This window comes from Centroberyx gerrardi, chromosome 13 (assembly GCF_048128805.1).
Source record: "Centroberyx gerrardi isolate f3 chromosome 13, fCenGer3.hap1.cur.20231027, whole genome shotgun sequence".
In the NCBI taxonomy this organism is placed as follows: Eukaryota; Metazoa; Chordata; class Actinopteri; order Beryciformes; family Berycidae; genus Centroberyx; species Centroberyx gerrardi.
In genome coordinates this window covers 2,940,190-3,209,345 of record NC_136009.1, presented here as the reverse complement: position 1 = coordinate 3,209,345, position 269,156 = coordinate 2,940,190, and the positions used below count along the sequence as shown (strand labels likewise).

The following is a 269,156-nucleotide window of genomic DNA, read 5'->3' as shown; positions in this document are numbered from 1 at the left end:
AAATGTGTGTGACCTACTGCCATGATTTAGTTATTTATTTATTTTATTTAACCTTTATTTATCCAGGTTAGCCTCATTGAGATTAAGAATCTCTTTTTCAAGAGGGACCTGGTCAAGAAAAACAGCACAAAGTTACAGACGCCACAACAAACATCTCATCACTGATCTGATCTTATACATCTTAATGAGAAAGATCTACAAGTTTTTCCAGAAATGAAGGCATGTCTCCTACATAAAAGAAATTGTAATTGTTGTAATTTCTAGCTAGATGCGTTCACTGCCACTCAACAACAACCGTACTGAGTTCTTACTGTAGGGGAATCTGTCTTTTCTCTTCTTTTCCTCTGGTTGAAGGACTGTCTTTCTAACCAACAGACCACCCTGATTTTTCCACCTTGAAAACATTAGATCTGAGCCACAATGTTATTGAGTCCTGCTGCTATTTCCCAGCCTCATTTTCTAGTCCCTTACCACCATCAACTGGTGAAACAGAGTAAAGGCAAAGATGAACCACATGTTTAACTCAACCGGCAGGCAAAAGTATGACATAAGTGTAGAATGTATAAATGATATGAACAGTATAATATTAAGATTTATACTTTGTCAAACTGCTTTGTGTGAAGTATCAAAGGTATGCAATAGGTGCAGATGCCATTAGCATTTAGTAGATGTCAACAGAGGTGGGGACATGAGTCACATGACTTGGACTCGAATCAGATTCGAGTCACAATTTGAATTGCTTGAGACTTGACTTGATGCATGAAGAGAAGACTTGAGACTTGACTTGACTTGGGTTCTGGTGACTTGGGACTTAACTTTGACTTGTACTTTGATGACTTGAAAAGGTTTCTAAAGTCTTGACTTGAGATCTTGTGTTTGTGTAAATGACTTAGATTGAAAGTGATGAGATTTGTTCCAGCAGACGACTGAATTTAAATTCTGTTTTCTGAATTTGTATGGAATGATTGAATTTATTGAAGTTGAAACTGATTATAGAAATCAAACTCATGATGCTCTTACCAAGTTTGTATCCTATTAAAACCATATTGCATTGAAAAGTCCTAGATATTTAGTTTTCTTTAAGATATTAAATTGATACTGGACTCTTGATTTGTTCTGACTTGACTTGCTGTTCTACATTTAGACTTGAGACTTGACTTGGACTTGTGCCTCAAGACTTGAGACTGACTTGGGACTCGAGCAAAGTTGACTTGGTTAGACCTCTGGATGTCAAGCATAGTGAATCAGAGAGGCAAATACTGTAATACAGTGGAATTCAATTCAGACATCAAGAGAGATTCAACCACAAACGTGTTGGCACTGTATAAAGACAACAGCGAAAGGTGACAAAGAGTTTGTGAACTAAATTATTTGTTAATAGAACAAAAAGTCCTAACTCATGATGACTTGTGTCAGTGACAAGGCATTTTTTTGTAATTGTGTTGTAGAGTAAAAACATCTGTGATATATTGTCCAAGAAATAAGAAGGAAGTAGTCGTACCAGGGTGTGACAAAGAGTAATTAGAGAAGTGTGACATGGAGGGAGAGAGAAAGATGCAAAAGAAACAAACACTCAGAGAAATCAATATTCATGAATTGGACTATTGAATCGGGTTTCCTTGGTCAAAAGACGGCTGGTACCATTTGTTAACGACCCTCTTCTCCATCTCTTCTCCATCACATGCCATTATAGCTCAGTGGAGTTGCTGTTGAGACGATGGACACAGATACAGCTGGTCAAATCTTGGGAAAGATTATTTGAAAACAAGATACTATGAGATTATGTTGAAGCTGCACTAGGCAACTTCTCATCTTGGCGGCCCCAGGTGGCAGCCAGAGGTAACTGTTTGAATTTTTGGAGAGTTTGAAGGACTGCATTACCCAGAAATCCTCTAAGGAGACATCAACAAACTAAATATCTTCTTCTTCTTGTACATTCATGTGCTACTGGATATATTGGACAAATGAATTTCCTACTTGGAAATTTCACAAGTCGGATGATTAAGTCGGAAACTTAAGGTTTGTGTCAGTCAACACAGCAAGTAAACAAATACCCATGCACCTTTATTGCATGTTTTTAGCTAATCTAACCTAACATTTGTTTGAATGAAGTTTCTCAAATTAAAATAAAAAAAATTAAAATATGTCAGTAATACAACACTACCAAGATTTTTTGTTCAAATCTATCCAAATGGCATTTTTAGTTTGTCCTCAGCATTCATGAAAATAAAAAGGGGCAGGAGAACATGTGGAAGATGGTGGCCTAACAAACTCCCCCACATGAAAGAGGATCTGGGCTCAAAAGTGAGTGAAAGAAACACTCAAGAAGGAACAAGATAACCTGACTTGAAATTTGATTGTCTTTCCACATTTCATTTATTCATTCCAGAGTTTCCATTGAATAGGTGAGGAGCTGCTAACCTTAAAAGAATTTAATTAGTCTGGGTTTCAGTGGAGAGTTTTAGTGTCCCATGATGGTCTGATTCAGAGGCTTTTCCGCCCTGACAAGAATAAAACTCTGGGGAAAACACTGAATACTTGCACTTTTTGCCATGAAAATGGTCAAATTTAAAGATATTGAATATGGACATAAAATATCGGCTCATTGTCACTTCCAGTCTAAAAATATCTGTATTAGTATCGGCCTTCAAAAACCCATATCAGTCAAACCCTAATGCACAAGGCTCAGTTGAAAGGACGGTGGATGTGAAGACTCAAGACAATAACAGCTGTGGAATCCAGTTTACAGAACTTCCTCATATGTAAACTGAACAGTTTACATGAGGAAGAATAGCTATATGGCAAAGATACAATTTGTTTTTCTGTAATCCTCCACTCATTACTGTCTATATAAAGGAATCAGTTATTGTAATCAGATTACAGAAATTCAAAGTAATCCCTCTGTGATTACTGATTACATTTTAAATTACTTTATCTGTGTAATCTGATAAAATAATCCAGGTATTACGGTTCCAGTTATTGGCCAACACTGTTGCAGTAACAGGCTTGGTTGTTTCCTTCTGTCTGTCTGCCTGACAACTGCACTGCAGTCCCAGGTTATGTAACTCCCGTGTGTGTGTGTGTGTGTGTGTGTGTGTGTGTGTGTGTGTGTGTGTCTGTGTGTCTGTGTGTGCGCGCGCGCGCGCGTGTGTGTAGAAATTGCGCAACTGAAATTATGGGCTAGAATTGTCTTTGTGAGCAATGATATATTGAAATGCATCATGTATTGCTGTAAATACGCCACATTATATACAGTATGGATTTGCTAACATCACACACTATTACAACCCAGCAGAGTAGCTTGTCTTAGTAAAAGACTTGAAAAGAAAATACCGAATCAGAGATCATGACTTTGGAGATCATGACTTTTTTTGGCAGTTAAAAAGGTCATAAAAATTAATGGCAAGAAAAACACGAACTTGTCTGTTCACAATGCAACCAAAATGACATTGAAGATAAGATGCATTTCCTTTTCCTCTCCCTGTCGGAGGGAACTTTGTGATAGAAATATGAAAATTGTATTTGTGGTGGAGAGCCAAACAACTGACATTGCTGCAGATTTTGTATGCTTATACTGCTGAAAAATCATCCTGTAATTCCTGAAAGTTATTGTTTTTCTGTCTGTAAATGTTGTATGCATGTAGAATGGCAGTGTACGAGTGTATTGGCAACACAGGAGGGAATGGAACCATTCTAGTGGAGTCAGTTTAATAGAATTACATAATATGTTTTCCGTTGTATTCGGGTCATTACGGTAGTGGCTCTTGGCCTGCGGGCCACGCCCCCTTTGACAGTTACCATCCTGCCTTCCATCCAGGAAAAATACAGCTGGGCTGTAACTGCTACAGCAAACTATTCTCCTCCTGTTGCTTTGACGAACTGAAGACACAACTGACAGGTGATTAAGAATGGACATTTCAACATGCTTTTACATTACCGTATAAAATTGTCACCCTATGAAGCTACGAGTTTGCACCTGTATCGAGTATTAGGTAACGCTACAGTTACTGTCAAGTCGGAACATATGCTATTAGTTTACAGCTGAGAAGAGTTTATATATTAATCTGACGCTTTAATGTAATGTCTTACTATGTTATTAATTATTCCAGTCTAATGCCCTTTTTCTATCCTTGCCCCGATACATTCTCTGTTGTGTGGAGCGAACTTCACGCCAATTGCCATTCAAAAATCTGTCTGTTAAATGCTTCCTTGCTTAGCGGCAAAGGTATGCCTCATAAAACATGACTAATGATCTGTTCTAAATCTAAAGACGGCACACTTCAATTCGGCATACATATAATCCACCAGGCAGTGCTTCTTTCAATAAAAATTCAACTTTAAATATAAGTTTACACCGCTCGGTACCGCCCACCATGGTGTGTTTTGGTGGAAGAAGTGGTATATGGCAGAATATATGTATGCCGAATTGAAGAATGGCTCCTATTAAAAGGATTAGCTAGGTCTTGAGTTAACTATATTTTGTGGGGTATGTTGCCGATAAGCAAGCAACATTACACCACCAGACTTTTGAATGGCATTTGGCGTTACGTTCTCTCCATGCGAGACGGCACGTACCGGGGCTATCCTATGCCTACTGTGTATAATATGCTACTGCGAGACTTCCTGCATCGCTGTTGGCGACTAATTAACTGTCATCTTTACGTGACTGTAGGTTTATATCTCTGTCTGTCAGTTGGTCTCGGTGTGGACCGGGTGTACCGAACAAACTGAACGGTGGTCGGTAGAGTTTTATAAATAGATAGTGTGACATTAACGGCTGGATTCCTGACCTTGTCCCCCTGTGAGTTATCATCAGACTGAAGCACTGCGCAGACTCAGTGGGAGGGTTCAGTGGAGTTCAGTGACTGTGGATGCATTTACCTGCTAAGATCTGATGGTTCCACTCTGCAGAACTGAACCTAAAGCTCTGACAGCATGACTGGGCTACTGTACTAGTGACCTGCCAATCACTGGCCTTCAACTAGTTCAACTACTATCCTTCAAGGATCCCTGGAGGTCCCTGGATCCGTCTTTAAGAAAAACTAGACTAAATACAGCCTGTGGTTCCAGGGGTCCAAGGAATAGTTTAATTTCACTATAATTTAATTCACCAGAAATTATCCTAATTAGATAGAATGTATAAGACTGACTATTCTAATCATTAGGGATGGGACCACTTATCTCACGATATGATTCGATACACAATATGGGGTTCATGATACAATACAACCACAATACGATGTAATAAATAAAAGTTCCATGACAACAAAGTCTGACTGTGTAGAATTATGTCTAATTCTGAGCCACAAATCTTTCTAGCAATGCTGGCTTGCTAGAATGTAAACAACAATTTAAAAATGTCATCACAAAGTGCAAATAATATAATTTGAATGGAGAGCTTGTGAAATTGTGATGGGCAAGCTGTCTCAGTTACAGCAGAATAAAATGTAGCTAATATTGCGATACATTTTTCTGACCCATGATACTTATTGTCACATTTTTGTATTGCAATGTATTGAATTTCGATTATCATCCCATCCCTATCATAGGTCTCACTCTCACCACTATCTGCATGTACAGTGTATAGACAGGTATTCAATTCAATACTAAATTAACAACAACAATCAAAATATTCCTGTATGGTTTCCCTGGAACTAAATCAAGTCAAATGGAGGTCAGTAAGGTTTAATGTGATTTAATCAAAAAATTCAACTGTAGTCCCAGAAATTGTAGCCTAATTGTAATCAGATTGCACACCGTAGATTACACAAAAACCAGCCACTTTGTTTTTGTAATTTGATTGTGTAAGGCAAGTGTTACAGTTAGACTTCCCTCCGCTGGATGCTGAAACAGGCTAAAGTGGTTGTGGGTTTATTTACTTTTGCCTCTGGCCTGAAGTTTCGTTGGTTTTGGGTCTAACTTATCAATGTTGAAATGTAGGCTGCTGTGCTAACACCTATTCCATACCTACTAGGGCTTCAAGCATTCATGCCAAAAGTTAAACTTCACAGACTACCATTTGCAGTCGAAGTTTAATGATTAGGCTGCTGTGATCCTTACTGTAAATGCTTGTGTTTCCAGTAAAAACTATGTATTTAATATTTTTTATTGACAAAAATCAAGCCTCAATGCTCCTGCTTTTGAACTCTTTTGGACTTTGGAAAGAACAGACTGCTCCAGCTAAATCTGAGGAAAAGTTGTAGCCAAAATCAATTTTTAGCAGCAGTTATTGTCTGTTTGAGCTGTCTGAGCCTAAATACAGTACATTGTGTGCAAAGTATTTGGACTAACTTCCTTATACTGAGTTACAGCCTCCTTTTACACAACCCATGTTTCAATTGTCTCATTGCTTAAAAAACGTTGTTTAACCCTTCTCACCCTCTTTAGTCACATCTCCCCTTTATATTCCTATTGACTCCTGTAAAAATCCTAGAATGACAATCCACATAGGCTATGATGCTCATTTAAAAAAGATACAAAAACATGCTCCAAAAATGCAAGCTTTTGTGAGTGTGTGTGTAAGACCTTGTGCTTGAACTATGCAGATGCCCTGCTTAAAATTCTTAATTTTCTTCAAACACGTAAAAATTCTGCCAATGGGACATGATAAGTCCACTTGTTTCCAATGCAGCTTCACTTTTCTTGAGATTTCACTTTTCTTCAGTATCGTTATCACTCCACTACTATCAAGAAAACCACACTTGAGTCAAGAAAATGGATTTGCATTGGAAGCAAGGGAAGTTATCTCATCAATGGATTTCTTCCCTTGTTTGAAGAAAAATATGATTTCAGGATTCAATACTAGATTAAATAACTTTGACCAATGACCAAGACCTCAGGACAAAATAAGAGGTTCAGTACAAACCACTTATAAGCCATTGAGAATTGAATCTCACAATCACACAACATTAGCGCAATGTGAACGAATGCCAATGCAACACCAATGGAAAAAGTGTTTCATCGGAGATAAAAGGTTATTACTGCTGAGTAAGCTCTCTTCTCCTCTCTACAGGAGGGATAGGGGTCAGTAAGTTCTGAAGAGATCTTTCCAAGATGTTGCCTCAACACCTGAAGCAGATCCGAGTCCTTATGCTCAACGACAAGGAGAATCTAGAAAGGACTCTGTTCAGGCTCGACCAAGGTAACACTTCCATTAATCAACTGTCCCATCTGTGTTCCACTTCTTTACTGAATGTCTGGATGTATTGTTGTTTGCAAAAACTAGAGGGTGGCTGTTCAGACTCGACAATGGTAATTGATTAACAACTATTTCATCTTCCATATACAGTATAGTACTAAAGAGGATTCCATCTATATGGCCGATGCTGTTAGTGATATTTTTGGAGTTGAAGCTGCCGATAGCCAATATTTTGTGCCAATAATCAGCTGCAAATTTGACCATTTTCATGGCAAAACAATTCCACCTAGTCAATGTTTCACCCAGAATTTTATGGTTCGCAGGATGTAAGATTAGAATCAATTCAGGTTAAGGCTTCCCATAGGTAGTATTGTTCAATTATACAATAAATATGTAATCAAACAAACTGCATTATATCCATTATATTGGAGGTGGACGACACTGATTGACCAATTTTTAATAAAAGGCAAATATTGGAGATGTATTGGCAAATGTACACATCGGTCTAACCCTACTGTAGTCTGTCTGGATATAGGGGAGTCTAGATAGAACCCTCTTCAGGCTAGACCAAGGTAACCGCTTCTCTATCTACTCTATATCTAAGGTAACTACTACTCTCAGAGATATATCTGACTTATATCTACATGTATGTTTCCATATTGTATTATCTGTCTGGGCTTGTTCACATCAGACTTGTGGTTGAACGCTTGCCCCGTCAGTTTGGTTTCCCAATCACACCAACCACTCCCTGATTCACCTGAGAGCTGTTTTCAGGTGCTTTGTTTTAAAGTGAGAAAGCAGTTGAACCGAAGACAGGATAATAACCAGTGAATCACACATTTAATGAAGCTTAAGGACCATTTGTTGTCGACAATCTCGCACTTCTCCAAACGTCTTTGTATGTGCAGCAATACCATCACTTTTTACTTCTCCCTCATTGGAAGTAGCCTTATAGCATCAAAGTAGCATTCCATATCCACTTTGTGATTCATATCATGGATTGTGATACTGCCTCAAAAGGTTGTGATATGATATTTTGGCCATATCGGCCCCCCCTACCTCCGCACATTCTAAGTCTCCTCTCAGCTACCCTGACTTAAGATCCAAGTGCCTGATGGATCTACTAGCAGGAAGGAGCAGATAGTTGTCTAGGAAAGTGTAAGTGTACCATTTGACATTTACAGCACTCTGAACCTGATAGGGATTTTGTGCACTGGCTATTAAACCGGCCTATATATAGACAGACTTGTCATGTTCCAGATTCTGAAGGATCTCGCCACGGCTCACTGTTCCAAGTCAACTGCTCACCTCTTCATATTCCCTTTGTTTATTTGAGAACAGCAGAGCCTTCTCTCTGTATGCGTGTGTGGAGGAATTCCACTTTGTTTCCATAGCTATATTAAACATAATATAGTTTTAATATTTTTCAGAATTTGAGGAAAATCTCTGTCCATAAAAATTTCTTTCCACCTACTTAGGCAGCGCAGTGCAACGGTGTCATACAACGGTGTCATACAACTGATAAAACAACAGCAAAAAGAAATCTTTCGAAATGTTAGAAAAATGTCAACCTTTGCACAACCTAAAAGTCAATTTTAGTGGGAATTTTTAGGAGTTTTAGTGTGTTTTCATGCACAGGTATTTGTCTGAATATGTTTGTGTGTGTGTATGCTCTTGTATTACTCTGCTTATGAGGATTTGTAAAAAGAAATTAAGACACTTTGGTCAGTCCTAATTGAATCAGTCCTAAATGACTGTAGTCAATCTGCAGTAATGTAAATGTATGTGAATGTACTTATGCTCTTAATTTATATACTTTTTCATGTGGAACCCTGACAAAGGTGAAACGTTTTCTGTTTTTGCTTCTTTTGTATGTGCACAAAAGTACAAAGAAGTCAAGTAAATTGGAATATAGAATTAAAGAATTGGTTCATCGATGCAAAGAGGAACTTGGAGGGACAACCTTCCCAAACAAGATGAAATTGTACTTCCATAAACATATTAAGCATACTAGTAATATGTCTCTACACTGTATTTTTAAAAATCTGGACATAAGTAAAATCAAAATGTATCTCCCTCCTCAGGTTTTGAGCTTCAGTTCCGCCTCGGCCCGAGTCTCCAGGGCAGGAATGTCTCGGTGCACACCAACTACCCAGCTGAAGGGCAGCGGTTCGAGCGCCACACCTTCCGGGTTTTGCCGTGGAACAACCCGACAGGAAGGGAGGACGACTCTGACAAGTTTTGCTGTCTGGACCTCAAGATAGCCGGATCCTACCAGTACTACTTTGGACATGGGTAAGACCCTCCTGATAATGCATTCTGTATCAGATTTGATAATGAACAATAGGTTGTTCTGTTGCCCTCAAGATAGCTGGGTCTTACCTAGTGATGTAGCGGCAAATTAAAAAGACAGTCAGTTATCATAAGGCAAGCAACCATCAATATAGAAAAAAATCTATTATATTTTCAGGAAGGTATTGATTTATGTTTTATCTTAAAATACCCCATTTACCTATAACTTATATCAGTCGGATACTGTGTGCTATTATGTATAACTGTGGATGAGACGATGCTACTACTACTACTAGTACTAGTACTAGTACTACTGCTACTGCTAGTACTACTGCTACTACTACTACTACTACTACTGCCACTACTACTGCTGCTACTGCTACTGCTACTGCTAGTACTACTGCTACTACTACTGCTACTGCTACTACTTCTGCTACTGCTACTACTACTACTACTACTACTGCTACTACTACTGCTACTGCTACTACTACTGCTAATACTACTGCTACTGCTACTGCTACTACTACTACTACTGCTACTACTACTGCTACTGCTACTACTACTGCTACTGCTACTGCTACTACTACTACTACTGCTACTACTACTGCTACTGCTACTACTACTACTACTACTACTGCTACTACTACTGCTACTGCTACTACTACTGCTAATACTACTGCTACTGCTACTGCTACTACTACTACTACTGCTACTACTACTGCTACTGCTACTACTACTGCTAATACTACTGCTACTGCTACTGCTACTACTACTACTACTGCTACTACTACTGCTACTACTACTGCTACTGCTACTGCTACTGCTACTACTACTGCTACTGCTACTGCTAGTACTACTGCTAGTACTACTGCTAGTACTACTACTACTGCTACTACTACTGCTACTGCTATTGCTACTGCTAGTACTACTGCTAGTACTAATACTGCTACTGCTAGTACTACTGCTACTACTACTACTACTGCTACTACTACGAATCAGAGATAGCTATGGAAAAAAACATAACCTGACTCATAAGCCAACTCCTAGCATAATTACTTCTTTAGACACCTCCCATCTGTAACCATTTTGCAACTCTCCAGTAAGCATTTGATTTAATGCAGTTGATGATGCAATGTTGCACAAGAGAATGCAATCTATACTGTATGACATAACTAGCAGGGTCATATGGATGCTAATTTGGTCATGTTTGAAACTATATACACCCTGACATAAAATCATGTAAGACTGATATAACTGCACGTAATGCATTAACATGATAGTAGCTGGGCATGGCAGAGCAATTAGGATGATACCAGCTACCAGACACCAGATGTTTAGAACAGCAAATGTATATGAATGAATGAATGAATATAGGTTAAATCACTGTTGTGTTATATCAATTGGCGATAGAGAGTAGCAAAATCAACATTTATTTATATAAAAGTGTTGCGGATTATTACTTTAATTGTATTGAAACAACAGTCACGTCATTAGACTGTAGATAGATAAATATATGATATATGATAATGTATCTTAGCTATTTTATCTTTTGTCCATAGAGACACAAAGCGGTCAGGTGGAGGCTACATCGTAGTTGACCCTGTCCTTCGTGTTGGAGCAGAAGACCAGCCCCTGTCATTAGACTGCATCACCATCCAAACATACCTGTCCAAATGTCTGGGATGCCTGGACGACTGGCCGGACAGACTGAGAGTCGCCAAGGAGTCAGGTAAGAGAGAGAGCGTATGTGTTTGTGTTTATATGAGAGAGAGAGAGAGAGCGTATGTGTTTGTGTTTATATGAGAGAGAGAGAGAGAGAGAGTGTATGTGTTTGTGAGAGAGAGAGAGAGAGGGAGAGAGAGAGAGAGCATATGTGTTTGTGTTTATATGAGAGAGAGAGAGAGAGAGAGAGGCAGAAGGCCTTTCAAAAACACCTCAAACCTCAATTACCTGCCATTCAAAGTAGTTACCATGCTGTATTTAGTTGAAGCAGGCTTTTGAAAGGGTATAATGGATAGAGATTTGTTAATCAAGTTTTATTTCAGGTAAAAAACTCAAGGCATTGCCTGCTGACAACGCTGTGGTGTTATTGTTAGTAAGAAACTATTGACAAGAATATTGTCTGTATGCTCATGGGCTCTAGTGCCATTAATATACAGACTGGACAGATGTTAGACAACTTTATAAAGGATTTGTATCATCAACACTTAGAGCTCATTACCATGAAATATATTCTTTTGCTTATGGGCCTGCTACCCCTGGGCTCCGTAGGCTTGCTGGCAACCAGGAAGACAAAAAAGCAATCTTCTTTTCAAAAGACTGCTCTTTTAACCAGCTTTCCTGTGTGAAAGAGAAAAGGAGACAAAGAGATTTGTAAGAATGTCTGAACTATATTTACGTTCTGTTCATCCTCACCTTGAACTCAGATGGCTGCGATCTGATTAATCATTACCCTGGCTCTGTGTGTGCAGGTAGGGGAGGGGGGATTTCCCTACAGGAATCAATACAGTTTCACATTATCATTATTAGTAGTAGTAGTTGCAGTAGTAGTAGTAGCATTAAACTTTCTTGGACTCTGCATTCACTAATAAAGTGCTACCTATCTATCTATCTATCTATCTATCTATCTATCTATCTATCTATCTATCTATCTATCAAAGTTTACTCACTGCTTGCTTGTTGAAAACGTCACACATATTTCTGACACTTGTGAAATTGTGATTGGCAAGCCGTCTCATTTGTGATTACTACAGCAGAATAAAATGAAGCTAATATCACGACTCATTTTTCTGCCCCACGATACGCATCACATTTTTGCATCACGATATACTGAATTTCGATATATCAACTAAACTAATACTACATTTTTTTTATACTGCTCATTTATAGTTTCAGGACTTTCATTAGCTATGTTCAGACAGAAATGGTCTGGTTTCGACAGCTTTGTTTTGGAATTTTAGATGTAGACTTTCTGTTGCATTATAAATCCAGGATGTGTGTGTGTGTGTGTGTGTGTGTGTGTGTGTCTGTTTCATTAACCCATTCTGTGTGTCGTTCTCTCCCAGGTTACAACATGGTCCACTTCACGCCGCTGCAGACCCTCGGAGAATCCAGATCTTGCTACTCATTGGCTGACCAGCTGAGCTTTAACCCCGAGTTCAGCCCGCAGGGGCAGAGCTACAACTGGACAGATGTGGGGGCACTGGTGGAGAAGATGAAGAAAGAATGGAACATGTTGTGTATTACTGACGTAGTGTATAATCACACTGGTGAGTGAGTGTGTGTGTGTGTGTGGTATGCTCTTTATAGGGTTCCCACTGATCATGGATTTTCTGGAATATCATGGAGGTTTGAGGATTTGTATTCAAGACAGGGAAAGTCAGGGAATTTGCTAAATTCTCTGGGGAAGTCCGGGAATATCAGGGAATTTTACAAATGGGTCACTGTACAGGAATACAGCAGAATGTATTATCCAACTTGTTCAACACATTCATTCCATTAGATGCTTTTCAGCCCAACTGGAGTGGAAACCAGACTGAAAAACAGCATTAAGAAAACTGGAAGGATGAACATTTTTAGGTCATGGAAGCATTCTCAGTTAGTTACAAAAAGTCATGGAAAAGTAATTCAATTTTACATCATCCACAGTGTGGGAACTGTGCCTTTATCACTAATGTAGTTTACAGTCATACTGCTTTATGTGATGTGTGTGGTCCAGTTGAGCACCATGTAAAGTGAATATATTCCAATCCTGGTCTAAGATCAAAGAGCTGAACAGGCTTATAAGCAACCAGAGGTGACTGCGATAAAGCAGGGTCACTAGTCCATCGACCTTTCAGTTCAGACAGTTCATTGGCCTCATTCCATACAAAGTGTTTTTCATTGGTTTATTTGAAAGGGGCAAGATCAGATTGGATGACACTTTATTGATCCTCGTGGGGAAATTGGGTCATTGCAGCAGCAAATAGTAATATGAAAAATCAGAGACGAATACGATATAAATAAGAATGGAGCCGCAACCGACAACACTCGGATATATTAAGTACAAATGTATGAATGAAAAATTAGCAAAAAGTCTTGATTCCAGCATTAACAGAATGTGCGAAATAGCAGCAGTAGTATCAGCAGCAGCAGAACAGTGAGACAAAAGTGTGATGGTGAAATGTGTGTATTATGAAAAAGGTGAAAAATTATAATTCTAAAAAAATATCAACACATGCAGTATGTAACAATGAGAGGGGTATGAGAAAGATAATAGGCAATAACTGATAAGTCCAGATAATTGATGCCATATGAGACAGCATCAAATGCGCTGTATATAGCCAAAGATATTTTCCAGTACCGGTCTTATGAGCAGAGCTATGTTCATTGTTGCCAATGTTTAGTTAATAGACTGAAGGACTGCAGGACTTTTTAGTACATGTAGCTGTATTACACTGTAAAAATGTGCATCTTAACAAGCCATTTTATCTCTTATTCAGTCTTAAAGGGACAATAAAATTTTTACTGCCCATAGCACAAAAGCCTCATTCTCAAGCCAAAACAATATATAAAAACAATATATAAGCAATATTATTATTATGGTATTTTGTATTGTGATATTTCACTAGATGTTTCTTTTGGATCTCTGCTCTAATTAGCTGGCTTAGTAGCTTACTCCTTTCTATTGTGATCATGTGACTTTATTTTTTAGTTTTTTTGTTACAGGCCACCGTAAACTATGCCAGAGACTTGTCAATGTTGTTGCAATTCTTACTGGTCACGAAAGAAGTTGATTATTTAATGCCCCTTTAAAATCTAAGGGATAGCCAATCAAAATATGCAATTTCCCATTAAAACTTTTTTTAGTCATTGTTGGGTGTAAAAAACGACACGAAACAAAGAATCTGAAGTCGTTTCTACACTGAGAAAAGCCGATCAGTTGATTTCTGAGCAGCCAAGCGAGCAGTTTTGCTGCAGATTCCGATTGGGAAATCCAATCAGAACACAACCTCAACACGCCGCTCTCTCTACAGTCCAGAGTGAAGCTCGCTCGACCGAGGTTTGCAGCAATGTTTGTTTTTAGCCGCAACGGCTAATCTATGCTGATAAAAATTATTTTTGCTGCCAAATGTTTTAGTTACAAGATTGAGCAAGCAGAGCTGTGTTTTGTGTAAAAGATTTTGAGTTTATAAAGTTTGCCCACTAAGCAGCCGGCGCTCTCTCTCTCTCCAGTGTAGAGTGAAGCTCGCTTGACCAAAGGGCAGAGAGAATGCCCAGCAGCTGTCTTGAACTGTATCACTATAGAAAATGCAACATGCAAAAGCTCCATTTTATTACAGTTATTGAATGTTAGCAATGCTCAGATCTTGGTGGATGATGAACATAGGACTCAAGATTGAGACTAAATAAGAAAATTAAGATTTTTAACTTGGTTGACTGTCCCTTTAAAACAAGAGAAAACATCTGCCATTGGGGCCATTTAACTTTATCTTGAAATAAGGCAGATTACCCTACTAGTATCAAGATAATGTCACTTGATTCAAGAAAATTGCTGAAACAAATTGCAGTTTTTTTCACATTTTAAGTAAAGTAAGATTTTAAGACTCACTTCAAGATGAAATTACTTGTTAAAATGAGCTTAAGATGTTTTTGCAGTGTAGAGTACAAGTCTGGGTGACAGACTGTGGTGGATTTCAGAGAACTGGCAAAGCACATTATACCACCTCTCTCTCTCTCTCTCTCTCACTCTCACTCACTCTCACACACACACACACACACACACACACACACACTGTGAAGTATGTAGTGTGTGAGCAGCCTGCTAAACCAGAGACTGGCCTCGATGAATAGACAGTCCAGTCCAGCCACCCTGGCAGCAAGCCATAGAGCAGGGCTACCGGCCCTAAGGAGGAACAGGAACGAGAGGAAAGTGACATCACTGAAGGACAGAAGTACAACACATGCTCAGAATATGTGCAAAACATTTTACTTTGTCAGAACCACAGCACCAAAGCAATAGATTAAGATAAAACCCTGTGACCCAGGAAGATTCATGTATTAATAGTAATCGAGGAGAGCACGTTATAGGTATAAGCGCCAAGAAAGACATTACAAAATGAATACCAGTACCATAAAATTGATATAATACAAAAGGTCCAAAGGTTCAAAATGAAAGGATACCAGGCTAAAGCTCCTGGGTTAAATACTGTCTACTCCTAGTTTTCCCTTCTAGTCTTCCCCCCATCCCTCCCCCCTTTTCCCAGAAAAGGTCAAATGGTCAAATGAACCCGATCTAAAGGTTAATAACAGACTGACCGGGTGACTTACTGATTTTTCTGGCTGACTGACTCTGTCACTGACTGTCAAGGGTGTCTGTGGGTCCTTAAAAAGTCTAAATTTTACAGTAATTAAAACTTTATTTATATAGCGACTTTTTAAAACACACAGTTTACAAAGCACTTTACAACAAGAGGAAAACATAAAGACGAGGATAAAATTTAAAAAAGTCCAAAATATGTTTCAGTTAGCACACATCTTTAACAAAATTTGGTGACAAGGAAAGTATAAAAAATTATTCTTATTCTGTTGTTTTTATTGCATACATTAAATGATGCACTTATAATGTTTTTGATGGACACCCCAATGTAGCTTATGATTTGCTCATTGAACTTGCAGTATGAGACTTATTTCACAGAAGTTGATGATGGAAGTTATTTTTCGTCAATTTTTGTTCACAAAGTTCACAAAAACATGCCCATGGTACTTTTTAAATTGTGACAATGCACCAAAAATCATCAGAAACTGTATAATCCAAATGGTGCATTCTTGATGCAAATGGAGTGTGAAAATTAAATCTTATTCAAATTTGCCATTTTAATACAATTTTAGAGAATTGCCCCTGAGAGACAGAGTATAATGTTGTGATTTGTCCTAGCTTTGAAGAAAACTCTCTAACTCTCTTTCTTCTCTCCCTTAATTCTTGGCAGCAAGTGTATTCCCTGAACAGGGTGCAATTAGTTAACCGATCTCTCTCTCTCTCTCTCTCTCTCTCTCTCTCTCTCTCTCTCTCTCTATCCATCTGTCTATGTAGCGGCTAACAGTCTATGGATAAAGGAGCATCCGGAGTGTGGTTATAACCTGGTGAACTCTCCCCACCTGCGTCCAGCCTGGGTCTTAGACAGAGCTATCTGGCATTTAACCACCAGAATGGCAGACGGACGCTACACTGCCAAAGGACTTCCTGCTGATATTACTGATGAAGCCCATCTGAATGTGAGTTCACACACAGTTAAGTTACTGAACGGACTGTGAAAAGACTGGATATCACACACTTAAAAGGAGTAGTTCACACAAAAATGAAGATTTTGTCATTATCTTGTCACTCATGTCATGTCAGTTGAAACACAGGTGAAGTTTGTATGTCCGCATAACACACAGCGATTTAGCTAGCACAGCTCCATGTCAGCCTTCTCCAAAACAACTGAAGTGGCTGGGAACTGGTTCTTTAGAGTTCCAAAAAGGGCAAAAAATGACCATAAAATTACTCCAAACAGCAAGTGTTCTGAAGCCCAACGATTGCACTGCGTGTCCAAATGACCAATATTTACCTCATTATTATGTAAATCCATTTCATCAGTAGACAAATTGCATTTTACTATGGTAGAAAATTTTTAATTTATCAATGCTTACCTTAACTGGATTCAATGAAGAGTCTGCATCTGACTTGGAATATACAATATATTCGCCATCGGCATTCAGGCTTTCTACATTACTAGTTGCAGATAGGCAAAATTACATCCTCAAAGAGGTGACAAAGAACACAGAAACATCATATTGTCTCAGATCCCCTGCTTTACATTGTAGAGTATATGTTACATGACTAGTGTGTATGATTTTCAGACTAATTGAAGTAAAATGAAGGACAGTCAATTAAATCATTATGAGTAAACAGCACAGTCGGTTTTGCTGGCTGACTGTTCATGAACTTACTTAAAACTGAGTTTCACCTCGTGAGAGTGTGTGTGTTTGCCATGAATGAGATAGTAATGACGGGCTAATGTAATGATAATGATAATTTTGTGTGTTTGGCTGCATGTTTACCTGTCCCTGTGTCTCCATATGTGTGTGTGTGTGTGTGTGTGTCAGGCCGTCCGCAGTGTGCTGTGGCAGGATGTGTATCCTCAGATCAGACTGTGGGAGTTCTACCAGGTCAAAGTGGACAGCGCTGTGGAGCAGTTCAGGACTCTGCTGAATAATGGTGTGTAGATCAGTGCAGAAACATTACTGCAGGACAGCAACATTCAGAGCCTTTCTTTATAATGGTTGGAACAGTTCAGAAACCTGCTAAAAGATAGTTAGTTCAGATAATGTCTTACATAGCCTGAGTCTCTGTTTGTGTGCGTTTGAAGGCACCAAGCCAGACCATAATAAGACTGGAGGGAAGAAGGGCCTGAAGATCATCCAAGACCCCAGTTACCGTCGCTATGGCAACACGGTGGACATGGACTCTGCTCTGGAGACCTTCGTACCTCAAAGGTCCGACCACGACTGTCACTGTTAAAATCTCCTCAATTTTATATGAATTGACAGTTTGTATGGGTCTTTGTATTCTTTCACAAATCTGTGGCTGCTGATTTGAGAATGAGTCTGTTTTTCTTAACTTCTAAGTTGATTTTATTGATTTTATCTGACGTGTCCAATACGAAAAAAATCAGCAAACCACTTGAAGCGCGGCACCAGTTTCTGCTATGAAGTGCAAGGAATGAAACACAGATTTTCAAGCAATTGGACACATTGCATAATGTTCATCATATGAATCCATGTCAGACATTTAAAATGTTAACCATGTTTACTAATGCGAACTAAAATATTTGCTGGATTTTTCGTTTGTTGCTGGTATTCCAGTGTTAGCTATGAAACATAAATTAGAAAACGAAAAAGACATTAACTGTCATTGGAAAAATCTGAAAATAATTATCACAAGCTTAAAGAAGAAACCTGGCAAGTCGTTTCTATTATTATTCCGATTTGACATGAGTACAGTGTAAAAGCTGGCACACAGAATACACTGTAACTATATTGCGTCTCGTATGTTATCTCTGTCCTTAGCTCCTTCCCCCAGCATGTAGAGGAGTGCTGTGGTTGGCTGAGACAGAGAGTGAACGAGCTGAACGGAGAGCAGTACCACATCGTGCACCAGCATCAGGAACAGGTAGGATTATGGGTAATGTAGCACCAAGGAGGAGGATTGGTCATGTCATTTATATGAACAAGTTGAATAGAGAGCAGTAGCATACAGAACTGCACTGTGGGTAATGTATTATACACCAAGAGCAAATGGGATTATGGTACTGGAGTGGATTGTTTGTTACACAAAAGTTGTTACTAATTAGTTTGTAACTAGTTTAGATATTATCAACCACGTTCTTTTGTCCCCCAGGCTGCCACCTGCATTGTGGGAAACATAGTGTACGAGCGTCTGGCCGACCATGGACCCAAACTGGGCCCTGTTTGCAGGAAAAACCCTCTGGTTACCAGGTAATGGATTTGGTAATGGGTAATGTGATTTATTATTTTTCAAGTTGTGCTTACACCTGTTTTATAAAAGTATCTGAGACTGAACAAGCTGTGGATGCTAGTTTAAAGTTAACCTGTGTCTGTACTATATAAATCGCAACTGAGTTTTAATTTGAACGCACTTGAATGTGCTTTGCAGTAAGTTTGTTGTGTGAATGCAGCCCAACAGTCATTGTCCTATAAATATAGTCAGTGCAGCCATGGTTGAATGAGCACCCAAGTTGTAGCAATTCCGATATGACGTGAACATGGCATTAGTGTAAAGACTGTGAAAACACCCATGCCAGTCTAATAAACCGTCTGACTGGAGTTGGTATTTTTTGGCTTTTGTGCTTACAGAACATGCAAATAATCGAAAGGGGGTGATGGTGCTGTAGAAATACAAACCGTAAAACTCAAGTAAATTCATGTTTATGAATGAAAACACTCTATTGTGATGTCTCAGCCCATAACATCACGCTAACCCTGCCACTGAGTTTTATGAATAACACCTTCTGCCTTTAATGTGCCATCTTTGACAACTAATTAACTAAACACCCAAATAAGACTGATGGAGGGAGGGACTGATAGTAGAAGGAGGAGGGGGGAAAATCTGACGTTTTATTTACTGAACTTCTTATCCATAGTCGGTGTCCTTTTTTGTTTTTATCTGTCCATCTCAGGTATTTCACCTTCCCATATCAGGAGATGACTCTGGAGCAGGAGATGCTGCTGTTGGACCAGCCAGACAAGATGTGTCACTTCCTGGCTCACAACGGTTGGGTGATGGGCGACGACCCGCTGCGCAACTTTGCCGAGCCGGGTAAACAAACAAAACAAACAAATAACAGTAAAGACAGAGGAATAAATAGACAGAAATGGATAAACATAATTCAGGCAGGGGATTAACATATTAGGAGATTAATGTGATCGGATTACATGAATCTGATTAAAAATAATTGAGGACTGTAATCCTGTAGTTACCGTAAAAAAGCATATTCTTTCTCATTTGTTATATTTTGCATATATTTGACGTTTCTGTAATTTTTCACTTATTTCACGCTGCATACCTTTAATTTTTTTAAATATATTTTCATGTTGTACATATTTTCATTCATTTTTTCTTTGTCTCAGTATTATTTTGCACACCCTCACAATGCTTTAATTTATATTTTTTCATACATTTTATTCATACATTTCTATTGAACACACGCTAGTGTTGTATTTGTTGGTTGGTAAATGTTAAACACCCACCATTTGCTCTATTCTTATTTATTTTCTATTTTTCTTTGATGTATCCAGTTTCTATTTGCTGCTACAATGACCCAATTTCCCCTTGGGGTTTCATTAAAGTCTCATTTTATATTATCTTATTAATCAGATTACAGCCGCTTGCGAAAAAATGTTACACTTGTTCAGTGTTGGCTTCACGAGGGGGCACCAGGGGGTAGTGGCCCCCCACTTCATTCACTGTGCCCCCTCACTTGTATAAAAGCATGTCAGTGTTTTCTCCCATCAGTGTAAGTCTAGCGATGACTGAAATCCATTGTAAATGACTGAAAATCTGAAATCCAATGTAAAGCTTTAGCTTTTACAACGCTGTGACCTAACGCTTTACGTTTTTGCGTCGTCGTTTTACGTTTTAAGTTGTTCAAGTTCAGCACCTCCAGTCGCAGACTAGAGCTCTTCTAATGGTAATGCATTTTCTACTTAAGTGAACTTTTATGTAAGCCTGTGTAGGCCTAAATAACATTGTTATCGTGTGCATACTGGCCACTGACTGGCGTAATTATTTGGTATATGCAAATCCATGAAAATCCATGCCCCTGGATTTCAGTCTGCAAATACGAACAGAGTGAGATTATTTGGATATTTTGTCTGTGTTGTCAATTTGGTGTGACCTCGTTATGTGTTACCTTATGTGTGTTTTGAGTAAAACATTTCGGTCAATGTAAAACGTGCGTGTCCTTGCATTTATTTACACCTAAGTGATTTCTCCTTGTGTTTTTAGTCAGATTATTAGGAAAGCAACGAGAATGCACTATTTTTGTGATTTTTTCTTAAAATTTTCTCCTGGGGAGCATACCACCGAATGGTTTCACTTTCACTATGCACGACTACGTTGCCACTTGCCAGTAATTTGGTGCCCCCCCGCTATAAGCCTCTTGCCCCCCCCTGGATATTTGTTCTAGCGCCGACACTGCACTTGTTCAACGATGTAAAAAAAAACATCTGAAGGTAATTTAGAGAATTGCAAGGACAATGAGCACCAGTTTCTTTTTCCATGCTGACTTAACTGAACTGACTGAAGTGTGAATTGACGCCACTATACTGATGTGTATCTTTCCCTCCCTATAGGCTCCAATGTGTACCTGCGTCGGGAGCTGATCTGCTGGGGCGACAGCGTCAAACTGCGCTACGGCAACGGGCCTGAGGACTGCCCCTACCTCTGGGCCCACATGCAGAAATACACTGAGATCACAGCCAAGTATTTCCACGGAGTCAGACTGGACAACTGCCACTCTACACCCCTATACGTCGCTGAGGTATTATCATATAGTTGACTAGATATACTTATGTAATGTGGGAAAGTGATAAACATATACATACTGGTAATTACTAGGGATGGGACAATGTGCTTATCTCATGATACGTTTCGATACGCGATATGGGGTTCAGGATTCGTTACAACCAAGATACGATGTGATAAATAAAAGTTTCACAGTCAAGAAAGTCTGACTGCAGAATTATTTATTTCTGAGCCACAAATCTTTTTAGTGATGGTACTGGCTTGCTAGAATGTAAACAACAATATAAAAATGTCATTACAAAGTGTAAATAATATAATTTGGATGGAGAGCTTGTGAAATTGTGATGGTCAAGCCATCTCATTTGTGATTACTACAGCAGAATAAAATGTAGATAATATCACGATTCATTTTTCTGCCCCACAATACACATCACATTTTAGTATCGCGATATACTGAATTTCGATATATCGTACCATCCCTAGTAATTACCAAGGTACATTTGGTAAGGTATACATCGTAAGTGTCATGACTGTCACCATGTTTTCACTTTTGTTTGCGAGTATGCTCAAGTTCCTCTGTGAAGATGTCCCTCTTGTTCATCTTGTTCATCTATTGGTAACTTTAGCAAGCTAACTTTACCTCACAATATTACATGAATGGATCTTCTGCGCTTCACGGATCTCATTTTACTACATAAGCCAATCCGAAGAGGTATTTAGGCCACGTGGTACGTCGCACCCCTAACAAAAAGTAGTGACAGGAGTGAGAGCCTCACGGTACTGTGACTAGCATTTTCTACTCACATTAACAGGAAATGTACACATTTACCAGATTTGCCTTGGGGAATGTATACATATACAATTTTCTCACATTTACCATAACATAGCTGTATATCATGGGATGCTAAAACTCTCCACTAAAACCCAGACTAATGAAATAGTTTCGGGTTTAGCAGCTCCTTCCAGCAGAGTGTTATTTTAATGTAAAAAAGTAGCATATTGTAGCTTTAAATGAAGAAAATTAACAACTAAATATGTAAATAAAATGGGCAAAAAAATACAAATTCATTGCAGATTTTACAGACTATGTAGTTGTGGTCAGGCAGGAACCTACATCGAATCACAGGTGGGCTACATTGAATAGCAATATTTCATTAAAGGACAATATCGGCCCAATATGTAACCCTTCCTTTTCTCTCCCTGTCTCCATGTGATGGCGATGGCCATGTATTGGCTGTCCAGGCCATGCTAGACGCAGCCAGAGCGGTCAGACCCAATCTGTATGTGATAGCTGAGCTGTTCACAGGCAGCGAGCTCCTTGACAATGTGTTTGTTAACCGACTGGGAATTACCAGCCTTATACGAGGTACAGCGCATCATGCAAACAGATGCAAACACGCATGAGCTAACATTGTCTTTCTGTTTTTTGTCTCTCTCTGTTCTGCATTCTGCCTCTCCATACCCAAACATCCCCTATCGCTTTCTCTCTCTTTCTCTCTGTCTATTACTTTGTGTGTGTGTGTGTGTGTGTGTGTTCTTGGACTGTATGACTGCATGTTGTGGTGACTTCGAGGGCTGTTAACCACTGATCTCCTGCTTTTCCCCCTTCACATGAACCCTCCTCCTCCTCGTCCTCTTTCTCTTCCCCAACCTCCTCCTACTCCTTCTCCCTCTCTCCAATCTTCTTTTTTTGTTTACTTCATCCCCTCCCCCACTCTCCCGCCACCGCTGTGCATTGATCTGCATTGGTCTTGGTGTGTTGCTGGTCAGTTCATGCTGGACGTGGCCAGGGCTGTTTGTCCTAACCTGTATGTGGCGGCTGAACTGTTCACCGGCAGCGAGGATCTGGATAACGTCTTCGTTACTAAACTAGGGATTACATCTCTAATACGAGGTATACATTCAAATACAGACGCACACACAGATACACATATATACATGCATATATATTCATGTATGGCATAGAGAGTCCAAATTTGATCTTGTAGTTTTTATCATTATAAGGAAGAAATATTGCAGAAATCACTGCATTAAAATCACATCAGCTGAATATTCAAGATCAGTGTTCCCTCTAAGCTGATAGTTTGGTGACCTACATCTAATCAATTTTCACATTGACCGAGTAATAATATCTTGTCAGTCATCAGTCAGAAATTTAGTGAAGATAAGTGATAAGTTTTGGTGGCAAATGTAATTAGATTATAGTCTTTGATGCTCTACAGATATCACTCAATGTCTAAACAATCTAACAAAAAAATACTTCACCTGCTAATACTGCTAAGCTTGGTATCCATGCACTAAATGGTACCTAAATAGAGCTTGTGCAATCTTACAAATACTTGGCTGATTTTAAAGCTTTAATCTCTAATATTTGCCTTGATTAATGTTGTGATGTCTGTTTGTTGTTCAAATGTTTTTGTGTGACTGAACTGTAGGCTACCAATCGCTGTACCAATGTATCAGTCGATGGTATAAATGATATCTCTGTCTTGTATTGGTGATAACAGTTATACACAATGGTACACTCCATCTGTGTCCATCCCTACCCCCCCTCCCCCTCCATAGAGGCTATGTCAGCCGGTGACAGCCACGAAGAGGGCCGATTGGTCTATCGTTACGGAGGCGAGCCAGTAGGAGCCTTGGTTCAGCCCAGTCTCCGCCCCCTGACGCCCTCCATTGCCCACGCCATGTTCCTTGACGTCACCCACGACAACGAGTGTCCCATCCAGGTGGGTTTCTGTTAGAGTTCAACCGATATGGGGTCGATATTCTGAGACCGATATTCTCAAGGCTGATGATTGAAGCTGCCAGGGTGGAAAAGCCTCTGAAACAACATTTAGACCATCATGGGACACTAAAACTCTTTACTGAAACCCAGGGTGATAATAATTGTTGTATATATGTTGTTGTAGTTATGTTTTATGTTGTAATTGCTTGCATTAAATCAAATCAAAATGTTGCAATAGAATCAATTCAGGTTAAGGGTTTCCCATGGATGAGTGTAATATTCATTTCTACAGAAAATATGTGATCCATTACACTGGATCATATCAGAGGTGAATGACACTGTCTGGCCGATATCTAGTTTTTAATAAAAGGACAATATCAGCCCCATATATCAGCAAACTGATATCGATCTGATGCTAATTTATATCCCATCTGATGTCAAAAGTGAGGGTGTTGCAAGAAGGATGGAAAAAGATTCCCAACTTAACTTCTGGAGGATATGAAATAAATGGCCAAAACTATCAGATGGAGAGAGTGATATGTGTGTTTTGGTGTTGGGCTAAACCATCCAGATGCTAGGTGGCTAACTAGCTGCTTGTGTGCCACTCTCTGTATTGCAGCTGCGCTCAGCGTTGGACTCCCTGCCCAGTTCTGCTATCGTCTCTATGGCCTGCTGTGCTACTGGCTCCACCAGAGGATACGACGAATTAGTACCACATCAGGTTACATACACACACACACACACACACACACAGATATACACATGCATAAAGTTAGATCTACACATTCACACATTATGACAGATTTAATACACTTCCTGACAGTGTTTGGCATGTGTGTGTTTGTAGATCTCTGTGGTAAAGGAGGAGCGTCTGTACCCCAAGTGGAACCCCGCAGCGCCCCCCACCTCCACCGGTGAGGTTGGCAGCCAGACGGGCATCATAGCTGGGAAACTGGCACTCAACCGCCTGCACCAGGAGCTGGCTGCCCAGGGATTCGTACAGGTAGGCTATGTGTTTAAGAGAAGGACACACCAGATTACTGACTCAGTTCTAGTTCCTGGAACGCGCAAAGATGGTTTTAGCGAAACTGCAGAACTCTCATCATCTATGAAGTGATCCTGATGTCACCTCGGGGTCCTTCTTGTCTCCTGTCTAGGTGTACGTGGACCAGGTGGATGCCGATATCGTTGCAGTAACTCGTCACTGTCCCAGCACCCACCAGTCTGTGGTGGCGGTGTGTAGGACGGCCTTCTGGAACCCCAAAACCCACCAGTACTACAGCAACGTCCCGCCCATGTTCATACCGGGTAGGATGATCATACTATGTGATTTATGCTATAAATCAATATTGTTATTGTTAGGAAGCTAGCATACTGCTGCAGACGAGCCCACCCACAGGTGATCTTCAAGAGACTTATGCATTTTTGATTGTTTTTAAGAGTGTGTTAAGAAAACCAAAGGTGAAGTGTTAGCCCAAAATAAAGCTAATGCCAAGCCGAGAATCATACACAACACACACACACACACACACACACACACAAAATTGCATACTGATTTCAGTTGTTCGTGTGAGAAAAAGTTTTTACCCAATTTTCATCTCTCTCTCTCTCTCTCTCTCTCTCTCTCTCTCTCTCTCTCTCTCTCTCTCTCTCTCTCTCTCTCTCTCTCTCTCTCTCTCTCTCACCTCCAGGGAAGATAGAGGAAGTGGTACTGGAGGCAAGGACAGTAGAAAGGCATGCTGGGAGTTATAAGAAAGATGACAACAACATCAATGGCATGCCAGAGTACACCGTGGAAATAAAAGAGCACATACCGGTAAATACTGTGGTGATGATTATTTTCATGATTTTTAGGATTATTGCAGCACTCAAATAAATGGACATATTAATAACACTAATAATAATGTGTGTATAGTTACTGGAGAGTTCGGTAGTGAAGCAGGCGGGGGTTACATCTAAAGGTCGATCAGAGTTCGTGCAGGAAATCACCTTCCAAAGGCTGACTCCTGGCAGTGTCATCGCCTTCAGGTAACACACACACGCACATACACACACAAAAAATTGCATACTTTGGATGGGATGATTGTAAACAAAATCACTGGAATTTTCATCACGTTTTTGGAAAAAATACCAAGCTCTCTCTCTCTCTCTCTCTCTTTCCTCCTTCCAGGGTTAGTTTGGACCCCAAGGCCCAGCAGTTGGTGGGGGTACTGAGGTATTATCTGACCCAGTTCAGCCCAAAGTACAGAAGAGGAAGTGTAGCAGACTCAAACACACCTCTGGCACTGCAGAAACCACTCGCGCAGTGAGTACACACACACATACACACACACACACACACACACACACACCTCATGCCCCTGCAGAAGCTCTTGTCTTTTTGTAACTATTTTGTATTTGTCATATGCAGAGATGTAGTGGAGGGTTAGGGGCTCCGTTTTAATGTTGTGTGTGTGTGTGTGTGTGTGTGTGCGTGCACGTGTGTTTTCATAGGCTGATGTCCCAACTAACGTTAGCAGACCTGAATGTCCTGCTGTTTCGCTGTGACTCAGAAGAACAAGAAGATGGCGGAGGCTGTTACAGTATTCCTGGATGGGAAAGCCTCAAATACGCTGGACTACAAGGTAAATATATGATAAAATATAAAGCTACACACTAATAGTGCTGGTGCCAGAATTAAATGGCCAAAGGAAACTCATCATAAGCATGTGAAAGGGGTATAAGTGTTGTTGTGGGTGTCTCTCTGCAGGTCTGATGTCGGTGCTAGCTGATATTCGTCCCAACAACGACCTGGGTCATCCTCTGTGTGCCAACCTCAGACAAGGGGACTGGCTGATAGACTATGTCTCCAATAGACTGATACACAAAGAGGGACCGCTGGCACAGGTAAGGGTTAAAGGGTATGTCAAAGTGCGCTTCAGCAACACACCTAATCCCTAACTGCTCTGCTGCCCAGTCAAATAAAAAAGATATGTATTCATTAGATACTTTATGACATTTTCTCTCTGTTAAGATCCCTTTGGTTAGTAGTTAGTGTCAACCTGAACAGGGAAACTGGCTGATGGACTAACCTGGTATCTGCCTGGCTGGGAACATAGACATAAAAGACCTTCCCAAAACATTAATAGTAACAATCAGCTAATAGGGAGTAATTATAGTATAGGCCTCCACTGTATCATGGTAAGTGTCCATAGAGCAACAGGTGCTGGAACTAATACTGAAACAATTATCCATTTAAACCTATTAACCGAAACTATTTTGGCACCAGCGCCTGCTTCTGATCATGTCCCATAAGCGATTCATAAAAGCACACCGCTGCACAACCTCTTCTCTTAAGAAACTGCTGCCGAAAACTGCTTTTTTTTCCTTTCTGATATATCTAGTTTGCGATCCATTGTGTTTACGCATGTGTGTGGATGATTAGGGGGGTGTTTAATATGCAACACTTCATTTACATATTGATTTTCATTGGCTTTCACCTGGGCCACCGCAAACTGTAACGCCACGGTAAAGGGTCTCCGCAGTGGTAGCCACCATCATGGGCACTTTACAAATCATTTTGAATCAGATTTTGCACTGTGCAACGCTGTTACCACTGAGTTTCATGCATGTGGGCCATTGTGTCTGCAGGTGGGTCAGTGGTTGGCGGCCATGTTTGACTACCTGAAACACATCCCGCGCTACCTCATCCCCTGTTACTTCGACGCCATCTTGGTAGCAACCTACACCACGGCCCTGGACGCAACCTCCAAACTCATGTCAAGGTAGGGCTGCGTTTGTCTGAGCTTCATGCTGACTATAACGCTGTCTTCATCACAATTTTTACGAGATTTGGATGAAGGAGATAGTATTGTCGAGCTCTGAAATTCATAAAATTACTAGGACAGGCTTGTAGCAATTAGCTGAAAACCTTGAACAAGCATATTTCCTGCCTTGCTGGAGCATACATTTTTTTGTTTATGTTTTTTTGTTGTTGTCTCCTAGAGTTTGGCTACAGTGAAGTATAATATGGTACAGTGATAATGGTATAGTTATTTCTACCTACCTAAACCTAATGGCTAAACGCCATTCTGTTTTATTTGGCTTAACCTACCACACTGTTCTTTATCGGTTAACTTAATCTGAATAAGCTGTTACCCGTTGACTGCCAATGTACTTAATAAAGTACTTAGTTCTGGAAAACCAGTATCAGAGCATCTCTGTTTATTTACCTCTCTTTCTGTCTCTCTCTCTGTATAGTTTCATCCAGAACGGGTCTACCTTCGTCCGTCTCTTGGCTTTGGGTTCGGTTCAGATGTGTGGTGCTGGCCGTTTCCCCGCCCTCCCTCCAGTTTCCGCGGCAATAGAGGACGTCCCCTATCGCCTCAGTTCAATCACAGGCCAAAAGGAGCAGTGCTGCGTGTCGTTGGCCGCAGGTAACCCAGTGTGCTGTTACTTACTTAATACTTTGGGGATAAACATTTTCTGGAATCTGACAGGAATGTTAATAATTTTTGGGAGTAATAATACTGGTAATACCAGTGGTGTCCAGACAGGGGGAAATCTGGGGACATTCCCGGGGACAGTGCCTGCCAGAGAAAAACTGGGACGTCTGGTAGTCCCAGTTTACACATCCTTACTGCTAATGTTATCTTTGGAGATGGTCAGTTGTATTCAAAAGAACTGTTTTAGCAAGCTTGTATTCACTAATAATTTTTTTTTAATAATTTCATGATTTTCAACCAGCGGGACAGTGAGATGAAGATGAAAAAAATATTTCCAATATACGTAGACTTTGTTGCTTCTCTTAAATTCTCATTTCCAAACCCGATCACATAAATAACACAACCCCCCTTCCCCATCCATTAAATTGATTGTCTGATTATGAAACAATAGGAATCTATGCATCTATCAGATTGACTGATTGGCTGATTTTTTTACCCAGGTCTTCCTCATTTCTCCTCTGGGATTTTCCGTTGCTGGGGCAGGGACACTTTCATTGCTCTGAGAGGACTGATGCTGCTCACTGGGAGACACTCTGAGGCACGGTAGGTGTGTGTGTTTGTGTGTGTGCGTGTGAATTGAATTGATTATAATGATTTTTCTGGGTTTCAGTGAATTTTTCAGTGTCCCATGATGGGGGGGGGGGCAAACACTGAATACTGATTTTTTTCAGTATGAAAATAGTCAAATTTCTTCAAAAGCCCACATTGGTCCAACCCTGATACAGTATTAACCGTCCAATTATATGCTTTACATAGTAATATCATCCTGGCCTTTGCGGGGACCTTGCGCCACGGCTTGATCCCCAACCTGCTGGGCGAGGGTCGCTGTGCCAGGTACAACTGCCGCGACGCCGTCTGGTGGTGGCTGCAGTGCATCCAGGTAGAACCACTTCCTGATCCATTATGTCCTCCATGCATATTGTAACTTTGAGATGTCATGATCTAATATAATAGATATACCATATTGTTCCACGCTTTCCCTCAGGACTACGCTACCCACGTTCCCCAGGGGCATGAAATCCTGCGCTGCCCCGTCACACGCATGTACCCCACTGATGACTGTGAGCCCTGCAAACCTGGAGAGGTGGTACGTAACACACACACACACACACACACAGATAGAGATACAGATGGAAAGCCAGACACATTTTAAGACACAATATAGAGTAAAAAGGTATATAGAGTAGATATAGAGGAAAATGTATTTATTTGAATATGTTACAGATTATTACTTTTAAAGTTACTGTAACATTCACACAAATACTAAAACATACTAATGTGTGTGTGTGTGTACCTATGTTTGTGTATGTGTATCTATAGGAGCAGCCTCTGTATGATGTGATCCAGGAGGCTCTCCAGCGCCACCTAGAGGGCGTCTCCTTCAGAGAGAGAAACGCCGGACCTAAGATCGACATGAACATGAGAGACGAAGGTAGGGCAGGGTGTGTGTGTGTGTGTGTGTGTATGTGTGGTGGTTCCATATAAAATCTAAATGATTTCAATACTCAATATAATTGTCCTGACTGCTGACCTCTGACCCCAGGGTTCAACGTGGTTGCTAAGGTGGACCCGGCGACAGGGTTCGTCACCGGGGGCAACCGCTTTAACTGCGGGACGTGGATGGACAAGATGGGAGAGAGCGAGAGAGCCAGGAACAAAGGCATGCCTGCTACTCCCAGGTAATACACACACACACACACACACACACACATTCCTTCTCTTCCTTTTGAAAAATAACCATGACTGCAGCTGTGAGAAAATCATCCCAAATTGTTAAATTATTATTACTGTATTACATGTGATTTTGATTTGATTTCTCTCTCGCTCTCTCTCTCTCTCTCTCTCTCTCTCTCTCTCTCTCTCTCTCTCTCTCTCTCTCTCTCTCTCTCTCTCTCTCTCTCCACAGAGATGGAGCAGCAGTAGAGATAGTTGGCCTCAGTAAGTCGACAGTTCGCTGGGTGGTGGAGCTCCATAAGAAAGGACTCTTCCCTTACGATGGTGTTAAAGTACACAGAGACGGTAGGACACACACACACACACACACACCCTCCACCCATAAGAAATAACTGCGCCCTCCTGATTTGTTAACAGAGTTGATACATTTTGCGTTCACATTGCATTTACGCAGTCACAGGTGTGTGTTTATTAGGTATTTTAACAACAGCTTTTGTTGCCAATCAGAACTGAGGAGCAACTATGAGCAACTATGCATATGATAATGTCTACTTGCCATTGATTTTCCAGGTAAAGAAGTCTTTATCTCCTTCGCCCAGTGGAACAACCAGCTCCAGCAGTCCTTTGAGGCTGGTTTCTGGGTGTCCGGGGACCCAAAGGACCCCAACGAGAAACACCCCGACCTGGTGCATAAAAAAGGCATCTATAAGGACAGCTACGGAGCCTCCAGCCCCTGGTGTGACTACCAGCTGAGACCCAACTTCACTATTGCCATGGTGGTGGTAGGTGGACAGATTGAAACACGCACACACACGGTTTCCCTATCACTTTGGTAATCGTGTGGACCAGATTAGATGAAACTTTACTGACTAGATCAATGAGTTGTGATTGTCTGGTTTTGAGCAGATCTGTGTGTTTGACAGGCTCCAGAGCTGTTCACAGTGGAGAGAGCGTGGAAGGCTCTGGAGGTCGCTGAGAAAAAACTACTGGGACCACTGGGAATGAAGACACTTGACCCTGAGTAATATATACACACACATACACACACAGAAACATAATTATGTGCGTGCATAAGATCTGCTGAATCTGTCCCGGATCTAAATCTTGGATGCAAACTTTTAATAGTGTCTTACCACTTAAACATATTTTTCATGAAAAGTACTTTCAGCTTCTGGCTTGAAAAGTGCATTACAAATCAATTATTATCATTACTAGTAGCAGTAGTAGTAGTAGTAGTAGTATGACAGACTTAATGTCTCACTAACTCTCATATGCATGCTGTTGCTGTTTATAGTGGAATCACATCTCATTTTACATTCAATCCCATAGTAACGTGATATTTCTGTTGCCGTAGTGACATGGTGTTCTGTGGTGTCTATGACAACGCACTTGACAACGACAACTACAACTTGGCAAGAGGCTTCAACTACCACCAGGGACCGGTGAGTCGGACACTTCCTCTACTGTTGTTTTTCCCATGCTAAACAACCATTCAGTATAATTCATTTGGTGATAATTGACAAGCAGTATCAGATAGGCTGAGTCTCTTCTACTGGGTAAGACAAAATATTGTTGTGTGAGTGCAATGCCATTGATTGTGAATGTTTCAACCTCCATATAGAGAGATAAGCTTTACAACCATCAGATACTGATGTTTCCATAACAACTACTACAATACCCATAAGCCTCGCTAGCTCCCGACCAGTCACATAATCAGAAGAGATCTGTGTCCTCACATTGTCCTAAGAATTATGCAAGAATTATGAATTAAGTGTAAACGGAGGTAAAAACCAATAACACTATGTACTATACTATACTATGTCGAGGCTAGATAATGAACAAACTAGCCAGGTTTGTCATGCAATACTATATGCTATGTAGAGGCTACATAATGAACAAGCTAGCCAGACTTGTCATGTGATATTACATGCTATGTACACAAAACACTGCACCATTGTTCTCACCTTTGGCTGCACTGTCTGGAAGTTATAGTCTATTTCCGGGCTGAGGCTGTTATGTACACTCTGTTTTTCTGCATGTGTCTTACATTTCAAATTCCAAATGCATTTAGTTTAGCTGTTTGTCTTGGCTGGTTGATTGGAGGAGTGGAACTAATTCCTGTACCACCTTTCATGTGGCAATATTGAGGTTTCTTTTGCAAATCATTGAATAAGAGGAGTTGAGAACAATGCTCAGTTGAGTCACACACAGAGTTCCTAAAATGCAGCGAGCAAAGCTGTGGCGAGGGAAGTTTAGTCTGTGGTTTTGACTGTTGTTATAGGTGAAAAATGTCTGAAAACGATGTTATTTTCACCAAAATGCAAACCAAATGGAGAATGAAACAGAGGCAGGACTACTCCACATACAGCCCCTCCCCCTGCCCAATGTCATCGGCCATCAGAGGTGTTTGATTGGCCGATATGACAATGTGTTATATGACAATTGTTCAAAAATCTATGATAGTTTTATTGGTTGGAATTTTTATGTATGTCTCCTGGTACATGATGAAGTCACCACTAAAGATTTTCTGTTTTCCAGCAAGTAAAAGTAATGAGATTTTGATAAAATTAAATTGGTATAAAATAGAATTAGCTAAAAAGGCGAAAAAGTCATTTTTCATTTCAGTGTGACTTGAATTTGTAGTAAAAAAGGCTTTAGGAAACATTGTGAATTCAATAAAAGGATGTGATCATTTGCTGCTTGACGAGCAGCTTCATTAGATTGTTAATTATAATAAAATTGCGGTGCAGCACTTTCTGCGCTCTGCACTATTTTGATATAGGGACTACCTAAATGACACTCTCTCACTTTCTCTCTGTCTTTCTCTTTCTTTTTCTTTATGCGTGCATGTGTTTGTGTGTGTGTGTGTGTGTGTGTGTGTGTGTGTGTGTGTATATAGGAGTGGCTGTGGCCAGTAGGCTACTTCCTACGTGCTAAGCTCTACTTTGCCAAGAAGCTGGGTGAGAAAACCTACGCCAAAACGGTCATCCTGGTCAAAAACGTTCTGTCACAACACTATACCCACCTGGAGAGGTAGGAATGCTGTCTGTCTGTTTATTTACTGCCTTCTCCCTGTCTATCCATGTATCTTGTACCACATGATGAAACCACGGCGGGTCTATGGAATGGTCTCTGTTTGTTTGTTCGTCAGTCCGTCACACACAGACACCGCTGATCAGATTGTGACAAAACTTGGGGAAATGATGCATCTCACACTACAGTTATAGGTCAAAATGAAAACTTTCAGTAACTAGTCATATCTCCCAAACCTCAAGTTGAAATGTCATGAAGTTTGGTTCACATATCCAGCTATCCTTGCTCTACAAATTTGCCTCCAGAAACATCAATGTCCACCATACTGGATTTTTCACCGTTTTGAGTTTGTTTTTCCCAGTAAGGCTTTTTATTTCTTTACTGATTGGCCCAGTCGGTGAGTGCATCATTCATACAATCAGCCAATATGAGGTGCCACAAACAAAAGTAAATGTCTAGCAGACAATGCAAATTGCTGTACAAAATGTATTTGCATTGTCCCACAACAGACTTCATATTTGTATAACTTGTTACTGATTGGCCCAAACAGGGAGTGCATCCTTGGTAAGGGACAACATTTTTACTGTTGCGTTGCTTTCTTTTGGTCACTTTGTCTTGGTCAGATTTGTCTTGTCACAGCATATCTACTATAGAGGAAACTATATTCTGTTTTTTCTTGTTCTGTTTCTCCTTTATCTTAGTGCGGGAAAAGTCAACATTTCTAAAATGACAGGTACATGCTCATTGATCTGTGATGTTTTAATGAATTTGATCTTGTTTTGTGTTTGCTCCCCACCCCCCTTCTCTCAGGTCTCCATGGAAGGGTCTGCCAGAGCTGACCAATGAGAATGGCCAACACTGCTCCTTCAGCTGTGAAACCCAGGCCTGGTCTCTGGCCACTGTGCTGGAGGTCCTCCATGACCTCTAGATGACCTTTTATAAACACCCCCCACCCCCCCATGTGATCACTGATCTCTGACATCACAGAGGTCCTGCTGTCGTATTTTCTGTTGTAGCTAAGAAAGGAGGAAGGAGAATTCACTGGGCTGAATAGAAAACTGGTTTCGTGAGTTCTCTCTCCTCCTCACTATCAAGGTCTATAAATTACCAGGTTGAGTCCTATATGACTTCCAGTGACTGCTGACATCACTTCGTGTGACCACAGTAGTTTCTATTGCTGCATTCATGTCCTATGGGAATAATTGTGGGGACGAACAAACAACAACAAGTTCAAACAACAACTTCAGTGTTCAGTTCAAGCTCGTTTGAAGCGGACAGGACATGATGGTTGAAGTTTTCTATAGACTTTGATCCATCCTGATCAGCTTTTCCACACTTGACACACATGAACTTACACTGACGATACATGTGAGTTCATGTTTTACAGCAAACCAAACACTGCATTGTCAACCACAAACTAAAAATCCAGCAAGTAGTTGTGTCCCGCCATGGCATTTTAAGAGTTGTGATCTCAACACTACTGCGATAAAGGTCGTTCATTTTGTTGCCTTTATTTGAAATGAACATATCATTCCTTACACTTGACAACAGGGATTTCCTTGTTGGTGACATCCAGCACCAAACCCCAAGTTCCCAAGTAGTATTTTCTAGTAGTATTTGCCATCTGAAAGCTGAGGTAAACAGTATTTTCTAGTAGTATTTACCATCTGAAAGCTGAGGTGAACAGTATTTTCTAGTAGTATTTACCATCTGAAAGCTGAAGTGAACAGTATTTTCTAGTAGTATTTACCATCTGAAAGCTGAAGTGAACAGTATTTTCTAGTAGTATTTACCATCTGAAAGCTGAGGTGAATGGTATTTTCAAGCTGGGAGCTCATAATTACAATCTTTCCCATATGACATGAATACAGCATATTTCCAGGTTGAGCCATGATTTGAGATTAGTAAACTACTCCTGAGCTGATATGGAACCAGCATTCTTCAGAAAAGCATTCACACATGATCCAAAAATGTATTCTGGTCCCACTGCCGTCCATTTCCATATCAATGTCAAGGAAAGTAGTTTTGTCATCGTCATTGTCTTGACCTGAATAATCTATAAACCTTACATAGAGAGGTCTTCCTGTAGGGGTGGAACGGTCCATTTCAAAGCCCAACGCAGCACTTGGTTCAGAAGGCACATTGGAATCTGTTACCTTCAAGTTCAATAAATCGGAACAGGAAATGGCAGTGTTTTCTCTTGCTTGTACCGGAAACGTAGCGAACCAAACCAAACCCCCAAAACCGAGCAGTGTACCGAACTGTGAACCAAGAACTGTTTCGTGAACCTTTCCACCTCTATCGTCTTGTAGTATTTCTTGCTGTCGCTTGCTCCGTCATATCGTGAATTATTTATAGCCCAGGGCTAGGTTCACTTCACTTTCTGTTTAGTCAATCCAAGAAGTGGATGGTTGTCATATTCAACCTCTAAAAACAGAGAATAAATGCTCTCAATCATCACATTCTGAAGGAATTAAAGTTGAAAGTCAACTGACTCCAGCCCTGTGGTTTTTGGTATGAACTAAATGTTAGATCATCCCATTCAATCACATCCTAAACCTTACAGCCAAAGCACTTTCACCCCACACCCTGTGCTCTGCCATAAGACATAATGTTGTACTTTTTGTGACTAGGGCAGGTACATGTTGTACCTTTGTATCTAAGAATGTGTCTTCATACTTTAACACTTCATAGTGATATCACTGCTGTCCCATTTCAAATAACCCATCACCCTGTGCACTTGCACCTTAAATCCTACCTCCTAACCGTTGCAGCCTAACCCCTAATCTCTACGCTCATATGTCACTTTTGTCTAAACATAAGGTCACCTTAAGATAACCGATTACTAGCTGTAGCGCCAATGATGTACATACTTACAGTCTACGTTGTTCAAATCTATACCTTACGCACTTACACCCTACGCCCTTTTCCCTACACCCTACAATATGTCCTGAGACCCTACACCCAATGCCTTTATACACTTATTTACGTTTTTATTATCTGTACTTACACTTAAAAAGGATGTTTCATTTTCGAAAACAGCAATGGGTCTCACAAGGAGTCTTTATCAGATCTTGCCGTGAAAAGTAGCGCAGCATGTACTGCGCCAAACTTGGGTCCAATGTGAACCCAAACTCTTGGACCCACAACATTTGGTCAAGTGGCCACTTTGCTTGAGCGTTTCAAAGTTGTTACGTGTTGCCTTCGGCTACATGGAGATTCTAGAGAGTTCACGTTCAAATTTCCAACAGTTTTTGGCAATAAGCTAAACATTTTGTCCAGTGGATCACTCAGACATTCGGACACTCGCCGTAGAGAAGTTACTTGAGGTCAACATACGGCAACAAGAACATGCAGGTGCAAGTCATCAAGTGGTTAAGTAACAAGGAGGGTTTGAGATTGGACCTTACAGTCCTGAATGTGTTGAAAATGAAATTATTCATCCTTTTGAGGAGTGACCACCCTAAGCCTTTAATCCCTACATCCTTACACCCTATCGCCGACACTCTGAACCCTTAATCCTGACAGTTTTACATCATATTCTACACCCTAAGCCCATGTCAAATACATCCTCACTACACCCTATGCCCTTACATTCGTACACACTAAGCCAGGGTTTCTTGAAATTTGGATCAGGACCATAAATGAGTCCTGTGCCTGATTTGACGTCCCTGGGCGAAGTTAGCTCATTTGAATCCTGTGCTGAGAAAGTTTAAGAACTCATATCAGTTATCATAGGAGGTGACACGGAGGTTCTAATGTAACTGTAGTCAGCAGATTAAAGCATTTAGTAGGTGATTGTTGTACCTGTTCATAAGATGCATCATTATGCAAGATGTATGATAAATATGTTAGATACAGAAACCAGAAATGTTGTGGTACAGTAATAGTAAATAGCCTGTATCAGGAGAGAGTTGATCAAAATCTATTGTGTTACAGATTACTGATTACCTGTGTGAGATTGTAATTGGTACTTTGGATTACACCATGTCAGTAATGTAATGTTATTCTTCTCAGTTACATACTGTCAGAGAGACACTAGCTAATTTGGTTCATAAAAGTTAAAGCTGCACTAGGCAATTTCACATGTTGGCGGCCCCAAATGGCAGCAAGAGGTAACTGTTTGAATTTCGAGGACTTCATTACCCAGAAATCATGTAAGGTGACGTCAGTAAACTGTGTTCTTCTTCTTCTTGGTTGGTCCTTGGAGCGCTCACTCACTGCTGTTTAGGAGACACATTTGGATTTCACTCTTAAGTTTAGAGTCATCACTTCCTGTGTTGAGAAGATTTCCCACCAGTAACCATACCGGCACCAAAATAAAATTTGGACAAACAGGGCAAATCTATGGTGTCTCAAATTAGTGGGGATGGGACGCTCTTGTGATTTAGGCTGATAAGACGGCTGAATATTTACATAAAAGTCTTGCCTGGTGCAGCTTTAAGAGGAGAGAGATGTCCTGCAGTTGAATTGTTGCCATAGTTGACTTGTCATGTCAAAATTTTGAGCAACCAGTTGCTTGACATCTATGTGGTAATTTGTAGCTCAGATGCGTAACATCAGTAGCCTACACAAATGGTCTTCCAGGTGTTGCCCAATCCAACTTGTTTTCCTCACAAGCCTTTAAACATAGTCCAATGTTTTGATGGCGTGCTCTATCGTATTCCTTCAGCTGTGAATCAAGAAGCAAGAGTTTTCTGCATGCATGTTGTACCACACCATAGACCATAGCCAGCCACACTGCTTTGTGCTTCCATAGGTTCTTAAGAGAGAGCCTTGTGTTCTTATGGCTGATACTGCTGCCTGTTCATTGTGTTATAGCTGGTAGACCTTAATGCTGTAATACACCTGGCAACTTTTTGAGCAAGCATTTCTTGCACAAGGAAAGAATGAAGTGAGACAGACAGCAAACAATACAATAGAATTTATCTGAACAAATGAAGCTGCTATGTAATTAGTATTCGTTTTGACACATCCCAATAAAGTTGCCTTGTGTATCACAGCACTTAGATGTGTTTTAACTCTATCACTGATGTAAACCAACTGTTCTGTCTCTCACCTTTCTGTCTCCCTTCCATCCTCTGCTGTGACTATCACTATTAATGACTCTGCTGTAACTATCAGACCTAGACAACTGACTTTACTACAACGCAACATCCTCTACCTTTGTGGACTGTTCACCTCCCAGCTCTGTACCGCTTCAGGACCCGAAACAAACTTCTTGTTTCCTAAACTGAAGGCTGACATAGGCTGATAGAATTTAAAATACTTGCTGAATACAGTCTCTGCCAATATATGGAAGAAAATAACCTGGTGTACAAAGCATGGTAGCATCCTGGGTTGACGTCATACCGTCCTCCAGGCACATCCCATAGTGCAACGCTGCACCCAGTGGTTTTTTTCACATTGGCAAAGGCAAATGTTGACATTAAGGCAGTAGTGGAAAGAGTTTAAAAATATCCTACTGAAGCAGAAATACTATTATGTAAATGGAGTATGTAAATGTTACTCAAGTAGAAGTAAAATTATTGGTGCAAAAAAATCTATTTAAGTAAAAGTAGCTCATTTAAAATGTACTCAGTAAAAGTTAGTGGGTCACTTAAAAGGAACATTGTCATATATGATCTTTGTCACGCAATGTAAAATGGACAAGAGGACAGAGTTAATAGAAGTTAAATTGAAAAATAAAACTATTCAGAATAACATGCAGTTGCCTCAGTTATTGTTTACTCTATAAAACACTGTTGATATTACCCATGTAGTATTTGATGCAAATGCAATTTGCCATTGGCCAGTTTCTGATGCAATGCATATGGAGAGCCCCAGACATTTGTACTGTGTAATGGATGCAATTTAAAATGTAGCAAAGTAAAATACTTGAGTAAAGTAAGGTACTAAGGCTTTCTAAGTGAAAAAAACACTTACAAATTACACAAAAAATGACTCAATTATGGCAACAAGTGTAAATGTAATTCATTACTTCCACCCTTGCATTTGGACGTTTGTATTGTTACACTGTGGAACAGATTTAAAAAAAAACAACAAAGAACATCAAATCAAGAAGCCGGCATCTTTGGCTTCTTATCAGGCATCTAACACCAAACAAAGAAACTTAGATTGTTAAACTGGCAGAAGCTCCATTCAATTCAATGCTAACAATAATAATGGGACTTAAGCAACAACAAATGGTCCAACAATATCAAATCAATCAATCAGTCATTTTGAATAGTACAGTGGGATTGTCAGTCTTATGAATGTGTAACTGTATTGTTAGTTTTATTGGACAGTATTATCAGATTCAGATCATACAGAGGCGTTTAGAATCTTACTGGATCGTATGAAGATCTTTAAAGGATTTTTTAACTAGCGCTTCCATTTGGTCTAACCCAGAACCTTCCCATCCATCCAACCTCCCCGCCCCCCCCCCCCCACACCCCGCTCTGTCACATGCAGATGGTTTGGTCCATGTGCTTGTCCTTTGATTGGTCAATGTGTGGTTCCTAATGATGTTGTTTACGCTGTTTGCCTACTGTCACTGTTGCCATACACAGAGCAAAGCTAAATAAACTGTTACCTGTATGAGACTTCGGTGTTGCCTCCGTTTGTTCTGCGTGAGAGAGAAAGATTGAAAGAGAGGAAAAGACTGAAGGACTGGAATAAAGAAAGACTGCTCACACTTAAAGAGTAACTTAGCACCAAATCCAAACCTAGTCTTTGGTACCAGGTGATGTCACCACCTGTTGTCCTCTATAGAAGAAAACATCATCAGGTACAAAAGATCAGCCAATAGCAGATGGCAATTTCAGTAGCATGCTTTTTACCATTAGATGTCAGGCTTTACACAGATTTGGGATTGGGGTTTGACCCCTTAGACACAAGTGTGTAATAATAATACTAATGCTACAGGTAAAGGAGGCTAGATGTATGTTTTAGGGGCTTAATAAAACTTATAGCACCGTTTCTAGCAGCTGAAAGGAGGAATATTGATGGTTCTCTACCTCTTCCAGGCTCTCTGTCCATCGTGCTGAAGTCTGCCTTCAGCCCATACTGAGGGCTTGGTGATTAGGGTTCAACCAATATGGGATTTAGAAGGCAGATACCTATATTTTATTTATTGAAGTTGCCAATAGCTTCCCAAAAAATTGTAAGGATTGAGTTTTTACACCCAGGCTTTTATTCTTGTCAGGGTGGAAAAGCCTCTGAAACGGCATTTAGACCATTATGGGACACTAAAACTCTCCATTGAAACCCAGGATGTGAATAATAAAATGTTTCCATGCATACTTGTGTGGAATCTGATCAAAATGTCGCATTAGAATCATCCAAAACATCCCCAACATTGTTGAAAGGTCAGTTTCAGGCAAGATTTAGGCATGAACACACAGATTGATAATGTAGAATATATCCTGTTTATTTGTTGTTATTTTAATGTTGCAAAGTTGGATATGGCAGCTTTAACATCAAATTAAATTCAGATGAATTCAAATTAGTTATTGAAGCGTAACAAAACCCTTTACACATCCATAGAGAGCAGCAAAGACAACAAAGAGGTTACATTAAGAATAACAAAACCACAAAAAGTACTAATACAAGAGCAACGCAGAATGGATAACAGAAGAAAACAGGCAACAGCAAAAAAGTGTGCAAGTATTTGTATGATCATATTTCAACTCTCTGCACTGGGATATTGTTTGTTATTATTTTGAATACAAATGATCAGTTTCAGGATTGAATTTTCTATATTCAACCCTATAATATGCAGAGGATAAACATGTCATTGGCTGTATGTGTGTGTGTGTGTGTGTGTGTCAGCAGCAGGCAGACAGACACAGCAGAGTGATGAAGAGATGAACAGTCAGGGAGGAGAAGACCTGAAGAGAGAGAGAGAGAGAGAGAGAGAGAGAGAGAGAGAGATGAAGAGAGTTATTAAACCAGTCAGTCAGTTAGTTAGTAAACTGAGTGATTGGTTTGTTAATTGACTGACTTAATCGACAAACCAGCCAGCAAGTTGGCCAGTAAACCAGTCAGTCAATCAGTCAGTAAACCAGTTGCTCAGTCGGTAAATCAGTCACCAGGTAAACTACTCAGACAGTTGTCCAGTCAGTCAGTAAACCAGCCAGCCAGCCAGTCAGTCTGTAAGCCAGTCAGTCAGTCAATTGGTAAACAGTCAGTCAGTCAGCCAGTCAGTCAATCGGTAAATTAGGCAGTCAGTCAGTAAACCAGTCAGTCAGTCAGTCAGTAAACCAGTCAGTCAGTAAATCAGTCAGTCAGTCAGTCAGTCAGTCAGTCAGTAAACCAGTCAGTCAGTAAATCAGTCAGTCAGTCAGTCAGTCAGTCAGTCAGTAAACCAGTCAGTCAATCGGTAAACCAGTCAATCAGTCAGTAAACCAGTCAGTCAGCCAGTCAGTCAGTCAGTCAGTCAGTAAACCAGTCAGTCAGTCAGTAAACCAGTCAGTCAGTAAATCAGTCAGTCAGTCAGTCAGTCAGTCAGTAAACCAGTCAGTCAGTAAATCAGTCAGTCAGTAAATCAGTCAGTCAGTCAGTCAGTCAGTCAGTCAGTCAGTAACCAGTCAGTCAATCGGTAAACCAGTCAATCAGTCAGTAAACCAGTCAGTCAGCCAGTCAGTCAATCGGTAAATTAGTCAGTCAGTCAGTAAACCAGTCAGTCAGTCAGTTAGTAAACCAGTCAGTCAGTAAATCAGTCAGTCAGTAAATCAGTCAGTCAGTCAGTCAGTCAGTCAGTCAGTCAGTAAACCAGTCAGTCAATCGGTAAACCAGCCAATCAGTCAGTAAACCAGTCAGTCAGTCAGTCAGTCAGTCAGTCAATTGATAAACCAGTCAGTCAGTCAATCGGTAACCCAGTCAATCAATCGGTAAATCAATCAGTCAATCAGTAAAGCAGTCAGTCAGTAAATCAGCCATTCAGTCAGTCAGTAAAGCAGTCAGTCAGCACTCACTCCAGCAGCAGAGCCAGATGGGTTTCCAGTGCTGTCCAGTCTCACAGTGCTGTTAAGCTGAACCCAGAACGTTCTGAAGTCCTGGACCAGGGAGGCGCTGCCATGACAACAGCAACAACAAAAACAACAACAATGACAACAACAGGTTACCATTAGTGTTCGACTGATAGTATATGGGGTCGATTTTGGCCTTTTATTAAAAATCAGATCTGGTCCAGTCAGTGTCGTTTACCTCTGATATGATGGATATGATGCAGTTTGATTGATTACACATTTATTATAGAATTGATCAGTACTACACTGGCTGTCTATGGGAAGCCCTTAACCTGAATTGATTCTTATAATATAATATAATATAATAATATAAAATTGAATTCTGGGGAAACACTGAATCCTTTTTTTTTTTTTTTAGGGTTAGACAGATACTACTTCTGTTCAGCCTATCAAGTTATTGCAATACCTGTGTTGGATAGACACAGAGAATGAATGTGAGTCAATGCTTTGTGTGTGTGTTACCTGAAGTGGATATCTCCATATTCACTGGTGCTAGGTGCCTCCCAGGTCAACTGGAGCTTTGTTTTCTGTGCTGCCGATGCCTGACTGACAGTCGAGTTCTGCACACACACACACACACACACACACACACACACTCAATTTCATATGATACTCTTGTGTAGCTGCCTTTGTAATGTAGTTACTTCAAAGTAAAAGTATTTTTTTCATATGGTGTTTCCATTATTTTGTCCACCCATTGTAGACTCTTGTTTTGCCAAAAGCTGTCATTAGGAGTTTGTCTTATTCAGCCAATTAAGAAATGTAACACTTTCAACATACCTCTATGTCTTTACAGTGCAGTGCAGTGAGCAGGGTGGTGTTGATATTGGTGAACTTTCCTACCGGCCACACTAATGCCCCTCCTAGAAGCAGAAAACAAAGGGTTAATTCCAGTCAGGTGTTATGCTAAAATTTGTATCCCCTAAAAATGAACTACTACTACTGCTACTATTACTGCTACTACTACTACTACTACTGTTTCTACTACTTCTACTACTACTGCTACTACTACTACTGAAATTGCAAAGAACCAAAATGATCAACATCTAAATACTACAACATTAATGTACTTATTTAAAGTGGGGTTTTTTTTTTGGCGGGGGGGGGGGGGGGTTTACCTTGTCCCTCCCAGCTCCTGGCTTGTAATAGGAAACCCTGGAATGAGCTGTTCCCCACCACCTCCATCGTCACTGAAAGAGGTGAAGGAGGTGAAGGGGGGGTTACTGTTAATGTGATACAGACTGGCTGGAGGTGGAGGGAATGGGCTGGGGAGGGGTATGAGGGAAAAGAAAGAATTGAGGGGTTAGTGAAGGCAGGAGAGGGGAGGAAGAGAAGAGAGGGAGGAGGAATAAAAAAAGAGAGGGGAGTGGAGTAACGGAGGAAGGATGGGCTGAGGAGTTGGACGGGGTGGAAAGAATCATCCTACTCAAGTATTTTTAAACTCAAGTTTAAAAATCAACTTAAGTAAAAAAGTAAAAAGGAGTTCATTTAAAATGTACTCAGAATGAAGATTGTTTCCAATGCGGGGCAAAATGGACGAAGTCAGAAATTTCAAAATGGATTCTTTTATTTTAAAAAAAAAACATAAAGTGAAGAATAAAGAGCAAAAAAGTAAAAGTCTAGCCAGATTTCTGTTGCTGACTGAGAGAAATAAGAACAAAATTTGAACTCTGCAACAGATGCGATTTAAATATGATATTGTGGCGGACTCTATGGACATTATTCACCATAATCTGTGGTTTGGGTATGTTTAACACACGCAGTTATATTGTGTGCTTCTCAGGGTTAAGGAGACACGGTCCCTTTAAGAGTGATGTCAGCTCGACGTAGAGTTGTTGTGTTTTTGGGCAGCGCAATGTAAATTGTCTTGCTCTGTGGGTTTCAAATAAATGACACACGAGTTGGTGTAATCAACGAGAGAAGTTGTCTGTCTCCACATTCCTGCTACTTCTACAATATGATAAATATCATTTGGTGTATTACTTCAGTCAAAACATACAAATAAAAATAGACAAACACAAATAAAATTCAAACACTACTCCAAAAAGTAAACAAAAAAGCTACTAAATTACAGTAACAAGTACATGTCATTTGTTACTTCCACACTTAATGGGGTGGACGAGGAGTGGTGGAAATGGGGGAGTGTAGGAGGGAGGAGGGAAGAGAAGAGGCTGAGGTCAAAGTGAGTTCCTCTAAACACGACCTCTGAACTGTTACACAACACCACCCCTGGGAGGTGGGGGGGGGACTAGTTCAGAGACAATTAGAGGGAGAGGTGGAACAAAAGGAAATGGGAGATTACAGGGAGTAGAGATGGGATGGAGGGAGGGGGGTAATGGGAGTAAATGTAGACCTGATTTCCACATTGCCAACAAACGCGGAGTGAGTTAGCATGTCCAAGGTACAAATGATGAAACCACAACCATGGGTCAATTTAAAGGAGGGGCAACACCATGCTATCTGCATGGTACAACCTGACCAAGCTCTTTCTAAAGCTTTCTTTACACAGCTGACCTGCTAAACAATGCTGCTACAGTCAATTTCCACTGACATTATTTTATTGCCTTTTACATTGTATTTCATATTTACGCTGAACAGGAAAACATGATGGCTGGCTTGACAGATGAACCCATCATTGCCCTCATTGGCCTAATGGACCCCCAGTGTTTTTGAAGACCAGTACGGATACAAATACTTTTGGACTGAATAATCAATATCTCTAAATATAAATCACAATTAGGCAGCATAGAGAGCAGTTTTACAGCTGATCTAACTGTTATCTCAGTGTTTTATGCCCAGTTTTCCTCTTTATAACATATTTACCCATTATTGTGCGAAATCTGATCAAAATGTCTCATTTGAGTCAGTTCAGATTAAGGGCTTCCCATACACAACCAGCATAGTATTGATCAATTCTACAATAAATATGCAATCAAACTGCATCATATCCATCATATCACCTTGGATCAGATCCCATTTTTAATAAACGGCCGACATCCGCAAATCGGTATTTTGATTTAACCTTACCCTTAATATAACTCATTATAATATTGTGCAGACCCACCTAGAGACACGACTAGAGACAAGTCAGAAATCTCGCCATTCGCCATCTTGGGTTTCAGTCAGAGTTAGCGGTGAGTTAGGTATTTAGGGGTTTAGGCTTCTAACCTGTGATGAGTCCGCCAGGCCTGTAGGTGGCGCTAGAGGTAGACAGTGTGTAGGGCGGGGTGGTGATGGACGGGCTATAGGGGCCGTGTACGGGCTTCAGGCTGCCGCAGGAGAACGCCACCGAGCCGTTGGGGAAACACACACACTCCTCCACACGCCACACACACACCACCGCCAGCACCGACATCAAGGCTTTAGGAGGCATCTGGTGGACAGGAAACATCACTTGCAAATGTATTCATCAAGTACAATTACATTCTATCAGGTATTAAGAATATAACTTCTTTTTACGTCAGAAAATCTGGGTAGGACATGAGGAATACTGTCATGTCATTAGTGTGAAATAGCAATGGAACAGTGGGTCAGTTTATTAAAGGTGCTCCGTGTAGCATTGTAGCATCAATAAATCATTACCACATTCATTTGAGACATTAGTATAATCACTGTAAACAAACTAGACCATCACCAAGAAGACTGTCAGCCTCTACCAGCTTCTACATTGTATTTTACATTGTGTGTCACTGGGTCAGATTTGGAGGGAAATCTGCTGGATTGCTTTACGGCACAAAACAGGAAGAGGACGCTGTTCTTCCAGAGCAAACAGAGCTGTGAACTGTTTTTACCAGTACTAGACATTTATGGAAAATATAGTCTTAATTTTGAGAAACATAAAATGCTACACATAGCACCTTTAATCAAAATTCGCAAAATGAAAGAGAGGAGGTGAAGCTGGATGTTCCTCAAATTCTCACAGCGATTGCTCCTTCTGAATTTGAATGAGAACGAATAGTAAGTTATGAATGTAACCCCACTTCCATGAAGAAAGGTAAAGGGACACAAGCACAGTTTGACCTTTTGGAAAATGGCATGAGTACTTGATATGTATAATATGATACATGTATAGTATGATACATGTATAAGGGCCTACCCTGGCATACAAAGCATTCATAGTACTTTACGCATGATTTAACAGTTTCACTAAAGGTCTAATAATCACATTATACCAGATTATATTTATAACATATCCTTTTATCATTTACCTACCTTTCATTCGCCTGTGCTGAATTCACTTTACACTCAATTAATTGGATTAACCCTCATCCTACCAACTGGGGTACCCGCAGACCCCAGAGGTATACTTTTTGTCATATCTCACAGGTGCTTTATTCTATCATTCCAATTTTTCATGACTTTGTCAATCAATTTGTTCCTAATGACTTCTTATCATTGTTTTCTGTTTCTGTTTTAATTAGTGCTTTTTAAAAATACCAATGTATTGGGGTCCTGGGGGACCCCGGTCAAAAGCACCCAATTCCATCTATGCAGTTTTAATAGATGGAACTATTTATTGAGTTCATGTTTGCTATGGGTCCTAATTTAAAGTATCACACACTATCAGGGGGGGTAGGGGCACTCTGTCAGTCATTTTGAAGGAGACAGACACAGATGCAGCAGACACAGATTTCTTCATGTGCTCTGTCGGCGACCCTAAATACAATATAATAAACACCATTCATTTTACATTATGTACAAATTGAAAAATCTAAATTTGAATTACATTTATTCAACCTTTATTTTGACAGGGGGTCATACTGAGACCAAGGTCTCTATCTACGTTTGTGTTGAAAGACAAATAAAATTAAAAAGTGTTGAAGTTTGAATGACTGTGGGTTTATTTCAATTATTTTATATTGGGGTCAAAATGACCCCGGTTGGTTTCACCATATAAATATAACACAAATAATGTTTACTTGAAATTACTGAAAACTAAATGATACCAGAATCAAAGGATGGTAAATAAGCTTTTAAGTACTAATGTGGATTGTACTTGGGATAAAAGCTGCAATTTGTATTAAAGAAAAGTATATATTTTAGTTTTACACAATATGCAAATTAACTGTAACTTTCCTAAAATAATAATAATCTGTTTGTTTGTTTTTTTCCAGATGACATTAATTACATAACTAATAATGTTTTGAGAAGAAATAAGTTAACATTTTGCTATGATGGTTGTTTCTTACAGTAGTTTATTCTTGGGGTCCCCAGGGACCCCAGTCGGTAGTCCTTGTATGTTAAATATGTTGGTAGGATGAGGGTTAAGTGGATTTTCTTAAGTATAAAAATGTTGACACACTTTTGGGTACCAACAGGTTGTCATTTCCAATCTACTAAGAAACAGCTAGAATGCCGTTATCTTAGGTGAGGTACCAGTGAAAAAGCATCCAATAACACTTTCTCTCCTCTTGTAGAGTGTTTAGGTGTCTGGTAAGATATAACATGAGGAAAATCTTAATTAAAGTGATGTATTACAGTTAATCAGTAATCATGTTTCTCCCATAAAACACAAATCAACCACCCTTTGACTAGTGCAAATACTTGAACCTTACTTCTGATCTATTTTAGCCCAGGTGAAAGCAGACTCACCTTCTCCCTGGAACTGTTGGTCTTTCCTATTGATAGATAAAAAGGTTTGTGATGGATCCTTTACAACTCTGCTGTTGGAAGCTTAATCAATTCTGAATCGTGTCAATAACTTAACTAATGAAAATGAACGTACCTGGAGATCCTGGAAGTGGATGGAACAGATCCTCTGTGGCTAGTCTAAACCAAACTAAAATGTTACATGCCAGGCTGTGACTGGCTGAGACCAATTCAGACGACTGATTGGTGTGTGTTTGTGTGTGTGATTAGGTTTCACCAAGGTGTTGTCCATTGGGACACAATCCCTTGTAACCATGACAGTGATAATTGTACAGGGTAAGGGGGGCCAGTCACAATGGTCAATTATAACACACACACACAGTAAACAGGTCATATTTCTAATAATAGCGTACGGTAATTAGTACCCACAGTTGAATGGTTCTTAGCTCCTCATTCAAAATAACATATAATTTGTGGTTAGTTCTATTTAGTTTCTCATACAATCCCAGCTTGAATTACTATTGTTAAGTTCCCAACCATTGTCTCGAATGTGGAGTAATTGAAGCTTTTCATTTGTACTCTGCCTTTTCACAAACATGGCTGCCGTTGTTCCGGAGGATATAGCTGGTTCTCAGCAATGTTAAAAAGATTAAGGGGTTTGGTTTCGTAGTTATCAGTAATTGTAATAAAGTAAAATTATCTCCTGAAAAAGTGTTTCTAGAGCACAACATTAAATGATATATATCATGGTTTATCTGCTTTTGTCAATATGTGTTAAAAGTCTGGTTTCCATTTCATCCACTACTGATTTCAGGCCACCAACTTCTGCTGTTTGAAATCTGTAAGATAACTATAAGTGCTGAAAACTATAAATGTTTTACCATCTTAACCATGTATGACAATATGGTAAATACTGAAATCTAGAAATGTTTTATCAACGTGAAATATTGTATGCAGCTGTGAATGCTGAAAAGTATAAATGCTCTAAAGTATTGCTTTAATAAGCGGAGTGATGACTGTCTATCTTTTGCTGCCATTTTGTTTCAAGTGTCAGTCCAGTATTTCTACGCTAACAGGAGCAGCAATCAGAGGTTGGAGTCAGACGGTTGTCAAAAACAACTGTTTATTCCTCACTTGTGATACAGTAAACAACAACAACAACAACAGCTCTGTAAACAATGTAATAACAGGTAAACAACACTCTGGGAGAGACAGGCACTGACAGTCAAGTGTACACAGTGCATTGGATAGATACAAGTTTGGCCACTGCAGTTTTCATTGGCAACCATGTTAGCACCAGAATCATCCTCCTCAGCTGTTACTGAGTGGGGCCATGTTCGCACTATTCCTCTTTTTTCAAACAGCCATCGCCTTTTATCTGCTTGCCAGAAGGTCCAGCGTCTTCATGTGCTAATGTGTCTCAGAGCCTGTAGTATTTTCATTAGGTCCTTGTTGAACTGCCATGTCTGAAATGCCTGTGGTAGTAACCTTTATAGACCAGCTGATGCTCCTTCACACTCATTTTCACTGCTGTTGCATTGGAAAACTGATTTTTCCATTTCACATTTTTCTGCAATTCAAATTGTTTGTGGAAGCGTTTGGCAAGCTAGTAGAGGATTCATCTGAAGTTCCCTGGTTTCCTGATAAAGTAAGTTGTAGCTTTACAACATTACATTGTTTGATTTAGGTTTTGCATATTATTTTTTAGACTTCTTCGTTGTAAGCGGGCTTAACCTTTTGTTGAGAATGTAATGTTAGCGTAGCAGGCCTAGCTAGGTGTATGTTAGCAATAACGTTAGTTAAGTTGCAGCCAAGTAGTGAGGTATTACTGGATATTTTTTCATTGTTAGATTTTATGGTTTAAAAACTAAAATGTTGGACTGTTGTTTTATGTGTTATTGTTTGTAAATGTTCAGCTTTGTTACCAACAGCTGTAGCCAGTCAATATTGTTGGCTGTCTTGGCTTTGTAGTAATCTAGACTGCTTGTTAGCCAAGACGCTCACAGCTGGCAAGCATGGAACTAGCGCTAAGCTAGTTTTCACTATTAATTCATTCATTATTAATTCAGAGCACCTGCAAGGTGGATGAAAAGCAGCCTTTTTGGAAAAAGTGCTGCACTTGGCTTCTTTTTAGGTAAAACAGAGCCATGACATCCACCAACCAATCACAATGAAGAGGAGGCAACTGACCAACAATGGAGGGAGTTAGTAGTAGTTATTACTCTGTACTGAAAATGAAGAAAGTAGTGGTAGTAAAGTTGGTAGTAGTTGTGACTCTGATCATGATGAGTCAGTATGGAGCACATTGGCTGTGTTAGAGTTGTACATAAGTACAGTTTGCTGATAGTTGCAGCACTTTTTCTACAAAAAAAGAAGAATAGTGTGAACTCAGCCTTACTGGCAATTCAATGCCAGTTGAGCTTTAGAACATTAAGCATCTTAACATGGTGATGTTATGGAGGACATAGTTACATAGCCAACACTTCTTTGTTCTAGAGAAGGGGCAGCAGCATGGCACCAATAGTACAAACTGACCAAACTCTCTCTATATTCAGCTCTGTGTGTACAGCAGAGGAAAGGGGTGGGACCAAGTCTGAGGGGGCTCGATTGTAATTGGTCCCTGGTCCGGTCTCTCCTGTTCTGTTGCCACAGTAACGACGGAGCTGCCTTAGTGATTGGGCAAAGGGTGTTGACCTGCTTTAGATGCACCCTCTTTTGCGGAATATAGCACCTTAGGAGGAAGTGAGGGGATGGAGAGATGGATGGAGGAACAGAGAAATGAAGACAAGTCCTCTAGGGTTTTAGGTTTTAGCACCTTCAAATAGGGAGTGACACAGGGAGCAGGGAGGGAAGAAATAAGAGGATGGAGAGAGGGATGTTCAAGCACCTTTGTCAGAAGTTTGGTTTGCTCCTTCTGTTTGGGAGGTGGAGAGAGCAGAGGGGAAAGGAGACAGATGAACAGAAAGCCCAGTGTGTCCTATAGCTAGACAGTCTGTCTTCACATTGTGTGGGGAGGAGGTGGTCAGTGAATAGATTGAGGTCACGGCCTCCATCAGGTTCATAGAGGTGATCGTGTGTATCAGATGGTGTAGGCCAAAGCCTTCTATCTATAACAGTTGTGACATGGAGGGGGCTGGAACTATTTTAAGCCTTCAATGATTCAGGTTTTACCTCCAGGAGCAAAATCCTGCTATGAAGCGACAGTAGCCCAAACTCTGGCTGGGACTGGATTTGTTACTTTGCAAAATAAGTTCATCAGGAAGCATTGGGCGCCATTGGGGCCTCATTTTGATTGATAGCTCTTTGTAGTGCCAATACTACTACATGTAAGAAGATATTTACTTTTAGGACCAATGGAAGATGTGAGGGGATAAGAGTTAAGGGATAAAGTTCATGGGTTAGAGGTAAGGAGAGTGATTTACAGGACTGGCAGCAGTCATTTCTGTAATACCTATATAAGACCACAGCTTGACCTTTGACACCAGTGGTAGGGGGTAAAGGTTATAGGGTTAAGGTCAGTGTCATGAGGCCTTACAGTGCTAGCAGCAGGTCTCTATGTAGCACCAATATGAATGTAGTTGGACCTTTAGTACCAGTGGTAGGGGTTAGGGGTTGGGGTGAACGGTTACAGTTAAGGGTTCAGGGTCTTGGGGCTTTACAGGACTGGCAGCAGGCCTTTCTGTAGTACCAGTGGGAACACAGTTTCACCTTTAGGACCAAGGCACAGTTGGCTGTCGGCTTATCTTGGCAGGAGTCGTCCACCGCTGCCGATGCCACTGGGGCCGGCGCTGAACACACACACACACACACACAAAAGACACAAAAAGTATAAAAAATGTGGAAAAGGGAAAAAGTCTAGACGCTCCTTTTGAAGTCAGCATGAAACAGCATTTTGAGAGCATCTTGTTTTATTAATGTGATGTATTTCCTGTTGAAACAGGATGTTGGGGCGGGACATAACGCGGGGAGGGATCATTCAAAAGTGTAAACCAATGGGATATCAGTTAGGGAGAGAAAGGCAGTTTTATTTGATGGGAAGGGAGGAGGGGCGGGATTGGGAAGCAACCAATATCATAAAAATATCACTCAAATGAATGCTAGAGATTGACTCTCATTTGTACAGCCACGGTAGAAAACAGCAACTTTTGACATTGATGAATTTGATTTACAAAGCTCTCATACAACTTTGATTTGAGCAGAATCCAATGTGAATGGTGAGTTCTTGATGGCAGCAAAAAAACACCTTTGGCAGGAATACACATGAATACACATCTGGGAAGCTGGTGTTTAGTCATCTAAACGGAGCTACTTTACATACTTGTTTTACTTGTAATGATGTAAATAGAAGTTCATTTACCAAACTGTGTCCTCAATTGACGGAACTGAAACTGAACTGAAGCGTAGCATCAGCTAAATGCCTAAATAGTAAAAGTAACCGTGTTGTATTTGTACCTGGTGCTTCCGTCGGACAGCTCTGGATTTCACAGCTCTGTCTGGCTTCTGGTTTGAGGGCGGAGTCACAGCTGTGTCCCCTGGTCACAAGCTCCTCCCCCTGGTAGCACTTCACCTCCCGAACCCGAATGCCACTCCCACATGTCTTACTGCACTGAGGGAGGACGGAGGGGAAAGGACAGGAGAGACGTTTTCCTTTTTCTCTAGATGTCGTTGATGACAGGTAGACAGACAGACAGGTAGATAGATAGATGGACAGACAGACAGATACCTGTGACCAGGATGTGGTGAACCATTTGGAGCAGGGTCTCTGGAAGCAGGAAGAGCTGGTCTCTGGTTTATTGGTTTGGTCGCAGCTGCTGTCCGGAAACTCTTTGAACACACCGCCTTCCAAGCCGGCACACACCACCTGACGCTGCCGCACACCACGACCACACGTAGCATTACACTGACACACACACACACACACACACACACACACACACACCAAACAAAATAGAGAATTGACTCAAATTTTATTAGAGATATAGACCATCATTTATTTGATAATTTAAGATGTGGATATGGTCACTCATGTTCTTGGAAAAAAAATAAGATAATAATAATCATAATAATAATCATCAATACTACTGCTACTATTGCTACTACAACAACAACAACAACAACAACAACAACAACAACAACTACTACTACTACTACTACTACTACTACTACTACTACTACTACTACTGCTACTATTGCTACTACAACAACTACTACTACTACTACTACTACTACTACTACTACTACTACAACAACAACAACAACAACAACAACAACAACTACTACTACTACTACTACTACTACTACTACTACTACTACTACTACTAATAATAATGATAATGATAATAATGCAGACAAAATTAATCAGAGTTTACAGAGTGCTTTAACAATTAAATGAAAGCAAAAAAGTAACAAGTAATGTAAAAGGTGATATTGATTCTGATTAGACTCCACACTGTACAGCATGTATGGACTGGGTCTTTAAGTGTGTGAATGTTTGTTTACCTGTTGCCACTCCTGTTCAACCCAGTGGGGGGGGCAGTCTCTGTCGCCACAGGGATACACAGCCAGTGGGCGCAGTGATTGGTCACACTGCTCCTCTGACATCACCACCCCGCCTGACGAACGGCACGCCACCGCACGCACCATCCTGCCCTCCCCACACACACCTGAGCACTGGCGCACACACATACACGCACACACACGCACACGCACACACACACAAAGATGTCAATTTCACACAGTCAACTCTCCTAATACACACCTAAAGCATTGGGTCAGTCCTCTTTTAATTCAATTGACATGTAAAATTGAAATTGTAATTTGCATAAAAATGATAAACGTTGATTCTCTCTTATTTCCCTTGTTTCTTCATAAATTGGATATTGAATGGAACTGACCCAGAGAGAAAAATACACTGTAGCTTAGTGTGTATCGAGTGTGTTTACATATATGTATATACAGTATAGAAATATATAGCCTTTATTTATAGTGTATGTAATTGAGTCTTTAATACTAGCACAAAGCTTTACACGATAAATATAAGTGTGAGCAAAAAAACAAAGCATATATATCAATAAATTTACAGTATTCACTGTATATTAACCACCTAGTCCTGGCCAGTTTGAAAATGAAACTGAGGAAAGGTTGGGCAAAGAACTCCAGAACACGCTACAATGTGGAATTCCTAAAGGACAGAAAGACCCTGGAAGATTTCCGCCTCACCCTTGCCAGTAAGTATCAAGCCCTACAGGACTTACAGGAGGATGGATCCCATCATCCCCACAAGGAGTGATAACAAACAAAGGAAACCTGGACCACAACATGCAAGGAGGTTCTTGGAAAGAAAAAGACCCAACATAAAGAATGGATCTCGGTGGACACACTGAAAAAAGTGCAAGAAAGAAAGGTTTTAAAAGGGGCCATAAATAATAGCCGAACTAGAGCAGCTAAGGTAGCAGCACAAGAAGATTATACTAAAGCACACAAGGCAGTCAGGAAAAGCATCAGGAAAGACAAAAAGACACACCTAGATAACATAGCTAAGGATGCAGAAAAGGCAGCAGCAACAAGAAACATGAAACAACTGTACGACATAACAAGGAAGCTGGCAGGGAAATACCAACAAACGGAGAAACCAGTCAAGGCAAAAGATGGAGCAATACTCACAAACCCAGAAGAACAACTTGAAAGATGGGTTAACACTTCGAGGAGCTCCTCAACATGCCAATACTTCCAGACACTCCAGATATCCCACCAGCAGAGACTGATTTACCAATAAACTGCAATAAACCCAGCAAGGAAGAGATAAAGAAGGCCATCCGTCTCCTGAAGAATGGAAACGCTGCCAGCCCAGATGGGGTCCCTGTCGAAGCCATAAAGGCAGATGTTAACATCTCTACAAACATGCTGTACAAGCTGTTTGGATCCATCTGGCAGGAGGAAGTGATACCAGAAGACTGGAAAACAGGTCACCCCATCAAGCTCCCCAAAAAAGGAGATCTTTGGGACTGTGGAAATTACAGGGGAATAACACATCAGTGCCTGCCAAACTTCTCAACAGAATCATCCTCAAGAGACTCAAATCTGCAATAGACGCCAAGCTCAGAGACCACCAAGCAGGCTTCCGCAAAGACAGATCATGTACCGACCAAACAGCCACCCTCCGGCTCATTGTGGAGCAGTCAATCGAGTGGAACTCGTCCCTTTATGTCAATTTTGTGGACTACGAGAAGGCTGGACAGGCAGTCTGGACAGGCAGACACTATGGAAGCTCCTGAGACACTATGGAGTCCCCATGAAGCCTGTTACACTAATCCGCAACATCTACGACGGCACAACATGCAGAGTCGTGCCTGCTGGCAAGTTATCAAACCCCTTCATGGTGAAGTCAGGAGCGCGGCAGGGTTGTCTCCTGCCCCCATTATTGTTCCTACTTGCAATTGACGGGTTCCTGAAAACAACAACTAAAAACAAGAGAAATGGAATCCAGTGGACAATGTGGATGCAGCTAGACGACCTTGACTTTGCGGATGACTTGGCCCTCCTGTCACACAACCACAAGCAAATGCAGAAGAAAATAACCGACCTGGACTCCATTTCATTCAAAGCCGGACTCAACATTAATATCAGAAAAACAAAGGTTCTAAGGATCAATACAAACAACAACACCCCGATCACTCTCAGAGGACAGCCGCTGGAAGATGTCGACACATTCACTTACCTGGGAGGCATGATAAACAAACAGGGTGGCACAGGTGAAGACATCAGGGCAAGAATACAAAAGGCTAGAACAGCATTCATCACACTACGAAATGTCTGGGGCTCCAAAAACATCACAATCAAAACAAAGTTGCGGCTGTCCTGAGCTGGAGGGACCGGGTTAGTAACATGGACCTGTGGAGAAGAACTGGACAGGTCCCAGTCGAGGAAGAGGTTCTAAGGCGGAGGTGGAATTGGATTGGTCACACCCTCCGAACCCCCCCTCCCCCCCCCAAAAAAAAAACACCTGGGGGCGGGACCTGGAGGCAAATGTAAAGACATCTGGCCATACCTGGGCGGAGCTGGAGAAAATTGCCCAGAACAGAATCCTGTGGAGGACCGTTGTCGGCCTATGCTCCACTAGAAGAGATGGGCTTAACTAACTAACTAACTGTATATTAATTGTTGAAACAGTCAATCTCATGTTACAATTGTACGTGTATTTAGTGTGTTTTGCGTGTATATTTGAGAGTGTGTGTGTGTGTATCAGTGTGTGTCTTTATTTCCCTGTAGCTATAGATGTATTGGACCCCAGATCCCCAGTTAGAAACTGTCCATCATGTGTCAGTGTGTGTTTTAATGTGTGTGTTAGTGTGTGTTCAGTGTACTGTTTATGTCCAGTATATAACTCTGTATGTGTGTGTGTGTGTGTTTGTAAGTGTCTTTAAACTCACGGGTCCCCAGTCAGAAACTGTCCATCGTCTGTCACAGGGCGGGCCTTCACATTCCTGACTCTCAATTGGCTGAGAGGACTCGTTGCATAATCGCGTTTCCATGGAGCAACGAACCTCACGAGTCCGAACACCCCGAGATCCACAGCGCGCTGAGCACTAAACCACACACACACACACACACACACAAGGAGAGAGTGAGAGACAGGCACAGAGAGAGAGAGAGAGAGAGAGAGAGAGAGAGTGCAGTGTGTGCATCAACATTTATAATTTTACGATTGAAGACAGGCGAATTGTGACCCTTTTGGTTTTCCGTAGCCATCTGTATTTTTACTGGTTAATGAGTTGGATATGAAGAAAAAATAACCATTCTAGTCAGAGATGACTCATCACAGTGCAGTGTTCAAAAATACCACTGCTATTGCTTCTCCTTTTCAATGCTTTTCCTTGAACAATTAAACTCACATCAGTGTTGCTTTATTTTATTCATTTTATGTTCTTTGGTTTTCAAGTCAAAAATGATGCTGCAACAAATAAGCGACCTATTTTTATAAGACATTATTGCAGTTTTATTCGAGTTCTTGATATGTTTAGTTTATTTGTTCTCATTGAAGTTGAATATTTGAGCATTATGTAATTGTGTATTGATATGTGTATTGATATATTGTGTATTGATTATGTATTGATATTGATGTTGAAGCTATGTTGTTTTCCACAGTGCTTTTGGTTAAAATAAAACAGTGAATGTTCTGTGACATTGCTTGATGGTTTTTCGTAGGAACAGTGATATGAAAATCTCTCTCTCTCTCTCTCTCTCCTTACCTCTGACCAATCAGAGACCTCCCACTGTGGCCCGCAGCTCTGGCCGAGGCAGACCTTCCTATTGGCCGGCTTGTGCAGGTCATGTGACAGACACAGCGAATCGTAGACGGAGGAGTCGAGGCCGGGCGACAGCATCTTCCAGCAGCGTACGGTACGGTACTGAAAGCCCTCACCGCAGGTTCGAGAGCACTCGCTCCAGCCGCTGGTCTCCCATCTGAACAGAGGGTGAAGCATTGGGGAGAAAGAGAGAGGGAGAAAGGGGGGGAGAGAGAGAGAGAGAGAGAGAGAGAGAGAGAGGGAGAGAGAGAGAGAGAGAGAGAGAGAGAGAGAGAGAGAGAGAGAGAGAGAGAACATTAATGCATCCTCAATACAAAAAGTTTCACATCAGTGTTTTAGTTTAAAAAAAAACATATGTACCTATCATGTATGTATCTATCTATTCAGTAAGTCAGTCAGTTAGTTAAAGCAATAATCGCAGTACCTTGGAGGACATTCCTTTCCAGTGCAGAACTCATGTGTCGGTTCTGGTCTGGTCAGAGAGTCACAGTAACTGTCATCTACTTCAGTGCCATCATACCGAACACACAGGGCATAGCTGGCACTGATACCTGGGAATACACACACACACACACACACACACACACACATATATATTAACATACAGTATACAGAGCGCAAATTGCTTTAGGTGATTAGATGAAGCTTTTATGATCCCTGTGGAGAAATTGGATTGTTGCAGCACCAGAGAGAACGATATAGGTAAGAATTGCGCAACTATTTAATACAAGTAATTACAACAAAAGAGCATCCTGAAGACCTGTAATGCTGTGTCTTCATTAGGGATGGGACAATTCGATACGCGTTATGGGGTTCACGATTCAACAAATGGCACTGGATCGCTAGAATGTAAACAATTTGAAAATGGCATTATAAAGTGCAAATAATATAATTTGGATGGAGAGCTTGTGAAATTGTGATGGGCATGTGGGGCTAATATCACGATTCATATTTCAGCCCCACGATACGTATCGTCACATTTTTGTATCGTGATATACTGAATTTCAATATATCGTCCCGTCCCTAGTCAAAATTAAACAGATTTACAGTTTAGCAGCAGATGTGTACATGTGCATCACTAGCTCTTCACATTATCAGTTATACAGATGGAAGAACATACATATATGTGCATGCATGTATTTTCACATTGGTGTGTTTATGTATTATGTGTGTGTGTGTACCTGTTGTACATGTTGAACTGCATGGAGCATAAGCAGAAACCTTCCAGCGGTACATGTCTGCCAGACTAATATCTGGGTCCAGGCCCACATCAAAGTCATTGCTAGAGAGAGATAAAGATGATGATTCAACTTGGATTTTCTAAGTTAGAATATAAGTGACTATTAAAGCTGTACTATGCAACTTTCACATATTGGTGGCCTCAAATATCAGCAAGAGGTAACTGTTTGAATTTTGAGGACTTTATACCCAGAAATCATTAATCACGTGACGTCAGTAAACTGCACACATTACAAATGTAAATGTAGTAACTTCCCATTAATGCAATAGACCGTTAATGAAAAAATTGCTGCTAATAGTGTAAAAAATCCCGTTAACGTAATCAATTTCCAATTAATGTAATAAACGTTACCTCCTGGTAATGTAATTTTTTTTCCCTGTTAACATAATCATTATTACATGAATGGGTTTTACTACATTAACAGGAGGGTAAAATATCAGGTTACAAAAATGTCATAACTGAACTAATAACGTAATGACAGTCAAAATACAATACTGTCACCCATTCACGTGTTTAGTTATCAACTGTAGAGCAATTGGCCACTGAGGCAATCCAACTGGTAGAAATGGAAAGCTTGCCCTCATACAGAGCAGCTCAGTGTGGTAGAGATTTCTATGTTACATATAGTACAGTTACATCACACAACGGGTTCAAATGTAACTTTAAGTAACAACAAGATATGTAGGCAAGCCTCTATGCAGTTATAAGGCAAGTGTAAATGACACAAAGTCACAGAACTAATCTTAATGTGTCTTCCACATGCATTATCTGTTAACACTTTACTTGAAGTGGTGCTCATAAGGCATTATAATCACATTATTATAATACACACAATGTGCAAAAGATGTAGAGGGTTGAATACTTAATGAGGCAACTGTACAGTTAATGACATGACATTAAATAGAATGTAATTTTCGTATGTTTATCTGACGCTTATAATGTAAGAAAACTTAATGTGCACTTCTAATGGTTTTATAATCTGCTTGTAATGCATCACAGTGCATTTCAGGTTAACTGTTACCCAATTTCTCTATTTTAGCCATTCCTTCTCTCTACCTCTCTGTGCTGGCAGCCTGGACTGCAGACACCTGCTGAAGCTGCACCAAGTTAGCAGTGTGTGTGTCTGAGTGTGCGTCAGGTTGTGTTTCTGTGTGTGTAAGAGGGTGAGTGTCAGTGACTGTGTGCGTGTCGGGGTGTGTTTCCGTTTGTGTGTCTGAATGTGCGTCTGTGTGTGTTTCTGGGTCTGTAGCAGAGATTATTTCCACATGTGTTTCTGCTTGAGTATGTGGATCAGTGAGTGTGTGTTTGACAGAGTGTGTGTTTGTGTCTGTGTGTGTCTGGTTGTATTGTAGGTCCTCCAGTAACACATAGGGGGCGTTGTCTTCTAGCAAGGCTGCAGACTGGACACTCAGACTACCTGGGATACAAAGACAGATATAAAAATATATTTTCATTTTTCAAAACTTTCTGAACCTTTTGGAATTAACAGTAATTAAATATAGGTAAAAGAGATTACTAAAAATGATTGGAAGCTATTTTTTATATGAAGCTATATGGCATTAATGTCAAAAATAAAGTAAAAGTAATCAAAAATAGGTACATTTTGCAAAGGTTTATGTAAATGTTTTAAACTCATTAAATTTAAATAGAAAAAAAAAATTTAATTTAAAATTAAACATCATGGAAGTACTTCTTTCCTACCAGGGAACTCCTTCAGCACCAGTGTGTTGTCTAAACCTGAGGACTGGTTGGGCTGCAGACCAGAGCAGAGGGCGGAGCCAGACAGACAAGGGCCGTGGCCTGCAGCAGGACCAGGAAGTGAGAGCAGAAGGTCCAGGAAGTGGTCTCGGTGGTGGAAGGGGAAGGGCTTAGCGGGGTGAGTGTTGTTAGGATTGGACGGCTCGCTGACAATCGAGTTGGAGGTACTCCCTTATTGAACAGACACAAACACATACCAGTTTCTTTGACTGAGTGATGAGTATTCCATGGTCTAAATTAAAAGTTTCCAAGAGTAAAATTCTGGGGTAAACACTGAATACTGAGTATATTTTGTAAATATTGGCACAAAACATTGTCTATTGGCAGATAAAAAAAAAAACACTTAATCTTAATAAATAGAAAGATCTCTGACTCACGGTAGCCAGCCGGTGCTGGAGGTCCCTGCTCTTCCACATCATTGTGGCTGAATACATCACCAGTGACATCAGCCGGTCTGTAGACCAACATGGCTATTGGCGGTGGGGGGCTCGGCGTCCGAAGCTCCCAGATTACCTCCTCCCCCTCCTCCTCCTGCAGCTGGACATCTGATTGGTCAACAGCTCCCAGCTGGATGTCGTATTGATGGACAGATGATACACCCCCCCTGCTGTGGTTCACCGACCTACCTTGAGCCTCTCTGACGTCCTCGTTAACCTCGTTATGGGTGTGGTTAAGAAGGGAGTGGGAGGGGCCTGAGGTGATGTCATCCGTAGTGGTGATGTCATGAGAGTTGCGAGGGACGGTGTATTCGTAGGTGATGTAGGGGAGCTTCCCATTTAGGTTGTAATACTATGTGCACACAGAGAAAAATACTGATTAACTCGTTAACTAGTTAATACTAGATACAAACAGATTCATAAATAAAGTTATAATTATACACAGATAGACTCGCCACATTCACATCATATTGAAAGAAGCGGAAAAACAGGATGATATCTTGCTACAACTTGGCAGCGTTTAACTCATGGAACGCCTACATTCAAAATGGCATATCTATTGCAACAACTTGTAAACAAGTTACTTTAAAATCAGCCATAAACGAACTGCAGCAACTGCTTGCTTTTCGTATGCAGAGTTGATTGTATTAGTGTAAACATAACTGATAATTTTGCTTTTTATAACCTTGGACTGCCGACATCGGTGGATTTGCTGCCATTTTTGCTGCCTGTGCCACTTCTGCAATTCGCAACGGCAAGTGGGAGATATCGAAAAAATATTCCCACAAAATCTTCACACATGTCCTACCTGTAATTACCACTAGGAGGCGGACATGAATGTTTTTTCCCCAGTCGGCAGCACGTTTACAGTAAATCCAATATGACGTGAATGTGGCATAAGCTAGCTAGACATGTGCATTGTCTCCACTAGCTAGGTTCAGCCTGGCTTAGTGTTATGGTTTGGTTTGCAGCTCCACTAGCCAGCTAGCTAAAGAATCATTATTTGAAAATTCATGAATGCACCATGTGCAGTTTATTTGGTATTTTTCTTCCAATTACTTATTTTGTTAAAGAGTGATAACTGCTAAAACAGAATTCAGCAGAAAGCTGCAGAAACATACAGGAACTGTTGTATTTAGAATCAGTTTAGAATTAGTCATAATGTTTTTACTGTACATATCTATGATCTTTCTGTGTGTGTGTGTGTGTGTGTGTGTGTGTGTGTGTGTGTGTACTACCATAACATTAAGGCCCTGAAGTGTGGGTCCCTGGGCGATGATGTACTCCAGCCCATCAGAGAACACATTGCTTGGACGACGGTATTTAAACACTGTTCCCGCCACACGGAAGTTTCGAGGGTTGTCAATCACAGTGTCGCCATTAAAGAAGAAATGGCCTGCTTCGTCTGATAGGGCTAGATAGGAGGTGAAACATCGGGAACTAAGACGATGATATTCAAAGATTGGGTCAGAAGCAAAACTTACCCACAGAAAGATAAAAATTATTCTGGAGAAATTGTTCTCTAAAGCTGCTGGCTCTTCTTTTGACAAGGCCTTCTATGCAATGTAACATAGGTTGAATAAACCACTATAGGCTTCTAGGATAGTAGACAATGTAAGGTTGACTGAATTAAATACTGTAATCTAGTAGGTTAGTAATCAAATTAAGATAATAAGCCACTGTACCAAGAAACTAAGAACTCTGAAAATGGCTGAGGTTCTGCCCCCACCGTGGTTGTAGGAAGTGTTTTTTTTAATTTATTTTTGTCATATAGTTTTCTTAAAAGTTGGTTATTGGTTCTACACATTGAATTTGTCCAAAAAGCTAATAGACACAGAATTGCATGTAATTTGTCACAGTTGGAAAGAATGATTACAATTTGGAACCTATTTAGAGGGGTAAATTGACTGGCTCCAGGAAAATCACCTCAGTACTTGCTTCTCTTCACAGACTCCCAGTTTGCTTCAGAATTTACTTTAAAATTGTCTGTGTTGCGGAGAGGAAAACTCTGACTGTTGTTTGGGCATACGCACCTAACAGCAGTTCAGAGTATTTGGCCTTCTTAGAGAAGGTGAGTGGGGTGTTGGAGAATGGAGAATGGAGAATACTATACCTACTGACTCCATAGTCCTACTGGGAGACTTCAATGCTCATGTTGGCAATGACTGGGATATCTGGAGGGGGGTGATTAGGAGGAATGGCGTGGTGTGTTGTTGGACTCCTGTGCTAGCCATGGATTGTCCATAACAAACACCATGTTCAAACACAAGCAGGCTCATAAGCGAACATGGTACCAGAGCACCTTTGGCCAAAGGCCTATGCTCAGCTTTGTAGTTGTTTCATCAGACCTGAGGCCATATGTTCTGGACACTCAGGTGAAGAGAGGGGCTGAGCTGTCAACTGATCACCATCTGGTGGTGAGTTAGATCAGAGGGCGGGACAGGCTGCCGGACAGGCCCGGTAGACCCAAACCTATAGTGAGGGTTTGCTGGGAATGCCTGGTAGAGGACTCTGTCCAGAATGATTTCAACTCTCACTTCCGAGCGCACTTTTCCTGTATCCGGGCAGAGGGTGGGGACATGGAGTTGGAATTGACCCTGTTCAAAACCTCTATCGTGGAAGAAGCTGCAAGGAGTTGCGGCCAGGAGGTGGTCAGTGCTTTTCATGGCGGCAACCCAAGAACCCAGCTGTACTTCAGCTGCCAAGCCTTCCGGGCCTGGCTGGCACGGACGACCACAGATTTAGTGGAGAGGTACTGGCAGGCCAGAAAGGCTGCAGCTGTGGTAGTTGCAGAAGCGAAAGCCTTGGTGTGGGAAGAGTTTGGAGAGGCTATGGAGGATGACTTTCTGACAGCCTCAAAGAGGTTCTGGAACACCATTCGGAAACTCAGGAGGGGAAGGCAGGACATCGCCCAGGCTGTTCTCAGCAAGGGTGGGGAAATGCTGACCTCAACTGGGGATATTGTCAGAAGGTGGAAAGAGCACCCAACATGAGATTTGTCCTGAAATGCTTAAGATTCTGGACATTGTTGGGTTATCTTGGCAATGTTGCATGGATTTTGGGAACAGTGCCCTTGGATTGGCAGACAGGGGTGGTGGTCCCCATTTTAAAAAAGCGGGACTGGAGGGTGTGTTCCAACTACTGTGGAATCACACTACTCAGCCTCCTTGGGAAAGCCTATGCCAAGGTGCTGCAAAGGAGACTCCAAACCTCAGATTCAGGAGGAGCAATGCAAATTCTATCCTGATCGCGGAACAATGGACCAGCCTTTTATCCTCTCACAGATAATCAAGGAGTCATGGGAATTTGCTAATCCTGTCTACATGTGTTTTGAGGATTTGGAAAAGGATTACAACCATGTTCTCTGAGGTATCTTGTGGGAGGTGCTGTGGGAGTATGGGATGCCAGGGTCACTGTTGCGAATCATTCAGTCCCGTTTACACTTGGAGCGAGAACTGTCTGCATTCTTGGAATTAAGTCATGCACGTTGAAGGTGGGCATCGAACTCCGACAGGGGTGCGCCTTGTCCCCTCTCCTGTTTGCGATATTCATGAACATGATATCAAGGTGCAGCCGCAGCCTGGAGAGTGACCAGTTCAGTGTGTTCAGTGTGTTCAGTTCAGCTGAGTGTGACACAGTGGGGATGAGGATCATTACCTCCAGGTCTGAGGTCATGGTCCTCTCCCAGAAAAAGGTGCCTGCCCCATCCAGGTGAGGGGGAAGCAGCTGCCCCAAGCATAGAAGTTTGGGTATCTCGGGGTCTTATTCACGTGATCGTGAGATTGACTGCTGGTTAGTGGCATTGGCTGCAGTAGCTGAGCCACAAAGCAAAGCTCTTGATTTACCGGTCAATCTTTGTTCCGACATACGAAGGACATCGGAAGGACATAGGTAACCTATGTCCTTACCTATGGCCGAGATAAGGAACCTCAGAGCAACACAGAGGAACCTCATGTTAAGAAAAAAATATTTTCTTTTAGACTAGTCAGAGAGACTCACTCATTCTTTAATAGAGATCTCCACACATTTATACAGATTAAGATCAATTAAGATCACTTGGTTTAATTCATCCTCTATGACTTGTTTTTTATATGGATATTGTTAATAAAAAACTTCCTGGATCCACTGTGTTGGCAGGACTTCTGTGCTTTTAATATTCAGATCACGCAGAACAACGTTATAGGTCCTAAATGAATGTTGTTAGTTCTAACCCAGTATGCTCTATGGTTATCTTACACAGGATAGTCTCTATCTAATAGACATTTATAGTTTAAAAGCATTTTGTAATCTACCTAATGATTTCTTACTCAGTATATTGACCTTAAAGAAGTTGTAGGTTCTCACCCAGGATGTTCTCAGTCTTGCGTCTCTCTATGATCTGAATATCTGTGGCTCCAACTGGGATGTTGGTGATAAACACATAGCCTGATGACAGATAAAGACACCCACTTTAATAAGAGGGACGTTGGTCTCCTGCCAACTAACCTTCATCAAGGAGCTGCGTAACACCAGAGTGAACAAAAGAGCAAGAAAGATTGACACTAACCATGAAAAATGTCCCAAAAGTCCCAAAAGGGGGACATTAAGATCATGAGCACCCATCACCTCAACTTCTCCCAAAGCTTTCACCGTACTTAAGACTCCCTCCATGCACAACCTCTTATCACCCAATAGAACTGTATGTAAACGTAACTACCATTAGTACTAATTATTATCAATTATTATTTTTGCACAGTATTTGCAAAGTCATTTACTCCTTTCCCATGCCTACAAAACCTTTTCACAGACTCTTCACATGATACCACTTTTCAGCCTCTGGAATTTGCTGTTCTGTATTTGCTGAATGATTCTTGTTTTTAAGTAAACTGATTTAACATCAGTTTATCTTCATTCTATAACTGCCCCATTAACATCAGTCCATGTTCTGGTGGGGTTGTGCACTGACTGACTGATATTGGGTGTTGGTTGATTTCTGTGGTTTAAACACAGTGTTGTAAGGTTTGAGTTCAAAAGCTGCACTGACTCAGCTTTTTTACCCCTAAGAAAACGCACTTTACTTCTTTGCTAATCTTATCTAAGGTATGCGCAAGGCTTTCTTAAAAGTGTCATTGTTAAAGTCTGGAGGCTTCTATAAGCAATCAGTTATCCAGGATTTTATCTCCAAAGTTAAAACAGGAGGGTATTTCAAGTGTTTCAACATCAATAGAATCACATTTGAGAGTCTACAAAAAAGTGTCGAAACCTTACAGTTCCACCAAGGTGAATTAATGAAACTGAAAGAAAGAAATAATTCAGCCACTTTGGGATTGATAAAGCTTAAATAGTAAAAATCAACACATTTCAGCTGCAATAGCCTTTGTCACTCCCACATCAATTTAAGACTTCTACCATAGCGAAACACATTACAGTTTTGCAAGACTTTTAGCAAGACTATGAGTAGAATGTGAGTTAGAGTATGGATCCAAAGATTCAACATATTTTGTGTTTTTGTGACAGTTTAACCAAAAGGATTAAAGACCAGATGATTTGACTTTAACCATAACCATAGGTAAGCATAGATAACTGTGTGCATGTTTGTCTGCATGTGCTGCGTGTTTGTGTGGTGTGTGTGTTTGTGTGTGTGTGTGTGTGTGTGTGTGTGTGTTACCTAACTGTGTGAGTCCCTTCCTGTATGATCCAGAGATGCGCTGACAGGAAGTCCCGTTGCCTCCACATACACCGCATATGTCTACTGTCTTACTGCTGTACAGCTCCCCATCACAACCTACAGCCTGGAGGAGGAGAGAGCAGGAACTAAAACTTAATTTAGTGAGTTAGGCAGTTTGTTACTTAATTAGTTAATTAGTTATTCAGAAAACTTGTTACTTAACTGTCGATCAGTCTATCAGTCAGTCAGTCTATCAGTCAGTCAGTTAGTTTGTCAGCTAGTTCTTCAGTTGGTCAGCTAGTTAACCATCCATCAATTCATCCAGTCAATTTCTTAATTGACAAACGTTTTTGTGCCTCAAACGAGTATAAAAACGATTTTGTGATATTGAAGAAATTTCATTGATATTTGCTATTTCCTTTCTAATTCATACATCACAAGTCACATAAAAATACTAGGGCAGAAAATCAGCTAGTGCCCCTCTATGCTTGGTGTGGCATTTTGTATAGCTATCGATGATTAGTCATTCAGTCAGTAAGTTAGTAAATCACCATGTCATTTAGTCAGTGTCTTGGTCAGATTACCTGACACATTCCCTCTATACAGACTCCATGGTATTTGGCGTCGCGGCAGAAGGTGCCGTCGTGGGCGGGAACTAGCAGCTGTCGCTCACCGCTGACGGTCGTACACTGCAGGTCACACGGCTTATTGGAGATGCTGATGTAATCAGCTACACAGGGAGTGAGGTCAGAAAAAGAGAGAGAGTAGGCAAAGATCCTGAACTTAAGCTGAATTCACGTCATATGTGAATAACCGTCACAATGAAATGACATCTCACAGCAGTGACTTGAAAGTGTTTACGCACTCAAACTCGTTAGATAGATAGATAGATAGATAGATGGATAGATAGATAGATAGAAGCTATACCAGGGTAAAGAGGTATCCATTGGTAGTGTCTTCTTCCAAAGGCCTTAGAGTTGAATTGGGCACACTGGTGCTGTTTGAAGCTGACACTGGGGCTTGGACAGGGCTACAAAACACACACAAACACAGAAACCAATCCGCTTTCAGCATAAATGATTTGGTGGCACAGGTCTACATGCAAGTTACCCTACTAATCACTTGGTTTAACTATAGGTATTGTGCCTATAGATACAATATGATAACATTATATCATAGCTATAATAACAACTTGATGTAATACTGTTTTGCTGTAAAAAGAAAAATAAATTAAACATGCTTCCAAATTGACATCCACAGCTTTACGTTTGTGACTCTTTGACAAGACCAATTTATTTAAAGGATAAGGCTGGTGTTTTTTAATGCATTGCTTACTGTCAACAAATCCTATTAAAATAACAAAATCAACAATGCATTTGCTCTACTCCCGTTACTTTCTGACTTCCCACGTACCGTTTTTAGCCATCAACCTGGAAGTCATTGGCTCCAATTGTAAGCTAAAAACCTTGAAATACAGCTCACAAAGACATAGTTTCAATTTTAAAAATTGCTATCTGTTACCATGAAAAGTCAGGCTGTTGTAGTTATTACCAAATCAAATTCAAATGGGAACAAATTCTTCATTACGCCGGGGACTATTTTCGGTGCTACGGAACTACTTTCCTGAGATCGCAAACATGTTTACAGCCGGTTTATTAAGTTGTTTGAGGAAAAAGTCGGCCAGCCCAGTGCATCGCGATGATGAAATATGCTGCCCAGAGCAACGGCATGGCTCTTTGACATGTTTTGAATAGTTTTTTTAATACAATGGAGTTCTATGGCTGCTGGGACATGGCTTCATTGGGCACCGGCCACATGGACAAGACTTGTTGGCAAAACAAAATCATTGCCGATTTTGTTATTTTCATAGGATTTGTTGACGGTAAGCAACGCATTAAAAAACACCAGCCTTATCCTTTAACACTTAATTGTATCGTCAGCAGGATCCAGATATGTATATGTATTTCGTAAGAGAGTTGCTGCATTGCTGCTATTGCAGTTGAGGCATTTGTAGCCATGCAGCCTCTTTTTTGTTCAAGTCCTTATTAGGATGACTTGAGACATCATAGAGAAGAGGGTGCTTCTCGACTTTCCTTGTTCATCTCTCCCTGCGTGAACAAAATACAGGAAAGTACAAGTCCAGTTTTCCACCAGTAGCCACAGTCTGGAGGCATTGTAGCTGAAATAGAGACAACGCAACCAGAACAACTCGGCTCGCTGCATTTGCTGTCAACATGGACAGCTTCAATGAAACTACTGGCTGCTATTTTTTTGGGCCATTTTGCTGTTTGCTCACACATAATGCTGTATGTTAGAAACTAGTGTTTCAAGTTAAGGTCTATTGAATATACTACCTGGTTTGGACAGAGCTGGTACTGTTTAGGTGAGCCAACACAGTAGGAACTGTTGATGTTCTGGGTAGTGGACAACCTGAGAAAGACACAGGGAGAGAGAATAAAATATGGTTGACATATCACATGGACAAACACACAGAGAAACACATACAAAGATATATTGTTCACAGGTGCACTAGTTGTCTCTTTTTAAATACACAATAACATGAGATACAAAATTCCTACGCACACCTACAGTATCGCTGCATGGCTGTCAATAAAGCTTGTAATCATATATGCTCAATAAAGCTTAATATGATCACATAAGAGAAGATACATACACATAAAATAAGATTATTAAGGGTGGGCGAAACTATTCTTAGGGTTTATGCTGTGATGATCTGATTGTTAATAGGGGCTTTCATTAGTTTGTTTATTGTAAAAAAAATAGAGAGAGTGGGAATTGAGCAAAATTGCTCACTCGCAATATTTGTGGGGAACAGTTGATTTGGAATGGAAAAACAAAGCCTTCATATTTCATTACTCTAACACACCATTAATTGACAATGTGACGTTTCAAACAGAAGCGCTCTTTGTTGCCCTTTCATATCTGCTTTCTACATGCAGCATCAAGGCAAACATGGTAAGAGAGAGAAATGAGAGAGAAAGAGTCATGTTCCTGCTTGCCAAGGGGGCTTTCACACTGGCCTTTTAGTCCAGCAGCATGATTGCATGTGAGGTACACAGGCGCAAGTGTCGCTCACTGTTTTGCACATTTTGGTAGTGACACCAAATAAACAAAATCATTGCAAAGAATGTGAGGCATTTTCACTGATAAAGTGCATCGGACGGACTCACATTGATGCCGAATGTTCTATGTTCTACGTACCGCAGTTCGGCAGAATTTATAACACAGTGTGAAACCAGACCAGCAATGCCGGGGGGCTTGGGAACAATCAAACTCGGGTTCCGACTCAAGCAAGCGCACCAAGTGTGAAAACGACCCAAGACTATTTGTTGCCCTAAGCTCTGCGTTCAACACCGTCATCTCAGAATTCAATCTGCTGGTGGATTTGGGGCATCCCGTCAGATAGAAGGAAGTTTGTGAGGGTGGGACCCTATTCCCTGTTCACCAATGATTGCACCTTCAACCACCTGTCCATAGAACTGTTCAAGTTACACCAACAATGATGAGTCCATGTACAGGAGAGAGGTGGCCTGCCTCATATCATGGTGTACCACTAACCGCTAATACCTGAAGACTCTGAAACTGTTGAGATATGGACGGACTCCAGAAGGAACCTGCCTCTTCATCATCTTCTTCTGGATATCAATGCCCAGTTATGTACTCAGCAGAACCATTAGTGTTCCTGAAGATCACCACCATCGAAACCCTCAAACAAGACAAGAACTTCTTACAATCTTATGCCTAACAGTTCTTGCTGCAATGGAAGAAGCTCGCAGCCGATTCCTGAGATTTCTTAGAGATCTGTTTTACTTGTCTCTGTAAAGCGCTTTGTGACTTTGCTTTGAAAAGTGCTGTATAAATAAAGCTATTATTATTATTGTTAACATTCAAAAGAATCATGACATCCTCCATTAGAGACTGGTATAGCTCTGCCTCCTGGAGTTCCAAGAAGTTCCAGCATTATGTTAGAAGCACTGCTAAGTGGGTCTTTGGAAATGCATGAAATCAAGGTGAAGAAAAGAGCAAGAAGGACTGCTACCGGCCCTGTACACCTGACCTGGGTCAAACAATTATTTGAAATACTTATCAAAGTCAACGTGAAGTACGGTGGGTGGGGTTTGCCTTTTGGTACAATTCTGTTTTTGGGTAGGCAAGTTATCAAATCCGGAACAGTTTTTTGGTAGCTTTCAGACAACATTCTCTGATTGGATTAATTTGACCTGGTGCTAAATAGCATTACATTTGACAAACTCTACCCATTTGGCCCTTGAAGTGGGGCAAAACGAACACTGCAGAACAAGAAAAAGTATTTGCAAATACTATTTGACCCAGGTCTGCTATACAACCAGACAACCATCTTTTTCCAGAAGCTTTCTTTAGGAGACGACCCATTACAACCAAAATTACCCATAACTTCCACAGCTTCTTCCCAAGAGTTGTCACCTATTCCTCTTTCTTTGTAGAAAAACCACTGCTTCAACCACATTTTGTGCTGATAATGAAAAGTAGCTTTGTTTCCATAATGACTAGCTGCAGTAGCTTTAACTGTCAGCAAACAGTACTTAGGTACAATTCTCAGACACTTGGCAGAAACTCCCACAACACACCCAAAGTGCTCTACACTGACTTCTAACAACTTTACTTTCCATTTTGCCCCAAAAGAAGTCAGGAGCAGCGCTTTTTCCATAAAGGCTGCTTTTCTGTCCATCTTGCAGCCGCTCCCCATTTGACTTTAATGGGGGAAAAAAAGGTGCCGCCAGTTTGAAAAAGAAGAAAAGTGTGAAATTGGCCTTACTCCACCAGCCTGTATAAGATTCAGCCCCTGCATCTCCACAATCTCTGGACTCTTCCTCAACACCCAATAGAAGCATCTGTAAATCTAACACTGTTACTATATATACTATATCATTACCCAAGTGGTTTTTGCACAATCTCTGCATACAGTGTCTGCTCAACCCTTTATACCTTCAAATCTTGGACAAGAAACTTTTCAGCCGAAGGATTCTAGGTTTTCCAGCGTTCATTTACTTACACAGCTAGTAAAAGTTGTACATATGTATTTAGGGTGATGTGGATGGTCTACTGTCCATAGTATGTCTGCCACTGTCCCTTGGTACTGTATTTAAGGTCCTGCTGTCCTTGTACCATGCATGCCAGTATGCAGTGTGAATAACTCTAAAACTCTGTAAATTGGGTTTTCATTCAAGTTCTTTTTTGCTGAAATATGAATTAGAAATTATAATCTGCATGGAAACGGCAAAATTTGATAAAAATGTCCCCATTGTTGCAACTAAAATGTTTTACATTCACTTGAGGCATGTAGTGCCAAATGTAGTGATACAGAAATAATGCAATAAATAGAAATGGAAACATTAAATAAATACTGATGTAAGTCCGACGAACCGTTCAATTTCACTACACAACTACAAGTCTCCATCGTGGTAGTATGGCCATTTGTTGGTACATTACAGTATAATATTACCAAGTGCTTTGTTTTTGTCTTCAGATGAAAGCATGAAATATGACTAGCTGACACTTAAGAACAACGTGGATGTGTTTTTTTGACAGTCAGAAGCCTATTGATTTACTTCAGCTCAGCAGATGGAAACCCCTAATTCACTTTTTATTTTTTTGGACCTTTCAAAAGTCTGCGAAAATTTGCTTGACAGTACATTTTAAACATTGCTAACGTTACCCTGCACTATATTGCACTTGATGGTTAAAGTGATTCTAATGCTGTGTGTGTGTGTGTGTGTGTATGTGTGTGTGTTGGGGAGCAGTGGAGCACCCACAGATCTTTGCTCCAATACAGACTTGATGCATCTGTCTTTCATTAACATACAAACTGCACTCCCCCTTCTCTTTCTCTATCTGTCTATCTCTGTGTCTCTCCATGTCTCTCTCCCTCTTTAGCCCATCCTCCTACACTGTTTAGACGGTAAAGTAGGAGAGACAGCAGGAGAGGTGAGTGGGAGGTCACTATGTGAGAGTGTCACATCTAATTGGTCGGAGGAGAAGAGGGGAGGACAGAACGAGCGAGGAGAGGAGAGGAGAAAAGCAGGAGAGGAGAAAAAAGGGGAGGAGATGAAAGGAGAGGAGGCCGGAAGGTAAGGAGGAGGGAAAGAGTGAGGAGAGGAGAGGAAAAGCAGAGGTGAAAAATGGGGGCGAGGGGAGAGAAGAGGGGAGGAGAGGAGACAGGAAAGGAGAGGAGAAAAGAGGAGAAAAAGGGGGGAGAGAGATGGAGGGCCAGCAGAGAGGGTGGAGAGGCGTTAATCTTGGCTGACAGGAACTTCCGCAACTCTGACAGGGGCAGGTCAAAGGTCACATGACACACACACACACACACACACACACACACACACACACACACACACGCCCCTCCTCTGCCAAAGCTGTGTGTATGTGTGTGCTCTACTTACCATCCTTCTGTATGAGGTCTCCTGATTCGTCTTCCAAACTGTGTTATTGGTGTGTATATACCTTTACATACTGTATTTTTATCTGTGTATGTGTTTATTTAAAAAAATAAAAAAAAAACATTTTTACAAGCAAAAGCAAAATTAGAAATCTGTGTGTGTGTGTGTGTGTGTGTGGTTGTGTGTGTGTGTGTGTGTGTGTGTGTGTGTGTGTGTGTGTGTGTATGTGTGTGTGTGTGTGTAACACACGCATTACCTCTGTATGAGACAGTGTCTCTCCTGACTTCTCACTCCTCCTCCACAGCTGCGGGAGCAGGAGGACCAACTGGACCACTCCCCCCACCACTGAAACACCTCCTCCTGGGACAAAATATAAACAGCAAACCAGTCAGAAAACCAGCCAGTAAACCAGTTAGCCAGTGGTGCGAGAACATAAGGGCCACCTCATCCAAGAAACCAGTCGGTAAACAAAAAACAGCCAGTACACAAGCCAGTAGAGCAGTCACTAGAGAAAGAGGCAGAACATTTGAGCATGACATTTTTAAATTGTCGTTTACATTCTAGCAGCCAAAGATTTGTGGCTCAGAAATAAACATAATTCTGCACAGTCAGACTTTGTCATTAAACTTATTGTGGTTGTATCGAATTGTGAACCACATATCATGTATCAAATCATATCGTGAGATAAGTATATCGTTCCATCCCTAGTGACTACTCACTAAACTTCTGTACAAACAGTCAGTAACCCAGTCAGCATAATAAATAATAATAATATATAGCACCTCCCTAAAATACTAATATAATGATAATATAGCACCTCCCTAAAAGAGTGTTTAAGAGTGCTTCACAAAGAGACATAAAAACAACCAACAGTAAATAGACAATGTGAAATGAGAGATGAGCAGAAACGAGTATAATGTTTCAGTATAATCAAATGACTATACTGTTACATACTGTGTGTGTACATACAGCGTGTGTGTGAGTGTGTGTCTACAGTACCTGCGTTTGTTTGTCAGCTTGTCTTCCATGGCTGTGTGTCTGGATCTTGCGCTGCTCCACTCTCCCTTCACTTCTGTCCTGGCAGACATACACAGACACACACACACACACATACACAAGTATGAATGCACATATGCACACAAAAAACTATACGGTGACATACACACACACACACTTAATTCTGGTTCTAACAGAGAACTGAGGCATGGATTTTAGATCAACTCTCAGAGGGGGTTGAGAGAGAGAGAGAGAGAGAGAGAGGGGGGGGGGGGGGGGGGGGAATTAAAACCAGAAAGAGCTGAAGAGGAGAGCAGCCAAGACTTTATCTACAAGAGGAGGGAGGAAATAAGGAAAAAGAGAGAAGCTCATGGGTAGAGCATGGCACTAACAAAGGCATATGTTAGGTAATGACTGACCTCATTTTTAAAGTAGTAGTCTGAGACATGTTCATATAAATAAATGTCTATTTTGCTATCTGATCGATTTAACACAACAGTGATTCAACCTATATCCAGTTCATGAAAGCTTTTCCATTTGCTGTTCTAAACACCCGGTGTCTTTCCCGGGAAAAATCCTCTGGCGCACAGGAAGTGTTTATGTTTCAGGTTTGTTTGGAATAAACAGAAGAAGAACTGGGTAGTTAGCATGAGCAGCGATAGCAACCATGGCTGAACAGACAAAGAAAAGAGCGCCACCTACAGAAACTCAAACTGCATCAACAGAAAATCCAAGCTCCGCCCACACTGTTTGATTGACAGGTGATCTCTGGGAAGTGCAGTGCAGAAACACCACAGCAATGAGTGCTGAGCATGGAAAGATGGAGAAAAAAAAGAGGAACTCAAGGATTACCACTTTAACTGAATAAGAAGACAAGATGGGAGGAAGTGGTAAGAGAGCATACTAGAGAGGTAGATAAAAGGCATTTTCCAATACACAGCATGTAATGGTTTCAAGGTGAGCTCCCATGTAAAAAACGTGGCTTGGATGTTAGATGAAAGAAGTGGGTTAGAGCTGGTATGTAACTGGGGGTTATCAAGTGTAAACCTCTTCATCACAATTTGGTTGAAATAGACCTACAACACATACTAACAGTATGCTCTAGTGTCCCAACCCCCAAAATGTAAGCTATCCTTCACCCTTAGGTATGTGCTTAAGTCCATTTTCTCATAGTCGACTAGGGATGGGACGATATGCTTATCTCACGATACGATTCGAAACACAATATGAGGTTCACGATTCAGTACAACCACGATACGATGTAATAAATAAAAGATCAATGACAACAAAGTATGACTGTGTAGAATTCTGTTTATTTCTGAGCCACAAATCTTTCTAGTAATGGCACTGGCTTGCTAGAATGTAAACAACAATTCAAAAATGTCATTATAAAGTGCAAATAATATAGTTTCGATGGAGAACTTGTGAAAATGTGATGGGCAAGCCATTTCATTTGTGATTACTAGCCAATATCCCGATTCATTTTTCTGCCCCACGATACGTATTGTCACATTTTTGTATTGCGAAGTACTTTACGATGTACTTAACGAACATCTTAGGCTTATGATGTGTTTGGGAAACGCAGCCCTGGCTTGTGGAAAACAGCTGATGCTTTTTGCTATGATTCAGCATTGTTGTTGTGAAATCATGGTACCTTACACTGAACAATCTAGTATTTTACTTTCTTGAAGTTTTCCCATGTTGGGCTTTTGTATGGCTTTGAGAATTACATAACTGCTACTGAAAGCAGCTAGTAGTGATGGGTCGATTCACCTATCATTCGTACTTTTGAACCATGCTTTAAAGTGAACACGTCGAAACAGTTCACCAACAGAACTTCAGTTTGGTTCACAAACAAAATTTCAGATTGGTTCAGTGTCCATGGTTGGATTGCGCTCCATATAGTTCCAAGTGATCCAACACACTTATAAACACAAACGAGCGTTCAGGACAAAGACAGGCCCATTGGCAATGACTTCAATGCCAGCTGGCTACTCTCCAAAATGGGTGTAATCAACCACAGTCGCAACAAACTCACAAATTCTCAAACTTCCTTGTTCATTCATTCATTGTTGTTGTTATGTGACACCCAAACAACAAACTACTTAATGGTGGAAGCTCGATACTGTACAATTTCTTGGGTTCACTCAGCAGTTCAGTTGCAAGTGTATAGGTTAGTATCTTAGCTGCTGAATCGGACTGAAAGAACCGTTCAGTTGCTGAATCACACTGAACAAACCACCAGTTACTTAATCGGACTGAACAAACGTAGTCCTGAATCGATTCACTACTGTCGGACAGCCCTAAAGAATCAAGTTAGTTGAAGAAAGAAACAGTGTCCCCACCATTTGCAGCTAGCAGAGGATGAGTACAAAACAATGCCAGAGAGTGTGGAAGGTTTTTTAAATTACATCAGAAGCTAAATTACAAAAGTCAACGTTGATCCCTGTGAACGAATTGCACAGACGGAAAAAGCCTATAGTGAAACCTGTAAGATGTTTCCATGCCACAGTAACCAATGTTACGATGTGTACATGCATCAACCCAAAACCAGGTTACTAGAGTAACCCGGGTTAAGGCGGGTTAAGGAATTATCTGTGCAGGTAAACATAGCTACTGATCAGAACTAGACTAATCTACACTACCCAGGATCTATACTTAAGGCTAATTTATGCTTTTTGTGGAATGTGCGCCGTCCACAGCATCAACTGCGATATGACGCAATTGTGGCCGGTACAACCATGTGCCTTAGGTCCACGTTGAGTCCGACCATGGAGTCGCGCACCTCCTAATAAATTTTGTAACAATGTGGACAGTGTCGCAGAGAACGTGCTGCGATGATTGGCTGACTAGCACTATCCAGAAATGCAGAATTGTTTGTTGCTCTTGTGACAGAATGCGCACTCAGTTCTTTGAGACGTTTGTCCGCACAAACCAGCCTGACGTTCGCGGAGACCGTGCACGCTGTCCGTGTGGTGAACACTACGATACCGACATAAAGTATGAATCATCCATTAGGCTTACACATACTTCACAGCATTATGCCCAATCATTTCTAAATTCATTATCGGTCCCAACAACAATAGGATAATGGGACAGCTGACCCTTATGACTTGAAATAGCCCATTCAGCAATTCAGAAACTAAACTAAACTAGGCTAAAAGGATGGCTGACCTGAAAATCTTATTTTTGTGACAAAGACCTGATTTTCTTGAAGCTGTCTAAATCGGGGACATCAGATTCTGTCGTTTATTCCAGTTTAAACAGCCATCAGATCAGATCTGGGCCACAAAGACCCCATTTACACCTGACAGCAACATGCGACTTAGGCGTTTGTGACCTCTGCACAGCTTTGGCTTCTTCTCAGTGCTTGCAAAATACAGGAGCATAGTAGCCTTCATTAGGTTTGCTGCACATCAATTTGTCTTGGCTCATTTATTATATAATCATTTCAGCAAGTAAAAACATGTACGATTTGTTTGCGAACGGGCGAACCTGGTGAAGCAGGGATGCAAAACGCGTCGTTCGCTCCATTGTTTTTACTTGCTGAAATAATTTGATAATAAATAAGCCAAGATAAATCGGTCTATAAGGTTTTAGTGAGCAGCAAAGAAGAAAGAAAAGCCAGCAATCTTAATGTCCTTATATCATATATTTGAATGGGCAGCTATAGAGCACAAACGGACGCGTTTCAGCAATAAGCCATCATCAGCGTTCGATTTAGTGAGCAGCAAACCTAATCTCCTATGTAAATGCAGTAGTGTTTCCAATCAACATACAACTATGTACAAATATTAAGTAAGATCCAGATAAGAAGTTTCTGTTGTTTTGCGTGCTCAGCAGAGTGTCATGATTTCTTTTTATATATATACAGTATATATGTTTTTTTTTAGAAAAGCTGATTTGCACTAAACTTGTGAGATTCATAATTTTGTAGTTTTTGCTAGCGAAAGTTGTTTGGCGAGGCATGTTAATGCAAAGTGTAAAATGGACACAAATCAGAGTTTTTGACCTGAGGAAATCTGCTTTTGAGGTTCAGATATCCTACATCAAGCTAGAAGCAGATATCTGGGTTTGTCATGTGTCAGGAAGAATTGTTCTGCTCCATTTGAGTCTATTCTCAGCTTGGTGGTGGGGTTTTGAACACTCCAACCTACAAACACACACACACACCTACACACACACACACATACAAACATGGCTCAAAGTCCCACTACTGTGTTGCCTCAACAGGGTCCTAAACAAGCCTACACAGGCTCCTTGCTCTCTGTCATATTACCCTCTGGCTAGTTTCTCACACACACACACACACACACACACACACACACACACACACACAAAACCACACACACACCCACACAAGTGTGTTCGGATGTTTGTGTGTCTCGGACAACAGTTGTTTTCTACCAGAGCTGTGGCAAACAAAGCAGTGAAGCAGTGTTTCTTGAACTATGGTGGGTCAGGAGTCAAAATGGGACACGGCACCATAAGTTTTGATGGTTCCCTAAGAAACTAAATGGTTCATTTAAGTCACTGGAGCTTACCCATTATAGGGTGATAGATCAGGGGCATCCCGTGTAAAAAAGGATGCTTACATTTCTTCCCAAAGTTTGGGGATTGCGGGCATTTGAGTGTGGGACAGTGTGGGACAGCGTGGGACAGTGTGGGACAGTGTGGGACCTTGACTACAGCTACATTCGTTACATACAGTCATTACATGCATACAGCCTCTCTGATGCATGCAGTGTTTTTCAGTTGATTTCCGCATCTCATTCCTTAAAGCCTTGGTAGGAAAAATAAGAATTGCAACTAAGCAACTTTACCACATGAATTAAACCCTTTTTGGCAATGTTTATTAATCCTTGCCTCACTGTTGTTATGGTGCATTATGTTTGTGTGTAATAATGTGTAATGACTGCTTCGGCACTGTTGGAAGACAATACAGACGTTGGCAAATATGTATATTTAGATGTCAAGCCAATTTTCTGACAGTTGTTGATCGTGTGCGCACTTCAGAACTTTCCTTTATTACTGCCGCCATCAGTTTTCTTTTATGTGTAATACCAGCAAACGCTTCCAAGTAACATCTTTTATCTGGACTCTTAGTCAACCTCATCCACAATGATCAACTCCACAGCCAGCAAAGCTGGGGTTGTTTAAGTTTACTGCTGTGTGCTTTTCCTTTTATTGGAAAGTCTGAATGGGTTGAATGATAAATTAAATGCTGAACAGGCAAATGTGGGGCATTTCATCAACGATTTATAGATAATTGTGGGAGTTGATGGGGTGTGGATATTAAGCTCATTCATGTGCACAGAAATCCACCAGTGTGTGTGATTTATAATCATGAGTACTGGTGGTGAACACAGAACTTCATGACTCTGAGGAAAAAGTGTCGGTGTCAGAGTTTAGCAAAAGGGATAAAATCAACATAGATAACAAAGTGGACTATAAGGAACAAAGCTATCATGGAAAAAAATACAGTTGGTCATAATTGCTGACAAAATTACCCATCTGCATTTCCTCAAAGTGGCGCTATTCATCGTGGTCCAAGAACCACTGCATACACACACATACGCTTTAGCAATAACAAGCCATGAAAGGTTTTGATTTAGTGATTTTAGAACAGCTAAGAGGCGTTGTTAGGCACATCGAAAAGCACAGTAAAACCCCCTTAGCTGCTTTAAAATCAGTGTAAAGCACTGTGTGCACTGGCTTATTGCTTTAATAAAACAAAGGCAACACACCATTGTGTTAAAAGAGAAAGAATTCAATAAATAATCTATTTTTAATAGCTCAATAATAATAACTGCCATTGTTAAGCCCAGCAGTATAGTTCTTGAACAGTGGCTAAACAAAGTGGTGGCAAAATTTCAATTCAGTTGACTGTGGTCACAGGTGTGTGTTTATCAGGTAGCCTATTTTACAGTGGCTTCCAATGTCATTCAGCCGATCTGAGGGCCGGAACTGTCTATTTTAGAAAAAAAAACACACACACACACACAGAGAGAGAGAGAGAGAGAGAGAGAGAGAGAGAGAGAGAGAGAGAGAGTTATTAGGCCCCCACCGTGCTTTGATCTTGCAGCAGAGAAAAGGAGGAGAGCAGCGGCAGCCAGACGAGTGGAGGAGGAGAGGAAAGCAGGAGAGGAGGTCGCCCCCCCCCATACCTTCCGTTGTCTCCTATGGAGAGGACGTCACACCTACCTCCATTCAGAAATCTGGCAATTTAATGTTGCCTTCTTTATCGGCAAAAGTGCATACCTCCCAAAATATTACTCATTGTCCTTTTGAATCATTAGAAGCTATTTATCAAGTCGGCATACACCTGATCCACCAAGCAGCACTTACTGAAATACAATTTCTACTTTTAGAACTGGTTCACAACACTGCTCGCTGCACCAAACACAGTGTATTTTTTGGTGGATGAAGATTGTGGGAATCAGGCGAACCAATTCTAAAAGTTGACATTTTGTTCGAGAAAATGTAGTATGGTGTATTATATCTATACCGAATTGAAGAGCGGACTTTAGAGATTCATAAGAGGTCTTGACTCATATTTTATGAGGTATGTACTTTTGCCGACAATCGAGAAATTATGAAACTGCCAGATTTCTGAATGGAGTCGGCCGTGTGTTTCTCCATGCAAGAAAGAACGGAACGTATCGGGCTACAGGGGAGGAAAGCAAAAGAAAGTCGCTTTGACTTTGCTGAGAATAGAGATGTGAAAAACGCGTTGTAATAATCAAAACAGAAGACATATAAATCGACAACAATGTATAGCCTACTTTTACGCCACAATATCAAGTTGTGTTATGTGCTATCCCAAACTGTAAGCATTCCTAACGAGAAAACTACAAAACATGATTACTAGCATTACAGCCGACGGGAGAATTGGTCAAGTTCAACAAGGTTATTGGACATGGTAAATAGCTATTCCCCCTTGCTTTTCCCCTCAATATATAATGTAAAGTTAACTATGGAGACGCATTAAGATTTTGTTCAAACATCCTCCACAAAACCTCAAATCGTTTCGAGCCACAACCTCGAATCCCAATGGTTAAGGTGGAAAAAAGAACAGATTAGTGAATGGGTTGAACCAAAAATTATAACGGGTCCAGCTCATTTAAGCCGGTAGCTTTTAGAACAAATTCTGTATCAGGGAAACGAACCGTTTATCTACGGTATTTCCCAGACCGGATACGTTACGTATGAAGACAAAATTACACCAAATTTCATTAAAAAATCTGGCAGTTTACTGCTGCCTTGTTTATCGGCAAATGTACACATATCACAGAGCACGACTTAAGACCTTTTACGAATCGTTAGGGTCCATTCTTCAAATCGGTATACATCCGATACACCAAACATCACGTCATTTCAGTAAAATTTTAACTTTTCGAACTGCTTCGCCCGTTATTCCTACAGTCTTCTTCCACCAAAATACACCGTTGAGGGCGGTAGCGAGCAGGGTGAACAATTCAAAAAGTTAAGATTTTACTGAAACACAGTGCTGCTATGTGGATTATACAAATGCCGAATTGAAGAGTGTCCCCTAAATATTCGTAAAATGTTCCAAGTCCTGTTCTACGATGTGTGTGCGTGTGCCGTTAAGCCAGGCATCTTTAAAGTGACAGATTTCTGAATGGAGTTTAGCCTCGCACTCTCCACACAAGAAAGGACGGAACGTATGGGGGCAAACTATCCCCCACTCCTCTTGTCAACTTTTGCACAGTTTCGGCAAATGGACACGGCATATATCCACCCTATGGAGTGACTGGAATGCTATTCTGAGAGCTATTTACCTTGACGGGCCAGTTCGTCGTTACCGGGAAAACGAGGAGCTGTAGGAGGAGAAGGGAGCAGACCGGGAGAGCTGAGCCTCCGTTACCGAACATGGTTCATTCAGGAGCCGACAACACCTCCCTCCCCTCCCCTCTCCTCTCCTCCCCACTCTTCTCCCTCTCCCCTCCTCCCTCCAACTACTCCTCCTCCTCCCTAATTTCGACCCCCTTTTTAGTCTAGCTACACCCCCTGGTCTGTTCACACGCACACACACACACACACACACACACACACACACACACACACACACACACACACACACACACACAGTCTGTCCTGCTTTCTAGAGTATCATGTTAGCTCCCCTGCCATTTTAAACAGATACAAGACAAATCATGTGTGCAAAAGTACACATAATTACCCTCACTTCTATTTAGGTTGCAGTATGGGATTTTGAACGATATTTTCTATGCAAAGTGGTTCAAATTGGTCCAGTGTATGGCTGGACATTCATCTAGACAGGTCAGATCTGTCATCTAGACAAATTCCTGTTCATTTATTGTACTTGACTACAGTAGAATGATTCTCACTCCCTTCAATACATCTCAATGTAATCGATGGACTCAATTCTAAAAACATGAGTAGAGCATGAAATGTGTTGGTTTTTTGGTTTTTTGTTGTTTTTTTACCTATGGATGACATTGGAGTCCAGTTTCTGTGGAAATTACTCTTTTCATCTTGTGCTATTTCTCCATTGATTTCCATGATAAAATTAGATGTGAGCATGAGTGAATTCATCTACTTCAGCGCCCTACATAGAACAGAATTAACTTTTCAGTTTTACCATAAAAACTGTCTGGTGGTTTGTAGAATTAAGCAAACCTGTCAACGGGTTATGTTAGAGCTTTGATGACGTCTAGTGGTAAAAGTGTAAACTACATCTCATGCAGAAACAGATAAAAACTGGTCCTAGATTAGCGGTATTAGACAATGAACGATAATAAAGGAAGGATGGAAGGATTGAAGGATTTTTTTCCTTCCCTCCATCTTCCCCTCCTTCTTGCCCTTCAGAAATCACACATCAGGACCTGTCTGCTGACTTTCTGGCCATACTTATCAGTTAGCATGGAGGGGGATCTCTCTCCATGGGGTTCCCCAGGGTTCAATGCTGGGCCCACTCCTCTTTCTCTACACCAGATTGCTTGGCCCTGTCATCTTATTATCAACTTATCCTACTATTTCTAAGCTGACACTGAACTCTACCTCTGTTTTCCATTCTCTGACACTCAGGTTGAGGCATATTTGCGTAATTGACATCACCAGCCTGATGTCTGACCACCACCTGAAGCTCAACCTTGACAAGGCAGTTATAGTGGTAAATAAAAAGATGGTTAAAGTATGACTGCTCGTCAATGATTATCATCAGGCATCACAACCACCAATAGAAACTAAAATAAATTATATTTTCAGAAAAGTATTAATATTTGTTGCTGTCAGGTGAAAACCTTGAATCTCCAAAAACAGCCCTGTTTTTTGCTTGACCACCATGCATTGTTGAGTTTATCCAATGGGGTTTGAAAGGGGTTTAAAGGCCTGTGAGGTCGCAGAATCTTCTCAAACCATATAGGAGTGTGTAAGTTTCAATTAAAGTTAAAACATGAAAATCAACAAAATTGGAGTTACAAGGTTTTCACAACAATGATGTTTTACTCCACTCTCATATAACTTACAACAGTTTGATGTTGGTTAGTGTAATGCACTATGAATTTACATTGTAAAATTTTGTGTCATGTAAAAAAGGTGGGTAAATGGACTACATCCCTGGTTATACATATTCACACATGGAAGCTGGTGTCATTCTAGACCACCAAATGTCATGCAAAGCTATTTGCCCAAGATGTATGCCTAGATGTAAAAATGCATTAATTCATCCACCCATCTAGTTAACAAGTTGTGTGAGCTTGGGATGCAGGTTTATTTGTATATATTTCTGTCAGGACCAATTACAAATTATAAACCAATAGTTTGCTCCTCTAACCGGGCTCTGTCTCTTTTTAAATGTAATTTAAAATGGAAAAGAAATGGTTGGAGAAAAAATGGGGGACAGGAACAGACACCTCATGCAGAGTTGCACTTTTGGCAAATAATGTAAAATACAAAAAAACAACTCACAAATCATGAATGCTCTCCAGTGTTTCCATTTTATCATGCATAAAACTATGTTGCAGCTGTCAGGTATGGCATGCTCCATTCAGTTAATTTGGGACCGTTTTGGCGTAGTGCCTTCATTTCCCAGACTACACCGCGACAACTATATCCGCCATATTGCCTTCGCCTGAACGCGCTGGCTGGATCGGCTCGCATCCACAACAGAAAATGTAAGTACATAAACAAACATATTTTACCCTAGTTATGAATATTTCGCTTTAATACCCGTATTTGTCGGTCAATAACAGTTCATATGCTGGTTTCCAATTATTAAAACGTTGGAAATATCGTTCATAAAGCATATAGGAGATTGGTGCGTCGCCTTTCTCTGTTGTTGTTTTTCCCTCTGTCACAGCGCCAAATTACATTCACGATTCCCCCGCAACGCTTTAATATTAGCCAGTTTATTCCAGTGGTCATGGCACAGATACGTATCCTTGCACATATTCTGTCTCCTGTCGAGTACATGCTATATCTTAACCGTTACGTTGCTTCTACTGCTAACGTTACGAAGAATAGCTAGCCTCTGAAGTAGCTAGCTAGTTAGCGTAGCCGACCCATAACGTTAGATCCGTGCGTGGGGTCTGTCTATTAACGGCATTTGATTAGCTAGCCCCAGTAGGGGCTGGATGATGTCAGTGAATATTCATTGTCTCTTGCTAGCTTAAAAAACTATAGTCTACAACATCGCAGACCATTTGTGAGTCAACAGTGAGAAAATGTGGGGTTTTGTTTGTTGACATGAATGGGTGATTGCAGTACAGAGAACATGGAATCCAAGAGGTCAGTTTTCTGGGGGGCTGAGGCTTGACGGCATCTTTATTTTTTCTTTATTTTTCTTAAGATTTTAAGGTGAATGTGAAGAAACAACTTCTGACCGGACAGTTAAATATGAATCATCCCCTGTCTTGCTGTCTGCGACTGTAGCACACCTTCAGCCCTCTCCCCCCATCCGACACCAGTTTCTGATACTAGTATTTGTTTTTCCAAGGCCCAGCGGGGAGGCAAAATAGCTCAAGTAGCCCATCTGGCCAGTAATACCCTTGGGGGGAAGGGGGGTGGGGGGGGGGGGGTCACCACTGGTTGGCTGGTAGATGTTTGGCTTATGGCAGACATTATGGCAGACATTCAAGACAGTCTAATCTAAATCTAATTGTCCAAACCTCCTCTGTGACTCGGAGAAATCACAGCTCTAGGTCGCCTTGAGTTGATTGTAGGATTGGGCGATATGGATATTGATATTGGAATCAATATCACGATAATCATTAGGATTTTTTTCGATGTTAATATATCACACAATACAGCTTATGCAGAATCACATGTTAAATAATCAAATGAATGTTCATCCCATTCAACCAAATGGTAATTTTAGGTGTGATGTCTAACAAACCTGAAATTTTCAAATATATTCCTTAAAATGTTTCATACCTCATTTTGTCAGAGTTTTCAAATAAAAGTTGCTTGTTATCATCATGTCAATATGATTTCACTGAAAGACGATGGCCCAGCCATAGTTGATTGGGACCACATTTACTCTTGGGAATAAAAATGGGCATGGGGCGAAACTGCTTGAGGAGAATCAGTTTTTAATCCTTTTTGCAGGGTTTCTTCATGGCCTGAAAAAATTAAATCATGTTATTTAAATTCAAGGCCATAAATGGTGTTGAACACAGCTAAACATGACATTTTAAGTCTTAAATTCAGTTTTAGCTAGTCTTTTTAAATGTTGCATTTTGTTGGTGCCTTGTTTTTCAGGTAAAAAAAAACGAGTCCAGTAACACAGGCCTGTATTCTGAAAGCTCCATATTTGATTTTTCATTTTCTTATTTATTTCACTTGTGAAGTTGGTCTTCATTGACATTCTAGCTTGCATTTAACAGGTCTTAAGAATCTGAACTTGATGAAACTTGCAAACACCCTGTTGCTGGTGAACTTACACCTGTTTCTTGATGCCCTATCTGGTTACAGAACAGAGGTGTTTTGTATGACATATGGAGTGACATATGCTGTGTTGAAGTGATGTTGGACTTACTAGTATCTTGGGTTGTGTAGCTTCCTGGCCATGATATACCCCCAAAATCTGCGATTCTCTGTTATCTGTTGCTCCGGTAGAGGAGATTGGAGAATTGTGTTTTTTTCCCCCTCTCCAACAGGTCTGAAAAGCACACTTCTAGCACATAAGCAATCGTGAATAAAGCAGATTCTGCCAATATATAAAAGAAACTAGTCCTGTCACTGAATTGTGGTTAAGTGAGTCGCTTTATTAAACATTTCAGTTTGAACAAGTGTAACACCGAAATCCGGTTGTAGGAAACTTATGCAGATGGAATGAAGAAAATAGTATGTTTGCCAATAATTGTAGATAGGCGAACCAAGGTGTGAAACAGGACTTTGACAAAGCAGATTCTGCCAATATATAAAAAACGACTCACTTTTTCCCTGCCTATTTACAATTATCAGTAAGCATACTATTTTCTTTGTTCCACCGTTATAAGTTTCCTGTGCACTGTGTTGCCTAAATGTATTGACTGATGGTTGTGCTGTGCTAGACTACTTTTCAAAGCCTGAATGCAACAAAAGTCAGTACATCACCCACATATTTCTGAACATATTTTGGAGACAGCCTCGTCTTTATCACTGGAGACATGCTTGGTATGCTGTTATGCTAACTGTTATATTGATAAAATCTCATTTCCAAAGCTTCCTTGTTTGTGAAATGCAGAGGCAACTGAGAGCAAACAAACATGATTATTTTTAAGTAGGCTAAGTGATGAATCAACGGAAGACCTAGTAAAGTTGACATTTGATTGATTTAAATAAGGCGGCTATCCGTAAGTGGGTTTTCATTGCTGGCATCAAAGAAGTCACTGAAATTATTTTCAGGGGAATCAGTGCTCCCAAATTTTATTTCCAAGTTTACACTGTTAAATTGTTTAATAGACTATTTGCAACCAAAAAGTCACACTTCTGAAAAAACAAAGGACACAACCTTGTGATCCGAAGCCTGCTGGTTCCAGTCTGATATTTAATATATTTCATTTGTTTGTTTCAGTGCTTTGAATGCATCTCAGGTTTGTAATTCTAAGTAGACCTAATTGTATTTTTTTGTGTTTCAGTGTCGCCGTGATGACTCAGACAGTTCAGACCAACGGGGTCCAACCCCTCAGTAAGACCTGGGAGCTGAGCCTCTACGAACTACAGAGAACCCCACAGGTAATAGCAGATCTATTGAATTATACCTGTGGCGTTTTCTGAAGTGAAGTGAAATGTTTATCTGTCTGTGTGTACTAACCTTCTTTCTGATCTGTCTTGTACTGTTACAGGAGGCTATAACAGATGGGCTGGAGATAGCGGTGTCGCCCAGATCCCTCCACAGTGAACTGATGTGTCCTATTTGTCTGGACATGTTGAAGAACACAATGACAACCAAAGAATGTCTGCACCGCTTCTGTGCCGATTGTATTATCACCGCTTTGAGATCTGGGTGAGTTTTGCCATGCGGTGAAAACCAGACTAGCCCTGTTTGACCTTGTAGTGGCATCCAGGCTACTGATTAGGTTGGCAAGTCGTCCTGGATAAGAGCATCAGCTAAATCAGTAACGTGAATATTAGAGCTGCAACATATAATCGATTATTCTGACCATCATCCTAGTGATTAATCAGCTCAAGAAGAGCACACAGCCATTGCAAAGTTGTTGTCACTATTACAGCACGTAAGTTAACATTAGCTTAAGACAGCACTGTGCTAGTGCTTGTGTTATCCCTTTAATGGCAAAGGAAATCACTGCTTATGGATGTATCTTGTAGTTTACATATTTTGTTTAGCAAAGAGACCTGACCCTAGACCTTAGAGAAAAGTTTTGTGTGGAGAGGAGAGCTCTCAATTATTATTTGTCTTCTAATATTAGCAGTTAACTACACACAACTAGCCTGAACTATCTGTGCATATTCAAGTCTGTAGTCAAACTACTCCATCATTGACAGCTAGGTAATATAAATACTCACCAAATCCTATCTGGTTCAGATGTGGCTCCAGGATACTTCTATTTTAAATGTTGGTGTAATGCTACTGTGGGAGGGCATTCTATTTTTCACAGGTTCCGCTTTACTGTATTGTAAATGCTTAAATATATCCAGACGAACAATTGACATTTTCATACATAGTCGTAATGTTTGAATAATTGGATTTTGTTTATTATGTCAACTGATGTCTCCATCTATCTGTTTCCTCTCTCTCTGTGTAGTAATAAGGAGTGTCCTACCTGTCGTAAGAAGTTAGTGTCCAAGAGGTCGCTGCGTCCAGACCCAAACTTTGACGCTCTGATTAGTAAGTGTGTTTCATGCCACAAATTCAAGCAGCTTTGCTCACAGTAGAAAAATGCTGGAGGCACTGCAAAGTGTTGCAATCCAATGACTCCAAATGGAAGGCAAAATGAAAACGAGTGTGTAATTGTGTCTTGTCTTTGTTTATCCCGTTCCAGGTAAGATCTACCCCAGCCGCGACGAGTACGAAGCTCACCAGGAGAGAGTGTTGGCCCGCATCAGCAAACACAACAACCAGCAAGCCTTGTCTCACAGCATAGAGGAAGGGCTGAAAATACAGGCTATGACCAGGTAAACACACTTATATCATACCTATCACACACACACACACACACACAGACACACACACACACACACACACACACACAGTGGGGAGCTGTAGTAAACTCTGCCTGTCTATAATAATAACTGGTCTGTTTTCCCAAGACTGCAGCGTGGTAAGAAACACACAGTGGAGAACGGTAGCGGAGCCGAGGACAATGGAGACTCCTCCCACTGTAGCAATGCCTCCGTCCATAGCAATCAGGTAGGTTGTGATGTTTACATGTACCTACTTAAAAACAGAATAAATTATTTATATTTGGTGGACTTTGCAAATATGGGTAGGAGTTCCATTCCAGATTAGCAAATTGCACGTCTGTTATGCTGAATACGTATACATACGAATGTAAAAGTTGTGCTGAAAATTGAGGATACTGTTTTCTAAGGTTTAAGTCTAAGGTAGGGCTGAACGATTTTGAAAAAATATCTAATTGCGATTATTTTGACTGATATTGCAATTGTGATATGATTTGCGATATTAGTGGGAATGATAATTTTTACATCATTATTCTCATTTTCATTGAAAAACGTATTAAAATGATTATGGTGTGATTTTTGCGGTGATCTGTACCAAACAAAGATGTTTTCTTAAGTCTGCAGAATTTGATGTGTAGGCCAGGACAGCTCTGCAGCACGACAATATTTAATTTAAAATGGTATTTTGACACGCCTTTAACAAATATTGCGCCTCCTGCGATTTGAAAATTGCAGTAGGCCATATTGCGATTTAGATAAAATTTCGATTAATTGTTCAGCCCTAGTCTAAGGAGCTTGATATAACTTTCTAGCATGTACAGTTTTAGTCTCAACAGGCATAAATTATTTACTGTAAAATTTCGAATCAGCTCTGCGTTTTGGTTGATTAATTTGTCCATGCAGACAAGGTTGACTGGAATTTTTATGTTTTGGATGACTGCTGCTAGTTGATCTGGGTTAGCTTTTTTTACTCCAGTTTTATTCTTAGGTTATATTAACTGTAATTGCCTTGGCACATACACACACATGCAAACATATGCATGTAGTATATAGTAGCCTATATCTTTAAGCCCTCTCTCACAAAGTATCATCACTTTTACACATGTAATTTAGTAAAAATAGAAACCAAAGCAATAAACAAAAGCAGGCTTAAGTAACTGAGGGATAATATACTGGTGAGAATATGTCAGTGGCAAATGATGTTCCTTCAACCCACTTTGTTACAATTTAGCTAGATTTGTTTGCAATTTTTGAAGTTTTTTGGATCAAATGACATGGACAGTGCACATACAAACCATACATATACATAAGAAAACAGATACATCTTCTGTTGTTTGATTCGTACACAGCCTGAAGCCAGGTTTCGTTTCTACTTCCATGTTTTCGCAGCCTTTTGAGACTTCGTCCTGTCACTAGTAGTATTTTTGGGTATGCAAATCAGTTGGACGAGACTTGGCTTCAAAGACGCGTCTCGCTTCCTGGTGTGTATGTGTACATAATCATAACACCTGATCACATATTTTAACGTTTTCCCCCCAGGAGGCCGGCCCAAGCATCAAGCGCACCAAGACGAGCGATGACAGCGGTTTGGATATGGACAACGCTGCCGAGAACGGGGGCGGGGACTCCGTGATCGACGGGGGCGCCAGCGAAATCGAGCTGGTGTTTCGGCCACACCCCACCCTGATGGAGAAGGACGACGCTCACAACAGGTAGTCACACACAAAGGAAAATAGGAATAGAGCAAATGCAGGGTTTTTAAACATAACCAACAGTTACAACACCAGAAGATAAAAATATATGTCTACTTGTGTATTTACTGTCAGTTTCCTGTCTGTGTGTGTCTGACCGTATCACCGCAGCGTGGAGTTTGTCCCTCGCTACATCAAAACGTCCGGCAACGCCACAGTGGACCACCTGTCTAAATACCTGGCCGTCCGACTGGCTTTAGAGGAGCTGAGAAGAAACGCCGAGGCCAGTCCTGTCAACGTGGAGGCAGCTTCAGAGAAACAGTACACAATCTACATACCCACCGCTGGGAACCAGTTCACTGTGAGTACACACACACACACAGATAACGTATACGCCACCGTAGACTTCCCACTGGTCCTGGAATACCTTGACATTTAGAGAGGTGTATTCCAGGGAAAGACAGGGAATTTGATCAGTTCTCTGATTTTTCATAATGGGTCACTTTACAGGAATACAGCAGAATGTATTTTACAACTTGTTTCACACATTTATTGCATTAGATGGGTTTTCAGCGCAAATGGAGTGGAAACCAAACTGTTCATTGCTTTAGGAAGACTTTCTGGAATTGTACAGCAGGGTCACAGTGGGAACGCTGCTTAATGCTTTAACTCTTAAACTGTGTTTTCAGGTTCTGAATGGTTCTTTCTCCCTGGAGCTGGTCAGCGAGAAGTACTGGAAGGTCAACAAACCCATGGAGCTCTACTTTGCCCCTACTAAAGAACACAAGTAGACACACATACTAACACACTCATACATACATGCATATACATACACAAACACACACACACACACACACACCATTAGGAAGTACACAGCGGGACTTGTATGGCGGCTACACCTATGCACACAGAGCAGGAGGAGGGAAAATGTGTGTATCAGAAGGAGGAGAGGGGTTGGTGAAACCCTCAAACGGACTCTTGTAAAAAGAAAAAAACTTTTTTGTTTTATATTCTCTCTGTATCTTTCTCTCTGTGTCTCTTTCTATCTTTCTCTCTGTAGTAGAAGGTAGCAGATCAGTACAGCAGCAAGTACAACGGATAACGGACTGTAAGCCGCGATTTTAGACTCTCTCCAACGCTGAGCATCAGGGTCAATTCACAGTCTCATGGCTTTTTTTCAAGTTTGAAAAATAATTTGCCAAATTTAGGGTCAATTATCATGTGGTCTGCAGGGCCCTACATGGTCAAGTAGTGAAAAATTGATTTATATCAGGGTTCAGTCAATGAAGCGTCTACCGACCTACCCAGCTGCAAGGTACTACTAGGTACAATGTTCGTTCACACTGTCAGCAACTTGGTTGATGGATCGCTGTATTCTGCAGTTCAAGAGTTTCAAATTGCATGCATGTAGTGGTCTGCAGCTACTGAGCTTTGAACAGGCAAATCATATTTTTCACTGCTTTGGTATTGCCTTTGATAACGTTACATAGTTTTGATGACTAGATAACAAGAAAAACACTCAAAATTACTTTCAAGCTTACCATCAACCCCAACCATGGATGCATTGTTTTTTAGACGCTGGAATGAACTTGTCATCCATTTTGCACTTAACGGCCAAAATTGTTAATGAAACAAAATCACACCGGCAGGGAAACGAGGAAGCACGGAAATCTGATTGGCTGTTGACGGCAAACGACTGTGAAATGTTCAGCCACGGCCAACTTTTCTCGTCCAACAAGCTTGCTAAACGTCCACACATCGGCTGACTTTCCGTGGTAGCTCAGCTTCATAGGAAATGAATGGACTTCTGGTGACTTGTTGATCGTGTTGCTGACAGTGTGAATGCACGACAACAGTCCAGCCACACCATCAACAAGGTTTGAGCTGTGTTTTTAATACCCTGGAATGTAACGGAGAATCTACCAGCTGTTGTCTTGATCTGTTGCCTTGTAGGAACAGACAAACTCTGTCTGTGTTCTAATATCTGTGGCTGCTCTCTATGGCTTGTCCTTTTATAAATGTCTTTTGTAACATGGAGAGGAAGGAGTGTGTGTGTGAGAGTGTGATACGGGGAGGGGGATGTTTTTTTTGCAGAGCCATACATGGACAGTTTGGCCATCAGTTATATTAGTGTCAGTTACATTAACACCACAATCCTACTCCTTTGCTGTTAAATAACCAATGACTCACCAGCAGATGTTGAGAATGACACCATGGTGATGTTATGAGGACGTAGGTAGATATTTGCTGCCACCACCTCTTAGACGTAAAGAAGGTGCTGTCCCTTCTTTACGTCTTTACATGGCGGCCATACTACAACCTGACCAAACTGTCTACAGGTATGGCTCTGGCATTTTGGACAGACAGTACAGCAGCGAGCGTGCGAGGGTTAATTTGCTATTTTTTGTTGTATATCTGTATGTGTACAGACAGACAGTATGGGTTTGGCTAAATGTGTGAAGACAGCTTGTTTCAAATTCACACTCAGACTTTGTGTGTGTGTGTGTAAGGGGGGGTTTATGTTTCTACTAATTCCGAAAGGTCTGAATGTCCCATAAGAATGGAAAACCCAGGATAGCGGTCACTTGTGATGATTGAAGTGCGTGCGAGAGCGAGTGTTATGCCAAACATGTAATAAATGTCCAGTTATTTTACCATGGCAGAGATATGTCAAGTTAGTGAGCATACCAGGGGTTCTTAAGCCTTTTTTTTGTCTTTTTTTTTTTTTAAAGCCAAATTTGATAAATGTAATGTCTCACTCTGGGACCCAAACCTTTAGGTGGAAGAAACCCTTCAGTAAAGCCTATCTTGGTTCATAGAGACATCAAGGCGTCGTTTTCATCGCTATTAAAAAAAATCGGATGTTGCAGACTTTCTTAATTCAGTAGTAGCATGTCAGTGTCCCAAAGGCAGCTCATACCTCCTACAAGTCAGCTTTTCAGGAACTGAGGAAAAAGGTTGTTGTTGTTTTTTCCTTCCATTGACACCCATGCATTTTTGACATTTCACAATATATTGTATTGCATTTTACAATATATTGTAAAACGTCCATATTAAGCCAGGTGACTCGTCTTATCAGAGCACAATATTCTGATGCTCCTGGGTGAAAGTTCACTACATTAAATACTTTTCCAAAAAACCCTAAACCTAAACTCGTTGAAAATGCAGCTTCACTCCTGTCTCACTAGTTATCTGTCTGTCTGATTAGTCTGTCTGTCTGTGTGGAACCTGTAAACTGCATCTTTCTGTTTGGACAATAAACCTGAATCTGTGTGTTACAACATGGATCATGGAGTTCACTCTTGTCATTGACTCTCCACCAATTAGCATCAAACTGGTTAGATATGCATTTCATTCATGCTTAATGAGGCTGTACATTCCCTTCCCAATTTAGATAAAGTCCACCTCTGGTTATGGTCTGAGTGAAAATTGCTTTTTGCCCCAAAAAGTAGAAATACTGTATGCTCCTGTGCATGTATGGGACTAAAGATTAAAAAAGTAAATTAGTTGTAATATTTGTGAAGAATTTAATGAGAAGGAATTGGAAAACAAAAAGTCTGAAAAAATCTTAAATTATCTCTTAAAATGTCTTCAATACTGTTATTACAGGTGTTCATTTTTTCACGTAGGTTTAATTTATATTGTTTCAATGAATGGTATTGACAAATTATTTATATTCAGCGACATCTAGTTAAAGTAGATTTGGAAAGTAAGGCAAATTTATGGAAAATGCCATGAATTGTGTAGTTTCAACAAAAGACGTGGATGGGACCGGCAGCAGTGGTTTTATTTTCTTAGTTGTATGTTTTTACATTATTGACACTTCCAGCTGGTCACAGTAAGTTTAACCCACATGTCCACTGAAACCTGCAGATACCAGCAACCTACAAACCTGGAGGCATGAGAAAGGCAGTGGACATATGATAAAGGTAGGTGTTTCATCTGGTTTTAAAGTTGCTTCTGAAAATGTTTCTGTCAGCTGAGGAACGCCCACTTCCAAAATCATCTTTATTCATGAATTTAAAATCAACGCAGCGGAGAATGAATGGGAGGAATGGGAGGTCACATATGCCAATTGCTCTGCTGTGATAAAGGCGAAATAAATCAAAATATTGACAGCCTCTGTCATAAGAGTTTTGAGAAACATTTTGACAACCTGGCCTGCTTTTTTGTTACTATTGTGATATGGAATTGTGTCTGTTTTTAACCGTATTGGGTTTTTGTCTTTGTGATTTTCTCTAAGAAATGGGATACATGATCCCACTCTCTACAATATATCTCATGTCCTAGGATTTCAAAAGAGATTTCAGGAGAAACCTGTTTACTAAAAAAAAGTCTTAATATAAATTGAAAGGGACTGATACTGACTGGAAATGAATGGGCCAGCCTCCCCTATATGAATCTGATCAACTTTGTCCCTTACCATCAGAGTGAAGCTGTCAGCACACAGGTAATTGTTATATTTTTTTATATAGTGAAAAATTACAAAGAAGAAAGATAATTCCAAGGTATATTAATCTTTTGTCTTGTCCTTTTACTCTCTGAATGGCACAATCCATGTCTCAAAAATTGTCATGTCCCCAAGATGCCAGTTCACTATTTCAATGAGAATATTGATGGTTTTCCAGTAAACAAAGTGACAGGAAAGATGGAGAATGAGAGGATGAGATGAAACTTTATTGATCTCTGTGGGGAAATTAGGTCGCTGCAGCAGTTACAGCAGAGGAAAAGAAAAAACCCAAACAAAACAATATAAGCACAGAAATAGAATCAACTTCAACTTTGAATTTGATTATCCTCAAGGGGAAATTCTTGTTACAGCCAGGTGTGTACATAAAAAAAAAAGACATAAAGCATAGTGTATCCTACAAAGTGTGAAATAAGCAATTAAAACAATAAAATAAATCACGCTAAAAGCAGGAAAAATAGAATATAAACAACTGTGGGGTTCTATATACATATACATATGCAGTTATATTAATATTATTGGAAAGAGTATGGATTACTAGCATATATGGATTTACTGTCTTGAAAGCTTACTTAAATATGGATTAGTAAATACTAAATATATAGGCTACTATAGATATAAACAAATGCTATAAAAATCTAAAATTCTCAACATGTATACAATGTGAAATACTCAATTGAAAAATATGAGTATATACAGTATGTAACAATAAGAGACGTGAAACTCAAGAAAGCAGTGATAAAGGTCTTGATTGATGATAGATTTGATCTTATTTGAACCAATGATATCACATATGGAACCTGGCTTAGCCCACTGATGTATTACCTATGCCTTTTTTATGCTTATGTATTCTTATTTCCAGCAGCACAGATATACACTGTACAAAACACTGGGAACATCTTCCTTTAAAGGATAAGTTTGGTGATTTTGAACCTATATTTAATTTGTCTCTTACATACCTGTAGTACTTGGACCCACAGACAATTTTGACTCCAGAGTCAGCTGTCGGTTGAAACGGCGAGCTCCATTGCTAGGCGAGTTTTTTTCTTGCAAATTTCTCCGATTTCTCAAATTTTTTGGAAAATATGACACCCCCCCCCCCCCCCCCCCCCCCCTATTTTATCATTTACCAGATTTTCATGTGAAGACAGTTTATCAGTGAACACAATTATCCTCCTGCCACCCTATCAGCATTGCAAGTCCAGCTCTATCTGGACACCTCTCTTCATCACAGTTGACCAGTGGTGCCCCAAAAAGTGCTTTCAGGTAATGTAAAACAACCTCTGGCAGCCATATTGGAGGTCCTCAGCTCTTGGCAGCAACGGTTGGGAACAGCTAATTGTGTTTCTAAACTTATGTCGTCTCGACAGAATTGAATAGACACGGTATATTTCTGGGCTGTTTTTGATTGGCTTGTTGGTTAGCTAACTACCTGGTCAGTTATCAGTCTTTTGATACACACACATCTAATTTGCACAGTCGCAAACATTACATAGCTAGTCGCTAGTAGTAGCTAGTTGTGGTGTATGGTTAACATTAACAGTTGCTTTGCTAAGTTAGCTTGCCGTCTCATTAGCTAGTCACCAAAAAACAGCTGTTTGCTCATCTTAACTGAGCTGACATAATCATGTGGTTTCCTGAAAACTATTAAAATTGTAATTTAAATTGTGATATTTTTAATCATGTTTTAATTAATGTGATTCATTGATTGTATCATGACCCAGAATGAAAATAAACTCAGTAACACTTTATTTGGATAGTCCAATGTTGATACTCAACTATCAGATGAAAGAAGTAGATGTTCACTTGCCTATTTGATGCATCTCCAAAGGGTATATAACCCTAACCTTAATCCTAACTCTATCCCTGACCCCACTTTTAAAACTAAACCAAACCTAACCTGACACTATAACATTAACCCTAGCCCAGACACTTAATATCTACAGATTTTTCACACAATCATGAGTATCACTTGAAACTCAGTAGACTTTTTAGTGGCACATTATAGTCACTTGATAGGAAGTTGATTGGACTATCCAAATAAAGTGTGACCATAAACTCAAACTTATGTGGAATCGAATGAACACAGCAAACAAACCAGTTGTATGAATTATTATTTATTCCATCCAGAAAGACATGTTCAGCACACAGTATAAAAATGAAGACATTTCTATGTAAGGCAATATTTCATCCTCTGAATGGTAACACACATATTCAAACTTCCCAGCCATACTTTGATGCTCTTGTTCCAAGATAGGCTATGAATATGAGCTCAAAGGCCTCCTCTATAAATCCTTCCCTAAATTCAACACTTAATACTTAAATGCCTCTTATTTGACTTACGTATTTAATTTTTCAGGTAAGTCATTCATTCTTGTTAAAGAGCCTAAACCAACAACTTTGCTGACTAAGATTTACCATTGTGGTTTATTAGGTTTAATAGGATTTACTTGAAGGCATTAGTATTGGCATTTTTAATAAAAGAAAAATAAAGTGATAATAGCATTAGGCTAATCTAGGAATCTTCTGAACTGCGCACAATATGGGGCAGAAAATCCCCAGCGGTATGATCTCTCAGTACACCTCAAATAAATCTACCATTATCACAGCATGAACAGTCACCATGCTGCATTATGCATGGACATAACATACCAGAATAATTATATCATTTCAGTAAATCTACTTATAGGTGTTCAGAACAGCAAATGCAAAAGCTTTCATGAACTGGTTATAGGTTGAATCACTATTGTATGGTGTCAATCAACGACAGAGTAGCAAAACGGACATGTATTTATATGAACAAAATGTGGATTATTACTTTAATCAATCAATCCCATGTTCAGTTTTATCATCTGCTAATCAGTTTTTATTTTAGATTTAATAAGAAACGATATATAGATTGGGCTACACAACACTTTCCAAAGTAAGTAAAAGCTTGTTAAAGAAGAAAGACATTAGTTGTAATTAATTGGAAACTCTGATGAAATGTTACAATACTAAGTTCTGTAAGTCTAAATTTGCGTGGAGCAATTGTTGTGCCTAAATTTTAGGGTGTATTTTTGGTTTAGGCAAGCTTTATAAAAGAGGCCCCAGATCCAGCAACCTCTCTCTCTGGCCATTACACATTCATCTATACACATATTGTCATCCAGTCACACACATACATACACTCTCTCACACGCAAACACATAGAGGTGATTCTGTACATCCAATGGTATGGTGTATCCTACAACGCATTTCTATGTACAGTACCATTTGGATCACTGTTGTGATATTCCCACTCCATGATTGTTGCTATATTAACTGGTTACTCTATATCAGCTGATCTGTAGCATGTTGGGTATCTTAACATGGTGATGTTATGGAGGACAATGTTACATATTCAGAGCCAACATTTATTAGTTCTAGAGACGGGGCAGCAATATTGCCATAGTACAACCTGATCAAACCGTTTAGTTGTGATCCAGGTTCATCTAGGTTGCAAAGTCCAAGGATAAAGCTGCTAGGTGTTAGCTATTTTAACATCAATAAATCAAACCACATTAATTTTGAGACATTAGTATAATTATCATGAACAAACAAGACCAAGGAACAAGAAGATTAGCAGCCTCTACACTGCATTTTACATTGTGTGCCACCAGGTCGGATTTGGAGGGAAATCTGCTGGATTGCTTTATGGCACAAAACAGAGCAAACAGAGCTAAAGCTTTCAGAGTTTCTGGTAATGGCAGATGATGGAAGGAGTGAAAGGCCAATGGAAAAATCACTTTCAGCATGTTGATCCTCTTCAGTACAGACAGAGAAAACCTTTGACTGAAGAAGCAAATTCCTCTTTGTGACAGGAAGCAACAAGATTTATGGGAAATGTAGTCTTAATTTTGAGAAACACTAGCACTACCTCTTGTGTGAGATAGAGGCTACCAATTGTCTCCACCATGGTCTCATTTGTTACAGTAATTATACCAAGGTATCACAATTAATTTGATAATGATATATTGGTTTAAAAATGCTCAAGATAGCACCCTTAAGTGATCAATTCTAGTAAGGCATGCTGAACTTAGTTTGCAAGAAGAGCATGTCCAGGTGACCCTTTAAATTATAGCTCCCTTGCTTGCATCATTACAGCGCTGTTAAGACTATAACAAAGTAAAATACTGAAAATGATTAGTTATACAGAAACCAATACTGCGAAAACAAGGAGACTGGCCACCAATTTTCTCTCTGTTGGTTAATAGTTTATTTTTCTCAAGGTGGTCTCCAGATGAAATTCAACAACCTGGCCAGTCAGTGATCAGTCACACTCAGGTGAGTTACAGAACCATCTGTGTCAAATATTGTTACTGGGAGCTGTAATCTTAAGTGTTACCTGTATTTCACTACGAAGCCTAACTGGAGAACCATTACGGACACAATACACATACTAATCGTCTGGCCTTGAAATGAAGAATGGCTAATGCAGGCAGTGTTTCCCTGATAACATATTTTGTAGTGGTGATGCTTAGGCTTCATTTTGGTTTGGTTTTACATCTGTCCCCATTCTTGTCCTAGTTTTGGCTCTAGTGCAGGTTGTAGCAGAAAGGGTTTTAATTCTGATACAACCTTCTACATATTGGCACCACAGTTACTTTTGATAACTGTGGCTCTATGAGTGGTGGGTCTTGTTTTCGCTTAAATCCAGTATGAACACAGACAGAAGATGCTAAACTGAACAAGAATTCTAACTTGTAAGTTACTTCCAAAACCGCCTCTGCATTTCCCCAACTTTGATGAGTCAATGACTTTAGATGAGGATAGGAGGAGAGAAAGCAAGAAGTTCTAGCTTAGACATCAGCCAGCAGAGGCGTCAGAACAGGCATGAAGCAGTTTGAATGAAGCATGAAAGCCTGGAGCGTATAAGTGTTTGAACGAAGCATCTGAAATGTGAGTCTTCTTGCTGCATGACTAACGTTGACAGGGTTTCAGGTGCCAGCACCTCCCTGCCTGGCCGCTATCAGGTCTCAATCCTAGGGATGCGATCAACATCGTGAGTGAGTCTCAAAAAAAAAAGGCAAGAGATAGGAGGAATCTCCAAGGAATCTCCAATATAAAAATGAATGGGAGTTGTGTCCCAAAAAAACATAGAAGAAAAGAGGAAAAAGAATCACATCCCTGCAATCAGATCCGGTGATTTTCGGTTGGGCCCGGTTATACGGGGCCGTCTCCATAAGGTCTGTTTATTGTAGGTTACGTTTGGGTCGTGGGACAGTCAGACGGTCTTCCTGGCAGTCAGGACTCGGACAATACAGCCCACTCCTCCCACCGCCAGAGCCTGAGGACAGACACACAAGATCACGTCAAATTTATTTAAAACAACTTTTAACAAAGCATGTTTTACACTGACAAACAGTGGATTAAGGCTATTTTCATGTGCACAAGAGGTTAAAAGTCAGTGGCAAATTTTGAGCAAATTTTAAGCTAACTTTCGAAATGTCGCTAAAAATATAACGCAAATGTATTTCCATCAGCTGGGTTTAAGTGAATTAATGAACTTCCTGACACATTGACAAGAAAAATGGAAAGAGTCTCAAAAATTAGTATTGGACAAGTTGTTACTGTTCTTTCTTTGGTGTCAAATAATGTTGGACATATTTAATTCAAAGACCAAAACAAAGTGCAAAGTGCAAACTGCACTTGGCAATACTCTAATGTACCAACTAATGGTACTACAACCATGACAGTGCCTTATACATGGCAGAAACAACAGGTAGGACATCTGTGGGAGGTCGAGGTGGACAGATATTTTACATTTCAGAACTTTTGACCTGTTTTGCAATGAGACTGAACCAAGCCTATGTTATCATTTATTCGTCAAATGCGTTTCCATCACTATTTGTTGCATTAAATCTTTACTGACAAAAACTATTCTGTCTTTATTTTTGCCTTTCAGGGAGTGAAACATTTGTGAAATTTAGGCAATTTCATAACATTTACTATTTCCATTTAAGTTTTCTAATTTGATACATCATAGTTTGCATAAAAATACTTCATTGGATAAAGGTAGCATACAACATCAACTATTAAAAGCAGACTTATGTTAAAACGACCTAAAACAAAGAAACACTGAAAAGTTTACATAGACAAGACCTAACTTAGAAACTACAGAGAACAACAACGTCCTGCGCCCTTCTGTATTTTTGCATTAAGTGACTGGAAGGTGCTGATTGATACTTTCTTTGAAACCCCAGGTGCTGAGGACTTTAATGCCATCCATTAATAAACAACATATCTATATCATGATGAGTATTCTGATGGATAGTCCTTACACCTTATAATAGCCTTAAGATGTATTGAAGGGACATGGTCTTGGTTTTTTCAGCAAGAAACATGGTTAAAAACACTTTAAGGGTAAATATTATTCAAAAATCTAAATACAATAACATGATTTTAAATATTTAACAGATTTGTGCCAGTGTGGTAATTTACCCCAACGAAACATGAATCATTTCACAAATGACTTTCATCAGCGCTCTTTTAGCATTGCTTTAACTTGAACAATCTGTATTTTGTTTTTATTCTTGTTTAATTATTCTGTTCATTTTCCCTGTAGCATTTTACACTTTTTCTCAATTTCTTTCTCTCACACACACACACAAATTCACAAACTCCATACCTTTTCGTGCCACTGAAGCAGCACGGCACTGCTGTTATCGGAGGGTTTCTCAAAGCCTCTGTAGATGTATTTCATCAGGAGGTCCACCCCTGCTCTGTCCAACGAGCCCACAGCCTTTTCAATGTCACTGCTCTTAAAACTACTGAGGACTTTCAGAACCAGCTGCTCCGCTCGCTCCTGCAGACAGAAACACACGGTGAGAGGCAATCTAGTATGACAATTTAGTTTGAGCAAATAGTGTGAATCTGTGGACTCTCAATTGGCTGAGAAGATGGCTGGATTTTTACTTCTCAAGACATTTTTAAGTACCTGCACACCCTGTTAATGTAACTTAATACCCCACTGCTCTGGTTCAATACAAGACTGGTACCTTAATGTTCTGGTTCTTGGTGTTGATTGGAGGGTTCTTCAGCACTGCATGGAGCGCTGCATTCAGGTTCCCCTTGGAAAACAACAGTCAAGGACCACACAACACTAGATAAGATAGGACAGGATGCACAACAAGACGCTACACTTGCATTTCCATTGTCAACTGAATACATACGACCATAGGACAGGCATACAGAATATTCCCATAATCAGTAATAACAAGGAAGGTATATTCTTTTCTTATTGGAATAGTCAGCACCTCTCACTCACCAAACTCACCACTACACATAACTACAATTACAATGCCCCTCAATTAAATCACAGAAAATCAAAATCACAGTTAATGTACAACGATTAACCATAACCTAGCCCCGATGTGTATGCAAAGAATGAAACGCCAAACTCCATTCAGAAATGTGACAATTTAATGCTACCTTGCTTATTGGCAAAGGTACACACCTAATAGAACATAATTAAGACCTTTTACCCCTCGTTAGGATCCACTTTTCAACTCGTCAAACACCCAATATACCAAGCAGTACTTATTTCAATAAAATTTGAATTATTAGAATTGCTGCACTTGTTATTCCCAGTCCAAAATGCACCGTCGACGACTGTACCGAGCAGTGTGAAACAAATCTAAAAGATAGATATTAGATATTAATGAACCAAAATGCTGCTTGGTGGATCACCTGTAAGCCGAATTTACCAGAAACCCCTAACGATTAGTGAAAGGTCTCAAGTAGTGTTGTAACAGGCATGTAACATTTGCTGAGGACCAATGCCTCATTAAACTTGCAGAACGAGTTTGGCAAACCGTTTTCTCTCCATACCAGAGAACGGAACGTAGCCTATCGGGGCTAGTCGTAACCCTACTAATTGCAATGAAACCTTGTACAGCTAAAGACCAGTCTGACAAAATGGAGAGTAAAGAAAAGGCGCAAAAATACAGAAAAACATAAAGGTTTAGCGTCAACACTCAACTTATTTTATTGACTACTTAAAAGTAAAATTAATGAGAGGCGACCACACCCTGCCGTGAACTGACATTCGGACACGACTACTTCGACAGCAACTTGATGAGAATGTGTTGCAGATATTATTATACACAATGCCTGTCACACACGACTGCTTTAAAGTGACTGCAATTTGATTCTAAAATAACTCCGATATAACAGTACAAGGCTAAACTGTGAGTCGGCACGTAGGCCTTTCTTTTAGCCCCCACATGACAAGAGTACCAGCATATATTAATGGGCCCGGGCATTGGGATGAGAGGCTAAATTGACTCAGTTTGTGTCCCTGGCTGAAAGTTGCATTATTAAACTATAAGTTAAAGGATATTGTCTGATAAGACCGTCTACTTCTGCTTCGTCCGGGCCACCTTGGTTCTCTCCCCCGTCTTCCTCATCCACAAACTTGTTTTCGTCGTATTCATCAACGTCTACTCTCCTAAACCGGTCCGAGACTGTATTTTTGGACATTTTGCCGCTATAGTCGGGGCTGTTAAATGTAGAAAAGGCGTTGTGGACAGCTAATGTTAGCCGCTTCTGCTGCTGTCTGCAGTTTCCAGCCCGTTTCCGCCTTCTTCTCCACTTCCTGTTTGGTTGGTTAGCATAGGGTTCGCTTCCGACTCTTTGGCGCCTCAGGTGGTAAGATGTGATAAGGACGTTTAAAAGATAAGGCTGGGGTTTTTTAATGCATTGCTTACCGTCAACAAATCCTATTAAAATAACAAAATCAACTCATCAATCAAATCATCGTTTGCTCTACTCCCGTTACTTTCTGACTTCCCACGTACCGTTTTTAGCCGTCAACCCGGAAGTCATTGGCTCCAATTGTAAGCTAAAAACCTTGAAATACAGCTCACAAAGACATAGTTTCAATTTTAAAAATCGCTAACTGTTACCACGAAAAGTCAGGCTGTTGTAGTTATTACCAAATCAAATTTAAATGGGAACAAATTCTTCATTACGCTGGGGACTATTTTCAGTGCTACGGAACTACTTTCCTGAGATTGCAAACGTGTTTACACATAATATAATAATATAATCTAATATAATATATAATATAATCATAATAATAAACACAATGTTAGTGTATCAAAATATGCATTTCTTTACAATGTGTGGAAAAACATCGTTGTGGAAATACATAAGAGTAGAAAACAACTGTACATGATCTATTTGCAATAAAGCCAAGAAACATGCACAACATTTTGAGGCAAAGTGGATGAAAAAATGTACCCAGGTTTTTAATTGGCTTGTTTTGTAGACATTTTAGTTAAGTGTTTTGCAACATTGCAGTGACTACACGTTCACAGAGAGTGAAAACTACATAAAGTCATTGGAATAGTCACAGTGTTACCATGAACAATGCACATCGCATTAAGGCAGATTAACTGAAATCCATATCTGCCTTATGAATCAAAATAAACATTTCATCACTGCTCACCAAGTTAAAAAAATCACATGGAAAACAGTTCCTAAAATGTATCTCCTAATGAATTAAACCAACAAGATTTTTCATTCACACGCACCTTTACTTTACAATAGCCTTAATCCAGTGTATTAAAGCCCCTATGTGTAGAATATTTACCTCCATATATCATTCTCAAATTCATTTTGACAGTATAGTATAATGGCTGTAGAATAATTAGACCATCGCTGTGAAAATTGGTTTATTCTATGTGTTGCTTTCTATGCGTTTACTCTGTGTCCCCCCAGGCACGATTGGATTTCCCTACAATTATGCAGGACTGACTTGTGGGACAAAGGAGGGGCCTGGACCAAAACAAGAGGACTGCCTCATGGCACTTGTTTCTAGGCAAACAGCTGCTGTACAGTCTCACAGTGTCTAGCTAGGTTTGCAACTGACTGATCGACTGACTGACCTGAATTTGGCTACCGATGAACACATCTTGTGCTGTGGGAGAAACACAGCAAGTTTCAAATTCTACTGCTAGTAGCTTTAACCTATGGAAAAAGTATTGCAAGCACACAATAATACTGTGTTATTAGTTGTCAATGAAGATAGTGCAATAACATGATGTAATACAAAAAATGTAATATGTAAAGGATACTGTACAGCGACAGCCATTATCACAAAATACGCCCCAAAAAGGTGAACCAAGAACCCGACACGACATAGCTATTTATCAAAGACTTAAATCATTTGACAAAATATTGTTTTAAGATGGTTTTATGGTCTGGCTTAGACGAGTCCTGTGAGCTGATCGTCTGGCTTGTGAAGCTAGAGCAGCAGGACTGTCTGCAGTAACCAAGGAGTAAGGTCTTTTTGCCACAAGGTGTCGCCAGTTAATTTGGTTAGAAATCAGCAAAATTGACTGGAATTCTTGACTGTAGTGATGTGATTAGGCTACACAGTCTAACAAAATGTAGTAAAATGAGCTCAGATTTCGTGCTGTGGACACGACGATTGTGTAGATTCCCTTCCTCCACCATTATTATGTGACAACAGCACCAACTGGACACGCCAGTTTCACCTGTTCGTCAGTTTAGACAAGCACAACAACTTTGGTTAAGGTTAAGGCTATGGTTAGGCAGCTAAAGCACTTTGGTTAAGGTAAGGTTTTGGTCATGGTTTAATAAGAAAAACTCTGAAAATGAAAACTTCACTCACAGTAGAAAACCTCTTTGCAATCTAGGTAGCCAGCGTTGAAGGTAAATGTTATGTGAACTATGTATTATTTGGCAGCAGAAAATATACTGTATCATTGTTTATATCTCCATTGTGCACTATGGATACAAAATCAAAAGTGGCATAAAAATAAATGGAAAATGCCATAAAAATAACAATACAAAAAGTGGCAGTTAAACCTTAGGCAGCATTTGTTTTGAACGTGTTAGTGTGAATCTGTCATGCTGCCTTCATTTAGTGATGCCATGAGGAGAGAGGAGAGATGTTCCTCCTCTTTAAATGAAAATCTTGCTTTTGCTGCCGTCGCAGGGTGATGTCATCCGCCGGGTTGAACTTGGGGAGTAGAGAGGCTGCTTCCTGTTTCTGCAGGCGACCACGGCGACTCGGACCAGAAGGAGGACACATGTTACCACCAGCAGTATAACTGACAGGGACAGGAAGCATGAAATAGTTAATAAGGTGGATACGTTTAATGTTGATCTAGTTCACTGGTTAGTTAAGTTAAAAGTTAAACTCACTCATAAAAACAGAATTTGGACTGGGATCAGCTGGGTGGAAGTGTTTGGTGATGTTTCCAACCAGAGCCACGATCACCACAGGGTAGACGGTCAGGATGTTACGCACCCAACGGTCCAGCACAAAGTTCTCTAGGATAAACCTGCAGACACAGTGACAGACAGAGCAGTCATCAACTCACTCACCTTTCACAGTGTCAGTCTAGTATGGAATACTAAATCATTCAAAAACTTGTACTTGTACCCTTAGGTTTGTGCTTGTAAACTTAGTTTTGCAAGTTTGTACCTTCAGGTCCATGGTTGCAAGCTTAATTTTGCAAGGTTGTACATTCAGTTCCGTGCTTGTAAACTCCGTTTTGCAAGTCTGTATATTCAGTTCTGTGCTTGCAGTTTCAGTCTTACCCGCTGTAAGAATGACTTATTTCAATAAATTGTCGGCTTTTGGGATTGATTAGCCATCACTCCCACTATCGTCTTCAACCAAAATACACCGCGGAGGGCGTTGGTGAACGGCGTGAACCAATTGAAATGCTGCTTGATTGATCATCAACTGTATCTGCAGAAGGTCTTAGGTCAGTTGTACGAGCTGTAAACTTTAAATTCCCGGATTTTTTAATGCAGTTTGACATGACATTCTCACCATACAAGACAATGGGGCGTATTGGGGCTGCTGGCAACAGTTAAAATTAGAAGGAAGACTATTTTCCATTGCGGAAAAGTTTCAGTCTTACCCGCTGTGAGGCAAAAAATCACGCGCGGATGTCCGTCTGCGTGCTCACAGACCTTTGACAGGTTTACTACGTGCTAACGTTTTGTAAACGGTGGTTTGTAAAGGGAAAAAAAATCTGCAAGGCAGAGGGGGCTGGACCTTCAAATTCTGACCAATCAGTTTCCTTGGGATGGCTGCGAACAATACAATTGGCTAGATAATTAAACCAATCAAATCGTAACAGCAGTCCGCTCTTCAGCCTTCTACTCGCTTCCATTAATTTGTGCTTTTTACAGCAAAAGTTAGATAAATTATGAATTATGGAAATATCTTGGCTCAGTGTGCAAAGGGCTTTAAACTGTAGCAGGCAACATCCATTCCCACTACTAACTACCTCTTTCAAAATAAAGTTGAAAAAAAAAATATATATATATTTATGTAAAAAACTACCATCCAACAAACGCCAACAGCGTGTTGAATCGCCGTTGGTTGGAGTTGGAGGTCGCCATAGCAACGGGTTATCCCAAGGCGTCTGCTATAATAAATTTGTATAGTAAAGACTGATTCACCTATCTTCACCTAGCTTTTTAGTGTCAAAAGATATGTGACTATAGCAGAGATTCAACATGCTGTTGTTGTCGTTTGTTGGAGAATGTTGGCTCAGTGCATCACTGTGGCAGGCAACATCGATTTCCACGCATGCAATTGTAATTTATTATTTCATTTACATTTACTATTACATTTGTTATTATTTACATTAGACTATATTTATTACTATTGCATGTGTTATTGTTATATACTTTGATTTGTCCACTAGGCGGAGCCCTGGGTATTCTTTGAAGTGGTATATCCAACAGGAAGACAGTAGTTTTTTTGGGGTTTTTTTTTCAAACTTTATTTTGAAAGAGGTAGTTAGTAGTTAGTAGTGGGAATGGATGTTGCCTGCTACAGTTTAAAGCCCTTTGCACACTGAGCCAATACTGATATTTTTGGATTGAAGTCAATATTTAGTGCCGATATTCAATGTCTTAAAAATTGACCATTTTCATGCCAGTATTCAAGTATTCAGTGTTTACCTCAGAATTTCATTCTTGCTAGGGTAAGTCTCTGAAACCACATTTAGCACATTTAACCAGTAAAAGAAAGTTTGTGTTAAGACGGGTATAGACGTAGACTTTCATGGGACTTATTGGTCCAACACAAAGTTCTTGAGTACAAACAAAGTGATATGGTCCAGAACAAACTTCTCCAAGACAAACACCCCACCCACCAAACTACTTTCAGTTCAATCAACTCAAAACCTCCTCCAATCAGAACTCACCATCCCACCAGCTCCGCAAATAGGATGCAAAGAGAGCCTGTTGCCGCAGTGCTCTTGGCCACGCCCCACAGGTTGAGGACCAGTGAGAAGTTGATCAGAGTAGCAATGGACGTCCATGTTGTGTAGAGAGCCAAACCATTCTGGACCTAAATAGATGAACATTCATAGACAGGCAGATCTTTTAACAGCAGCCCGAGATCCTCCGGGCTATACTGAAGTTGCATTCATGTCACATGGGAAAGGTGGTAGATACGAGCTTCCTACTAGAAAATACTGTTCAATTCAGCTTTCAGATGGTAAATACTACTAGAAAATACTTTTCACCTCAGCTGCCTGCCTAAAACTGCCTGTTTTATTCTTCCATAACCCTTTTTAATGTTTATCTTAATGTCTTTTATTGTTCCCCATGATGAAATTGGGGGATATAGATCAGTCTGCTTCTTTGTTAGTTCGTTTGTCTGTCCGTTCGTCACATTCAATATCTCAGCCACTGATTTTGACGATTTTTGTGTAATGATGCATCTCACCACTGAAGGCATTTTCATTACACTGCCCAAAAGAGGGCGCTACAATGACGGGTCAAAATTTTAAATGTTTAATGGCCTAACCCTAACCCTTCCACACCACATGTTGTAATGACATGAAATATGGTGAACATACAAGTACTGTCACCTTTTCCAGCTTTGACAATTCATTCTCTATGGAGCTGTGTATCACAGACGTCAGTGTTGTCAAGTATGGCTCTATCTTAGTAGATCAGTGAACATCTGCTTTTGGACTTCACTAGAAAAATAGATGGTTTTGACTCCTGTGTTTCATATATTATATTATCATATTATTAAATCTTGCAGTATTTAGATAAATAATTGCAATGTGATTTTTTTTGTCTAGATTGTGGTGATCAAAGAAGCACAAACACACACAGAGCCTAAGAGCACTTTTCTGAGGCAACGTGCACCCACACACATGCATGCACACACACCGTCCTACCAGTATTTTGAGACAGGCCAGGTCTTTGCGATGATATTCCTGTAGCCAGAGTCCGTAGTAATCTGTGGCGTAGCAACAGAAGACCAAAGCACTGTAGTTGGAAACTGCTATCAGTGCTAATACAACCAGAGCTATCATTATCAACCTACAAGAGAGAGAGAAATAAACAGAGAAAAAGTGTTTGATATCAGCACTCTTGAGTTAGGGCCTTATGTTATAAATAATATCAATAAATAATATTTTACTGCCTCATAGCACAAAATGACCATATTATACCTGCACGGGGTGTATAGGGTTTTCAATCAATGGCAATGACAATCAAATCAATGGCAAAGTAGTGGTAGTAGTAGTAGTTGTAGTAATAGTAGTACACATACTCTCTGTCCCATAGCAGTAGCCAAATCATATTCATCACCATGCTGGCCAGCCAGCTCCCATAGAAGCCCAGGGGCAGCAGACACAGAGCCCAGGATCTAAACAGAGAGAGGGAGAGGGAGAGAGAGAGAGAGAGAGAGAGAGAGAGAGAGAGAGAGAGAGAGAGAGAGAAATGTCAGTTACATCTGCATGTTGGTCAACTGGCTGCAGGAGACAGGACAGGACATGGGAACAAGACACACATACCCAACACAGGGATATTAATATATTACATATGTGCACTTCCATTAGTGATATCACTACCAGTCTCTCTTTAGTGTTTGCATTACAAAATTACAAATACAAATTTGCAGTCTGTTAACAGCAGAGCCAGCCATATATGTTAGAGCTCACATAGCTCACATCAAAAACACAAAATAGATATTTGCATCTGGATATAATAGGCTAATAGACTACTAGCTTAATCTCTAATAAATAGGTGGTGATATATGTTATCAGACTTAGCAAGGTGTAAATGAGGCTACAAACAGAATTTTGCTATATATACAATACACATTAGATACTATCTAAAATATATACTAAAATGAGTCCTCTAAGACAATCCAATGAGCTGTATGTACATGAGTTAATAAGCAAAGTGTCTGCATTCCATTGTTAACTTACCCTCTGAATACATAGGTGGTGAGGTATATGACCATCAGGGTAAGCCAGGTATAGATGACGCCCCAGATGGAGAAGGTCCAGCCAGCAGGAGTGATGTCCGTCTCATAGCGGCTTGACACATTGCCGGTAGTGGAGTGGAACGGACCTGGAGATAGAGAATAGAAAACATAAGCCAGAATTCAGAATTGGTCACAATTAGAGATGTACTGGAGGGTAAACCCGACAAACTCAATTTACCTGTTTTTTATTTATGGAATAGAGTTTATCACCTTTCAAGGCTGACAAATAGATTCACAGTGTACATCAAAGCAGTATTAAACTGATGGAAATTATATGGTTATATGGTCCTAGTTTACCCACCTTTTTATTTACCACTACATCACTGGTTACAATACATTTTCCCCAGTGAAGAAAAACAAAACAGAACAGTTGAGTCAGGCTCCAATTCATAGTTGGCTGACACAAGTTCCTCAGACAAGGCAAGAGTTATGTGGGAAATTAATTTAGAACATATGGAACCACTACTCTAACCAAAGAACCCTTTCCCAAGTTGACTTCATTCTGTTCTTTAATGACCAAATTATATGTTACAATTAAATCCTATTTGTTTTCTTCAACTAAACTCTACTCTCTGACTCAGGTCTATTCCTGCCTGAGGTCAGTTTTTCCTTCGAGACTCCAGCTGGAACCACAGGCAGTAAACTGACCTTGGAACAGAATTCATCATCATAGTGTAACAACAACCAATGAGGTTTTATGTAACAACATAAGCTGCCAACACTTCGTTTCTTGGGAGTATCCCTTCTGTAAAAAAAAAAAAAAAAAAAAAGCCAGTTTTAACAGGTTTTCGATTCTCACTGCGGAGAACACTGAAATCACTGCTGTATATTGGCGTCTTCCCCGATATGTGCCGCACGCTTTCGTATGAAGAGAAAACGACACGCCAAATTGCTTAAAATTCTGGCAGTTATACAGTATATTACCTTGTTTGTCGGCAAATTTGCATACCAGTTAGAACATTACTTAAGAGCTTATCTGAATTGTTAGGGGGCACTCTTCAATTCGGCACACATTCAATATACCAAAAATGACTTATTTCAATAAATTGTCGGCTTTTGGGATTGATTAGCCATCACTCCCACTATCGTCTTCAACCAAAATACACCGCGGAGGGCGTTGGTGAACGGCGTGAACCAATTGAAATGCTGCTTGATTGATCATCAACTGTATCTGCAGAAGGTCTTAGGTCAGTTGTACGAGCTGTAAACTTTAAATTCCCGGATTTTTTAATGCAGATTCTCACCATACAAGACAATGGGGCGTATCGGGGCTGCTGGCAACAGTTAAAATTAGAAGGAAGACTATTTTCCATTGCGGAAAAAAAAATTGTCGAATTGAACACCGAACACAGAGTCAAAGACCGTTTTAAGAAAATCAATATCGTTGCCTACTGGAGAACACTGAAGTCTATTTGAAAACATGTCGGTAACACATGGTCATGTAACTCACCTTTGCCCGCTCCAGCCAGAGCGTTGACAGCTATAACTGCCATAAAAACCACCGCACACAAGACGATGACAATAACACGAAACACATTATTCTCCCGCATTTTCTCCCAATAGTTACGTCGTTAGCTGTATGTTTGTCTGTTGATCAGTTGTTAAAGAGCTCCAGGAAGGCTGAGAAACAACCATAAACTGAAAAATTTCCACGTCGATTTTGGCAGCTTTGTTTTACAATATGCTGCCTTCAAGTGTTCCTCGTAAGTTCCTACTTCCTAGTTCGGAAGTTGTATAATAGGCTAAGTCTTGTCGCTCCCCAGATGCTTTTGCTGAGACGGGTCAGTCATAACAAAATGGACGTTACAACAAAAGTAGTTTTTAGTAGTTATTTGATTTTAGAAATCAAGCGGCACTGAGCAACTTTGACCTGGAGCGGCAAAATGCAAGAGAGAAAATGGGCAGAAGGCATGTAATTGATGGTTTATTTATTAAAAACAAAAATCGTTAAAGTTAAACAGAGTGGGGGGAAAAAAAATCATACAACAAAACTAGGTTGTAATAAGGTTGGACGTTTTGGTGGTAGATGAAATATGATGCAGCGACTTTGCCATACCTTAGGGCAATGGTTCTCAACCTGGGATTCGGGATCCCCCAGGACATCATGAGATAATTTTGAGGGGTCGTGAGATGATTTATTGGATAGGGAAAACATATTTAGGCTATATCATACAAATGTATTATGTCTTTTTTTTTTTTTACTTTTAATTTATATATTTTATATCTAATTGATATGTTAAGCTTGTTGTGAAGATATTGCTTGGTTTATTTGATTGTAAATTGCTTGTGCTTATTTGGGAAACCTATCTCTTTTTGTGTATCTTTTTGTCTATCTATTTTTGTCTATCTCCTCAATACAAAATGTCCACTTTCCCATATTTACCACTTTTTTTGGATCATTGTTGTGCGCTTAAATTGGAATTAAGACATTTCAGACAACACTTGAAAGCAGCAAAAATCCTTTCTCTTCTTCTTGTCATAGTTTTGAGGCAGATTAGATGCATCCAAGGCGTACTGCTGCCCTCCATAGGAAATGAATAGGAATATAGACTGCTCACTGTAAAAACTGTGGCCAGCGGGGTGCCTGTCCTCTGTCTTCTGAATAAACAACTGTCCACTCAATATGTAAATAAAAATAAAAAATTGTGTTCTCAAAATGTCTTTTCATCATAGCCGTATAGGCCCATGCAAGACGCCAAATACATATAAAGACTCCAACACAAATCATGTACGAGACAACTTGGAAGGAGGTCTACTCACTGGAGAGAGTCCATTTTATCCCATAAGTTTAACATACATAACACCAATCAGTAGTCTCCCTAGTTAATGGATAATTCTGGTTATTTTCAATCTGGGCCTTATTTTCCTAGTTTTTGCCCATCATGATGATTGATTGTGTTGAAAATTTCATCACTTCACTGTAGAGCGTCGCCAGGAGAGCTGCTGTCCAACACACACACACACACACACACACAGGGCCAACGGTAATCTCCAACAGTTGAATCCAAAAAGCGACTAAAACACATCCTTTCAACACAATAACAGTCATAACACACATAGACAATACATTGACCAGTTCAACTGTACGGCAGCGTATTGATGTCACAGTGAAAAAAGAAAATCGGCTCAGTATCTCATTATAACAAGATTTTTTTTTCCTCGTTATAACAAGATATTTTCACGTTATAATGACATATTTTCTCGTTATAATGACATACCAACAAATCTCGTTATAACGAGAAACTTTTCTCGTTATAACGAGAAACTTTTCTCGTTATAACGAGATACCAAGAAACTTTCAAATGTTGTTATAATGACTTCCGGTTAGCATGTGAGCGGTGAAGATGCAGCCTGAGAGGCTCCCGAGGTTTTTTACTACTATTTTGACTAAATCAGGCCTTTATTTTAAATTGTGCATTCTGAACATTGCCGACTCTGGACGTAGGCCTATATTTGTGTCCTCGACCATCATGGCGAACCGTATCAAACACAAATCTACGCAAAGTTTGTCTGGCGAAGCAGCAACCACGGTACCGGTCTGTCATGGTGCCGATCTACCGCCGGACCTGGACAAACTCCGCTCAGTATTGATCGCCAACCTGACCAGTACTCTAACTTCAACACTTAAAACAACTATCAACGAGGCGCTGAAGCCTCTTTCCGCCACATTAAAGGAGATTAAGTCCACCACTGAGTCCCACACCCAGAAGCTGGCTGATATGGATACAGCGCTGTCAGATCACAGTGACCGGATTGTAGCCCTGGAGGATATTTGCTCTCGCCTGCAGTCAGACAACACACAGCTCAAGGCCAAGGCGGAGGTTTTGGAATCGCGTTCTAGGCGCAACAATCTGCGTGTGGTTGGAATCCCAGAGAAAATGGAAGGGGCAGACCCAGTCACGTTCATGGCTGACTTTTTCGTGGACGTCCTGGGCTCTGACTTTATCGCCTCTCCCCCGACCCTCGACAGAGCGCACCGCATTGGCCCGCCCCGTGTTGCGGGTGGAGAGACCGATGCCAGGCCAAGGGTGTTTCACTATTTTCGTGAAAAAGAGCGTGTTCTGAGACGAGAGAGGGACCAACACCAGCTCCAGTACCGCGGGCACAACATCTTATTTTTTCCTGATAAGACTGCCAGTGTTGCTAAAAAACGAGCTTCCTTTGCGGTCGTGAAACGCAGCCTGTATGAGAAGCACGTCAAGTTTTCTCTCCTGTTCCCCGCCCGCCTGCGTGTGGACCACGACGGGGTGAGGAGGGTTTTCGACTGCCGGAAGGAAGCCCAGAAGTTCTACGACCTCCACTTCTCTGGCCGGCAAATCGGGACTTAACTCGGGATGCAGCCTTCTGCCAGACCGGACCGTAAGGCCCATCAAGCCACTTTGGAGTTTTGCCGGGACAGGACTGTGTTTATGGCATGGCTTGTGTTATGCACGGGGCTTCGCCGTGCTAGCCTATCTCAAGACCGCAGCCTACATGGCTTCATCCCCGGACTACTAACTTTACCCCTGGATTGTATTGCTGCTATCTATATTCCTGGGCGGAAGCTTGATTGCTAGGCTAGCCACATTTATAATCTATGCCTGGATAGCTCCATCTATTGGACTTTCTCCCAGCTGACACAAGGTATGTTGCTCAAAATTGACTCTTTCCCCGGTCTGCTAAATCAGGGATGGACTATAAAAATGGTGATTATTCTGCACTGTATTCTTCAAACTTTCTCTCTCTCTTCGTTCTTGTTCAAGTTGTAAAACGCCATGGCCTTGTTTATTTTGGTCAAGGTGTTATACACATAGTTGCGAATATACTTGGGAGCCTCTCTGCAAAAGAAGAGGAATGTTTTCTGTTAGTATGCATTGGAAATCCAACAACGTATTAGCCTGCAGTCTTCATCATTTGGGGAGGAAGACATTGGGTTGGGGGGTTCAGATGGGGTTAATATCCTTGTTTTTTTGTTTTTGTTTGTGTGTGTGTTTTAATTCAATGCTTGGTCTACCTACTTGTTTACTTCACTTATTCTTCTATTTCCTTGGGACATTTCACTTTTCTATTCTCCTAATACTAAAATGACTGATAATGCAGTAAACTCTGGTTCTCTTGGACCTGGTTCCTCTATTAGATTTTTGTCTTGGAATGTGAAAGGTATGGGACATCAGGTGAAAAGATCCAAGGTTCTGTCACATCTTAAACATTTAAAAACAGACATAGCCTTTATTCAAGAAACACATATGCGCCTCAAGGACCATCCCAGGTTACGCAAGTCATGGGTTAACCAGGTATTTCATTCCACGTTTAATTCCAAGGCCAGGGGTGTTGCTATATTGATTCATAAGAGGATGCAATTTATCCCCACTAACACTATCTCTGATCCTAATAGGAGGTATTTAATTGTTACAGGCTTGCTGTTGCAGACGCCAGTATTGCTTGTGAATGTGTATGCCCCAAATTTTGATGATGTGGGTTTTGCAAATAAACTACTGAGTAGCCTTCCCTGTTTGAACACTCACCTCTTAATTTTTGGAGGTGACCTTAATTGTGTCATAGATCCACAGTTAGACCGTTCCAACCCCAAGACAGCATCTCCCTCAGGGATGTCGAGGTCATTTTCAGATTTTATGCTACAGAATGGTTGCGCCGACCCATGCAGATTCCGCAATCCACATGCAAAAGAGTTCTCCTTTTTTTCACACGTACACCGCTCCTACTCCCGTATCGACTATTTTTTTGTTGATGGCAGTCTCCTTTCTAGTGTGACCTCCACAGAATATCTAGCAATAGTCATAAGCGATCATGCCCCTCTGGTTCTCGATATATCCTTACCCTCTCATTGCAAAACTCGGCCCCCCTGGAGGTTCAACTCTCTTCTCCTCTCAGATAAAGCCTTTTGTGATTATATTTCCTCCTCTATTGATACATTTCTTACCATCAACAAAACTGATTCGACTTCACACTCTCTGGTATGGGAGTCACTAAAAGCCTTTCTCAGAGGTCAAATTATTTCTTACTCGGCCAACTTAACCAAGCAGCATAAAGCTGAAAAAATCAGACTCACTGACTCTATCCTTAGTTTAGACCACCAATACGCCACAAATCCTAGCCCTGAGCTGTATAAGGAACGCATGACCCTGCAAGCTGAATTTGATTTGCTCTCAACTAAACAAGCAGAGCGTATGCTTTTACAGTCTCGTGGGAACTATTATGAATATGGTGATAAGTCAGGTCGTCTGCTTGCGTACCAGTTGAAGCGTCAAGCTGCTTCACGTCTGATTCCTCAAATTAGAAACTTCTCTGGTAACCTGTTGTCTGACCCCGCTGATGTCAATGCAACATTTAAATGATTCTACTCTACTCTTTACGAATCAGATTTTCCTGCCGACACCACTACTATGGACCGCTTTTTTGACAATTTGGCAACATCCACTATTGACCCTGCAACTGCAGGTGATTTGGACTCATCACTGGAGCTAGATGAAGTAATAAGAGCAATTAAGTCAATGCAGAGTAATAAAGCCCCAGGCCTGGATGGCTATCCGACTGAGTTTTTTAAGAAATTTTGCGATAAACTAGCCCCACTTCTTTTGGATGTGTACAATGAGTCAATGGAATGTGATATATTACCACCCACTCTCACTCAAGCATCGATCTCTCTGCTACTTAAAAAGGAAAAGGACCCCACTTCTTGTGGATCCCGTAGACCCTTGTCCCTTCTAAATGTGGATGTCAAGGTGTTAGCAAAGGTGTTGGCAGGTCATCTGGAGGCGGTTCTCCCTGACATTGTCTCGGAGGAACAGACGGGATTTATTAGAGGTCGCTAGTCTTTAACATACGCACCCTTATGAATATCCTTTACCCCGGGCAAAACTCAAAACACCCTGAGGTTGTTATATCATTAGACGCAGAAAAGGCGTTCGATAGAATAGAGTGGGGATATCTGTTTGCTGCTCTTAAAAAATTTGGCTTTGGTGACCGTTTCACCTCATGGATCCGTCTTCTATATACTAACCCCCAGGCAAGTGTCCGCACTAATGATATGCGATCTGATTATTTTGCACTGTCACGTGGGACTCGTCAAGTTTGCCCTTTAAGTCCCCTTTTATTTGCTTTAGCGATAGAGCCCCTTTCAGTAGCCCTGCGTTCCTCCCCCCTATTCCATGGAGTTCGCCGGGAGGGTATAGAACATCGGGTATCTTTATATGCAGACGATCTGTTACTTTATGTTACGAACCCTGCAACTGCAATGCCCACAATAGTTCCAATTTTAGACGAATTTGGCTCTTTTTCTGGTTACAAGTTGACTCTTCAGAAAAGCGAATGTTTTCCCATTAATATAACTGCTTCACAGCTCCAGCAGTCACACTTGCCTTTCCACATAAGCCAATCAGGGTTCAAATATCTTGGGGTTAATATTACTCGCTCTCAGGCAGCTCTCTTTTCTGCAAACTTTACTCCCCAACTTTCTCAAACAAAATCTGACTTTCACGATGGAATAACCTCCCTTTGACTTTAGCTGGCAGAATTAATGTTGTAAAGATGACTATTTTACCAAAATTTCTCTATTTATTTCAATCCATCCCACTATGTTTACCAAAGGATTTTTTTCATTCTTTAAACAAATTGATCACATAATTTATTTGGGCGGGGAAACATCCTAGAATTAGTAGAAGTGTACTACAGGAAAGTAAATTCGGGGGAGGCCTTGCCCTACCAAATTTCTTGCACTATTACTGGGCAGCTAATATCCAGAAGTTATTATTCTGGTTCCATGCAGCTGACACCCCCTGGTGTTCAATCGAGGCCAAGTCATGCATGTCAACATCTCTCCCTGCTCTACTATGTTCCTCATACCCAATTTCTCTATCCCAGTACACAAGAAATCCAGTTGTGTTGGCTTCCCTAAAAATCTGGTATCAGTTCCGGGGTCACTTCAAATTCACTTCTGCTTCAACTTTAGGTCCCATCACTAATAATCACTTATTCCCCTTGACTCCTCTTTTTCCTTGTGGAAAAGAAAGGGAATTACCTGCTTTCGAGACCTTTATCATAATATTTTCTCTAGCTTTGTGTCCCTGTCGAGCAAACATGACTTGCCACGCTCTCATCTCTTCCGTTATTTTCAGGTACAACATTATGTATCCACTCAGTTTCCTTCGTTTCCTTCACCACCAACTCTGTTGCCTTGGGAGGAACTACTCAAATTCAGGCCCAGTCAGAAATCACTCATCTCTCGGATTTATCTTTGCCTTATGTCATTTAACAATAAATCTGTTGTCAAAGCCAAAGCTGCTTGGGAGAAAGAAATGAATGTTGAGCTTTCAGACAACTGGTGGGGTGAGGCAATTGAAAGGGTAAGCTCTACTACTTCATGTGCACGACTGGGTCTCATACAGTTTAAGGTCCTTCATAGGATCCACTATTCCAAAGCCAAATTAGCAGAAATATACCCAAATGTGAATAGCAGATGTGACCGGTGTGGCCACGCCCCTGCCGTCCTTAGCCACATGTTTTATTTTTGTCCAAAATTGCAAACATTTTGGGGCATCATTTTTAAAACCTTATCTCACATTCTAAAAATGGATCTGCAGCCATGTCCCTTTATTGCCATCTTTGGGGTCCCTGTAGACATGCCAAACGTACGTACCAAACAGGCAGATGTAATTGCATTTTCTTCCCTCCTGGCCCGAAGGAGGATTCTACTTTCGTGGAAATCATCTAGCCCTCCATTAGCGTCTTCCTGGTTGGGGGACATGATGTTTTTTCTCAAACTTGAGAAAATCAAGTTTACACTTAGAGGTTCGGTTGAGAAATTTAATGTCAGGTGGCAACCCTTAATATCAAATTTCAGCAACCTAAAAAGGCTTCTGATTGATCAGCCATAACTATCTTACTTATCTTACTTCTCCTATTAGTATAATGTCCTAAGGACTACTTTTCATCCCAAGTAATTTATTTATTTTTTTATTATTATTATTGTTAATTTATTTTATTTACTTATTTATTTATTAGTACTATTTTATTGTAATTTATTTGTTTATTTATTTATTTATTATTATTTTTTTATTTTTTTTTTATTTTTATTTTTTTTTGTTTTTGTTTTGTTTTGTCCCTTTAGTCCTTGTCATTTTGTTTACTTACCGCTAGTTTGTTGTTCCCATATTGGCTTTTTTGCACATCTATTAAGTCATATAAGATCTGTGGCATATGTATGTATGCTAAATGTTGATGTGTCCTACATGTATGCAACTTAAGAAGTAGCCTGTGTATGAGCTTTGACTTATCTCTTTATTTTCACATCTCTATCTAGCATTCTGTAATTGTTATATTAATACTAGTCCATTTTACCAAAGGCTGTTTGGTCCTATGTATGCCCTGTAGGCTACTTGAATTTAGTTTGGTTTATCATTATTATTATTAACATTATTTCAATGTAGACCCAAGGATTGTTTGGGGTTGGTGGGGGGTGTTGTTCTGTATGCTTGGGGGGAGGGAGGGAGGGAGTGGGGGAAAGGGCATTGGAGATTCTACTGTCAATGTAATTGTATTAAAATTCAATAAAATTGTATTGGGGAAAAAAAAAAATGTTGTTATAATGAGAAAAAGATCTATAACCTAATGAGAAAACAGCCTATGGACATTGGAGAAATTGAGAATGGCTCGTTTACACGATTTAATCAAGTTGACTCAGACTCATGGCATGAGACAACTCAGCAACAACAATCAGACTCACTCAACTCACTGACTCAGACACAATCAAGTTGATATCTCGTTATAATGAAAAAAGTTTCTCATTATAACGAGATATGTTGGTATGTCATTATAACGAGAAATGTTTCTCGTTATAATGAGATAAGTTGGTATGTCGTAATAACGGGAAAAGATGTCATTATAACGTGAAAATATCTTGTTATAACGAGAAAAAGATCTACTATATTTTTTTCCCACTGTGACATCAATACGCTGCCGTACAACTGCATTGAGAATCTGATGTTTATCTTCTTATAACAGTCGAGTACAGTCGTCTGTTAGCGGAGAGATTTTCAATTCTTTTCCAAAGGCCTCTATTAGTGAAACATCTATAATCTATATGAGTTATGAAAGTTCATAGCTGTGCTGATATACAATATAACAGCAGTTATTTCTGGTCGAGTAATTTGATTGGACAGGAGGGATTCCATGTGTGCTGATATACAGTATAACAACACTACATCCTGTGGAAAAAAGAGTGGCAACCCAATGGGATATCAGTTAAGGAGAGAAAGGCAGTTTTATTTGAGGGGAGAGGCTGGATTGTTAAAAAATCTGTGATAGTTTTATTGGTTAGAATTTGTATTTATGCCTACTGGTGCACGATGATTGCCTGATATTCAGACTGAAGAGGTAACCACTAAAAATACACTGTTTTCCAGGAAGTAAAAGCAATGGGAATTTGATATAAAACATTTATTGATAAATAGGTGTATGTTACGGCAAGCAAACAAGGTGAAGTCATAAAAAGTTATATGGTGTGATCACAAAAGAGGGGTATCCTAGGAAGTGCTATTCCTAGTATTTCTGGTGATTTTGGTACTTGGAGGTGTAAAGTAATCACAGTAAAAAAAGGGAATCATATTACTATGCCGTTTCCCTACAGTCACCAACTAAAAAACATGCCCCCTTGTACAAGCCAGTCAGATTTTACTTCAGTTTCTACGTAGATAATGGACTGTCTAAAATCAACCAGTGAGCACTAACTACTCATTGGCATATTCGCGCACCAATGCCTGCAAACTTCGCCCAGTCTAGCTCGGACCGTGTCCGCCACTTCTGCGACTCTTAGTAATGAGCAAGATGACAAGAAAATCAGGCAACGCCAACTGCTCTCTTTCTGGCTGCAAATCAGCCAACAAGTCCTTACATCGACTTCCCAAAGATATGGGACTTCGTTCTCAGTGGCTTCACTTTATTTTTAGTAACTGAATTCCCTCGAAAGTCAGCCACCACTTGTTGGTGTGTTCTGCACACTTTTCAACCGACTGCCTAATGAACGAGGCTCAATACATCGCCGTAAACGCAGGGAGACTTTTACTCAAACCAGGATCAGTACCAACCATCCGGGATACAAGAGTAAGTGAGAGATCAATGCTCTTTCATGATTTGGCTTGAAACACGAGTGCCTTGCAGTTGACGCTGCGCCGACAAATACCTGCTCCGAGTACTAGTGGTGTGTGCCTGTCCTCGGCACGGAATGGGCTTGATTTAGAGCTGCGATTCTACAGCGTACCGCTGCAAAGGCGGGAGCGTTTGCTTGACCTTCAATGTACAAAAAGCTCAACACGGCAATTGCAGTGCTCCTTGGTTTGTTGCCAGCGTCCTGGCTTCGGGCGATTGGTTTCACCTTGGTTCAGCAAATGACACGCGCACGCCTGAACAGGGACTTGAACCCTGGACCCTCAGATTAAAAGTCTGATGCTCTACCGTCTGAGCTACCCAGGCTCTCAACAGCTCTCCAGAGTGTCCTTTTTTGTTCCTACAGTACAACTGCCAAGGTCATTGTTGCGTGAAGATATAACAGAAAAATCACACCCACGATTGTGCAGTGAAATGTGCTGCAACCAAGCATTCTGCCATCTTCCTTAGGGTGGGATAGGAAAAGAGCGGCGATTTTGTATGCAGACACATCTGTGTTGCTTACTTTGCTTTTGCATTCCAGTCTTTCAAACCGAGAACCTTGGTTTGCTGTGCCACCATATTTGCAACCTAACGCCTGTTGAAAAGGCCCATTGACGGCCAGTTTTTAATGAACACAAGTTATACGTGAATGCCAGCCACTGATTTAAGAATTCTGTGGAACGCTAACATGAAGCTAGGTCCTGCCCTGTCAAAGGGTGCAACCCGTTTGAGTGTTGCCAATAGAAGAGCCAATGGAGAAGGGAGTTATCTCAAACGCTTAAACGCTGTCCTCCAATGCGAGAGGGAGCCCTATGCATGCCTACGTTCTCCTAAAAGGGTATTTCATTGTAGATGTCCGCCGTGTTTTGGGAAATCACGAGCCAGAAAATCACAGGATGAAAAGGGTTGCCGCGTCAGCCGTTACGGACATTGGGAGATAGATGGCAACCAAAAGGGACTGCTTTACACAAGTGACCTACGCACTTGCCGAAACCCGGGATTGAACCAGGGACCTTTAGATCTTCAGTCTAACGCTCTCCCAACTGAGCTATTTCGGCTTGCCATCAAACAGCCATCCCACGCACCACCAGGGATTGCAACCGGAATGTGAAAGGATCACTGGGCGTGCTTGCAGGGACATGTATTTTCGAATGCACTTTGCATATGTTAATCAAAGACTTCTGCCTCTAAAACTGAAGAGCTCGGCCTCCTGTGCCATCACGTTCGCAGTATAACGGCTGTTGAAATGGTTCAATGAGCACGGATTTTTAACGACTGCAAGTTGCCAGTCAATGCCAGACACTGATTTATCAACTTGGGTTAACCCTAATAGACAGCGAGGTCCTGCCACAGGGTGAAACCTCTCGAGGCTTCCTTATGGCTTGGCTTGCAGGCAGGGCAATTAGCTCAAATGGTAGAGCGCTCGCTTAGCATGCGAGAGGTAGCGGGATCGATGCCCGCATTCTCCAAATGACTTGTCCGTTCTATCACAGGGGCTTGCATTTTGAACAAATAAAAGCCGTTTGTCAAAACCCAGGATTCAAAGCGGATCTTTGCATCCGGAGTTCAACGCTCTTTCATGATTTGGCTTGAAACACGAGTGCCTTGCAGTCGACACTGCGCCGACAAATACCTGCTCCGACTACTGAGAGTGCCGTGTGCCTGTCCTCGGCACGGAATGGGCTTGATTTAGAGCTGCGATTCTACAGCGTACCGCTGCAAAGGCGGGAGCGTTTGCTTGACCTTCAATGTACAAAAAGCTCAACACGGCAATTGCAGTGCTCCTTGGTTGTTTGCCAGCGTCCTGGCTTTGGGCGATTGGTTTCACCTTGGTTCAGCAAATGACACGCGCACGCCTGAACAGGGACTTGAACCCTGGACCCTCAGATTAAAAGTCTGATGCTCTACCGTCTGAGCTACCCAGGCTCTCAACAGCTCTCCAGAGTGTCCTTTTTTGTTCCTACAGTACAACTGCCAAGGTCATTGTTGCGTGAAGATATAACAGAAAAATCACACCCACGATTGTGCAGTGAAATGTGCTGCAACCAAGCATTCTGCCATCTTCCTTAGGGTGGGATAGGAAAAGAGCGGCGATTTTGTATGCAGACACATCTGTGTTGCTTACTTTGCTTTTGCATTCCAGTCTTTCAAACCGAGAACCTTGGTTTGCTGTGCCACCATATTTGCAACCTAACGCCTGTTGAAAAGGCCCATTGACGGCCAGTTTTTAATGAACACAAGTTATACGTGAATGCCAGCCACTGATTTAAGAATTCTGTGGAACGCTAACATGAAGCTAGGTCCTGCCCTGTCAAAGGGTGCAACCCGTTTGAGTGTTGCCAATAGAAGAGCCAATGGAGAAGGGAGTTATCTCAAACGCTTAAACGCTGTCCTCCAATGCGAGAGGGAGCCCTATGCATGCCTACGTTCTCCTAAAAGGGTATTTCATTGTAGATGTCCGCCGTGTTTTGGGAAATCACGAGCCAGAAAATCACAGGATGAAAAGGGTTGCCGCGTCAGCCGTTACGGACATTGGGAGATAGATGGCAACCAAAAGGGACTGCTTTACACAAGTGACCTACGCACTTGCCGAAACCCGGGATTGAACCAGGGACCTTTAGATCTTCAGTCTAACGCTCTCCCAACTGAGCTATTTCGGCTTGCCATCAAACAGCCATCCCACGCACCACCAGGGATTGCAACCGGAATGTGAAAGGATCACTGGGCGTGCTTGCAGGGACATGTATTTTCGAATGCACTTTGCATATGTTAATCAAAGACTTCTGCCTCTAAAACTGAAGAGCTCGGCCTCCTGTGCCATCACGTTCGCAGTATAACGGCTGTTGAAATGGTTCAATGAGCACGGATTTTTAACGACTGCAAGTTGCCAGTCAATGCCAGACACTGATTTATCAACTTGGGTTAACCCTAATAGACAGCGAGGTCCTGCCACAGGGTGAAACCTCTCGAGGCTTCCTTATGGCTTGGCTTGCAGGCAGGGCAATTAGCTCAAATGGTAGAGCGCTCGCTTAGCATGCGAGAGGTAGCGGGATCGATGCCCGCATTCTCCAAATGACTTGTCCGTTCTATCACAGGGGCTTGCATTTTGAACAAATAAAAGCCGTTTGTCAAAACCCAGGATTCAAAGCGGATCTTTGCATCCGGAGTTCAACGCTCTTTCATGATTTGGCTTGAAACACGAGTGCCTTGCAGTCGACACTGCGCCGACAAATACCTGCTCCGACTACTGAGAGTGCCGTGTGCCTGTCCTCGGCACGGAATGGGCTTGATTTAGAGCTGCGATTCTACAGCGTACCGCTGCAAAGGCGGGAGCGTTTGCTTGACCTTCAATGTACAAAAAGCTCAACACGGCAATTGCAGTGCTCCTTGGTTGTTTGCCAGCGTCCTGGCTTTGGGCGATTGGTTTCACCTTGGTTCAGCAAATGACACGCGCACGCCTGAACAGGGACTTGAACCCTGGACCCTCAGATTAAAAGTCTGATGCTCTACCGTCTGAGCTACCCAGGCTCTCAACAGCTCTCCAGAGTGTCCTTTTTTGTTCCTACAGTACAACTGCCAAGGTCATTGTTGCGTGAAGATATAACAGAAAAATCACACCCACGATTGTGCAGTGAAATGTGCTGCAACCAAGCATTCTGCCATCTTCCTTAGGGTGGGATAGGAAAAGAGCGGCGATTTTGTATGCAGACACATCTGTGTTGCTTACTTTGCTTTTGCATTCCAGTCTTTCAAACCGAGAACCTTGGTTTGCTGTGCCACCATATTTGCAACCTAACGCCTGTTGAAAAGGCCCATTGACGGCCAGTTTTTAATGAACACAAGTTATACGTGAATGCCAGCCACTGATTTAAGAATTCTGTGGAACGCTAACATGAAGCTAGGTCCTGCCCTGTCAAAGGGTGCAACCCGTTTGAGTGTTGCCAATAGAAGAGCCAATGGAGAAGGGAGTTATCTCAAACGCTTAAACGCTGTCCTCCAATGCGAGAGGGAGCCCTATGCATGCCTACGTTCTCCTAAAAGGGTATTTCATTGTAGATGTCCGCCGTGTTTTGGGAAATCACGAGCCAGAAAATCACAGGATGAAAAGGGTTGCCGCGTCAGCCGTTACGGACATTGGGAGATAGATGGCAACCAAAAGGGACTGCTTTACACAAGTGACCTACGCACTTGCCGAAACCCGGGATTGAACCAGGGACCTTTAGATCTTCAGTCTAACGCTCTCCCAACTGAGCTATTTCGGCTTGCCATCAAACAGCCATCCCACGCACCACCAGGGATTGCAACCGGAATGTGAAAGGATCACTGGGCGTGCTTGCAGGGACATGTATTTTCGAATGCACTTTGCATATGTTAATCAAAGACTTCTGCCTCTAAAACTGAAGAGCTCGGCCTCCTGTGCCATCACGTTCGCAGTATAACGGCTGTTGAAATGGTTCAATGAGCACGGATTTTTAACGACTGCAAGTTGCCAGTCAATGCCAGACACTGATTTATCAACTTGGGTTAACCCTAATAGACAGCGAGGTCCTGCCACAGGGTGAAACCTCTCGAGGCTTCCTTATGGCTTGGCTTGCAGGCAGGGCAATTAGCTCAAATGGTAGAGCGCTCGCTTAGCATGCGAGAGGTAGCGGGATCGATGCCCGCATTCTCCAAATGACTTGTCCGTTCTATCACAGGGGCTTGGATTTTGAACAAATAAAAGCCGTTTGTCAAAACCCAGGATTCAAAGCGGCTCTTTGCATCCGGAGTTCAACGCTCTTTCATGATTTGGCTTGAAACACGAGTGCCTTGCAGTCGACACTGCGCCGACAAATACCTGCTCCGACTACTGAGAGTGCCGTGTGCCTGTCCTCGGCGCGGAATGGGCTTGATTTAGAGCTGCGATTCTACAGCGTACCGCTGCAAAGGCGGGAGCCTTTGCTTGACCTTCAATGTACAAAAAGCTCAACACGGCAATTGCAGTGCTCCTTGGTTGTTTGCCAGCGTCCTGGCTTTGGGCGATTGGTTTCACCTTGGTTCAGCAAATGACACGCGCACGCCTGAACAGGGACTTGAACCCTGGACCCTCAGATTAAAAGTCTGATGCTCTACCGTCTGAGCTACCCAGGCTCTCAACAGCTCTCCAGAGTGTCCTTTTTTGTTCCTACAGTACAACTGCCAAGGTCATTGTTGCGTGAAGATATAACAGAAAAATCACACCCACGATTGTGCAGTGAAATGTGCTGCAACCAAGCATTCTGCCATCTTCCTTAGGGTGGGATAGGAAAAGAGCGGCGATTTTGTATGCAGACACATCTGTGTTGCTTACTTTGCTTTTGCATTCCAGTCTTTCAAACCGAGAACCTTGGTTTGCTGTGCCACCATATTTGCAACCTAACGCCTGTTGAAAAGGCCCATTGACGGCCAGTTTTTAATGAACACAAGTTATACGTGAATGCCAGCCACTGATTTAAGAATTCTGTGGAACGCTAACATGAAGCTAGGTCCTGCCCTGTCAAAGGGTGCAACCCGTTTGAGTGTTGCCAATAGAAGAGCCAATGGAGAAGGGAGTTATCTCAAACGCTTAAACGCTGTCCTCCAATGCGAGAGGGAGCCCTATGCATGCCTACGTTCTCCTAAAAGGGTATTTCATTGTAGATGTCCGCCGTGTTTTGGGAAATCACGAGCCAGAAAATCACAGGATGAAAAGGGTTGCCGCGTCAGCCGTTACGGACATTGGGAGATAGATGGCAACCAAAAGGGACTGCTTTACACAAGTGACCTACGCACTTGCCGAAACCCGGGATTGAACCAGGGACCTTTAGATCTTCAGTCTAACGCTCTCCCAACTGAGCTATTTCGGCTTGCCATCAAACAGCCATCCCACGCACCACCAGGGATTGCAACCGGAATGTGAAAGGATCACTGGGCGTGCTTGCAGGGACATGTATTTTCGAATGCACTTTGCATATGTTAATCAAAGACTTCTGCCTCTAAAACTGAAGAGCTCGGCCTCCTGTGCCATCACGTTCGCAGTATAACGGCTGTTGAAATGGTTCAATGAGCACGGATTTTTAACGACTGCAAGTTGCCAGTCAATGCCAGACACTGATTTATCAACTTGGGTTAACCCTAATAGACAGCGAGGTCCTGCCACAGGGTGAAACCTCTCGAGGCTTCCTTATGGCTTGGCTTGCAGGCAGGGCAATTAGCTCAAATGGTAGAGCGCTCGCTTAGCATGCGAGAGGTAACGGGATCGATGCCCGCATTCTCCAAATGACTTGTCCGTTCTATCACAGGGGCTTGGATTTTGAACAAATAAAAGCCGTTTGTCAAAACCCAGGATTCAAAGCGGCTCTTTGCATCCGGAGTTCAACGCTCTTTCATGATTTGGCTTGAAACACGAGTGCCTTGCAGTCGACACTGCGCCGACAAATACCTGCTCCGACTACTGAGAGTGCCGTGTGCCTGTCCTCGGCACGGAATGGGCTTGATTTAGAGCTGCGATTCTACAGCGTACCGCTGCAAAGGCGGGAGCCTTTGCTTGACCTTCAATGTACAAAAAGCTCAACACGGCAATTGCAGTGCTCCTTGGTTGTTTGCCAGCGTCCTGGCTTTGGGCGATTGGTTTCACCTTGGTTCAGCAAATGACACGCGCACGCCTGAACAGGGACTTGAACCCTGGACCCTCAGATTAAAAGTCTGATGCTCTACCGTCTGAGCTACCCAGGCTCTCAACAGCTCTCCAGAGTGTCCTTTTTTGTTCCTACAGTACAACTGCCAAGGTCATTGTTGCGTGAAGATATAACAGAAAAATCACACCCACGATTGTGCAGTGAAATGTGCTGCAACCAAGCATTCTGCCATCTTCCTTAGGGTGGGATAGGAAAAGAGCGGCGATTTTGTATGCAGACACATCTGTGTTGCTTACTTTGCTTTTGCATTCCAGTCTTTCAAACCGAGAACCTTGGTTTGCTGTGCCACCATATTTGCAACCTAACGCCTATTGAAAAGGCCCATTGACGGCCAGTTTTTAATGAACACAAGTTATACGTGAATGCCAGCCACTGATTTAAGAATTCTGTGGAACGCTAACATGAAGCTAGGTCCTGCCCTGTCAAAGGGTGCAACCCGTTTGAGTGTTGCGAATAGAAGAGCCAATGGAGAAGGGAGTTATCTCAAACGCTTAAACGCTGTCCTCCAATGCGAGAGGGAGCCCTATGCATGCCTACGTTCTCCTAAAAGGGTATTTCATTGTAGATGTCCGCCGTGTTTTGGGAAATCACGAGCCAGAAAATCACAGGATGAAAAGGGTTGCCGCGTCAGCCGTTACGGACATTGGGAGATAGATGGCAACCAAAAGGGACTGCTTTACACAAGTGACCTACGCACTTGCCGAAACCCGGGATTGAACCAGGGATCTTTAAATCTTCAGTCTAACTCTCTCCCAACTGAGCTATTTCGGCTTGCCATCAAACAGCCATCCCACGCACCACCAGCGATTGCAACCGGAATGTGAAAGGATCACTGGGCGTGCTTGCAGGGACATGTATTTTCGAATGCACTTTGCATATGTTAATCAAAGAGTTCTGCCTCTAAAACTGAAGAGCTCGGCCTCCTGTGCCATCACGTTCGCAGTATAACGGCTGTTGAAATGGTTCAATGAGCACGGATTTTTAACGACTGCAAGTTGCCAGTCAATGCCAGACACTGATTTATCAACTTGGGTTAACCCTAATAGACAGCGAGGTCCTGCCACAGGGTGAAACCTCTCGAGGCTTCCTTATGGCTTGGCTTGCAGGCAGGGCAATTAGCTCAAATGGTAGAGCGCTCGCTTAGCATGCGAGAGGTAGCGGGATCGATGCCCGCATTCTCCAAATGACTTGTCCGTTCTATCACAGGGGCTTGGATTTTGAACAAATAAAAGCCGTTTGTCAAAACCCAGGATTCAAAGCGGATCTTTGCATCCGGAGTTCAACGCTCTTTCATGATTTGGCTTGAAACACGAGTGCCTTGCAGTCGACACTGCGCCGACAAATACCTGCTCCGACTACTGAGAGTGCCGTGTGCCTGTCCTCGGCACGGAATGGGCTTGATTTAGAGCTGCGATTCTACAGCGTACCGCTGCAAAGGCGGGAGCCTTTGCTTGACCTTCAATGTACAAAAAGCTCAACACGGCAATTGCAGTGCTCCTTGGTTGTTTGCCAGCGTCCTGGCTTTGGGCGATTGGTTTCACCTTGGTTCAGCAAATGACACGCGCACGCCTGAACAGGGACTTGAACCCTGGACCCTCAGATTAAAAGTCTGATGCTCTACCGTCTGAGCTACCCAGGCTCTCAACAGCTCTCCAGAGTGTCCTTTTTTGTTCCTACAGTACAACTGCCAAGGTCATTGTTGCGTGAAGATATAACAGAAAAATCACACCCACGATTGTGCAGTGAAATGTGCTGCAACCAAGCATTCTGCCATCTTCCTTAGGGTGGGATAGGAAAAGAGCGGCGATTTTGTATGCAGACACATCTGTGTTGCTTACTTTGCTTTTGCATTCCAGTCTTTCAAACCGAGAACCTTGGTTTGCTGTGCCACCATATTTGCAACCTAACGCCTGTTGAAAAGGCCCATTGACGGCCAGTTTTTAATGAACACAAGTTATACGTGAATGCCAGCCACTGATTTAAGAATTCTGTGGAACGCTAACATGAAGCTAGGTCCTGCCCTGTCAAAGGGTGCAACCCGTTTGAGTGTTGCCAATAGAAGAGCCAATGGAGAAGGGAGTTATCTCAAACGCTTAAACGCTGTCCTCCAATGCGAGAGGGAGCCCTATGCATGCCTACGTTCTCCTAAAAGGGTATTTCATTGTAGATGTCCGCCGTGTTTTGGGAAATCACGAGCCAGAAAATCACAGGATGAAAAGGGTTGCCGCGTCAGCCGTTACGGACATTGGGAGATAGATGGCAACCAAAAGGGACTGCTTTACACAAGTGACCTACGCACTTGCCGAAACCCGGGATTGAACCAGGGACCTTTAGATCTTCAGTCTAACGCTCTCCCAACTGAGCTATTTCGGCTTGCCATCAAACAGCCATCCCACGCACCACCAGGGATTGCAACCGGAATGTGAAAGGATCACTGGGCGTGCTTGCAGGGACATGTATTTTCGAATGCACTTTGCATATGTTAATCAAAGACTTCTGCCTCTAAAACTGAAGAGCTCGGCCTCCTGTGCCATCACGTTCGCAGTATAACGGCTGTTGAAATGGTTCAATGAGCACGGATTTTTAACGACTGCAAGTTGCCAGTCAATGCCAGACACTGATTTATCAACTTGGGTTAACCCTAATAGACAGCGAGGTCCTGCCACAGGGTGAAACCTCTCGAGGCTTCCTTATGGCTTGGCTTGCAGGCAGGGCAATTAGCTCAAATGGTAGAGCGCTCGCTTAGCATGCGAGAGGTAGCGGGATCGATGCCCGCATTCTCCAAATGACTTGTCCGTTCTATCACAGGGGCTTGGATTTTGAACAAATAAAAGCCGTTTGTCAAAACCCAGGATTCAAAGCGGCTCTTTGCATCCGGAGTTCAACGCTCTTTCATGATTTGGCTTGAAACACGAGTGCCTTGCAGTCGACACTGCGCCGACAAATACCTGCTCCGACTACTGAGAGTGCCGTGTGCCTGTCCTCGGCACGGAATGGGCTTGATTTAGAGCTGCGATTCTACAGCGTACCGCTGCAAAGGCGGGAGCCTTTGCTTGACCTTCAATGTACAAAAAGCTCAACACGGCAATTGCAGTGCTCCTTGGTTGTTTGCCAGCGTCCTGGCTTTGGGCGATTGGTTTCACCTTGGTTCAGCAAATGACACGCGCACGCCTGAACAGGGACTTGAACCCTGGACCCTCAGATTAAAAGTCTGATGCTCTACCGTCTGAGCTACCCAGGCTCTCAACAGCTCTCCAGAGTGTCCTTTTTTGTTCCTACAGTACAACTGCCAAGGTCATTGTTGCGTGAAGATATAACAGAAAAATGACACCCACGATTGTGCAGTGAAATGTGCTGCAACCAAGCATTCTGCCATCTTCCTTAGGGTGGGATAGGAAAAGAGCGGCGATTTTGTATGCAGACACATCTGTGTTGCTTACTTTGCTTTTGCATTCCAGTCTTTCAAACCGAGAACCTTGGTTTGCTGTGCCACCATATTTGCAACCTAACGCCTATTGAAAAGGCCCATTGACGGCCAGTTTTTAATGAACACAAGTTATACGTGAATGCCAGCCACTGATTTAAGAATTCTGTGGAACGCTAACATGAAGCTAGGTCCTGCCCTGTCAAAGGGTGCAACCCGTTTGAGTGTTGCCAATAGAAGAGCCAATGGAGAAGGGAGTTATCTCAAACGCTTAAACGCTGTCCTCCAATGCGAGAGGGAGCCCTATGCATGCCTACGTTCTCCTAAAAGGGTATTTCATTGTAGATGTCCGCCGTGTTTTGGGAAATCACGAGCCAGAAAATCACAGGATGAAAAGGGTTGCCGCGTCAGCCGTTACGGACATTGGGAGATAGATGGCAACCAAAAGGGACTGCTTTACACAAGTGACCTACGCACTTGCCGAAACCCGGGATTGAACCAGGGACCTTTAGATCTTCAGTCTAACGCTCTCCCAACTGAGCTATTTCGGCTTGCCATCAAACAGCCATCCCACGCACCACCAGGGATTGCAACCGGAATGTGAAAGGATCACTGGGCGTGCTTGCAGGGACATGTATTTTCGAATGCACTTTGCATATGTTAATCAAAGACTTCTGCCTCTAAAACTGAAGAGCTCGGCCTCCTGTGCCATCACGTTCGCAGTATAACGGCTGTTGAAATGGTTCAATGAGCACGGATTTTTAACGACTGCAAGTTGCCAGTCAATGCCAGACACTGATTTATCAACTTGGGTTAACCCTAATAGACAGCGAGGTCCTGCCACAGGGTGAAACCTCTCGAGGCTTCCTTATGGCTTGGCTTGCAGGCAGGGCAATTAGCTCAAATGGTAGAGCGCTCGCTTAGCATGCGAGAGGTAGCGGGATCGATGCCCGCATTCTCCAGATGACTTGTCCGTTCTAGCACAGGGGCTTGGATTTTGAACAAATAAAAGCCGTTTGTCAAAACCCAGGATTCAAAGCGGATCTTTGCATCCGGAGTTCAACGCTCTTTCATGATTTGGCTTGAAACACGAGTGCCTTGCAGTCGACACTGCGCCGACAAATACCTGCTCCGACTACTGAGAGTGCCGTGTGCCTGTCCTCGGCACGGAATGGGCTTGATTTAGAGCTGCGATTCTACAGCGTACCGCTGCAAAGGCGGGAGCCTTTGCTTGACCTTCAATGTACAAAAAGCTCAACACGGCAATTGCAGTGCTCCTTCGTTTGTTGCCAGCGTCCTGGCTTTGGGCAATTGGTTTCACCTTGGTTCAGCAAATGACACGCGCACGCCTGAACAGGGACTTGAACCCTGGACCCTCAGATTAAAAGTCTGATGCTCTACCGTCTGAGCTACCCAGGCTCTCAACAGCTCTCCAGAGTGTCCTTTTTTGTTCCTAGAGTACAACTGCCAAGGTCATTGTTGCGTGAAGATATAACAGAAAAATCACACCCACGATTGTGCAGTGAAATGTGCTGCAACCAAGCATTCTGCCATCTTCCTTAGGGTGGGATAGGAAAAGAGCGGCGATTTTGTATGCAGACACATCTGTGTTGCTTACTTTGCTTTTGCATTCCAGTCTTTCAAACCGAGAACCTTGGTTTGCTGTGCCACCATATTTGCAACCTAACGCCTGTTGAAAAGGCCCATTGACGGCCAGTTTTTAATGAACACAAGTTATACGTGAATGCCAGCCACTGATTTAAGAATTCTGTGGAACGCTAACATGAAGCTAGGTCCTGCCCTGTCAAAGGGTGCAACCCGTTTGAGTGTTGCCAATAGAAGAGCCAATGGAGAAGGGAGTTATCTCAAACGCTTAAACGCTGTCCTCCAATGCGAGAGGGAGCCCTATGCATGCCTACGTTCTCCTAAAAGGGTATTTCATTGTAGATGTCCGCCGTGTTTTGGGAAATCACGAGCCAGAAAATCACAGGATGAAAAGGGTTGCCGCGTCAGCCGTTACGGACATTGGGAGATAGATGGCAACCAAAAGGGACTGCTTTACACAAGTGACCTACGCACTTGCCGAAACCCGGGATTGAACCAGGGACCTTTAGATCTTCAGTCTAACGCTCTCCCAACTGAGCTATTTCGGCTTGCCAGCAAACAGCCATCCCACGCACCACCAGGGATTGCAACCGGAATGTGAAAGGATCACTGGGCGTGCTTGCAGGGACATGTATTTTCGAATGCACTTTGCATATGTTAATCAAAGACTTCTGCCTCTAAAACTGAAGAGCTCGGCCTCCTGTGCCATCACGTTCGCAGTATAACGGCTGTTGAAATGGTTCAATGAGCACGGATTTTTAACGACTGCAAGTTGCCAGTCAATGCCAGACACTGATTTATCAACTTGGGTTAACCCTAATAGACAGCGAGGTCCTGCCACAGGGTGAAACCTCTCGAGGCTTCCTTATGGCTTGGCTTGCAGGCAGGGGAATTAGCTCAAATGGTAGAGCGCTCGCTTAGCATGCGAGAGGTAGCGGGATCGATGCCCGCATTCTCCAAATGACTTGTCCGCTCTATCACAGGGGCTTGGATTTTGAACAAATAAAAGCCGTTTGTCAAAACCCAGGATTCAAAGCGGATCTTTGCATCCGGAGTTCAACGCTCTTTCATGATTTGGCTTGAAACAAGAGTGCCTTGCAGTCGACACTGCGCCGACAAATACCTGCTCCGACTACTGAGAGTGCCGTGTGCCTGTCCTCGGCACGGAATGGGCTTGATTTAGAGCTGCGATTCTACAGCGTACCGCTGCAAAGGCGGGAGCGTTTGCTTGACCTTCAATGTACAAAAAGCTCAACACGGCAATTGCAGTGCTCCTTGGTTGTTTGCCAGCGTCCTGGCTTTGGGCGATTGGTTTCACCTTGGTTCAGCAAATGACACGCGCACGCCTGAACAGGGACTTGAACCCTGGACCCTCAGATTAAAAGTCTGATGCTCTACCGTCTGAGCTACCCAGGCTCTCAACAGCTCTCCAGAGTGTCCTTTTTTGTTCCTACAGTACAACTGCCAAGGTCATTGTTGCGTGAAGATATAACAGAAAAATCACACCCACGATTGTGCAGTGAAATGTGCTGCAACCAAGCATTCTGCCATCTTCCTTAGGGTGGGATAGGAAAAGAGCGGCAATTTTGAATGCAGACACATCTGTGTTGCTTACTTTGCTTTTGCATTCCAGTCTTTCAAACCGAGAACCTTGGTTTGCTGTGCCACCATATTTGCAACCTAACGCCTGTTGAAAAGGCCCATTGACGGCCAGTTTTTAATGAACACAAGTTATACGTGAATGCCAGCCACTGATTTAAGAATTCTGTGGAACGCTAACATGAAGCTAGGTCCTGCCCTGTCAAAGGGTGCAACCCGTTTGAGTGTTGCGAATAGAAGAGCCAATGGAGAAGGGAGTTATCTCAAACGCTTAAACGCTGTCCTCCAATGCGAGAGGGAGCCCTATGCATGCCTACGTTCTCCTAAAAGGGTATTTCATTGTAGATGTCCGCCGTGTTTTGGGAAATCACGAGCCAGAAAATCACAGGATGAAAAGGGTTGCCGCGTCAGCCGTTACGGACATTGGGAGATAGATGGCAACCAAAAGGGACTGCTTTACACAAGTGACCTACGCACTTGCCGAAACCCGGGATTGAACCAGGAACCTTTAGATCTTCAGTCTAACGCTCTCCAAACTGAGCTATTTCGGCTTGCCATCAAACAGCCATCCCACGCACCACCAGGGATTGCAACCGGAATGTGAAAGGATCACTGGGCGTGCTTGCAGGGACATGTATTTTCGAATGCACTTTGCATATGTTAATCAAAGACTTCTGCCTCTAAAACTGAAGAGCTCGGCCTCCTGTGCCATCACGTTCGCAGTATAACGGCTGTTGAAATGGTTCAATGAGCACGGATTTTTAACGACTGCAAGTTGCCAGTCAATGCCAGACACTGATTTATCAACTTGGGTTAACCCTAATAGACAGCGAGGTCCTGCCACAGGGTGAAACCTCTCGAGGCTTCCTTATGGCTTGGCTTGCAGGCAGGGGAATTAGCTCAAATGGTAGAGCGCTCGCTTAGCATGCGAGAGGTAGCGGGATCGATGCCCGCATTCTCCAAATGACTTGTCCGCTCTATCACAGGGGCTTGGATTTTGAACAAATAAAAGCCGTTTGTCAAAACCCAGGATTCAAAGCGGATCTTTGCATCCGGAGTTCAACGCTCTTTCATGATTTGGCTTGAAACACGAGTGCCTTGCAGTCGACACTGCGCCGACAAATACCTGCTCCGACTACTGAGAGTGCCGTGTGCCTGTCCTCGGCACGGAATGGGCTTGATTTAGAGCTGCGATTCTACAGCGTACCGCTGCAAAGGCGGGAGCGTTTGCTTGACCTTCAATGTACAAAAAGCTCAACACGGCAATTGCAGTGCTCCTTGGTTGTTTGCCAGCGTCCTGGCTTTGGGCGATTGGTTTCACCTTGGTTCAGCAAATGACACGCGCACGCCTGAACAGGGACTTGAACCCTGGACCCTCAGATTAAAAGTCTGATGCTCTACCGTCTGCGCTACCCAGGCTCTCAACAGCTCTCCAGAGTGTCCTTTTTTGTTCCTACAGTACAACTGCCAAGGTCATTGTTGCGTGAAGATATAACAGAAAAATCACACCCACGATTGTGCAGTGAAATGTGCTGCAACCAAGCATTCTGCCATCTTCCTTAGGGTGGGATAGGAAAAGAGCGGCAATTTTGTATGCAGACACATCTGTGTTGCTTACTTTGCTTTTGCATTCCAGTCTTTCAAACCGAGAACCTTGGTTTGCTGTGCCACCATATTTGCAACCTAACGCCTGTTGAAAAGGCCCATTGACGGCCAGTTTTTAATGAACACAAGTTATACGTGAATGCCAGCCACTGATTTAAGAATTCTGTGGAACGCTAACATGAAGCTAGGTCCTGCCCTGTCAAAGGGTGCAACCCGTTTGAGTGTTGCCAATAGAAGAGCCAATGGAGAAGGGAGTTATCTCAAACGCTTAAACGCTGTCCTCCAATGCGAGAGGGAGCCCTATGCATGCCTACGTTCTCCTAAAAGGGTATTTCATTGTAGATGTCCGCCGTGTTTTGGGAAATCACGAGCCAGAAAATCACAGGATGAAAAGGGTTGCCGCGTCAGCCGTTACGGACATTGGGAGATAGATGGCAACCAAAAGGGACTGCTTTACACAAGTGACCTACGCACTTGCCGAAACCCGGGATTGAACCAGGGACCTTTAGATCTTCAGTCTAACGCTCTCCCAACTGAGCTATTTCGGCTTGCCAGCAAACAGCCATCCCACGCACCACCAGGGATTGCAACCGGAATGTGAAAGGATCACTGGGCGTGCTTGCAGGGACATGTATTTTCGAATGCACTTTGCATATGTTAATCAAAGACTTCTGCCTCTAAAACTGAAGAGCTCGGCCTCCTGTGCCATCACGTTCGCAGTATAACGGCTGTTGAAATGGTTCAATGAGCACGGATTTTTAACGACTGCAAGTTGCCAGTCAATGCCAGACACTGATTTATCAACTTGGGTTAACCCTAATAGACAGCGAGGTCCTGCCACAGGGTGAAACCTCTCGAGGCTTCCTTATGGCTTGGCTTGCAGGCAGGGGAATTAGCTCAAATGGTAGAGCGCTCGCTTAGCATGCGAGAGGTAGCGGGATCGATGCCCGCATTCTCCAAATGACTTGTCCGCTCTATCACAGGGGCTTGGATTTTGAACAAATAAAAGCCGTTTGTCAAAACCCAGGATTCAAAGCGGATCTTTGCATCCGGAGTTCAACGCTCTTTCATGATTTGGCTTGAAACAAGAGTGCCTTGCAGTCGACACTGCGCCGACAAATACCTGCTCCGACTACTGAGAGTGCCGTGTGCCTGTCCTCGGCACGGAATGGGCTTGATTTAGAGCTGCGATTCTACAGCGTACCGCTGCAAAGGCGGGAGCGTTTGCTTGACCTTCAATGTACAAAAAGCTCAACACGGCAATTGCAGTGCTCCTTGGTTGTTTGCCAGCGTCCTGGCTTTGGGCGATTGGTTTCACCTTGGTTCAGCAAATGACACGCGCACGCCTGAACAGGGACTTGAACCCTGGACCCTCAGATTAAAAGTCTGATGCTCTACCGTCTGAGCTACCCAGGCTCTCAACAGCTCTCCAGAGTGTCCTTTTTTGTTCCTACAGTACAACTGCCAAGGTCATTGTTGCGTGAAGATATAACAGAAAAATCACACCCACGATTGTGCAGTGAAATGTGCTGCAACCAAGCATTCTGCCATCTTCCTTAGGGTGGGATAGGAAAAGAGCGGCAATTTTGAATGCAGACACATCTGTGTTGCTTACTTTGCTTTTGCATTCCAGTCTTTCAAACCGAGAACCTTGGTTTGCTGTGCCACCATATTTGCAACCTAACGCCTGTTGAAAAGGCCCATTGACGGCCAGTTTTTAATGAACACAAGTTATACGTGAATGCCAGCCACTGATTTAAGAATTCTGTGGAACGCTAACATGAAGCTAGGTCCTGCCCTGTCAAAGGGTGCAACCCGTTTGAGTGTTGCGAATAGAAGAGCCAATGGAGAAGGGAGTTATCTCAAACGCTTAAACGCTGTCCTCCAATGCGAGAGGGAGCCCTATGCATGCCTACGTTCTCCTAAAAGGGTATTTCATTGTAGATGTCCGCCGTGTTTTGGGAAATCACGAGCCAGAAAATCACAGGATGAAAAGGGTTGCCGCGTCAGCCGTTACGGACATTGGGAGATAGATGGCAACCAAAAGGGACTGCTTTACACAAGTGACCTACGCACTTGCCGAAACCCGGGATTGAACCAGGAACCTTTAGATCTTCAGTCTAACGCTCTCCAAACTGAGCTATTTCGGCTTGCCATCAAACAGCCATCCCACGCACCACCAGGGATTGCAACCGGAATGTGAAAGGATCACTGGGCGTGCTTGCAGGGACATGTATTTTCGAATGCACTTTGCATATGTTAATCAAAGACTTCTGCCTCTAAAACTGAAGAGCTCGGCCTCCTGTGCCATCACGTTCGCAGTATAACGGCTGTTGAAATGGTTCAATGAGCACGGATTTTTAACGACTGCAAGTTGCCAGTCAATGCCAGACACTGATTTATCAACTTGGGTTAACCCTAATAGACAGCGAGGTCCTGCCACAGGGTGAAACCTCTCGAGGCTTCCTTATGGCTTGGCTTGCAGGCAGGGGAATTAGCTCAAATGGTAGAGCGCTCGCTTAGCATGCGAGAGGTAGCGGGATCGATGCCCGCATTCTCCAAATGACTTGTCCGCTCTATCACAGGGGCTTGGATTTTGAACAAATAAAAGCCGTTTGTCAAAACCCAGGATTCAAAGCGGATCTTTGCATCCGGAGTTCAACGCTCTTTCATGATTTGGCTTGAAACACGAGTGCCTTGCAGTCGACACTGCGCCGACAAATACCTGCTCCGACTACTGAGAGTGCCGTGTGCCTGTCCTCGGCACGGAATGGGCTTGATTTAGAGCTGCGATTCTACAGCGTACCGCTGCAAAGGCGGGAGCGTTTGCTTGACCTTCAATGTACAAAAAGCTCAACACGGCAATTGCAGTGCTCCTTGGTTGTTTGCCAGCGTCCTGGCTTTGGGCGATTGGTTTCACCTTGGTTCAGCAAATGACACGCGCACGCCTGAACAGGGACTTGAACCCTGGACCCTCAGATTAAAAGTCTGATGCTCTACCGTCTGCGCTACCCAGGCTCTCAACAGCTCTCCAGAGTGTCCTTTTTTGTTCCTACAGTACAACTGCCAAGGTCATTGTTGCGTGAAGATATAACAGAAAAATCACACCCACGATTGTGCAGTGAAATGTGCTGCAACCAAGCATTCTGCCATCTTCCTTAGGGTGGGATAGGAAAAGAGCGGCAATTTTGTATGCAGACACATCTGTGTTGCTTACTTTGCTTTTGCATTCCAGTCTTTCAAACCGAGAACCTTGGTTTGCTGTGCCACCATATTTGCAACCTAACGCCTGTTGAAAAGGCCCATTGACGGCCAGTTTTTAATGAACACAAGTTATACGTGAATGCCAGCCACTGATTTAAGAATTCTGTGGAACGCTAACATGAAGCTAGGTCCTGCCCTGTCAAAGGGTGCAACCCGTTTGAGTGTTGCCAATAGAAGAGCCAATGGAGAAGGGAGTTATCTCAAACGCTTAAACGCTGTCCTCCAATGCGAGAGGGAGCCCTATGCATGCCTACGTTCTCCTAAAAGGGTATTTCATTGTAGATGTCCGCCGTGTTTTGGGAAATCACGAGCCAGAAAATCACAGGATGAAAAGGGTTGCCGCGTCAGCCGTTACGGACATTGGGAGATAGATGGCAACCAAAAGGGACTGCTTTACACAAGTGACCTACGCACTTGCCGAAACCCGGGATTGAACCAGGGACCTTTAGATCTTCAGTCTAACGCTCTCCCAACTGAGCTATTTCGGCTTGCCAGCAAACAGCCATCCCACGCACCACCAGGGATTGCAACCGGAATGTGAAAGGATCACTGGGCGTGCTTGCAGGGACATGTATTTTCGAATGCACTTTGCATATGTTAATCAAAGACTTCTGCCTCTAAAACTGAAGAGCTCGGCCTCCTGTGCCATCACGTTCGCAGTATAACGGCTGTTGAAATGGTTCAATGAGCACGGATTTTTAACGACTGCAAGTTGCCAGTCAATGCCAGACACTCATTTATCAACTTGGGTTAACCCTAATAGACAGCGAGGTCCTGCCACAGGGTGAAACCTCTCGAGGCTTCCTTATGGCTTGGCTTGCAGGCAGGGGAATTAGCTCAAATGGTAGAGCGCTGGCTTAGCATGCGAGAGGTAGCGGGATCGATGCCCGCATTCTCCAAATGACTTGTCCGTTCTATCACAGGGGCTTGGATTTTGAACAAATAAAAGCCGTTTGTCAAAACCCAGGATTCAAAGCGGATCTTTGCATGCGGAGTTCAACGCTCTTTCATGATTTGGCTTGAAACACGAGTGCCTTGCAGTCGACACTGCGCCGACAAATACCTGCTCCGACTACTGAGAGTGCCGTGTGCCTGTCCTCGGCACGGAATGGGCTTGATTTAGAGCTGCGATTCTACAGCGTACCGCTGCAAAGGCGGGAGCGTTTGCTTGACCTTCAATGTACAAAAAGCTCAACACGGCAATTGCAGTGCTCCTTGGTTGTTTGCCAGCGTCCTGGCTTTGGGCGATTGGTTTCACCTTGGTTCAGCAAATGACACGCGCACGCCTGAACAGGGACTTGAACCCTGGACCCTCAGATTAAAAGTCTGATGCTCTACCGTCTGAGCTACCCAGGCTCTCCACAGCTCTCCAGAGTGTCCTTTTTTGTTCCTACAGTACAACTGCCAAGGTCATTGTTGCGTGAAGATATAACAGAAAAATGACACCCACGATTGTGCAGTGAAATGTGCTGCAACCAAGCATTCTGCCATCTTCCTTAGGGTGGGATAGGAAAAGAGCGGCAATTTTGTATGCAGACACATCTGTGTTGCTTACTTTGCTTTTGCATTCCAGTCTTTCAAACCGAGAACCTTGGTTTGCTGTGCCACCATATTTGCAACCTAACGCCTGTTGAAAAGGCCCATTGACGGCCAGTTTTTAATGAACACAAGTTATACGTGAATGCCAGCCACTGATTTAAGAATTCTGTGGAACGCTAACATGAAGCTAGGTCCTGCCCTGTAAAAGGGTGCAACCCGTTTGAGTGTTGCGAATAGAAGAGCCAATGGAGAAGGGAGTTATCTCAAACGCTTAAACGCTGTCCTCCAATGCGAGAGGGAGCCCTATGCATGCCTACGTTCTCCTAAAAGGGTATTTCATTGTAGATGTCCGCCGTGTTTTGGGAAATCACGAGCCAGAAAATCACAGGATGAAAAGGGTTGCCGCGTCAGCCGTTACGGACATTGGGAGATAGATGGCAACCAAAAGGCACTGCTTTACACAAGTGACCTACGCACTTGCCGAAACCCGGGATTGAACCAGGAACCTTTAGATCTTCAGTCTAACGCTCTCCAAACTGAGCTATTTCGGCTTGCCATCAAACAGCCATCCCACGCACCACCAGGGATTGCAACCGGAATGTGAAAGGATCACTGGGCGTGCTTGCAGGGACATGTATTTTCGAATGCACTTTGCATATGTTAATCAAAGACTTCTGCCTCTAAAACTGAAGAGCTCGGCCTCCTGTGCCATCACGTTCGCAGTATAACGGCTGTTGAAATGGTTCAATGAGCACGGATTTTTAACGACTGCAAGTTGCCAGTCAATGCCAGACACTGATTTATCAACTTGGGTTAACCCTAATAGACAGCGAGGTCCTGCCACAGGGTGAAACCTCTCGAGGCTTCCTTATGGCTTGGCTTGCAGGCAGGGGAATTAGCTCAAATGGTAGAGCGCTCGCTTAGCATGCGAGAGGTAGCGGGATCGATGCCCGCATTCTCCAAATGACTTGTCCGTTCTATCACAGGGGCTTGGATTTTGAACAAATAAAAGCCGTTTGTCAAAACCCAGGATTCAAAGCGGATCTTTGCATCCGGAGTTCAACGCTCTTTCATGATTTGGCTTGAAACACGAGTGCCTTGCAGTCGACACTGCGCCGACAAATACCTGCTCCGACTACTGAGAGTGCCGTGTGCCTGTCCTCGGCACGGAATGGGCTTGATTTAGAGCTGCGATTCTACAGCGTACCGCTGCAAAGGCGGGAGCGTTTGCTTGACCTTCAATGTACAAAAAGCTCAACACGGCAATTGCAGTGCTCCTTGGTTGTTTGCCAGCGTCCTGGCTTTGGGCGATTGGTTTCACCTTGGTTCAGCAAATGACACGCGCACGCCTGAACAGGGACTTGAACCCTGGACCCTCAGATTAAAAGTCTGATGCTCTACCGTCTGCGCTACCCAGGCTCTCAACAGCTCTCCAGAGTGTCCTTTTTTGTTCCTACAGTACAACTGCCAAGGTCATTGTTGCGTGAAGATATAACAGAAAAATCACACCCACGATTGTGCAGTGAAATGTGCTGCAACCAAGCATTCTGCCATCTTCCTTAGGGTGGGATAGGAAAAGAGCGGCAATTTTGTATGCAGACACATCTGTGTTGCTTACTTTGCTTTTGCATTCCAGTCTTTCAAACCGAGAACCTTGGTTTGCTGTGCCACCATATTTGCAACCTAACGCCTGTTGAAAAGGCCCATTGACGGCCAGTTTTTAATGAACACAAGTTATACGTGAATGCCAGCCACTGATTTAAGAATTCTGTGGAACGCTAACATGAAGCTAGGTCCTGCCCTGTCAAAGGGTGCAACCCGTTTGAGTGTTGCGAATAGAAGAGCCAATGGAGAAGGGAGTTATCTCAAACGCTTAAACGCTGTCCTCCAATGCGAGAGGGAGCCCTATGCATGCCTACGTTCTCCTAAAAGGGTATTTCATTGTAGATGTCCGCCGTGTTTTGGGAAATCACGAGCCAGAAAATCACAGGATGAAAAGGGTTGCCGCGTCAGCCGTTACGGACATTGGGAGATAGATGGCAACCAAAAGGGACTGCTTTACACAAGTGACCTACGCACTTGCCGAAACCCGGGATTGAACCAGGGACCTTTAGATCTTCAGTCTAACGCTCTCCCAACTGAGCTATTTCGGCTTGCCAGCAAACAGCCATCCCACGCACCACCAGGGATTGCAACCGGAATGTGAAAGGATCACTGGGCGTGCTTGCAGGGACATGTATTTTCGAATGCACTTTGCATATGTTAATCAAAGACTTCTGCCTCTAAAACTGAAGAGCTCGGCCTCCTGTGCCATCACGTTCGCAGTATAACGGCTGTTGAAATGGTTCAATGAGCACGGATTTTTAACGACTGCAAGTTGCCAGTCAATGCCAGACACTCATTTATCAACTTGGGTTAACCCTAATAGACAGCGAGGTCCTGCCACAGGGTGAAACCTCTCGAGGCTTCCTTATGGCTTGGCTTGCAGGCAGGGGAATTAGCTCAAATGGTAGAGCGCTCGCTTAGCATGCGAGAGGTAGCGGGATCGATGCCCGCATTCTCCAAATGACTTGTCCGTTCTATCACAGGGGCTTGTATTTTGAACAAATAAAAGCCGTTTGTCAAAACCCAGGATTCAAAGCGGATCTTTGCATCCGGAGTTCAACGCTCTTTCATGATTTGGCTTGAAACACGAGTGCCTTGCAGTCGACACTGCGCCGACAAATACCTGCTCCGACTACTGAGAGTGCCGTGTGCCTGTCCTCGGCACGGAATGGGCTTGATTTAGAGCTGCGATTCTACAGCGTACCGCTGCAAAGGCGGGAGCGTTTGCTTGACCTTCAATGTACAAAAAGCTCAACACGGCAATTGCAGTGCTCCTTGGTTGTTTGCCAGCGTCCTGGCTTTGGGCGATTGGTTTCACCTTGGTTCAGCAAATGACACGCGCACGCCTGAACAGGGACTTGAACCCTGGACCCTCAGATTAAAAGTCTGATGCTCTACCGTCTGAGCTACCCAGGCTCTCCACAGCTCTCCAGAGTGTCCTTTTTTGTTCCTACAGTACAACTGCCAAGGTCATTGTTGCGTGAAGATATAACAGAAAAATGACACCCACGATTGTGCAGTGAAATGTGCTGCAACCAAGCATTCTGCCATCTTCCTTAGGGTGGGATAGGAAAAGAGCGGCAATTTTGTATGCAGACACATCTGTGTTGCTTACTTTGCTTTTGCATTCCAGTCTTTCAAACCGAGAACCTTGGTTTGCTGTGCCACCATATTTGCAACCTAACGCCTGTTGAAAAGGCCCATTGACGGCCAGTTTTTAATGAACACAAGTTATACGTGAATGCCAGCCACTGATTTAAGAATTCTGTGGAACGCTAACATGAAGCTAGGTCCTGCCCTGTCAAAGGGTGCAACCCGTTTGAGTGTTGCCAATAGAAGAGCCAATGGAGAAGGGAGTTATCTCAAACGCTTAAACGCTGTCCTCCAATGCGAGAGGGAGCCCTATGCATGCCTACGTTCTCCTAAAAGGGTATTTCATTGTAGATGTCCGCCGTGTTTTGGGAAATCACGAGCCAGAAAATCACAGGATGAAAAGGGTTGCCGCGTCAGCCGTTACGGACATTGGGAGATAGATGGCAACCAAAAGGGACTGCTTTACACAAGTGACCTACGCACTTGCCGAAACCCGGGATTGAACCAGGGACCTTTAGATCTTCAGTCTAACGCTCTCCCAACTGAGCTATTTCGGCTTGCCAGCAAACAGCCATCCCACGCACCACCAGGGATTGCAACCGGAATGTGAAAGGATCACTGGGCGTGCTTGCAGGGACATGTATTTTCGAATGCACTTTGCATATGTTAATCAAAGACTTCTGCCTCTAAAACTGAAGAGCTCGGCCTCCTGTGCCATCACGTTCGCAGTATAACGGCTGTTGAAATGGTTCAATGAGCACGGATTTTTAACGACTGCAAGTTGCCAGTCAATGCCAGACACTCATTTATCAACTTGGGTTAACCCTAATAGACAGCGAGGTCCTGCCACAGGGTGAAACCTCTCGAGGCTTCCTTATGGCTTGGCTTGCAGGCAGGGGAATTAGCTCAAATGGTAGAGCGCTCGCTTAGCATGCGAGAGGTAGCGGGATCGATGCCCGCATTCTCCAAATGACTTGTCCGTTCTATCACAGGGGCTTGCATTTTGAACAAATAAAAGCCGTTTGTCAAAACCCAGGATTCAAAGCGGATCTTTGCATCCGGAGTTCAACGCTCTTTCATGATTTGGCTTGAAACACGAGTGCCTTGCAGTCGACACTGCGCCGACAAATACCTGCTCCGACTACTGAGAGTGCCGTGTGCCTGTCCTCGGCACGGAATGGGCTTGATTTAGAGCTGCGATTCTACAGCGTACCGCTGCAAAGGCGGGAGCGTTTGCTTGACCTTCAATGTACAAAAAGCTCAACACGGCAATTGCAGTGCTCCTTGGTTTGTTGCCAGCGTCCTGGCTTTGGGCAATTGGTTTCACCTTGGTTCAGCAAATGACACGCGCACGCCTGAACAGGGACTTGAACCCTGGACCCTCAGATTAAAAGTCTGATGCTCTACCGTCTGAGCTACCCAGGCTCTCAACAGCTCTCCAGAGTGTCCTTTTTTGTTCCTACAGTACAACTGCCAAGGTCATTGTTGCGTGAAGATATAACAGAAAAATCACACCCACGATTGTGCAGTGAAATGTGCTGCAACCAAGCATTCTGCCATCTTCCTTAGGGTGGGATAGGAAAAGAGCGGCGATTTTGTATGCAGACACATCTGTGTTGCTTACTTTGCTTTTGCATTCCAGTCTTTCAAACCGAGAACCTTGGTTTGCTGTGCCACCATATTTGCAACCTAACGCCTGTTGAAAAGGCCCATTGACGGCCAGTTTTTAATGAACACAAGTTATACGTGAATGCCAGCCACTGATTTAAGAATTCTGTGGAACGCTAACATGAAGCTAGGTCCTGCCCTGTCAAAGGGTGCAACCCGTTTGAGTGTTGCGAATACAAGAGCCAATGGAGAAGGGAGTTATCTCAAACGCTTAAACGCTGTCCTCCAATGCGAGAGGGAGCCCTATGCATGCCTACGTTCTCCTAAAAGGGTATTTCATTGTAGATGTCCGCCGTGTTTTGGGAAATCACGAGCCAGAAAATCACAGGATGAAAAGGGTTGCCGCGTCAGCCGTTACGGACATTGGGAGATAGATGGCAACCAAAAGGGACTGCTTTACACAAGTGACCTACGCACTTGCCGAAACCCGGGATTGAACCAGGGACCTTTAGATCTTCAGTCTAACGCTCTCCCAACTGAGCTATTTCGGCTTGCCAGCAAACAGCCATCCCACGCACCACCAGGGATTGCAACCGGAATGTGAAAGGATCACTGGGCGTGCTTGCAGGGACATGTATTTTCGAATGCACTTTGCATATGTTAATCAAAGACTTCTGCCTCTAAAACTGAAGAGCTCGGCCTCCTGTGCCATCACGTTCGCAGTATAACGGCTGTTGAAATGGTTCAATGAGCACGGATTTTTAACGACTGCAAGTTGCCAGTCAATGCCAGACACTCATTTATCAACTTGGGTTAACCCTAATAGACAGCGAGGTCCTGCCACAGGGTGAAACCTCTCGAGGCTTCCTTATGGCTTGGCTTGCAGGCAGGGGAATTAGCTCAAATGGTAGAGCGCTCGCTTAGCATGCGAGAGGTAGCGGGATCGATGCCCGCATTCTCCAAATGACTTGTCCGTTCTATCACAGGGGCTTGCATTTTGAACAAATAAAAGCCGTTTGTCAAAACCCAGGATTCAAAGCGGATCTTTGCATCCGGAGTTCAACGCTCTTTCATGATTTGGCTTGAAACACGAGTGCCTTGCAGTCGACACTGCGCCGACAAATACCTGCTCCGACTACTGAGAGTGCCGTGTGCCTGTCCTCGGCACGGAATGGGCTTGATTTAGAGCTGCGATTCTACAGCGTACCGCTGCAAAGGCGGGAGCGTTTGCTTGACCTTCAATGTACAAAAAGCTCAACACGGCAATTGCAGTGCTCCTTGGTTGTTTGCCAGCGTCCTGGCTTTGGGCGATTGGTTTCACCTTGGTTCAGCAAATGACACGCGCACGCCTGAACAGGGACTTGAACCCTGGACCCTCAGATTAAAAGTCTGATGCTCTACCGTCTGAGCTACCCAGGCTCTCCACAGCTCTCCAGAGTGTCCTTTTTTGTTCCTACAGTACAACTGCCAAGGTCATTGTTGCGTGAAGATATAACAGAAAAATGACACCCACGATTGTGCAGTGAAATGTGCTGCAACCAAGCATTCTGCCATCTTCCTTAGGGTGGGATAGGAAAAGAGCGGCAATTTTGTATGCAGACACATCTGTGTTGCTTACTTTGCTTTTGCATTCCAGTCTTTCAAACCGAGAACCTTGGTTTGCTGTGCCACCATATTTGCAACCTAACGCCTGTTGAAAAGGCCCATTGACGGCCAGTTTTTAATGAACACAAGTTATACGTGAATGCCAGCCACTGATTTAAGAATTCTGTGGAACGCTAACATGAAGCTAGGTCCTGCCCTGTCAAAGGGTGCAACCCGTTTGAGTGTTGCCAATAGAAGAGCCAATGGAGAAGGGAGTTATCTCAAACGCTTAAACGCTGTCCTCCAATGCGAGAGGGAGCCCTATGCATGCCTACGTTCTCCTAAAAGGGTATTTCATTGTAGATGTCCGCCGTGTTTTGGGAAATCACGAGCCAGAAAATCACAGGATGAAAAGGGTTGCCGCGTCAGCCGTTACGGACATTGGGAGATAGATGGCAACCAAAAGGGACTGCTTTACACAAGTGACCTACGCACTTGCCGAAACCCGGGATTGAACCAGGGACCTTTAGATCTTCAGTCTAACGCTCTCCCAACTGAGCTATTTCGGCTTGCCAGCAAACAGCCATCCCACGCACCACCAGGGATTGCAACCGGAATGTGAAAGGATCACTGGGCGTGCTTGCAGGGACATGTATTTTCGAATGCACTTTGCATATGTTAATCAAAGACTTCTGCCTCTAAAACTGAAGAGCTCGGCCTCCTGTGCCATCACGTTCGCAGTATAACGGCTGTTGAAATGGTTCAATGAGCACGGATTTTTAACGACTGCAAGTTGCCAGTCAATGCCAGACACTCATTTATCAACTTGGGTTAACCCTAATAGACAGCGAGGTCCTGCCACAGGGTGAAACCTCTCGAGGCTTCCTTATGCCTTGGCTTGCAGGCAGGGGAATTAGCTCAAATGGTAGAGCGCTCGCTTAGCATGCGAGAGGTAGCGGGATCGATGCCCGCATTCTCCAAATGACTTGTCCGTTCTATCACAGGGGCTTGCATTTTGAACAAATAAAAGCCGTTTGTCAAAACCCAGGATTCAAAGCGGATCTTTGCATCCGGAGTTCAACGCTCTTTCATGATTTGGCTTGAAACACGAGTGCCTTGCAGTCGACACTGCGCCGACAAATACCTGCTCCGACTACTGAGAGTGCCGTGTGCCTGTCCTCGGCACGGAATGGGCTTGATTTAGAGCTGCGATTCTACAGCGTACCGCTGCAAAGGCGGGAGCGTTTGCTTGACCTTCAATGTACAAGAAGCTCAACACGGCAATTGCAGTGCTCCTTGGTTTGTTGCCAGCGTCCTGGCTTTGGGCAATTGGTTTCACCTTGGTTCAGCAAATGACACGCGCACGCCTGAACAGGGACTTGAACCCTGGACCCTCAGATTAAAAGTCTGATGCTCTACCGTCTGAGCTACCCAGGCTCTCAACAGCTCTCCAGAGTGTCCTTTTTTGTTCCTACAGTACAACTGCCAAGGTCATTGTTGCGTGAAGATATAACAGAAAAATCACACCCACGATTGTGCAGTGAAATGTGCTGCAACCAAGCATTCTGCCATCTTCCTTAGGGTGGGATAGGAAAAGAGCGGCGATTTTGTATGCAGACACATCTGTGTTGCTTACTTTGCTTTTGCATTCCAGTCTTTCAAACCGAGAACCTTGGTTTGCTGTGCCACCATATTTGCAACCTAACGCCTGTTGAAAAGGCCCATTGACGGCCAGTTTTTAATCAACACAAGTTATACGTGAATGCCAGCCACTGATTTAAGAATTCTGTGGAACGCTAACATGAAGCTAGGTCCTGCCCTGTCAAAGGGTGCAACCCGTTTGAGTGTTGCGAATAGAAGAGCCAATGGAGAAGGGAGTTATCTCAAACGCTTAAACGCTGTCCTCCAATGCGAGAGGGAGCCCTATGCATGCCTACGTTCTCCTAAAAGGGTATTTCATTGTAGATGTCCGCCGTGTTTTGGGAAATCACGAGCCAGAAAATCACAGGATGAAAAGGGTTGCCGCGTCAGCCGTTACGGACATTGGGAGATAGATGGCAACCAAAAGGGACTGCTTTACACAAGTGACCTACGCACTTGCCGAAACCCGGGATTGAACCAGGGACCTTTAGATCTTCAGTCTAACGCTCTCCCAACTGAGCTATTTCGGCTTGCCATCAAACAGCCATCCCACGCACCACCAGGGATTGCAACCGGAATGTGAAAGGATCACTGGGCGTGCTTGCAGGGACATGTATTTTCGAATGCACTTTGCATATGTTAATCAAAGACTTCTGCCTCTAAAACTGAAGAGCTCGGCCTCCTGTGCCATCACGTTCGCAGTATAACGGCTGTTGAAATGGTTCAATGAGCACGGATTTTTAACGACTGCAAGTTGCCAGTCAATGCCAGACACTCATTTATCAACTTGGGTTAACCCTAATAGACAGCGAGGTCCTGCCACAGGGTGAAACCTCTCGAGGCTTCCTTATGGCTTGGCTTGCAGGCAGGGGAATTAGCTCAAATGGTAGAGCGCTCGCTTAGCATGCGAGAGGTAGCGGGATCGATGCCCGCATTCTCCAAATGACTTGTCCGTTCTATCACAGGGGCTTGCATTTTGAACAAATAAAAGCCGTTTGTCAAAACCCAGGATTCAAAGCGGATCTTTGCATCCGGAGTTCAACGCTCTTTCATGATTTGGCTTGAAACACGAGTGCCTTGCAGTCGACACTGCGCCGACAAATACCTGCTCCGACTACTGAGAGTGCCGTGTGCCTGTCCTCGGCACGGAATGGGCTTGATTTAGAGCTGCGATTCTACAGCGTACCGCTGCAAAGGCGGGAGCGTTTGCTTGACCTTCAATGTACAAAAAGCTCAACACGGCAATTGCAGTGCTCCTTGGTTGTTTGCCAGCGTCCTGGCTTTGGGCGATTGGTTTCACCTTGGTTCAGCAAATGACACGCGCACGCCTGAACAGGGACTTGAACCCTGGACCCTCAGATTAAAAGTCTGATGCTCTACCGTCTGAGCTACCCAGGCTCTCCACAGCTCTCCAGAGTGTCCTTTTTTGTTCCTACAGTACAACTGCCAAGGTCATTGTTGCGTGAAGATATAACAGAAAAATGACACCCACGATTGTGCAGTGAAATGTGCTGCAACCAAGCATTCTGCCATCTTCCTTAGGGTGGGATAGGAAAAGAGCGGCAATTTTGTATGCAGACACATCTGTGTTGCTTACTTTGCTTTTGCATTCCAGTCTTTCAAACCGAGAACCTTGGTTTGCTGTGCCACCATATTTGCAACCTAACGCCTGTTGAAAAGGCCCATTGACGGCCAGTTTTTAATGAACACAAGTTATACGTGAATGCCAGCCACTGATTTAAGAATTCTGTGGAACGCTAACATGAAGCTAGGTCCTGCCCTGTCAAAGGGTGCAACCCGTTTGAGTGTTGCCAATAGAAGAGCCAATGGAGAAGGGAGTTATCTCAAACGCTTAAACGCTGTCCTCCAATGCGAGAGGGAGCCCTATGCATGCCTACGTTCTCCTAAAAGGGTATTTCATTGTAGATGTCCGCCGTGTTTTGGGAAATCACGAGCCAGAAAATCACAGGATGAAAAGGGTTGCCGCGTCAGCCGTTACGGACATTGGGAGATAGATGGCAACCAAAAGGGACTGCTTTACACAAGTGACCTACGCACTTGCCGAAACCCGGGATTGAACCAGGGACCTTTAGATCTTCAGTCTAACGCTCTCCCAACTGAGCTATTTCGGCTTGCCATCAAACAGCCATCCCACGCACCACCAGGGATTGCAACCGGAATGTGAAAGGATCACTGGGCGTGCTTGCAGGGACATGTATTTTCGAATGCACTTTGCATATGTTAATCAAAGACTTCTGCCTCTAAAACTGAAGAGCTCGGCCTCCTGTGCCATCACGTTCGCAGTATAACGGCTGTTGAAATGGTTCAATGAGCACGGATTTTTAACGACTGCAAGTTGCCAGTCAATGCCAGACACTCATTTATCAACTTGGGTTAACCCTAATAGACAGCGAGGTCCTGCCACAGGGTGAAACCTCTCGAGGCTTCCTTATGGCTTGGCTTGCAGGCAGGGGAATTAGCTCAAATGGTAGAGCGCTCGCTTAGCATGCGAGAGGTAGCGGGATCGATGCCAGCATTCTTCAAATGACTTGTCCGTTCTATCACAGGGGCTTGGATTTTGAACAAATAAAAGCCGTTTGTCAAAACCCAGGATTCAAAGCGGATCTTTGCATCCGGAGTTCAACGCTCTTTCATGATTTGGCTTGAAACACGAGTGCCTTGCAGTCGACAGTGTGCCGACAAATACCTGCTCCGACTACTGAGAGTGCCGTGTGCCTGTCCTCGGCACGGAATGGGCTTGATTTAGAGCTGCGATTCTACAGCGTACCGCTGCAAAGGCGGGAGCGTTTGCTTGACCTTCAATGTACAAAAAGCTCAACACGGCAATTGCAGTGCTCCTTGGTTTGTTGCCAGCGTCCTGGATTTGGCCGATTGGTTTCACCTTGGTTCAGCAAATGACACGCGCACGCCTGAACAGGGACTTGAACCCTGGACCCTCAGATTAAAAGTCTGATGCTCTACCGTCTGAGCTACCCAGGCTCTCAACAGCTCTCCAGAGTGTCCTTTTTTGTTCCTACAGTACAACTGCCAAGGTCATTGTTGCGTGAAGATATAACAGAAAAATCACACCCACGATTGTGCAGTGAAATGTGCTGCAACCAAGCATTCTGCCATCTTCCTTAGGGTGGGATAGGAAAAGAGCGGCGATTTTGTATGCAGACACATCTGTGTTGCTTACTTTGCTTTTGCATTCCAGTCTTTCAAACCGAGAACCTTGGTTTGCTGTGCCACCATATTTGCAACCTAACGCCTGTTGAAAAGGCCCATTGACGGCCAGTTTTTAATGAACACAAGTTATACGTGAATGCCAGCCACTGATTTAAGAATTCTGTGGAACGCTAACATGAAGCTAGGTCCTGCCCTGTCAAAGGGTGCAACCCGTTTGAGTGTTGCCAATAGAAGAGCCAATGGAGAAGGGAGTTATCTCAAACGCTTAAACGCTGTCCTCCAATGCGAGAGGGAGCCCTATGCATGCCTACGTTCTCCTAAAAGGGTATTTCATTGTAGATGTCCGCCGTGTTTTGGGAAATCACGAGCCAGAAAATCACAGGATGAAAAGGGTTGCCGCGTCAGCCGTTACGGACATTGGGAGATAGATGGCAACCAAAAGGGACTGCTTTACACAAGTGACCTACGCACTTGCCGAAACCCGGGATTGAACCAGGGACCTTTAGATCTTCAGTCTAACGCTCTCCCAACTGAGCTATTTCGGCTTGCCAGCAAACAGCCATCCCACGCACCACCAGGGATTGCAACCGGAATGTGAAAGGATCACTGGGCGTGCTTGCAGGGACATGTATTTTCGAATGCACTTTGCATATGTTAATCAAAGACTTCTGCCTCTAAAACTGAAGAGCTCGGCCTCCTGTGCCATCACGTTCGCAGTATAACGGCTGTTGAAATGGTTCAATGAGCACGGATTTTTAACGACTGCAAGTTGCCAGTCAATGCCAGACACTCATTTATCAACTTGGGTTAACCCTAATAGACAGCGAGGTCCTGCCACAGGGTGAAACCTCTCGAGGCTTCCTTATGGCTTGGCTTGCAGGCAGGGGAATTAGCTCAAATGGTAGAGCGCTCGCTTAGCATGCGAGAGGTAGCGGGATCGATGCCCGCATTCTCCAAATGACTTGTCCGTTCTATCACAGGGGCTTGCATTTTGAACAAATAAAAGCCGTTTGTCAAAACCCAGGATTCAAAGCGGATCTTTGCATCCGGAGTTCAACGCTCTTTCATGATTTGGCTTGAAACACGAGTGCCTTGCAGTCGACACTGCGCCGACAAATACCTGCTCCGACTACTGAGAGTGCCGTGTGCCTGTCCTCGGCACGGAATGGGCTTGATTTAGAGCTGCGATTCTACAGCGTACCGCTGCAAAGGCGGGAGCGTTTGCTTGACCTTCAATGTACAAAAAGCTCAACACGGCAATTGCAGTGCTCCTTGGTTGTTTGCCAGCGTCCTGGCTTTGGGCGATTGGTTTCACCTTGGTTCAGCAAATGACACGCGCACGCCTGAACAGGGACTTGAACCCTGGACCCTCAGATTAAAAGTCTGATGCTCTACCGTCTGAGCTACCCAGGCTCTCCACAGCTCTCCAGAGTGTCCTTTTTTGTTCCTACAGTACAACTGCCAAGGTCATTGTTGCGTGAAGATATAACAGAAAAATGACACCCACGATTGTGCAGTGAAATGTGCTGCAACCAAGCATTCTGCCATCTTCCTTAGGGTGGGATAGGAAAAGAGCGGCAATTTTGTATGCAGACACATCTGTGTTGCTTACTTTGCTTTTGCATTCCAGTCTTTCAAACCGAGAACCTTGGTTTGCTGTGCCACCATATTTGCAACCTAACGCCTGTTGAAAAGGCCCATTGATGGCCAGTTTTTAATGAACACAAGTTATACGTGAATGCCAGCCACTGATTTAAGAATTCTGTGGAACGCTAACATGAAGCTAGGTCCTGCCCTGTCAAAGGGTGCAACCCGTTTGAGTGTTGCCAATAGAAGAGCCAATGGAGAAGGGAGTTATCTCAAACGCTTAAACGCTGTCCTCCAATGCGAGAGGGAGCCCTATGCATGCCTACGTTCTCCTAAAAGGGTATTTCATTGTAGATGTCCGCCGTGTTTTGGGAAATCACGAGCCAGAAAATCACAGGATGAAAAGGGTTGCCGCGTCAGCCGTTACGGACATTGGGAGATAGATGGCAACCAAAAGGGACTGCTTTACACAAGTGACCTACGCACTTGCCGAAACCCGGGATTGAACCAGGGACCTTTAGATCTTCAGTCTAACGCTCTCCCAACTGAGCTATTTCGGCTTGCCAGCAAACAGCCATCCCACGCACCACCAGGGATTGCAACCGGAATGTGAAAGGATCACTGGGCGTGCTTGCAGGGACATGTATTTTCGAATGCACTTTGCATATGTTAATCAAAGACTTCTGCCTCTAAAACTGAAGAGCTCGGCCTCCTGTGCCATCACGTTCGCAGTATAACGGCTGTTGAAATGGTTCAATGAGCACGGATTTTTAACGACTGCAAGTTGCCAGTCAATGCCAGACACTGATTTATCAACTTGGGTTAACCCTAATAGACAGCGAGGTCCTGCCACAGGGTGAAACCTCTCGAGGCTTCCTTATGGCTTGGCTTGCAGGCAGGGGAATTAGCTCAAATGGTAGAGCGCTCGCTTAGCATGCGAGAGGTAGCGGGATCGATGCCCGCATTCTCCAAATGACTTGTCCGTTCTATCACAGGGGCTTGCATTTTGAACAAATAAAAGCCGTTTGTCAAAACCCAGGATTCAAAGCGGATCTTTGCATCCGGAGTTCAACGCTCTTTCATGATTTGGCTTGAAACACGAGTGCCTTGCAGTCGACACTGCGCCGACAAATACCTGCTCCGACTACTGAGAGTGCCGTGTGCCTGTCCTCGGCACGGAATGGGCTTGATTTAGAGCTGCGATTCTACAGCGTACCGCTGCAAAGGCGGGAGCGTTTGCTTGACCTTCAATGTACAAAAAGCTCAACACGGCAATTGCAGTGCTCCTTGGTTGTTTGCCAGCGTCCTGGCTTTGGGCGATTGGTTTCACCTTGGTTCAGCAAATGACACGCGCACGCCTGAACAGGGACTTGAACCCTGGACCCTCAGATTAAAAGTCTGATGCTCTACCGTCTGAGCTACCCAGGCTCTCCACAGCTCTCCAGAGTGTCCTTTTTTGTTCCTACAGTACAACTGCCAAGGTCATTGTTGCGTGAAGATATAACAGAAAAATGACACCCACGATTGTGCAGTGAAATGTGCTGCAACCAAGCATTCTGCCATCTTCCTTAGGGTGGGATAGGAAAAGAGCGGCAATTTTGTATGCAGACACATCTGTGTTGCTTACTTTGCTTTTGCATTCCAGTCTTTCAAACCGAGAACCTTGGTTTGCTGTGCCACCATATTTGCAACCTAACGCCTGTTGAAAAGGCCCATTGATGGCCAGTTTTTAATGAACACAAGTTATACGTGAATGCCAGCCACTGATTTAAGAATTCTGTGGAACGCTAACATGAAGCTAGGTCCTGCCCTGTCAAAGGGTGCAACCCGTTTGAGTGTTGCCAATAGAAGAGCCAATGGAGAAGGGAGTTATCTCAAACGCTTAAACGCTGTCCTCCAATGCGAGAGGGAGCCCTATGCATGCCTACGTTCTCCTAAAAGGGTATTTCATTGTAGATGTCCGCCGTGTTTTGGGAAATCACGAGCCAGAAAATCACAGGATGAAAAGGGTTGCCGCGTCAGCCGTTACGGACATTGGGAGATAGATGGCAACCAAAAGGGACTGCTTTACACAAGTGACCTACGCACTTGCCGAAACCCGGGATTGAACCAGGGACCTTTAGATCTTCAGTCTAACGCTCTCCCAACTGAGCTATTTCGGCTTGCCAGCAAACAGCCATCCCACGCACCACCAGGGATTGCAACCGGAATGTGAAAGGATCACTGGGCGTGCTTGCAGGGACATGTATTTTCGAATGCACTTTGCATATGTTAATCAAAGACTTCTGCCTCTAAAACTGAAGAGCTCGGCCTCCTGTGCCATCACGTTCGCAGTATAACGGCTGTTGAAATGGTTCAATGAGCACGGATTTTTAACGACTGCAAGTTGCCAGTCAATGCCAGACACTCATTTATCAACTTGGGTTAACCCTAATAGACAGCGAGGTCCTGCCACAGGGTGAAACCTCTCGAGGCTTCCTTATGCCTTGGCTTGCAGGCAGGGGAATTAGCTCAAATGGTAGAGCGCTCGCTTAGCATGCGAGAGGTAGCGGGATCGATGCCCGCATTCTCCAAATGACTTGTCCGTTCTATCACAGGGGCTTGCATTTTGAACAAATAAAAGCCGTTTGTCAAAACCCAGGATTCAAAGCGGATCTTTGCATCCGGAGTTCAACGCTCTTTCATGATTTGGCTTGAAACACGAGTGCCTTGCAGTCGACACTGCGCCGACAAATACCTGCTCCGACTACTGAGAGTGCCGTGTGCCTGTCCTCGGCACGGAATGGGCTTGATTTAGAGCTGCGATTCTACAGCGTACCGCTGCAAAGGCGGGAGCGTTTGCTTGACCTTCAATGTACAAGAAGCTCAACACGGCAATTGCAGTGCTCCTTGGTTTGTTGCCAGCGTCCTGGCTTTGGGCAATTGGTTTCACCTTGGTTCAGCAAATGACACGCGCACGCCTGAACAGGGACTTGAACCCTGGACCCTCAGATTAAAAGTCTGATGCTCTACCGTCTGAGCTACCCAGGCTCTCAACAGCTCTCCAGAGTGTCCTTTTTTGTTCCTACAGTACAACTGCCAAGGTCATTGTTGCGTGAAGATATAACAGAAAAATCACACCCACGATTGTGCAGTGAAATGTGCTGCAACCAAGCATTCTGCCATCTTCCTTAGGGTGGGATAGGAAAAGAGCGGCGATTTTGTATGCAGACACATCTGTGTTGCTTACTTTGCTTTTGCATTCCAGTCTTTCAAACCGAGAACCTTGGTTTGCTGTGCCACCATATTTGCAACCTAACGCCTGTTGAAAAGGCCCATTGACGGCCAGTTTTTAATCAACACAAGTTATACGTGAATGCCAGCCACTGATTTAAGAATTCTGTGGAACGCTAACATGAAGCTAGGTCCTGCCCTGTCAAAGGGTGCAACCCGTTTGAGTGTTGCGAATAGAAGAGCCAATGGAGAAGGGAGTTATCTCAAACGCTTAAACGCTGTCCTCCAATGCGAGAGGGAGCCCTATGCATGCCTACGTTCTCCTAAAAGGGTATTTCATTGTAGATGTCCGCCGTGTTTTGGGAAATCACGAGCCAGAAAATCACAGGATGAAAAGGGTTGCCGCGTCAGCCGTTACGGACATTGGGAGATAGATGGCAACCAAAAGGGACTGCTTTACACAAGTGACCTACGCACTTGCCGAAACCCGGGATTGAACCAGGGACCTTTAGATCTTCAGTCTAACGCTCTCCCAACTGAGCTATTTCGGCTTGCCATCAAACAGCCATCCCACGCACCACCAGGGATTGCAACCGGAATGTGAAAGGATCACTGGGCGTGCTTGCAGGGACATGTATTTTCGAATGCACTTTGCATATGTTAATCAAAGACTTCTGCCTCTAAAACTGAAGAGCTCGGCCTCCTGTGCCATCACGTTCGCAGTATAACGGCTGTTGAAATGGTTCAATGAGCACGGATTTTTAACGACTGCAAGTTGCCAGTCAATGCCAGACACTGATTTATCAACTTGGGTTAACCCTAATAGACAGCGAGGTCCTGCCACAGGGTGAAACCTCTCGAGGCTTCCTTATGGCTTGGCTTGCAGGCAGGGGAATTAGCTCAAATGGTAGAGCGCTCGCTTAGCATGCGAGAGGTAGCGGGATCGATGCCAGCATTCTCCAAATGACTTGTCCGTTCTATCACAGGGGCTTGGATTTTGAACAAATAAAAGCCGTTTGTCAAAACCCAGGATTCAAAGCGGATCTTTGCATCCGGAGTTCAACGCTCTTTCATGATTTGGCTTGAAACACGAGTGCCTTGCAGTCGACAGTGTGCCGACAAATACCTGCTCCGACTACTGAGAGTGCCGTGTGCCTGTCCTCGGCACGGAATGGGCTTGATTTAGAGCTGCGATTCTACAGCGTACCGCTGCAAAGGCGGGAGCGTTTGCTTGACCTTCAATGTACAAAAAGCTCAACACGGCAATTGCAGTGCTCCTTGGTTGTTTGCCAGCGTCCTGGCTTTGGGCGATTGGTTTCACCTTGGTTCAGCAAATGACACGCGCACGCCTGAACAGGGACTTGAACCCTGGACCCTCAGATTAAAAGTCTGATGCTCTACCGTCTGAGCTACCCAGGCTCTCCACAGCTCTCCAGAGTGTCCTTTTTTGTTCCTACAGTACAACTGCCAAGGTCATTGTTGCGTGAAGATATAACAGAAAAATGACACCCACGATTGTGCAGTGAAATGTGCTGCAACCAAGCATTCTGCCATCTTCCTTAGGGTGGGATAGGAAAAGAGCGGCAATTTTGTATGCAGACACATCTGTGTTGCTTACTTTGCTTTTGCATTCCAGTCTTTCAAACCGAGAACCTTGGTTTGCTGTGCCACCATATTTGCAACCTAACGCCTGTTGAAAAGGCCCATTGATGGCCAGTTTTTAATGAACACAAGTTATACGTGAATGCCAGCCACTGATTTAAGAATTCTGTGGAACGCTAACATGAAGCTAGGTCCTGCCCTGTCAAAGGGTGCAACCCGTTTGAGTGTTGCCAATAGAAGAGCCAATGGAGAAGGGAGTTATCTCAAACGCTTAAACGCTGTCCTCCAATGCGAGAGGGAGCCCTATGCATGCCTACGTTCTCCTAAAAGGGTATTTCATTGTAGATGTCCGCCGTGTTTTGGGAAATCACGAGCCAGAAAATCACAGGATGAAAAGGGTTGCCGCGTCAGCCGTTACGGACATTGGGAGATAGATGGCAACCAAAAGGGACTGCTTTACACAAGTGACCTACGCACTTGCCGAAACCCGGGATTGAACCAGGGACCTTTAGATCTTCAGTCTAACGCTCTCCCAACTGAGCTATTTCGGCTTGCCAGCAAACAGCCATCCCACGCACCACCAGGGATTGCAACCGGAATGTGAAAGGATCACTGGGCGTGCTTGCAGGGACATGTATTTTCGAATGCACTTTGCATATGTTAATCAAAGACTTCTGCCTCTAAAACTGAAGAGCTCGGCCTCCTGTGCCATCACGTTCGCAGTATAACGGCTGTTGAAATGGTTCAATGAGCACGGATTTTTAACGACTGCAAGTTGCCAGTCAATGCCAGACACTCATTTATCAACTTGGGTTAACCCTAATAGACAGCGAGGTCCTGCCACAGGGTGAAACCTCTCGAGGCTTCCTTATGCCTTGGCTTGCAGGCAGGGGAATTAGCTCAAATGGTAGAGCGCTCGCTTAGCATGCGAGAGGTAGCGGGATCGATGCCCGCATTCTCCAAATGACTTGTCCGTTCTATCACAGGGGCTTGCATTTTGAACAAATAAAAGCCGTTTGTCAAAACCCAGGATTCAAAGCGGATCTTTGCATCCGGAGTTCAACGCTCTTTCATGATTTGGCTTGAAACACGAGTGCCTTGCAGTCGACACTGCGCCGACAAATACCTGCTCCGACTACTGAGAGTGCCGTGTGCCTGTCCTCGGCACGGAATGGGCTTGATTTAGAGCTGCGATTCTACAGCGTACCGCTGCAAAGGCGGGAGCGTTTGCTTGACCTTCAATGTACAAGAAGCTCAACACGGCAATTGCAGTGCTCCTTGGTTTGTTGCCAGCGTCCTGGCTTTGGGCAATTGGTTTCACCTTGGTTCAGCAAATGACACGCGCACGCCTGAACAGGGACTTGAACCCTGGACCCTCAGATTAAAAGTCTGATGCTCTACCGTCTGAGCTACCCAGGCTCTCAACAGCTCTCCAGAGTGTCCTTTTTTGTTCCTACAGTACAACTGCCAAGGTCATTGTTGCGTGAAGATATAACAGAAAAATCACACCCACGATTGTGCAGTGAAATGTGCTGCAACCAAGCATTCTGCCATCTTCCTTAGGGTGGGATAGGAAAAGAGCGGCGATTTTGTATGCAGACACATCTGTGTTGCTTACTTTGCTTTTGCATTCCAGTCTTTCAAACCGAGAACCTTGGTTTGCTGTGCCACCATATTTGCAACCTAACGCCTGTTGAAAAGGCCCATTGACGGCCAGTTTTTAATCAACACAAGTTATACGTGAATGCCAGCCACTGATTTAAGAATTCTGTGGAACGCTAACATGAAGCTAGGTCCTGCCCTGTCAAAGGGTGCAACCCGTTTGAGTGTTGCGAATAGAAGAGCCAATGGAGAAGGGAGTTATCTCAAACGCTTAAACGCTGTCCTCCAATGCGAGAGGGAGCCCTATGCATGCCTACGTTCTCCTAAAAGGGTATTTCATTGTAGATGTCCGCCGTGTTTTGGGAAATCACGAGCCAGAAAATCACAGGATGAAAAGGGTTGCCGCGTCAGCCGTTACGGACATTGGGAGATAGATGGCAACCAAAAGGGACTGCTTTACACAAGTGACCTACGCACTTGCCGAAACCCGGGATTGAACCAGGGACCTTTAGATCTTCAGTCTAACGCTCTCCCAACTGAGCTATTTCGGCTTGCCATCAAACAGCCATCCCACGCACCACCAGGGATTGCAACCGGAATGTGAAAGGATCACTGGGCGTGCTTGCAGGGACATGTATTTTCGAATGCACTTTGCATATGTTAATCAAAGACTTCTGCCTCTAAAACTGAAGAGCTCGGCCTCCTGTGCCATCACGTTCGCAGTATAACGGCTGTTGAAATGGTTCAATGAGCACGGATTTTTAACGACTGCAAGTTGCCAGTCAATGCCAGACACTGATTTATCAACTTGGGTTAACCCTAATAGACAGCGAGGTCCTGCCACAGGGTGAAACCTCTCGAGGCTTCCTTATGGCTTGGCTTGCAGGCAGGGGAATTAGCTCAAATGGTAGAGCGCTCGCTTAGCATGCGAGAGGTAGCGGGATCGATGCCAGCATTCTCCAAATGACTTGTCCGTTCTATCACAGGGGCTTGGATTTTGAACAAATAAAAGCCGTTTGTCAAAACCCAGGATTCAAAGCGGATCTTTGCATCCGGAGTTCAACGCTCTTTCATGATTTGGCTTGAAACACGAGTGCCTTGCAGTCGACAGTGTGCCGACAAATACCTGCTCCGACTACTGAGAGTGCCGTGTGCCTGTCCTCGGCACGGAATGGGCTTGATTTAGAGCTGCGATTCTACAGCGTACCGCTGCAAAGGCGGGAGCGTTTGCTTGACCTTCAATGTACAAAAAGCTCAACACGGCAATTGCAGTGCTCCTTGGTTTGTTGCCAGCGTCCTGGATTTGGCCGATTGGTTTCACCTTGGTTCAGCAAATGACACGCGCACGCCTGAACAGGGACTTGAACCCTGGACCCTCAGATTAAAAGTCTGATGCTCTACCGTCTGAGCTACCCAGGCTCTCAACAGCTCTCCAGAGTGTCCTTTTTTGTTCCTACAGTACAACTGCCAAGGTCATTGTTGCGTGAAGATATAACAGAAAAATCACACCCACGATTGTGCAGTGAAATGTGCTGCAACCAAGCATTCTGCCATCTTCCTTAGGGTGGGATAGGAAAAGAGCGGCGATTTTGTATGCAGACACATCTGTGTTGCTTACTTTGCTTTTGCATTCCAGTCTTTCAAACCGAGAACCTTGGTTTGCTGTGCCACCATATTTGCAACCTAACGCCTGTTGAAAAGGCCCATTGACGGCCAGTTTTTAATGAACACAAGTTATACGTGAATGCCAGCCACTGATTTAAGAATTCTGTGGAACGCTAACATGAAGCTAGGTCCTGCCCTGTCAAAGGGTGCAACCCGTTTGAGTGTTGCGAATAGAAGAGCCAATGGAGAAGGGAGTTATCTCAAACGCTTAAACGCTGTCCTCCAATGCGAGAGGGAGCCCTATGCATGCCTACGTTCTCCTAAAAGGGTATTTCATTGTAGATGTCCGCCGTGTTTTGGGAAATCACGAGCCAGAAAATCACAGGATGAAAAGGGTTGCCGCGTCAGCCGTTACGGACATTGGGAGATAGATGGCAACCAAAAGGGACTGCTTTACACAAGTGACCTACGCACTTGCCGAAACCCGGGATTGAACCAGGGACCTTTAGATCTTCAGTCTAACGCTCTCCCAACTGAGCTATTTCGGCTTGCCAGCAAACAGCCATCCCACGCACCACCAGGGATTGCAACCGGAATGTGAAAGGATCACTGGGCGTGCTTGCAGGGACATGTATTTTCGAATGCACTTTGCATATGTTAATCAAAGACTTCTGCCTCTAAAACTGAAGAGCTCGGCCTCCTGTGCCATCACGTTCGCAGTATAACGGCTGTTGAAATGGTTCAATGAGCACGGATTTTTAACGACTGCAAGTTGCCAGTCAATGCCAGACACTCATTTATCAACTTGGGTTAACCCTAATAGACAGCGAGGTCCTGCCACAGGGTGAAACCTCTCGAGGCTTCCTTATGCCTTGGCTTGCAGGCAGGGGAATTAGCTCAAATGGTAGAGCGCTCGCTTAGCATGCGAGAGGTAGCGGGATCGATGCCCGCATTCTCCAAATGACTTGTCCGTTCTATCACAGGGGCTTGCATTTTGAACAAATAAAAGCCGTTTGTCAAAACCCAGGATTCAAAGCGGATCTTTGCATCCGGAGTTCAACGCTCTTTCATGATTTGGCTTGAAACACGAGTGCCTTGCAGTCGACACTGCGCCGACAAATACCTGCTCCGACTACTGAGAGTGCCGTGTGCCTGTCCTCGGCACGGAATGGGCTTGATTTAGAGCTGCGATTCTACAGCGTACCGCTGCAAAGGCGGGAGCGTTTGCTTGACCTTCAATGTACAAGAAGCTCAACACGGCAATTGCAGTGCTCCTTGGTTTGTTGCCAGCGTCCTGGCTTTGGGCAATTGGTTTCACCTTGGTTCAGCAAATGACACGCGCACGCCTGAACAGGGACTTGAACCCTGGACCCTCAGATTAAAAGTCTGATGCTCTACCGTCTGAGCTACCCAGGCTCTCAACAGCTCTCCAGAGTGTCCTTTTTTGTTCCTACAGTACAACTGCCAAGGTCATTGTTGCGTGAAGATATAACAGAAAAATCACACCCACGATTGTGCAGTGAAATGTGCTGCAACCAAGCATTCTGCCATCTTCCTTAGGGTGGGATAGGAAAAGAGCGGCGATTTTGTATGCAGACACATCTGTGTTGCTTACTTTGCTTTTGCATTCCAGTCTTTCAAACCGAGAACCTTGGTTTGCTGTGCCACCATATTTGCAACCTAACGCCTGTTGAAAAGGCCCATTGACGGCCAGTTTTTAATCAACACAAGTTATACGTGAATGCCAGCCACTGATTTAAGAATTCTGTGGAACGCTAACATGAAGCTAGGTCCTGCCCTGTCAAAGGGTGCAACCCGTTTGAGTGTTGCGAATAGAAGAGCCAATGGAGAAGGGAGTTATCTCAAACGCTTAAACGCTGTCCTCCAATGCGAGAGGGAGCCCTATGCATGCCTACGTTCTCCTAAAAGGGTATTTCATTGTAGATGTCCGCCGTGTTTTGGGAAATCACGAGCCAGAAAATCACAGGATGAAAAGGGTTGCCGCGTCAGCCGTTACGGACATTGGGAGATAGATGGCAACCAAAAGGGACTGCTTTACACAAGTGACCTACGCACTTGCCGAAACCCGGGATTGAACCAGGGACCTTTAGATCTTCAGTCTAACGCTCTCCCAACTGAGCTATTTCGGCTTGCCATCAAACAGCCATCCCACGCACCACCAGGGATTGCAACCGGAATGTGAAAGGATCACTGGGCGTGCTTGCAGGGACATGTATTTTCGAATGCACTTTGCATATGTTAATCAAAGACTTCTGCCTCTAAAACTGAAGAGCTCGGCCTCCTGTGCCATCACGTTCGCAGTATAACGGCTGTTGAAATGGTTCAATGAGCACGGATTTTTAACGACTGCAAGTTGCCAGTCAATGCCAGACACTGATTTATCAACTTGGGTTAACCCTAATAGACAGCGAGGTCCTGCCACAGGGTGAAACCTCTCGAGGCTTCCTTATGGCTTGGCTTGCAGGCAGGGGAATTAGCTCAAATGGTAGAGCGCTCGCTTAGCATGCGAGAGGTAGCGGGATCGATGCCAGCATTCTCCAAATGACTTGTCCGTTCTATCACAGGGGCTTGGATTTTGAACAAATAAAAGCCGTTTGTCAAAACCCAGGATTCAAAGCGGATCTTTGCATCCGGAGTTCAACGCTCTTTCATGATTTGGCTTGAAACACGAGTGCCTTGCAGTCGACAGTGTGCCGACAAATACCTGCTCCGACTACTGAGAGTGCCGTGTGCCTGTCCTCGGCACGGAATGGGCTTGATTTAGAGCTGCGATTCTACAGCGTACCGCTGCAAAGGCGGGAGCGTTTGCTTGACCTTCAATGTACAAAAAGCTCAACACGGCAATTGCAGTGCTCCTTGGTTTGTTGCCAGCGTCCTGGATTTGGCCGATTGGTTTCACCTTGGTTCAGCAAATGACACGCGCACGCCTGAACAGGGACTTGAACCCTGGACCCTCAGATTAAAAGTCTGATGCTCTACCGTCTGAGCTACCCAGGCTCTCAACAGCTCTCCAGAGTGTCCTTTTTTGTTCCTACAGTACAACTGCCAAGGTCATTGTTGCGTGAAGATATAACAGAAAAATCACACCCACGATTGTGCAGTGAAATGTGCTGCAACCAAGCATTCTGCCATCTTCCTTAGGGTGGGATAGGAAAAGAGCGGCGATTTTGTATGCAGACACATCTGTGTTGCTTACTTTGCTTTTGCATTCCAGTCTTTCAAACTGAGAACCTTGGTTTGCTGTGCCACCATATTTGCAACCTAACGCCTGTTGAAAAGGCCCATTGACGGCCAGTTTTTAATGAACACAAGTTATACGTGAATGCCAGCCACTGATTTAAGAATTCTGTGGAACGCTAACATGAAGCTAGGTCCTGCCCTGTCAAAGGGTGCAACCCGTTTGAGTGTTGCGAATAGAAGAGCCAATGGAGAAGGGAGTTATCTCAAACGCTTAAACGCTGTCCTCCAATGCGAGAGGGAGCCCTATGCATGCCTACGTTCTCCTAAAAGGGTATTTCATTGTAGATGTCCGCCGTGTTTTGGGAAATCACGAGCCAGAAAATCACAGGATGAAAAGGGTTGCCGCGTCAGCCGTTACGGACATTGGGAGATAGATGGCAACCAAAAGGGACTGCTTTACACAAGTGACCTACGCACTTGCCGAAACCCGGGATTGAACCAGGGACCTTTAGATCTTCAGTCTAACGCTCTCCCAACTGAGCTATTTCGGCTTGCCATCAAACAGCCATCCCACGCACCACCAGGGATTGCAACCGGAATGTGAAAGGATCACTGGGCGTGCTTGCAGGGACATGTATTTTCGAATGCACTTTGCATATGTTAATCAAAGACTTCTGCCTCTAAAACTGAAGAGCTCGGCCTCCTGTGCCATCACGTTCGCAGTATAACGGCTGTTGAAATGGTTCAATGAGCACGGATTTTTAACGACTGCAAGTTGCCAGTCAATGCCAGACACTGATTTATCAACTTGGGTTAACCCTAATAGACAGCGAGGTCCTGCCACAGGGTGAAACCTCTCGAGGCTTCCTTATGGCTTGGCTTGCAGGCAGGGGAATTAGCTCAAATGGTAGAGCGCTCGCTTAGCATGCGAGAGGTAGCGGGATCGATGCCCGCATTCTCCAAATGACTTGTCCGTTCTATCACAGGGGCTTGGATTTTGAACAAATAAAAGCCGTTTGTCAAAACCCAGGATTCAAAGCGGATCTTTGCATCCGGAGTTCAACGCTCTTTCATGATTTGGCTTGAAACACGAGTGCCTTGCAGTCGACAGTGTGCCGACAAATACCTGCTCCGACTACTGAGAGTGCCGTGTGCCTGTCCTCGGCACGGAATGGGCTTGATTTAGAGCTGCGATTCTACAGCGTACCGCTGCAAAGGCGGGAGCGTTTGCTTGACCTTCAATGTACAAAAAGCTCAACACGGCAATTGCAGTGCTCCTTGGTTTGTTGCCAGCGTCCTGGATTTGGCCGATTGGTTTCACCTTGGTTCAGCAAATGACACGCGCACGCCTGAACAGGGACTTGAACCCTGGACCCTCAGATTAAAAGTCTGATGCTCTACCGTCTGAGCTACCCAGGCTCTCAACAGCTCTCCAGAGTGTCCTTTTTTGTTCCTACAGTACAACTGCCAAGGTCATTGTTGCGTGAAGATATAACAGAAAAATCACACCCACGATTGTGCAGTGAAATGTGCTGCAACCAAGCATTCTGCCATCTTCCTTAGGGTGGGATAGGAAAAGAGCGGCGATTTTGTATGCAGACACATCTGTGTTGCTTACTTTGCTTTTGCATTCCAGTCTTTCAAACCGAGAACCTTGGTTTGCTGTGCCACCATATTTGCAACCTAACGCCTGTTGAAAAGGCCCATTGACGGCCAGTTTTTAATGAACACAAGTTATACGTGAATGCCAGCCACTGATTTAAGAATTCTGTGGAACGCTAACATGAAGCTAGGTCCTGCCCTGTCAAAGGGTGCAACCCGTTTGAGTGTTGCCAATAGAAGAGCCAATGGAGAAGGGAGTTATCTCAAACGCTTAAACGCTGTCCTCCAATGCGAGAGGGAGCCCTATGCATGCCTACGTTCTCCTAAAAGGGTATTTCATTGTAGATGTCCGCCGTGTTTTGGGAAATCACGAGCCAGAAAATCACAGGATGAAAAGGGTTGCCGCGTCAGCCGTTACGGACATTGGGAGATAGATGGCAACCAAAAGGGACTGCTTTACACAAATGACCTACGCACTTGCCGAAACCCGGGATTGAACCAGGGACCTTTAGATCTTCAGTCTAACGCTCTCCCAACTGAGCTATTTCGGCTTGCCATCAAACAGCCATCCCACGCACCACCAGGGATTGCAACCGGAATGTGAAAGGATCACTGGGCGTGCTTGCAGGGACATGTATTTTCGAATGCACTTTGCATATGTTAATCAAAGACTTCTGCCTCTAAAACTGAAGAGCTCGGCCTCCTGTGCCATCACGTTCGCAGTATAACGGCTGTTGAAATGGTTCAATGAGCACGGATTTTTAACGACTGCAAGTTGCCAGTCAATGCCAGACACTGATTTATCAACTTGGGTTAACCCTAATAGACAGCGAGGTCCTGCCACAGGGTGAAACCTCTCGAGGCTTCCTTATGGCTTGGCTTGCAGGCAGGGGAATTAGCTCAAATGGTAGAGCGCTCGCTTAGCATGCGAGAGGTAGCGGGATCGATGCCCGCATTCTCCAAATGATTTGTCCGTTCTATCACAGGGGCTTGGATTTTGAACAAATAAAAGCCGTTTGTCAAAACCCAGGATTCAAAGCGGATCTTTGCATCCGGAGTTCAACGCTCTTTCATGATTTGGCTTGAAACACGAGTGCCTTGCAGTCGACAGTGTGCCGACAAATACCTGCTCCGACTACTGAGAGTGCCGTGTGCCTGTCCTCGGCACGGAATGGGCTTGATTTAGAGCTGCGATTCTACAGCGTACCGCTGCAAAGGCGGGAGCGTTTGCTTGACCTTCAATGTACAAAAAGCTCAACACGGCAATTGCAGTGCTCCTTGGTTTGTTGCCAGCGTCCTGGATTTGGCCGATTGGTTTCACCTTGGTTCAGCAAATGACACGCGCACGCCTGAACAGGGACTTGAATCCTGGACCCTCAGATTAAAAGTCTGATGCTCTACCGTCTGAGCTACCCAGGCTCTCAACAGCTCTCCAGAGTGTCCTTTTTTGTTCCTACAGTACAACTGCCAAGGTCATTGTTGCGTGAAGATATAACAGAAAAATCACACCCACGATTGTGCAGTGAAATGTGCTGCAACCAAGCATTCTGCCATCTTCCTTAGGGTGGGATAGGAAAAGAGCGGCGATTTTGTATGCAGACACATCTGTGTTGCTTACTTTGCTTTTGCATTCCAGTCTTTCAAACCGAGAACCTTGGTTTGCTGTGCCACCATATTTGCAACCTAACGCCTGTTGAAAAGGCCCATTGACGGCCAGTTTTTAATCAACACAAGTTATACGTGAATGCCAGCCACTGATTTAAGAATTCTGTGGAACGCTAACATGAAGCTAGGTCCTGCCCTGTCAAAGGGTGCAACCCGTTTGAGTGTTGCGAATAGAAGAGCCAATGGAGAAGGGAGTTATCTCAAACGCTTAAACGCTGTCCTCCAATGCGAGAGGGAGCCCTATGCATGCCTACGTTCTCCTAAAAGGGTATTTCATTGTAGATGTCCGCCGTGTTTTGGGAAATCACGAGCCAGAAAATCACAGGATGAAAAGGGTTGCCGCGTCAGCCGTTACGGACATTGGGAGATAGATGGCAACCAAAAGGGACTGCTTTACACAAGTGACCTACGCACTTGCCGAAACCCGGGATTGAACCAGGGACCTTTAGATCTTCAGTCTAACGCTCTCCCAACTGAGCTATTTCGGCTTGCCATCAAACAGCCATCCCACGCACCACCAGGGATTGCAACCGGAATGTGAAAGGATCACTGGGCGTGCTTGCAGGGACATGTATTTTCGAATGCACTTTGCATATGTTAATCAAAGACTTCTGCCTCTAAAACTGAAGAGCTCGGCCTCCTGTGCCATCACGTTCGCAGTATAACGGCTGTTGAAATGGTTCAATGAGCACGGATTTTTAACGACTGCAAGTTGCCAGTCAATGCCAGACACTGATTTATCAACTTGGGTTAACCCTAATAGACAGCGAGGTCCTGCCACAGGGTGAAACCTCTCGAGGCTTCCTTATGGCTTGGCTTGCAGGCAGGGGAATTAGCTCAAATGGTAGAGCGCTCGCTTAGCATGCGAGAGGTAGCGGGATCGATGCCCGCATTCTCCAAATGACTTGTCCGTTCTATCACAGGGGCTTGGATTTTGAACAAATAAAAGCCGTTTGTCAAAACCCAGGATTCAAAGCGGATCTTTGCATCCGGAGTTCAACGCTCTTTCATGATTTGGCTTGAAACACGAGTGCCTTGCAGTCGACAGTGTGCCGACAAATACCTGCTCCGACTACTGAGAGTGCCGTGTGCCTGTCCTCGGCACGGAATGGGCTTGATTTAGAGCTGCGATTCTACAGCGTACCGCTGCAAAGGCGGGAGCGTTTGCTTGACCTTCAATGTACAAAAAGCTCAACACGGCAATTGCAGTGCTCCTTGGTTTGTTGCCAGCGTCCTGGATTTGGCCGATTGGTTTCACCTTGGTTCAGCAAATGACACGCGCACGCCTGAACAGGGACTTGAATCCTGGACCCTCAGATTAAAAGTCTGATGCTCTACCGTCTGAGCTACCCAGGCTCTCAACAGCTCTCCAGAGTGTCCTTTTTTGTTCCTACAGTACAACTGCCAAGGTCATTGTTGCGTGAAGATATAACAGAAAAATCACACCCACGATTGTGCAGTGAAATGTGCTGCAACCAAGCATTCTGCCATCTTCCTTAGGGTGGGATAGGAAAAGAGCGGCGATTTTGTATGCAGACACATCTGTGTTGCTTACTTTGCTTTTGCATTCCAGTCTTTCAAACCGAGAACCTTGGTTTGCTGTGCCACCATATTTGCAACCTAACGCCTGTTGAAAAGGCCCATTGACGGCCAGTTTTTAATCAACACAAGTTATACGTGAATGCCAGCCACTGATTTAAGAATTCTGTGGAACGCTAACATGAAGCTAGGTCCTGCCCTGTCAAAGGGTGCAACCCGTTTGAGTGTTGCGAATAGAAGAGCCAATGGAGAAGGGAGTTATCTCAAACGCTTAAACGCTGTCCTCCAATGCGAGAGGGAGCCCTATGCATGCCTACGTTCTCCTAAAAGGGTATTTCATTGTAGATGTCCGCCGTGTTTTGGGAAATCACGAGCCAGAAAATCACAGGATGAAAAGGGTTGCCGCGTCAGCCGTTACGGACATTGGGAGATAGATGGCAACCAAAAGGGACTGCTTTACACAAGTGACCTACGCACTTGCCGAAACCCGGGATTGAACCAGGGACCTTTAGATCTTCAGTCTAACGCTCTCCCAACTGAGCTATTTCGGCTTGCCATCAAACAGCCATCCCACGCACCACCAGGGATTGCAACCGGAATGTGAAAGGATCACTGGGCGTGCTTGCAGGGACATGTATTTTCGAATGCACTTTGCATATGTTAATCAAAGACTTCTGCCTCTAAAACTGAAGAGCTCGGCCTCCTGTGCCATCACGTTCGCAGTATAACGGCTGTTGAAATGGTTCAATGAGCACGGATTTTTAACGACTGCAAGTTGCCAGTCAATGCCAGACACTGATTTATCAACTTGGGTTAACCCTAATAGACAGCGAGGTCCTGCCACAGGGTGAAACCTCTCGAGGCTTCCTTATGGCTTGGCTTGCAGGCAGGGGAATTAGCTCAAATGGTAGAGCGCTCGCTTAGCATGCGAGAGGTAGCGGGATCGATGCCCGCATTCTCCAAATGACTTGTCCGTTCTATCACAGGGGCTTGGATTTTGAACAAATAAAAGCCGTTTGTCAAAACCCAGGATTCAAAGCGGATCTTTGCATCCGGAGTTCAACGCTCTTTCATGATTTGGCTTGAAACACGAGTGCCTTGCAGTCGACAGTGTGCCGACAAATACCTGCTCCGACTACTGAGAGTGCCGTGTGCCTGTCCTCGGCACGGAATGGGCTTGATTTAGAGCTGCGATTCTACAGCGTACCGCTGCAAAGGCGGGAGCGTTTGCTTGACCTTCAATGTACAAAAAGCTCAACACGGCAATTGCAGTGCTCCTTGGTTTGTTGCCAGCGTCCTGGATTTGGCCGATTGGTTTCACCTTGGTTCAGCAAATGACACGCGCACGCCTGAACAGGGACTTGAATCCTGGACCCTCAGATTAAAAGTCTGATGCTCTACCGTCTGAGCTACCCAGGCTCTCAACAGCTCTCCAGAGTGTCCTTTTTTGTTCCTACAGTACAACTGCCAAGGTCATTGTTGCGTGAAGATATAACAGAAAAATCACACCCACGATTGTGCAGTGAAATGTGCTGCAACCAAGCATTCTGCCATCTTCCTTAGGGTGGGATAGGAAAAGAGCGGCGATTTTGTATGCAGACACATCTGTGTTGCTTACTTTGCTTTTGCATTCCAGTCTTTCAAACCGAGAACCTTGGTTTGCTGTGCCACCATATTTGCAACCTAACGCCTGTTGAAAAGGCCCATTGACGGCCAGTTTTTAATCAACACAAGTTATACGTGAATGCCAGCCACTGATTTAAGAATTCTGTGGAACGCTAACATGAAGCTAGGTCCTGCCCTGTCAAAGGGTGCAACCCGTTTGAGTGTTGCGAATAGAAGAGCCAATGGAGAAGGGAGTTATCTCAAACGCTTAAACGCTGTCCTCCAATGCGAGAGGGAGCCCTATGCATGCCTACGTTCTCCTAAAAGGGTATTTCATTGTAGATGTCCGCCGTGTTTTGGGAAATCACGAGCCAGAAAATCACAGGATGAAAAGGGTTGCCGCGTCAGCCGTTACGGACATTGGGAGATAGATGGCAACCAAAAGGGACTGCTTTACACAAGTGACCTACGCACTTGCCGAAACCCGGGATTGAACCAGGGACCTTTAGATCTTCAGTCTAACGCTCTCCCAACTGAGCTATTTCGGCTTGCCATCAAACAGCCATCCCACGCACCACCAGGGATTGCAACCGGAATGTGAAAGGATCACTGGGCGTGCTTGCAGGGACATGTATTTTCGAATGCACTTTGCATATGTTAATCAAAGACTTCTGCCTCTAAAACTGAAGAGCTCGGCCTCCTGTGCCATCACGTTCGCAGTATAACGGCTGTTGAAATGGTTCAATGAGCACGGATTTTTAACGACTGCAAGTTGCCAGTCAATGCCAGACACTGATTTATCAACTTGGGTTAACCCTAATAGACAGCGAGGTCCTGCCACAGGGTGAAACCTCTCGAGGCTTCCTTATGGCTTGGCTTGCAGGCAGGGGAATTAGCTCAAATGGTAGAGCGCTCGCTTAGCATGCGAGAGGTAGCGGGATCGATGCCCGCATTCTCCAAATGACTTGTCCGTTCTATCACAGGGGCTTGGATTTTGAACAAATAAAAGCCGTTTGTCAAAACCCAGGATTCAAAGCGGATCTTTGCATCCGGAGTTCAACGCTCTTTCATGATTTGGCTTGAAACACGAGTGCCTTGCAGTCGACAGTGTGCCGACAAATACCTGCTCCGACTACTGAGAGTGCCGTGTGCCTGTCCTCGGCACGGAATGGGCTTGATTTAGAGCTGCGATTCTACAGCGTACCGCTGCAAAGGCGGGAGCGTTTGCTTGACCTTCAATGTACAAAAAGCTCAACACGGCAATTGCAGTGCTCCTTGGTTTGTTGCCAGCGTCCTGGATTTGGCCGATTGGTTTCACCTTGGTTCAGCAAATGACACGCGCACGCCTGAACAGGGACTTGAATCCTGGACCCTCAGATTAAAAGTCTGATGCTCTACCGTCTGAGCTACCCAGGCTCTCAACAGCTCTCCAGAGTGTCCTTTTTTGTTCCTACAGTACAACTGCCAAGGTCATTGTTGCGTGAAGATATAACAGAAAAATCACACCCACGATTGTGCAGTGAAATGTGCTGCAACCAAGCATTCTGCCATCTTCCTTAGGGTGGGATAGGAAAAGAGCGGCGATTTTGTATGCAGACACATCTGTGTTGCTTACTTTGCTTTTGCATTCCAGTCTTTCAAACTGAGAACCTTGGTTTGCTGTGCCACCATATTTGCAACCTAACGCCTGTTGAAAAGGCCCATTGACGGCCAGTTTTTAATCAACACAAGTTATACGTGAATGCCAGCCACTGATTTAAGAATTCTGTGGAACGCTAACATGAAGCTAGGTCCTGCCCTGTCAAAGGGTGCAACCCGTTTGAGTGTTGCGAATAGAAGAGCCAATGGAGAAGGGAGTTATCTCAAACGCTTAAACGCTGTCCTCCAATGCGAGAGGGAGCCCTATGCATGCCTACGTTCTCCTAAAAGGGTATTTCATTGTAGATGTCCGCCGTGTTTTGGGAAATCACGAGCCAGAAAATCACAGGATGAAAAGGGTTGCCGCGTCAGCCGTTACGGACATTGGGAGATAGATGGCAACCAAAAGGGACTGCTTTACACAAGTGACCTACGCACTTGCCGAAACCCGGGATTGAACCAGGGACCTTTAGATCTTCAGTCTAACGCTCTCCCAACTGAGCTATTTCGGCTTGCCATCAAACAGCCATCCCACGCACCACCAGGGATTGCAACCGGAATGTGAAAGGATCACTGGGCGTGCTTGCAGGGACATGTATTTTCGAATGCACTTTGCATATGTTAATCAAAGACTTCTGCCTCTAAAACTGAAGAGCTCGGCCTCCTGTGCCATCACGTTCGCAGTATAACGGCTGTTGAAATGGTTCAATGAGCACGGATTTTTAACGACTGCAAGTTGCCAGTCAATGCCAGACACTGATTTATCAACTTGGGTTAACCCTAATAGACAGCGAGGTCCTGCCACAGGGTGAAACCTCTCGAGGCTTCCTTATGGCTTGGCTTGCAGGCAGGGGAATTAGCTCAAATGGTAGAGCGCTCGCTTAGCATGCGAGAGGTAGCGGGATCGATGCCCGCATTCTCCAAATGACTTGTCCGTTCTATCACAGGGGCTTGGATTTTGAACAAATAAAAGCCGTTTGTCAAAACCCAGGATTCAAAGCGGATCTTTGCATCCGGAGTTCAACGCTCTTTCATGATTTGGCTTGAAACACGAGTGCCTTGCAGTCGACAGTGTGCCGACAAATACCTGCTCCGACTACTGAGAGTGCCGTGTGCCTGTCCTCGGCACGGAATGGGCTTGATTTAGAGCTGCGATTCTACAGCGTACCGCTGCAAAGGCGGGAGCGTTTGCTTGACCTTCAATGTACAAAAAGCTCAACACGGCAATTGCAGTGCTCCTTGGTTTGTTGCCAGCGTCCTGGATTTGGCCGATTGGTTTCACCTTGGTTCAGCAAATGACACGCGCACGCCTGAACAGGGACTTGAACGCTGGACCCTCAGATTAAAAGTCTGATGCTCTACCGTCTGAGCTACCCAGGCTCTCAACAGCTCTCCAGAGTGTCCTTTTTTGTTCCTACAGTACAACTGCCAAGGTCATTGTTGCGTGAAGATATAACAGAAAAATCACACCCACGATTGTGCAGTGAAATGTGCTGCAACCAAGCATTCTGCCATCTTCCTTAGGGTGGGATAGGAAAAGAGCGGCGATTTTGTATGCAGACACATCTGTGTTGCTTACTTTGCTTTTGCATTCCAGTCTTTCAAACTGAGAACCTTGGTTTGCTGTGCCACCATATTTGCAACCTAACGCCTGTTGAAAAGGCCCATTGACGGCCAGTTTTTAATCAACACAAGTTATACGTGAATGCCAGCCACTGATTTAAGAATTCTGTGGAACGCTAACATGAAGCTAGGTCCTGCCCTGTCAAAGGGTGCAACCCGTTTGAGTGTTGCGAATAGAAGAGCCAATGGAGAAGGGAGTTATCTCAAACGCTTAAACGCTGTCCTCCAATGCGAGAGGGAGCCCTATGCATGCCTACGTTCTCCTAAAAGGGTATTTCATTGTAGATGTCCGCCGTGTTTTGGGAAATCACGAGCCAGAAAATCACAGGATGAAAAGGGTTGCCGCGTCAGCCGTTACGGACATTGGGAGATAGATGGCAACCAAAAGGGACTGCTTTACACAAGTGACCTACGCACTTGCCGAAACCCGGGATTGAACCAGGGACCTTTAGATCTTCAGTCTAACGCTCTCCCAACTGAGCTATTTCGGCTTGCCATCAAACAGCCATCCCACGCACCACCAGGGATTCCAACCGGAATGTGAAAGGATCACTGGGCGTGCTTGCAGGGACATGTATTTTCGAATGCACTTTGCATATGTTAATCAAAGACTTCTGCCTCTAAAACTGAAGAGCTCGGCCTCCTGTGCCATCACGTTCGCAGTATAACGGCTGTTGAAATGGTTCAATGAGCACGGATTTTTAACGACTGCAAGTTGCCAGTCAATGCCAGACACTGATTTATCAACTTGGGTTAACCCTAATAGACAGCGAGGTCCTGCCACAGGGTGAAACCTCTCGAGGCTTCCTTATGGCTTGGCTTGCAGGCAGGGGAATTAGCTCAAATGGTAGAGCGCTCGCTTAGCATGCGAGAGGTAGCGGGATCGATGCCCGCATTCTCCAAATGACTTGTCCGTTCTATCACAGGGGCTTGGATTTTGAACAAATAAAAGCCGTTTGTCAAAACCCAGGATTCAAAGCGGATCTTTGCATCCGGAGTTCAACGCTCTTTCATGATTTGGCTTGAAACACGAGTGCCTTGCAGTCGACAGTGTGCCGACAAATACCTGCTCCGACTACTGAGAGTGCCGTGTGCCTGTCCTCGGCACGGAATGGGCTTGATTTAGAGCTGCGATTCTACAGCGTACCGCTGCAAAGGCGGGAGCGTTTGCTTGACCTTCAATGTACAAAAAGCTCAACACGGCAATTGCAGTGCTCCTTGGTTTGTTGCCAGCGTCCTGGATTTGGCCGATTGGTTTCACCTTGGTTCAGCAAATGACACGCGCACGCCTGAACAGGGACTTGAACGCTGGACCCTCAGATTAAAAGTCTGATGCTCTACCGTCTGAGCTACCCAGGCTCTCAACAGCTCTCCAGAGTGTCCTTTTTTGTTCCTACAGTACAACTGCCAAGGTCATTGTTGCGTGAAGATATAACAGAAAAATCACACCCACGATTGTGCAGTGAAATGTGCTGCAACCAAGCATTCTGCCATCTTCCTTAGGGTGGGATAGGAAAAGAGCGGCGATTTTGTATGCAGACACATCTGTGTTGCTTACTTTGCTTTTGCATTCCAGTCTTTCAAACTGAGAACCTTGGTTTGCTGTGCCACCATATTTGCAACCTAACGCCTGTTGAAAAGGCCCATTGACGGCCAGTTTTTAATCAACACAAGTTATACGTGAATGCCAGCCACTGATTTAAGAATTCTGTGGAACGCTAACATGAAGCTAGGTCCTGCCCTGTCAAAGGGTGCAACCCGTTTGAGTGTTGCGAATAGAAGAGCCAATGGAGAAGGGAGTTATCTCAAACGCTTAAACGCTGTCCTCCAATGCGAGAGGGAGCCCTATGCATGCCTACGTTCTCCTAAAAGGGTATTTCATTGTAGATGTCCGCCGTGTTTTGGGAAATCACGAGCCAGAAAATCACAGGATGAAAAGGGTTGCCGCGTCAGCCGTTACGGAAATTGGGAGATAGATGGCAACCAAAAGGGACTGCTTTACACAAGTGACCTACGCACTTGCCGAAACCCGGGATTGAACCAGGGACCTTTAGATCTTCAGTCTAACGCTCTCCCAACTGAGCTATTTCGGCTTGCCATCAAACAGCCATCCCACGCACCACCAGGGATTGCAACCGGAATGTGAAAGGATCACTGGGCGTGCTTGCAGGGACATGTATTTTCGAATGCACTTTGCATATGTTAATCAAAGACTTCTGCCTCTAAAACTGAAGAGCTCGGCCTCCTGTGCCATCACGTTCGCAGTATAACGGCTGTTGAAATGGTTCAATGAGCACGGATTTTTAACGACTGCAAGTTGCCAGTCAATGCCAGACACTGATTTATCAACTTGGGTTAACCCTAATAGACAGCGAGGTCCTGCCACAGGGTGAAACCTCTCGAGGCTTCCTTATGGCTTGGCTTGCAGGCAGGGGAATTAGCTCAAATGGTAGAGCGCTAGCTTAGCATGCGAGAGGTAGCGGGATCGATGCCCGCATTCTCCAAATGACTTGTCCGTTCTATCACAGGGGCTTGGATTTTGAACAAATAAAAGCCGTTTGTCAAAACCCAGGATTCAAAGCGGATCTTTGCATCCGGAGTTCAACGCTCTTTCATGATTTGGCTTGAAACACGAGTGCCTTGCAGTCGACAGTGTGCCGACAAATACCTGCTCCGACTACTGAGAGTGCCGTGTGCCTGTCCTCGGCACGGAATGGGCTTGATTTAGAGCTGCGATTCTACAGCGTACCGCTGCAAAGGCGGGAGCGTTTGCTTGACCTTCAATGTACAAAAAGCTCAACACGGCAATTGCAGTGCTCCTTGGTTTGTTGCCAGCGTCCTGGATTTGGCCGATTGGTTTCACCTTGGTTCAGCAAATGACACGCGCACGCCTGAACAGGGACTTGAACCCTGGACCCTCAGATTAAAAGTCTGATGCTCTACCGTCTGAGCTACTCAGGCTCTCAACAGCTCTCCAGAGTGTCCTTTTTTGTTCCTACAGTACAACTGCCAAGGTCATTGTTGCGTGAAGATATAACAGAAAAATCACACCCACGATTGTGCAGTGAAATGTGCTGCAACCAAGCATTCTGCCATCTTCCTTAGGGTGGGATAGGAAAAGAGCGGCGATTTTGTATGCAGACACATCTGTGTTGCTTACTTTGCTTTTGCATTCCAGTCTTTCAAACTGAGAACCTTGGTTTGCTGTGCCACCATATTTGCAACCTAACGCCTGTTGAAAAGGCCCATTGACGGCCAGTTTTTAATCAACACAAGTTATACGTGAATGCCAGCCACTGATTTAAGAATTCTGTGGAACGCTAACATGAAGCTAGGTCCTGCCCTGTCAAAGGGTGCAACCCGTTTGAGTGTTGCGAATAGAAGAGCCAATGGAGAAGGGAGTGATCTCAAACGCTTAAACGCTGTCCTCCAATGCGAGAGGGAGCCCTATGCATGCCTACGTTCTCCTAAAAGGGTATTTCATTGTAGATGTCCGCCGTGTTTTGGGAAATCACGAGCCAGAAAATCACAGGATGAAAAGGGTTGCCGCGTCAGCCGTTACGGACATTGGGAGATAGATGGCAACCAAAAGGGACTGCTTTACACAAGTGACCTACGCACTTGCCGAAACCCGGGATTGAACCAGGGACCTTTAGATCTTCAGTCTAACGCTCTCCCAACTGAGCTATTTCGGCTTGCCATCAAACAGCCATCCCACGCACCACCAGGGATTGCAACCGGAATGTGAAAGGATCACTGGGCGTGCTTGCAGGGACATGTATTTTCGAATGCACTTTGCATATGTTAATCAAAGACTTCTGCCTCTAAAACTGAAGAGCTCGGCCTCCTGTGCCATCACGTTCGCAGTATAACGGCTGTTGAAATGGTTCAATGAGCACGGATTTTTAACGACTGCAAGTTGCCAGTCAATGCCAGACACTGATTTATCAACTTGGGTTAACCCTAATAGACAGCGAGGTCCTGCCACAGGGTGAAACCTCTCGAGGCTTCCTTATGGCTTGGCTTGCAGGCAGGGGAATTAGCTCAAATGGTAGAGCGCTCGCTTAGCATGCGAGAGGTAGCGGGATCGATGCCCGCATTCTCCAAATGACTTGTCCGTTCTATCACAGGGGCTTGGATTTTGAACAAATAAAAGCCGTTTGTCAAAACCCAGGATTCAAAGCGGATCTTTGCATCCGGAGTTCAACGCTCTTTCATGATTTGGCTTGAAACACGAGTGCCTTGCAGTCGACAGTGTGCCGACAAATACCTGCTCCGACTACTGAGAGTGCCGTGTGCCTGTCCTCGGCACGGAATGGGCTTGATTTAGAGCTGCGATTCTACAGCGTACCGCTGCAAAGGCGGGAGCGTTTGCTTGACCTTCAATGTACAAAAAGCTCAACACGGCAATTGCAGTGCTCCTTGGTTTGTTGCCAGCGTCCTGGATTTGGCCGATTGGTTTCACCTTGGTTCAGCAAATGACACGCGCACGCCTGAACAGGGACTTGAACCCTGGACCCTCAGATTAAAAGTCTGATGCTCTACCGTCTGAGCTACCCAGGCTCTCAACAGCTCTCCAGAGTGTCCTTTTTTGTTCCTACAGTACAACTGCCAAGGTCATTGTTGCGTGAAGATATAACAGAAAAATCACACCCACGATTGTGCAGTGAAATGTGCTGCAACCAAGCATTCTGCCATCTTCCTTAGGGTGGGATAGGAAAAGAGCGGCGATTTTGTATGCAGACACATCTGTGTTGCTTACTTTGCTTTTGCATTCCAGTCTTTCAAACCGAGAACCTTGGTTTGCTGTGCCACCATATTTGCAACCTAACGCCTGTTGAAAAGGCCCATTGACGGCCAGTTTTTAATGAACACAAGTTATACGTGAATGCCAGCCACTGATTTAAGAATTCTGTGGAACGCTAACATGAAGCTAGGTCCTGCCCTGTCAAAGGGTGCAACCCGTTTGAGTGTTGCGAATAGAAGAGCCAATGGAGAAGGGAGTTATCTCAAACGCTTAAACGCTGTCCTCCAATGCGAGAGGGAGCCCTATGCATGCCTACATTCTCCTAAAAGGGTATTTCATTGTAGATGTCCGCCGTGTTTTGGGAAATCACGAGCCAGAAAATCACAGGATGAAAAGGGTTGCCGCGTCAGCCGTTACGGACATTGGGAGATAGATGGCAACCAAAACGGACAGCTTTACACAAGTGACCTACGCACTTGCCGAAACCCGGGATTGAACCAGGGACCTTTAGATCTTCAGTCTAACGCTCTCCCAACTGAGCTATTTCTGCTTGTCATCAAACAGCGATCCCACGAACCACCAGGGATTGCAACCGGAATGTGAAAGGATCACTGGGCGACTGCAAGTTGCCAGTCAATGCCAGACACTGATTTATCAACTTGGGTTAACCCTAATAGACAGCGAGGTACTGCCACAGGGTGAAACCTCTCGAGGCTTTCTTATGGCGTTACTTGCAGGCAGGGGAATTAGCTCAAATGGTAGAGTGCTTGCTTAGCATGCGAGAGGTAGCGGGATCGATGCCCGCGTTCTCCAAATGACTTGTCGGCAACCCTTCCTTGTACAGTCCCTTAATTACTAAGTATTTACCAGGTAAATTAAAATATATTATTGGGTAATTACCACTCTTAAATAAGTAGGTAAATACAGAGAAAGTACAGCTGAAATACTATGAAAAACCTCCACTATTACTCATCAACTCAACTAAGTACCGTGTAGTTGTGACTGTTTTAGGTTGGTAATAACTCAGATATAATTGCGTACTTCCTAGGAAAGTAGGCAACCAATTCTTAGAAACACCTCCTCTATTACCCATCAACACAAGTTACAATTGTAGTTATCCAAGGTTTATGTTGGTAACAGCCCAAGTTTAATTATGTACTATCTAGAAATTAAGATAGTACTTTCCAATAGATTACTTTTTCTTATATAGTTATTGTTCATGGCTGCACCCATTTATAAAGGGTTTATTAGATATACCTTAGAAACTATGGAATTGTTTTTATTTAAGTTGAAAAATTACATCAATACTTACCTGGTAACAACCTCCACAGGAAGAGTTTTCCTCTAGTGTCATGGTACATCTTCTTAAATATTTGATACTTTCTTGCAGATGTTTTTACAATTTACTCAGTAAGTAAGCTGAAACTGTACTGTAAAAGGAAGCCTTGTTTGTTTCCATGGTATTACCATGTTCTTACCATATCCTTTGTAATAGATTATTCCATTGTCCATGCAGTTAACAGGAACTTGTACCATATATGTTCCACAACATTACTAAGTAAAACATGACAATTTACTCAGTAAGTAAGCTGAAACTGTACTGTAAAAGGAAGCCTTGTTTGTTTCCATGGTATTACCAGGCTCTTACCATATCCCTTGTAACTGGTTATTCCCTTTTCCATGCAATAAACACAAACTTTTACCATGTATGTTCTGCAACGTTACTAAGTAAGACATTACAATTTACAGAGTAAGTAAACTGAAACTGTACTGTAAAAGAAAGCAATGTTTAATCCCATGGTATTACAAAGTCCTTACCACATCCTTTCATCAAAATGGATGGTTTCCTTTCCCATGCAATATAGACAAACTTGTACAATATGTTCCATAGTGTTACTAACTAAAACATGACATTTTATTGAATAAATATGCCGAAACAGGAGAACTGCAGGAGAAATTGAGTATTCCAATTTGACAATAAATTAAATAAGTAAATCTCTCTGAATTAATAAATGGCGGTGCCTCCACTTAGTAGTGTTTAAAGAATTTAAACAATATCTACTAAGAATTTCAATACTACAATTAACCTGAACTCAATGTCCCCCTTTGAAATATGTGACTGTATAAAATTACCACAACTCAACACCAGATACTTTAAATGCAAACCAATTGCCTTTAGTTATGCAACTAGCAAGATGTGAAATATAAAAACAGAAAATAAAAACCAACAACTTCCAATTATCAAAGCAAATACCCAGATATTCCAATATCAATCTTTTACATTCCACAGAGGCAAAGTGTGAACCTTAAAATTAACTGACCAATCTTACTTTCTTTAGCTTATTCTCAAAATGAAATACAGCAATTGTGGATACACATACACTCAACAACAGTCTTTGGAATAATAGTAGGCCTACTAAAATAAATAAAAATGTCCAAATTAAATAATCGTTGCAGGCCTGAGTCGTTGCTGGGGCGTGTAGAGGCCTTTAAGATGAAGATGATATTGCGTCCACTTCACTTGCTCCAAGCAAGGCAAAAACAAAAATAACGCAGTGCAAGTGCATAGACCTCACGACTTGATGACAGAGTTTGTGATGGGTAGACCTGATGAGGATGATGCAGGAAAATGGCGAGTGAGGCCGACTGCAGGCGGATCCAAACACAGGCAAACGTTGTACTCCCGAAGCATGCGGAAACAGGGCTTGGAACAGTTCTGTTGTACTCCTGGCCCACGGAGGATTTCCTGCTCCTTTCTCTCCCTATGCAGTACAACAGTCCAGTTCCTATAGAGCTCCGGTAGTTGACGTCACGCAATCCCGGCATTCAACAGTCGAAATCAAAACACCGCCATATTGGCAGGAAAGCAGGAGTATTGCTCAAATGGCTGCTAGCAGCTAGTCTCTTCGCCTGCTGTATTTATACAGAGTGAACATGGTGGATAGCTGTTGTGTGCCGGGATGCCAGAACAATCGGGGACAAGTAAAAGGGAGAGCATTTTATCGGATTCCTAAAGATCCTGAAAGACGACACAAATGGATTACTGCCATAAAACGTGCTAGAAGCGAACAGAAGAAAACTGAGCGATGGGACCCCACAAGCAACGGATTCTGCTTGTGTAGTGACCACTTCATATCAGGTACAGAATACAACGCTTCCTAACGTTAATATCTTATTTATTTAACAGGCTTTTATTACGGTTTCTGACAATTTTATTATACTAAAAGGCAAGTTCAACCTATGCATTATGGCGTGGATTTTGCGGGGCTAACAAAGGCTATGCTAAAAGAAGCCTGTGCTCACTAAAATGTTATGGGACATTTTCGGTCAGTGAACTGTGGTATCAACGCGGAACAAATGTGGGATAACAGTGTGCTGTCTGCATTTTTGTTATACTGTATTTACAGCAAGGAAGAGAGCAATATTTGATAGTTTCTAACAATGAGATTCATGTAAAAGTCAGACTTTGATACCTCTACATCTAATAAACCTGTAACTACATGTGCATTTACTTATGTTTTAGGGAAAAAGAGTGATAACCCTCTGTCACCCGACTACGTCCCATCCATCTTCAAACATGTATCATCCCCGGAGAAGAGAAGAAGAAGAATGCGGTTAGATGTATTCAACAGAAGACAGAAGAGCAAACTCCAAAGAAGAGAGCAAGCAAAGAAGTCATCAGCTGCAGCAGTAATCCTTCCAACAGATTGTCCTCAAGACAGCAGCAAGCATCCTACTGCAGACCAGATTCTCACAGGAGAATCTCCTGTGAAGGAATCTACCTACAAAGAACTTGAAAATGATTTCCAGCCTATTCCTGATGATGATGATGATGATCCAGCAACTCCACCATGTTACAGTGAAAATTGTAAGAAACACATTAAATCTCTTGAGTTGGAATGCCAAGCTCTGAGGACTGAAAATATGTTGTTAAAAGAAAAAAATGAATAGAACTGGACTGAATGAGATGAGTCTACAAAACAATGACAAAAAGGTTAATATTCTCACTGGTTTACCAACATATTCACTACTGATGGCAGTTTTTCATTTTGTAGCTCCCTATCTCAAACCTAAGTCTGGTCTAACATTATTTCAGCAGTATACGCTAGCTTTAATTAAGCTTAGAATTAATTTGTCTTTTGACTTTTTGGCTTATTATTTTGGCATTGATTCGACCACTGTTTCAAAGCTTTTCAAACACTGTATTAGTGTAATGTATTGTAGACTAGTGCCAAGTCTAGTTATATGGCCTGACAGGGAATCATTAAGAAAATCTCTTCCATATGCATTTAGGAACAGTAACTTTGAAAAGACAGCTTGCATTATTGACTGTTTTGAAATATTTATTGAGAAACCAAGTAACTTATTAGCCAATGCTCAATGTTATTCAACATACAAGTCACACCATACAATGAAATATTTAATTGCCATTTGCCCACAAGGTTCCATTTGTTTCATTTCCAATGGATGGGGAGGTCGCACAAGTGACAAGTTCATCACAGAGCAAAGTCATTTTTTATCTCATTTGCTCCCAGGGGACCTAGTTTTGGCAGACAGAGGTTTCACTGTCAGAGAGTCCATCCATTCTTACCAAGCTGGATTAAAGATTCCAGCATTCACTCGTGGCAAGAAACAGTTAGAGCCTGTTGACTTGGAGAACACCAGATGCTTAGCATCTCTTAGGATACACATTGAAAGAGTCATTGGAGTTCTCTGTCAAAAATACACTGTTTTGCAAAGCACTGTCCCCATAGGTTTCACTGACATTGACAGAGAAAATGATGTGACATACCTCGACAAAATTGTAAAAGTATGTTGTGCTCTTACAAATGTCTCTGAATCTGTTGTACCCTTTCAGTGATCCCGTAACAGATGTAGGGTACTGTAATGTAACTGACAACAGATGTAGGGTAATGTAACTCAATACAGATGTGGTCATGTAACTCATAACAGATGTGGTCATGTAACTCACAACAGATGTGGCCACCATACAATACTTAAAGACATTAACGTTTGGACTGAATAATAATAGATGTATGGTCATTGGACATCTGTATATTTTGCCTTTGAACTGAATTGTTAGTTAACTGTAAATAAAACTGTTTTTCTCACAGTTCTTGTTGCTTGTGACAAATTCCTTTTGAAGAGAAACTGATGTGTTTTATTGGCCCTAAAAATATCAATTTGCTATGAGAAGGCTAAAAAACAGGGCCATTAACTCCTTTTCAAATCTTCTCACCACTGATTAGTTTTTGAGTTCTTTTTTGCGAATTGATTACTTTTCTGCAGCTGGGACATATCCACTGTTTAGGAATTCTTTTTGTTGGGCTTTGATAGGGGCAGGTTTGGTTATTAGCAATTAATAATTAATAATCGGGAAATTATTAATATTCATAAAATTATTGACGGGAGTCAATATTAACGGGGCACCACCCTGGAATCAGGGACCAATAACCGAACCTTCAATACAGTCTCAAAATGGCTGTTCACCCCCAAATGACAGTGTTTAAGTACCACTGTACATTTATGAGTGAACAGTGAAGGGTGAATTCGTACACAGGCCCTCACAACCAGCCGTTATTACAGCACATATGCACAAGGAATCACAGACAACTTCTCTTTAAAAGTATAATGGAGTTTATTTAACTTTAGCAATATCAATCAATAATCAATAACACTGCAGTTAATCAACAACTATTATACAACTATAACTATAGGTCTAACTAGCAAGCATAAAGGCACAAACAGCATATGGCACGTATGGATGCGTGCGTGTGTGTGTGGGTGTGTGTGTGTGTGTGTGTGTGAGAGAGAGAGAGAGAGATGAGAGAGACAGAGAGAGAGAGAGAGAGAGGGCAAGATGGCGGACGTGACCACGTGAGTGGGACGTCTCGCGAGAGTTCAAGATGGCGGCTGTGACCACGCAGTTTGAACAAAAGGGGCTTTGGAACCAAGATGGAGTTGGAGCTAGGCAGCTAAACCAACACCATCTAATTCTTAGGTAGCAATGAATGTGTAATGAGATGTGGGTGTGTGTATGTGTGTGGGTTAGTAAGAGAGAGAGAGGGAGAATAAAGGAGAAGCACTCAGGGTAAACCTAGAGATTCTACTCGCCGTGTAGAGACACAACAATAGCCTTTTACCACACAGGAACTCGGGGTACGACGTGGAAATAGTACGCCGGGTTACTGGTCTTTGAACTGGTAAAATGCAGTATATTGGCTCTCTACAGTGGCTACTAACACGGATGCAAGCTCAGCGGCATGCAATTGAACACAAATCAGCTTTACATTAACACAATCAAATTAAGCAGCAAGCATAATGATTGAGGTATTATTCATACAGCATAATATGGACGCGGTGGTCCGATGCGCTTCCCAATACGCACAATTACAGCTTCTGATCAGTCAAGCTTATTTAACACGCCTATTCTAGTCTCTGCCCAGAACCAAAGCCTCTTACTTGGAAATCACTCTCGAGTGATTGGTGTGTGGTTGAGTCCGTCTTATCGATCCGAGGGGGTTTTCCCAGGCGAATCTGCGGGACCGTTATCTCTCCGTGCACGGAACAACAGCCAGCTGGCTTTCCTCGTAGGCAGCGAAAGATGTCAGCCAGGGATCGACCTGGTTGAAGAAACGTATCCTTACGTTGTCTTCTTGGAGGGAAGGAGTGTCCTTAGCTGTATTCTCTTCCAGTCCACTTCTGCAGGTCTGCTACACGGCAGTGCGTGTAAGGAGTTAGAATGCCGGATGCACAAACAGCTAATCTAATCCTTCTGGCTCCAACAGTGTTATGGCTAACACTAAATAGTCTGGTCTCGTCCCGCGAGTTGAAGACTGCGCCTCGGCTAAACAAAAGAACAGTTCGAACGTTTCAGGTACCACCTTGTTTAGCAACGGGGTCGCAATAAGGGGCGATGAGGAAAGGTATCCCTGGAATTTATACTCTTGGTGACGTCATGGGGACATCCCGGGGCTCGCCCGAGTCTCGTCCAATGAGAGACCAGAGGTTGGGTTTCAGCCAGTTCAGGGCCTGTTGGAATTTTGGCACTGCTTTCCTTTGTTTAAGGTCCCAGCCCAGCGGGTGGGCTAGAGTTCAGGTTTCTGATTCCCTTGTTAGGCCGGTGTTTTAGGCTTTTAGTCTTACATGTGGGCCTTTCCTTTGTTTGACCACATGGCCTGGCCCAACATTTTCATGTGAAGGCACGTTTGGTGAAACTTTTTAACTGAACAAAAACCTGATGCACAGACCAACATGTTCCCTACTTCTGGCTCACGACAGTAGCACCACTGCTGACCATGATTAGCAAATGCTGCTGCTGGTTTTGGGGCAAAAAAATACTTGGCAAGCAGCTCTGGAATGATACATTTCTTAAAAAAGTCTCTAGCACATTCCAATTCTTTGTCAAAAAATGCCACATCTGGTGTCACACGTTCCACAAAAGGTGAAGTACTTTCCCTTTCAGTCCAATGGATAAAATCACAATATGGTTTGTCAGTAACAAATAGCTGCATTTGTACTTGGTAATAATATGCATGGCCCTGCTTCAGTCTGATGGTTCCTTGCTCATCTTTTTCAAGGCAAATGTCTGCAACAGAGTTTGCTGTCTCATTTACAGAGAGGTCCTTTGCACAAAATGGGCACTTTATTTCTATGACACCTGAACCACAGCAGCTGCAGGAAACATATCCATCAGGTGAGGCCCCGATAAATGGGTATAAGGGTGAAATCCTGAATCCAGCAGTTTCTACCAGGGCATCCGAGTGTGAGAGGCGATGCTGCATTTCATAGTATTTTCTTGCCAACTCCTCATGCTTACAACCCCATCTGGAAAACACAATAAAATGAGTTTAGATATCTTTTAGACAGTACTAATGCCTAACAGCAATGTATTAACATAAACATTCATCTCACAGACCACAGGCTTTTATGTGATAAACATTGTTATAAAACAGAGTGGAGGTTGAGTGGAATTTGTTGTTTGAATTTGAGATTAACGCACAAGCCCAACTGCTAAAACTTCTATGCTCATAAATACCTGGTAGCCTCAGTGGTGAAGCTATGAGACTTTGGGTAGCATATTTTTCTTATCAGGGACATTGAGGGCTTTTTGATGTCTGTCTTTGTGGCTGCTCTGAAGGTAGATGCTGTTATCCTACCGCTTCTTTGATCAAACCAGATTTTGGACTTAGACTGTGCTCGAGTCTCCTCCTCTACAATATCACTCTGAAAGTACGATGATTCAAACTGTTACACAATTACATTTTTAAGTCAGCAAATGCACCTCTGATTTTTACACTGACAGCATACACATGCAGTACATGTTTCATTTTAGATTTGACTATTATCAGCTCTTGGCTTTATTTTAAACATTAATCCTAAATAATGATTTACCTGTTCTTTGGTCACAGTGTTCAAACAGTGCTTCTGCTCGGTCTTGTAACTCTGCTAGGTTGACATCTCTTGCCTGCTTGTCATAAAGATTTGTGAGGGGTTCTGGTAGATCTAGCATAACAGCTTTTGGCACATAGGATGCTGCATACACTCTGACAACAGAGAGGACCGCTGGCTTTATGATCTGTCCCTCTTGTGTACAGCTTTTGGAGAGGTTGTTGTAGAGTTGGGCTTGCTTGGTAGGGGTCAGAGATGGGAAAGCTGGTGGAATGGCAGAGTGGCCTTTGGAAGATCTCTCTTTTTTGCATCATTGTGTGTTGTTAAAAATTATGTCCTTGCCTTGCTGATATTCCAGTCTTTTCAAAGATTCCTCACTTGGTGTGGCCCACTTGCACTTTTTTGATGTTACAGCTATCTCTTCCTCTCTTCCATGGTTATGCTGCCATACCCTGAACAACACAGCTGACACATGGGAGCAGCTCTCACCAAGTCCAGCTGTGCAATTGCAGTTGGCTCCTAACACAACCCCATCATTCCTGACCACCACCCATGGCTTCAACTGAGGGTCATTCAGTCTTTGGGAATGATTCACCTGCAATAACAATTTCATGGCACTTGCGTGATAACTGCTGTTTATTATAAAGGTATAATTTCATGTATGAGGTGGTGCCTTTCGAAATTCATTCACACAGTGATAATGTAGTTAACTCTTGGTAAATCTAAGTTACAGACTAGCTAACGCTACATACAAGTTAGCACACCGATTATATTACACTGCCCATTGCTTATACTAACGTTAACTAAGATGAAGTGACACTTACCCTTCCAGTGACGACAAAGCAATTTTTAGCCGGTACAGTGCGCAGTGAACTCTGACGGCTTGAAATCGACGCTGGTGCCATTCATTTTTGCTCACGCTTTTCCTGCCAACATGGCGGTGTAAACAAAACGAGTCACGTGACACCCGGAGCTCTATATGCATAAAATCCAACTAAAAATCAAGTACATAACACAAGGATGTATCATAATCTATTATTATCTTACAGGCTATCTGATAGCTCGTTTACATAAACAAATGGCCAAAGTGATTGCTATGCTAATAACGCTAGCCGCGATTAGCATTTCTTTAGGTTTAAACCATAACATTTAGCTACAGTACCACACTTAAAATAATAAAGTCATGCTTTACCTTAACAGCATTCACACAGGTCTAACATGTCGTCAACCCAGTTAGGAATATTATGATGGTGTTTTCAGGACGGATAGTCCTTTCTCTGCTGCTTCCACATGTTCTCCCCTGCGCTCTACCTAGTTTTTGCAGTCAGCGCCTAAGTCCCACCTCTCTTAAATTCCGATTGGAAGATAGCAATTGAACCACCAATGGATATCAAATATCTACCCGTTTGGCAATCAGTGGGTGAGGCTGTACTACACACATGCAAAACCAATTTAATTTCAATCCAATTTAGAATTATTTTATAACTATATATATAACTTATTTTTTTATATAAACTAAAATTCACCCTGGGCTACACCCTCCCCCTTCTAAGTGTCTAGATGTCCTCATCTGACTCCTCTCTCTCTCTCCTTCGAGAGTACTTTCTAACTTTACAGTTACAGCAAAAGGTTGAAGACTGGGGGTGTGAGGCTGTTTCAGGGTCATCTCCAGGTTTTGAGTTCAGACTGAACTGAATGACCATCCCATGGTGTTGGATAGTGAACGGCTGGTTCGAAGGATTTCCGGGCTCATCATAGCTCAGGCGAACTACTGGCTTCACAGTTCACACAGTTCACAGTTCGTCTATGACGCCCATGTCTATAATGCATTATAAACATACTTATAATGCACTATGATCCTTGCGAAAAAAATGTCAGACTGACCAGCAATTATGAAGTATTATGATACTTGACCTTAATGCTTTATAATGTGTTATGATTATTGTTATAAAGCATTATGAATATTTATGAGTGCTTATAACTATAATTATACAGTGCTATAAGCAGATTATAACGCATTATAAATATGTTTATAATGCATTATAGACATGGGCGTCATAGAAAGTGTTACCGAATATTCTATTACAAAGGATATGGTAAGAACATGGTAATACCATGGAAACAAACAAGGCTTCCTTTTACAGTACAGTTTCAGCTTACTTACTGAGTAAATTTTCATGTTTTACTTAGTAACGTTGCGGAATATATATGGTACAAGTTTGTGTTGATTGCATGGAAAAGGGAATAATCTATTACAAATTATATGGTAAGAGCCTGGTAATACCATGGAAACAAACAAGTGTTCCTTTTACAGTACAGGTTGTTACCAGGTAAGTATTGATGTAATTTTTCAACTTCAATAAAAACAATTCCATAGTTTCTAAGGTATATCTAATAAACCCTTTATAAATGGGTGCAGCCATGAACAATAACTATATAAGAAAAAGTAATTTATTGGAAAGTACTATCTTAATTTCTAGATAGTACATAATTAAACTTGGGCTGTTACCAACATAAACCTTGGATAACTACAATTGTAACTGGAATTGATGGGTAATAGAGGAGGTGTTTCTAAGAATTGGTTGCCTACTTTCCTAGGAAGTACGCAATTATATCTGAGTTATTACCAACCTAAAACGGTCACAACTACATGGTACTTAGTTGAGTTGATGAGTAATAGTGGAGGTTTTTCTTAGTATTTCAGCTGTAGTTTCTCTGTATTTACCTACTTATTTAAGAGTGGTAATTACCCAATAATATACTATAATTTACCATATATTTACCGGGTAAATACTTAGTAATTAGGGGACTGTAAAAGGAAGGGTTACCGACTTCTCCGCTCTATGACAGGGGCTTCGGTTTTTAACAAATAAGCCGTAGCTGTTTGTCAAAACATGGGATTTAAACAGGAGCTTTGCATCCAGAGTTTCAGGCTCTTTCATGATTTGGCCTGAAACACGAGAGCCTTGCAGTTGACACTCCGCCGACAGATACCTGCTCCGAGTAGTTAGAGTGGCGTGTGCCACTGGGCCAAATGGGCTTGATTTAGAGCTGTGATTCTACAGTGTATCGCTGCAAAAATGGGAGCGTTCGCTTGACCTTGTATGTACAAAAGCTTAACACAGCATTTGCAGCCCTCTTTGGTTTGTTGCCAGCGTCCTCGCTTTGGCCGATTGGTTTCAGATTGCTGGAGCAAATGTTATGAGTGCGCCTGAACAGGGACTTGAACCCTGGACCCTCAGATAAAAAGTCTGATGCTCTACCGTCTGATCTACCCAGGCTCTCATTAGCTCTCCAGAGTGTCCTTATTTGTTCCTACAATTCAACTGCCAAGGTCATTATATAGTGAAGATGTAACAGAAAAATCACACCCACGATTGTGCAATGAAATGTGCTGCAACCAAGCATTCTGCCATCTTGCTTAGAGTGGGATAGGAAGAGGGCGCTGGTTTTGTATGCAGACACGTCTGTGTTGGTTATTTTGCTTTTGCATTTCAGTCTTTCAAACCGAGAACCTTGGTTTGCTGTGCCACCATATTTGCAACCTAATGCCTGCTATAAAGGCCCAATGACCAGCAATTTTGAATGACTACAAGTTATAAGTGAATGCCAGCCACTGATTTAAGAATTCTGTGGAACGCTAACGTGAAGCTGGGTCCTGCCCTGTCAAAGGGTGCAGCCCGTTTGAGCGTTGCGAATATAAGAGCCAATGGAGAAGGGAGTTATCTCAAACGCTTAAACGCTGTCCTCCAATGCGAGAGGGAGCCCTATGCATGCCTACGTTCTCCTAAAAAGCTATTGCTTAAAAGAGTTCAAATGTATGGATTGTTAAACTATTAGCTATTAGCAAATTGTTGTTATGTTACTGGTATATTACATTGATGAGATATTAAGACATTAACAACCCTGTGCGCAAATTTTGTGCACAATTACACTTTTCAGCTACAGTAATATATGTTTCCAATGCTTTTAATTTATTTCATGCCTCTTATTCTATTCAGTATAACCTCACTTCCCTTTACAGCTGCATCAAACCCGATCAAAATCACACAGATATAGAATATTGAGTTATTTATAGCCTACTGTATGTATAGTCTACTGGACCTTTGCAAGGTATCAGTTCTTGGTATCCCCTATTACCATGCATTTTAGTTTGTACCGAATGTTGTCAGTATACCTCTGCACCAATGTCACCATTGCAACTTCCAGTATTTATTGTACTTAACAATTAAGTCATTCTGGTTCCTCCAGATAGTCACAATCTGTGGATAGTAATTTGATAAACTGATAGAAATAGAAATGAGGAGGGCAGATTATCATAGCTATCTCTTATTGAACCACAAGATGGCAGCAAATAAATGGTGTATTGAATTAGTCTCAATTGTGAAGGCGACTACTTAAGAGGACCAATAGACCTAAATAGTCTGTGTTCAGGTAGAGTGTCTTCCTATTTCATGTTCATCTAGGCCATAGATGGACAACCCATTTCACTGATAGTTTCTCCTCGCTGGTTGAAAGTGTCTTAATCAGTGAAATCAGCTGCTGTAGTGTTTGGTTGGAATGAAAACCTGCAGAGTATTTGGCCTCCATGGCACATGGTTGCACATCCCCAATCTAGGCCTGCATTAATCTGATTAAAAGAGTACCACCACCGAGCACTTTTGTCTGGTTTTATAGTAAGCTGTAAACCTACTACAGTTTTTCTTATGTCATGGGCCCTTTTAATAGGTGCTGATAGAGGATAGATGATGGCACTTGCATGCCATTCCTCCCTGACATTATATGATAGGGCTGGAGGCAAGGCTGCTGCACAGCATGCTGTTATCCGTAGTTCACTGGAGAAAAATCTGTGATGTAAAGCAAAGATTTAACAGCCCAGAGCAGTAGTAAATTGGAAGTTAGAGAACTGGGCCTGTGGCAACCGCTGGGAAAATGTGGGTGGGGAATGAATAACACTCTCTCCTCCCTCAACAACTACTGTCAAGGTGCGTTTGAGCAAGGCACCCAGCTGCTCCAGTGGAGATGCTCAGTGGCCACCAGTAAGACTGTGGTGGTACTGGGCAACTCCTCTGTGTAACTGTATGAATGTGAAGCAGGGTGTTGCTGGAAAAGGCATGAAGCTGTGTCGACTTTCCTGGACAAATAAAGGAAAAAAAAAACAACCTGCATTCATTTCTGTCCCGCTCTAAATCCGCAGTTTTTTATCAGGGCGTCAGAGAGCCACATTCATAACCCAGACCTAGGCCAGATAATATAGCCTACACCAGGAGCGGGATAACCAACATCAATGAAGTCTGGCAAGAGGAGAAAAGAAAATCTCTACCTCAGGATATTGCAAACCGCTACAAATAGCGCTCCTCACAGTTTTTTTTGGGGGGGCTATATACCTTTATTTAACCAGGGTAGGTCCAGGCCCCAATGGCCACTTCCAATACTTCATTCATTTTTGGGCATTTTCACCATAATTGACAGGGCTGTAGATTGACAGGACAGACAGGGCAGAGAGAGGGGATGACATGCAGCAGAGGCACGGGCCAGATTCAAACCTGTGCACACCATAGGGGCACTGGAGCTGCTCAAATACCCATCTGGTGTGACATTAGGGCAAAAATGACTGAAAACTGAAAATGAATTCTGTTTTTTTCTACTGTGGGGGCACCCTAGTAAAACATGAGACCCTCACTTTTTTCATCCAAAGGGACATTCTAATGAGACACTTCATTTTTGCCCTGAGGTCACAAGGAAACATGTTTTTTCTACCATAGGGCCCTAACAGCTGGTTGATGCACTGACTCGCTGTTTACCTGTTGGTCTGTCAGCCAGGCAGCACCAGACTGTGTGTTTGTGTGTATTTGTGAGTGTTTGCACAGGTGTGTGTGTGTGTGTGTGTGTACATGTGTTGCATATTTACATGTGTGTTCACAGTAAGTGTAGGTTGATGATGTCGTGCCATTATAAAAGTATCTTAATAATTGTTTTCATTTAGCAGACCTATGGCCTATGTCATTCTATTCAATCAATTTTGATTTGAAATTATGTTGGTGTTAGGTCAGGAAGGATTTTTTACTTGACAAGTTGATATAAAATGATTTTGCATATTAAAAAATAGACATTGGTTTAGATTAGAGAAGTTGGCTATAGCCTATAGACTTAAAATTAACACAGCAGTCAAGGAAAATAGATAAATTGCATCCTGCAACATATACAGTGAAACTGCTGCTGGGTTTCCCTCAACTGTTTACGAAAACAAATAAAGTATCTGCCAGCTAGCTCTGTGTTATTTTCTCTAGCTATCTTACACTCGATCTCGTATTTTATTGATGGTTTTGGTAAGCTATTGATAGCTAGCTTTGAAGTTTAAATGAGGCATCTAGCTTGAATTGAAGCTACTGTGGCAAATAAAGGTGTCAATAGGAGGATTTTGCTTTGAATCCAGTCTTGATACAGGAATTTTTTTTTTTAGACAATTTTCCCCCTATTTTTTCAGTTTTTGCCCCAAATTCAAACCCGTGGAATATTTTAAATAAATGGTCAACAGCATCGTCTTATTATCCTTGATGACAATTTATTTGAATGTGAGTTCAGAATCATAAATAAAACATTAATCGTAGAGTTAGAGTTGGTATCCAAGTCCCCCAACCCAGGTGGCTTCAGGTTGGTGCCCGCAGAAGAGGTGCCCCTTTTTCATTTTTTGCCCCTGCCCCTTGAGAGTCTGTGCACGCCACCGCTCCAGCCCCTGCCTTAGGTGATACAACACTTAAAACTTTTTCAACGAATCAAAATAGAGTTCTACAAAGGACAGGTTGGGAGAATTCATTAGTTCACTGCAGTGACGGAGATGCTGCTGAGGAACTGATGACAGAAGTCCAGAGGAACCCGGCGCTATTTGACCAAGACCATCAGCCCTAAAAATGTTGAAATGAAACGTGACATACCCCGGTCGGGATCGCAACAGCTCTTGGGATTAGCGGTAAGGCTGTTTACTGACCTGGAAGCTAGTTAACTCGCTAACTTTTGCTACCTAACTAACAAAATAGCACCATGTCTTGGCCAACCTGACCGCAAATGCGCTATTATCCTATGTTTTTAATATGACCGGGAGGTAACAACATGTGTCTCCAGTAGCATGTTGAAACCGGTTTAGCCACGGTGAAGTTACAGGTGTTTCTCTCAACATGGGCTACAGGGGACTTGACTCTTTGATCCACGGTAGATGTGGTGTGCAGAGTCTCCTACTGGTAAAGAAATGAATAGCTTCACTTGGTGGCCATTAGTACAATTAGCTCTCATATAGGCTAAACAAAGCACAATAATGTAATGAAAGCGCCGTAAAAGAGCATTATTGATTTTGCTAGCTCCTGTCTCTTTTGCGACAATTCATGAACCCAAATCCATCGGCTCTGTCATTATTTACTTTAGAGAGCGAGTAAAATAAAAGCACTTTGATGAAGCTCCATTGTTTTCTCTGAATATTTGGCGCCAATATCGTTGTAGTGTGAACGCTTGAGCAACAGCATATCATTATAGTTTATAGTTATCTTTATAGTTGTCGCTATGTGTGAATGGGCCTGCTACAAATGCGTTCCAGGTCGTGGCTTGTGCTTCGTTCCTCAATGAGAGACGTCCGCAGTAACACGTAGTGTGTGTGTGTGTGTGTGTGTGTGTGTGTGTGTGTGTGTGTGTGTGTGTGTGTGTGTGTGTGTGTGTGTGTGTGTGTGTGTGCGTGCGTGCGTGCGTGCGTGCGTGCGCGCATATACACGTGTTTGTGTCTCATCTCACTATTGGGATGGGGATGTGTTTAGCACCTGCCAAAGCAGGGAGGAGAGACAGCCCTTTGAGAGGAGACTGAGTTTTATGAAGGCAAAGACCGCAATAATAATAAAACTAATAATAATAACTGCAACATTTCTTTGTCAGCGACGTGAAACTGGCGGTGCGCCACAGTACATTAATGGGAAACCCTGGGATGGATATTGTGGATGCGTGTGGATGGGACAGACACACACACACACACACTCACACACACACACACACACACACACACACACTCTCTCTCTCTCACACACACACACACACACACACACACACACACACACACACACACACACGGGATTCGACTAGGAGAGGGGGGAAAAACAGAAGTAAATGACGCCGCCATCGCATCTTTTGAAAAATATACGTAAGGATATTGCGATAAAAAGCAGGCGAGGAGAGGAGACGAGAGGAGAGGAGAGGAGAAGAGAGCAGAGAAGGTCTCGGAGTAAATGACGCCGGCGTCACATCTCTGGATGGATGCGCACGGTTTCCTGACGCGATGACTGGCTCGCAGCAGCACCGGCAAGCCAAACCCACCGGTGTGAGGGCTGATACCACCTATAAAAAGCCCGGCACCGGCTCTCTCAGCGGGTGTCTTTCACGAGAACATTATTCGGCTTTCTCCTTCTATTCCCTGGTCGAGCTGCAAACCACCGACTTGGATTATTCACTGCCATTCATTTTCTATATAGGAATAGGAGCATCAGCCAATCGCCATGTCTCACGGATGGGGATACGGATCAACTGACGGTGAGGCATTTCTAGCCTTTATAGGATCCAGGGGTGGTTGATGTTGTGGACGTTCAGATTTGAGTAAAGCTGCCATGTAACAGGTCAAGGACATGTTGGCATTTACAAAGGCCCGCCGGTTTAAACTGAATCAAATGCACTATTGTACACAGCTGTCATATTGCAGTCCATTTGTCATTCCCTGATAGTAAGGACTAGGGAGAAAACAAAATAACCCAATTATTTCCCTTTTCATAGCTTTTAATCTACATAGTGGAATCATTTTAAAAATAACTAAAAAAAAAACTGCATGGATAGTTGAATAATAGAATGAAATAGAATAGAACAGAATAAAGTTGCTACAACCATTCTCAGCAAGTGTGGTCTTACTGATTTTATGCTTAACTCATCAACTTAGGTCATACATTCTATTTGATATTAATTATTATCAAAAGTTCCCTCCTGTGCTGTATTTTGCAGGACCAGACAAGTGGGCTGAAGGGTTTCCCATTGCAAACGGGCCCAGGCAGTCTCCCATTAACGTTGTCCCCAACGAGGCCGTGTACGACTCCTCTCTGAAGGCTCTGAAATTGAAGTACGACCCATCCAACTCCAGCGGCATTCTCAACAACGGACACTCCTTCCAGGTGGACTTCGTGGACGATGGAGACACTTCCAGTAAGCACTGCTCAGCTATCTTTTCTAGGGTTGGAAACTAGAACTACAGATCGTTATATTAGTCTTTGCTACGTCTGAGTACTGTTTTTTATTTTTGGCATCCTGAAATGGGGAGATCTACAAAAAGCACTGTAGTTCTTCAACTGTTCATCCAATATACCTGAAAGTATTGTCAAAGTAAAGTCCACAATCTGCACTTTAGCCTCATATTCAATGTGTCATTTCACATCCAAAATAACATAAGGAGCCCAAATGTTAAAATATGCATTGCTGTCTAAATATGTATGAAAGTCACTGGATCCCTTGATCAGATGTAGTACTAGGAAAAATAATATGACACTGCATATAATGTGATAAAAATGTAGCCACATGTTGATTCTATAGTGCAGAGGTTCTCAATTGTTTTTCAGCCAAGGACCCCTTACAAGATAGAGAATATACCGGGGACCCCCTCATTCTGATTTGTGATTTTGGGCTATATAAATAAAAATTGATTTGACTTGACATGTATGTCCCTTGGAATAATCTGATGTAGCCTATTTTTTACACTTCTATAGTCTTAGTTATGTGAAAGAACAACACAAGAGAAATGTATTTGAAAGATATTAGATATGTATTAAAAATATTTGCACCATCTCAACACAGAATACCCATAAAACAATCAATCAATTAGCTGCTAAGTAACACTGTACCTAAACAAAATATCAAAGGGAAATCAAGAGAAAAGTGCTAATTTGAAGTGCATTTCAGAACATACACACACACACACACACACACACACACACACACACACACATCAAGATAAAGTGTTTCACTCTTAGTTCATACGTAATGATTGATAAAAGTCTAATCATAAAATAAATGCAGGCTATAACAAACTGAACACATGCCTGCATTGCAACATATGTATCAAGTAGATTGCAAAACATCTGCAACATTACTACAATCCCAAACCACTACTTTGTTTTGTAACACTCACCATCCGTTGTTGTTGCTGGTAGTCCTCGCCCTTCCTCTCAAAAAAAGACCGGTCTTTTTTTACATAATCTGGATGCTTGGTCTCGAGGTGCCTCTTCAATTTGGCAGGCTTCATCGCCTTATTGGCAAGACACTGCAGACCCGGACCCCACTTTGAGAACCACTGCTATAGTGTAATTACAGAGCTACTTTATAGTTCAACATGTAACAACAAATATTAGTTAGTTAATGTCTTTATCATTATCTGCCCTTCTTGTTTATGCTTACACTCCTGTGTAGTGGTAGATAAGAGTGTCTGATGACGTGAGTGTTACATGTATTCATCCTAATCAACCACTCAGTTTTCTCATTATCTGAAGGTCAACTGGATATCTAAACCACCATTCTCTCTGTTGATCTAACACAGTTTTCCCTGTATTCATCCAGCAGTAGTGGGCCATGTCAGCAAGAAAAAACACCACTGCTTGAGTAAATGAGAAAGCACAATACAAGTGTTTAGAATTTGTGCCTTTATCATAAAGTAACAAAATATGAGCAGCTTGAACACATGCAACACATCTCAGTATTCAACAGACCTTTATATTGTAGCTGCTCTGTGTTTCTCTGTGAATATCTTTTTTTCTAATGACTTCCATTGACATGGCATAGACATCAGCTTGTATTATATGAATATATTAATTACAAGAATTAATCCAGGAGACCATATCAGTTAAACAAATTAGCGTTAATTGCAATACCACATTCAAATGCTCTTTGATCTATGGAGTGAAGGAAGTAACCTGTTATTTGACCAGAAACTGGTGAATATGGAAAAAAACAAAGGTAAATGTAATTGTATCTTTAATGTATACTTTGCATGATATGCCAGTACCTGCATGAGAACAGTATAATAATGTGGTGTAATCTTTCTCTATATCGAAGTGGTTGTAAGTGAAAGGAGAGGGAACTCCAGCAGCAATAATGATTTAAGGGAGGGATAGAATGCCTGTTATTGAGTAGGATTCTTCTTTTCTTATTGATATCAAACCCACTGTGATGTTACAGTAATAATCATTGACACTTTCATATAAATAAATGTCCATTTTGTTACTCTCTATCACCAATTGATATAACACACAGTTAAACACAATTGTAATTCAACTTGTATTCAGTTCATGAAAGCTTTTACGTTTGCTGTTCTAAACACCCGGTGTCTGGTAGCTCTTTAATGGGAAAACTCCTCTGTAGCACAGGAAGCGATGTGTTTTACATTTCTGGTTTGTTTGGAATAAATAGTTCATCACAGCAATGACTGCTTAGTACCAAGGATGGAGACACAATTAAAAAAGGGGAACTCAAGGATTACCATAAATAAAGGAAAACACAAGGAAATACATGACAGAACATAATTCATAGATGCCATTTGTGAGAGGAATGGGCTACCCTGGACCTACACCTACCCTAGTTCCCAACATTACTCAATAATTTCTAGACTCGCTATTGGTTTCAACAACAAGAACAGGCTAATGGGAAAGCTGACACTGCTGACTTGGAATGTGCAGTTCAGAAACCAAATTGTATCAACAATTGTATGCTACAGGCATGGCTGATTCTGCTGGCTTGAGACAGTCCACTCAGCAGATCAGAAACTAAACTGTATCAGCAAGCGAACATGTCAACATTCTAAATAAATATATCAGCAACCATGCTACCAAAAAACAGCCAGAGCAACCATGCACGCTACCCGCAAACAATATATCAGCTAGCATGCTACAGCCAACCAAAAGCTAACAATCATTCTAAAGAATCAATATTCTTCTGAATTGCATTATAATTATTCTACTGTACTCTTTCTAAGCTGTCCTCTTCCTCTCCCTCCCCAGCCCTGACTGGAGGTCCTATTTCTGGAACCTACCGTCTGAGGCAGTTTCATTTCCACTGGGGCGCCAGCGACGACAGAGGCTCTGAGCACACCGTCAACGGCATCAAGTTCCCCTGCGAGGTACTGATCTACTGGAGTTCAGTTAAAACACCAGTCTTTACTGCATATTTTAGTAGTAGATTAAAGCTGCACTATGCAACTTCACACTTTGGCAGCCCCGAATGGCAGCGAGGTAACTGTTTGAATTTTGCAGACTCAAAAACCCAGAAATCATGTAATGTGACGTCAGTTAAGTAAGGCCCAGATACACTAAAGGTTTGCGCAGGGAAGAGTGCACAATATATCACTAAAATGACTAAATCAGATGCTGTTCACTCACCGTCCGCAATGAATGGAAAGCTGACAGCACTTTTTGATTCATCACATCCTGTGTGGAGAATTCCCACCATTGACCATACCGACAGCAGAATTTAATTTGGGCATATAGGACAAATCTATGGGGCTTCAATTAGTGGGGATGGGACGCTTCTCCGTTGCAGCCCTACTTCCTGATTTAGGCTGATAAGATGGGTGGATTTAACATAAGAATCTTGCATAGTGCAGCGTTACTACTACTGGGATATCTGAAGGGGGGATAAGGGTGCTTGCACTGCACTGGAAGCCACCACATACACTCACAAAACCTCAGTGGGTTAATGTTTATCTTGATGTAAGTAATTTGGAGCTTTCTGTGGCTAGGATGCACGGTGCAATGGAAGGTAATATCCTATCTTTGTCAAGTGCCTTCTGTAAAACAACCAATGTCCAACCAATGTCTCATTTCATTAAATTATCAATAAAAAATCAATCAAAAAAAATAATTGGGATAAGCGAGATAAAGAAAGAAGGAGATATCCATTATTGGTTCAAATTAATCAAATGAACTCCCTTGTAAATTAGAATTGAAGGGGAAATGTGGGAGGAAAAACGCCACACTATTGCTTGTATCAAATTTGGAAACATTCTTCTCTTTATTTCCTATATTAGCTTCATCTGGTGCACTGGAACACCAAGTACCCCAGTTTTGGAGAGGCAGCCAGCCAGCCTGATGGACTCGCTGTGGTTGGGGTCTTCCTCAAGGTGAGTAATTGGTGATTCATCACTGACAAACCATCACTTCTGCATTTGGTGTCCATTATTGAATTAAGATGCCTGCTAAGTAGGGGGGATGTAAAATTACTTTACACAGGCTTTGTAGGGGCTTTTGTGAAGATAAAGCCAACTAATGAACACTGTTCTTGATATGTAATGAAACTAATTATTAGTAATTCAAGAAAAATAATGTATTGGGAATCAAATTGCGTGTGTATGTATGTGTGTGTTACCCATCAGATTGGTGCTGCCAACCCCAGGCTGCAGAAAGTTCTGGATGCCCTGGATGCTATCAAGTCAAAGGTAAGCAAACATCACACAATATTCACAAAAACACAGCTTTGTTTTCAGATTTGCTAAATATAATTATGCTCATATATATTGTGTATGAAGAGTAATATTCAAGCTCAGTGAACAAACAAGTCCATTATCCTGCTTACTAATGAGCAGCAATTGTTTTCCTTGGGCAAAGCTGTAAATGTAAAGAAGAGATTTCTTTCTTTCTTTCTTTCTTTCTTTCTTTCTTTCTTTCTTTCTTCATCCCTCCCTCCTGCAGGGCAAGCAGACCACCTTTGATAACTTTGACCCAAAGACTCTTCTTCCTGGTTCTCTGGACTACTGGACCTATGACGGCTCCCTGACCACGCCCCCTCTGCTGGAGAGTGTCACCTGGATTGTCCTCAAGGAGCCAGTCAGTGTCAGCCCTGCCCAGGTACTTCCTGGTTTCAATTCATGTACAACAACAGCAATAATAATAATAATAAAAATAATAACAATAATAATGTTACAAAGGACTTTACAGGATGAATAAAAATGAAACAATAAATAAAAAAGTGAACACATAAATAGGAAAAAAAAAAGAATAAAAAAAGACAAAAGTAAAAAGCAGTAAAAAGTAGAAATATGTGTGGTGTACATGAAGCCATATGTACCTACAATGTTGACCTACACTATGAATATAACACATTCTATACAATTTGGTGGCATGATCATCGAATAGTGCAGGAAGGCTTCGTTCTACCTTATGTTTACAAAAATATTATAATGAATCATCACTGCTCACTGGTATTCTCAGGAATATTCATGACTGAGGTGGTGGGCCTACTGGTCCTGCTGTGTTTGGTTCTTCTGTCAAGTCAGAAGTTGCCAGACTTTTTGAGGTAGAGGTTTTTTCTCTGCACTGCACAGTATAGGGAGGGCAAGTAGCATTGAACTTCAGTTTGAGAGTCAAAGATTAAAACAACAACTCAATCTAAACCACAGCTACCCTGGATTACACACTGGCTATAATCTAAATATAACTGGCAAAGGCATGTGTGTATGTGTGTGTGCGTGCGCATGTGTGTGTATGTGTCAGTGCATGCGTGCATTACCATGTATGTGTGTGTATGTGCACAAACATGCACACAACATGTTTATTTGTGGCAGTCCTAAATGCAGACATTTTTCTTGGCAGTCTACCTGCTCTTGTAGGGGTTGGTCATGCTAGTTCAGTACAGGATTTCAATCATCTAGTCTGGTGAAGGCTGGTTCTCTGTTCTCAAGTAGAAAGCTGGAACTGCTCAACTCAAAATAGTGCTAAGTCTCAACCAACAGTGGAAATATAAAGAGTCAATAACTACTGAATAAGGACAGATAATTACTTTTAGAGAGTGCTAGGTGTTTCTTCAAATTTCTCAGTTCTCCCCAGTCATTATCAAATGGCTTCATACAAACTTGCACCTCTTTAAAGATTTTAATTTCAAAATGTTTTCATTTGAGGTTTTTCAATGTTCTTGTGATTGTACATACTGAAAGGAGCCAGAGTGGTTGTCAAAACATTGTAAAGGTCAAGTGTGTATGAAGTCATATCATGGCTTAGAACAGGGAGGGCCCAAGCTTTAGCTGCCCCGTGTTAAAGTGAGATTACACTATCTAGGTGGGCCTTTATAGGCTTGTACTGAACTTTAGTGGGTAGTTAACGCTCTATCTCTCTACAAAATTAACCCACCCATACCAGTGGACCATGACCTGACATATTTCTGTAGCCCACATACGGTAGATAATAGGCCTGTCTCTGTAGATTTAATGCTGATTTTTTTTTCCTTATCTTCCTTCTATATTATTATTAGTATTAGTATTATTATTGTTGTTATTATATAAAGTACATTGTAATGTATAACAGTGTATATAATGAAGTATAATATATAATCATTAATAATAAGAATAATACGAATAAGAAATAATAAGAATCCTCAATATACAGAGTTATCTATCGAAAACTCCTCCTTACTTACCTGACTTGGGTTACTATTGGTTTCCTTGTTGCCATACAGAAATTAATACATGCACTGACACACACGCTAAAGCACAGAGCTGCATGTGCTTTGCTGCGATGGAGAACTGCGGGCGTTGCTGAATGAGCCTGAGGGAAATTAAATCCCAGAGTTCAACTTCACCAGCTAGCTAAAGGCTAAATGGCTCCCACACACACACACACACACACACACACACACACACACACACATGCAGCCAAGTCTCAGTTTCATAAATTCAGTTATATGTTTGTCAAATAGATTTGGCACAAAAACTAAATGTGATCCTAACAGAGGAAGAAATCAAGGCTGTGTCAATTATTTGACACATTTTACTTATTCCTCATAATAGTAGGCTACTATGTGCAACATAAGGCTAGTTACCAGAGCACGCAGGGCTGTTTAGCTTAACCATGTGCACTCTAGAGATAACTACAGTAGATCAGCAGGGTGTGAGGTACAGTTGACCTGTTCTACACTGGGTGTTAAATGAACTGGTGCAAGTGAAGCAGCTTGTTGCACGAGCTAACTTTGTAGTGGTAGCTAATACATTGAGAGCAATTAACATGAGGAGTGGTAGCATGAATAAATTGAGTGAATAAGGCTGTGATCATATAGGATGCTTTCCTGCTTAAATGCAAAACCCAGCTGTGAGTGTTGTTGAGAGAGCAAGAGATCAAAGGGTGCAACGAGTGATACATCATTCTCATTGCTATGCAACACAAAGTTTGACAACTTGCAAGCTATCTAATTGGCGTTAGCTACCTAACCTGAAGTAATAAAGGGGGGGCGTTATTGAAAATACAAATGGACAAGCCAAAGTTAGCCCATTCTGAAACGAAGGATGTAGGTGCATGACGTCCTCGTAGGGAGAGAAGAGCAACCACAGTTTTATCATGTCATCCAAGAGCATAGATAGCACTTGTTTCAAGGGCTATTTTTGCCTTGATGTAATGTGCAGTGTGGCTAATTTTGAGACATGCTCAACTTGAAGCCCAGGGCAGTGCCACAAAATGTACCGCATCCAAAACACCAGGTGCATAGCTTTGAGTAGACGTGCGCCTGCTGTGACTGAACCATTGTATAACTGAAAAAAAGGTGCAGTCATGTTCAAAAAAGCATCCTATATGAGCACAGCCTCAGGCAACAGTACTCAATTTAGGTAAAGAAAAACTACAGTATACAGCAGTTACTGTCTGCACCTTGGTGTGCATACCTACAGCACCAAATGAATGCCTGTAGCAAGGAGTATAGCAGTAATTCAGCAGCTTGGTACCAGGATTATTGCTGTTAATGTGCAGTTCAATCGCTGTCAATGGACACAAAGCTCATATTATCTCTCTTTGTTTCTCTTTATCTTTGTCTCTCCCTCCTTATCAGATGGCGAAGTTCCGCAGCCTGCTCTTCACCGGTGATGGAGAGGCTCCCTGCTGCATGGTGGACAACTACCGGCCTCCTCAGCCTCTGAAGGGGCGTAAGGTCCGCGCCTCCTTCAAATAAAGTCCTCTTCATTTTCATCGCTTCCTTCCCACCCTGCCTATCCTGCCCTCCGTCCCGTAATCTCCTTACTCCTATCGTTTTCCACATGCCATCTTAGCACTAAAGACATATTTGCCCCATTGACTTCAAATGGGCGAGTAAAAAATAATACGACCACCTGCTCTTTCTATGACATAGGCTGAGGGGGAATACTATGATGCTTTATTGATTAAAAAAATTAACCACAAAGATGGATTTTAAAATTGAGACATGGATTGTGCAAAAGGCAGTTGCAACTCAAATTTATGAAGTGTAAGAATCTGACTAAGAAGCCGTGAGGATATTATTGTACTAGCCAGACTGAATAACACCATAGTTACCAGGGGCTAGTGGTCTTGTGAAAATGTCACCCTTACTAACAGACATGATCTTAAAGTTTCGCTTCAGGCATGGCCCTTCATCTCCTCATTTTGTCTCCTTAACATATTATGCCTCCTATTTTCTATCGCCACGCCATAGCACTTAACTAATAACATAATGTAAATCATAAAATTTCTGATTTATAGTAACCATTGCTGTGTGCCAATTCAGTCTGTATTTATAATAGCCAATATCTGTCCAAACTAAATTGTAAATATTCTAAATCTCTAATTTATTTATTTTTGCCTTATTATTAGTAAGTGTATACATAAATATAACAATCTCAAATTATCTTTAGAGTATTTTTATTGGGAACATAATGTATTAAAAAATTGATAAAAAGAGACTACTCAGGCAGCCACATATTATGAGATTATGTGTGCTGGAGCGGATAGTAAAGCAATCTGGTCATTCTGCCTGCACGCGCACACACAAACACACACACACTCACACACACACACACACACACACACACACACACACACACACACTTCCCCTTTGGCCCGTAATCTCATATGATGATGTCACGGCCAGATTACGATTATGGTTCTTGTGGCACATCAACGTTGAAAAGCACACATAGTCCATTGTGGGTAGATGTAAATTACATGCAGGGCTAGTGATATTTAATTTTTCTTCCCTAATTTTTTCAGCCTATTCTGTAATCGCAAAAGAAACAGCACGCTATGCCTACTTTGAAAACAAAAGCCTTTATCCAATTGCAAACGCATCTTTCTATGCATTTCATTTTGTCCTGAATTCTGCTGCTCACTGCTGAGCTCGTTGACGTTCATTTATATTTCTGCCACGTTTTGTCAGTTTGAAACAGAAGGATTATACCAGCAATGAGAGGTATTAATGAAAAGAGTTTGAACATAATATTTTTCAGTGGTGACTACAGTTCTGCACCATGACTGCCGCTCAGCAACTGGTGCCTCTATGCAAGTTGACTTTTAGAATAGTGATGTTATGGATGTTGTGGAAGACAGTGCTGTATGTTATCAGCTGATTGTATCAACTTAGCCATCTTTCTATCAATGGCTCTACAAAAGAGATGTCATTCCATTTTTTATTGTAACTATGACAACTGAACTACCTATCACCCCAGTGCATTTATCATTGTGTCTTAAAGACTCATGTAAGAGACAGAGATTGTGTTGGAGAGATGATGTTTGATAAAAAGGGTTGAATTATAACTATAGATTCATACAAGCTATGAAAATAATTCTTGTATTTCTTGTATCCATGGTAAAAGGAAAGTTTTTTTACATGAATTGTTGGAAGTCAAGCCATTATTCCGTCCAACAATTGACGAGACCAGCACAATGTTTCTTTTTAGCTTTGATATTAATGTCTTATCAAAAGCAACAACCCTTTAAAGCGTCATTTAGAATTATTGTGAAATCACAATTGAAAAAAATGTTTTGTGTGAATCTGTTATGTCATAGATGGAAATGAATTTCCCAATAAAAATGATGACTATCAGTTGTGTCTGTCACCATTCTTTCTCACAAATGCTTAAATAAGACATACTTTCACACAAGTAGATACAGTATATGACACCTAGATTTCAGCATTACTCAAATAAGGATTGCTTTTCTTGTTAGAAGGAAAAAAACTTCCTTGTTATTCACAGATATTATAGCATTTCTATTTTTACTAGCCTATAAATAAATATGTAAATAAATATGTATGACTTTTGACCAAGTCAACTTTGCTTGAGTCCCAAATCAGTCTCAAGTCTTGAGGCATAAGTCTCAAGTCAAGTCTCAAGTCTAAATGTAGAACACCAAGTCAAGTCAGACCAAATCAAGAGTCCACTATCAATTTAATATCTTAAAGAAAACAAAATATCTAGGACTTTTCAATACAATATTGTTTTAATAGGATACAAATTGGTAAGTGCATCGTCGGTTTGATTTCTACAATCAGTTTCACCTTCAATTCAATCATTCCATACAAATTCAGAAAACAGAATTTAAATTCAGTTGAGCCATGGTACTCTGGCAACTCTGCTCCCCTTCTACAGGGGTGGGGAATGATGTATATCTATGATGGATAAGCAAGGTGGAAGTGCATAGGGCTGTAACATTGACTAAGTCATCCCTGTCTGCTGTAGTATTCACTAAGGTCAAACCATCATTAAAGCAACTAAAAGATGATTTCATATTGAGTAACCCAATAAGGATTCCCAGGCAAATCAAGGGGGTGCTGAGTCTCATGGACACCTCAATATACGCCATATTTGCCGCAATCATCATTTTAAACCAGGTCAAGCGGACGCTGTATTTACTGTCTGGGCAAAGAAGGGCTTATCTGTAATTAAAGATTTTCATGTTGATATACATTCTGCCTCTTTCAGTCAGTTACAAGCAAAATTCAGTCTCCTTCATAGTCACTTTTTCTGTTACTAACAGGCCAGAAACTTTGTAAGACAGTCTTTAGTTCAGTTTGACACGTTGCCTATGCAGCATGCTATTTACGACCGTATGTCTCCACCCCCCTACCCTCAAACCACCTCCTCTAACCATCTTAAGGAGGCATGGAGTATGGAAATCAGCTCCGAGATTGTCTATGTGTTCTGTTTTTGGTATTTTTACTTCTTTTTTGTTGCATTTCTGCATGCTTCTATATTGGAAAAAGCTCAAAAAGCTCAGATGATGCATCACCAAAGAGTGTCAGGGAAATAGTCTAAACTTATTCAACTCTTTAACTCTTTAACAGACCAATAAATAATAACCCGGTTGGAATAAACATAATTTAAGCATCATATGACAACAAAAAAACAAAAACAATAAACTGGTGAATATTTTTGGGGGGTGACCTTTGCCTTTATTAGATAGTTCAAAGTTGAGGTAGACAGGAAAGATTGGGAGAGAGAGGGGGATGACATGTGACAAAGGTCCCGGGTCGGATTAACCCTAACCCAGGACGTCACGCCCACATGGTACCCGCCTTAGACCACTGAGCACCTTAGACCAACTAAACTGGTGACTCTTAATTAGTCTAAAGCAGTTGCCAGATCTAGGGAAGAAGAAACCATCGGTGATTGTCAATGTTTTCAGTAAGATGTTGCCCATGCCTTTTACTTGTACTCCACCACTAACCCCACACTGCCCCACCCCCAGGCCTCTCTTTTTCAATTCAATTCAATTCAATTTAGCTTGTTTCCATGTTTTCCATTTATTTATTTCTCTCTCTCTCTCTCTCTCTCTCTGTCTCTTCTGTTCGCTGCTTTACACTGTATTGTATTTTATACAGACTGTCCTGTCTGAAATTTTCTGTGCTGCTGCTGTCTTGGCCAGGTCTCCCTTAAAAAGAGATTTTTAATCTCAATGGGATTTACATGGTTAAATAAAGAAAAAACGTAATAAAGAAATGTTTTTTTGAAACAGTTTTAAAAAAAATTCTGATAATACAGATAAGTCCTGGGTACAAGCGGCGATTTGGAGTCTGATGCTCTCAGCCTTGAAAGATAACAAACTCCTCACGTTTACCTGGGATCCAGGCTTCAATATCATAAGTGGGGGAAAGATTGACAGACTGGACACAATTAAAAGATTCAATAAGATTTAAAAAGTCAGAAGCAAGTGCATGTGAGGGGCAACAGACAGGAATGTTAAAATCAAGTACAGTATTAACACTTGTCGTATTGGGGCATAGTGACAGGTAAAAGCTCACAGAACTCTTGAATAAAATCACCCTTTATCTTAGGAGGTCTACATACCAAGACATACAGCAGGGGGACCTTACCAGTGATTAGGAAGCTCAATGCTTCAAATGAGGAATAGCTGCCAAACGAAATAGCAGGGCATTTAAAACTGTTTTATGTATCACTGCTAGCCCACCACCCTTTCCAGAAAGCCAGGATGATGGAGATGGGATAAATCAGGTGAAGTAGCTTCAACTAAGGGGAAAGAGTCACCTTGAATTAACCCAGTTTCTGTAAAACTTTGATTTGTTTGAGATGGTTAAATCATGACAGATAAATAACTGCTAGTTAAGGATCTCACGTTTAATGAACCAAAATTGACAGATACTAACATGAGGGGGCAGAGTGGGATTTGGATTTTTAGTGTTTCAGAGAAATGGTGGGGGTGCTGCCAAGGGTCAGTTGTAGGAAATTAAAGGGCCTATAGGGAATGCTTCATTATGGGAGCGTAAGTGGCCTGATTTATTTCCTACCACTCCAACTTGTCACGCCCGGAGGCAGGAGACAAAATTCTTGGACAGCATCTGACTGATGTTATTCATCAGAGGCCTAATAGTTCATGATAATTCAAAATCAACTCTCAGACAGCAAACCACAGTTTTAGATTTTCTGCCACCTCTGAATCTAATACATAGGCCATTTGATTTTTAATCATGGGTTACATAAATTTGAGTTGTACTTTTATTGTCATTTGTGCTCCTGGGTAAGCCCATTCATAAAAACCTTGTTATATTTGCTGTTTCAGTTCTAATGAATTATTTGCTGTTTGTTCATTTGTCCAGTCTTGCGGCTCAGCTACACCAGATGCGTTTCTGTTCTGTCCGTTTCTGTCGGAAGGGTCGGATCAGAGCCGCAGCCATGCTCCACTGGCCGAGCACGCAGCATTTTGACGGATCTGAAATGGAGGCCTTTGTAGGTATCTGCAGATGTGTGTGTACATCTGGTGGGCATGCAGATACACACACATATAGGCTTGTGTGCACATGTACAAACAGTCACGCACAGCCTGTTTTCCAAAAGCATGTGACTCAACATGGGACAAGCTTGACCTTTGGCTCCAGAAACAGAAACAACCAATCATAGGCAGCCAGGCAGTCAGATCTAATGCACTCTTTTCACGCACAGATGCTTATGATTTGCACACAGCCACCAACACAGAGATGCACACTAAATGACCAGCCAACCATACAAACAATAAAATAACCAGGACCGTTTCTGCTGGGTTAACCTGCATTGCTGTTGCTGCCGGAAAACATAAAACGCATCACTTCCTGTGTGCCATAGGATGTTTCCCGGAAAAAGACCTACCGGACACTGGGTGTTTAGAACAGCAAATGTAAAAGCTTTCATGAACTGGCTATAGGTTGAATCACTATTGTGGTATATCAATCGGTGCAAGAGATTAGCAAAATTTCCATTTACCTATATGAAAATGTGATTGATTATTACTTTAAAATGTAAAACATGTCATCAGTTTGAAAAGGTCATGAACTTTGTAAGCATAACTGGACCACCAACCTCTTTTAATTTAATTAGAGAATATCATTTTACACACAACCAGTTCACAGTCAATGATAGATGTTGCTTAAACCAAAAGTAACCTATGGAAGAGGTAGGTCAAGTTGATAGTGACTACTGTTGCTGCTATTCTGCTGGCAGCAGGGAATGGGAAAATGTCTCCAGGAATGTAGTGTAGTGTCCATACCAGCTAAATGTCTAGATCCAGGGATGTGCCTGCTAGCTGTTGAGCTGTAAATGTCTATCATAGTTGTACCTCATGTCCATATCGGCGAGCATCATACGAGTGCACACACAAATAAGATTGTCAACATCATGTTTCTTTGTTTAGAGTGGACATGGACAACTGATTTTAGTATAACACCATGCATAAAGGCCTATAAGTGCATAAGTAAATAGATGCCACACCCACCACCACGCCCCCTTTTGGCCAATCGACATGAAAAGTTAAGCAGTTCTTCCTTGGCCCATAACCAACCTTCATACTAAGTTTTGTGCAAATCCGTGCCCAACTGTTTGAGATATCCTGCTAAAAGACAGACGGACGGACAAACACACAGACGCGGGTGAAAACATTACCTCCTTGATGGAGGTAATTACATACATTACTTACACCGTTGCCTACTTACCCTCCTAGGCAATTTGGGAGGCATACTGAGATTTTTTTCAGCTTTACGGCTGGCTGCGCCTCTGCCATATTGATTCAGCCTGAAAATTAGTGAAAGGTAGTGGGAGGGCTCCAGCTATAGGGGAGAAGTTTTTTTCAGTCTGATCTCCTGGAATTTAGTGAAATGAGCACGATGTCTTAAAATGCTCTGTGCACGAAAAGTGAAAGAAATAAATTTTCCCACCATGAAATGTTTACGTGAAGGGGCAGGTAGTAGTCTGTCATTGAAATAGCAAGGTGGAAAGCAAGGGTGTTGAGGATGGGGTGGTGCATGAGTGAAAACATTTGCCTTCAGGTCCGACGACCCGGTTCGATTACCAACTCATACCAAGAAGATTCCTACTGTGAGTGAAGAATTTTTAGCTAAAGTTTTTCTTATTTAACCATGACGAAAGCCTTTCCCTAACCTTACCCAAATTGTTTCAGTTGCCTAGCCTTCACCCTAACCTTTTAACCAAAGTTGATTTACTTGCCTATACTTAACCATTAGCTAACCTTTTCACGTGACTAACAGGTGAAAATGGTGTGTCCAATTTGTGCTATTGTCATATAATCCAATTCATGGTGGAGGAACGTAATCTTCACATAATTAATGTCCACAAGACATAGTCTGCGTTTCATACTTTGTTTTCATTTCACACAATTTTAGAACAGGTTAGCTTTTTTACGGGGCCGGAAGAAAAATACATTGAGCTGAATACAGGGGACAACAACAACAAACCAAAGTGGGAATGAATAGATTAGAAGATCATCCTTCCATCATATCATTAGACCTACTGACCATAGGCTAGATTAAAAATCATAGTTTACTGTTTCCAGTCTTGTTTTCATCACTTCTTGTGTGTGGAGAAGATTTCCCATCATTTGTCCTTACCCTTATATTTAATTAGGAATTTAATTTGAAAAAATACAGTGTTTCAATTAGTGGGGATGGGAAGGTCTTCTCTGTTGCAGCAACCACTTTGTGATTTAGGATGATAAGCTTTGTTATGGATTTTTATACCAAAATCCTGCATAATGCAGCTTTCAATATCAAAGACTTTCATACTTTTGAGTAGAATTTTAACTGGACGACTTTTAGCTCTGGCAGGGTATCCTTACTATACTTTGGGGACTCAGAGAATTAGTTGCTGTTGTTGGCTGTGGTTGGCCTTATGTAAGGCTCCAATGTCAGTGTCTCCAACAACATCCCTTTGTCAGAGTCCTCAGCATCACAGACCATTAGTGTGGCTGGAAGGTCTTTGTTGGACAGTTGGCAGTCACACAGCCACTCTGTCTCTGACAGTCTCTTTCACTTTCTCAGCTCCACTGATGGAAGGAAAGGGGGAGGAGAGGGGGATGATGAGAGGAGAAGAGATGAAGACAGACCGAGTTAGAGAAGGAGAGAGAAAGATCAAGGATGTGACTTCTTACTTTTCAGGGTTTCATACATATAATAACAATAATTTCCTACTGATTATGAGCTTTTTTTTCAGCCTTTTATGTCGTGATCACATCCTTGAAAGAAAGACAAAGAGATGAAAAAAGAAAAAGTGTGTAAGCCACATATGAGGGATGGATAGGATGGATGGATAGGATGGACAGATAAAGATAGAGGGATGGTAAAGGAATGCTTGAGGGAAGAGAGGAAATGTGAAATGAAAAGGGGATAGAAGAGATTTCCTTGCTGTCCCATAATTCAACTGGGCAATACAGTATTGTCTTTTTTTTTCTTATTTGACAATAGCTGTTAGTAGGGTTAGTCTGAATATCACTCTTCAGACTATGGAGGTTCATTAGTGAATGAATGAATAGTAGTTGAAATGTGTTGCTTGTAGCACTGTCCTCTAGTGCTGAGCAGTTGGGGAGCGAGAGGGGAGTGAGAGAGACAGAGAGAGAGAGAGAGAGAGAGAGAGAGCTTTATTAGCTGCAAAATCTGTTGATTGTTGGGAACGGGGCAACACAGTTGGATGACAAATATGAGGAATATGTATGAATGTATGTTTCTATATTTTCCTCACAAACACGAGTTACATAAACACAGAAACACTGATAGTCGGGGTCTGAATACACAGCAACACACACACACACACACACATACACACACACACACACACACACACACACACACACAGTGATACATGGGAGGGGATGAGATTCATTTTCTGAAATGTTGGTTAACTGACGATAAATTTCGCAATTTTTGACAATATTTAAACTGTCATGACTACAGACCCGTCGCCCTGACCTCTGTGGTGATGAAGTCATTTGAGCGCCTTGTGCTGTCACACCTCAAAAACATCACTGACCCACTCCTGGACCCCCTGCAGTTTGCCTACAGAGCCAACAGGTCTGTAGACGATGCAGTAAACATGGCCCTCCACTTCATCCTCCAGCACCTGGACTCCTCAGGAACCTATGCCAGGATCCTGTTTGTGGACTTCAGCTCTGCCTTTAACACGATCATCCCGGCTCTGCTACAAGACAAGCTCTCCCAGCTGAGTGTGCCTGACTCCACTGGGACCCCCCACTGTCACGGCCCCTTATCCCCTCCCCCCATAGACACTACACGTGACATTAACGTACAGTCTCCGCTTCCCAAAGGGGAAGGAAAAAAGCAGGAGTGAAAGGCCCAGGTCAGGGATTTCCTCCTACTCCTCCTCCCCCATACCCACAGAATAGCCAACCCAAACAACATTGCACACATACACAAACACTCACACACACACACACACACACACAAATGCACTGTTGTTCCTGCAACACCAACATCTCCTACCTCACTATACAATTTACAATTAACATGTGCAATACAACATATATATTTTGTTAATATTTTGCTATTTTTTGTATTTTGTATATATTTTGTTAATATTTTGCTATTTTTTGTATTTTGCTATATTTTGTTAATATATTGCTTATATTGTAAATTTCTTTGCTTATCGTGTCGCCTTATGTACCATATGCACCAACCACACCAAGTCACTTTCCTTGTATGTGCAAACATACTTGGCATAATAAAGAATTCTGATTCTGATTCTGATTCTGATGAAGCACATTGAATTGAATTGAACTGAAAAATTGAGAGAGAGAGAGAGAGAGAGAGAGGAGAGAGAGAGAGAGAGAGAGAGAGAGAGAGAGAGAGAGAGAGAGCGAGAGAGAGATTTTTGCTTCTGGTGCAGACCTCTGGTTCTGTCCTAGTTCTGCTTTCTTAGCAGGGGAATTTCCTCTCTCTTCTGCTGTTTCCTGTGGCAGAGGATAGGCTGTGTGTATTCACTCTGTTTTAGAACAGACAGGACAGTACAGGCCTTGGGAAAATCTGTGTGTTTCTCTGCTCCAAGGAGCAGAGAAAGGAGAGCAGGAGAAGGGACCCCTGTCCATCTGGGAAGCTGGCAGGGAAAGAAGAGAGAAGGAGAGAACAATGGCTGCAATCAGATTTATGGTAGGTGATTTCATACCTAGGTGTGAAATGACTGGCAGCCTATCAGGGCATGGTTTTGGGTGCTCAGGGTTCAACAACAGGAAACAGGAACCTGTAGTTCTTTACAAGGGAATTGTAGTTCTCATGACGACTGAGAGTAGGGTACCTACAAATGAGTGGGGAGTTTTTGTTCCAAAACAGAGTATGGGCTGGAAAGAAGGTTTTGAAAGCCAGAAATCTCAGTACCTGGGAGGTATTCCACAAAGGAGGCTAAGAAAACAAGGGCTTACTATGAAAATCCTGACTTGAGTAAGATAATTGCGCGTTCACAACTTTAAAACAGACCCGAGATGTCAAGCACGAATCACATCAATTCACAATGGTGAAGAAAGAGAATTAAAGAGAGAGCTGCAATGTTCATGGCAGCAGAGCAGCAGATATTAATTAAGTAGTATGATGAATAAAAATATCATAGTGAAAATGGCATTGTGGTTCTGTTGGTTAAGGTGTTCATATTGCAACAGGAACATTCTGGGTTCAAATCTTGTTCAGATCTTGTTTAGAAAAGTCATTTTTCCCTACTATTTTTTCAGTCTTTCTTCATTGTGAATTGTCTAATGCTAAGGTGCAGAAATGCATCAAAATAATCTGTAAAAAGGCACTTTTCCCTAAAAGATATTAATATGTAGGCTAATCTAATCTAAAAATTACAGCTAGGCCCATAAAATGAAGTGCAATATGAAATTAAACAACATTGAAGTATCAAATTGGACCCTACCCAAGTACTTTCTTTTGTCCTTTTAGAAAGCCTGAAAATATTTATTCTATTTTGTAGCCTAAATAAGACTACTGGTGACCAAGAACCTATAAATGTCCATCCACACCATTCTTGTTTCAATTTCATTAGGCCTACTAGGCCAAAGCCATGGTCCAAATTTATTATTAAAAAAACTGATGAATAGTATGCCACTTTTGTTTGACATTTTACAGTCTAATTTCCTTTTCAACCTTTTTATTATCAGTGAAAATAGTGCAATGTTGCCACATCACTGTTATCTTCAGCATCTTTGCGATTGTTGCTCTGCAACACTGAGCAGCGGCAGGTGAAAGGGTTTAGACTGAACTTTTCACCATCAGTGATTTAATTTAATTTATGGATATCCTGAAAGTAATTTCGACTAGACAGATCCTATTTTGGAAATATCTTGAATTACCACATTCTGACTTAAATTAGCATTTTGACTAGTCAAAATGTAATTAGAGATATCTTAAATTGGCATTTTAACTAGTCGTTAATGAATTACAGATATCTGTAATGAGAATCCCGTCAGGCTGATAAATGTTACAACGGCTTGCCATATATAGTCATTCCATGGGCTGGGACTAACACCTACGGCGAGGCTGCTTTTAGTGTCTATGGTCCTCAGAAGTTCTTGTGCAGGGTTATGGGTACATTTCAACATGTAGTAGCAGTAGTTACTATTACTATTGGGAACATAATTTCTTTACATTGTATTAGCAGTAAGCTACTTTTGCTCAGTCAAGTGGGAGGGGGAATATTCTGTTAATTGGTTTATTCATGGCAACAGGGAGACTCACTCACAGAGTATCAAAAGTTCATGTAAACAGCTTAACCTGAATAAGAACTTAACCAGAGTTTGGACAATAGCCAGGTTAGTCTGTGCATGGAAACATAGTCACTTAAAATGTGTCCAGGTCAGATCAGCAGATGTATCAGTACAGCCTGCTGGTTCTGCCAGAGTTTGCTCTCAAGCCAAAACATCTACTGGAACACATCTACTGGAACACATAGGCACAGACAGAGGTTAACTGAGTTGTTTCATCTCCTAATCAATGCTGGACCTCACTTAACACAATAACAATTATATGTCTTGAGACTTAGATTAGATTGGATGAAACTTTTCTGATGGGAAGATTGGGTTGTTGCATCAGCAAATAGTGATAGGATACAGCAAAGAATAGGGTATAAGCAAGAATATAGAAAATGGGGGTTATATAAACATGGTCAACCAACTCAATTCCAACACTGGATTCCAGCATTAATAACAGCAGTAATATTAGCAGCAGTAGACGTTTGCACATTATGAAAAAGGTGGAAATGATTACATAATATAATATAATATAACACAATAACTAATTTAGGTTATATTAATAATATCATATTTTAAAAATATTGTTAAAAAAATATAAAAATATCCATATATATGAAATATGTAACAATGAGAGGAATGTGAGCATGAGAAAAGACAATATGTGACAGATTACAGCACATACTGTATACAGGATGGTATTCACATTAACAGGTCTACAGGAGGCCATACATATGTACAGAAGTGACTAGGCGTGTAAAAACTATACATCTTCCAGATATATTCATCCGTCTATCACAGGTTATATTTCAGACACACATATAAGCAAACCAATATTTTGCTCTAACCCTACTTGGACATCTGTATGATTTAGCTTAACAGGGAGACTGTTGCTGCTGATGGGGGATCCATATTCAGATGTACAGTACCTCATGTATGCTTAGAATACTTTTTTTTTTTTTTAACTCTGGTGTGGTGTCTCCTTGCAAGTCTGCCTGCCTGCCTGTGTGTGTGTGTTTGTGAGAGATCTGATTGAGTGGGGTCTGTCTTTGTCTCTTATCGTCCCACAGCCATAGACTGGAGAGAGAGAGAGAGGGCAGTTTCTTAGAATCTGATTACACAGAACTGTTATCAGCTTCCAGAGAGAAAGATAAGAGAGAGAAAAAGGGAGAGAACGTGAGAGAGATAGAGAGAGAGAGAGAGAGAGAGAGAGAGAGACTGGAAGATGGAGAGACAGAGAGAGAGAGAGAAAAGGGATTGGAATATGTAATTATATGGTACTAAACCTACCCAATGAGACTTCCTTTAGAACGGAGAGTTTTAATGCCATATAATGACAAGTAAATTTGAAATGTTTACTCAGAGTACATGTATTTTCACCCAGATATTTAAGACAAGAAATTATGGCTATGACATAATTTTGCCATTTGAAGTCACCAGTTTCAGTTAAATTCAATTAAGCTTTATTTGCATGAATCAAAGAAAACCAATATTGCCAAAGCATTTCTGAAAGCAAAAAAAAAAAATGCTAATAATAATGCTAATAATACTTATATAATAATAATAATAATAATAATAATATATGCTAATTATAATTATAAATAATTGTTTCCAAAACTCCCACACAGAATTACCCAACCAAAGAAACAAGAATGAATGCAAATAAGAATGTAAAGAAGCAACATACATACACACACACACACACACACACACACACACACACACACACACACACACACACACGCACACACACAAACTCACACACACAAGGGTCCTAATAAAAACAGCTAATTGATTTATTTGGTTTGAGGTATGTGCATGGTGACTGGATTGCTGCTGAAGAAAACTGAGTATGGATTAGTTATAAAAAAAAGAATGTAGAAATCATATGCATTACATAAATGTATATATATATATATATACATACTTCCATAGACATGCACATGCCCACACACACATGCATACTTGCATACATTCTCGTCTGCATCTACATATACTCACTTCTACACATATACATATACATATACATAGATGACAGCATTACTCTCCCCCACCCCTCCCATCCATTCCCACCACCCCAGAATGACAGGAAATGACATCACATTACAGAGGACACAATTAAAATAACAAAAGAGAAGCAAAAGATAGAGAAAAATTATCATGTAATAATATATGTGATTACAATAAATAACTAAGTAGGTCAACAAACAAATGGTTACATTATTCATTCTACTTAAAAACTATATGTATAGTGGGGCACCAACTATTTCAATGCCCAAAACTGATATCCTGAATGTGGGAGCAACATCAAGGCTGATTCAGGATCAGAGTTGGGCATTCTACTATTATCATGTACCCAGCAGTAGCAGCAAATTGCAATTTAGCAAAGCTTGAACAGCTAACTACACTATATGTGCTGGTGCAGCACGCACCTTACGACTGAGCCCACTTTGTCAATTAGCTGTAAATAAATAGTTTGCTATGAAAATACAAGTCACTGGCTTGTCAGACATTATATATAGATCAAACAGGAGCTTTGACGACGGCACAAGGCGGGAATTACAGTATCGGGAGCGGGATCCATCCCAACATGGCGGTGCCAATCCGCTAAGATTACTTACTGTGACAAGTTCAGTGGACTGCGGCAACAATCTTTGGCGCAGTCAATAGTGCAGGTTAATAGTGCAGGTCCTTGCCTAACTATGAAAATGTCTGTGAACTTTGATTCTGAGCGGATCAGAACTACGCGAGTTATGCATGTTAGTGACACACAGACAGACAGATAGACAGACAGGGGCGAAGACATTACCCCTGCTTGCACTTTGCACAGCGCGGGTATAATTATAGTTATTAATTGAGAAGACGGATGACCTAGTATTGGCAGCAACACTACTGGGCAAAAAAAAAGAGGATGGCATAATCATGTCCATGGGCGTAGGAAGCAGTTGGCCATTGGGGGGGACAGATTTGACTACTGGGGTCCGGGGGCATGCTCCACAGGAGGAAAAATTTTCAAAAAACAGCTCTGCAATACTCATTTCTAGTAACTTTTAAAAAGGCTATCTGAAAATAAAGAAAGAATGACTCAGGTGCTAGGTGACAGATCAGACTTTATGTGTTGGTTACAGCAGGCTTTCAGCCAATCTATCTAGTTTCGCCTGTTTCACATTAATAATAATACAATAACAATAATAATAATTTCCGCCTTCGAATTACAGTGCGGAGGTCGAGGTCGTGCTGTTGTACTGGATATCAGCACGGCTGTGATTATCTTTGGCACTCGGCCTGCGGCCTCGTGCCTATACGACCGAATCACAGCCGTGCTGATATCCAGTACAACAGCACTCCCTCTCGTGTGATATTGCTTAAGTATTTTCCTTCCAAGTAACTGCACTGATATTATCTGGTTTCTAGTCATTTATTTTTTGCGGGGCACTGGTCCTTTTTAAGAGACAAGTGTGTTTTTTCTCCAAGCCGTGCAACAACACTGACTGGCTTTAGCTTGAAAAGATGTTAATTATAAAGTAGACTACATACCAAAAGCCAGCACAGTACCTGTTCCATTACGGCAGGATAATGAGCCATGCAAAGCAACATTTTAGACAAGGTGCAAGCCATCCAATATGGTGAAGAATTAAGTTTAAGTTTAGCTGCAAAATAATTAGGCCTAACCTACCTTGCCATTTTAAAAATCAGCACAGACGAAAATATAGTGCTGTAATAATATCAGAGAAAGATTACCTACTTACAAGCATACAGGACACTGAGGCAAATAGACAAAGTATTGTCTTTACATAACTGTAGTAGTTTGACCTCTTCGACGCTGCGGATGCCCCGGATGTGAGAGGACGCTGGCGCTGTTTGTTCGCCGCTTCTCCATCTGAGATCTGAGATTACATTAGTTTTGCATTTTAGCTAGCTTTATTGTCGGACTTTTTATCCTGCCATAGATTCAACCGTTTTGTACCTTTTTTATCACCTTGTGTCTGGACACATTCTCCACCCGATCGCTACTTTGACGGATTTCGTGGTTACATACCTGTATGCACTAGCCTGCTACACCAGCTAATGTAGCAGCTACACCAGCTCCCGCTCCAGGCAAAGTGTTTGGACTCTGCTCCCTCACCCGTCCCATCCGAACACAGCCCGATTGCTCCGTCTCGACTCTCCCGTGGGTCCCGACTCTGGACTGCATAACCTCCGTCTCACTGGTTGCCACTTTACTGCCGCCACTGCTGCTGCTGTCGGAGACTCTCTCGACAGCTTGCACTACTGGATCTTCCCATCTCTGCCCAGCGCTACCACTGCTACCGGGAGCTCTATCCCGGCCAGCCCTCAGCTGCCCCGGTGCGGTTAGCCCTTGCTGGCTGGGACCGCTGCCTCTCCAGTCAGCTGGTCAGCTAGCAGCCTCTTCAGCTGTCCCTGCTACGGTTAGCCCGCCCTGGCTGGGACCTTAGCTACCCTCCTCAGCACACGCTCCCCAGCCTCATACCAGCACTTCTGGAGCACACGCTCCCCAGCCTCATACCGGCACTTCTGGATCCTTCCGTCCCTGCTCAGTGCTGTCTACTACTGAGAGTTCTTTCCCGGACAGCCTCTCAGCTGTCCCGGTGCGGTTAGCCCTTGTTGGCTGGGACCGCCATCTCTCAGTTGGCCAGCAGCTAGGCAGCTAGCATCGTGCTAATCGTCACATCAATATTACCCAACACATAGATTTCCCCACCCACAGGAAAGGACACACACTGGACCTGGTCTGCACCTCCGGCATCACCATCAGCAACCTAACCAGCACTGACCTCACCATCTCCGACCATCTGGCTATCACCCTGGACATAGACATCCCCACCCCTCTTGTCAAACAGAAACGCTCCATAACATTCCGGAACCTCAAGTCCATCAACCCCTCCTCACTCTCCTCCATCCTGGCCGACATCATCTCCGACTCTGCCCTCACTCCGAACGTCTCCCCCATTGACCTGGTCAATACCTACAATAACGCACTCTCCTCCTGTCTTGATGAAATTGCCCCCATAAAAACCAAACCCGTCTCCTTCACACACTCCGCCCCCTGGTACACCGATCAACTTCACCATCTCAAAGCCAAGGGCCGTCAACTGGAACGACTTGCCAAAAGAACCGGTCTCACTTGGATGCCTACAAACTTCACCAACAACAATATAAAGGTGCCCTCAACAGTGCACGCTCCTCTCACTACTCCTCCATCATCCAATCTGGCTGCAACAACCCCAAACTGCTTTTCTCCACCATCAACAAACTCCTCAAACCCATGGACACCATCTCTAACTCCTTCACCACCAGCAAATGCAACTCATTTCTATCATTCTTCCAAACTAAAATTGACACAATACACAACCAGCTGGCTGCCTCCTCCTTCACCACCCTCTCTGGCCTTCAACCCAACCCCCCACTACTTCCAAGTCACTCATTTACATCCTTCAGTGAAATCACTGAAACCGACCTATCCTCCATAGTCACTAGCATGAAGTCCTCAACCTGTGCCCTCGACCCTATCCCCTCCTTTCTAGTCAAGGCCTGCCTCCCCTCACTCTCCCCACTCATCACCAATGTAATTAACTCCTCCTTGTCCACTGGCCTCGTCCCCCCCCCCCCCCCCCCCCCCCCCTCAAGCTCGCTGCTGTCACCCCCATACTGAAAAAACCTGGTCTTGACCCTGACATCCCTAACAACTACCGGCCCATCTCCAACCTCCCCTTTCTGTCCAAAATCCTTGAGCGAGTTGTCGCTGCTCAAATCAAATCCCACCTCGACTCCAATAACGTCTACGAACCTTTCCAATCCGGCTTCCGCTCCAAACACAGCACTGAAACTGCCCTACTGAAAATCACCAACGACATACTTCTCTCTGCTGACTCTGGCTTCCTCACCATCCTCATCCTCCTTGACCTCAGCGCCGCCTTTGATACCATCAACCATTCCATCCTCCTCTCACGCCTTCAACACTCCCTCGGCATAACTGGCACCGCCCTCTCCTGGCTTACCTCATATCTCTCTGACAGACATCAATACATCTCCATAAACAACTGCAAATCCTCCACCGCCCCAGTCACCCATGGTGTCCCCCAGGGTTCAGTGCTTGGTCCCCTCCTCTTCATCCTGTACATCCTTCCTCTTGGACAGATCCTCCGCCGACATGGCCTCCGTTTCCACTGCTACGCCGATGACACTCAACTTTACCTCTCCTCCAAAACCATCACCTCAACCACCCACTCCACCCTCACCACCTGCCTTGCAGACATAAAATCATGGATGCAACGGAACTTTCTCAAACTCAACTGCAATAAATCCGAAATCCTCATCATCGGCCCAAACTCCCTCACCCGCTCAGCCCAGACCTTCTCACTCAACATCGATGGCTCCATCGTCACCCCCTCCACCCAGGTCCGCAACCTCGGAATCATCCTTGACCCCACCCTCTCATTTCTACCACATGTCAACCAGGTCACAAAAACTGCTTTCTTCCACCTCAGGAACATTGCCCGCCTCCGGCCCTCCCTGTCCTTTGCCGCTGCCGAAACACTCATCCATGCCCTTATAACTTCCAGACTCGATTACTGCAATAGCATCCTCTACGGCTTACCTAACAAAACCCTTAATAAACTTCAATACGTCCAGAACTCCGCTGCCCGCCTGCTCACCTCCACCCGCTGCCGAGATCACATCACCCCTGTCCTTCACAACCTCCACTGGCTCCCGGTTAAACATAGGATTGACTTTAAAATACTACTCACCACCTACAAAGCCATACACAACCTGGCCCCTCCATACCTCTCCGACCTCATCCCCCGCCACACCCCTACCCGATGCCTCAGGTCCGCGGAAGCAACCACTCTAAAGACCACCAGGACCAAGCTCCGGACCTGGGGTGACAGGGCCTTTTCAGTTGCTGCACCCTCCCTCTGGAACGCCCTCCCCATCCACATCCGACAGGCTAAGACCCTACCATCTTTCAAACAGGCCCTCAAAACTCACCTCTTCAAGCTTGCTTTCACCTGTTAACCTCCTCTCCCTTCCCTCGATCTCATGATTCCTCTAGTTTTTAACTACCTACTTTTATTCTTGTCTTTTATTTTTTATTATTATAAATGTACCTATTAAATGATTTTACCCTGTATGTGAAGCGTCTTTGACTACCTAGAAAAGCGCTATACAAGTCAATACAGTGTATTATTAACTGACGGACAGAGCTGTCTGTGCTTTTTGGAAGCAGTGGCAACAAAGCTATTGACCTTTTGTTGTTGACAGTCATGAAAACTAGCTTTATATAACTTTTTACACATTTATTCCTCCTTGGCGCAATATCATGCCTTTCATTTGCTGCACATCCTCTTTTTTCTTTTCTCTCTCTATCGGCACCAGACCAGTAGTGTTGATTGGACATCTTGCGGTTTGATTACCATGAATTTCTTCATTATGACTGACACTTTAACGGCCCTGTGCTCGCTGACTGCTCTGCTCCATCAGATCAAGTGAAGAGGCATCACTCTGCTCACAATATAAATGTATTTATTTTTTCTACACAGTTAATATCATTCCATTGTTGTTTTGCCCACAAAGGCCTGCATCAGAATCTAAGCCATTATATTCTTTTCAAACTGCCTTTGCATGCCAAAACGTCAGTGGAATGATTTTAACATTGCAGAACAGAACACGTACTTACAATATATTTAATTTAGGGCCAGAGTGACACCTCTTCACATGCTATGCGCTTTGTTTTTGGTTACATTTTGGAGCGCTTCCTTGGCTGCGGTCTGCTCCTCACTGATATGAAGCCCTATCAAGTCTATTTGGAGATACTACGGTTGATTTTTCAATGCAGAGGCAAAATAACACAATGTTGTGGTTTATTTTTTGAGGGGGACATTTTAAGCATCTTTTAATATTGGGGGGGACATGTCCCCCCTGTCCCCCGTGCTTCCTATGCCCATGATCATGTCAGGTCCACTTCAAAGGCAGGCTGGAGAGAAGAGGGTTTACTTTGTGTGTGTGTGTGTGTGTGTGTGTGTGTGTGTGTGTGTGTGTGGTGTGTTTGTGCATGTGTAGCATGCATGTCCTTTGACAGAATATAAAAGAGGCTTTGATGAAACTGAATGGACTTTATGCTTCACAGACTGGGTCACTGTTTGGAGGGAGAGAGACAGAGACAAAGACAAAAACACAGAGAGAGAGAGAGAGAGAGAGAGAGAGAGAGAGAGAGAGAGAGAGAGAGAGAGAAAGAAGATGATTTCACACTGACGGTTGTTTCAAGAGGAAATAGTAATGTTATTGTTTGGAATTTATGAAAATGAAGGTTGTGTTATGTTTGTAAATTTGTCTTCTGTTAATCCTTTGGCTCCTACATACCCTGTGGGCTAGTGATGGGGAGATGCATGACTAATCTTATCTGCTAAAACTGACTAAATATTACATAATGAAAGGAATCCCTTACTATCTCTCTCTCTCTCTCTCTCTCCAGCTCTCTCTCACTCACACACACACACACACACACACACACACACACACATGAACACACACACACACACACACACACACACACACACACACACCACAATGACCCCTCCCCCCGTGCCTCAATTACACACAATGCCACTCTCTCCATGGCCCAATGGCAATGGTAACCATGGCAACTGCATGTTCATATCTCATGAAATATGGAAGAGGGGGTTGGGGGGTGGGGGGCATATAGAGAGACACTGAGAGAGAGAGAGAGAGAGAGAGAAAGAGAGAGAGAAAGAGAGAGGGAGCATACAGTTCATGGGCAGACAGAGATGTGTTTATCTGTAAACAAAAGATTGTGGCAACTTGTCCTACGGGAAACGGACAACCGTCTCACTTCTACAAAGGCAATGCACTGAGGGTCAGCTGAACTCGAGCTTTATGGCAATAACAGTATTTGGACAGCTAACATACTCTACATGCATGGTCATCTTAAAGTAGACTCTATTAGTAGTGTGCACTCATTGATAGCCCCTTCATCACCAATTGCAAGTGCCAACTACTTCAGCTGTAAGACTAATCCATCACAGCTGGCACCCTTGTGCCCTAAAGCCCCTTTATAATTGAAGCATTGTCTGATCTGATCTGAGTTGCAAGGATGGAAAACCCTCTCCCTTACTTGCCTGATTTGTGACGATGCCTGTGTCTCGCAGCAATGATAGCAGCCAATGGACAAACTCTTTGCGTAAGTCTTCATACAGGTATCACCATTGAAAGGATTTTATATGCGCTACAATAATTTGGAGGAGTTGGTGTTGTAAAGTGGTAGTGAAGTGAGCGCAATCTTGATTTGCATAGTCTCTGCTACAAATAAATATTATCTGGCAAAATAATTAGACTTTCATTGTTACATATGCATGACCATGACAGGAGCAGAGAGGCTTCATTTTTTGACCAGCATTGTAGGCAGCTTTCCACCCATAGTGCACGGTTAGTAAATAGCATGCCATTAGAAGCAGCATTTTAACTGCAAATTAGACTGAACAGGCTGTTTTGGAATGTGTGCGCATTTGTGTTTCATATTTTGAATAAGCCCAACATTTCACTGGGTCCAACGGCTGGAGATGACTGTATGGCTGGAGGTCATCTTTGGTGGTCAAGTCGTCACACTGTGGATCAGAAGGCTGTTGTGCATTAGAAAGGCAGTTACAAAGTCATGAGTCACCACCTTAAAGTAGACTCTATTACTGTAGTTGTGTGCGACCACTGAGTTTCCTCATTTATGGATGGCATCACAAGCTTTTTATCTGCAACTTAGACTGAGCAGAGTGTTTTGGAATTTGTGTACGTTTGTGTTTTATATGGTGAATAAGGAAATGCGTTACTGATTCTATTCATAAACAGGTAATCAGGTAATTTGTAACAGACTACATTTTGAAAGAAACTTGCCCAACCCATAGAAGCATAGTCCTGATCTGGATCACTGTCTTTACAGCATTCGTGGGTCAAGTTGATTTCAGTTAAGAATCCAACCTGCTGCACACTGTGGATCAGCAGGCTTTGGTGCATTGGAAAGTCAGTTGCAAAATCATGAGCTTAAGTTCAGCTTTTTTATTTATTCACTAGCAGAAAAATAATCTCAAAAGATTGTAAACAAATAGATTGACAGTTATTATCAAGGCACATCAAGATGATACATTTTCACTCATTATGCACAAATGATTGAATGTTTTGAAATGTTCTTTTTTTCCAACCTTGAACTGACTTGAAATGAAAACCTGCTGCAATGAAATATAATGTAACAATCATTGTCACTGTAGCACTCACCTTACCACATCTGCACTCCAGATCACAGTATGGATTCACAGAGAATGCAAATCTACGCCTACTTAAATATAAATCTGCTCAAACCTTGATGAAACGTTCATGTGTCCCTCCAGCCGTCTCCTCAGTCCATCAGCCACAGTCCCCCTGAATCTTGACAGGAAATTACAGCACTGAGCTCAAATCCCACTCGGTCTCTGTCACTGTGGTGGCAGGGACATCACACAGCTGGTAAATGTGTGTTTGTGGTATGTGCTTCTGATTTTGGCATCTGTCTTTGATGGACCAACTTCCTTCCATCACCCACAATGCACCTCCAAAGGAACCATTCACTTCAATGCAATCTCACATTACAACAGTTTGCCCAGGGCTAATTAGCCTTGCATTCTGTTTCTCATCACCTTGCTATAGAGCAATCTACAGCACTATGGCTCTGTGGTTAGTATTATCGCTGCACTGCAACAAGGACCCGGTTTGATTCCGAGCCCCAGTTCTTTCTGTGTGGAGTTTGCATGTTTGCATGGATTTCCTCCCACAGTCCAAATACATGCAAGCCAGGTGGATTGGAGACTCTAAATTAGCCCTGTCATGGACTGGAGATCAGTTCAGGGTGTCTCCCTGCCTTCCACACAATGCATGCTGGGATCGGTCCCCCACCCCTGCCCCTCTTTATTGTTCCAGAAACTTGCATTGAGTAAATTGTATCAGTCAATCATGTCCAAATCATCACGCCATCAGAACAGTTTCCTCATCTGTACTGTGGCCCTCACTATCTGGCTACCAGCCAAAAATCCCCTATATAGGCAGACACCCTACTGAAATCAGCAAAGCGCAGTGAATCACAATTCCTCCTAACAGAATGTTCAGTAAGCTAATGTTGCCAGGCAACAATTCCAGACAATAAGAACAGATTTTTGCTAATTTTACCTAACAACAAATTTTCAAGAAATTAAACAAAAGAGGTCAGAGCACAGAATTCCCTCAAGTGAAGCTGGAGCATTTTGGGCTTCTGGGCTTGTTCAGTTGTTATGGTGGCCACTCTATAGTCAACTGCTCATTAATGTATGTGCTGGAAAGAGATCTAGTAACTGGCCATTGATCATTAGTGGACCCAAATGTTCTTACAGTAATGAAAGCATACATTATGGAGACCTATGCTGCCTTCAAATGCTCACCATAAGCTCCTACTTCCAAGTATGGAAGCAAATACAATTTGTTGGGTATTCAAATGCTTTTGTTCACAAATAATAATAAAAATGGACCCTGTAACCAAAGTAGTTTTTTGGTGGCTGTTGTTCTCTTGCGGGAATCAGTGCAGTGCTACTTTGTGCTGCAGCACAAAATGAGAAAATGTGCAATGTGCATGTGGAATCTAGTTAAGTGATATTTTTATTATTTTTTTTACAAACAAAATGTGTGAAAATTAAAATGTAAGTATAAAAACATGCAGCAATACTAATTGTTTACATAGAATGGCAGTACATACAATATCATAATATATTCTTATTGTTTTATTATTCATTTTATTATCAATTGTTGACACAACTTCCATGTTCTCGTCTCCCTAAACATAACATTTTCGCAACAGACTAATCTGACTTTCCCAGTCATATTTACCACTTTGTTGGGTCATTCATGTACCCTGAACCCATAATTACAATATTTTCCGATCTGAAGTAAACACAAGTCTTAGTAGATGTGATATGCTGAATGTCTTTGTAGGCCTACTGCATCAGGCATCACCTCAAAGCAACACCAGCCAAGACAGTATCTACTAGAAACTCTGCATTATCAGTACAGGATGAGATAGCAGGCTTATTATGTAACTATGTGTTTTTGTGTGTGCATGTGTATACGGTATGCATATGTATGTGTGTGTGTGTTTGAGTGTGTACATGCATGACTATGTCTGCACGCCCCTGCGTGTGTGCTGCTATCTATGCCCTAGGCGCTCTGTGTACAATGCCAATTAGCCAGTGTAGAAACGCACTGAATTCCCATGGCACAGAAGTGATTATGTAGATAAAACAATGTGAGGATAACCTCCCACTGACCTTATGAGAAAGAACACTGGAAGAGCACAGAACACTGGTAGACAAAAACTCATATGAATCAAACTGGCTTGGGAAGAGGAATACTCATACTCACATTAAATAGTTTAAAAATGTACTGCTAGCACATTTTTTTTACAATACAATTCTGCAACAATGTAATGTAATCCTATGGAAATCAGTAAACAGTATTGTAAATACAACAGATCACTGTTTAATGAATGTTACGGTGCATTCACAGCTATGGACTCTCATAGACTCTCAAATAGCTTATTTATCAGACAGTTTTGGTCACTTGTCTTAGAGATTTTCGTGACAGGAGGAATCAAACCAGTTCATACCAGTTAAGAACACATGAAGAAATAGATGGATATGAGCATTAGTCCAAGTCCAAGTTTGCCCTTGCTTCATTTTGTTATGCTTGGCTTCCAAGCATGAGGAACTGATAGCTGTCAGATGTCAACATCCGTCTCTAAACCTTGTGTTTAGGAGTCATTTGCTGTAGTTGGTTGAATTACGTTCTCACTCCTAACGAACTGCACCACAATTCTCTTGGAAGAGGACTGAGACCCACATTTTCTTTTTTTCATACTTTTATTGCAATTAATCCATAAATCAGTACAACCACAAGATGTCCAGTATATTTTCATGTCCTTGCAATTATTATTATTTTTTTTTTCTTTCATTTTTTGTATTTTATACACCTGGTGATACACACAGAAGAAAAGAAAGAAAAAAAACAAAAACAAGAGTAATTACATATTCATTCATATATACACATACATACATATACACACATGTGTGCACACAAATATTTATATGTACATACATAGCTTCATACACGCATATGGATATACCAACACTCACTTATATAAATTAACTAAAAAGGTTGTTAATTATACTAACTAAAGATAACCGGGACAAACAAACGATAAAAAAAAGAGTGTATGTGTGTGTGTGTGTCTACTCCTCCACTAAGATGTGTTCACTGAGTATGTCTATATGATTATTTGTTTTCCCAAGATCTGCCTCTGTCCTTTTGTAAATTCTTTTGTTAATCTGAGTTTAAGTAATTTCATAAATTAACTGATGGCCTCATATCTCATCCACTTAAACCAACGTCTTTTATACTCTGTCTCTTCATTTCTAACTCTATAAGTTATTCTCTCCATTTCTGAGATTTCCTGTATGTTACTTTCCATCTTTGAACTGATGGACTTGAGGGTTTTAGCCAATTCCTAGTTATTTGCTTCAGGGCTGCGATTCTGAGTATTCTATACAGGTACTGGTCCGTTTCCTGCATTAGCGGTGGTGGTGGTAACTGGTGGTGATTTTCCAAGAATAATATATATAGGGTTGATTGTTTTTTTCATATTAAAAATACCCATAATACCCGCTATGACTAAATGCCAAAATGATTTTAAAACGGGGCAGAAAAAGAAAATGTGCGAGTGGTTTGCCTTTGTCTCACCGCATTTTCTCCAGCAGTCTGATTTCATTGATGTGTTAATTTTTGAATGTACATTTTGGAGTAAGAAAGAATCTTGTATACAATTTCCATGCAAATTCCCTCCAATATTTAGAATTTGTTGTTTTATGAATTTCTCTGCATACTTGCTTCCAATCTTCTTCATTCAGCTGATCTCCTATTTCGGAGATCCATTTTTGTTGAATGCCATTATTGGTGTCCATATTGTTCTCAAGAGTTTTATATATTTTTGACAGAGAGTTTTTGATTACCTTGTTATGGTTTTTAATCAGAAAGCTAATTAAAGGGTGCATTTCTTTAGTAGTTTGATTTTTTAAAAATTTTGAAAGATAAGCCCTTACTTGCAGATATTTATAAAAATTACTTTGTGCCAAATCATAACTAGAGACTAATGACTGAAATGAGTTTACGGTATTGTTGGTCAGCATTTGTGAATATGTTTTTAATCCTTTTGATGCCCATATTTGCAGTATGTTATCTGTTCTGTTTGGTTCAAATTGGGGATCCCATGCCATTTCTCGGAAGTATACCAGGTTGATATTTATTTTGTGGATTCTACATATATTTTTCCAGCTTTTTAGTGTATTATCTACCCATCTGTTTAGTCCTTTGATTTGTGAATAATCCTTTTTGTCTATATACGGTAATGTTTTTATGGATATTGGTATGGATTCTTTCTCGATCGATAGCCACTTTGCTTCTGCTCTGTCCTTCGACCATATCATTATTGTATTTATTTGTGTTGCATTAAAATAGCTCTGCAGGTTAGGAACGGCTAAACCACCACATTCTTTTGCTTTGATTAATTTATTGAATTTTATTCTTTTCCTTTTGTTATTCCAGAGAAAGTTAGTTATTAATCTATTCCACCGTTTAAAAGATGCTGTAGGAATTGGAATTGGTAAGGTCTGAAACAGGAAGAGAAACTGTGGGAGGATCATCGGCAAAAAATGGATTCTGGTATCATTTTCCACCTATTTAGTTCATGTTTGATTTTGTCTTCTAAAGGCTGATAATTTCGTACATTTCATTCAAGTCCTTGTGAATAAAAATTCCCAAATATTTTATTTTGTTCTGATTTCATTTTAACTTGAAATTATTCTTAGCCGTCTGCGTTAATTCGTTGCCAATGGTTATTGATTCGCATTTCACGTTTCATTTAATTAATATCCTGAGAATTCACTGTATTCTTTTATTGTTTCCTTTAAGGCAGGTACTGAGGTTTCAGGTGATGTTATATACATGATAACATCATCGGCGTACAGTGCCAACTTATGGTCCTCTTGTCCTATTGTTACTCCTTTAATGTGGTTCTGCTGTCTCACTGCTTCAGCCAGAGGTTCCATGCACATGGCAAAAATCAGGCCGGACAGTGGATCTCCCTGTCTGGTTCCCTTATGTATTTTTAGACGTCTTGATAGGGTACCATTGACCTTTACTTGTGCTACAGGGTTTTTGTACATTAATTGTAACCATGAGATGAATTTGGGATGAAAACCAAAGGCTTTTGCTGTCTTAAAAATATAGGGCCAAAGTACCCTATCGAATGCTTTTTCTGCATCGATTGTTAGCGACAGCAAATCTTTTTTATTTTTTTGACAGTGATCAATTATATTTAAAGTACGCCTTATATTATCAGCTAAGTACCTGTTAATAACAAAACCACACTGGTCTCTATTTATTATATTTGGCATTATTTCTTTTAACCTCTCTGCTATTATTGAAGATAACATTTTTTTAACTGTGTTTAATAATGATACTGGCCTGTATGATGAGCACTCAGTTAAATCCTTGTCTTCTTTAGGGATGACTGTGATTACTGATGAGTTCCAGGTTGGTGCCCAGGTTCCCGAATCTAATGCAAAATTGTAGACTTTATTGTAGAAGTTTCTGTATTTGTCTTGATATTTCATCTATTGATATCGCTTTTATATGGGACGCATTCTGATGTGAAGCGACTTGTTTTAGTTTAAGTTTTCCCAGATACATTTCCATTTTTGTTATCTACATTTTTCCTAGTTCATCCTTATATACATTTTCATAAAATTTTGCGAATGCCTCCACTATCTTCTCTTTCTCAGCTATGATTTTAGTATTAGCATCTTTTAATTTAGTAATGTAGGATTTACAAATTTGCTTAAGTTTATATGCCAGAACTTTAATTGAGTTTGGTCCTCCGTCATAATGTTTTTGTTTTGTAAATATAAGTGATCTCTCTATTTCTTCTGTCAACAGTTTATCTAGTTCTGAGCATTTCTTTTTTAGTTGTGTAATAGTGGTATTAGGGTTAAGTTTGTGCTTATCCTCCAGGAGTTTAATTTGTAATTCAAGCTCCTTTTTAACTTGCTCCCGCTGTCTTTTCTTTGCAGATGCATAAGCTATTATTTTTCCTCTTAATACAGCTTTTGCTCCTTCCCATAAGGTGATCTCATTGATTTCCCCTGTATCGTTTAGTTCAAAGTAGTCATTAGTGCATTTTTTTATTTTTTCTTCAAACTTTGTCCTGCAGGAGGGAATTGTTCATTCTCCATAGATGTTTCCCTTTTTTAGAATTTAGCTTCACCTTTAGGGTAACGGTTGCATGATCTGATAAAGTCATTGTTCCAATAACACATTGACTAATAAATGGAATATCTTTTTTGAACATAAATAAGTAATCCAATCTACTGTAAGTGGAATGTCTACTGGAGTAATATGTATAATCTTTGGTTGTCGGATGTAATGTTCTCCATACATCTATTAGTCCTGTCTCTGCACATATTCTCCTTAGTATTGTAGCTGACCAAGTTAAAGTCTCCACCAACAATAATTATTCCTTTCCCTTGTGTCATTATTAACTCTATCACTTGAGTCATGAATTCAGGCCCTTCATCTGGGGGGTAGTAAACATTCATCAGAGATATTTCAGCTGTCTCTATGTTTCCCACAACCAAAACAAATCTTCCTTCCTTATCCTGTATACAGTTTATCTTTTCAAAGGGAATATGGGCTTTTATAATCGTAGCAACGCCCTTCTTGCTGAGCTATATGAGGATGAAAATACTTGTGCATTTGTTATTTTACTTAGCTTTTTATGTTCTTCTTGTATCAGATGAGTTTCTTGGAGAAACACTATATCTCCCGAGACCCACATTTTCAGGCATATCGGTGCATTGTTTTGGTGCCACCCGAGTTCAATGGCATTGTTCTCACCTGGCTAAAAGCTCCAGAGTTTGAAAAAACTGCTCCAAACATGTGTGGTGTGAATGCACCCTTAAACTATTTTAATTTCAAGATATACCCATGCTCCTTGCTTTCCCCTGAGGTTTTTGTGTCCAGTGTATCCCATTTTTCTCGTCAAAATGCTCACACACCAACAATGTACTTTGCAATGAAAACAGGATGAAAAAACATAATGAAAACAAGTCAATGAGAGCAGTAAAAGTCTCGAAAAATCATGGGTGAAAGTAATAAAGTTGAAAATAAATCGAAGATGAATTTATAAGTAATTTGTCTCAGTGGACATTTTCACACAGCACAGCTGAACTGGCCGTCACAAGAGATTACAGTTATAGTTTGATCTGTAACATTAAAAGCCTCAACAGCATAAATTATAGCGAAAGTCTCTATACTTCCATGTTTCACATTAAATTCAATCAATATGAGAAGTGGATTTTCTTTCAGAGTTTTTGCATGATAAGATTTGTCATATCCAACCTGTTAACAAACAAGTGAAAATAGAGCTGTATCACTATAGCAAAGAAGTTGCAGTTTCTGTTTTGAAATGACTGCATGGAAATTGAAGTGATCTCCCCGCCCCAAATAATCTACACCAGTGGTTCTCAATGTGGGGTCCAGGGACCACCAGGGGTCCTTGAGGGGGTTCCAGGGGGTCCCTAGCAAATTGATGAATTGTTAAACTTCAGCATTATTTCATTTACAAGAAGTTAACACAAATAGAGAATGTAGAAGAATTATTATTTTGATCAGTTTCACTGTTATCTCTCTACCTACAATACAGACAGTCATGGAATTCTGGACAAAATCAAATCTAACAATAAAAATATTCTCAGATTTGGGTTAGAGAGACGGAATCTCATCAAATGGGGGTCTGTGGCACTAATATGCACTAAATCAGGGTCCTTGATATGAAAAAGGTTGAGAATCACTGTTCTACACTGTCCCTTCTTTGAAAACCAAATTGTGTACGATAACAATGAAACAAACCCATCAATCATCATCTGAAATCTATGACCCTGTGCAGGGTTAATGGCCTCTAGATTGTCCACGTAAATACTTTTAATGTCAACCAGATGTTTGAATACGCCTAAAGCATTTTCTTGCCCTCCTCTGGACCTAGAGTATGCACAGGGCTAGAGACTCCCATAGCACCCACCTATGTGACTGGGTTACATCATGGGACTCTTGAGAACCTCTAATGTAGTAGTCATTACCATTACCATGACCAGATCCATGTGCTGGCTAGCTAGACTGTTAGATTGCTGAAAAAAAAACATGGCATATTTGCCTCCTTGTACAATCACCTGACCTCTCAACATATGACACGAGTTATCACAATAAATGCTGTGAAAGCCGAGTACCTAAAGCCCTCTTAGCTGTTCTAAAATCCTTCAATCATCAATCAAGTGAAGAGGAAAGGGGAGTGTCGTGAGACCGGACATTTCGAATTCCCCGCGCTCATCACGTACACCGCTCCCAATAAGGAAGCGGAGACCTGAGGTTGAAAGGCCTAGCCTGGTAAGACCATCCTGATCACGTGACCTCACATTCTGTTTCGCTCCACGGATCAGTCTGGACTTCTAGCCGCCCACATCGATTTCAGTGGGCGGGAGTACTTGCCTTGACAGACAAACTCCTTCAGCCAATCAGCAAATCCAAATTCAAATCCAGTCGGAAGAACGGCGAAAACGTCTTTTCCGCCGAGAAACTCCGCTAGTGCATACTCTTGTTCTTGTTTAATTGTTGTTATTGAGTCTATTTCTCCAATAACTGCACTTATGGCTGTGTTTACTCTACTAACGTTAACGTTACCGCTCGTTGCTTTGGGAGACGCCATTACTGTTTTGCTAGCGGCGGCCTGTATTTCACGTCATCAACTACGACACAGTCCCTGATTGGCCCGGTTACATTGTAATTTCAGGAAATCGATGTGGGCGGCTAGAAGTCCAGACTGATCCGTGGAGCGAAACAGAATGTGAGGTCACGTGATCAGGATGGTCTTACCAGGCTATGAAAGGCCTACTCGTAAAGGAAAAGAACCAAAGCGTAGGAGTAAGAGACTGGCTGCAGCTACGACCTCTGACCCTCAATCACCATCACCTGGAGAATTACTCTCACCAATCTCCCCACCACCAGAGGAACAGGGGATGATAGGTGATGAGGAGAATCCTATGGTAATAGTGGATCAATGGCAAGAACCGTTGGAAGAAGGAGAGATAAACTTATCTGCTTGAGTGAAGAAATAAAGCAAACCATTTACAGTTAAAGTATTGAATTCTTAGTGTTCTATCCTCTGTGAGGGCTCTCACACGGGTAGCGTGCCTCTCCTTGTAGATGTAAAAGATTCCAGATGGAGTGTCGCTAAGCCAGGTTCACTAGATGAAGGTTCTTATGGGTTAATCATGACGAAGAAAATGTACATGCCCATAGCAGTAAAAGTATACTTATTGCTTAAACTATTATCCAGCAACCATACCAACTGCTAGAGAGTAGCTATCGTTAACCAAAGTGGCTTCATATGTACTCTTACACAGGCCAGTAGGGGTGCATCTGGAGTGGAAGTAGGGTAGACTTTGGGATAGTAGACAGTCAGCCACTGGACAAATATCTCTCGACTTCAGCCTATATCCATTAGAATCCTGTGCTGTTAAAATAGTAGGCAGGCTAATTAGGCCACCTTAGAGTGAGGGCTGATCTGGGACCTTGTACTGGGTCTGCCAGGCAACAGGAGGAAAAATGTAAATGTATGTATTCTCGTAAGACTCACCAAATATTACTTATTTGAGGGCGCAAACAGTTTGTTTGGATATTTGGCCAAAAAAACATATATTGATGTTTTACAGAAAAAAGAAAATTGAATGAAGGAGTCAGCCCAACATATTCTGATTCTAAGCCACATCCTGTTTGCCTCCTGTTTATCTTTTCTGAAAGAAAATGAAAATGTTCATTGTATGTGCACCTTCCATGTAGGAGCAAGATCCAATCACACCTCAGAGACTTTACAGATAATGTTGGTCTCATTGTTTAATTGTGACAGAATTGATGAGATAAGGCCTCAAGAATGCTATGAAAAACTTGCGCACACACGCACACGCACACACACACACACACACACACACACACACACGCACGCACACTTGTATTACTATACTTGTAAGTACCTTCCATTGATTTCATTCATTCCCTCACTTTGCAACAAAAGTCCTCACTGTGAAGGAACAGGTACAAGTACAAGGTAGAAGGACAAGACCACACACACACACACACACACACACACACACACAGTTAAAGCAGGCTGGCAGATAGAATGCTTGTCAAATCCATGGTCAGGTTCACACTATACTGTATTGTTGCACATGCTGGCAGCCACAGGCAGAAACCTTGGGCCTACGTGAGGTCCACAATGATAGTGTTTTGATAGTGTGCATTGATATCATTATGTATTGAAATGACATTTCCCCATTGTGAAAGGCTAGTAAGAGCAGTCAAGTATCAAGGAATACAATCAAGAGATAACACATATCACTGTAAATTCTAACATGTTCAGTTTATTTGAAAAAAGTTTGGAAACCGATTGCCTCACTTTTACCCAGCAAACCTAACTTAATAATCAACTAAAAGTTAAGTGAACAAATTGTTTTACAGTAAAGTATGAGATAGATCTCAAGTAAGTTTCTTGAATGATTATAAGTCAGTTTACTCTTGGACCTTCAATTATCTTACTGAAGACTTATAGCCTAAGTATTACGGCATTAGTTCATTAGTTGCTATTTATCTCAACATGTGTTTAATCTGCAAATTCAAGCTATGGTTACCTGGATAAAGTGAGGCAATCAGTTTCCAAACTTTTTTCAAGGAAACTGAACATTAGAATATGTTGCCACAATTACCTTTAACTTTCAGTGGGTAAGCAATCACAAACTCTAGTTTATTAACAATCATTTGTAAATCATCCTCTCGTGTACAAAAATGATTCTCATTAAAAAAGTTTTGACACTTTACTTTAGCCATACTGTAAAGCCCTTCACAACACAGACGTATAAGTAGGCAAATCTGTAGCAATCTGCAGTAGAGACATGACCTATTGTATGTATTGGAATTATTTTTTCCCCATTTTGAAAGGCTCAAATCAGTAAAATGCGAAAGACATAGGCAACAGGGCCTTCATGAGTCAATGCAGTATGCATTGAAATCAGCTGTACCCTGAAATAACTTTTTTCATTGTGAAAAGCTATTTATATTAGTGAAAATGTGAAGTTGCAACAAGGACCTACATTACATCACATTGGTAGGGATGTGAAATGTTTTACTGAAATTATTTGTGTGGTGAAGTGAATTTTTTCCACTGTGAAATATTTGTGATGCTCTGGAAATTGAAATAAGACACGTAATGATAGGTTGAAGTTGTCACCCCCTCACACTTTCTCCAGTGGACACTTGTGGTTTTGCATGCTATGGCATTTTCAAAGTGCTCTATCTGCACTTGACAGGACTTCATGGAGAATTCATTGTCACAGTTTCACAACCAAATCAGAAGCGTAAAATATGTCAAATGACATCCGTACTTGATTTTCACTCAGCATCCCATCGTTACCACAAAACTTTTTCTCATAGTATTTCAGTGAACACACAAACTTCCATGCAAACATGCGCACACACACGCACGCACGCACGCACGCACGCACGCACGCACGCACGTACGCACGCGCACACACACACACTTACACACTTACCTCTCCCAAGAGTGTAAGCTGGTGATATAGTTGGTGTTGTGTATTCAGGCCAGCTACTGTAGATTACAGTGTGAATGGAGTACAAAGATCACCCTGATAAAATGTACTGTTGGCTACACAGGCTGTCTGCTTAGCAACACTGCCAGTGCATTTGACTGAGAGAGAGAGAGAGATAGATAGAGAGAGAGAGAGAGAGAGAGAGAGAGAGAGAGAGAGAGAGAGAGCGTTCTTGTATTGCTAACGTTAGAGAAAATCCTCTAAATTGTCACTGACCTAAATTACAAATTAACATTTTCAGTCCAGACTTTGAAAGGGGTCACTTTAAGGGTATGGGTAATTTGATTAAGCTGTGTATGTGTGTGTGAGAGCACCCCTGTGTACTGGATGTGGACAGCCACACATATAGCCACACAAGTTTAACTGGCATATTACTGTAACAACATTCAACAGAGCTGTTGAATAAGCTGCTAGAGATTGAGGGCCAGGATTCAGACCAGTGACTGGAATGAAGTAGAAAGAAGAATTTTTAAAGCTGTACTAGGCAAGATTTTTATGTAAAATCCCACCCTGTCTGTTTTATCAGACAGATCAGAGAAGAAGCATCCATCCGTACTAATTGAGATGATATACATCACATATAAAGGATTTTTTTTTGCATCTGAGGAGCCTCTTCTGTATTTTTTGTCAATGTGCGGCCTACTCTCTTCAACCCATTGATCATTTGCTTGTCCTATGCACCTGACTGCAAACACTTCCACTTGACTATTTTATCCATGTTAGCCCATTAGGATCAAATATTCCTCTTCGAATGGAGACCTATGGGAAAATACTTCATAATAAGTGAAAACCTCTGCAATAAGAGTGAAAGAGAGAGAGAGGTATTTATATGTATATATATGAAGTTTTTATTTAAGTTTTAAGTAAACCAAGATGTGCAGACCTCAACAACCTTCGTGGATGTGTTGAAAATGACACACTTAAAGCTGTTATATACTCTATTGTGGTTTAAAACAGTTATCATTTTAGTATTCAAAGTATGAGACATTTCATTTGTGTCTTAGCTTATGCCTATTACCATAGGTCAAACTGAAGGATAGATTTTTTTCCCCTTCACAATGTGTTTACAGTGGCAATATTGACACTGAGATAACACAGCAAACACAAACAGCTTAAAACATCACAAGACTCCTGGACTGGACTGTAAATCACCATGGATAAAAACTGTCTGTGGATAGAATAGAATAGAATAGAATAGAATAGAATAGAATAGAATAGAAGAATAGAATAGAATAGAATATAGAACTGTGTCAAAGTGATAGATCAATCACACCAAATAGTTAAAACTCTCTCTGATTATAACTGATTACAGTTAACATTTTTTGTAATCAGGTCACAGTAATCAAGTTATATGTAAATTGTTACATTGCTCTCTCTACCACCCACTAACCAAAAATAATTTGGGTTTGAAAGAGGCTGCTGATTTTTAGTAGTTTCCTGCCCTGGGTAGATGGATGTGTCAGTGAAAATTTGCCCACCATAACCCAATGGAATATTTCATGGAAGACTGAAATAGCTTTGAAAACAGCCAGCTTGATGCCCTCGTTGTCTACTTGGGTTCAGGCTCCATCTAGTGGTCAAATGGCACATTGACATTTAGCCGTCCAGTATGAGGGCTCCTTGAGCCTTCAATCAGACATTGTAGTCTGGTGCCCTCTGTTGAATGACTGTTGGCCTGTTAGTGATTTTTATGTCTTCAATCCATTAGGCTGAATGCATTTTTTCACTCATCAATTTGATTGACTGAACCTTTATTAGACTAACAGCATCTGTGTGCTGGTAATGACTGACCAGTATTTTGAGTGACAGTGGGTTATGAAGGCAGCCTATTTTTCATGTATAGGACAAATTCTTCAAGAATCTATGTGCATATACCTAAAATCTATGTGAACAAATACATTTTCGATTGGGGGCTTTAAACATACCCATTACCTCACAAATGAGCCAGACCTTATTTTGTGAAGTAAAAAATGAAATTACAATCACCATGGTAATCCAAACCCCTAGAGGACTGACTGTGATGAAGCCTAATGTATTCGCTCATTGCTCTGAGGTTGACTTATCCCATCTGACATCCTATCTCAGCTTCTTCCTTCATCTGGGGAAGCGTGGAGGAGCGTGATGGTACGTTTAGGTGGGTGGGGAGTGTGGAGGTGGATGGGGAGCATGGAGGTGGGTGGAGGCTGGTGGAGGCTGGTGGGGAAGCAGCTCTCTGGTGCCCTGGACAGAGACGGCCTAGCGACCACTGAATCGTATTTTAAATATTCAATTTAAATTGTGATGTATTAATCATTTAAGAATGGATGACATCTCGTTTCTGCAACATGTTCTCATTGGAACAGCCCCATCCAAAATCATTTTTATTTATGGATTTAAAATCAACCATAAACAAACTGCAGCTGATATTGCTCACTTTTTGTAAGAAGGGTTGATTGTATTATTGTGAATATAACTGCGTATAACTGTGTCTGTATTGTGAATATAATTTTGATTTTTATTGCGTTGGACTGTTGACATTGCTGGATTTTGCTGCCATGTTTGCCGCCTGTGTTGACACACTTCTGCAATTCATGACGCAAAGTGGGACATAATGGCTTGAAAACTGCTTGAATTTGGTCTTTATCTCCATCACCTGCGGCTCATTACACACCAGGGCCGTCCCGTTCTCTTCCCAGGGGATTTCATTCCATGATGGTGGTGTCACATCCCTTCAGGGAGGCACAGGGAAATGCAGTCCCCGCTGCCTTTAGTCCTTCCTGCTGCAGCAACTTTACTGAAACTGAGTATTAACATTTAATAGATTTGCTCTTCATGTTGCAAGCTTATTTGCTTGCAGTTAATTGCTGCAGATGTGGATCATTGTTGGTTGGCTGAGCTTCATTTTCAATTCAGGCTGTTTCTGTGAATTGGAGTGTGTATTTTGGCATATGCATATGCATGTCCTGATGTGCTGGCTGTCTCCTCAGTGAAAGCCTATGAGTTGAATATGCTTGCACATATGGGGTAGGTATGTTAGTGGCGTAGTATATTTTCCCTTGAATTAAATCAAATGAATAAATTAAACTGCAGTTTTCATATCATGTATCTGCTTTTCTGAGAGCATTTGCAGAGAGAGAGATTTGCAAGCTTGCAACTGCAGCATGCTTGTTGCTTTACATAGGTCAGGCTCATTTAGTGTGTAGGATATTCCCCTTGTATCAAGATACTAGTTGTATCTACTAGTATTTTTCCGCATGTTCATTTCAGGATAGCCAGCACACCTGCTGAGCTCACACCTTGAATGATAAGGGCTCTGCAGCATCCAAGGGGAATTGCAATATGTTTGTTGCTACACATTGGCTAAGTAGATGTACTATTACGATGGCGGTCTGGTGTTGTTTGGGGGTTTCCTGTGCACTCCCTGCCAATTCAGGACTTGAACAGGGAGCAATATTTTGTTTTGTTTTGGGTGTTTATTGCGTTCCCCGCAGAATCTCTTGCATGCTGCTTGGATTCAATGGGGACAATCCTCAAGAGCAGAGCCTTTTCAGTCAAATGCAATTGTATAACCATTTGTGCTATAAATGGTCCAAACTCCTTTGACGTAAGTGTCTCTGACTGAAATGGAGCATCGCGTTAGTTCAGGCAGAACTACTAACTAGAAGTTGTGCATGTTATCAGCTGATCGGCTATCAGCTGTCCCATCCAAACAGCACATCAGCTGATCAGTATCAGCTGACTCTCAATCACCAATCACATTCAAACAAGCCAATGACGCGGTCTTTATATTCTGACAGCTCACACTGCTGATCATTCATGTCACTCCTGCTGTTGACCCAAGTCAATGCAAAAGCTTCACCGTTGTACTGATCAGCAATGCACACATTATGGTCAATGTTGCATTTATTATCTTTTTTCTTTTTTCACGTGCCATCTACTCAGCATCTAATTCATCAGCTGGGGTGAACTGTAGGAATTTTTCCAGTGCACCATCTTTGTGCAAGTAGCATGCCATCACAGACACCTTTTCCATTTTAGTGACGTCCTTACTTTCATCAACTATCAGTGCAATAAAATGAATACCATTCAAATATAATACAGAGGTATGTTCTAAGATCTTTAATTTGGTCTATTTAAGATTCAAGTTAAGAGTATAGTGATACATGCAGTGTTTCTGTGAAAAGCTATATTCGGGGGTAATAAGGTCAACGGTCAAATCATCACAATACCTGCCAAGTTATCACAGTATTTGTCATATGGCCAGTAATTGGGCAGTAGAATTACTCGGATCCCTAAAAATCTTCAACACTAGAGGTGCCATGAGTCATGCCAAATAATGTAAAAATATCATTAAATATCCCTACCACTTCTAAAATTAAATTGACACCCTTGACAGCAACAGTTAGGGTTAGATCAAATACAAGTGTTTTAGCTATCTGTGTAATGTTATTCTCTTGAAAAATGCATTAAAATGAAACATTTTCCAGAAAAAATCTGCCGAGGCAGCATGCCCGCGGACCCCCTGGAGAGGTGGGTTCCCCCAGTGAATTCCAGCCACTGACACCACTACTCAAGACTAATGTTACATTTCACCGCACTGTTCCCTGCAATAACTATTTTTGAAGTGCTTTACATACCTGTGGAGCAACAAGGAAAAGGACAGCGGAGGCTTTATAATGAACAGCTCAATCACACAGTTATTTCTGTTGGGTGCAAGACCATGACTGGAATCTAATTCTTCCCAATTAACCAACAGGAGATCACCACCTACTAGCAATGTGGAATGGCCATTTCTTATGGTTAATAGGTCTTCCATTGTCTCCTGTTGTGCAAATCATACACTAACAATAAGCCTATTATATTGCTAGTTTAGTTGAGAATGCTCTATTTTTCCATTTAACTTTTTATTGAGGCCAATTTCCTACCCTCTACAATACATTACACCTGTGTGTCTCTGGCACAGACATGACAAACATACACAATATCCCCCTTAATGCCCTGTTACACTGTCTAACACTCCTGTCTCTCCCTATAATCGGCAGGATAGATTCCTACTGTTGCTAATTTCATGGCTCATAGGTTTTAATTAGAGCAGGAACCAGACAGAAGAGCAGAGAAGCAACCTCCTGACTGCCTCTAGACTCTGACACAACACGAATTGTTATTTGATATGTGTTCTTCTGCATTGTACTGCGTTCTTTATAGTGCTGCTTAGCATTTATGTATTTGGTTCATTATTCATCCATCTGCTGTATTCACACATTCATTCAATTTGGATGTCTATATTTGCTATTGGAGGCAAAAGCCATCTTGGCCAATAGGTTTACTTGATCTTCCCAGATTGAAGCCAGTGGTTCTGAACTGGTTCTTAGTGGTACACTGCAGCGTGCTCTCATACATTTATATGATGTCTTACGGAAAAGTTATGCACCCTTGGTTCATACTATTCCTACGCATTTGATTCATACTATACCCATACATGGCCAGCCACATAACATCATTACTATGCTACAAAAACTTAGGTTTAGGTTATGGTTAAGGTTAGGGTTAAGTCCAGTCAAGTCAACTTTATGTTTATAGCACTTTAAAGAACACAAAGCTAGTGTGTAGCAAAATGCTTTACAAAATAGAACAATTTAAAAATAAAAAAGGAGACAGAGCATGAAACATCAACAGCAAAATGAAGACACAAAGGAAATAAGATCATGATTAAAACAAAATAAGATCAATAGAGCGTAGAAGAACATGTCAGACAGTGAAAAGTTTTAAAGTTTTAAAGTTTTAAAAATTTAATTCGGCTGATCTGATAGAAAGGCTATTCCACAGCAAAAGCCCTATCAACCATCAGTCTCAGCTGGGACCTCAGACTGCCAGAAGCCCCTGATTAGAGGACCTGAGGGACCTGGCAGTGTTGAGGGACAGAAGTTCAAAAATATGCCTACCTAGAGCAACAACATGCACAGCTTTAAAAACAAACAGAGGGATTTTGAAGTCAGTCAGGGAGATAATGTTAAGACGCCAGAACAGCAGTTATAGATAGAGTCATTCTGGGTAAGCTGGAGATCGGAAATAGATTCCTAACTAATAGTGAATTACAATAAACCGGACAGGAAGATATGAAGGTGTGAATGTCCTCTTCAGGTCAGAGGACAGAAAGACCCTGATTTTGGAAATAATTCTCAACTGATAAAACAAACAACAAACCTGTTTATCAAACTTAAGAGCATTGTCAAAAGTCACACCTTGGCCCAGGTTCTGTTTGAGAATGGTAGAACAGCTGGGGGGTAATAAAACAATTATTATGTTAGTGTTAGGGTTAGGTAAGGTTAGGGTCAGGCAACTAAAACATTTTGGTTAAGGTTAGGGTAAGGTTTTGGAAAACTTTAGCTGAGAGTGAAAACTTCACTCACAGTAGAAAACTTCTTGGCATGAGTTGGGAATTGATTGAGTTGAAGGTAAATGTATCAACCCATCTGCCCCCACCTCTATCATTCAATATATGATAAACGCTGCTATTACTAGAAATTACCTATAGGTCACTGTAAATGCCTTCAGTGGTCTTAATACCGGCAGTTCATACATGCATACACAACACATACCTGTATGTTGCTGGCAACATATGTGTTTTACCAGCCTTCTGGCCCGTGTATAGTAATTTTGAGGCTGAGTGTGAATTTGTCCTCACTAGCCAGAATTTGACCCTGGGCTAATGAAGATGGCATGGAATTGACAACATTACCTAGTCAAATTAGTCTGTGCTTGTGCCCAAAATCCTTCAGTTTCCTCCCTGGCTGTTGCAGCTTGCCTCTGTAAACACTAGATGGTAGTCTTCCCTCATAACCAGAGTTGGTGGGCCAGTGGTTGAGAATACTTCAAAGATCAGCCATAACAGAGAATAAGTGATCAAACATTGTATAACATTCAAAGTGGAAATGCAAGTAGGGAATAGAGCATTATTCTCCATTCAACAATTTAGAACCATATGGGAACATTGCAAGCAACACTATGCATACTTCCCACAAAAAGTGGGGAGTCAAACTGAACAAAGCTGAGCTGATCCAAATAGTAGACTGACTTTGATCTTGGATATGCAATCCCCAGGCCATGTTTGAACTTCCATAAATATCATTGGCTTGTGGGAAGAATAATGAGAAGCCAACACTTACTTTAACATTTTGAGTTGTTTGTATGTGGAACAAGAAATATTAATTACCGGAGGTGAAAGTCTCCCCCTGTATTGCTACCCTGCTTTTCTCTTCCTCTAGCTCTATTTTCATACTTAAACCTGCAGTCCCATTCAATCATTCTTTCTCTTCATTGCTTCACTGTCACCTATCCCCCCCAACTACAACAATGTATTGGTGTTAGACCGCTATATCAGTTTGCTGATATATCAGGATGATATTCGTCTTTCAATAAAAACAGTTTTAGTGTCCCATGATGGTCTGAATGCTGTTTCAGAGACTTTTCCACCCTGCTAAGAATAACATTCTGGAAGAAATACTGAACACTTGTCATTTTTATCAATTTTCTTGTCAAATTTAAATATACAGAATATTACAAAATATCAGTTATCAGCAGCTTCAGACCAAAAACATCGGTATTGGCCTTCAAAAACCCATATCAAAACCCTACAATGCACATTCACACTTAATCTCAATCTCAATCACTCCCATTCCCCACATCCTTCCCTCATCCCTACATCTGTTTCATCTAACCCCACGCAATCTCTCCACCTCCCAAAATGCTTTAATTCTGTAATTCCTTGTTCTTGTTTGCATTCTTCCTTTCTTTGCCTCCAATCCCCACAACCACCGTCTGAATGTACCTTCACACTAAATCTCATGCTCATTCATTTTCCCTCGCTCACATTAAGTATATCTCCTCCTTCTCCCTTCATAATTCATTCTCTTCCTCCCTCTCCACCTCCGATTTGCCACACCATGTTCTCAATGTGTTTTTACACTTGCCGTTACCCTCTTGCCTCCCTCTAACCCCCTACTACCTTACTTACTTTCAGTCTTTTTCCCTTTCCTCCCTCCCACTCATCTATCCTCACTTGATCCCTCTCTCCCTCAAACGCACCGCCACAACCCTCCCTTCCTTCCTCCCTGCATCCCTCTCTCTTATTTTTTTCTCTCCCTTCCTCTCTCTAATCCCCTCCCTTTTCCCCTTAGAATAACTTCATGCCCACACAAACACAAAACAATGCAATATGGTGTGATGCATCTTTTATGTAGAGTTTCCACTTGCTTCTGTGCCCTATTCATAATTCACTAGTCTGGATGGGACAGTGTTAACCTTTGAACCCAGTTTTGTTGTACAGCCTCCAGTGATATTTAGTGTAGGTTCATTCAGAGCTGGCTGTATGGTGCCTACAAAAGCAGCTGCTGCTTAAAAAGTGCCAGAGGACAGTTCCATTAATACAACTTAAAGGAAATTTGGGGTGAGGGGTAGGAGGTGGGGGGGAGGGGCATTATATGTTGGAAATGATTCAAATCACTAATCAGATGAATTAGAAGACTCACACTTACCCTGAATGCTGAATGTAAGCAGCCATTGAGAGAGCAGAGAGCAGTTTTTGTCCTGTTTCTTGTCGGACAGCTTTGTACACTCTGAAGTTAGCAGCCAGGGCAGCCTGCCATCTGGCCAGGTGACACAGCCCAGTGTTCTCATTCAGGCCAAGGACCACCTCCTGTTTTGCTTCTCCCTTTTCATATCTCCCATTGATCTCTATTTGTCACTGACAATGTTTACATGCACAGAGATATTCCCTTCTTAACCCGGTTAGTCATGTGACCTGGTTTTGGTTTAACGCATGTAAATGTGATAACTGAGTTAGAATAACCGATGATGAGAAACCTGGTTTAGATGCCTGACTTGCTCCCATATTAAACAGCTTACTGTGGCATGAAAACATCTTACTGCCTTCACTTTTGGTTTTCGCCATCTGTCAAACTCAGACATAGTATTATGGGTACTTTTTGATGTCAACAGAAAACATGGTGACCAGAAGTACTTACTATTACTATTACTATTGGGATCATCATATCTTTTCCCTTTATTAGATATAAGCTACTATTGCTCAAACAAATAGTGAGGGAGTAGCTACCCTCGTGAAACCAGCTGGACTCAGAATATGAGTGACAAATCAGCGCTACAGTGCAGGTTAGTTGATGATGAAGAAAGAACAGCGCCACTGGATTTCAACAATAACAATGGCTCTCGAGGGTAGTTTAATTGATGCAGCTTTAGAATCAGTTTTTCATATGCTCTGATGAAGGCCGTATAGGCCGAAACGTGTCAGCAGTATTGTGTATGTGCCAATAAATTCAAGTGAAAAGTGAATCCTCTGCCATACTTTTATTTTTGGATGTGCTAGTTTTTTTCTCTAATGTTCAGTTTTGGTTAAGCACTCCAATCAAGTCTATTTTGGTTGATGTGCACTTCTACCTCCACTCTTAGCTTTAGAATCAGTTTTGTCTGAAATGGACAACATAAAATCCTTAAAAACTAACAGAGGTCAGTTCTGAAGGCTTTTCTTCAAGGAGATGAGAGAACCTTATTTTCATTGTTGTTTCGCCGTTGAACGCTCTCAAGGAGGAGCAGATCAGTGAAGCTACAAAGTTTGGGATCACATCTATGCAGATTGCGGCAGACGTTGCGGTGGTGGACAAGGGTCATGTCACATACAAATGGTAAATATAATTTACAGTTAGCTCTGTAGCTAACATATTACTGTAAATTTATCCATGATGAAATGCTTAATGTTATCTGTACAAATTATCTTTACAGAAATGGCAAAAATCGCTGATAGATGACATAGCTGCTATTATTATCAGTCGTGCATGTCAACAAACATGTAGATGCAGCACCCATTGATTGCGTCAAAAAGTTCGTTTTTGACGCAATCAATGGTTGCCTTGTGTTTCTTTCGCTCAACACAAGGCTGCGCCCCAAGCTGAAATCATTTGTGTGGCAGAACAGAGCACAAGAATACAGATGTACCATGTTGTTATGATGGTACTGGGTGGTATTTTCAGTTGTACCATGGTACTGGCCATGGTATAAACAACATACCATGGTTCATCATAGTAACAGTCATGGACTACCATGGTACTGCCACTGTACTTAAATAATACCATAGTACAATTCAATTCCAACCATGGTACTGATATGGTGGTAGGCAGTTATGAAAGGTTGTGGTGAGTACCTGGCCGTTAATCACTATCCACAGGTGGTAAAACCCTTCATCTTTGCCTATATCCTTATAGAAAGTTTTAGCCAAGTGTTAGGGGGTTGTTTTCGTGGCCCCAAATGCAGACACGGACAATTGGTAGGAGAGAAAGGAAGAGGGTTTATTGGAGGTTGGAATTGGGTGTAGTGGGATGAAGGCAGCAGGTCGGAGTAGAGGAGATGATCCGGACTGGGCTGGCTGACAAGCAGATGAGCACGCGGGTTAGCAGGCGAGCGGACAGGCTGGCTGGGGCTCGGGCAGATGTGTGGCGGGCAGGCGGACAGGCAGGAAAGCTGAGAGACTGGCAGGTGTGGCGTGGGCTGGCGGAGAGACTCACAGGGAAATCCACGGAGTAGGTGGAACAATCTGGCGACGAATGGAAGGCAAGCCGGGGTAGATATACTGGTGGTGATGATAGGAAGCAGGTGAGCAGACGAGCAGACCGGTGATGAGCTGATTGCAGGCAGCCGAGCTGGGAGCCAGGAGAACAGGGAAGGGAGGAAAGACCAAGGGCATCTAGTGGCTGGCAGGAGGATGGCAGGACTGGGGAGTGAAAGGGGTGGTGACACAGGGGCAGACAGGGGCAGACCATGGCAGACACAAGGGCTAGGGCCAAGAGGGCAGACACTAGAGCTGAAAGGGGCAGATCATGGCAGACAGGGGCAGACCATGACAGCCAAGCACTTAGTTAATTGAGTGATTATGAGAATCATTCTGTTATAAGCAGGGTGCAATTTGTGAAGAAAACAGAGATCGGGGGGGTTACCGTGTGACATCTTACACAAGGAGGTATGAAAAAGAACAAGCACAGATCCTGTACAGGCCCATGGCACACGTGTTCAATTCAGTTCAATTGAATGGATTGAAGCGTTGCAACACGGTTATTGGTTAAATTACCTAATTCCACTAATGTTACTTAAATACCACAAGGTAATAATGTTACCTACCCTTAAAGTTTGTAGGGCAGCAGAAGACATTTACAAATACCGTTACTAAAACATGTGAGTTTGGAGCAAATTTTAAAAAGCTTGCCCCCACTGGTGATTACATTTACTGATCAGAGGTAGGGAAATCAAAAGCAGAGATAGGGAAATACCCCCCATCCCCCCTGTCAAATCGCACCCTGGTTATAAGGGTATAAGTTACAATATTTGAGAGCATGAAGGGATTCATACTGATTTAAGGGGGGGGGGGGGGGTGAACCCATATGAAATATGCTGTTACTAAAGGTGCCATTTTACCTCTGTTGATCAGGGTTGGCAGATGTATGATAATTATCGTATTTGTACGATAATTTTAACCACTGTACGATATACGATCAATAATTCCAAAAAAGCCCAAATGTACGATAATTGTGCCATTTCTATAAACCCTATGATTTATCAATGATTTGTGATTTGTTTGAGAGCAACGGTGAATTCGCTTCCTAGCGCTGGTTCAAAATCAATGTATTCACCTATACCTTAAGTTAGATTGCAGAAGAGTACCTGATCCTGGATTTACTGTGAACCCACCAATCAGTGTAATTACTGGTTGAGTCAAGGTCACGTGTATATATGCTGGTGTGGATTGTGATTGGATAGCACAATGCCATGCCATGGTTCCTATTGCAAATGTATTCGGATTCCAGACCGAAATGTACCAATCTGATAAGCTTTCTGAAGTCATTGAACCCTTTCCTTTACACGAGTAAAACATATTATTTGAAAATATTTGCAATAAAGTATAACATCCCACCTGTGTGTGGCTTGTCCCAGTTATTTTCATATGCATGTCTTAAAAATGGCCGCTACTCTTCTACTCTAGTTTTCCAGCTCGCAGTCCATGACTGTTGTGTTTTACTGGTGCCCTGTGAGGTAAAAGTTAGCATTTATTTTGTGATGGTAAAAGGTTAATTCATGCAATTGAAATGTGATATAGTACATGGTTAAGTGTGAATATAAGAACTTTACCAGCTCTAGGCAAGACCATCATTCATTTTCATAAGGGAAATGTGAAAAATGTTATTTTAAAGCTAAAATAATAATCTGCCAATTGAAAAATAACTGTTACAGTCAGGCGGACAGGTTATTGTTGTGTGATATGCACAGTGTCTTTCTTGCCATGGTGAGTGAGAGAGTAAGCCTACACTGTACAGTGAGTAGGCCTACAGTTCCATATATGGAGAGAAAAATATAAATGATTCTAGTTATTCTGTACTGCTATGTGCAGATTGTTTTTTTGTTTTTGTTTTGATGCTTTGATCTGTTGGTGAGCTATCCCAGTGAGCAGCACTCCATGGCACACATTTTGTTTTTTACTACCCTGGTAGATACACAGTTTCAAAGACACACCTTAAAGCATATGTGTCAAACTCAAGGCCCGCGGGCCAGATATGGCCCGCTGCAGAGTGCAGACAATTTCAAGAGAGGTGGGAAACTGAGTATTTCTTCAGCGAGTTTAAAGACAGGCCAATTTGCCTCATTTGCCAGGGGTCGATGTCAGTTCTCAAAGAATATAACTTGCCTCGACATTTTGAAACCACACATCAGCAGTGATATGGTGCCATGGATATGGAGCAAGGGCTGCAGAAAGTGACAGAACTGAAAAGGAACATTCAGCATCAACATTCAGCAAAACATGTTCCATTGGGCTAAAACTCAAAGTGAGGGAGCTGTGACGGCAAGTTTCATTATAGCCGAGAAAATTGCCAAATCAGGAAAGCCTCACCAGAAACACCATTGCTAGTCACGCTGATGAGCTTGCTTCCGATTTACAACAGCAGCTCAAAGTAAAAGCCAAGTAATTTGTCACTCATTCACTAGCTGTGCATGAGAGCACAGATATGGGAGCACTACCCAAGTAGTACAGTGGATAGCCTGTTGAAATTGCTGTCAAGGCATAGCAATATAAAATAGTGCTGGGTTTAAAAGAACAAACAAATCATTTTGAACAAATCGTTCTCAAGCTCGAAACATACAGAGTTTCCATCAAAGCTCATTAAACGATTGAATGATCACCATGTAGATAATACAGATATGCTTTATCAAGGTCCTTGTGGTCATTATCTAGAGTCCAATAAAATCCAGCCTGTGGATACGTAACACCCCTTATTTTCTGTATGTAATATTACTGCCATTACTGGGAGGGTACAACACTTGAGTTGAGAACAAAAACGCAATCTCGGCCCACTGTGAGCAGTTCGCTTTGTTTCACTCACACTGATAGATTAAGAGATAAAATATTTTTTAAAACTTTATGTTTTTTTATGCAACCGTGCACAGGTTGAGTAGACCTGTAGACAGCAGTAGACAGCTTTGCTGATTATTGGTAGAAGTGGCTTTTGATTGATTTTGTTGCATGCACATGTGGAAAGATGAATGGTAAGAGCACTTGTGTTGAACGATTATAATGTGGTCATACTTTTATCAAATTAGGCCCAGTTGAATCAATCTGCACTCCGTCCAGAGAAACTGGACCGGACTCATTGTAAGATCTTTTGCCTCTGTTGCCCCTTTGGTATCCTTTGGTATAAAGCTTCAACTTTTTAGCCTCGGATGCAAATCAATTTAACTCACTCTGGGAAGCAGGCTCATTAAAAGATAAAATTATTAGTATGAGGAGACCCGCCAGAAACAGGCCCATATCCCATTTTGGGTCCCCACTCATAGTTGAAATAGTCATCGGTTTCAATCAGCGTGACATGACCTGAAGCAGTCTCTGTTTTATAGCATATGGAAGCAGTCAATGAAGGCAGCCAGAAACATTTTGGTCTTATGTTCAGAAATACAAAGGAACATTTCTAACAAAAAAAGAAAAAATCATGAGAATGCATTTTCCATTTTGACTTCAAGACAGTCTTATCGACCTTCAAAGGAACTAACCTGATAGAAAACCATTCCAGGCCAGTACATCATGTGACTGCTCATTACCACAGTCTTTTAATAACAGTGATGTCACTGGGACCTCTTTAGCCAATCAGAGGGCCAGGATGTGTCTCGTTAAACAAACAGGCAAGGATCATCCATGGAATTCAATTATTCATTCACTCTGGACAGTTACAAATTAATTTGTATCTAGGGACATGGCTCTTCAAGTTAATTATCACGTTCCATTCCAATGCACTCATGCGTAAGAGTTAATAAGACTGTATGGACAAAACCTCATCTTCATTTTTAATGGAGAAAAGGGGGAGAAGGGATGTCAGGGGTGAGAGGAGGGAGGATGGAGATAAGGCTTGAATGGACTTGGCTTGAAAGGAAGGAGTTCATTTTTGTAGTAATAGGAGTTCATTTGAAATTAAAAAATACACATCTAACTTTAGATTCATATAGGCAACATGTTAGTGATTGAAGCGGTCAGGTTGTATATTTTCAGCTGTAACATTCACCGTCCAGATGATTTGAATTGAAAACAAAATTGCAAGTGTATTGACTGTTCATTTCAGCATGGACATACGTGGTTCTTCATCTAATGGCTTCAATTGGAGCTACAGTACATACATTAACAACAAACAGATATAAATACACAGACTCAATTCTACTGTGATAGAGAAGGAGGAACAGAGGGAGGGAAATACAGAGAAAGGGAAAGAGTAGAAGGGATAAACAGAGATAGGTATGGACAGGGGCATTGATAGGACTTCAGAACATTGGAGGCTCAGCCCAGAGGAAGTTACACAACCATAGTAAGGGGGTCCGGGAGCATGAACAACAAAATGCATCAATCTGGTGACATGAATATACATATGTGTAAATGAAGCAGCATAGTAAACACTTTGAACAGCAGTCTGTACAGGCCTACACTGATATACTCTCTCCTCACTCCTCTTGTTCAGTACTGGTTGTGCAAAAGATAAACAGAGAGACACAGTTATCAATGAATATATTAAACTTTAATGGCGATATACAGTACTCCTCACTCCTCATCTGCTCTTTACCTAAAAAAACAAAACAAATCTTATCCAATTCATTGATTTATTCATATGTTAATGTTATATTTATTCAAAGGTTATGCTTATATATATTTTACTAACTCATTCCAACCTAATAGTAAGCTACTTTGGTTTCTTTGTTAGGTATGGAAACTTAACTTTAAGCATAACTTATTTTAAGAAGCAAATAATGAGAATAAGGAGCACAATGCAGGGTATGTATGTTGTTGGGCCAGCCAAACGGATTAGGGTTGACCGAAATAACAAGAAAAGAGATGAGTCTTTAATCTTTATTTTGAAGATACTGACAGAGTCTGACTCTAATGGACGCAGGACGGGCGTTCCAAAGGTAGGGACAGGGGTTAAAGTGGGCCGGAACGATCCGGAACGGCGTTCCGGCACCTTCGATTAATAAGTAAATAAATCTGATTGACAGTTTCATACATAATAATGTCAAGCGAGTTCACAGGGCTGCCAACTCTCACGCATTGACCGTGAGACTCACGCAATTGACATTTTTCAAGTCCATTTTCTCACGCAGTGAAAAACAAATTCATAACTGATAACGTCGCGGTGCGAAAAGAGACGCTGACAGCGCACGGACAGACAAGACAGAGCAGCACCGTGCAGCAGAGAGTTATTCAGACCATCTGAATAGCGAGAAATATACACAAATCTATTATATTGTAATTTATTCCCATGCATGGTGCTCAGAGTAATCTCAGTCCGCGGCTCTTCTGCGTCTCTCCCTCTCCTCTCGCGCCGTGCGCACGCAGGCAGGAGTGAGAGTGAGTTACTATGGTTACGGGACGCTCTGTGTCTGTCGCACTGAAACTTTCTCGCGATTCCCAATAATAGGTTTTTAGGTTAGTATGCCTATGCAAAATCATGAATGTAAGCACCTCAATGCTGAAATCTAGTAATATAACATAATTTTACATTTTTGGTTAACATTATACAGGGTTGCTGTTTCTTGACTTAATAAGAGGTTAGGTGGTGTAGAAATGCAGGAAATTTGTTTTAAATTACTGTTTTTTTCTGACCCCCCCACCAATTATGTATCTTACCCCCCCCCCCCCCCCCCCCCCCCTCAAAACAGGGTTCCCCCACCTGCCAAATCCCACTTTAACCCCTGGGTAGGGAGCGTGGTGGGCAAATGCTCTGCTACCAGTAGAGCTCCTATTAAGTCTGGGGATAACCAGATAGCCTGGATCAAGTGACTGCAAGGTATGCCTTGGTGTGTAAGGCCTAATAATGTTGGATAAATACGATCGTGCTAGAACCTTTATGGATTTGTATGTTAAAAGAAGAGGGTTAGGGTTAGAATAGGGTTAAAATCCTGTATCGGCAACTAGTGCAAGGAGGCTTAGGTGGGTGTAATATGGTCAAACTTCCTAGTTTTAGTAAGTATTCTTGCCGCAGCATTTTGAACCAGCTAGAGACCTCTGGTGGCTGACTATAGCATGTTACAATAGTCAAGTCTTAAAGTTTCACCATCGATCATGGGACGGATTTTGGCAATGTTACGTAGAAAGTGCTGTCTTGGTTATGTTCTTGATGTGGGGCTGGAACGTAAGCGAGGAGTCAAAAATAACACTGAGATTTTTTTCGGTAGGTTTAGCACCTCAAAAGAATGCCTGTGTTTGGCTGGTCCAACAATTAGCAGCTCAGTTTTGTCAGGATTTAAAAGCAAAAAGTTCTCAGACATCCGCTTTTTTATGCCACAGCTGTACCTACAGCTGTGTGTCATCAGTGTAACAGTGAAAATTGACACCATGTCTACGGATGATGTCACTAAAAGGTAGCATGTAAATGGAGAAAAGTGTGAGAAACACATTGTGACCTATCAGACAGGTATGAGTAAAACCAAGAGAGAGCTTTTTCCTTGAAAGCCAACATAGGTCTCTAGGTGGTCTAAAAGAATACTGGGATCCACAGTGTTGAAAGCTGCAGTGAGATCAAGCTATACTAATACAGATGGCAAATCAGAGTCGGCAGCAATTAATAAGTCATTCACTACCCTAGCTAAAGCGATTTCAGTAACGTGAAGGGACCGGAAACCTGACTGAAATTCATTAAAAAGAGAATTAATGGAAACAATGTCTCAATTTGAAAATAATATAGACGTTTCATGTTAAGGGAAACAGTTTCTATGCATTTAATGTTCAGCAGCCCACAAATAGAGCTGAATGGGAGGATGATCCTGACAAGACTGGACTTGAAAAGCCATTTTGCTTTTGGAAATATGAAGTTTTTAGCTATAGCTTGGAGGCATCAACCATGAAGCTATCAGCCAAGTCAAGTGTCAGTCCAGTCAAGCACTCCAGTGTCCATCTGGCCTCTAGTGGTAGTCAGCTCACCAGCCCACAGCTGCCTGATTTTGCCTGTTTTTCCATATTTGGGTAATTAATCACTCATTTAACCAAACCTATCACATATCCTTCCTTTCTTCTTCTATTGAAAAAGTTAAGATCCACATATCCTGCGTCGTCTTTTCCTGACATTGTGTTTTCGGGCGCTACTTTGCCTCACCTGACCTCGACCCAGGAATGACCAATTAAAACAACCCATAACAATCCATCAATCCATCAAATTACATGACAGTGATTGACAGAGCTCCCTACCGAATACGCACATAGATGTACCAAGCATAAACAGGTGAGTTTGATTTGTGCGCTGGCTTGTACCTTGATGCACCCAAAGCTTTAAAGCTGACTCATGTAAAATAATCTGACCACTAAATCAAGTTTACCCCACACTCTTGTGCAGGGCAGATCTCTGCAGACAGCGCTCATAATGTAGTGAGTGAGAGGTGACAGAAATTGTAAACAATGTAAAACTTGACATATATTAAAAAATAGTCTGGGCTAATCTCAAAACGTTCAGGGCTTAAACCCCGAAAGACAGCCCTTGGCAAGGCCACTGGGTATGGATAGAGGAGGAGAGAAAAGAGGGACTGGGGTTGAGTGGAATATATAATGAGGGAGGAAAGCAAGTAGAGAAAGGGGTGAACTGAGGAGGAGGAGGGGAAGGAAGATAAGGATGGATGAAGCCTGAATTAGAGGATGAAATGGTGAAATGGACCAGTCATCAGTGAAGTTGAACAATCCAATATCCTCTCCACACACATCCATCATACCTCCCAAATAAAGATTTCCTGCTAAGAACACGCACACACACATATGCATGCATGTGCACACATGCATGTATGCACATTCATTGCGAGTACATTTCAAAGGGTACCGATGTAAGTTGCTTACTCACACATTGACTGTAAGTACATTTAAATGGATTCCAGTGGATGTTGCTTACAGTTGAAATCTGGAGAATTAGACACGGCTAATTGGCATTATCCTACTTTTCCCCCACAGCACAAGAGGGACCTTATGGTCTAATTGAAGAAAGATTATGTGGCATTACAATGACAAAGTAGGCATGCAAGAGAGAGAATGAGCTATGCATTTTCAAATAGTAGCAATCACGGATGTGTGCATCCGTGTGAATATGCATGCCAGAGGATGCATATTCATGTGCATAGGCCATCCAGTACATGCTCACACCTTTACCCCCCCCCCCAATACACACACACACACACACACACACACACCCCCCACCCCACCACACACACACACACGCACACACACTGAATTGTTGCATCAGCAAATACAAACATACATATATGTAAATCCAAATCTACACATACGATCACCTAACTATACATACATACAAACTGAAACACATGCAGTTAGCCTTTGCTGTATTTTTGACAGTTAAATACCACAAAATGCCCAATAAACCTACCATAAAACATCTTTACAGTTAGTTACTGTAATTTGCATAGCATTATGGGTATAGTGCATGACGTTATATGTCTTTTACAGTAACTTACTGTATTTTTTGAAATTGCGGTAATTTACTGTGAACACATTAGCAGTAGTGCTACTGTAGTTATATGATGTCAATGTGCTGCCAATAAGGATTTGATTTGATTTGAATGGTTCATCATAGGCTGTTTGTGTATTTTTACTCCTTCAGTGGTTGCAATAATACATTACATTTTAAATATCTAATGACAATTTGAAAGTGTAAAGTCGTTATTTGTACGCTTATTGAAGAGACCGGGTTGCAAAAAACAACTGCAGGCACCACACAGTGAGCTGCTGAGGAACGAGGAAAGTTTTCCGTTGTTAGCTAAACTGTACCTTGCTTTCAGAGTAAATTTCTTCCGCTGACGTGACTGCTTGGCTTTTAATCTGAAGTAACCACAGGAAGTAACGTTAACGCACGAGCGATAATCGTTAAGCCTAGACGTTAGAAATCCACATTTGGACTAGTTAGCTACTATTTCGCCGCGTTTCATCGTTGGACCACTTTAATAGCCACTTTATTGAACAGGTTAGGTGAAGGACTGCTCACGTTTGTTGCAGTTTGTGTGAACTTCAACACATATAAGGTAAGCAACACCATTCCCGTGCCTTGCTGTGACACCCATTGTTAATTTTTAAGGGGGATGTCTTTTTGTTTTCTTCACATCCTAGTTAACATTAATTAATTTAGCTTTGCTATGTTCCGAAGGTCTGTCAGGCTTGGTGTTTCAGTGGAAAATCATAGTAATATCGGTGTTTATAATTAGTCTTAGCTTGTTCAAAAGAGCAGATTAGCTAACGTTATGTCAGCAAGGATAACGTTAGGTTGTGCCTATTACTTATTTTATTTTTTTCAGACGAGTTTTTTTTAAGGGCTAACATTATCTCTTTAGTGTTTTAATTTTGACAGTCCCTCCCAAGTTTTTTCTCTCCAAGTGCCAGTGCAGTTCTGTCGTGCTGAGTGCTAACATAGCTTCAATTCTTCACAAGACAAGACAACTGGTATAAAGACATCTATTCAAAACTATTTGAAGCCAAAAATTAGAGTCTGGAAATTTAGAGATGCAGCTAACATAGCGTTAATCTATAGCTTTGAGCTTGCTAGTGCTGGTTAGCCTGCTAAAATACCTTTACATTACCAACCGTGGTGTATTATTTAATATACTTTAAAAAAAAAAAATAACAATATCTCTGACATAGTATATAGGGGTCTGTAAATGAGGTGAAAGGTGGAAAACATGAAAGGCTTTTCTGGTGTTATTTTTTGAGTTGGTTCAGAATTAACGTTAGCTAAGGTGCTATTGTTAAAGGTTTTAACTTGACTTTTGGCGCCAAATGTGCCTCTGGTGGCTTTGGGGAGAGACAAACGTTTCCATAAGTTCAGTGTTTGAGTGTCTTTTAGAGTTAGTGTTAGTGTTATGGTCAGAATCAGTTAAGAAATGTATGTCATTGTTGTGGTATTCTGTACTTTTACCCACTACAGTTAGCCTGACAAGGGTTTGTCTGTTTTAGGAAATAGTTTGATGTCTGCAACCCGGTGGATGGTCAGTATGGAGGAGAAGGTATTTTATGAGCCTGAGCAGCTGCATGACTTTGCCAGCGCCCTTGCTGTCTTTTTTGGGTCATATTATGTCTTCAACCTGGAGTATCAGGAGTCAGCATCCACCACGCTGGAGATGATACAGAGGTAAGTACTTTACACCATAACCCATTTATGAATGAAAACTAATAAATGAATGACAGTTTGACTGCAGATGAAGAACCATATAGCTGATTGCTGTACTGTATGTCTTAATTTTAAAATTCAAGTGCTATTTTTTCTGTTAAAAGATTCTTTGTGAGGATCAGTCCAGATGTGGGTACCAAATGCACAGCCAAACTCGGTACAAGCCGCAAGACAGGAAGTGTTGTAAACAGAAAAATGGCAAGCATCAGCTCTCGGATCACCACCTTCCTCCAACGACTCACTGAATTTGAATGGAGGACTTCCAACTAGGTAAGAATTTTCTCAATTGTTTATTATTTTGTTTCCTTTGCCTCCTATCTTGCATGCTCTGGCTCTACTCTGGCCTTTTAATATGACTAGAATTTATAACCTCCTCCTCCTCTCCTCTACTCCTCTCCTCTCTCCTCTCTTCCTCTCCTGTCCTCTCCTTGTCTCCTGTCCTCTCCTCTCTTCTCCTTGTCTCCTCTCCTCCCCTCCTTTCCTCCTCCTCTCCTCTCCTCCTCTCCTCTCTTGTCTCCTCTCCTCATCTCCTCTCTTGTCTCCTCTCTCCTCCTCTCCTCTCGTCCTCTCCTTTCCTCCTCCTCTCCTTGTCTCCTGTCCTCTCCCCTCTCCTCCCTCCTTGTCTCCTCACCTCCTCTCCTCTTCTCCTCTCCCTTCCTCCTCCTCTCCTCCTCATCTCCTCTCCTTGTCTCCTGTCCTCTCCTCTCCTCCTTGTCTCCTTGCCTCCTGTCCTCTCCTCTTCTCTCCTCCTCTCCTCTCCTCTCCTCCTCACTTCAACTTAATTTGTTAGCCTACCTGTTGATTTAAACATGTAGATAACCCCCTGACCATCTCATGACGTCTCACATTGTCCCTCTATTTCTTTACAGCTCAGCTACCACAAGATGGATCCCACCATCATCCCACCATGGATGAAGATCCAGATGTGGTGGGCGACACGACGGTGAGGTACATTAATCGACTTGTAATCACAATCTTGCAAAGACTGGGAAAAAAAAGACATGGATAAACTTGCCGTGTTTCCTCCTGCTTGAGTGTGGCTTATTTGTGGTGGTTGACTCCTCGGGCAGGTACATTTATATACTACTGTAAAGACTTACTTACTGGGTATTTGCGGGACCAAATATCAGAACCTTTCCAATGAGAGAACCAATCAAACTTGCATTATTCTTTTCATGACATCCTTGTTTACTCATTGTTCATCCTCTGGGTATGATTGTCCAGCACTATACGCTGTGAATGTGATGCTTAACAGGGTTCAGCTCTCAGGTCTTGCAAATTCACTGACACACACAATACAGATGCCTACTTTTGATGAAAGATGGGAATTTGTTTTCACTGTGTAAAAATTGTTAAGCCCTTAAATTGGCTAAGGACAGAGGTTATCTTCTTTCGAGAAAATAATGAACTTGGCTAAATTTGATATTTTGTATGTCTTGGAACTGAAACTTAAAATACTGGTATTGTGGATAGGTTAAAGCACACCACTGTTGCAATTCCTGAACTGTCTCTTTTACTCAACTGTGTGTCACTTAAACTTTTTGAAAGGAAAAAAAATACAAGAATGGAAAAAAAGTCTATTTAGGTGGGACATATAATTTATATAACAATATTTCTTGATATGAACGCTTACCATACACTATCACACTAGCACTAATATTGTAACGTATTCTCTTTTGCAAATAATGTGTCCTTTTACAGCGCATATTTAAGCTACGTACTGTTAATGCTTTCTGACATTACAGCCTTTACTGGTTTGTGGCTGTTTGGCATTTAAATGATACACGTGTTCATGTTGGTGTATATGTGTTGTATAATATTTGTAGTGCCCAATTTTTTGTTGTTCTATTGTTGTACAGTGTACAAAAAATCCAAAAAGTTATGAAGAGATTTTTATGCTACACACTGTGTCCAGATGCATTCAGATGCCTGTTTTGAATGAAATACAATTCATATTCAAATTAAATGATCCATATATACAGTTCTACCTTTTTACAAGTCAGCCTTTTGCTACTTTATGGCTGGCACTTAAATGATGCACATGTGCTCATGTTAGTGCATGTGTGTGTTGTACAAAATTTGTCGTGTCCTGTAGTGTTTTTTATTGTCTATGGTTTTGTTTTTGTATAGTGCCCTATATTGTTCATTGTTTTGTGACATTGTTCTTTATGCCATTGAGAATACTTAAATGGATTTAATTTGTACAAATCTGTTGACAATAAATACCTGTTTTATTCACTGTACTCGGACTAATACTTCTTTTATGAAATTGAATTGTTTATAGTAAAATATTCTTATATTAAATACAGTAAACCTGTTTAAATTTGCAGTAATACTCTGCAATATTAATGTGTTATGCTGTAAAACACAATTACAGTATCGTACTATAAAAGACAATTACAGTATCATACTATAAACCACATTTACAGTAGAGCAGTTATACTGTAAAGCACACTCACGGTAAGAATGTCTAACTGTAAAACGCACTTACAGTAAAGCTGTTTTACCGTAAAACGCACTTACAGTAAAGCTGTTTTACTGTAAAACATCATAACAGTAAAGGTACTGTAGACCGGTAATTACAGTAACTTACTGGCAACAGTGTTGCCAGTAAGTTACTGCAAAAATACAATAAAATGTCTAACAGTGTGCTTATGTACCTAAAATCTCACACACACACACACACACACACACACACACACAAACACACACACGTAAACAAATATACACCAATTAACTGAAAACACAAGAAAGGAATGATGAAGAACATTGAAGACAATGACCTGATTGAAAATTCTGCAAGAATTATTGCTTTTGAAAAAATTTGACCACTAGTTAGAGCGCCACCATGTGTCCCATTACTGTCATATTGCTGGGACACCAATTCATCATATCATTAGCGATTCATGAGCAAAGCTTTTGGTCTGTAGCATACAGAATCTCACAGGGAATTTAGTTAGAAAACACATTTAGTTGACCAGATTCTGAGATATCATCATCTTGCATTTGTGGCACTATCGAATTAAGGAAAACCCATGACAGCAATATCAGAATGGCGAGAAAAGCAAAATGTCTGAGGCTTGCTGTGAGGAGAGAAGGCATTTTGTGTTATTCCAGAGTGAACAGATTTCATGGTGGGACCTGACGTGTGGTCAGAATAAGCAGGGAAGGAACAACTGCCATTTCAAAGGTCTCCTGGAGAGTATTTCATACAGTCAAGGATGAAATTGCTCATGCTAATGGAAGCTTTTTCTCTCTTTTAACCTCTCTCCCTCGCTCTCTTTCCTATCTCCTTTTCCTCCAACCTCTCCACACAAGCAGAAATTATAGTCGTTTACAAAAATAGTGAGTCCTTACTGAAATGCCAGGGTCTTTTTTCCTATTGCCCCCAATTACCAGAAAGTTGATATGTATTTCTCTAAACCCACTGACACTGGACGTCCTGGAAATACTTATCTCAACATGAAAATTTTGCGAATTTCGGTTCATGTTGAGTTTGTTTGTATGTACTGTTCACTAGAACACTGGTAGTTTGGTGTCAAAGTAGAGTGGAGTTCTGGTGAGATATACACAGAAAGTTAAGACATGGAATCAAAAATATGGAGCAAAATAAAAACTGCTGCTTTTATAAAGCAACTAAAAACCCAGAACTTTTCCTCACTAATGAGATCAATTACATTATTTTAGCATGGTTGAGTTCCATCTCTGTTCCCAATTGATTCCTCTGACACTCAGGCTTTGAAGTTCCCTCTTCCTAGTGTACATCACTCTGTTGGATGTCCTTGACTTGCTGAAGAGGTAGACAAACGCACCAGCATCAAACTAAAACACAAACCCGAGGGGATGGTTATGCAAAAGAATTTCCAGCTGCCTTTGAAGGCAGTTAAAATATTTTTCGAACCTCAAAACAGGAATGCTCATTTTAATTTTTAAAGATTGTTTGTTGGTTCGCTGCTTACCCAAGTTTTTCCTTATTTTTAAAAGGTGTTCACATTCTGGAGATCTCTGACATTTTGTTTCTGGTTTTAGCAAAAAAACAGTCTCTTTCCTGGCTCCCTGCATTTAAATTTGGTCTGTGGGAAAAATCTAAACTCAAAACTTCACCATTACAGATACACTGCCTGTCCTTATTTGATACATATACAGCTTAGTAGTTAAAACAAAGCCATGCTATTATTGCCATATTGCCATACTGTTCCATCTTTGTATATTGGTTCTCCGCTTGCTGCACACCTTAGTGAAAGAGGTTCAGGTCTACTGACTTGTCAAACTCAGATCACATGGGGTGTGTTCAAATCCTTCACTTAAATAAAAGTATTAATACCATAATGGAAAAATACTCCAGTAAAAGGCCCACTGGTCGTCTGTGACAGTGTGTGTGTGTGTGTTTGCAGAGACCCTGCCTTCTGCCTGGATTTCCTGATTTCTGAATGTTCGGGACGTTTCTGGGCGTCAACCTTTTGGCAGCAGGTGTGTCCTGCAACCAATACCACTGCTAAATAGTTTTATATCTAAAAGCCTTGCTGGCTGCGGTAGCGGTCCCGAACTCTAAAACAGAGCAACTGGTCAGAGCTAGTGTGTATCGTGAGCTGGCAGCTAGCTGCCGTTAGCGTAGCTTCGTTGTAGTAGAAAAGCTGATAGCTAAGCTAACCGGCACCTACCTGTCCAACAGAAAACAGGCCAACTCTGCGTCGCTCTTCATCCGCATCCTCTCCTTCAATACTCCCCAACGGGTGAAAGCCAACACAGTAATTTTCGTTTTGGAACGAGCCTTGCCTGCTTATTTGCAGTAAAATGTACTTAAGTATCAAAACTGAAAGTACTCATTCTAAAGAATGGGCTCTGTAAGAATTATTTTAATGTTGTAGGTGGTCCAGATGGCGCTAGTCCATATACTGTTGGGTAGTTTAACAATGCATCATATTTTATGAGCTTATCGTATCTTTTGCATGTAAAACCTTATTCTGCAAAGTAACTGCTGTCAGATAAGTGTAGTGAAGTAAAAACTGCAACATTTCCCTCTGAAATGTAGTGGAGCAAAAGTATAAAGTCTCACAAAATGGAAATACTCAAATAAAGTGCAAATACCCCCAAATTGTACTTAAGTACAGTACCTGAGTAAATGTATTCTGTTACTTTCTACCTCTGGTGTTCGATTTGTAAACCTCAGCCCCCTATAGGGTAGACCATGTGTTGAGGAGGCTGAGTGGGCATCACTGAGCTGGGGAGGGAGACTGAAGATGATAGCTGGAAAAACAAATCACCCCAGTGTTTAATGATCACACTAGGGACTGGTAAATAAGTGTGTGTGCATGGTTAGTAGCATCTAAGGGATCAGAAACACAACATGGGGTAATTATGGAATGGCTATGCCCTCTCTTTCCTTTCTCTTTTTTGAAATCCTGACTTTACTTAAGCTTTAGGAAGAGACATGATGCCACACTGTGTATCATCACTCTGGTCCCTTAAAAATCTCCAACTACTACTAGCAACTTAGCAAGTGTCCTTCGGAGCTCTGGAAGGGGCAGGACTAAACCATTTTGAGTACACAGGCGGGGGGAGACTACAGATGCTGCCTGTCTAGATTGTTAGGCTACTTTTTGACAAAAAAGGGACAAGAAAAATAAATCACTAAATTTGTTAGTACTTATATTTCAGTTAAGATATGTTTATTGATGAGAATTTCAATGACTGATCAATAAAAAGTCCCTACTAGTAGTTTTGAGGCCTGTTGGCTTAGGACTGAGCCCTCACGGACTTTGGGCATGTTCACTGAATGCGAGACGGTGTGAGGGCTGAAATCGTATAAAAAGGCAAAATTAAACAGGCTTAATAGCATCATACGTTGTCTAGGATACAATGACGCTACTGTCTCCTGAAGAAAGCCAAGATGAAAAGCTTATGCAAAACATGTTTGTCTGAAGATACGAACAACTTAATACACAAGTGTAATAAAACGCTACAGTACAAGACAGATATTTACACTTACAGCCTTCTTGGTTTGTTTTCATTTTTATGGATGCTTCCCCAGTGTCCCCATTCATTGACGTCACTGATGCTATGAATTATGGACAATTCTGCAGGGTTGCAGACTTCCTAAAATTCCACATGGAAGGCTTCAGTTCACATCAGAACTTGTAAGCACTTGCTTAGCACTGTCTCACTGTCTCACTGAAAAATCATTTCAGTGAGACAGTGCTAAGCCCATGTGGACTTAGCGGGAGTATGCCTTAAAGTCTGTGAGGCCATGAGTTTGGATATTGAGATTGGGCTGTTGTGTCAATGTACAATGCAAAGCAATATGCAGAACTGTGTGCATACTCATCCAGCTACTGTGGTGCCTGCTGACAGATGGTAAAATGCTAAAAATTGTATCTGGATGGGCCATGAGTCTCTACTGAACCAAGCAAACAGAGTCATAGAGTCATTGTTAAGATACAATAAAAAAAAAAATAGAAGGCACAGACACACTGGCAGGAACACAGTGTGACAGCAAGCTTAACCACTCAATTACCCTCATAATATAATTACAGGTTTGACTGTAAGGGACATGAAAAATAATACAATTATGGGTTAAATTTAACTGAGTATTCAAGGCAATATGAACCAGCAATTGGGTTAAGGGATAAACCCAATGTGCTGGATTGAATTACAGTGTTTTTCAAAGTGCGCTCTCAAAACAGTTAACACAGCCATCGAAACTTTAATTTTACAAAACATCCCAAATTCCATCAAATTGTTTTTGTTTCAGGTAATATCTTTATAAAATCCAAGTATTAACATCACAACTACAAGCGTGTCATCTGTTACTCAGATCATATATTCATCTATATCCACTCTGGAATACCAAGGGTAAAACATATTTATGAGATAGTTCCTTCTCTTTTTTCATGAACTGATCTATATGATATTTTATCCATAATCTGTTGATTAAATTTTCCTTTACACAAAACATGCCCATTATCACAATTTTGGGGATGCTATATAATATTTGAGAATTTTACATTTGGAAAGTGTCACCTTTGGTGATATCAAACATTTTTACATTTGCCTGTGTTCAGTACAGTGAGAAAGTAGAAGAGTTATTTACAGAAGAAATCACAATTTACTATGAATTAATGAACTATTGACTTCATTTGTCTACACATTACTTTCTGTCAGGCCAGAGTATTTTATCAACATCACAGTAGATGTTCTCTCTAGCCATGCACCGAGGGAAATAAAACGGCATTATTATTGTATCATCCAAGGCATCCATTTGTTTCTCCATCTCCACAGGCCTCCTCAATGACCTGAGGTGCATTTCAAAGAGTATGAGGAGATTATTTATAGTATGCGTCACTGTTGAATGTACATTGAATGTATTTAATATACAGTATAGCCATGCTAATTAGCTCAAACGTTATCATCTTTATTTTCATCAGTAATTCAGTTGCAAAAAATAAACAGACTAAAACACTGTGTAGGGCTAGCTGAATTCCTAAATAAATTATTAAAGTACCACTCCACCACAAATAGTTGATTTGAGCTATTATGCCTACAATCACACATCCCAAAACTGTAAACCGTCCTGCACCAATTAATTTGGTTTAAGAGTGATTGCGTGATGTCTTGTTGTGTTATATCCCAGTAAGCATTAAATAGCCTGCTGCTGAGTGACATGATGAAAATGAAGAAAAGATAATGTTATGACCAAGCCACATGATACTGTTGGGGAAATAGGCTGTTGAGCCTTTGCTTGATGTTATTCATTTTCATGACTGGATTAGCATTACCTTGAGTGAGTACCTTGATAATCTTGCTTTTATCTTAGTAAAAGTTGCATAGGCCCACTGTGGCAAATGTTTTAATCATAGATCAGATGACTTTTCCATTAAAAATTATATAAAAATCTCTATATATAATATAGGCTATATATAAAATATATAACAATGATACATATACTCTTCGTATGGGGAGGTTCATTCCAGAAGGAGATATCGACATTATATTTTAAAATCTATTGCTGCTTTAAAGGTAGATAGATAGACACCCCAAAATTATTATAGACCTACACACAACATATCATTAGAGTGCTCTACATATTATAAGGTGCAGCATCCCCACACACATAAGTTCAGTCATTTTTGTTTGGCATTTTTGTTTCTATTCGGCACTCACAGATCAATGTCATACAGTTTTGCTGTTGTCCAGCAATCTTACTGGACATGTTGACTAAACATGACATTGACTAAACATTGACATAAACAGCCACAAACTTCATTAGATCTTGTTCCTTCCTTCCATTTTTCTTGGGGTATGAGGATATCATTGATTGCATTTACATTCATACAAAAATACTCAAGTATCCCATCTTTGCGTTAGCACACCATATCTTGTTTATAGTAACCTGGATAAGCTTGTATCCCGGTTATATAAACCCGGATAAGGTACCTGGAGTACTCCGATATTATCCAGGATACTGAGGCATGTAAACATGTTATCCCATTTATTGTTTTTCCCATGGCGCAGCCAAGGGCATCACAAGGCAAATTCAGGTCAGGCAGTCAGGCAGTCAGTCACTCAGTCAGTCAGGTAACTAAAGTTGGTCAACGTATAGCAATGGATCTAAATCGATCTCTAATGCGCCTGACGTGCATCACGTCATGTCTGTAATTTGGAGATGTACAGACAGCAGACCAGCAGCATTGAACTCAATCCACAGAGTCTCCCGGTGTGAAAACAAAAGTGAAACGTAACATTCCAAAATTTAATTTCTCTGGCATATTTGCAGCATGGGATCCACATGACCTTGAAGCCTCTAATATTTCCTGTTTCACTTTTGTGTTGTTTTTATTCGTAGTTTTTGTTTGGCCTAGACTATTTATTTTAGTTTAGTTGTTTGTAGCATTTCCTACTTTTGTAATGTTATATGTTGACGAGCGAGTGATGGGCGAGAAATAAATGCGCTAAACCTTTATGCATCAAAATAATGTTTGTTCTTTCTGAGCATTGAAGAACTACTGTGGTGGCTCAATTTTGTGCTAACTGAAGTTTGTTCAAGAGGAGGCCCCCTTCGGCAGAAGGGCAATATATAACAAGAGTGGTCACCAGGGTGGAGTAGCAGCTCAGTTGGGGCCTTCTGTAGCCAGGTCTAACCAAAGGCAGGAAATGACAGGAGCTTATGATTATAAATGGAAAAGGCCATATGAGATCAGCAAAGGGAAATGGGGCAAGAGTCAGGAGAAGCATAGACAGGATATTGGTAACGCTTTATTTTCTGGGCCACCAATTTCCTAATAATTTCCTAGAAAGGAACTGTTAATTTCTTAGGAAGTTTCCTGGAAAGAACCATTACATTATGTACTAATTATAGGGAAAATGGAGAAAGAGTTCAATGGTAGTTGATAAGTTCCTCCAATTTCTTCTTTTTTTTTTAAACACTTTATTTATAGATTTTCAGTTTACAAAAAGAAAACAAACATTGACAGCATAGAACATCAACCCCCCCACCCACCCCAAGGCCGCAGACAATTCCTGACATGTACATTGTTAAGCAGTGTTTAGAATAGGAACATAGTACAACATTATGCATCAATGAATCCAACTGGCTATCTCATGTGTATGTAAGTGTGTAAGAGAAGATGACATCAAGTGAAGGGTATGCTTTCGACAAATTCCATAAAGGGGACCCAGGTTTTAATATATCTATCCCGGGAGTTCTTTCGATTATATCTCAACTTCTCTAATGGAATCATAGAGAGTACTTCCTTAACCCATTGATTAAACGAGGGAGGTGTCACTGATTTCCATTGCAGAAGAATTAGCCTCCGGGCCAGCAGCGTTACAAATGCTGTAGCGTTTGCCTGGAGAGCAGTAAGTTGTTCTTCTGACGGAGACACCCCAAAGACAGCAATAATGGGGCTAGGATCTACTGTCCCACCACAAATGTAGGAGATTGCATCGAAAATCCTCGCCCAGAAGTTACTTAGTGAAGTGCACGACCAGAACATGTGACCTAACGTAGCTGGACTGTGGCGACATCTCGGGCACTCAGGGTTGGTGCCAGGGTATATTTTGGCCAATTTCTCATTCGAATAGTGCAACCGATGTACAACTTTGAATTGAATGAGACCATGTCTTACGCAGAAAGAGGTGGTATGTATACGTTGTAAACTACGTTGCCACGTCTCATCAGAGAGTATAACATCCAAGTCCTCCTCCCATGCCAGTTTAACGATATCCCGTGAGGGGGGGCTGATGTCTTGTATTGTTTTATAGATTTTAGACACCCTCCCTTTCCCATAAGGGTCAAATTCCAGTATAGCGTCTATTGCATTTTTAGGTGATAAGGAAGGAAATGGGAAGTGTTTCTTAGCAAAACTACGCACCTGCAAGTATCTGAAAAAATGGTTCTTCGGAATATTGTAATCTTTCTGCAGTGTTTCAAATGGAACAAATGTTCCTTTAACAAAGAGGTCACCAAAGAATACCAACCCATTCCTATGCCATGTTTTGAAAGCAGTGTCAATTTGGGACGGAGGGAACAGGTGGTTGTCTACTAACGGGAGGAAAATGTTTGCCTGGTTGAAGCGAAAATGTTTCCTGAATTGAAACCATATTTTAAGGGAGTTTTTAACAACTGGGCTCAGGCTTTGGAGACTTAAACTGACAAGTAAAGAACAACTT

General features: G+C 42.2%; 6 protein-coding genes and 98 non-coding genes across 107 annotated transcripts; 26 read left to right on the top strand and 78 right to left on the bottom strand.

The window, feature by feature from the left end:
- Positions 1 to 3,819: 3,819 nt before the first annotated feature.
- agla (amylo-alpha-1, 6-glucosidase, 4-alpha-glucanotransferase a) lies at positions 3,820 to 40,000 on the top strand. Of its 3 annotated transcripts, none has more exons than XR_013507106.1 (36): positions 3,820 to 3,898; positions 7,013 to 7,141; positions 9,223 to 9,433; positions 10,990 to 11,159; positions 12,496 to 12,699; positions 16,503 to 16,684; positions 17,558 to 17,669; positions 17,821 to 17,947; positions 18,521 to 18,623; positions 18,852 to 18,949; positions 19,651 to 19,790; positions 21,326 to 21,513; positions 23,268 to 23,391; positions 24,063 to 24,226; positions 24,845 to 24,946; positions 25,073 to 25,228; positions 25,383 to 25,533; positions 25,917 to 26,041; positions 26,141 to 26,253; positions 26,396 to 26,530; positions 26,719 to 26,849; positions 26,975 to 27,111; positions 27,856 to 27,989; positions 28,465 to 28,640; positions 29,150 to 29,252; positions 29,466 to 29,589; positions 29,695 to 29,796; positions 30,030 to 30,141; positions 30,253 to 30,388; positions 30,616 to 30,728; positions 30,954 to 31,165; positions 31,307 to 31,404; positions 31,738 to 31,825; positions 33,283 to 33,416; positions 34,227 to 35,052; positions 35,225 to 40,000. XR_013507106.1 is itself a non-coding variant. In XM_078287513.1 (35 exons), exons 2-35 carry the CDS (start codon positions 7,054 to 7,056, stop codon positions 34,342 to 34,344), a joined length of 4,611 nt encoding a protein of 1,536 aa, XP_078143639.1. In that variant the 5' UTR covers positions 3,820 to 3,898; positions 7,013 to 7,053; the 3' UTR covers positions 34,345 to 35,118. The 3 variants fall into 3 exon arrangements, 1 of the variants encoding a protein (XP_078143639.1); XR_013507105.1 differs by having other exon boundaries at positions 34,227 to 35,069; positions 35,200 to 40,000; XM_078287513.1 differs by lacking the exon at positions 35,225 to 40,000 and having other exon boundaries at positions 34,227 to 35,118.
- An 11,568-nt stretch (positions 40,001 to 51,568) lies between these two features.
- LOC139928975 (ADAMTS-like protein 2) lies at positions 51,569 to 81,731 on the bottom strand. Its single transcript, XM_071921715.2, has 20 exons — positions 81,639 to 81,731; positions 73,840 to 73,917; positions 73,097 to 73,200; positions 68,758 to 68,833; positions 67,331 to 67,433; positions 66,988 to 67,133; positions 66,404 to 66,527; positions 65,101 to 65,181; positions 61,995 to 62,170; positions 60,697 to 61,108; positions 60,263 to 60,490; positions 59,618 to 59,684; positions 58,503 to 58,603; positions 57,746 to 57,872; positions 57,265 to 57,478; positions 56,446 to 56,601; positions 53,516 to 53,686; positions 52,740 to 52,916; positions 52,469 to 52,622; positions 51,569 to 51,780 (listed from the first exon to the last, which is right to left on the bottom strand). The coding sequence occupies exons 1-20, from the start codon at positions 81,729 to 81,731 to the stop codon at positions 51,656 to 51,658; spliced, it is 2,913 nt and encodes a 970-aa protein (XP_071777816.2). The 3' UTR covers positions 51,569 to 51,655.
- Positions 81,732 to 83,953: 2,222 nt separating this feature from the next.
- On the top strand, positions 83,954 to 91,571 carry rnf2 (ring finger protein 2). 2 transcript variants are annotated; one of them, XM_078287802.1, is made up of 9 exons: positions 83,954 to 83,996; positions 86,943 to 87,039; positions 87,153 to 87,310; positions 88,071 to 88,153; positions 88,308 to 88,440; positions 88,576 to 88,675; positions 89,986 to 90,158; positions 90,309 to 90,498; positions 90,827 to 91,571. In XM_078287802.1, the coding sequence occupies exons 2-9, from the start codon at positions 86,953 to 86,955 to the stop codon at positions 90,926 to 90,928; spliced, it is 1,026 nt and encodes a 341-aa protein (XP_078143928.1). In that variant the 5' UTR covers positions 83,954 to 83,996; positions 86,943 to 86,952; the 3' UTR covers positions 90,929 to 91,571. The 2 variants fall into 2 exon arrangements, with proteins under 2 accessions (XP_078143928.1, XP_078143927.1); XM_078287801.1 differs by having other exon boundaries at positions 87,150 to 87,310.
- A 7,850-nt stretch (positions 91,572 to 99,421) lies between these two features.
- LOC139922514 (actin-related protein 2/3 complex subunit 5-like) lies at positions 99,422 to 103,221 on the bottom strand. The gene is made up of 4 exons (XM_071913043.2): positions 102,969 to 103,221; positions 101,625 to 101,698; positions 101,255 to 101,431; positions 99,422 to 99,913 (listed from the first exon to the last, which is right to left on the bottom strand). Exons 1-4 carry the CDS (start codon positions 103,105 to 103,107, stop codon positions 99,851 to 99,853), a joined length of 453 nt encoding a protein of 150 aa, XP_071769144.1. The 5' UTR covers positions 103,108 to 103,221; the 3' UTR covers positions 99,422 to 99,850.
- Positions 103,222 to 103,804: 583 nt separating this feature from the next.
- Positions 103,805 to 111,587, bottom strand: LOC139922519 (uncharacterized). Its single transcript, XM_071913051.2, has 7 exons — positions 111,366 to 111,587; positions 109,857 to 110,001; positions 109,196 to 109,291; positions 108,819 to 108,963; positions 107,829 to 107,974; positions 105,802 to 105,941; positions 103,805 to 105,707 (listed from the first exon to the last, which is right to left on the bottom strand). Exons 1-7 carry the CDS (start codon positions 111,463 to 111,465, stop codon positions 105,559 to 105,561), a joined length of 921 nt encoding a protein of 306 aa, XP_071769152.1. The 5' UTR covers positions 111,466 to 111,587; the 3' UTR covers positions 103,805 to 105,558.
- Positions 111,588 to 121,308: 9,721 nt separating this feature from the next.
- On the bottom strand, positions 121,309 to 121,381 carry trnak-uuu (transfer RNA lysine (anticodon UUU)). Its single transcript has one exon. It is a non-coding gene; the product is annotated as a tRNA-Lys (tRNA).
- A 661-nt stretch (positions 121,382 to 122,042) lies between these two features.
- Positions 122,043 to 122,115, bottom strand: trnaf-gaa (transfer RNA phenylalanine (anticodon GAA)). Its single transcript has one exon. It is a non-coding gene; the product is annotated as a tRNA-Phe (tRNA).
- A 795-nt stretch (positions 122,116 to 122,910) lies between these two features.
- trnak-uuu (transfer RNA lysine (anticodon UUU)) lies at positions 122,911 to 122,983 on the bottom strand. Its single transcript has one exon. It is a non-coding gene; the product is annotated as a tRNA-Lys (tRNA).
- A 661-nt stretch (positions 122,984 to 123,644) lies between these two features.
- trnaf-gaa (transfer RNA phenylalanine (anticodon GAA)) lies at positions 123,645 to 123,717 on the bottom strand. Its single transcript has one exon. It is a non-coding gene; the product is annotated as a tRNA-Phe (tRNA).
- A 795-nt stretch (positions 123,718 to 124,512) lies between these two features.
- On the bottom strand, positions 124,513 to 124,585 carry trnak-uuu (transfer RNA lysine (anticodon UUU)). The gene has a single exon. It is a non-coding gene; the product is annotated as a tRNA-Lys (tRNA).
- Positions 124,586 to 125,246: 661 nt separating this feature from the next.
- On the bottom strand, positions 125,247 to 125,319 carry trnaf-gaa (transfer RNA phenylalanine (anticodon GAA)). The gene has a single exon. It is a non-coding gene; the product is annotated as a tRNA-Phe (tRNA).
- Positions 125,320 to 126,114: 795 nt separating this feature from the next.
- Positions 126,115 to 126,187, bottom strand: trnak-uuu (transfer RNA lysine (anticodon UUU)). The gene has a single exon. It is a non-coding gene; the product is annotated as a tRNA-Lys (tRNA).
- Positions 126,188 to 126,848: 661 nt separating this feature from the next.
- On the bottom strand, positions 126,849 to 126,921 carry trnaf-gaa (transfer RNA phenylalanine (anticodon GAA)). The gene has a single exon. It is a non-coding gene; the product is annotated as a tRNA-Phe (tRNA).
- A 795-nt stretch (positions 126,922 to 127,716) lies between these two features.
- trnak-uuu (transfer RNA lysine (anticodon UUU)) lies at positions 127,717 to 127,789 on the bottom strand. The gene has a single exon. It is a non-coding gene; the product is annotated as a tRNA-Lys (tRNA).
- Positions 127,790 to 128,450: 661 nt separating this feature from the next.
- Positions 128,451 to 128,523, bottom strand: trnaf-gaa (transfer RNA phenylalanine (anticodon GAA)). The gene has a single exon. It is a non-coding gene; the product is annotated as a tRNA-Phe (tRNA).
- Positions 128,524 to 129,318: 795 nt separating this feature from the next.
- Positions 129,319 to 129,391, bottom strand: trnak-uuu (transfer RNA lysine (anticodon UUU)). The gene has a single exon. It is a non-coding gene; the product is annotated as a tRNA-Lys (tRNA).
- A 661-nt stretch (positions 129,392 to 130,052) lies between these two features.
- Positions 130,053 to 130,125, bottom strand: trnaf-gaa (transfer RNA phenylalanine (anticodon GAA)). The gene has a single exon. It is a non-coding gene; the product is annotated as a tRNA-Phe (tRNA).
- Positions 130,126 to 130,920: 795 nt separating this feature from the next.
- On the bottom strand, positions 130,921 to 130,993 carry trnak-uuu (transfer RNA lysine (anticodon UUU)). The gene has a single exon. It is a non-coding gene; the product is annotated as a tRNA-Lys (tRNA).
- A 661-nt stretch (positions 130,994 to 131,654) lies between these two features.
- On the bottom strand, positions 131,655 to 131,727 carry trnaf-gaa (transfer RNA phenylalanine (anticodon GAA)). Its single transcript has one exon. It is a non-coding gene; the product is annotated as a tRNA-Phe (tRNA).
- Positions 131,728 to 132,522: 795 nt separating this feature from the next.
- On the bottom strand, positions 132,523 to 132,595 carry trnak-uuu (transfer RNA lysine (anticodon UUU)). Its single transcript has one exon. It is a non-coding gene; the product is annotated as a tRNA-Lys (tRNA).
- A 661-nt stretch (positions 132,596 to 133,256) lies between these two features.
- trnaf-gaa (transfer RNA phenylalanine (anticodon GAA)) lies at positions 133,257 to 133,329 on the bottom strand. The gene has a single exon. It is a non-coding gene; the product is annotated as a tRNA-Phe (tRNA).
- A 338-nt stretch (positions 133,330 to 133,667) lies between these two features.
- Positions 133,668 to 133,740, top strand: trnaa-agc (transfer RNA alanine (anticodon AGC)). Its single transcript has one exon. It is a non-coding gene; the product is annotated as a tRNA-Ala (tRNA).
- Positions 133,741 to 134,124: 384 nt separating this feature from the next.
- trnak-uuu (transfer RNA lysine (anticodon UUU)) lies at positions 134,125 to 134,197 on the bottom strand. The gene has a single exon. It is a non-coding gene; the product is annotated as a tRNA-Lys (tRNA).
- Positions 134,198 to 134,858: 661 nt separating this feature from the next.
- trnaf-gaa (transfer RNA phenylalanine (anticodon GAA)) lies at positions 134,859 to 134,931 on the bottom strand. The gene has a single exon. It is a non-coding gene; the product is annotated as a tRNA-Phe (tRNA).
- Positions 134,932 to 135,269: 338 nt separating this feature from the next.
- trnaa-agc (transfer RNA alanine (anticodon AGC)) lies at positions 135,270 to 135,342 on the top strand. The gene has a single exon. It is a non-coding gene; the product is annotated as a tRNA-Ala (tRNA).
- A 384-nt stretch (positions 135,343 to 135,726) lies between these two features.
- Positions 135,727 to 135,799, bottom strand: trnak-uuu (transfer RNA lysine (anticodon UUU)). The gene has a single exon. It is a non-coding gene; the product is annotated as a tRNA-Lys (tRNA).
- A 661-nt stretch (positions 135,800 to 136,460) lies between these two features.
- trnaf-gaa (transfer RNA phenylalanine (anticodon GAA)) lies at positions 136,461 to 136,533 on the bottom strand. The gene has a single exon. It is a non-coding gene; the product is annotated as a tRNA-Phe (tRNA).
- Positions 136,534 to 136,871: 338 nt separating this feature from the next.
- trnaa-agc (transfer RNA alanine (anticodon AGC)) lies at positions 136,872 to 136,944 on the top strand. Its single transcript has one exon. It is a non-coding gene; the product is annotated as a tRNA-Ala (tRNA).
- Positions 136,945 to 137,328: 384 nt separating this feature from the next.
- Positions 137,329 to 137,401, bottom strand: trnak-uuu (transfer RNA lysine (anticodon UUU)). The gene has a single exon. It is a non-coding gene; the product is annotated as a tRNA-Lys (tRNA).
- Positions 137,402 to 138,062: 661 nt separating this feature from the next.
- Positions 138,063 to 138,135, bottom strand: trnaf-gaa (transfer RNA phenylalanine (anticodon GAA)). The gene has a single exon. It is a non-coding gene; the product is annotated as a tRNA-Phe (tRNA).
- Positions 138,136 to 138,473: 338 nt separating this feature from the next.
- On the top strand, positions 138,474 to 138,546 carry trnaa-agc (transfer RNA alanine (anticodon AGC)). The gene has a single exon. It is a non-coding gene; the product is annotated as a tRNA-Ala (tRNA).
- A 384-nt stretch (positions 138,547 to 138,930) lies between these two features.
- trnak-uuu (transfer RNA lysine (anticodon UUU)) lies at positions 138,931 to 139,003 on the bottom strand. Its single transcript has one exon. It is a non-coding gene; the product is annotated as a tRNA-Lys (tRNA).
- Positions 139,004 to 139,664: 661 nt separating this feature from the next.
- trnaf-gaa (transfer RNA phenylalanine (anticodon GAA)) lies at positions 139,665 to 139,737 on the bottom strand. Its single transcript has one exon. It is a non-coding gene; the product is annotated as a tRNA-Phe (tRNA).
- Positions 139,738 to 140,532: 795 nt separating this feature from the next.
- trnak-uuu (transfer RNA lysine (anticodon UUU)) lies at positions 140,533 to 140,605 on the bottom strand. The gene has a single exon. It is a non-coding gene; the product is annotated as a tRNA-Lys (tRNA).
- A 661-nt stretch (positions 140,606 to 141,266) lies between these two features.
- trnaf-gaa (transfer RNA phenylalanine (anticodon GAA)) lies at positions 141,267 to 141,339 on the bottom strand. The gene has a single exon. It is a non-coding gene; the product is annotated as a tRNA-Phe (tRNA).
- Positions 141,340 to 141,677: 338 nt separating this feature from the next.
- On the top strand, positions 141,678 to 141,750 carry trnaa-agc (transfer RNA alanine (anticodon AGC)). Its single transcript has one exon. It is a non-coding gene; the product is annotated as a tRNA-Ala (tRNA).
- A 384-nt stretch (positions 141,751 to 142,134) lies between these two features.
- trnak-uuu (transfer RNA lysine (anticodon UUU)) lies at positions 142,135 to 142,207 on the bottom strand. Its single transcript has one exon. It is a non-coding gene; the product is annotated as a tRNA-Lys (tRNA).
- A 661-nt stretch (positions 142,208 to 142,868) lies between these two features.
- trnaf-gaa (transfer RNA phenylalanine (anticodon GAA)) lies at positions 142,869 to 142,941 on the bottom strand. Its single transcript has one exon. It is a non-coding gene; the product is annotated as a tRNA-Phe (tRNA).
- A 338-nt stretch (positions 142,942 to 143,279) lies between these two features.
- Positions 143,280 to 143,352, top strand: trnaa-agc (transfer RNA alanine (anticodon AGC)). Its single transcript has one exon. It is a non-coding gene; the product is annotated as a tRNA-Ala (tRNA).
- A 384-nt stretch (positions 143,353 to 143,736) lies between these two features.
- trnak-uuu (transfer RNA lysine (anticodon UUU)) lies at positions 143,737 to 143,809 on the bottom strand. The gene has a single exon. It is a non-coding gene; the product is annotated as a tRNA-Lys (tRNA).
- A 661-nt stretch (positions 143,810 to 144,470) lies between these two features.
- trnaf-gaa (transfer RNA phenylalanine (anticodon GAA)) lies at positions 144,471 to 144,543 on the bottom strand. The gene has a single exon. It is a non-coding gene; the product is annotated as a tRNA-Phe (tRNA).
- Positions 144,544 to 144,881: 338 nt separating this feature from the next.
- On the top strand, positions 144,882 to 144,954 carry trnaa-agc (transfer RNA alanine (anticodon AGC)). The gene has a single exon. It is a non-coding gene; the product is annotated as a tRNA-Ala (tRNA).
- Positions 144,955 to 145,338: 384 nt separating this feature from the next.
- On the bottom strand, positions 145,339 to 145,411 carry trnak-uuu (transfer RNA lysine (anticodon UUU)). The gene has a single exon. It is a non-coding gene; the product is annotated as a tRNA-Lys (tRNA).
- A 661-nt stretch (positions 145,412 to 146,072) lies between these two features.
- trnaf-gaa (transfer RNA phenylalanine (anticodon GAA)) lies at positions 146,073 to 146,145 on the bottom strand. Its single transcript has one exon. It is a non-coding gene; the product is annotated as a tRNA-Phe (tRNA).
- Positions 146,146 to 146,483: 338 nt separating this feature from the next.
- Positions 146,484 to 146,556, top strand: trnaa-agc (transfer RNA alanine (anticodon AGC)). Its single transcript has one exon. It is a non-coding gene; the product is annotated as a tRNA-Ala (tRNA).
- Positions 146,557 to 146,940: 384 nt separating this feature from the next.
- Positions 146,941 to 147,013, bottom strand: trnak-uuu (transfer RNA lysine (anticodon UUU)). The gene has a single exon. It is a non-coding gene; the product is annotated as a tRNA-Lys (tRNA).
- Positions 147,014 to 147,674: 661 nt separating this feature from the next.
- On the bottom strand, positions 147,675 to 147,747 carry trnaf-gaa (transfer RNA phenylalanine (anticodon GAA)). The gene has a single exon. It is a non-coding gene; the product is annotated as a tRNA-Phe (tRNA).
- Positions 147,748 to 148,085: 338 nt separating this feature from the next.
- trnaa-agc (transfer RNA alanine (anticodon AGC)) lies at positions 148,086 to 148,158 on the top strand. Its single transcript has one exon. It is a non-coding gene; the product is annotated as a tRNA-Ala (tRNA).
- A 384-nt stretch (positions 148,159 to 148,542) lies between these two features.
- On the bottom strand, positions 148,543 to 148,615 carry trnak-uuu (transfer RNA lysine (anticodon UUU)). The gene has a single exon. It is a non-coding gene; the product is annotated as a tRNA-Lys (tRNA).
- A 661-nt stretch (positions 148,616 to 149,276) lies between these two features.
- trnaf-gaa (transfer RNA phenylalanine (anticodon GAA)) lies at positions 149,277 to 149,349 on the bottom strand. Its single transcript has one exon. It is a non-coding gene; the product is annotated as a tRNA-Phe (tRNA).
- Positions 149,350 to 149,687: 338 nt separating this feature from the next.
- On the top strand, positions 149,688 to 149,760 carry trnaa-agc (transfer RNA alanine (anticodon AGC)). Its single transcript has one exon. It is a non-coding gene; the product is annotated as a tRNA-Ala (tRNA).
- Positions 149,761 to 150,144: 384 nt separating this feature from the next.
- Positions 150,145 to 150,217, bottom strand: trnak-uuu (transfer RNA lysine (anticodon UUU)). The gene has a single exon. It is a non-coding gene; the product is annotated as a tRNA-Lys (tRNA).
- A 661-nt stretch (positions 150,218 to 150,878) lies between these two features.
- On the bottom strand, positions 150,879 to 150,951 carry trnaf-gaa (transfer RNA phenylalanine (anticodon GAA)). The gene has a single exon. It is a non-coding gene; the product is annotated as a tRNA-Phe (tRNA).
- A 795-nt stretch (positions 150,952 to 151,746) lies between these two features.
- trnak-uuu (transfer RNA lysine (anticodon UUU)) lies at positions 151,747 to 151,819 on the bottom strand. Its single transcript has one exon. It is a non-coding gene; the product is annotated as a tRNA-Lys (tRNA).
- Positions 151,820 to 152,480: 661 nt separating this feature from the next.
- On the bottom strand, positions 152,481 to 152,553 carry trnaf-gaa (transfer RNA phenylalanine (anticodon GAA)). Its single transcript has one exon. It is a non-coding gene; the product is annotated as a tRNA-Phe (tRNA).
- Positions 152,554 to 152,891: 338 nt separating this feature from the next.
- Positions 152,892 to 152,964, top strand: trnaa-agc (transfer RNA alanine (anticodon AGC)). Its single transcript has one exon. It is a non-coding gene; the product is annotated as a tRNA-Ala (tRNA).
- Positions 152,965 to 153,348: 384 nt separating this feature from the next.
- Positions 153,349 to 153,421, bottom strand: trnak-uuu (transfer RNA lysine (anticodon UUU)). Its single transcript has one exon. It is a non-coding gene; the product is annotated as a tRNA-Lys (tRNA).
- A 661-nt stretch (positions 153,422 to 154,082) lies between these two features.
- On the bottom strand, positions 154,083 to 154,155 carry trnaf-gaa (transfer RNA phenylalanine (anticodon GAA)). The gene has a single exon. It is a non-coding gene; the product is annotated as a tRNA-Phe (tRNA).
- A 338-nt stretch (positions 154,156 to 154,493) lies between these two features.
- trnaa-agc (transfer RNA alanine (anticodon AGC)) lies at positions 154,494 to 154,566 on the top strand. Its single transcript has one exon. It is a non-coding gene; the product is annotated as a tRNA-Ala (tRNA).
- A 384-nt stretch (positions 154,567 to 154,950) lies between these two features.
- trnak-uuu (transfer RNA lysine (anticodon UUU)) lies at positions 154,951 to 155,023 on the bottom strand. The gene has a single exon. It is a non-coding gene; the product is annotated as a tRNA-Lys (tRNA).
- Positions 155,024 to 155,684: 661 nt separating this feature from the next.
- On the bottom strand, positions 155,685 to 155,757 carry trnaf-gaa (transfer RNA phenylalanine (anticodon GAA)). Its single transcript has one exon. It is a non-coding gene; the product is annotated as a tRNA-Phe (tRNA).
- Positions 155,758 to 156,095: 338 nt separating this feature from the next.
- Positions 156,096 to 156,168, top strand: trnaa-agc (transfer RNA alanine (anticodon AGC)). The gene has a single exon. It is a non-coding gene; the product is annotated as a tRNA-Ala (tRNA).
- A 384-nt stretch (positions 156,169 to 156,552) lies between these two features.
- trnak-uuu (transfer RNA lysine (anticodon UUU)) lies at positions 156,553 to 156,625 on the bottom strand. Its single transcript has one exon. It is a non-coding gene; the product is annotated as a tRNA-Lys (tRNA).
- Positions 156,626 to 157,286: 661 nt separating this feature from the next.
- Positions 157,287 to 157,359, bottom strand: trnaf-gaa (transfer RNA phenylalanine (anticodon GAA)). Its single transcript has one exon. It is a non-coding gene; the product is annotated as a tRNA-Phe (tRNA).
- A 795-nt stretch (positions 157,360 to 158,154) lies between these two features.
- On the bottom strand, positions 158,155 to 158,227 carry trnak-uuu (transfer RNA lysine (anticodon UUU)). Its single transcript has one exon. It is a non-coding gene; the product is annotated as a tRNA-Lys (tRNA).
- A 661-nt stretch (positions 158,228 to 158,888) lies between these two features.
- trnaf-gaa (transfer RNA phenylalanine (anticodon GAA)) lies at positions 158,889 to 158,961 on the bottom strand. The gene has a single exon. It is a non-coding gene; the product is annotated as a tRNA-Phe (tRNA).
- Positions 158,962 to 159,299: 338 nt separating this feature from the next.
- trnaa-agc (transfer RNA alanine (anticodon AGC)) lies at positions 159,300 to 159,372 on the top strand. Its single transcript has one exon. It is a non-coding gene; the product is annotated as a tRNA-Ala (tRNA).
- Positions 159,373 to 159,756: 384 nt separating this feature from the next.
- trnak-uuu (transfer RNA lysine (anticodon UUU)) lies at positions 159,757 to 159,829 on the bottom strand. Its single transcript has one exon. It is a non-coding gene; the product is annotated as a tRNA-Lys (tRNA).
- Positions 159,830 to 160,490: 661 nt separating this feature from the next.
- trnaf-gaa (transfer RNA phenylalanine (anticodon GAA)) lies at positions 160,491 to 160,563 on the bottom strand. Its single transcript has one exon. It is a non-coding gene; the product is annotated as a tRNA-Phe (tRNA).
- A 795-nt stretch (positions 160,564 to 161,358) lies between these two features.
- On the bottom strand, positions 161,359 to 161,431 carry trnak-uuu (transfer RNA lysine (anticodon UUU)). Its single transcript has one exon. It is a non-coding gene; the product is annotated as a tRNA-Lys (tRNA).
- Positions 161,432 to 162,092: 661 nt separating this feature from the next.
- On the bottom strand, positions 162,093 to 162,165 carry trnaf-gaa (transfer RNA phenylalanine (anticodon GAA)). The gene has a single exon. It is a non-coding gene; the product is annotated as a tRNA-Phe (tRNA).
- A 338-nt stretch (positions 162,166 to 162,503) lies between these two features.
- On the top strand, positions 162,504 to 162,576 carry trnaa-agc (transfer RNA alanine (anticodon AGC)). Its single transcript has one exon. It is a non-coding gene; the product is annotated as a tRNA-Ala (tRNA).
- Positions 162,577 to 162,960: 384 nt separating this feature from the next.
- trnak-uuu (transfer RNA lysine (anticodon UUU)) lies at positions 162,961 to 163,033 on the bottom strand. Its single transcript has one exon. It is a non-coding gene; the product is annotated as a tRNA-Lys (tRNA).
- A 661-nt stretch (positions 163,034 to 163,694) lies between these two features.
- On the bottom strand, positions 163,695 to 163,767 carry trnaf-gaa (transfer RNA phenylalanine (anticodon GAA)). The gene has a single exon. It is a non-coding gene; the product is annotated as a tRNA-Phe (tRNA).
- Positions 163,768 to 164,562: 795 nt separating this feature from the next.
- trnak-uuu (transfer RNA lysine (anticodon UUU)) lies at positions 164,563 to 164,635 on the bottom strand. The gene has a single exon. It is a non-coding gene; the product is annotated as a tRNA-Lys (tRNA).
- A 661-nt stretch (positions 164,636 to 165,296) lies between these two features.
- Positions 165,297 to 165,369, bottom strand: trnaf-gaa (transfer RNA phenylalanine (anticodon GAA)). Its single transcript has one exon. It is a non-coding gene; the product is annotated as a tRNA-Phe (tRNA).
- Positions 165,370 to 165,707: 338 nt separating this feature from the next.
- Positions 165,708 to 165,780, top strand: trnaa-agc (transfer RNA alanine (anticodon AGC)). The gene has a single exon. It is a non-coding gene; the product is annotated as a tRNA-Ala (tRNA).
- A 384-nt stretch (positions 165,781 to 166,164) lies between these two features.
- On the bottom strand, positions 166,165 to 166,237 carry trnak-uuu (transfer RNA lysine (anticodon UUU)). The gene has a single exon. It is a non-coding gene; the product is annotated as a tRNA-Lys (tRNA).
- A 661-nt stretch (positions 166,238 to 166,898) lies between these two features.
- Positions 166,899 to 166,971, bottom strand: trnaf-gaa (transfer RNA phenylalanine (anticodon GAA)). The gene has a single exon. It is a non-coding gene; the product is annotated as a tRNA-Phe (tRNA).
- A 338-nt stretch (positions 166,972 to 167,309) lies between these two features.
- On the top strand, positions 167,310 to 167,382 carry trnaa-agc (transfer RNA alanine (anticodon AGC)). The gene has a single exon. It is a non-coding gene; the product is annotated as a tRNA-Ala (tRNA).
- Positions 167,383 to 167,766: 384 nt separating this feature from the next.
- Positions 167,767 to 167,839, bottom strand: trnak-uuu (transfer RNA lysine (anticodon UUU)). The gene has a single exon. It is a non-coding gene; the product is annotated as a tRNA-Lys (tRNA).
- A 661-nt stretch (positions 167,840 to 168,500) lies between these two features.
- trnaf-gaa (transfer RNA phenylalanine (anticodon GAA)) lies at positions 168,501 to 168,573 on the bottom strand. Its single transcript has one exon. It is a non-coding gene; the product is annotated as a tRNA-Phe (tRNA).
- A 338-nt stretch (positions 168,574 to 168,911) lies between these two features.
- trnaa-agc (transfer RNA alanine (anticodon AGC)) lies at positions 168,912 to 168,984 on the top strand. Its single transcript has one exon. It is a non-coding gene; the product is annotated as a tRNA-Ala (tRNA).
- Positions 168,985 to 169,368: 384 nt separating this feature from the next.
- On the bottom strand, positions 169,369 to 169,441 carry trnak-uuu (transfer RNA lysine (anticodon UUU)). Its single transcript has one exon. It is a non-coding gene; the product is annotated as a tRNA-Lys (tRNA).
- Positions 169,442 to 170,102: 661 nt separating this feature from the next.
- trnaf-gaa (transfer RNA phenylalanine (anticodon GAA)) lies at positions 170,103 to 170,175 on the bottom strand. Its single transcript has one exon. It is a non-coding gene; the product is annotated as a tRNA-Phe (tRNA).
- A 338-nt stretch (positions 170,176 to 170,513) lies between these two features.
- On the top strand, positions 170,514 to 170,586 carry trnaa-agc (transfer RNA alanine (anticodon AGC)). Its single transcript has one exon. It is a non-coding gene; the product is annotated as a tRNA-Ala (tRNA).
- A 384-nt stretch (positions 170,587 to 170,970) lies between these two features.
- On the bottom strand, positions 170,971 to 171,043 carry trnak-uuu (transfer RNA lysine (anticodon UUU)). The gene has a single exon. It is a non-coding gene; the product is annotated as a tRNA-Lys (tRNA).
- Positions 171,044 to 171,704: 661 nt separating this feature from the next.
- Positions 171,705 to 171,777, bottom strand: trnaf-gaa (transfer RNA phenylalanine (anticodon GAA)). Its single transcript has one exon. It is a non-coding gene; the product is annotated as a tRNA-Phe (tRNA).
- A 338-nt stretch (positions 171,778 to 172,115) lies between these two features.
- trnaa-agc (transfer RNA alanine (anticodon AGC)) lies at positions 172,116 to 172,188 on the top strand. Its single transcript has one exon. It is a non-coding gene; the product is annotated as a tRNA-Ala (tRNA).
- A 384-nt stretch (positions 172,189 to 172,572) lies between these two features.
- On the bottom strand, positions 172,573 to 172,645 carry trnak-uuu (transfer RNA lysine (anticodon UUU)). The gene has a single exon. It is a non-coding gene; the product is annotated as a tRNA-Lys (tRNA).
- A 661-nt stretch (positions 172,646 to 173,306) lies between these two features.
- On the bottom strand, positions 173,307 to 173,379 carry trnaf-gaa (transfer RNA phenylalanine (anticodon GAA)). Its single transcript has one exon. It is a non-coding gene; the product is annotated as a tRNA-Phe (tRNA).
- A 338-nt stretch (positions 173,380 to 173,717) lies between these two features.
- trnaa-agc (transfer RNA alanine (anticodon AGC)) lies at positions 173,718 to 173,790 on the top strand. The gene has a single exon. It is a non-coding gene; the product is annotated as a tRNA-Ala (tRNA).
- Positions 173,791 to 174,174: 384 nt separating this feature from the next.
- trnak-uuu (transfer RNA lysine (anticodon UUU)) lies at positions 174,175 to 174,247 on the bottom strand. The gene has a single exon. It is a non-coding gene; the product is annotated as a tRNA-Lys (tRNA).
- A 661-nt stretch (positions 174,248 to 174,908) lies between these two features.
- On the bottom strand, positions 174,909 to 174,981 carry trnaf-gaa (transfer RNA phenylalanine (anticodon GAA)). The gene has a single exon. It is a non-coding gene; the product is annotated as a tRNA-Phe (tRNA).
- A 338-nt stretch (positions 174,982 to 175,319) lies between these two features.
- Positions 175,320 to 175,392, top strand: trnaa-agc (transfer RNA alanine (anticodon AGC)). Its single transcript has one exon. It is a non-coding gene; the product is annotated as a tRNA-Ala (tRNA).
- Positions 175,393 to 175,776: 384 nt separating this feature from the next.
- trnak-uuu (transfer RNA lysine (anticodon UUU)) lies at positions 175,777 to 175,849 on the bottom strand. Its single transcript has one exon. It is a non-coding gene; the product is annotated as a tRNA-Lys (tRNA).
- A 661-nt stretch (positions 175,850 to 176,510) lies between these two features.
- On the bottom strand, positions 176,511 to 176,583 carry trnaf-gaa (transfer RNA phenylalanine (anticodon GAA)). The gene has a single exon. It is a non-coding gene; the product is annotated as a tRNA-Phe (tRNA).
- A 795-nt stretch (positions 176,584 to 177,378) lies between these two features.
- trnak-uuu (transfer RNA lysine (anticodon UUU)) lies at positions 177,379 to 177,451 on the bottom strand. Its single transcript has one exon. It is a non-coding gene; the product is annotated as a tRNA-Lys (tRNA).
- A 661-nt stretch (positions 177,452 to 178,112) lies between these two features.
- trnaf-gaa (transfer RNA phenylalanine (anticodon GAA)) lies at positions 178,113 to 178,185 on the bottom strand. The gene has a single exon. It is a non-coding gene; the product is annotated as a tRNA-Phe (tRNA).
- Positions 178,186 to 178,523: 338 nt separating this feature from the next.
- trnaa-agc (transfer RNA alanine (anticodon AGC)) lies at positions 178,524 to 178,596 on the top strand. Its single transcript has one exon. It is a non-coding gene; the product is annotated as a tRNA-Ala (tRNA).
- A 384-nt stretch (positions 178,597 to 178,980) lies between these two features.
- trnak-uuu (transfer RNA lysine (anticodon UUU)) lies at positions 178,981 to 179,053 on the bottom strand. The gene has a single exon. It is a non-coding gene; the product is annotated as a tRNA-Lys (tRNA).
- A 661-nt stretch (positions 179,054 to 179,714) lies between these two features.
- On the bottom strand, positions 179,715 to 179,787 carry trnaf-gaa (transfer RNA phenylalanine (anticodon GAA)). Its single transcript has one exon. It is a non-coding gene; the product is annotated as a tRNA-Phe (tRNA).
- An 11,049-nt stretch (positions 179,788 to 190,836) lies between these two features.
- Positions 190,837 to 190,909, bottom strand: trnak-uuu (transfer RNA lysine (anticodon UUU)). Its single transcript has one exon. It is a non-coding gene; the product is annotated as a tRNA-Lys (tRNA).
- Positions 190,910 to 195,996: 5,087 nt separating this feature from the next.
- cahz (carbonic anhydrase) lies at positions 195,997 to 206,498 on the top strand. The gene is made up of 7 exons (XM_071913042.2): positions 195,997 to 196,193; positions 196,653 to 196,850; positions 199,691 to 199,809; positions 200,716 to 200,808; positions 201,061 to 201,123; positions 201,377 to 201,532; positions 204,495 to 206,498. The coding sequence occupies exons 1-7, from the start codon at positions 196,160 to 196,162 to the stop codon at positions 204,612 to 204,614; spliced, it is 783 nt and encodes a 260-aa protein (XP_071769143.1). The 5' UTR covers positions 195,997 to 196,159; the 3' UTR covers positions 204,615 to 206,498.
- The last annotated feature ends 62,658 nt before the right edge of the window (positions 206,499 to 269,156 follow it).

What these genes read in the sequence shown, in the direction of transcription:
- agla (XM_078287513.1), top strand. Translation starts at nt 7,054, where the DNA reads ATGTTGCCTCAACACCTGAAGCAGATCCGAGTCCTTATGCTCAACGAC. An exon ending in TCTGTTCAGGCTCGACCAAG is followed by an intron (nt 7,142 to 9,222) that starts GTAACACTTCCA and finishes CTCCCTCCTCAG; the next exon opens with GTTTTGAGCTTCAGTTCCGC. An exon ending in AAGAGGGACCGCTGGCACAG is followed by an intron (nt 27,112 to 27,855) that starts GTAAGGGTTAAA and finishes TTGTGTCTGCAG; the next exon opens with GTGGGTCAGTGGTTGGCGGC.
- LOC139928975 (XM_071921715.2), bottom strand. Translation starts at nt 81,731, where the DNA reads ATGTTCGGTAACGGAGGCTCAGCTCTCCCGGTCTGCTCCCTTCTCCTC. An exon ending in ACCAGCTCTGTCCAAACCAG is followed by an intron (nt 67,434 to 68,757) that starts GTAGTATATTCA and finishes TGTGTTTTGTAG; the next exon opens with CCCTGTCCAAGCCCCAGTGT. An exon ending in ATGGATACCTCTTTACCCTG is followed by an intron (nt 67,134 to 67,330) that starts GTATAGCTTCTA and finishes CTCCCTGTGTAG; the next exon opens with CTGATTACATCAGCATCTCC.
- rnf2 (XM_078287801.1), top strand. Translation starts at nt 86,953, where the DNA reads ATGACTCAGACAGTTCAGACCAACGGGGTCCAACCCCTCAGTAAGACC. An exon ending in AAGGACGACGCTCACAACAG is followed by an intron (nt 90,159 to 90,308) that starts GTAGTCACACAC and finishes GTATCACCGCAG; the next exon opens with CGTGGAGTTTGTCCCTCGCT. An exon ending in CCGCTGGGAACCAGTTCACT is followed by an intron (nt 90,499 to 90,826) that starts GTGAGTACACAC and finishes CTGTGTTTTCAG; the next exon opens with GTTCTGAATGGTTCTTTCTC.
- LOC139922514 (XM_071913043.2), bottom strand. Translation starts at nt 103,107, where the DNA reads ATGTCCAAAAATACAGTCTCGGACCGGTTTAGGAGAGTAGACGTTGAT. An exon ending in AGTAGACGGTCTTATCAGAC is followed by an intron (nt 101,699 to 102,968) that starts AATATCCTTTAA and finishes TGTTGTTTTCCA; the next exon opens with AGGGGAACCTGAATGCAGCG. An exon ending in TGCTTCAGTGGCACGAAAAG is followed by an intron (nt 99,914 to 101,254) that starts GTATGGAGTTTG and finishes GTCTGTCCTCAG; the next exon opens with GCTCTGGCGGTGGGAGGAGT.
- LOC139922519 (XM_071913051.2), bottom strand. Translation starts at nt 111,465, where the DNA reads ATGCGGGAGAATAATGTGTTTCGTGTTATTGTCATCGTCTTGTGTGCG. An exon ending in TCTGGCTGGAGCGGGCAAAG is followed by an intron (nt 110,002 to 111,365) that starts GTGAGTTACATG and finishes CTCTATCTCCAG; the next exon opens with GTCCGTTCCACTCCACTACC. An exon ending in TCCAAATTCTGTTTTTATGA is followed by an intron (nt 105,708 to 105,801) that starts GTGAGTTTAACT and finishes TGTCCCTGTCAG; the next exon opens with TTATACTGCTGGTGGTAACA.
- cahz (XM_071913042.2), top strand. Translation starts at nt 196,160, where the DNA reads ATGTCTCACGGATGGGGATACGGATCAACTGACG. An exon ending in GCATCAAGTTCCCCTGCGAG is followed by an intron (nt 199,810 to 200,715) that starts GTACTGATCTAC and finishes TTCCTATATTAG; the next exon opens with CTTCATCTGGTGCACTGGAA. An exon ending in TCAGTGTCAGCCCTGCCCAG is followed by an intron (nt 201,533 to 204,494) that starts GTACTTCCTGGT and finishes CCTCCTTATCAG; the next exon opens with ATGGCGAAGTTCCGCAGCCT.